Below are 288,358 nucleotides of genomic sequence, written 5' to 3'. Positions count from 1 at the left end.
TAACGAACAAACAGATTTGGAACATGAAAATTATGTAAAAAAACTAAATTGAAATTTAGAAAAAGAAGAAGATTAAAAATCAAGGTGCACAGAAACAAAACTTCCAACTGCAGTTAACAACGAAGTTCTAATATCTTTGATATACAACCACCATCTCTGACCATCAGAGATAAGATTACTCTGTAAACATAAAGCATTGTTGGAGCAAGAACTGTCATTTTATCTGTCAGAAATAGTATTCTGTAGAGATGAAATTACATGATTCATACAACTTCTCATCAGACAAATATCTGCACAAAGATGCATTGTGAATGTCATTCCATCTAGACGTAAGGAAAATTGTAAAACAAATTTATATGAAATGTACATAGGTGGAGTAAGTGATGTTAATTGTAACATCAACAAGAGCACTAACTTGATAATGGTGTATTAAACAAAACAAGATAGTAGTGAAGCAATACAATCAGCACAAGCTAAATAAATTATTTTGCAGATAATTAGGACTCAGTTCATATAAAAATAGCATATTTTGACTCTCATGGTGTTTACCAGTGATGGTACAGGTAATAAGGACCCGCAAGACCCAGCTCTGCGAGAAGGAGGGGTAAATGTCGTCATCAACTGTACCACTCGGTTACCTTTGCAGAATGAAGCGGAACCAGTTGTGCTATCTGTTCTGTTCTGTGTTCTGCAATTCTCTTTATTGATATGTCCTTGGAAATGTCCACTTCCACGCAAGCAAGAAGTACTAGAACAGTCTCTTTCTTTGCCAGGTCAGCATGAAGCAAATCCTGAACATGAGTGATTTTGTATGGATATGCTGGATGTTGTGTAGAATTTTACACACCATGCTTACAGTATAGTGGTACATGTTGCCATAAAGCGTAGCAATAGTCTCACTTTCCTCGTAGTAGACTGATGAGAGTTGTGTCTGAAAATCATCACTTCAGTTAGTAGTAGCATAAAGTGTGTCTACTGTGCCCAGGTTTGTAGGAATTTATGTGCAGATATGAGGAGGAAAAATATGGGCACAGTCAGAAAGTGATGATAGATGTTTAATTTGGACTGGCTAGTAAGGGACACTTGGATTTTGCAGCCGTGCTTTGGAGGTACTGTGGACTCTGAGAAGAGTGTTAAAGCACTAAGGAAAAATGTGTTGTTATATAGACTCTATGCTATGCTATGCTATCTAGAGTTAAATATGAACTTATGGTTTTGGTCAAGCACTGAAGCAGCATGTATGAAAATGCGTAAAAAGCTTTAGTAATTATCATTTGTGGTGAGTTGAGAACTTGTTTGAGTGTAGAAGAATTATGGAAACTGTGTATTGTGATTTTGTTGTGAGTTGCTTAAATGTAGAAGCTCCCTTACAGCCCTCGCCCCTCTGCAATTGGAAAGGAAGTTAGCAGTTCGATATGTGGCACTGCATAGCAGGACCACAACATCAAGAGAAAACAAGATGGCTACCGGGAAATTCAGAAAAGCAGGTGACTGTTATTACAGTGAACAAGTAAAGACTTGGCACCTCGCAATGTATCAATTGTTTAAAATCAACCCACAGCAAGTAAAACACCTCAGCAGGCATGTCCAAAGTTCAGGCAGTTACTCATGCACTACATGTTTGCAAACCACCACTTGATCATTCCTGCTACAAACGTCAGATCAATTCTTTTCCTCCCTTTGCCACATTGCACTTAAAAGGAACCTCTCTTTTTGAATTTTGTAGTAATTTTCTCCATAACCTTGAAAGCCTCAGACCAACACTTTTTTTTTCTTCTCTCTCCATACCCTTGAGTGTACAGAACTTTTGGAGAACTACTGGCACACAGTAACCATTATTGTGAAAGAGCTTTACCATAAGCATGCAATCCTGTGTTGAGACAGCCATGCTGAGTGTCTCAGATGCATACTGAGGAACATATTGTTCTTATGGAAGTTTTGTCAGGACTGATGGAAATATTTGTGAAAACCAGAATTTCCTTAAAAGCAAGTGCATTGGAAATTTTGTGAAAACCAGGATTTCCTTAAAAGCAAGTGCATTACTTTGGGTCTTTACTGTATATCGTATTTCATTAGTCATTTCTTCCTGCAGGTGTTGTAATCATTTTTATTGGTGGGCAGGTAGTTAGTTAGATGGCAGCTGTACACAGTACTTGCTGTATATCAGGATGAGAACAATAAAGTGCTTGACAGCTAGTTATTTACATAAGAGCTATTATAGCAATGATCAGCCAGAGAACGCTCTTGGTCATGCATTCCATTTTGTACGCTGTCGTCGTATCATTCTGCACATGACAATTACAGCTGTTAACATAACTCTTCATATGTTTTGCTTCTTTCTGCTGACTGTTTTATAATATGCTAAAGAATGTCTGGAGCTATTGGCAGATTTGAGCAGCAAAGTGGTAAGACTACTGTATTATGACCCTGCATGGTGAACACAGTATTGCAGATTAATGGAAGATAAAGGAACAAATTTAGTACTGAATAGCACAGCTGTTGCTGTGCACACATTGGTGTGCAAACTGGCAGCATCATCACTTTCCATGTGTAGATGTCAAGTGCTTTGTTGTTTGGATCCATTTGTAGACTGTTGTATTGCATATAGCAGATTAATTCCAGCAATACTCCAGAAATACAAAAAGCATAAAAGTTCACTCTCAAATTTCTGGAAAATTTTAACTTGTCATTTTTTGCAGCTCCATCTGGACACAAGGACAACTAAATTTGGATTTGAGTCATAGTTTAGAATATGAGTGACCTGTGTTTTATGTACAGGCTTAAAGTTTCTGCCAAGCAAATGGATATAATTGATTGCATTGTCACGATTAAAGCAGAAACAGAATGAAAAAAGTTTATTTTTGAACTTGGGCAAATTGTACTATAGAATGGTAAAGCCAGCCATAATTACATCTTCACTAGTGACGAGTGTTGACTTAGTTTATTATGACATAAAGCAAAAGTGTAAAGATTTGAATTGCATTTGATTCTTCAGCATCTAAGGTGGCTAATGTATTGTGGTCGGCTGGGGGAGGTAATTTGATTTTCTTCACGGACATGGAATGGATAATTGTCCTGTGCCCCTCACACCAAATACACATTTACTGCATATGTAGTGTTGATAGCGCTGCTTGTTCTGTGGTAAAAGATCAGCACAGATATAAGATATTTAGCATGTGGTTACTCTTATTAGTATACAGCTCATAAAGATTGTCTTTCTAAAACCAAAATTTAATCAACCTACAAACATTTTGTAAATGTGATATTGTTATGGTTCTCATGTGTTTAGACCATTGAATTTGCCGAAATAGTGCGATATTTAGATATGTGACTTTGCCAGAAGGCAATGAAAGTGACAATGAAAAGTTGTGCCATTTCAAAAAAGTTACCAGGCTGGAAACCCAAGACCTTGCATATTATTTCCTTTATTGATTATGCTAGTAATATGTATTAATCGTTAAACTTGTCAGTGATTGAGGGTGGTGTCGTCCCCCTCCCCCCCCCCCCCCCCCCCCCCTCAATGATCTGATCAGCACCAACTTAAATCTGTGATCATTTATTGTGCTTTGCTATGAATAAAGTGCGCTTTCAGTGATGCCTAGATCACTGTTGTCAGCCACAGATGTCGCATTTCACAATGTGAACTTTTTCTTGTCTGATTATTTATCTGAGAAAAAACACTATTTCTATTTATGGACTCTCTCTCTCTCTCTCTCTCTCTCTCTCTCTCTCTCTCTCTCTCTCTCTCTCTCTCTCTCTCATTCAAGCATGTGTGAAATACACACACATAAGGAATTTTGTTGTTAGAATGTGCCTAACGAGCTCAATTGCCCTGAAGATAGCATGTACGTCACAGACTGTGAACTCGTATCAGATCAAAATTAGAGGATTATTCAGACCACAGAGTAACCAGGTTGTCCTTTCTGTTGAAGCTGCTGTAATATAATAATGATGTTGCTGTTATAAAATTATAATCTAAAATTAAAGTAATTAGAAAAAAATGAGACCTTGCACATAGCTATTTTGAGGGATGAGATTCGTGTTGTGGAGAAACCAAAAGCCATCTGCATATCAGCTCGGCCCAACCTGTCTGATTTGTTACTTACGTAGTGCCAAAATTTCTGTCCCACAAACTATAGCGTATTATTGATGTCGAGATGTAGGGCTTTATGGGAATTGTTTACTGTCATATAAATTTTGTGGATTTGTACACCACATCCTGGCATTTGTAAGCTTGTTAATCTAAATACGAGATAAGCCTTCAGACTCACAATGTGGGGGCAAAGATGTAGATGTCTCACAATAAATAAGAGTTTTGCCTGACTTGCAAACTGCTGTAATAAGTGGTTTCCATGAAGGAGTTCCTCTGGAGAACACAATGCTCTAATCCAGGCATAAAATATTTCATTTTGGGTGACAGATGGCATAACTAGAAGTGAAATACCTTTACTGTGCTTTGTTGAAGAGCAAACATCAGCATGTCTTGACCTTTATACATTCTAAAGTAGACCAGAGATATTCTTAGTTCATTAGGTTATTATCAAGCAAGTCTGGAAATTCATTTCTATTTTTCACCATTTATGCATTTTAATTTTTAATGTACAAATAATACATACAAGTCTGTGCATGACAAGGCAGCGAAACTATAGATGTAATGTTGATGAAGTGTGCGTAAGAATAAAACCTGCTCTACAAGTGAATTGTTCTGCATGGCATCCTGAGATGTGAAGTATGTGAAATACATGTTTTTGAAATGCAAATACAAAATGCAAAATACCTATTTCTATTTTACATTAGAAATAGTTTTTTTTTCAATAAGTATTTTCAATTTTATTTGAAAGAATGATATAAATTTTGTATATTTTATAAATACAAAATGCCTCTCATGAACTTTTTTTTATTTCATATGTCAAGAGTTTTCATTTATTTAATGAGAATGAGCCGTCTGATGGAAGAAAAGTAGCTCTACAAAGAATACAAATAGCGCAGTAAGTGCCAGAGGTGTACCTTTCAGGTGAATATAATGTAGTGGCAGCTTCTGCCACCAAATGTAACAGCAACACCAAACGTAGCAGGAAAAGGTAGAAGGCACCATATTGAGACTCGTCAGAGCTTTCCAAGTGATTTATTGTTTCCAACTACAATGCCCCCGTTCCTCTCAATCTGCGTCACTGGGTCTCGCAATGCCGAGGACACCACTTTGCTGTTTGCGAACCGGCTTGGCGAAATGGCTGCCTCGGCGACCGGTGCACGCACTGCTGTGTGTCGGCCGTGTACGCCAGTGGAGTTGTCATCATCAGAATGTCGGCAGTTGACTGAGTAGTCTGCGTCCCCATCGACTTAGCGCTGCTCGGTGTGAGCCGCAGGCAGCCAGGTGCGTGTTTCTTGCCAGTGTGGCTAAGGTCGCGGCGACAACAAGCGCTCGCGATCCAGAGTCCGAATATTCACTTTGGGTGCCTCAGGCGTGTGTTGGGAGCCACGAGGGCTGCCTGCGGTAGCGAGCTGTGGAGTGGCCCGCTGCTGGCTGGCTACGGACCACGCATCGTTCCCAGAGGGTTGAACCAGCGACTGCCATTGACTGGAATGCTGGCGCCCCAAACATCTGCTGCTGCACGTAGCTGGTGGTGTGATGCGCCCCACCGTCCAGGAGAGCTGCCACACTTGAATGAATCTCGTTAAAAACGCGCACCTATTTATAAGCGGCTGTGCGCCTCTGTTTTGCCATATGCGCCGCTCCGCATCACTTACCTCATAACATGCTAGGCTGGCCAGTGGGCCCCTTCTGCCTGTGATTTGTGACATGCAAATCTGCTATGTATACTCTTTCAGCTATTTGACGGCCCTGTGGCCTCTATTCTACTTTGGAACTGTTGGTATGCGTAACTCACTGCAGTCTGACCTGCACCTGGCTGTAACTTGTGCTCAAAATATTGCAAAAAAATTAACTTCCCCTATCCTAAACGGTGGTGCCACTACATTATTCCCCTATTCAGAAAAATCCGGTACCCGGATCGACCATCGACTAGCTCTTAACTTGTGTGGGTCGGCACCTATGGCATATTTCCTTACTATTAGAAAACTTAAATGTGGTCTAGTGCCCCGTAAAACCATGACATGAAACACAACGTAAAAATCCCTTACTGGATGACCACTGCTCGATCAACCCCTTACCTATTCATTTCATGCCCTCGGTATCCAATCCACTGGGACTTAGACTACCTTTGGTTCCCTCTTGGAATTAGCTCTCCGCCTGATCAGAAAGAAAAGAACACACAAAAGTTAAGGCTGCGATGACACTTGGCACTGACGTGCTCAAAACGATGGTTACTTGCCGTTACCTTTCCCTATACTGAGCGACATGTTGCAAAGGCTGTTTGGCTGATATGCACCCCTCCTGCTCTAAAATGAACTGGTTTACGGATCTCAACAGACCTGGCTCCAGAGTTTCATTTAACAAGGTCTAAAGTGGCTTCTGGCCAGTACAGCTGTGGCTGCGTAACATTTAATTGCGTGACTTCTGAAATTGACACTGGCAGGTGGAAGGTTGGTCCTATTATGTTACACTTAGTTCCATTGATTAAAATTCTGCTCCCCTCGAACTCTTGTAAGTTTCGCTTCTGCAAATACTCCCTGCACAAAACAACTTGCTACTACTACCAAATTCTCGTAGGTGGAGAAGATCCAATGCATCCCAACCTGTTACAAGCTCAATTTTGGCTCCACGATGTCCTTTGGACAGTCTATTCCTTTCCTCCGGGCTAAAAATTACTGCACCGTGCATGTGTCTGGATTGGTACTTAACACTCTGACTGGACATAATGTTACCTTCCCTCTATTGCAGATTTATTCCTCCCTTGCCATCTCAATGTAGCGGTTTCTAGTTGCCGAGATCAGCAATACCTCTTTAGTTTTTACTTCCACTAACTTGCTCAACGCTCCCCACTTCACTGGATATGGGTGGACCGCGTAACACTGAAACCTCACATTCTTCTGGGAATTGGACCAAATTATACACTCGTGCGCAGTTGGTTGTTACCCTTACTGTTGCAACGTGGTAGAAAAATGGCAAATTTTGCTCGCTGGGCGCCATTATTAAACATAACCCTGATGGTAGTTCCTTCTGCGCCTTGCACAACCCGCGTAAATATTGGTCCAGTGGTAACAAATCGGTACTTATCTGGCCTTGCAATGCATGATGCAGTGCTTCTTGCAGATTCATTATTACTCCATGTACATCCTACACTCTGTCAGCTACTCCTTGCAAAAGTCTGGTTAACAGCACCCTGCTATCTAGTACTTCTAGATGCCCCTGTAGGGTTCCCAGTTTACGATTTATTACGTCTTCCAACGCCTTAGCACATTCCACTTCCTGCCCTGCTAATGCGCGGAGCAACTGTATGTTATTCAGGACTTCCCCTTCCAGTGTCCCTATCTGAGTTGCATACCAAGCTTCTGTTGCCAAACTCTCCTCTGCGAGTTGCCTCATCGCTTCCACCCTTTTGTTCAGTTCTTTTATATCGCTTTCGTCTGCAGTTCCAAAAACTGTCTTTAAAATTGTTGCCCGTCTTCAGCCATCCTCACTTCCGTCTTACCCGTGACACCGCTTCGCTTCCTCCATCCGTCCTGCCTGCTTTCGTAGCATCTTATAAGCCTCATGCAATTTCTTATACTCCCCTGCAACTTCCGTAAGCATTCCCTTGCCCTCTGCACATTGCCTAAGCTCTTTGAACACTTCCTCAAGCCTCCTTACTTCTTTCCACATTTTCCATACCAACCTTAATGCTCACTGGTGACTCGAAATCACATCTTCCTGCCTTGAGTACAGCATACCCCCATCCAGGTGTTGCACCCGTAAGGCGTCCACCCCAATGATGAAGAGATGGATCACCACCAATGCTCCCCCTTTCAGTGACCTGAGGACAAGGATCACCATCACTCTTTCTCCCTCTTCAAAATGACTGCTGTCTGCAGCAGGCTATACTCGAAAATACATACAACATGTGAAAATACAATGCCTAATTACTCTACGCAAACCCAGTGATACATGACACGAAAACAAAAAAACTACAAATACTCTAGGACTTCCTGGATCACAAAGCATACAGTACTTCATGCTGCACTCCATCTTCCTGGTTTCCTCTTTTCTTAGCACCTCTCTTCACTCTCTTTTTCTTCCTCTTTCCTTCCTGTGACACGTCTGGAATCACATCTGGGCAACTCTTAAATGGCCGTAACCGCCCAATGTGTGTGATTGTTGTTCTAGTTGGCAGCTAAAGCTTAACATTAACGGGGGATGTGGTTTCAACAACTTGGTATGGCCCTTGATACCTCGTGAGGAACTTCTTCATTTTTCCCTTATCGCGTATAGGGGCTGGAGGCATTACCCATTGCCCCACTCTATACTGTGGTAAACTTCCTTTCCGCTTTACTGTGTCTTCCTGCCTTTTCAAAGCTTTTGTATTCGCCTTTTCTACCCTTTCCAAGCATCCCAACTTGTCCTTGCGAATTTACGTACAGATTCACTGATCCTTCCGTTTTGTAGCCTCACCAAATCAAACGGTGACAGCATTTTTTGCCCGTACACTACCTCATATGGAGATAAACTGGTATTTGTAAAGACTTTTGCATTGTATGCGCATACAATATGCTTCAAATACTCATCCCACTGATGGTGATGGGAATCCACATAAAAACTGCGCATCTTCCCGATTGTTTTGTGTACCCATTCTCTCCTCCTGTTGGCCTGTGGATGCAACGCGCTCTTCGTCAACTTCTTTACGTTCAACAATTTACACAGTTCCTTCATTAAATCCGACATGAAGTTGGTCCCTTGGTCAGTAATTATTGTCTCCGGTACACCAAACTTAAAAATCCAGTTGTTTACTAAAACTTGCGCGACCATTGCTGCCTGTTGATTTGGCACAGCCACCATCTCCACATACCTCGAAAAATGGTCTATTATTGTCAGAACAAATCTGTTCCCCGATGGTGTTCACCTGAAAGGTCCTAAGACATCGACCCCCAGCATAGAGAATGGACATGCCGCTTCCGGCAATCATGTCAGCTGTATCTGTTTCCGGCCCAAACCTGCTCGCTGCGCATATGGTATACAATTCTTGACATACTGATCAACATCTACTTTCCTACCTCTCCACCAATACCTCTCAGCCACTCTCCTATTTGTCACTCTACACCCTCCATGACCAGATAACATGTGATCATGTACTTCCTTTAAGACTGTTCTATGTATTAAATTGTGACTGTGTCCGATACAATTTAGTCATTGTCAGCGTCCTGTAATTCTTGCCATACTGCTAGGTCATAACCTATGACTTCTACTTTTGCCACCTTCCTACTTAGTGCATCCACATTACTGTGCTTCTTCTCAGGCTTGTGCGCCACCTCTTAGTTGAATTCACTTAGCCTCACAGCCCGTCTAGTGGACGGATCCTTCAACCCCAGCAACCACTTCAATACAACATGATCTGTCACTACTCGAAATCTTCTCCCATATAAATAACATTTAAAATATGTGATTCCGTAGATTACACGAAATAGCTCCCTCTCAGTTACTGAGTAATTCCTCTCTGATGCATTCAACTGCCTAGACACATAGGCTACAGGATGTTCTTTCCTATCAAATTCCTAACTAAGAACACACCATAATGCTTGATTCGATGTGTCGCATGCTAGTATAAACTCCTTTCCAAAATCTGGAGACACAAGAACCAGACTTGATGTTAAGACTTCTTTCAGTTTGTCAAACACTTTCTGACACTTCTGTCCACTCAAATTTCATACCCTTCCGTAACAGTTGCTTCAATGACTGTGCCAAATCTGCAAAACCCTTCACAAACTTTTGATAGAAATTGCAAATTCTGATGAATGACTGCACTTCCTTAACTGTTTTCGGTTCCCGAAAATCCCTTACAGCCTATACCAACCTCGGATCTGTTTGCACTCTGTCCTTATTGATAATATGACCCAAATATTTTACTTCTTCTGATGTAAAGTGACACTTCTCCAGGCTGCTCTTAACCTCATAAAGACTTCCCTTAAACACTGTTGGTATGCGTAACTTACTTCAATTTGGGCGGCACCTGGCTGTAACTTGTGCTCAGAATATTGCACAAAACTAGCTTTCCCTATCCTAAACGGTGGTGCCGCTACAATAATGATGACCCTAACTATTGGAAAAGGCAGTAAAATTTGAGTACAGGTTACATGTTTGCTATTGTTGCTTGTGTAATGTAGAATGTATCAAAATCGTCTCATAATGCTAAAGGAATTGAATGAAGGAGGAAGTATGGTAATATAAGATACACTTAATAGCTTCAAGAGATATTTACAAGGCCAGATCTTAGTGTAAATCATGCAAAAGTGTTACTTTAAATGAAACTTTAAGGAAACTCACATTAGCAGCTTTTAAAGAAATTGAAATGCAATGTCTTAATGAATACATAAGCTGTTCAAAACCTACTGCCGATGGCATCAAACGTTTGGATGGGGGATGAAAATACCTTCTATGGATTTCTTCTACCAGAACTAATGAGACTGCACCTGCGTACTGGGGTGTGTTGACTGAGTCTTACCGAGCGAGGTGGCGCAGTGGTTAGCACACTGGACTCGCATTCGGGAGGACGACGGTTCAATCCCGGGTCCGGCCATCCTGATTTAGGTTTTCCGTGATTTCCCTAAATCGCTTCAGGCAAATGCCGGGATGGTTCCTTAGAAAGGGCACGGCCGATTTCCTTCCCCATCCTTCCCTAATCCGAGCTTGTGCTCCGTCTCTAATGACCTCGTTGTCGACGGGACGTTAAACACTAATCTCCTCCTCCTGACTGAGTCTTAATAAGTGTTTTGAGAGATTCCATAAATTAGAGGGAGAACTGTTCATTTTCGAAGTGCAAAAGATGAAAAACAAGATGCAACATTCTGGAAAAAAAGGTTGAATTATATTATAGTTTTTTGAAGACTGATTCTTCTGTTGCCAGTGATAATGGCAACACTAAAATAGATCTGGACTCAATACAATATTTAAAAGATGATGACAATAGTTAAGATTCCTTGAACAGGTATCCAATTGTAAGAAAAATTCCCTTAAATATGATACTGATTTACCAATTTCTACTGCTGTTGAATGACTATTTTTCATTTGGTGCGATAATAATGAGGCTGCATAAGTGGAACATAAAAGGTGAAATACCTGAACAATCAATGATGTTAAAATCAGTTAAATAAATGGCATGTAAAATGTTCACTAACTAGAGGTATTTTGAAAATATATTTTTTGAGTTTTGTATTTAAATACTTTTATTTAAAACCATTTTGTATTTACATTTGAAATAGAAAAATTAACCAAGTATTTGTATTTTGTATTTAAATACTTACACTGTATTTGCACATTTCTGATGGCACCTGCACATTTCTGATGGCACCAAAGATAATAATATGAGTGATGGATGTATCGACCACACACTCTCTCTTATTTCCCAGGTCACATCCTTAGCAAGTATTTGCAAATAATCAAATCCCAGCCAGTCAGCAGTGCAAGATTTACTGAATGACTATAGTGGATAACCAATTGGTCACTTGTAATTACAAACCAGATTTCAATCTGTATCCAGAATTCTATGGATAAAGTACTAGATTATTTGCAGAATGCTTTTTAACTATGGTAGTGAGCAGAAGAGTGTGGTAATTCCACTAGTTGACAGGTTCCACCATGAATCACAACACATGAACACAATTTATGTAAAGAATTTGCATAATGAAATGAAAAATATGTGGGTTTAATTAACTCAGTGTACATCAGTTGTCAGCTAATTTAGTTTCCAAGCAGACTAAGAAGTTTTGAGGACCTTATTTCAAGCAGCATCATTTCCAAGATCTTTGTCAGTAGCTACTGCCATTAGCATGTAAAATGTCATTGTTCAGAAGCAGCAGTTGTAGAAAGTAGCCACTCGGAGAATCACAAGTACAGTTACCTACTACTGCATTTGTGAGACATTACTTTCAACACAGCAGGGGCAGAGCTGTATCACAGAACCAGCAAGTAACCATTATTTCATCACCAAAATTCGACTATTTGCACCAGTCTGTGATCAACCGAAAATAATCTCCTCTGCAATGCTGGAAAGACAACAAAGCAGTGTACCTGTCCTGCACAGAGGGGCTCAAATACCTGGGAATAGTGGCTGCTTCTGAAAGACTGTTTTCGAAGACGGGTGACTGTAACAACTTGATATCTTGGACTCGGTGGGGGAAAAAAGATGATGTAAATAAGTGTTCCTGAGTACACATCCTAAAAAAATTTTGGTGCCCATAAGCATATTCACTACAGTCTGTGTGAAAAAGATATTAATTATCTTTTAGTAAAACATGTATATACTTCCTTTGTCAGAAAAGTTCCCGGGCAGGCATTTTATTTCTGAGTTTGCAGTACTAAAAGGGAACAAATGTCTTATGTTACCTGTGCGTCCTTGAAATGAACTTGGCCATGTTGCCATGCAAACTCTTTAGGTGGCAGGGCTGTGCTTAGCAAAACACTGTTTTGTTTCTATCAGTTACGGTGACAATGGATACTGATGTGGGCAAAAAATGAATATTAAGTTCTTCAAAAGCTCGGGAAAACCCGTAGTGAAGCGTGGGCAATGATTATGCAAACATATGCGGGCGAGGCACTTTCAAGAAGTCGTGCTTTTCGAGTGACACAAAAGGTTTTGTGAAGGCAAAGATTCAGTGCAAGACGATCCTAGAGCTGGTTGCCTATCCACAACTCACACCAATGCAAACGTGAAGTGTGTAAGGCAGTTATTGCAAGAAGACCATCCTGTAAATGTGCATGCGATATCGGAAGAACTTAATGTGTGTCATAAGATTTTATGCGATTTAGGAAAATGGAAACTTAATGCAAAACTCGTCCCACACACACTAACAGATCAACAGAAAGAGGAAAGACGAAAAATTTCTGCTGACCTGCTGGGTAGAGCCAGACATAGTCCCACATTTCTCTCAAATATTATTGCTGAGAATGTAAGTTGGTGCTACCAGTATGACGCTCACACAAAACGTCAAAGTGCATAATGGCGAAGTCCTGGATCACAAGTCTGGAGGGGGAAAAAAATGACAGCCTTTGAGAACAAAGACAGTGTTGATTGCATTTTTTGATAATCAAGGATTAGTTCACAAAGTGTACGTTCCTTCAGGTCAAACAGTGAACCAGACTCTTAACATTGAAGTCTTGAAACATCTGCAACAAGCAAATTGATGTCGCTGCCTTGATTTGTGGCATTCTCGGGACTGGCTCATACTGCTTGACAGTGCAAAACCCCATAGTGCTTCATCCTGAGTCGGGTACGAAAAACCACACGAAAAATACATGCACGACGATGGCAGTAGAATATGCACATTTGATACACAGCTCTAGTCAAACAATGGAAGTCAGCTGAGCATTTGTCGTAGCAGTTTGGCAATAATGAACAGTTTGGTGCAATGTTAAGCACTCCCATTAGAGGAAACCAGCTCCAGCCTATGAAGTGTCAACTATCAAGTAATTTAAAATGGACTACAGGTAGCGATACCTCAGAGAACATATGTATACCACAGCTCAGAATAGACTAGCTTAAAGATTATGCTGTGGTGGAGCTGTAGTGCTGACCAAAGAGTTTCATCATGCTGCATCACACGATCATTGCTAAGTAGGTCCCCACAGAGCAATCCCACTCCCCCCCCCCCCCCTCCCCCCACTGGGAGTGGTGCTGCTGCAGACCTCATTTTCATGGAGGTTGTTTGTACATGTTATAAGCCATGCCTTGACTGGCTGCTTACAGAGGGGCATGGCTGGACATTTTTCACTGTGTTGAGTAGATGGAGGGAGTGTGGTCGGGTAGCAGTAGAAAAAGTTGGTATTGTGTGATGTGGGGTAGTATTCAGTGAGATCGTCCAAAATGAGAGTTGAGAAGGGGGTTGTTGTATGTATGTAAGGGAGCCAACAGTGCTGTAGCAATACTGTGTCTTAGTCTGCTAGCGAGTGCTGGAACTGAACATGATTTTTAGCAGCTATGATCGTAAGAACTGCACCTGCTGAAAAATATAGAAGTGGTAGAATGTTCCTGTAAGCGTGCTACAGGCAAGTTGAAAAAGAGAGGGGATATGTATGTGCATGTGATAAACCCCTTTCCTCGAAGATTTCTCTCCTTCATACCGCCATTTTGTTATCACAGATTACATGTCACTGATCTCATTTGTACTAAGATTGCAGTACATACAAGGTGCGTATTGGCTTCCATCACCCTGAATGGAATGCATAAGTTCTAAAAATGTTCACCAACCTGCAGTCATCTAAGTTGTATTCCCCTCCACAGGAAACAGCATGTTGGTCGTGAATCCATTATCCTGAGGCTGTAAGAAACTCTTTGCAAGGAAGTGATATTTTAGAAATAATTAAATTTCCAATTAGTTTGTTTATAAGGGATGCTGCTGGGCACCTGTGGTCTAGGGATAGCGTCTCTGGTTGCTAGTCACAACGTCCCCGGTCCCACAGTCGAAATTTGGCACTGCTTAAATTTTGACTAATAATCAGCATTGGCGGCCGAAGACTTCCAGTATAAGAAGTGACCCTTGTTCTGTCAACAGCCTTGTCAAAGAGGGCAGAGGAGCGGACAGAATTTCAGGGCACTCTCTTGTCCTTGGCGTGGGAAACTGCCCCTAAAGGCAGAAGAATCAGAAATGATCAGCGGCATGGGTATGCAAAAGGCAATGGAAACCACTACATTAAAGACACATTATGTGTATCCAAGGTATATGTGCCCTGTTCCTGAAAAAGTGCCGTGACTGCCAAGGAGGAGGTGACTATGAGAGAAAGACTTACAAACCAATGAAAGGATAACGTTCTATGAGTGGGGGTGTGGATCATGGTAGGGAAGTTAGAAAATCCGAAAAGGAAAATGCAAAGGCTGAATCTAGATATAGTAGGGATCAGTGCAGTGAAATGGAAAGAAGACAAAGGTCAGATGGGTGTAGGGTAAGATCAACAGTAGTGGAAAATGGTATAATGGGAGTAGGATTCATTATGAATAGGAAGGTAGGGCAGAGAGTGTGTTACTGTGAACAGTTCAGTGATAGGGTTGTTCTTATCAGAATTTACAGAAAACCAATACCAACAATGATAGTTCAGGTATATATGCCGACATGGCAAGCTGAAGATAGAGAGATAGAGAAAGTATATGAGTATATTGAAAGAGTAAAAGTAGATGAAAATCTAATAGTCATGGGGCACTGGAATTCAGTTGTAGGGGAAGGAGTAGAACTAAAGGTTACAGGAGAATATAGGCTTGAGACAAGGGATGAGAGAGGAGAAAGACTAATTGAGTTCTGTAGTAAATTTGTGCTAGTAATAGCAAATGTTCTGATCAAGAATTATAAGAGGAGGAGGTGTACTTGGAATATGCTGGGTTATACGGGAATATTTCAGTTAGATTACATTATACATTGAAGGATTACTTAGATAAAACAGAGTAGGGGTCTGTTGAAAAAAATCTTATACAAATAAATGTTTTCTCCTTCTTCTTTCCTTTTCTAGAAAAGCTTACCCCCAAGCTATGCATAGCACAATACTAACACTTCTTCCTCTTTCTGAGCCCACTCATTATAGAGGGATGCTGTCCCAATTTTTTAGGATAGCAAATGGAAAGTTGCGGTACAGAAAACGGCCCAGAGATTGCCAGTGTGTGTGTGTGTGTGTGTGTGTGTGTGTGTGTGTGTGTGAGTGAGTGATGTGTTATGAAGCAATGTGTGTATAGTGTGTGGCGTGACTAATAGTGAGATACGAGTGAACAGTGTGGCATTACATTATTTAATAAGTTATTTGTAAAAGAAGTATTGTATATCAGGAGTAAATCTAATGATTGCCTCCAGCTAGAAGTCTGTAAATGCATGTGTATACGAATTAACTTATATTAAATTAGTCTAAACTTGCAAAAACTTTGACATGTCCTATATCCATGTAAAAAGAGATACACAGATGAATAAAGATATTAATGCTGCTGCTGCTGCTGCTGCTGCTGCTACTACTACTACTACTACTACTACTACTACTACTACTACTACTTGGTTGGGCAGAGATTCCGAAATCAGATACTGGATTGTAAGGCTTATCCAGGTGCAGATATAGACTCAGATCACAATTTAGTAGTAATTAAGAGTAGGCTGAAGTTTAAGAGACCAATCAGGAAGAATCAATACACAGGGAAGTGGAACACGTAAGTACTAAGGAATGATGATCTATGGCTATAGATGTAGCAATAAGGAATAGCTCAGTAGGCAGTACATTTGAAGAGGAATGGACATCTCTAAAAAGGACAATCACAGAAGTTGGAAAGAAAAACATTGGCACAAAGAAGTTAACTGTGAAGAAACTATGGGTAACAGAAAAAATAAAAATTGGAAATTTGTGGTAAGGACTATGGGACCAAACTGTTGAGGTCATCGGTCCCTAGGCTTACGCACTACTTAATTAAACTTAAACTAATGGATGCTACGGACAACACACACTCACGCCTGAGGGAGGACTCGCAACTCCAATGGGGGGCACCATGTGAACCATGACAAGACGCCTGAGACCGTGTGGATACCCCGTGCGGCCAGTAGAAATACTTCAACTGATTGATGAATGAAGGAAGTACAAAAATGTTCAGAGAAATTCAGGAATACAGAAATATAAGTTATTGAGGAATGAAATAAGTAGGAAGCTAAGACAAACTGGAAATGAAATGATTGTCAGAAGGATTTACTCAGCATAAAGGAAAGTCAAAACAGCATTTGGTGAAATTAAAAACAAGGGTGGTAACATTAAGGTGCAATGGGAATTGTACTGTTAAATGCAGAGTAGAGAGCAGATACGTGGAAAGAGCACATTGAAGGCCACTGTGAGGGGGAAGATTAGTCTGAGTTGATAGAAGAAGAAACAGGAGTCGATAGTGCAAGGATAGGGATCCAGTATTAGAATCAGAATTTAAGAGTTTAGGAAGACCTGATATCAAATGAGGCAGAATGGATGAATAACATTCCTTCGGGAATTCTGAAATTATTGTGGGAGTGGCAACAAAACGACTATTCACGTTGGTGTGTAGAATGTATGAGTATGGCGACATACCATCCGACTTTCAGAAAAGCATCATCCACACAATTCCAAAGACAACAAGAGCTGACAAATGCGAGAATTATCGCACAATCATCTTAACAGCTCACGCATCCAAGTTGTTTACAACAATAATATACAGAAGAATGGAAAAGAAGATTGTGGGTGTATTAGATGATGATCAGGGAAGGTAAAGGTACCAGAGAGGCAATCCTGACACTCCAGTTGACAATGGAAGCAAGACTAAAGAAAAATGAAAACACTTTTGTATGATTTGTCAGCCTGGAAAAAGCGTTCGACAATGTGAAATATTGCAAGATAGTCGAAATTCTGAGAAAAATAGGGGTAAGCTATAGGAAGAGGTGGGTAATATACAATATGTACAAGAGCCAAGAGGGAATAACACAGTCTAACATAACAGTCGCGACACTTCGCCTCTATTTTGTTGCCTACAGCGCCCCAAGCAGCCGGTAGGTTGAACTGTGAGTTCGGCGCGATCGTGAAAGCGAATAGTGATTGTTTATTTTGATTTATACTATGGTTTTTACCATCGGAAGCGTTTGTAGCGCAATAAATTGCAGCAACAACAGGAAGACGACACCACAGCTGTCTTTTTTTTAGTTTTCCTAAGGATCCTGGGAGATAAATACTAACATGTTACTAAACTGTATCGTCAGGATTCACTTGCAAACTATATGTGTATAAATGATGAATGTTTCGTTTTAGGAGCAGAAAATGGCTAGTCAGTAGCAGACTAGAAGACCTTATGAAGAAAGACCCAGTTTACCTGTATAATAATATAAGGTTTTGTTCGCTACATTTCGAACAAAACCAGTTCATGAACGCAGACAATAAGAAACTCGTTTGGAATGCAGTACCCACAGTGTTTGACATTCCAAATAAGCCCCCTCAACTGACGATGAAGAAGAAACTGCCACAAAGATTCGACAGTCAATCTAAAGCTGTAAAACAGTCCTATGACACAGAAGCAGCCAGTTCGACTCTCCATGTATCAGTGCCAGATTCGTGTGTATCATCAACACAGACCTGCTTTGACGATGAAGTGGTTAAATTAAGTGCAGCTGTTCGTGTCTTACAAAAGCATGTGAAGTGTCAGAATGTGCAGAAGCCAAACTATTACGGGACAAGGAAAGTGCCTACAGACAGATTGTTTGAACATTATTCAAATATTTGGTTTTTCGTGAAATGTAATCAGCTCATTATAATGTTTTCAGCATATGTCTCCCACTATTTGGCAGTTGCTTGTCCCACTTACAATAATATAAAGATGAAGGTCGCACTTGTGGCAACAGGCGACAATGACAAACACAGTAGGCCTACAGAACGATAAACGAGCTGTCGATCGCTTTTGCATGTAGAGGTACATGTCTGTGCTTCTTACATGTGAATATGTGTGTTTATATTCTTTTGATGTCAACGTGGTAAGCTGCAATTCTGTCCCATTTCACGTGTTTCTTCACGAATGTGTTGTGTAGCTTGCCACTCTATTCATGGTTTTTGTCCATACTTGCGCATATTTTAGAATCATTTTTTAGAAACGTAGATGCCTTCTGATACTACACAAACTCTTGGAGGCAAGAACATAACTCGAATAATTCGGAAATTACGTAGGAAATGAATGCAAACAAACATTATGCTTACGACGCGTCTGACGTGGACCTTACCTGCCGCTTGGAGCGCTAGCGTCGCTCCATCTGTCAAACGGTAACACCTTTTACAGCAGTGAGTGTCGCGACTGTTATGTTAGACTGTGGGAATAATAAGAGTGGACTACCGAGAACAAAGTGCTCGGATTAGTGTTACGTAAACATCGAAAAGCTGTCGATTAATCGATAGCATCTGCACTATCGGTAGTCTGTTTTAACTATCCATAGTCCTGTCGTTTATGATCTACTTCTTTTTGAAATGGCGCCTGACAAGATTGTCGTTTCCTATTACCTCCATGGCGTTTGGAGTATAGAGGGGAAGTGGATTGTATGGAGATATTTAATCAACAACAAATATGATGGCGCCTTAGCCAGTCGAAGCTATTTATAAACTATGTTGCTAATACATTGGTCGCTGTGTAGGAGAGGTCGTGGAAGAGGTCATTTTGTTGTTTGTGTTCCAGTGACGACAGCTCACGGTCGTGGGTATCTCGTACTTGTCTGATGCGTACGCTGAAAACTACATGGATTCATGAACGTGCATTATAGTGATTTTCATCTTCAAATGTGTGAGCTTGCTTACTCGTACCAAGGAATACATATGTAAATAAGGGTTTTGTAATACAATGCAGTTAGTAGAGGAAAAAATGACATTTTAAAGATTTGTTAAGTGTTTCTGATTGTACTTTATAATGCATTTTTAAATAACTATAAGTATTGCCATTATTAATTAAACGCATCTGCTACTGTTATCTTTTGAGTTCTCACTGTACTTACAGGTGTTTTCAGTTGTACATGTTAATGTGTAAAGTGATTAGAGAACGCAATCCTAATGTCCCCGCGTCACTTTAGCTTTTGCAGAAGCACAAATATCTTTCATATGTTGGTTGCTCAGGTTGTGGTCATTTAACGGAGCTTGTTCCTTCAAGGGCGCGCCACCTTCCGCAAAACTGAATATAGTAAAAGCACAACTTGTCGAGTGTCAAGTTTTTTATTTGTATGTTGGCTGGACATAATCATTAAAATATACAGTTGTATTTACATGCTATCTGCTTTCACAGCATTGCAGTGCAAATTCATAAGCAGTTCGGGCGAAATGTGAATGTTTCAGTGGCTGTGAGACAAAACTAATCTCTTCCTGCCAAGAGTTGACTGTGAATGTCCAGGAATGTTTTTGCAAAATTGCAAAGCCTGTTGATATTTCTTAACCTCTTGCCCATTAATGCTGAAAGCTCTTGTTTGAAACTTGTGCAGCAGGTGAATGAGCTCACCATTGTTTTTATTTTATTTTTTCATTTTTTGAATTTACATCATTCTGCAATCTGATTAATAATTTTGCGAGCGTCGTGAGGAAGAATTCTGCCTCTAAAACTTCTAGCTCTGTAGGGTAAGAGGTGACCTCAATGTTCCAAAAATGGCTTCTTTGTCACCCATTTCGTTATTTAAACCCCACGCAACAACAGGATTATTCTTCATCACGCAACTATATTGCCACAACTTTTGAATCGCAGTCTTTGGCAGCAGTGAGACAAAGAACACAGTAGTGAAGAAATGTTCCGAATGGTGCCGACACTTCGACCATAGATATTGGTAGACTGGTCATGACGTATATTTCGTGGCACAAACATCTCTACTGCTATACCACGTGACTATTGGCAAAACAATGGTGGTATCCTGTTGTGCTTATGGTTGTACCGAGCGTTTTGTGAATGGAAGTAACATTAAATTTCACGTGTAAGTATTATTAGTATAATTTAGCGGCATTTCCTGAATACTGATAAACTATTGTGTGTATCATATCCTTACCCAGAACGCGACAGTTACGTAAATTGGCGGTTTGAAGTGGTGTGTGTGTTTCCAGGCGCACATTGCAATCGTATACATTTCTTGAAATGGTAAGCTACAAAGCTGCTTTTTCTCTTTCGTATAGGTTTCCAAAGGATGAAGGGCGCAGGCAGATGTGGATACAGGCAGTGAAACGAAAAGATTTCAAGCCTACTGCGCACACACGCATCTGTTCAAAGCACTTAGAAGAATATATATAAAAAGATGATGTGACTTACCAAACGAAAGCGCTGGCATGTCGATAGACACACAAACATACACACAAAATTCAAGCTTTCGCAACCAACGGTTGTTTCGTCGCGAAAGAGGGAAAAAGAGGAAAAGACGAAAGGATGTGGGTTTTAAGGAAGAAGGTAAGGAGTCATTCCAATCCCGGGAGCGGAAAGACTTACCTTAGGAGGAAAAAAGGACAGGTATACACACACACACACACACACACACACACACACACACACATATATCCAGCCGCACATACACACCTATATATATATATATATATATATATATATATATATATATATATATACGAAACAACCGTTGGTTGCGAAAGCTTGAATTTTGTGTGTATGTTTGTGTGTCTATCGACATGCCAGCACTTTCGTTTGGTAAGTCACATCATCTTTATATATATATATATATATATATATATATATATATATATATATATATATATATATATATATATAGTGTGTGTGTGTGTGTGTGTGTGTGTGATATATATATATATATATATATATATTTATTACCAATAACCCTTCCCACTCCAAAAGCAATGGCAATGTGCATTGCTACTACATAAGAAGAAAGGATGATTTTTACTATCCTGGATTAAATCTGACTTTGGTACAAAAAGGGGTGAATTATGCTGGTATTATTTTAAAGAATAATTTGCAAAAACAAGTTAGTGGTTTGATTTCTCATCAGGGTTTAGTTTTATTTTGTACTTCCTAGTTACAAAACATACGAATATCAGAAACAAATACTGAATACCATTTTGCAAAAAGGTAGTTGTATGGCCTATGTTAGTTTCCAGATAATAAGCTGTAATGTATGGGATAAATAATTTGCTGCTACAAAAATCTTTGGTCATTTACCAAAAAGCATTAAAAGCCTGACAGATAGCCAACCAGCATTTAAAATCAAACTGAAAGAATCTATGAATGACAGCTCCTACTCAGTAGACGATTTTTTAGGTATAAATAAGTGATTGGAAGAATTGTCATGTTATGATAGGTCTACCTTTCATTAAACTGACACATCATTGTGAAATATCGTATTCATGATCTGTGGAACAAGTATTCATGTAAGTAGGTACTGATTTTGTAGATATCTTATTTGATACATCTACGAAACAAACTGTTTAAACCAAAAAAGAGCTTTCAAATGAAACTGCTTTACGTTTTGTGGGTGAACGACACAATTGAGTTCGTTACATTCGATTTGAACACGTGTGTTTACGTTACAGGTTTCGTTGTTTATGCCTATTTATGAAGTCTATAACACTTTCTACAACCAAGGCACTAAAACACACACAATATTTACATTTTATGCAGTGCATAACGCGTATTATTAGTAGATAACGCATCTCATAATTGGTAACACTGAAATATTCGCGGCGAATATATTGCCGAACATTGAAAGTGTTTCAGCAGTTTACAAAGTTCATTGGGAAGTAATGGCTGTAAAACTAAATTTGTACAGTGGTTACGCAATAATTTATCACTTCTAGCTGTGTTTACATAAGCTACATTTAATGTGGTGAAGTTAGCAGGAAATCCACTGAGAAATACTGGAAGTGAAATCAGGAATCAGAATGCTGCCTTGAACTCCCGCCGACGTTCTGCCAACAGTCACGTGATTCTATGTTGCAGCCACGCCAGATGTATAGCCGCTGCACTGCTTGCCCAGTCTATTAGTATCTATGGTCGAAGTGCCGACATGAAACGGACAGTAGCTTTCGCACGCCACCGGTAGTCTCTGTTGGCTGAAGAGATTCCGCGTTCCAAGAATATTTTGTTTATGTAAGAGGTGCGTAAATAGAGCTTCTTGTTATTGTTTTGAAAATGAACCGTAAAAATCAAACATTGTGTGGAATTTTTTTAAGAAAGTAGTGGACAATAGTCAGTTTGTAAAAAATGATCAGGGTATAGGAATAATTTAAGAGACCACTAAAAAGAAAGCATGGTAAAAACCACAAACCACGAATTAGTAATAGAATTGAAAGGTGAGGGATCAACTTGTGAGCTATATCAAGCGCAAGTGATGCAACCAAAAGAATCGAGAGGCTCTACAAAAAATTATTTTAACAGAAGTCAGTTGTACGATGCCAGTTCAAAAGTAAAAAAAGAACTTCATTTCCTTTATGCACAAATGATTGCTATCGATATGCTGCCGTACGGAACTTATGATCAGCAAGGAAGGTTTGAAAAAATTTGTTTATGCTTTAGACAGCAGATATGAGCTGCCAGATAAAACCACACTTAAATATTTACTGATCTCAGAACTACAGGAAGAAATAAAAAATAAATTAGAGTAAACCCTTAAAACATGTAATTCTTTTAGTGTTACAACGGACATGTGGAAAAGCAACGCATATGAAGGCGTACTGCAATTGGCTTTCCACATTATTATGGACGAAAAATTAGCTTCACCCATATTAAAAGTTTCAAAAACTGCAGGTCATCGCAATGCAGAATCTTTGCACATGTACCAAACATTTCTTTAAAATGTTTCTTTCTTTAACCAGTAAGTGCCATGCTGAGTTTCGTCTCATCCTTGTGATCGCTGTATGTTGGTGTTAGTCAAGTCTGCGTAACTTATAAGGTATATCTTGGCAGTTTCACCCCTTCCCTCGCCGCCCCCACTCCCTCTTATCCCTAGAAACCTAAAGCCGTCGTGTCATTTGTGTTCTGTTTACGAACCCTACCAGATGTAACAAATCATTGAATAATTGCGTTACAACAGACTTAATATAACCCCAACACCATCTGAACCAAAATTAATACAGCATAGCAAAATCAACTGGAGGTGGCGTTACAATTACTGTGTTGCTGTCTTCCGAGTATGTAAACAACTTGCTTTTGTGGCGATTTATGCGAAGTACTTCCATTGTGTCAGCGAATCGGAACAGAATTAAAACTTTCGGTGCTTATAAAAAAAGCATCAATATTAATCCAGATATTTGCCAAAAAGACTAACCATAGCAAGTTGTAAATATAGGCCTTATTAACCGAATCGGAATTTGCAGTGGTAATGGAAAACTGTCAGCTATTGTGTTATGGAAGCTGTTGTGTCGCCAAAACAGTGATGCCAACGAAACGCTATCTATCAGGTTCTGTAGACAGCAAACTTTGAGCGGCGCAGGTATATTAATAGCAATACATCGGTATGATGGGCAAAGGTGTCAGCACTGCTGTCTCTCACCGCGCCTTTCCTTATACTTCATTTTCATACCGCTCCGTGCGCTTTCCCTGACGAAACACCCAACAAAATTTCTACATGGTACACACTTTATGTCGATTGCACTAAGATCTAAGAAGATTTGTGGTACCGATCTCAACGATGTAGCGGGAGAGTGATGGCCCTTTTGTTTTGTACTGAGTGTCAACTCAACTGAGAAACAACATAATGAATGATCTCTTCAATGCGGTTTCAATCTTGTTATTCCCATTTGCAGTTTATACCATATTTGCTGCAGTTCATCAGCAAGCATGCACATCTAAGGTAGTAGTATTGCGTGGCAGACCAGTAAACACTTCCCCTCTTGCAACACTTCCCCTCTCGCATCCCTGTTCCTGTTCCTTATGGTGACCTTCTTCTGCTGCTTCTTCTTCTTCTTCTTCTTCTTCTTCTTCCTCTTCCTCTTACTGCTTTCCCCGTGCTTCTAAGACTCTGAAGCTCAATGTTACATTGACAAATAATATATTGGCCCAATTTTTATGAGAATTATTTTTTTATGTATTGAAGTAATTTTTCGGATAACAAGACATTGAGAAAATGAAATTTTGTGACAATATTAAATACTAAATTTCGGACATACTGGCAGGTTATTTAACATTACATTTTTTTCAGGTCATAAATCAAATCTCACTAGAATACAATATCCAGGAGAAGACAGTAGTAGTGCTTACAGTCAACGCTGTAGTTACGAAAAAGATGCTTAAATCTTAAGGATTTGACATTCACCCTGTTCTGCCTGCTGTATCAACTTAACAATACTAGCTTGTTTCAAAGCAGAAATATTTTCCAAAATTTTATTTAAAACAAAGACTATTGTGACTTCCTTTCATGAGTCTACACCGGCCTGTGACAACCTGCTCAATGATAAAAAAAAGCAAACAAAAAAGATCTGAGATTGATACAAGAGGTGCCGACTCGATGGAACAGCTCATACCACAAAAATAATTTTGGAGGTGCGAAGTGAGCTTGAGATTGCGACCAATAAAAGTTCAAAAGCACTGCCTACACTTACAGTAGGAAACTATTCAGCTATATAAGAGATAATAAATCTTCCCGAACCTTTTGAAGTAGCAACAGCAGCAATCTCAGGGGAATCATACATCACTGCTTCCTTAATTTTACCTCTTATATGAGGTATTGCTGCAAAGTTTTCAGGTTTGTAAAGCACCTTAACAACTAACGAAGAAAGAAGTGTTCAGGATTCCTTGATTAAATCAGTCAGTGAAAGAGTGAAACCATTTAACACATTCACTGTTAATGTGCTTGTGACATTATTAGGTTTAAAAAACTTGTTTCAGGACAATGCAAGAGGTAGAGAACGCTGTACAAGTAGTTCTGAAAGAGTATGCTGCTATCATCACATCAACTACAAGAATAATACCTGAAACAGAAGCTTCCATGAACAGTGCTAATACGTCTACTGATACTTCTAACAGTTTGAAATCGGATGATCTACTTTTTTTCCCGATTAGCAACAGCGTAACGTCTATTTCGTTACAGCAGTCAGTGATTCTACAACTGACGTACATCAGTATTTTGAAAAACCTGTACTAGGCAAGCATGCTTGTGTATTAGAATATTGTGCAAAATCTAGTAGTACATTGCGTGTAATGGCAATTAAATTTTTTGTAGTGTCCAGCGACTTCAGCTACTGCCTAGAAGGTTTTCTCCAAGGCAGAATAAATAATTACTAAGAAACGCAACAGACTAAAGGAGAAGAATTTAAACACCTTGCCTGTATCTTTTAACATTATATTTTAAATAAAAGACTAAAGAACAAGAATTTAAATACCTTACTTTTTATAAAACAGAATTTGGATGCATTGTACTGTTGTATTTTAGCCCATAAAAATTCTTAGAAAGCTATTTTTCTTTTGAAATACCAAACCAAAACAATCGATTGTTAATCGAATCATCGATAGTTTTTAAAAGTACAAATGATAATATCGTATGATGTAAAATTTGAAATTTTCCTGGCGAATCAGCTGCTCAAAAAGATTTCGGGCTTGCAGCCCGTCGTTGTGAACTTCATTGCACGATATTTCGGCTGGACATCTGGCAGCCATCTTCAGGTGAGCCGAATGAGGACTAACGAAGACCTTCTCCGCTCCATCTTATACAGTGCATTGCAGTCGTGGAGACAGAAGGACCACACTGCCCAGCGTCAGCGCCCTCGCTGGTGGAACTGCAAGGCTTAGCTGCCATTGGTATTGTCGCTGGCCGCAGCTATCGAAGTCTTCTGGCGTATTCATCTCGAGCAAATTTCGGAGATGACGGGATTCCAAGCGTTATTCAATTGGTAACCACTGTCACAGTTCATCGCTATGAAAGTATCATCGATGTATCTCCAAAATACTTCCATAGTGTGGCCCCACAGAGAAGAAAAGTTAATGGAGTTTTTTCAACATCTTAACTCCATCCATAAGAATATTCGATTTACTATGGAACTAGAGAAAGGTGGTTGCCTTCCATTCCTGGATGTTTTGGTTAAACGGAAGACAGACCGCTCGGTGGGACATTCTGCTTATCATAAGCCCACTCACACTGATTTGTACTTGCATTCTTCAAGTTTCCATCACCCATCTCAAACCGTGAGTGTACTTAAAACCATTGTGCACAGGCCACATACGGTGTTGGATGCAGAGAATTTGCCTCAGGAACTTGCACATTTAAGGACGTTGTTCAGAGACAATGGATACTCGACCTGGCAAATTAACAGGGCCTTCTCAACTAGAGCCAGGAACCGGGAAATGGATAAAGAGGAGAAAGCTCCAGCCAAGTCCCTAGCTATCCTTTACTTCGATGGAAATATCTCCTTCAAAATAGCGAGGATTCTTAATAATTTTCATGTGAAAGTGGTTTTCGTCCACTTTCTAAGATTTCGGATTTGCTGGGATCGGTGAAGAATGATTTGGTACTGCGGAAGGCGGGAATGTACAAAATACCATGTCAATGTGGTATGGCCTGTATAGGACAGAAAACGTGTACAGTGGAAGAGCGTTGTACGAAACATCAATGTTGCACTCATCGACAGCAAGCCATTAAGTCTGCAGTTGCGGAACATTGTATTTCCAATGGGCATTCAATGGAGTACCAACAAAACTTCGATTTTGGCCACAGCAACAACTTTTTTGGATTCCATTATCAAAGAATCCGTTGAAATACGCATCGCGCCAAATCTGATGAACCGTGACAGTGGTTATCAATTGAATAAAGCGTGGAATCCTGTCATCTCTGAAATTTGCTCGAGACGAAGACGCCAGAAGACTTCGATAGCTGCAGTCAGCGACAATACCGACGGCAGGTGAGTCTTGCAGTTCCACCAGCGAGGGCGCTGTCGCTGGGCAGTGTGGTCCTTCTGTCTCTTTGACTGCAACACATGCGCGGCAGTACCATGATGGAGCGGAGAACGTCTTCGTGAGTCCACGTTCGAATCACCTGAAGATGGCTGGCAGTTGTCCAGCCGAAATATCGAGCAATGAAGTTTATGACTACCGGCTGCAACCCGAAATCTTTTTGAACAATATCGTATGAGTCAACTATCGATGTTTAAGAAACACTAGCTCTGATTAAAAAAGGTGTGAGGCAAGGATGTAGCCTTTCGCCCCTACTGTTCAATCTGTTCATCGAAGAAGCAATTATGGAAATAAAAGAAAGGTTCAGGAGTGGAATTAAAATTGAAAGTGAAAGGATGTCAGAAGTTGAATCTACTTTATGTGTTTTAATTCTCAGATTATTAATTTACTTATACAATCATAGACTTAAATTATTTTATGATTTGAAAAAAACTGATTGTTATCTTCAGCCAGTTCGTATATAACCTTATATCCCAAAATCATTAATCTTTAATAACACTTTTTGTACTAATTACATTTTTCTTGTAATAGGAAAGATTTTCAATTTAGTTTTATTCAGCACCTTTATGTTGTTGGTAGTCTTTCGTTAATTTACAGTCTGCAATTTCTGGGAGAATACGCTAGAGAAGTCTGCTATCTCCTAACCAATTTCAATCATAAAGTTTTATTCTGCTGTTAAACTACTATCGGCACATTGCCGTCCATTAAAATCAACAAAATATTTCTCATAAAGAATTTAGACTGCTGTACCACTATTATCGGCGCATTGCCATCCTTTCAGTTCGATGAAACCTTCTTTACACTTTTCCTCACTATTATGTCGGCACCATGCTGTTGTGCACTTACTTATATTTGAATGCGTCATAAAGACATGCGCTTCACATGGTCGCAAATAAAACAGACACAACACCTATACATTTCACAAATACATGGAGACAGAAGAACTTTACAAGCAACAGCCCATAACAGCAATTCATATCGATGATGCTGTAGTTCACTACGTGGTATTGCATTATGAAACTCCAAACTTTCCCAACTGGTTTTGAGTTCAACAACTGTCAGTCCATTCTCCCATCTCCAACCTCACCATGTAGCTCCACTACAATTCTATGAAACAATACGAAATGCCTTACATTAGTTTTCCAATAATTTTAAACATACGAGGGTTGACTGAAAAGTAATGCCTCCACCTCTGTAACTCTTCAACAGTTGGCACCATTGGTATGTGGCAGGTACTGGCTTGTTCCGTAGCCTCGTCTCTACAGCACCAGTTGACGGGAAGCCTTAGCATTGATCGGTTGTGTTGTAACAGTGTAACATATGGAACCTTGCGCAGACGGTCGGTCAATGCGATTTAAGCAACGTGCTGTTACTGAATTCTTCACAGCAGAAGGTGTCAATCCAAAGGCGATTCATCAGAGAACGAAAGCAGTTTATGGTGATTGTGTTGATGTAAGTACTGTGCGTCGTTGGGCGAGTAAGTTTAAAGCTGTTGAGGCGGGAACATCTGACCTGCGTGAAAAACAAAGAATTGGACGTCCTGTGACAGCAACCACCGAGTTTCACAAGCAAAATGTTGACAGATTGATTCAGGACGATCGTCGTATCACTCAGAAAGAAATTGCAAGCACAATCGGCATTTCACAAGAACGTGTGGGTCACATTATTGCTTTGCTTGGCTACGGGAAGTTATGTGTACGATGGATAACCCGGAAGACTCCTGAAATGAAAGCGCACAGACTTGAAATTTGCCAGGAACTACTCTCGAGTTACGAGAATGAATGTGACGCCTCTCTACATTCAATTGTGACTGGAGACGAAACGTGGGCACATCATTACGACCCGGTGACGAAACGTCAGTCTATGGAATATCGACACAAAGACTCGCCCTAGAAAAAGAAAATCAAGACGCAGCCTTTAGCTGGAAAAATCATGGCCACAGTTGGGAAGCAGATGGTGTTATGCATGTTGATTTCCTTGGTTGCGGAACAACAATAAATTCAGAGCGTTACATCACAACGCTGCGAACTCTGAAACGATGGCTAACAAGGGTCAGAAAGGAAAAGGGAAATGTTTTCCTGCAGCATGACAATGCCAAACCACACACATCACGTGCCACCACAGCAGAACTTCAGAGACTGAATCTCACCACCGTACCGCATCCTCCACACAGTCCAGATTTAGCACTGTCTGACTTCCATCTGCTCCCAATAATGAAAGATGATCTGCGGGGACATCATTATGCTTCTGATGAAGACTTTGAGAGAGCTGTGAGACTGTGGTTGCGGAAACAGAGTGTCGACTTCAGAAAACTTGTTCATCGTTGGCAGAAATGTATCCAATTGGCTGGTGATTATGTGGAAAAGTGAATATTGGTAATTAAAGATCACAGTCTAAGGATTATTTCTGCGTTTGAGTTATTAAAATATTCCCATCCAAACCCAGTTAACGAAGGTGGAGACATTACTTTTCATTAAACCCTCGTATTTTAAATAAACATGTTTTCGTACACTATTACAGCGTAAATACTTGGTACCTAATGTTTTGTTTTGATTTTGGTTGTTTACAAACAATGCCACTGTTTACATCGTACTACGGCAGTGGTTCATTAACGTTTTTGTTTTGGTCACTGCTGTAGCTGCACATAGCTGGGGCATTGCCTTTCACACTCTAAGAGCAGGATACCATCTGTCACTATTGAACAGCTTCGGTAGTGACTCACACCGCAAGCCGACGTCACCTCCTATGTATGCTCTTTAACTCTTGCCTGCGGAAGCTTACAATTGCGATTCACAGATACATCGAGAGTATCTTTTAGAATCTTGCTTCGAACATAATGCAGAAACACACATTTATCAAATCGTTTCATCATTCCACAGAATGATGTAGCATTCCTTCTACATTTGAGTGTCATTGTTTTCTACAGATTTTCATATACGAGCATTCTTCGACGTTTTACTGCGTAGGGGCTAATTGTATTTCTGAACTAAACCTTTACTCCACATTCCGTTCATTGCTAAAACCAATGTGTTTCATTACCCTTTATACTTCATATCACGTGAGCTTCTATTTTAACCTTATTTATTACATTTATGTCTTTTATGAGATTCCCCGTCAGTGTTATGTCTTACGTCGACAATGTGTCTCTTCCCTTGTGCTTCATAAAGTAGTTGGCGGAAACAACTTCGCCCAAAAACACTACTTAACAGCCGACTTACACGTCCCTCACTTTTCATTCACGACTGGCAACTTTTCTGTCACTTGATTTATAACTTTCCATTCACCTCTTTTCTCTCTTCGTAAATAATTGGCAGACTTCCTGTCACCCAATAACCATTAATCCCCATTTATGTCTACTCTGACACAGTCTATACATCATCTCAAGACAACATTAGTTATTTCCATTACTTGTTGCGACCAGAACTTTTGCTATTGTACATTGTCATATTCACTTACCTGGTTTAACGCCGTCGTCTTCCTCTGTGGCCTTCAGCTTTTTTTCTTTATTTTATCCTTGTCTGCTTTCCTATTCTTAAAATATTTTCAGACATAAATGTTTATGTGTCATTGTTGTAAATATTTAAAACTTCTTCCACTATGTAGGCTACTTCGTAATATATTTTTATGTGCACTAATATCCTATTGGTGTCTCGTTGTAACTATGTATTTTGCTCTCTTGCTGGTGCATCTGTAATCCTATTCTTTGTATACTCTGGCCTGTCCCTATACATTCCTTTAAAAGTCTGTTTTTTCACCCGTGCTATGCAGATGTTTGTTCTGCTGGGTTACTTTGTTTGTGTCACAGTTTGTTTCTTTGTAGTCACATTCAGTGTTAGAAAATTTATTCGTCTTAACCTTGATGGTGGAGAATGTTAGAGAAGACAGATATAGTTCTAAGTGATAGAAGGGGAAGAACTAACAGCAGGAAAAAAATTAAGTATGCTCTCAGTTAACTCGGGCACTTGAAAATCGTCAATTACCTAGCAATACAAAGAACGCTATTGCCCGCTGAGCTTAGTATTCATAATATTTTTTCGTGACACTGATTGACATTTCGTCTAATAATTGTAGTGGCGGTATTTCCTGTGGTAGAATGAGGCACTTCATTCACAACTTTCTCAAATTCAGCCATATAATCTACCCACATATGATCCTTCCTAGAACTTAACTGATAGTTTTGTCTCCCACAGAAGAATGCAGTGCACATTTGACCATTTTTTTGCTCTGGCAGAAGCTGGCTGTCAAGTCTATGTTTGTAGAGATCTTGACGCCTTCTAGTACCTTGCACCTATCCATTTGTGGTATAATGACGTTTTCACCATCAAGCCTTCTGTCGACAAATACTTCACCTCTCCCTAAATTTTGTGTCGATTCAATAATGCTTGATTTTAATACTTTACATGTTTTACATGTGTTACTGACACTTGTTCTCCATGATTTTCTTCCCCTTCTAACCTACTGGCCACGAATTCGATTTTTTGTTGTTCAGTCATGTTTTCAGGAATGATTCCCTCAAACTGTCTAATAAAGGCTACTGGGTGTATAACGCTTACTGTAGCGGGAAAAACCAAATACAACAGTATACTGCGCCGTTTGTTATGGTGGCACAACGTGTATTACCAAATATGGTATTATGTAGCAGTAAATGTTACCCTCTGGGTGGAGTTAAGTAAATTGACCGCGAGTTACCTAATGGATTTGGATTATCGAACCTGAATTTAATATAACAGAATCTACATCTACATCTACATGGATACTCTGCAAATCATATTTAAGTGCCTGGCAGAGGGTTCATCGAACCACCTTCACAATTCTCTATTATTCCAATCTCGTATAGCGTGCGGAAAGAATGGACACCTATATCTTTCCGTACGAGCTCTGATTTCCCTTATTTTATCTTAGTGATCGTTCCTCCCTATATAAGTCGGTGTCAACAAAATATTTTTGCATTCAGAGGAGAAACCAGAAAGCTGAAGATTGAAATTTGGAAAGTTGTTTAAGTAACTAAGTTTACTTAAATGAAATAAAACACGATCGCCAGCCTAATTAGGCATAGTAATGTGAAACATTACTTTAAAGAGTCTGTATTGAATTTTGGTGAAGGAAAGCTACCATTACTTTTTTCCCAGAGAAGTGCAATGAATTCTACCATAACCAGACAAGTGGTACAGTGATGCTAGCAGCTATAAATAGTATATGCAAGTTTTCACAGAAACCGTTAACGGCTTATTTCTTCTCAATAGTAATTACTTTGTTATATATGAATTATGTGATCACCAAATGTTATTAAAGTCAGTACTAAACCAGAAATTGGACATGAACTTAGTCCTATTTAAACAGTTACTTTCCAAATAGTACGAATATAATTAAAAGTCACTCGCAATAGGATTTTTACATTCATTAAGAAGTAATATTGTTACTATTTTTATGGATAAGGGCAAAATTACGGTAACTTTATCTTTCATAGGCAAAGACTATGGGCCCTCAAATACGTCTTTCCAAATTTTACTACACAATGCACACAAAACTCTAGAATTTTTAAAACTGCAATTAGTAAACTCATTGTTCAAGAATGTTGTCTCATATTAAGCAACACAAAAGTGACGACCCTTAAACTGTGCATTACCATAAAGCAAGCTAAACACACTTTTCTGAGACAAATTGTAAGATGCAAATTTTGGTATTATTCTTTCACTTATTTTACTCATCTTGCACGACCTTTAAAACAGTTAATGTCAGTGATCTTTTATGCTGGTCATTAAGTATGACTTTAAATGCAGTTTACTCTAACTAACCTCAAAATAACGTGCTTCCTTTTGTCATTAGCACAATCAGTAATTTTCACTGACAGAATTAAATGTAAATAATTTTTGAAGCACAAATACTTTGAATTAAAACAAATCAAACATTATGGAGGTTTTCATAAATGCAATACTAGCTACCTCCCTTGATTTCAATGAAATCCATAGTATTTCTATATATCTTGTTGCATCCAGAATTAAGCAACACCAACAATCACTTATTTTCAATCATTTTTCACATACAGAATACTCGGATGTTAGTAATTATATGGAATGGATCCTAAGAGGTATGATGAGAGGAACCAATTCAAGGGTCAGACACACAGTTTAACATAATTTGCCTTATTATTGCAAATTAAACAACACTTCAATGTAGTGGTCCATACTTTGACATAAATCTGACCCTTTAGATTTGCTGAAGTGATGGCGCAATATTGGTGGCGAGTACATAATGGCTACCCAGTCTTTCCTCTGCATGTGAATTGCTCTATTATTTTCTTCTCATCGACGAAATTACCAACTTTAGAGCCTTTTCCAATAACAGAGTACCATTTTAGAGCCGTACACATATCCGAGGCCTTTCTATATTAATCCAGGTTCTGGATGCTACCCTCGGCACTTGCGCTGTTTACTCACTTGCTGCTCAGAGCAACCTTATCCAGTAGCTAGCTGCCGACTGACTGTGCTCTCTCACTTGGCGCCGAGACTGAGGGCCACATCCACCTTTTAGCTCGCGCCAACCACTTTTTGGCGCGTGCCAACTCACTTCCGTTACAAATGGGAAGTATTGTTGCTTTTCATTTTATACAGTGCAAGTCCCTAGGTATGAACCAGCTTGTACATAGTTGTAAACAAACATCTTTTAAAATTCTTAATATCCATATACATTAACATGTCAACACAAAAGCCATATAATTATATAACATTTCCCTTCACTTAATACAAAGAATTTAAATGGTAAAGGGGAAACACTTTACACAACTTTTCACTTAATTACAATAGGTCAAAGACATTACATAGTAAAAAAATACGTACTTGACATTAAACAGAATGAATGAGTACAAAATATTTACAGAATTAATTACGGTGTTACAGGTGTATGGTTCTCTTACTAGAGACATGATGAAAGTTATCAGCATTAGCGTAATTTGCTGCGTCATTTCATTGAACAAAAATTTTCTTTCTTGTTCACACCAAATTTCTATTTCTTATTTAACTTCATTTTCTAATTTGTCTTTTGTCTCAGGAAGTACTTTTTGCTCTATTTCTCTCAATTTTCCCTGCTGAATCGCACTTGTGTTACCTTTACAAGAGGATTCTACATTTCAAGTATTTCATGGTCGTTTTTGATACTTTGTATATTATTCGTGATAACTTTGCTTTGCTCTTGCCTTAGGTTACTAATGTCAATAATTGTTGTTAGTATTACCTCATTTTGATCCTGCAAATTCCTGCCTAACTTTTTGGTTTCATGGTCAATCTTTTGATTCATTTTTGCCTTAACATACTTCTAATTTTTTTTTACCCCATTCTTTTGTTTCGTAATCTATTTCCTTGCAACATCCCTCGGTTTCAGCTTCAAGATTTGCAACATTTTGTTCCAAAGCATCGAGGTTAGCGATAATTTGAGCTATTCCTATCTTAACTTCTATAAACTCCTCCTTATATTCTTTTAATCCTTTATCTGTTTTATTACTTAATTCCTCCTTATTTTCTTTTAGTGCTTTACTTACTACTTTTTGTTCTTGCGAAATTAATTTTAGCATAGACCTCAGTTCCTGATCATCATCCTGAGTTGGTAAAGTGTCAGCTGATTCTGTACCATGACCTGATTCCTTTTCCCAGCCATTTTAGAAATACTAATTTCCAATTATAATTAATAGACTGCTATATATGTGTAAGTGCAACACTTCCACTGCTTTTCTTCCTATACAGGCTGCCGCTGATTACAGTAGCTGAGGAGGACTGCACCACTGGCTGCAATTCCGCTGTCGTGGTGTGCTGAAGCTCACGTTCCAAATCGCGCCGGCCGCTGCTTGCCTCCGCCGCACCTGTTATTCTGTGACTTTCTCACGCTGCTCCGCACGCAGCTATGTCTCTCAGGATGAACAATCTTGAAGTGACGATTTATAACGTAATCCCATGGATCGCGCATACAACGTTAATTTCTATTCTCATATCATTTTAGCACTTCCTATTCCTCAATTACCGAAACTAATTTCATTGTCATGGAAAATTTAGTTTTGCGGCATCAGTATAACAGTTCAGCTTACGTTCAGAAACAGTTCAAACACAGTTGAAAGCCTACTTATCACAGTTCTCGTGCAGTTCTCTTGTCATTTACAGTTCACGCGAACCACAGTCCTTACATAGTTCACTGGTCGGTTACAGTTCACAGCTCTCGTTAATAAAATCTAGCCTCATAATTCCAAAGCACTTCGACTTCAATGATTATTCCCCATCAGGGATGCAGAGACACGCGCACCTCCCTCCAATATTTCAACAAAGGCTTAATCAGTCTTATATCAAGCGATTAAATACCGGGTGATCAAAAAGTCAGTATAAATTTGAAAACTGAATAAATCTCGGAATAATGTAGACAGAGAGGTACAAACTGATACATATGCTTGGAATGACATGGGGTTTTATTAGAACCAAAAAAATACAAACGTTCAAAAATGTCCGACAGATGGCGCTTCATCTGATCAGAATAGCAATAATTAGCATAACAAAGTAAGACAAAGCAAAGATGTAGTTCTTTACAGGAAATGCTCAATATGTCCACCATCATTCGTCAACAATAGCTGTAGTCGAGGAATAATGTTGTGAACAGCACTGTAAAGCATGTCCGGAGTTATGGTGAGGCATTGGCGTCGGATGTTGTCTTTCAGCATCCCTGGAGATGTCGGTCGATCACGATACACTTGCGACTTCAGGTAACCCCAAAGCCAATGTCTGGGGACCTAGGAGGTCAAGCATGACGAAAGTGGCGGCTGAGCATACGATCATCACCAAACGACGCGCTCAAGAGATCTTTCACGCGTCTAGCAATATGGGGTAGAGCGCCACCCTGCATAAACGTCATACGTTCCAGCAGGTGTTTATCAGCCGGGCTGGGGATGATGCCATTCTGTAACATAGCGGCGTACCTCTCACCCGTCACGGTAGCAGTTTCTCTGTCCAGCGCCATCTGTCGGACATTTTGTGAACTTTTTTTTTTTTTTTTTTTTTTGTTCTAATAAAACCCCATGTCATTCCAAGCATGTGTGTCAATTTTTACCTCTCTGTCTACATTATTCTGTGGTTTATTAAGTTTACAAATTTATAATGACTTTTTGATTACCCTGTATTATATTCCGAGATAGGAAATCCTGGGAACAACTGAAACAGCGCATCACTTCACTGCAATTTGCATTTATTGTAACACTTAATAACAGACCAAGAAAATGTCGCGTGTTACACTTGACAGATAATAACACTAGAACAATAATAAACACCTGATTCGGTTTTCTGCACTTTAGTTAAAGTTCAACAGGCGAACACACTTTAAGTTTTCCCATAAATGTAAATATTACTCGAAGGCGCGTTAAAGAACTGGTTATGAGACAGTCACTTATAACATCAAGGCAGGCACACTCCATTTAAAGCGAAAATAATTAGCAACTTTACACATTGACTAGAACATTAAGGTGAATAACAGGAAAATGCACCGTCCACAACACCTTACGGCGACAGTTAACCTCCAGTAAGGTCCTTTCTTTACAATGTGACATTAAGTACAGCTCAATAGTAATAAAAAAATTAGATTCCACGTATACAGAGTGACAGGGATGTGGGTGAGTTGACTGTTGTTCATGTCGGGCTGGATATTCGCACCGTCAGAATTTTCGAGTTTCCGTTCGAAATAACTGCGGAAGAAATCACTGTCTCTATTAAGCGCTACGATAAAATGATCAGCAGCATTGCCGAAAAGTGGGCATCGTTCCTCAAGTACTCTGTCTTGAATGGTGTGCGGCAAATTAAAATTGAATTGCAAAGGCATATTCCCCCATACGCTGCTATCTGTAGATACAGTGTGATAGTCATGTGAGAGGGGCAGCCTCGAACATGCTCTGGTTGCAATTCCACAGGAAACGCCCCTGTCCAGTGCGTCCAAATACGAGTAAGGCAGCTGCCTGCGGGTGAACTAGACACTTCCCAGAAAATGACAATTTACGTACAACCTATGTAGCGGCAGTCCGCGCCATTACCCACGATTCAGCGGAAGTACAATTTTATGTAGACGGTATTACGAATGATGACGATGTGCCCATTAAGACTCATACAACTGAGGCAGCTACACCGGACAAAGGCAAGGTAATTGGTGTAGAAATGGTTAGCAGCGAAACTGACAGGCGGCACGAGGCAGGGAATCATATTCTTCCATCAGAGAACTAGGAAGCCTCCGTCGGTGAATCCTTCCCGAAAAAGCAGAAGAAACGTCGGACCACTCGACCTGATGCCGCTCAGTGAGCCTCCCCCTCTTGCGCGAGAAGGCCAAACAGGCCGCATGATCAGTGACGCAACATCGGTGAACGACAGTTGCTTTGAATCGTGCACATTGACGACAATGCTTCCAACTTGGACACGGAAGGGCCGCGGACTTGCGAAACACCGCAGACGGCCGAAGTGCCCGTTGCCGGTAGTAACGGCAAGCGGCGTGGATCTGGCGACGCCACAGAAAGCAATTCAACAGCTGTGTCAGTAGTTCAGTGGGCGGATGATACTGAATATATCTCTGGCGATCACGAGATGAATGAGGAAACGAGGGTAACGGGAGGTACGCCACTGGCGTCTCGGCAAAATACAGCGTCCAAGGATGGCAAAGTATAGACATATCAAACGTCTGAAGCGGAAGACTATCGATGGTATACGAACTGCAAATGTCTCAATCTGCAGATGACCGGTCGAGTCACTTCTTTTCGTTCGAGGCAACCCTATAAGATTTCCAGTCTGACATTAATCGACTCGTCTCCCAAGTTAAGATCCACAGCCTTAGACAGTATTTACGGGCAGCTGACGTCGGCATTATATTCTTACAGGAAGCGATGTCACCACTCATAGCAAACATACCCAGTTATGACGCCATTGTCAATGTAGGAACGAAGGCCAGTACACTGATTCTGTATAAAGAAGGTATTGAATGTTCTTGTCTGACATTTTATCAACAGGACGAGGCATTGCTGCCATATTCAATGATGTTCTCCTCCTTAACGTATATACCCCCTCCGGGTCCATCACGAGTGCAGCGAGGAGGGAGTTTTACACCGGAGAGATCGCGAGTTTATTCACCGACTTGCGCCTGCGCATTGTTGTGGGAGGTGACTTCAGCTGCGTTTTGCGCCGCACCGACCAAACGCCGAATTTTAACGTCAGTCAGGAACTGCAAACATCAGCTACAGGATTACAGTTAGTCGACACTTGGGCCCACTCACACCTCGATGACGTCGCTTATACTCATTTTACTCCGACGTCATCAAGTAGAATACATCGACATATGTACAACGCGATCTTTCAGCCAACGGGGGGAGCTGCGAATATTGGCCTGTTAATTTTACCGACCATATCGCTCACCATACGGTTCTCAATAACTCACCGCGGAAAGTTTACAGAGGCTCCGGACGATGGCAACTCAGTTGTAGCTTCTTAAAGGACGAAAGTTTCGAGCGTGTGATTCTGTCAGTTTGGCAAATCACTGTTCAGCAAAGGCCCAAGTACCCCACGGGGATCGAATGATGGATACTTGATGCAAATGGGAAACTCAATAACTACGTCAAACAACACGCAAGAATTTGTGCGCGCGGCGAGAAGAAAATCAAGGAATTCTATTTCCGCGCTCTGCGAGAACTGCACAAGGATTATAATCAGGCGCCTAATAAACTACCGCAGATACGGCGCATACGAGCAAAAATAACAACCCAGATGGGACGATCCGCCATCGGCCACCAGATTCGTGCACGGGACCTCACCAACTTGCCACAACAGAAGATGTCTGTATACCATATTGTGCAAGAGGTAAATATGGCACGCAGGAAACTTATAGACAAGTTACAGGACGCCGACGGCACCTGTTTTATTCAACAACGAGAAATCAAAAACCATGTTGCCAACCACTTTGCTGCACTTTACAATAGTGCAGGTGCACGTCAGAGAAGCTGGAGGAATGGTATCGCACTGGACCACCGCAGTACGAAATCACGGCAGAACAAAATCGGGACTTGTTCGCTCCTTTCACAAGTGACGAACTTAAGGATGCACTCAATGCCACGCCGTGGAATAAATCTCTGAGCACGGACGGGCTACCTGTCGAATTATACGTCCAACGGTTGTTGACGTTCAACGAAATACTTCGTGGGATTGCACTACCCTCTTATTTTACGGAGTGGTAACTGTTTTGGTACCTAAGACACCGAAACCGAAAACCATAAATTATTTACGCACCGTAACGTTGCTCAAAATAGACTTTAAATTTCTGGCACGCGCCCTCAGTGCTCGATTAAGGCCGTTCTTACCCGATATTCTAGGACCATACCAAATGATTGCTATCTGTGGCCGGTCAAAGTCAAATATTTTGGCATTGTACAGGATCTTGTCTCCCTCACTTGTACTACACACACTCCCATGGCCTTAGCCTTTCTTAACTTTGATATGGCTTATGACAGATTTGTTTACAACTATCTCAAAGGCTACCGCCACAAGTTCTTGATAAACTACACAGTGACGGGGTACGTCCTGCTTTCAAGAAGCATAAAGCAAGGTTGCCCTCTCTGACTACGGTCGCAGGTTCGAATCCTGCCTCGGGCATGGAGGTGTGTGATGTCCTTAAGTTAGTTAGGTTTAATTAGTTCTAAGTTCTAGGCGACTGATGACCTCAGAAGTTAAGTCGCGTAGTGCTCAGAGCCATCTGAACCATTTTTGAACCCTCTCTCAACAACGCTCTACGCGACACACCCTTGTTGCGCAAACTGCATCACAGCCTGCCTGGATTCCAGTTTTATAGTATAAAATCTGTGACCCCAGCATACGGCGACGACGCCAACGTGCTCCTAACAATATTCGCGATGTCGCCGAGGAGTCGCATGTTCTCGAGGAATTTCAGAGAGATAGCGTTGCACTTTTAAACATCAATAAATCTGCCATCTTAACACGTGGTCAAGCTCACAGGAGACGTCTGGCAGTCCTGTGTACAGACAAGAAAACAATTTTGTACGTCACTGCACGACCTCCGGACATGTATAATAAAAGTTGGCTACCTAAAATTCAGGCGATAAAAGCAATATTGCGCGAACAGAACATCAGACACCTCGATCGTTTGCAGAGAGCTTGTAAGGGGTTCACCACCCTGATGGAGCAAATGTAATTTCGATGTGTTGTTCACGCGCTGCCTGCAACAGAAAATATCTTTGCTGCAATAGAGTCGCAGGTCAGAGCAGTCTCGGCAGTGGTTGCAGTCGCTCGCTGCTACAGGGCAGTTGTAGTCTGTCGCTGGTACAGTGCAGTTGATAGCCATGTGGTGTAAGGTAAATGTTATTTTTTTTATTGGCGTGCGCGTAGTTAAGTCACTTGTCTGAGATGTTAATATGAATTTGTTTCAATCATTTTGTGATTTGTCAGCACCAGTTGACCCAGATTTGTAATGTTCAATTTTTCATATAATGGATTGCACATCTTTATTAATAATGTGGAAGATTTTCAGAATACAATTTTTACCAGTCTACAAATAATGAAGGAATAATTTTGCCTTAAGTCATTACCAGTCCCGATCCAGTCATTTTTTTAAATTTAAATATTTCAGAAATTTTCGCAGATCATAGTTATGTGTTCTTCAGTAATCAGACGACCAGCTGTGTCAATAAATGAAGTCAGTTTTTCTAATAATTCAGATCTCAGACAAATGTTGTCCAGTATTAGTAGATAGGCCAGCATTGCACTAAGTTGTGCCATTTACGAGCAGATATATAGACAGCGTTATCCGGCGACACCATCATGACGTAAGAATTTTTGCGTTTATTCAGGCTGATTTCACAGGGCCATGGCGTAGCGCTGCTTACGTCAAAATTTATCAGTTTTAATGAGTTAAGATATTAACAAAAGAATTAACATTTTTATTATTTTATACGGGAAGGTTACAAGCTTTTATCGTTAATTATTACGCCCTTTCCAAATTACAATATATTGCCGCCGTCCTACCCATGCCAAACACAGTGGCAAGATCTCTTCCAGCGGCGGCTGCCTGGTACGGGTGGAGACTCAAGATGCTTAAGGTTCCCTTCAAAATGACTGGATTGCCATGCGACATGGGAGGCCTCAGCTTGGACAACTCAGGAATCCACGCCTTGGCTATATATGTGAAGCAATCATGGTAACTGCTCACGGCAAGCAGGGACACCGTCACGAGATGGCTCTGTGACTGGTTGGGGCTAATATCCACAACAACACGCTCCCGATAAACGTGTGGTCCGGATGGTATGATGTGGTGACTGAAACTGTTCCTTCACAAGAAAAGCGCCACAGAATCAATCTTGCACTGAGTCCCTACTCCAATTCTGCCACGTGCTGCCAACAGTTGCGCATCTATCTGTATGCAAGTATCAAGTGCACTTTTGGAATTGGACGCTCAAAAAACTGGCTATGCACAACAGGACTGCGCCTCGTGCCATTCAGTTCAAATGCATTCTGCGACCAGACTTTTGACTCTACCTGCAAGCCAAGTACAACAGTTACCTATGGCTGGTGGGTCACTTTATCAACTAGACGCTGCCACCAGTACCCCTAATGTCTGAAATCTCCACGGATATCTATTAAATCAGTACTGCGGACTAAAAACCGATTTGGACACCGGTATGAGACATATTATCGAAAATTTTCTTCTAGTGATTCTTTTGATGGCGTGGGAGAGACCTTACACATTCAACCGTAAGAAGATTTTAGTTTTCATTGTATTGAAGAAGACGTTTATAACCTCTTCGAAGAATTTATTTTGTATCCTGAAACTTACGAACGCAGGCGGTTTTGTGGTTCGGGATGATTTCCTTTACTAGAAGACTTTCTTTCAGAAGGAATATTTAGTTTGGTGTTTTATGTTTTCTACCAGCAGAGGCGCACCAGCTTCTTCCGGAGTCTGAAACCACAGCAAAAAAAAAAAAAAAAAAAAAAAAAAAAAAAAAAAAAAAAAAAAAAAAAAAAAAAACTACAAGCAACACGAGAAAAAAATCATTTCTTATAGGCTTCAGGCACAACCTCCTTTTTTAACAGTTAAATTGCATTTACCATTTTTAGTTCCATTTTGCTGTAATACATACTGTTGACGAAGAACCATGTGCTTGCAATGCCCCTTATTTCATTGTGTTAAAAACAAAAGGATACTAGCCGCTGAAGAAGGCGAGGAAACGGACAGAGCATGAAGAAATTTCGTATCTCAATTATTCAAAAAACGTGCTCGGTACAAACACCGGCTGCATGTGGAGCTCCGACCAGTGGCGGCGTCGAAGTTAAGAGAAGTGAAATTCACAGAACTAACCACAGAAAACGAAGGCAAAGCACAACAGAGTATACGGCGACAGCAAAGGCAAAACTCGAGAAGCTGAATCCTGAAACCGCCACTGCGTTGGGACTGTTTGCCGCAGGTGGCCGGAAACTTTTTTCTTTTTAAAGAAAAAGAGGGTGGGGGAGGTCGTTAAGACGTCTGACTATACATATAAAAATGGCTGGGATACCTGGCTCTCAAAATAAATAAATAAATTCGTTATCGTCGCTGCCTGCAGTGCGGAAGGAGCCGGGTTCGATTTCCTGTACTTCCATTTATTTTTTCTGAGGCAATGAAGTCTGGGACGGGGTCCACTCTGTCCTTGTGAAGCCAAATGAGGAGCTGCTTCAATAAAAAAAGCAGAGGCATAATCGAGATTCAACTATCGGCAATAACGGTTGGAGGGACTGGCGACTACTCATCACGTATCCCGCGATCACAGATCGCTCCTCGTGCTGCCTTGTAGTCGGAACAAGCCTAAGGCCTAATCCACGAGTAGTGTTTACGATGGCTGTACATTGTGGAAGGCCATTGTTTTGGCTTTTCCGTGAATGTATTCTGTGGCAACTTGGTTTAATCTGTACAATGGCTTTTACATTTAACCTTTTGAACTACCTACGATTAGCTGATTATGTGAAAATAGTATTTTCCAAAAAAAAAAAAAAAAAAAAAAAAAAAAAAATTCTTGGAATCCTTCTGTCATCTTACGGTGACTTCTTCTTTCCATATGTTAAATAGTGTCACTGACAGACGGCATCCTTGTCCGAATTCTTGATTTATCCTTTGAATAAGTCTGGTAGTTTCATTTGTTCATATTCTTACAGAGATAGGCCATCAGTCTCAGCACATCATACACAGCTAAGTACAGTTGTTGACTTAACATTACACTGTATATACAGGTTTTATTTTGTTGTGGTGATTGCTTTGCCCGAAACGTATCGTAGAAAATAAAAGGCACATTGTGATGTAGACAAATACTGTGTGTGAACTGTTAAAATATCCCACAGTAAGACGAGTGTTTTCATATTGAATAAATTCATAGTATATTAGCAGGTGTAAGTTGTAAGGGTTACTGTTTTTCTGTAAGCGTCAACGCCAGTTCTCAGGATGGCGCAGTTTGCCTGTAAGAAAGTTATAGCTTAAACAGTCACTCGCATCTTACCAAATCGGTACCGATGGATAGATACAAATCACACTGCCAGCGGCTGTGAAAGTCGCTCCCGTGCCGAACGGGCAGATTATCATAAAAAATCCGAAGGCGAAGCTCTGGATTTCTCTCGCTTGAGCATCACAGCCGAGCGAATATGCCGAAAGGAGCACAGTTCATCGTCCTCAAAGAGCCGGCGAACTCGGCAAGCAGATTGCGAGGAGAGGGAGCTCTGCCCTCAGAGACGATGTGCGGGGGCGCTTGCTGTTTCTTGTGACTGCCAGCCTCTTTCTCTGCAGGGAGGTGGGGCGCTGCGGAATATGAAGGCGACTCGGATGAAACTGGGGCAAGAGGACGATCTTTGCCTCGGGGCGCGGAGGACCCACGAAGCACGGCCACGTGCCGTCGCCAAAATATAGTGGCTCCGGCTGCGTACTACTCAGGGCAAGGACGCTAGCTGACACAGAGCTTGTGCAAAATGGATACATATTATCGAAAAATAGCTTTACAAGCATGATATAATAACAAATTGATACAAACAGAAGGAAGTCGCGTTCGCTTTTTCATTGTTATTACAGAGGGTCTGGACACTATTGTTGCGCCCCAGAATAATAATCCGGGAGCATATAAAAAACGTTAAAAGTTCTTCCCTGGCTGAGCAGAATGAGCCAATGGCCAGGTAAAATGCGAGCGAGGGAGGGACGCAGATCGAGTAGCAGCAGCCACAGAAACTATTGCAACGCCCTGGGTGGGCTGTGCGCTTAAAAAGGCAACATAACAAAATGACACCAAGGTGATAGAGGGATAACGTCAGAATGTTGACTGCGCGACGTGCCACAAGAAGCTTGCATCCAATGCAAGAATAAGTAGTCAGTCACTGACACAGCAGGAAAGAGTGTCTGTAAGGCGAAATTGTGATGTCATGAAGCGACCAAGAGTGCTGACGAGCTTCGAAAACTAGGACACATTCGGTTAACCTCACTAAAGGAAAACGTCGTTGGCGTAGCCTAACAAGTACACATACCATGGCTTCCACAAATTAGCTCTCAGTTGTAGTTAGTGTTGTAGCTTACTAGTACTGAGGCAGAACTTGTGATACTCCATCCACAGTCTACTGACTCGACTTCAATGTATGGTGCCACTGCCATCTAGATCTGACGAGCACTGCTGCTGAGAGAGCTTCTGCTACCTCATACTCATTGCTGCTGATGGGAAGACTTCCAACACCAGTCATCTGCAGGCCTCAAGGCCCCGCCGAAGGTCCTTGGCGAGCTGATCTGCACTGGCTATTTTTATGGCGCTACCGAGTCGACTACTGTCCATGACGTAGCAAAAAAAATGGTTCAAATGGCTCTGAGCACTATGGGACTCAACTGCTGTGGTCGTAAGTCCCCTAGAACTTAGAACTACTTAAACCTAACTAACCTAAGGACATCACATACATCCATGCCCGAGGCAGGATTCGAACCTGCGACCGTAGCGGCCGTGCGGTTCCAGACTGTAGCGCCTTTAACCGCTCGGCCACTCCGGCCGGCCATGACGTAGCAACTGCTACGTGAGCTGCCACTGCCGTGTCAACATTGAGGGGGTGCCCACATCAGCTCTCTCTGCTGCTGGCGGTCTGGGAAAGACGACGCTGAGTTGTTTTAATAAATGCGTAAACAGATAGTAATGTTTCTTTAATGCTTTCAAGCACTTGACAGATCCTCGTCACTGCATTCCGCATGATGCTATTCTGACAACTGTCCTGGTCCTGTAATATCACGTTCAGGATCTATTGGCACATAGAACTTAACACAGTGTTCTTAACAATACGTTATCTACAGGTCTACAGGTATTCCGTGCAGGCTCCAAGTTAATTTTATGGGGCTGTTAATATCTACTATCTGCAAAGTCCCCATATCTTTTCATCAAAACAACGTATTCTGTATTGATTACAACATACATTGTATCCAAGACGTCCCTCTGTTCTTTGGTCAAAACAGTATATTCTGTACTGGAGTAATTACACATAAAACTATTTATTCAGAGGATCTTTGTTGGTTGGTTGGTTGTTTGGGCAAGAGACCAGACTGCGTGGTCATCGGTCTCATCGGTTTAGGGAAGGATGTGGAAGGGAGTCGGCCGTGCCCTTTCAGAGGAACCGTCCCGGCATTTGCCTGGAGTGATTTAGGGAAATCACGGAAAACCTAAATCAGGATGGCCGGACGCGGGATTGAACCGTCGTCCTCCCGAATACGAGTCCAGTGTCTAACCACTGCGCCACCTCGCTCGGTCAGAGGATCTGTTTGTGCACTCGTCAGTAGGTGTGGAGATCGTCATCGTGACCAGCCATCAGGCTCCGTAATATTTTCTCTTGCTAACTGCTGACATCATGCTGGACTTGTACTTTGGCCACATTGTGTGAAAATTGACTGTCGCACATCCCATCGGGTCCTTAACCGAGTGTACGTCTTTTACAAAATGGTTCAAATGGCTCTGAGCACTATGGGACTTCACTGCTGTGGTCATCAAGCCCCTAGAACTTAGAGATACTTACACCTAACTAACCTAAGGACATCACACACATCAATGCCCGAGGCAGGATTCGAACCTGCGACCGTAGCGGTCGCGCGGTTCCAGACTGTAGCGCCTAGAACCGTTAGCCACCCTGGCCGGCACATCTTTTACAAACTGTGTTATGATATTCTTACTTGAAATCCTTGCATGCAAAGTTCACAATGAAAAATTTTCTAAGTCGCTGTGACAGTGTTACCGCCATAACCATATTTGCTCTCTTTAATTATAGAAGAAGTCTTTTTAGTTTCAGAGCCCCCCCATGAACCATGGACCTTGCCGTTGGTGGGGAGGCTTGTGTGCCTCAGCGATACAGATGGCCGTACCGTAGGTGCAACCACAACGGAGGGGTATCTGTTGAGAGGCCAGACAAACGTGTGCTTCCTGAAGAGGGGCAGCAGCCTTTTCAGTAGTTGCAGGTGCAACAGTCTCGATGATTGACTGATCTGGCCTTGTAACAATAACCAAAACGGCCTTGCTGTTCTGGTACTGCGAACGGCTGAAAGCAAGGGGAAACTACAGTCGTAGTTTTTCCCGAGGGCATGCAGCTTTACTGTATGGTTAAATGATGATGGCGTCCTCTTGGGTAAAATATTCCGGAGGTAAAATAGTCCCCCATTCGGATCTCCGGGCGGGGACTACTCAAGAGGACGTTGTTATCAGGAGAAAGAAAACTGGCGTTCTACGGATCGGAGCGTGGAATGTCAGATCCCTTAATCGAGCAGGTAGGTTAGAAAATTTAAAAAGGGAAATGGATAGGTTAAAGTTAGATATAGTGGGAATTAGTGAAGTTCGGTGGCAGGAGGAACAATACTTTTGGTCAGGTGAATACGGGGTTATAAATACAAAATCAAATAGAGGTAATGCAGGAGTAGGTTTAATAATGAATAAAAAAAATAGGCGTGCGGGTAAGCTACTACAAACAGCATAGTGAACGCATTATTGTGGCCAAGATAGACACGAAGCCCACGCCTACTACAGTAGTACAAGTTTATATGCCAACTGGCTCTGCAGATGACGAAGAAATTGAAGAAATGTATGATGAGATAAAAGAAATTATTCAGATAGTGAAGGCAGACGAAAATTTAATAGTCATGGGTGACTGGAATTCGATTGTAGGAAAAGGGAGAGAAGGAAACATAGTAGGTGAATATGGATTGGGGCTAAGAAATGAAAGAGGAAGCCGTCTGGTAGAATTTTGCACAGAGCATAACTTAATCATAGCTAACACTTAGTTCAAGAGTCATAAAAGAAGGTTGTATACATGGAGGAATCCCGGAGATACTAAAAGGTATCAGATAGATTATATAATGGTAAGACAGAGATTTAGGAACCAGGTTTTAAATTGTAAGACATTTCCAGGGGCAGATGTGGACTCTGACCACAATCTATTGGTTATGAACTGTAGATTAAAACTGAAGAAACAGCCAAAAGATGTGAATTTAAGGAGATGGGACCTGGATAAACTGAAAGAATCAGAGGTTGTAGAGAGTTTCAGGGAGAGCATAAGGGAACAATTGACAGGAATGGGGGAAAGAAATACAGTAGAAGGAGAATGGGTAGCTCTGAGGGATGAAATAGTGAAGGCAGCAGAGGATCAAGTAGGTAAAAAGACGAGGGCTAGTAGAAATCCTTGGGTAACAGAAGAAATATTGAATTTAATTGATGAAAGGAGAAAATATAAAAACGCAGTAAATGAAGCAGGCAAAAAGGAATACAAACGTCTCAAAAATGAGATCGACAGGAAGTGCAAAATGGCTAAGCAGCAATGGCTAGAGGACAAATGTAAGGATGTAGAGGCTTCTCGCACTAGGGATAAGATAGATACTGCCTACAGGAAAATTAAAGAGACCTTTGGAGAAAGGAGAACCACTTGTATGAATATCAAGAGGTCAGATGGAAACCCAGTTCTAAGCAAAGAAGGGAAAGCAGAAAGATGGAAGGAGTATATAGAGGGTCTATACAAGGGCGATGTACTTGAGGACAATATTATAGAAATGGAAGAGAATGTAGATGAAGATGAAATGGGAGATACGATACTGCTTGAAGATTTTTACAGAGCACTGAAAGACCTGAGCCGAAACAAGGCCCCGGGAGTAGACAGAACTACTGACGGCCTTGGGAGAGCCAGTCCTGACAAAACTCTACCATCTGGTGAGCAAGATGTATGAGACAGGCGAAGTACCCTCAGACTTCAAGAAGAATATAATAATTCCAATCCCAAAGAAAGCAGATGTTGACAGATGTGAAAATTACCGAACTATGAGTTTAATAAGTCACAGCTGCAAAATACTAACACGAATTCTTTACAGACGAATGGAAAAACTGGTAGAAGCCGACCTCGGGGAAGATCACTTCGGATTCCATAGAAATATTGGAACACGTGAGGCAATACTGACCTTACGACTTATCTTAGAAGAAAGATTAAGGAAAGGTAAACCCACGTTTCTAGCATTTGTAGACTTAGAGAAAGATTTTGACAATGTTGACTGGAATACTCTCTCCGAAATTCTAAAGGTGGCAGGGGTAAAATACAGGGAGCGAAAGGCTATTTACAATTTGTACAGAAACCAGATGGCAGTTACAAGAGTCGAGGGACATGAAAGGGAAGCACTGGTTGGGAAGGGAGTGAGACAGGGTTGTAACCTCTCCCCAATGTTTTTCAATCTGTATATTGAGCAAGCAGTAAAGGAAACAAAAGAAAAATTCGAAGTAGGTATTAAAATCCATGGAGAAGAAATAAAAACTTTGAGGTTCGCCGATGACATTGTAATTCTGTCAGAGACAGCAAAGGACTTGGAAGAGCAGTTGAACGGAATGGACATTGTCTTGAAAGGAGGATATAAGATGAAAATCAACAAAAGCAAAACGAGGATAATGGAATGTAGTCGAATTAAGTCGGGTGATGCTGAGGGAATTAGATTAGGAAGTGAGACACTTAAAGTAGTAAAGGAGTTTTGCTATTTGGGGAGCAAAATAACTGATGATGGTCGAAGTAGAGAAGTTATAAAATGTAGACTGGCAATGGCAAGGAAAGCGTTTCTGAAGAAGAGAAATTTGTTAACATCGAGTATAGATTTAAGTGTCAGGAAGTCGTTTCTGAAAGTATTTGTATGGAGTGTAGCCATGTATGGAAGTGAAACATGGACGATAAATAGTTTGGACAGGAAGAGAATAGAAGCTTTCGAAATGTGGTGCTACAGAAGAATGCTGAAGTTTAGATGGATAGATCACATAACTAATGAGGAGGTATTGAATAGAATTGGGGAGAAGAGGAATTTGTGGCACAACTTGACGAGAAGAAGGGACCGGTTAGCAGGAGATGTTCTGAGGCATCAAGGGATCACAAATTTAGCATTGGAGGGCAGCGTGGAGGGTAAAAATCGTAGATGGAGACCAAGAGATGAATACACTAAGCAGATTCAGAAGGATGTATGTTGCAGTAGTTACTGGGAGACGAAGAAACTTGCGCAGGATAGGGTAGCATGGAGAGCTGCATGAAACCAGTCTCAGGACTGAAGACCACAACAACAACAACAACAACAAGTGTTTCACAACAAACTTATGTGAAGACAGTTACTGGCCTTCAGCCTTATGTCAAGATAACACAATTAACTTACTGAAGTCAGTTTTGTTCATTAAATATTCAAGTCTTGAATCAGTCAAATCAGAGTGTTTTTGTTTGATAAATATTCAAGACTAACCTTATTAAAAGCTGTGTGTTTAACACTTCATCCTATCAGGGTGATTGAGTTTAATAATCATTTTAAGTATATTGCACCTTTGTGTGTTTCCCTTGTGCTGCCTCCAGCAGATACATTAATTGGTGATGAGGTGTTTCTTTTTCAAGTTCGCTTTCACACATGCGCTACAATCCAAATACACTCCTGGAAATTGAAATAAGAACACCGTGAATTCATTGTCCCAGGAAGGGGAAACTTTATTGACACATTCCTGGGGTCAGATACATCACATGATCACACTGACAGAACCACAGGCACATAGACACAGGCAACAGAGCATGCACAATGTCGGCACTAGTACAGTGTATATCCACCTTTCGCAGCAATGCAGGCTGCTATTCTCCCATGGAGACGATCGTAGAGATGCTGGATGTAGTCCTGTGGAACGGCTTGCCATGCCATTTCCACCTGGCGCCTCAGTTGGACCAGCGTTCGTGCTGGACGTGCAGACCGCGTGAGACGACGCTTCATCCAGTCCCAAACATGCTCAATGGGGGACAGATCCGGAGATCTTGCTGGCCAGGGTAGTTGACTTACACCTTCTAGAGCACGTTGGGTGGCGCGGGATACATGCGGACGTGCATTGTCCTGTTGGAACAGCAAGTTCCCTTGCCGGTCTAGGAATGGTAGAACGATGGGTTCGATGACGGTTTGGATGTACCGTGCACTATTCAGTGTCCCCTCGACGATCACCAGTGGTGTACGGCCAGTGTAGGAGATCGCTCCCCACACCATGATGCCGGGTGTTGGCCCTGTGTGCCTCGGTCGTATGCAGTCCTGATTGTGGCGCTCACCTGCACGGCGCCAAACACGCATACGACCATCATTGGCACCAAGGCAGAAGCGACTCTCATCGCTGAAGACGACACGTCTCCATTCGTCCCTCCATTCACGCCTGTCGCGACACCACTGGAGGCGGGCTGCACGATGTTGGGGCGTGAGCGGAAGACGGCCTAACGGTGTGCGGGACCGTAGCCCAGCTTCATGGAGACGGTTGCGAATGGTCCTCGCCGATACCCCAGGAGCAACAGTGTCCCTAATTTGCTGGGAAGTGGCGGTGCGGTCCCCTACGGCACTGCGTAGGATCCTACGGTCTTGGCGTGCATCCGTGCGTCGCTGCTGTCCGGTCCCAGGTCGACGGGCACGTGCACCTTCCGCCGACCACTGGCGACAACATCGATGTACTGTGGAGACCTCATGCCCCACGTGTTGAGCAATTCGGCGGTACGTCCACCCGGCCTCCCGCATGCCCACTATACGCCCTCGCTCAAAGTCCGTCAACTGCACATACGGTTCACGTCCACGCTGTCGCGGCATGCTACCAGTGTTAAAGACTGCGATGGAGCTCCGTATGCCACGGCAAACTGGCTGACACTGACGGCGGCGGTGCACAAATGCTGCGCAGCTAGCGCCATTCGACGGCCAACACCGCGGTTCCTGGTGCGTCGGCTGTGCCGTGCGTGTGATCATTGCTTGTACAGCCCTCTCGCAGTGTCCGGAGCAAGTATGGTGGGTCTGACACACCGGTGTCAATGTGTTCTTTTTTCCATTTCCAGGAGTGTAGTTTTACCCTCTGTGTTTCACATGACTCTGGTTAACAGTTCCACTACAATTAGTGCATATTCAGACTTCGTGGAATTGGGTGCAATGTTGCCACACAAGCTAAGCTGACCTTCTCTTTCCAGCATGGCATCACCGAAACAGGACGAGTTGCAGCAGCTCGTTATTGATCTATGGTAACTGTTTCACAGCTCCTATGCAACGTTGAAAACATAGCCTGTCTTTGTCTCAAGATTGGAGTAACACTCCGTGGTCTCCATGGTTACCAGTGATGTGCGCTGTCGGGCTCTTCTGTTAGCCTATGCTGGTGCTCATGGCTATCAGAATCTTCGACGTCTCAACCCCAGTGTGGATGCTTGTACCTTACTTCATGTCGAGCTCAAAGAGCAGCTTACAGTACATTTTTCCCCATTCTACTCCAGCTTCGATTTGTCCTCCCATGTTGTCTTCTGCGACTCCTCTTTGTGCTTCAGAGTGCTGCCCGACTCTGAGACATGTTCCCGCCACCACATTGTCTCCTGTGACGCTCTTCTGTGCATTAGCACACTCATATCTTCTTTCATTGTCTTTCGTGGGGCAACAGGTTACTATTCCAATCCTTCTGTCATCCCAACTGCTTTTTGGGTGATTGGCAGTTTTGATCCTCCTCGCATGTGGCTGCACAGAACTTCTGGGAGTTTCTGCTAATCCAGGGATGCCACACATCTCACTGGGTTCCATGTTCACCACTTTTACGTTCATGCTGTTTTTATCCCTATCAACGCCCGTTGTGTGTGTCTACAATTCCTCGTTACCAGATATGACTACTTTTTTACCCCTCATGTACCTCCCTGGTGACACCAGTGCCAGCGTCTATTCTGCAAGGATTCTTTCCATGATCAGTGTCTTCCATTGTTGCCTTGCTTTTGGTCCCAGAATCACATGTATACATTCTGTTGGTCCCTACTTCAGTCAGGGGCGATGTGTCTCGCTTGTCATTGGCCCCCACTTGGCGGCTTGCCCATTTTTGTGTTCAGTATTGTCACTACTTCCTGGTGAAGCTCCAGCTGTTGTTCCTACTCCCACCAGTCTAACATTGTGAGGTGAGGTGCTCATCCCCCCCCCCCCCCCCCCCCACTGGCTGCATTATAAGACCATGGACCTCCTCTTGCTCTGGCACCTATGGTCCACCTGGGACGCTACAGACGACAGCTTGCTGACTTTTCATCGTGTGTGGCTCATTGGTCTGTGAGTTTTTTTTTGGTGTGCACGGGAAGTAGTTCCAGCCAACGACATCTTCAGTCCATCATGCAGAATGTGTGGGTCAGGTGCAGTATGGGGCTCCACTGTCAGACATTCATGGTGCCACTGTCTGGATCTTCTATGCCATGGGGCACCTTTTGACCACTACTGTGGGGAGTGGCCAATGCAGACTGCAGTCTTCCCAGCGACTAGACGTCAGCCCTGAGGGCTAGTGTGGAAATTAGGGCTGGTTACCATCTTGCTCCTTGTCCTTAGCCTTTCCTTCCTTCATCACTGGCTCCTCGAGCCCTCATCCCCTCTTGGGGATGGTCACCCCATTTCTTGACTTTTCCACATCTGTTGCAATTCCACGTCTCTCTGATGGATGGCTCCATCCGACTCAGTCTGTCAGCCTGTGGTTCTCATCAATCTGGCTACTACATTGGACAATTGATAGACCATCTGGCTTTACTTGTATTGGGCACAGCTGCTGCTGGCGACAACTTCTGAGGGCCACCACTTGCATCTCCTTGGCTTCATGGGTGTTACCTCGTGAGAGTACAAGTCTTCATGACACTGGACGACTCCCACTGCAGTACATGTCGCTCAGTCTGGGACGACCACCGCTACCATGGCCTTCACTTTTTGCCTTCGCGCCAGACCCAGTAACCTCCTACCTTTTTTCTGACTAGACCTCCAGTGCCTCCTACAAGTAGACTCCTGTAATTCTATCCTTCCTCATCTGCCTGGCCCAGCCCATGCTACATAATGCATGCAGTCTCAGATTCCTTCCACTGTGATTCATTCATGATTCGTGCAGTCCCTCAATCTGACAAGTTTTTTGTGCCTAATGATGTCGCAGCTATCCATGCCATCTGGGTATATTCCTTTCTTCTCACACGAGCTCCCATACTCCCCTCTGCCCTCTCGGCATACAGATTGCATATCCTTAACACAGTTGCACCTGTGGTCTAAGGGTAGCGTCTTTGATTCATAATCAAAACGTCTCCAGTCGCAGGTTCGAATCCCCCAGCTGCTTAAATTCTCATTAATAATCAGCATTAGCGACCGAAGATTTCTGGCATAAGAAGTCACCCTTGTTCTGTCAACGGCCTTGTCAAAGAGTGCGGAAGAGCGGACAGAGATTCAGGGCACTCTCTTTTCCTAGGGGTGGGAAACTGCCCCTAAAGGCGGAAGAATCAGCAATTATCAACGGCATGAGAATGCAGAAGGCAATGGAAACCACTGAACTAAAGTCACGTAACGTGTATCCACAGGATATGTGGCCTGTAATTGAACAAATGTCATGATGATCTCTCCATTGGCAAAAGGTTCTGGAATAGTCCCCCATTCAGATCTCCGGGAGGGGACTGCCAAGGAGGAGGTTACCATGAGAAAAAAGGTTGAATAATCAACGAAAGGATAAAGTTCTACGAGTCTGGGCCGTGGAATGTCAGAAGCTTGAAAGTGGTAGGGAAACTAGAAAATCTGAAAATGGAAATGCAAAAGCTCAATCTAGATATAGTAGGGGCCAGTGAAGTGAAGTGGAAAGAAAACAAGGATTCCTGGTCACATGAGTATAGGATAATATCAACAGCAGCAGAAAACGGTATAACGGGAGTAGGATTCGTTATGAATAGGAAGGTAGGACATAGAGTGTGTTACTGTGAACAATTCAGCGACAGGGTTGTTCTTATCAGAATCGACATAAACCAACGCCGACAACGATAGTTTAGGTATACATGCCGACGTCGCAAGCTGAAGATGAAGAGATAAAGTGTATGAGGATATTGAAAGGTTACTACAATATATAAAGGGGAATGAAAATCTAATAGTAATGAGGAACTGGAATGCAGTTGTAGGGGAAGGAGTAGGAAAAGGTTACAGGGGAATATGGGCATGGGACAAAGAATGAGAGAGGAGAAAGACTAATTGAGTTCTGTAATAAGTTTCAGCTAGTAATAGCGAAACTCTGCTCAAAAATCACAAGAGGAGGAGATATACTTGGAAAAGGCCGGGTGGTATGGGAAGATTTCAGTTAGATTACATCATGGTCAGACACAGATTCCGAAATGAGATACTGGATTGTAAGGGAAACCCAGGAGCAGATATAGACTTAGATCACAATATAGTAGTGATGAAGAATAGGCTGAAGTTTAAGACATTAGTCAGGAAGAATCAATACGCAAAGAAGTACTAAGGAATGACGAGATACGCTAGAAGTTCTCTAAGGGTATAGATACAGCAATAAGGAATAGCTCAGTAGGTAGTACAGTTGAAGGGGAATGGACATCTCTAAAAATGATCATAACAGAAATTGGGAAGGAAAACATAGGTACAAAGAAGGTAACTGCGAAGAAACCATGGGGAACAGAAGAAAGACTTCAGCTGATCGATGAAAGATGGAAACACAAAAATGTTCCGGGAGACTTAGGAATACAGAAATACAAGCCTCTGAGGAATGAAATAAACAGGAAGTGCAGAGAAGCTAAGACGAAATGGCTGCAGGAAAAATGCGAAGACATCGAAAAAGAAATAATTGTCGGATGGACAGACTCAGCATACAGGAAAGTCTGAGGGGGAAAAAAAAAAATCCGCAACACAGGTACACCGTTCTCTCTACTGTGTATTTTCCCATCTCTTCCATGCTCACTTCTGCCCTTCGGGCCTGATGGGTCTAATGTTCCCGTGCTCCCACTCACCATCCTGCTCTCAGGGCACTGTATTCTGTCTTTTCAATTGCTTTCAGTCGACGATACTGATATGACCTTTTCTCAATGCCTTCATACCATGTCAAGCGAGCTTTGTCCTTTCAGGTTATTACTATATCCTTGGCTGCTGACCATATTGCTGGGCACACTGGATTCACCCATATCTATCTTGCAGTGGATCCAGGGGATATAGGCATGGAATGCTAATGCTATTGGACACAGCCTTCTCAGGACACACCTCCAGCCAGTGACCAGTTCCATGGAGGCAACCTCGGCAGCTCTGTCAGCCCATCCAGTACTGATGCTGATGTGGTGTACCCCATCCTCCCTGCTTCTACAGCTCCTGGCAGGCATCATACACCACCCAGGAACATTGAGTGGAACCATGCTCTCTCCTACCTTTCCAAAGGGGAGGAGGGAAGTGTGCTGTAGTTTTTCGCCTACTAGGCTATTAACACACATTACAGACAAGTTATTCGGACAGCTGGCTTCCTAGCAGATGACACACGAGGGCTGCCACGCTACACACCCCATGGACCTCTTTTTTCGCTGGCCACATGACAGGAAGCATGACTGTATCCTGGCGTTGGGAGCTGTAGTTAGGCTGGTGCATGGACTCTGGGAGGCCAGTTCACTTCGAATGAGCTTCCTGGGACTGCCACCCAATGTCATATTGTCTGAACATCAACTATGGCTTGTCCTCTCGGGTTCTTAGAGACTGTGCTAGCGTAATGTTATTAGTTATTTCCTTGCGCCCAAAATTCAAAATGAGAATTTTCCCAAGATACTGTGACAGTCTCAGCTGCAATAACCTTATTTCTGTTTTTTAATTATACAAGAAGTCTTTTTGGTTTCGTAAGTGTTTCACCACAATCTTACATGAAAGTTACTGGTATTCAGCCTTATGTCAAGATAACACAATTCACTCGCCGAACACAGTTTTGTTCGTTACATATTCAAGTGTTAAGACAAAGCCAGAGGGTTTTTGTTTGATAAATATTCAAGACTTAACCTTATTGATATCTGTGTGTTTAACGCTTCCTCGTGTTGCAGCTGATAGTTTGAGTTTAGTAAACGTTTCAGTTCTTTCGTGGTTCATGGGCCACACGTGTCCTACTAAAGTAATACAGATATCTCATATCTGTCTATTGTTGCGATGTAGTGAGATGCTTTCAGAACTTGGAGAAAAATGTTGCGGACCATAGGATGGATATATAGAAAGCTGCGAGTGATCAAATGGGCGGCGAGTACGTATAGGTGGCACTGTGCATCTGTTTGACGAAAACCAGAGCAAATCACTTTCTTCTCCATTCCAAGAATGTCGGAAGCAACTAACTGTGTTTTCTTATACGTCATAGACATTGTTTTGGAACATTATTACGCACATTAGTCTTTGGCTGGTTTGAGCATAATGTGCCCCAGAAAACTTCATAGAATGTAGAAAACATTGGTGTGTGGTATACCAAAGCCATCTTCAAATGTCATGTTGTACACTTGTGTGCTATATTTCATGTTTTCCGTTGTCGGGACAATAAATGTGCTTTGGAACTGATTTGTTATATTCTTTCCATAATTGCCCTCCTGATAAAACCATTTTAAAATTAAAAGTTTCACTCTGAAAATCCTAGGTTCACATGAAACGAAAATGTTCTAGTTAGATTCTCAGGACACATCTGTCCCATTTCAACGATTTTCAAAATCAGTCACCTTAAAAATTTCTTCATAGTGAAAGCGTATTATTTATCATAAAGGAAGACAGTTTTTTTATCTTTTATTTTTCAAATATATGGAAAATAAATTTTGACCATGAAAGAACTAAAGAGTATTCTACCTTGGTGCGTTTTCCTTGTGCTGCCTTCGATGGATACATTAACTTACACTGCATATAAACCGAAATAATACTCAGTGTGTTTATTTACTAATATTATTCATAAAAGGCATGAGAAGGAGAGGCAAAGAAAAATTTTGGACCAAAGATTCAAAGAAAGATGGATGAGTACACGCAAAATATAGTAATGTCGTCATTACTTCATCAAAATCTGGGAACCTTACAAAAGCTTCCTACAAAAATATTTTGACTGAGATGATGATGTTCTATATGCAGGAGAACAAATTTATTCAGTTAATTGGCCCGTGCTGAGGACAAACAAATCCATAATGGTACAATGAGATTTTTGAAGGTGAAGGATTGCGATTATGCAGTATTAAAGCTATTTCGCCCATCTCCCCGCGCCCCAGATGCATTCCGCTAGTGCAACACTGTGATGTATAATTTTATTGTCAGTTAAAGAATTTGATAAAAAATCTTCAGAACTGCTCTTATAGAGAAAAAGAAATCACATCCTGAGAGGACTGCTTCAAAATACATTCCATTTTACAACATAAGCTATCCGTACTAATATTTGGCGAAATAAATGGCTCCAAACGTGCGATGAGAGAGAACCTTTTATGAGTATAAATCAAGTGTACTTCTCTATAGAAACAGCTATGTAGTTTCAAAAATGTAGTGTTTACAATATGTTTACGATCCAAAGAAAATTACTGCTTCCCCTTTTTTTACGAAGAATGTCACCCCAACAGGTGTAAACCATGAAGTATAAATAACAAAAGTATCTAATTTTATCTACGAAGTTCTTGTGTATGCCTCGCTATCCCTTCCTGAAAATTTATTTGCAATCCCAAATTTTGCTTTGCCTTTCCTTTTCTAGTTTTTATGAAAATATTAATAAATACAATATACTAAGCATTATTTCAGTTTATTTGCAGCGTAAAATAAAAACTGAAAATTAAAAAAAAAATGTTTCCGCTTAGGGACTCTGCTCAGCGATCCCAAAAACTACCGTTCTTCAGTCTTTTCGCTACGCCAACTGCTGCCTGGCAACTACGATAGTACAAATGCCTCATGCCTTGTCTGATCCTCGCCAGAAATGCTATTTTTTTTCTAAAAGGTTGGCCATTTGGAGCTCTCACTTCTGTCATTTTTATTTCTAGCCGAGCCGTGCATATATCATGAATTTTTGGACGCAATCGGTGATGACGAGGAGATGCAGTCCTCTTGTAAGCGAGAGGGATACGCGGACTGCCCGTACACCCTGTGTAAAAACGATCTGTGTGCGGTGTATTGGCTCGTATCGATACATTTCTTCCCTCTATCATATCTCTGATGTTGTTACTTAAGAGGATGCGCCGTACGCCGCCTGGCCGAATTAGGAGAGCTGCGTGGCAGTCTTGCTCTCAACATGTTCCTGCTCGAGTATCTGAGTGTCTCTGCACTGCCGTGACCAGTGAATACGCACACATGCCTATTTCCAGCGGTACGACCGCGCGGTTCACACTAGTCCACTGGAGGAGGCGTATCAGCTGTACTGCATTTGAGAAGACTTGCCATGGTTTGAAGCGTTGGGCTGCGTACGGGGTGACACAGAAAAACGTGAACGTTTCCATAATCCAACAAACCTAGAAGTGATGAAGGAATGAAATTGCATTGATAGTAATTGAAACCTTACAACATTGCCATTACTTTTATTCCATAAAGTTTGTTTTGTCGCTGCAGTTCGTCCTTGGTTGCTGTGCTACTGAAGTAACAGAATTCAACGAAATTTCTCGGCTAAATCGTGACGTTTCGTTGTCTTAATGAATTTGCATAGTAGAGAAGTTCCTCTATGTGACTAGAACGCTGTTTCTTTTGCTTATTTACCAGCAGACTGTAAGGTTAATCTGGGAGGTAGAAAATATCGTGGGACGAACCTTCATGAACAAACCACGAAACAGACCAGGATTAATTTAAAAAATTCTGCGGTTTCTTCTCCAACGGCCTGGGCACGAAGGCACGTATGGCACGAAATTATGGCCAAGAACGGGAAAAACTCATTCATAACGTTTTTTAAACAATGAAATCGACTTTATTTCAACCCCGCATCGCAAAATCGTTTTCAGCTTTTGACAATCGCAGGGAGATCTACTACAGTGCAATACTGATATTAATAACTTTCACTTTGCGTGCCGCATTGTGCTTCTGGAGACACTTTTCATTGTCTGTTATTGTTGACCTTATCGCTCGCCAGCGCGGCACTGCAGCACACGATAACAGTTATCCCATTCCGTATTTATGGGCGGGCGAACTGGATCACGCCGGCACAATTGGCGAGCGAGCACTGGTATTTTGAATTTGATACATTTATTCTGCCGGTTGCGCAATATATCTACATCCTGTATGCATGCACGTGCGTCGCTATGTATTTTGATATTTATGTTTCAAACTACTATTCCACGTTATCGTACATTCGCTGCTTGTAGCAAATAACGGTGAAATTAAAGGCCTGTTTTGTCGCTGTTTGGGGACGCGCGATAAGACCAACAATAACGGACAAATAGGCTACTCGTGTGTTCCGTGTTCTGGTCTTCAACGCTGACTGTTTACTGCGGGTCGTCGAGGCTTGATTTGTATAGAGCGCTTGCACGATGAACGCATGCGAATCAGAAATGACATAATTGATCGTGATATTCGTTTATTATGCAGTAATGAAATCTGCATAGCCATGTAATTCGTTTGTGGCAGATGTATATTTAGTACAACTGCAAACGAAGAGAACTGCAGTGTAATCTGCTGCTGAGTTTGCTGTGCCTGCAGTTGATTTATGACGTGTGTACAATCTGGTAACAATTTCTGTGATTAAATGATGAGAAAACGGGGAAAACCGTCAAATACCGTCTTATTTGACATACTTATTTCATAAATTTCAAGTTTATCCCCGTGTTAAAAGAGTGAATTTTTCTCCAGATTACATTACGCTCACGCACTCTTCACAGACCTCGCTGTGTGGAGGAAGTACCTTTCTCCAATATTTATTAAGGCCTGTGATATGGCTCAAAAAAGCTGATAAATTTCGAGGGTGTAGTTTTAGATGTATTTCAGCAGCTTTCCTCTCACAATCAAACATATTCAAGACGCGAACCAGGAAATAAGCTAAATTCCTCATTAGTATACTGTATTAAGATTTTAATTCCAGAACTTCATGTTCAAATTTCACACGAAGGTAAATAAGATAAATTATTTTCCAACAGCTTACGTTCGTCTAGTTCCCTCTTTTTTGCTGCTTTCTATTACGCTCTTCATTCGTATAACTTTTTTATGTTTTCGTCTTTTGGGTACACAAGTTTTTGATTGTGGTGTAGATATGGCAGAACGTACCTTTCACGTCCAGAATGGGTCCTCGACTTTTAAAATTAAAAAGGGAAACTTAAGTCCTAAAGTTTCAGATGGAAGACATTTTGGGTGTTCCAGAGAGCTGACAGGCAGATAATTTGTTACTTAAGAAGTGTGCTGCCTAAAGCCATAGGGCCATAGGCACCTATCGTTCGAGTGCTGAAAATGTGCGGAGAACTGTATGGACTATTAGCTTCCACAAACCATAATTATATGGACAAACTTGTACATCATCTCTGTCACGTCTTATGATATAAATTAAAGATGCTATTTGCTCACACGAACACGGCGTATTTGAAACTGTAGTGAACATAGTTAAGTCTACATTTAGGTCTTTAGTACATCCGTAGTTCGGAAAAAAAAGCTTGTTTGGTTGTTGCAGAACTGGGACTCTACAAAGGTTGAAATACCAGATGCAGACTCCCACGCTGTCGGTATTGAAGGACAGATGAGAAGAGTATCTTCAAAGAGGCGTTCACCATAAAGTAAAAAATCGGGAATGACTGCTTAAGATGATGTCAGGACAGGGGTTTAACTCAGGTTGGTAAGGGTTTTTTGGGATTGTACTTATCGCTTCCTTCACCTATGGCATTAATTTGTTACCATTGTGCCGCTTTTGCTCGGGGCAGTGGCGCCACCAATAAACAGTTGCCGGGAAGCGTGCCCAACAGAGATCAGAAATGAGCTTCATATATTCGCATTTAAGTCGCAAGCGAGTCCTGTGACGTCATCTCCGAACTCGCCGTCACTGTTCGCTCGGAGACTCGGCTCGCCAGTCTCAGTTGAGACTATTGTCAGATGCAAGTCGTCTCGCCTCGCGTAGAAATGAGAACGAGCACACGAGGTCGCGAGATAGCGGCATTGCCGCTACATATACAGCCATGCCGGTTATTACATACCCACTCAATGACTGGTCGGGTAACAGTGCATACGTGCTTGTGTAAGCGCCTGCTCTCGTTTGTGCGAAATGTGTAAATGTATACAGGTTGAATCACCTAAAACTTGCACCGAAAACACTGCGGAAATGGAAAGTGCTGTTGATGTGCGGTTTTCAAAGGATAGATTGTTAGTCTGGGGCTCTTATTGATAACCAATAAACACATTGCAATAATACTGAGAAAGTGTATTTTTTGTGCAAACAAACACTTTTTTAAACAGAACGATACCTATTGACATTAACAAACTAAAAGTAGGGTAAATTAGAATGTCACTGGCGTCCGTTGCAGGATTCTAGTGCGAGACGTTTACGAGGTATCATATTTTGAATATTTCTCACACCACCACTTGAACAGAGTCTGCAGTAGCACGTACTAAAGAACAACACAAGTGCATACCCTAGTTATGGGAATTCTGACCAGTAACGAGACAATTAACCATCACAAGTTGTTGAATCCTGCCTAGTCGTCAAAATATGGGGTGTTTAGGAAACCTGTTTTCTCGGATTGCTATACATTCAAACAAATCGTATTAATGAATTTTATTACAAAAGGAAACGTTTACCATTCTTAACTTTGTGTTTACACAGATGTGTCGCAAGCAAAGGGCGACGGACAAAATAAGCAAGTTTCTTCAGTGTAGACAATGCTACACAGTAGAAGCGAAATGACTAGTCTTGATGGTATTCTTGAACTGGGCCGCGGCAAATCGGGCGCGGCGCTTATGTCCTCTTCGCATAGAGGCTGCTGCTGTCGCGTTGTCGTCCTGGAGAGGGGTCGGTCAGCGTGCAGTTGGTTGACGTCTTCTTCACAGCGCTCTCTGCTCCCTCGTTCCCGACTAGCGTGCCTGCGATTGGCTTTACGCCGTAACATTTCTTACCCCCCCTCCCCCCCCCCCCCCCCCCGCCCTCACCCTCCCAAAACGACGGACCGTCATCGCATAGGGAGCAGGACAACAGCTGGGGATCGTGGATACTGCGATGGACGCCAGACCCCCACTCGTACCCTGCCATCTGGCCTGCGCTCTAGTGGAAACCTTTCCCAAAAAACGCCCAGAAGGGTACGCGTTCTCCACCTGAGGCCCATAACAAGATGTAGAAGGCGTCGGCTGCTGCGACTGGGCGGTCCAGCTCCATCGGTAGGACGAGAGGAGGCGGAGGAGGCGAAGGCCCGTCTCCATAAAGTCGTCCCGCGGTGTCTTGATGACACCCTCTGGCGGCTGCTGTGGCGGCACTGTCCTCGGGATCCGTGAATCTTTGGAAAGGGATACAGAAGGGTCACCGAGCACATGACAGTGGCGAATGTGATTTTGATATCGGCGCTGCAAGCCGTCTTGGCCTGAAATGAGATGCATGCATGCGCCAAGCTGACAAAGGATCCCGCCTCGCGCCGTGGAAGTTTAGTAGTGTCCTATGGCTGCGGCCTTGAAGCAATTCCGCCGGTGATGGTCCTTCCCGTGGATGCGAACGATAGGAGGCGAGAAACAGTTGCAATGCTTCTTGGTTCCTGGTGTGTGCAGTGCGAAGTTTGACCATCCGCTGTTTGAATGTTCTGACAAAACGTTCCGCTTCATCATTTGACTGTGGATGGATCGGTGCAGTAGTTAGATGCTGTACGGCATTGCGTTCACAGAATTATTCAGATTCATTCGACGTGAACTGGGGTCCGTTGTCTGACACTATGACTTCAGGCAAACCATCGAGGCAAAAAATAGAGGACAAGGCCTGAACTATACTACGTGACGTTGTCGAGTTCATTGGCACGGTAAAAGGAAACTTGCTGTAGGAGTCTACCAAAATCAACGAATGTTCCAAAAAGGCCCCGCAAAGACTATGTGCACACGTTGCTATGGTGAGTAAGACTTAGGCCAGAAAGAGAAGTTTTGTAGCGGAGCTGACTGATATTTCGCACATGCGTGACACTGTGACGTCATCTGCTCTATTTGGGTATCCATACCCTGCCAAGTACAGCGTCGACGCGCTAACTGTTTCGTACGAACACTCCCCCAGTGTCCTCGGTGAAGAAACTGCAACACTCCTTTTAGTAAAGCGAGGCTATGCCGACGTGCGAAGTATCGGCACACTACAGAATTCTCCACGTTATGCAATGAGCGAAGCCAAGATGCGCGAATGTATTTTATCAAAATGTTCAAATATGGATCTGCTTCCGTGGCCTGTGCATTTTTCCTATAGTTCAGTGGAAAGGATTGAAGCAATTCAGAATACTGAACATTGATGTGGCAACAAGATGCTGCAGAGGCGTCAAAGTCTGTATCAGAGCCAATCGGAAAACGAGAAAATACTTCCCAAATACCATGTTTAGCTGTCGGACAATACACAATCTCGTACTGGTATTGAGACAACAACAAAGCCCATCTTTGCAATTTTTGGGCAGTTTGTACATGAAACGGCTACGTCAGATGAAACAAGGACTCCAATGGATGGTGATCCGTTATTCAGTAGAATTTTCTGCCATACAAATAGTGGTGTAATTTGGTGACACCACACACGATAGTCAATGGCTATTTCTCTGTTTGTGAATAGTTACACTGAGCTTTGGACAACACTTTTGATGCGAAAGCAATAGGCCTGTCTTTATCACCAAATCTGTGCGAAAGCACTGCGCCGATTCCGTAAAAAGCCAAGCACCGATCACTGAGCAAAGCACCTGTAAGTTTTTGAAAAGCTTCTTGGCGCTGGAATAATGGATCGCACTGTTTCAAAATCTGTTCTCTAAGTCTGTCATCAGCTGGATTGTACGCGATCACATCACGCAACATAACATCAGAATATAAATCACCACAAGTACATTTGAATTTATATTTCCTCATCATATCCAGTAAATCTATTACCCACTCGCGATAAGTTTATTCCGACCGTTTGTTGCATCGAAAGAATTGGTACCTAGCTGCGACCACATTCACTTGTTGGTCTTGATAGTTAGCGAATCTACAAGCCGATCATAGGATAGTTAGAATGGCGTTAGTGAATAATTTCTGAATGAGGCGAAACACTACACTTCCTACTGCTGACAAAAAGCTATGTAGTTTCACAGTACCTGATACATTGCGAGCAGTTAAGTGGGCTTCAAACTGTTGCAACCACTCAACCCACGCCTCGTCTTTTTCGTTTAAATGGCGAAATGGCGGTATAGCACTCGGAACTACGGGTGTTGCCTGCTGCACTGTACTGGTGGCTTGATGTATCAATAGCTGCTGTAGTGTGTTGACCAATGTGGCCATTTGCTGGATCTGAAACTGAAACACCTGTGTTAGCTGCGTTGCATCTAATGCTTGCAGCTGAGGCGCCTGAGCAGGGGCTGGGAGAGGTAAGTTGGTCATTTTGGGCTGTGCAAATGCAATAAACAGACAATGCAAGCAATAGAAAGAAGCACGCAAGCAAAGAAAATGTCTGCAACACCCACCTGAAACACTGAGTAGCAAAAATACTTTAAGAAACACCATTAAAGCAAGAAAACACCTCCTGCAAGGAAAAAGACGGAGTAGGATTAAGGCGCCAGCAAAACACAAAAGAAAATCCGTGGCAGCCAGACATGGGGTTCTTCTGAATACTCATCGCCAAATGTTGAATCCTGCCTAGTCGTCAAAATATGGGGTGTCTGCTTTCTCGGATCGCTGGACAACTTTCAAACAAATCATATTAATGGAATTTATTACGAAGGGAATAGATTACAATACTTAACTTTGTATTTACACAGATGTGTCGCAAGCAAAGGGCGACAGACAAAATAAGCAAGTTTCTTCAGTGTAGAGAATACAAGAAGCGAAATGACTAGTCTTCATGTTATGCTTGAACTGGTCCGCTGCAAGTAGGGCGCGGCGCTTATGTCCTCTTCGCATAGAGGCTGCTGCTGTCGCGTTGTCGTCCTGGAGAGGGGTCGGTCAGCGTGCAGTTGTCTGACGTCTTCTTCACAGCGCTCTCTGCTCCCTCGTTCCACTTTGTAACAAAAATGACCACCCGCAGTGGCAATACACGCCTCCCGTATGACGTGGAATGACTGCTGCACACATCCTAGCATTTCTGTAGAGATGTCCGAGCAGGCTTATCATCGGGTGTAGTTGGTATGTCCTTACAGACGGGGTCTTTCACCTTTCCCCACAGAAAAAAGTGTTCAGGCGTCCGATCTGGGGAATGGGCTGGCCGAAGTACAGGTCCTCTGCTTCCAATCAATCGCTTGGGAAAAATTTGTGAAGTCACTGCTGTAGTCGTTCGTGCGTTATGGGCTCGACAGCCATCATCTTGGAATCACGGAGTCCTCCTAGTCTGTCATCTGTGGAATATGGTCTGTTAGGACACTGCGGTACTTGTGCATGTTCAGTGTTCCATGTTTGAAGCACGGGCTTATGAGCTGATGGGTCACTATGCCACACCACACGTTTACGCTTCTTGGACGGAGATGTTCCCCCTGACGAAGCTAATGAGGAATGTCGACAGGCAAATATTGCATCTTTTGGTGGTTTACCTGGCCATGATTGGTAAAAGTGGTTTCATCACTAAAAAAGGAACTTGATACATGTGGAATATCCTGTGTTAATGCCCATATACAGAAGCTAACACGATCCTCATAATCGTTTCCACGCTGCTCTTGATGGAGAGAGATGTGGTAGGGATGGAACCTATGTCGATGAAGAATGCGTAAGACACTTGCCTGTTCGTGCCATTCCTCATGCGATTACTCATGAGCACACGTGCGGATCAAATGCAACAGTTGGAAGAACATTAATTTCTCCCCCTTCTGTCTTCACTTGTTTTCTTCTATTTACTTTGTCTAGGTGTTTCACTACAACCTTCACGTAAGTGGTTGAAGAGGTTGATGAATAATTGCCAAGATGGTTGGCATCTATTGGAATATTTTGTCGCATACACTGTATAAGGACGAACTGTCTTCTTCCTACACTTTCCATACGCCATGGGCATATCGGTTTGTTTTGCATTGGTAAATTCCATTGTCCGTTAACGACCTACTGGTTCGACTGTCACACACTAATTGACTAGCAATTCGCAATGCACTCAAAGAACACACCAGCATACTATTAGCAAACATAACAACATTGTACCCAGAAACTACACATGTTTAATGCCACAAACAATAGTTGGTGTGGAATCTTTTCATAATACGATACCTCGCTAACGACTCGCCTTAGAATTCTGCAACAAACACCACTGACATTCTAATTTACTCTGCTTTTAGTTTGTTAATGTCAATCGGAATAGTCCCATTTAAAAAGTGTATGTTTGTACAAACAATACCCTTTCTAAGTATTATTACAAGTGTGTATTGGCACCGGATTAGCAATTCATTCTGTGAAAACCTCAGATCAATCAGATCAATAGCAGTTTCTTCTTCCGCAATATTTTCGGTTATATATATGGGACTGCTGTAAATTTAATTTAATATGTAATAGTTATTGAGAGACTGTTTAACAATTACGTTGCCGAGTCTGTGTCGAGAGTACAGTAAAGTTGGCGAGGGTGGAGTGTATTCTCTAACTAGTGATTAATTATTAAAATAAATTTGCAATAGCCTTAAAAAAAGTTACACATCTCGCTGGAAACCCACAAACGCAAGTTGCCATGACCAAAAGAATACAGAAATAGTGTACTTTTTGGTCGCTGGGACATAACAGTGGCGCTGTTCTGTGTCCTGTTTTCGTTTGACTTAGCTTTTATGTTTTCTTATGGTGGAGATAGTTTAAAGAAGAATATAAGCGCTTTGTTTGCACTGAAAGAAATTTCTATGTTTTTCGTCTGTAGTGTGGAATAAAGCATGGAACTTATTCAAGACAGCGTTCCTCCTCATTTTGAATTGTATACCCAGCATCAATTTTCGTCTTACAGCCTCCACATTCTTACAAAATACATCTTCATTAGAGGTCATTTGATTCTGTCAGTCCGTCATTTCACCTTATCAGTGTTACTTGACAACAGCAAGATGGTCTCCTCAATTTCCATAGTAAGTCGGGACTAGCCTCGCCTGTATTCTTCTGTAAGAGAGAACGAGTCGACGAGTACGAAGCGACCGTATTGCCACAGTTCTCAGACTGGTCGTATTCGCGAAACTAAGGCGGTAAGGAAGGAAGTTGGTTAATACTAATGTAACAGCGGCACGTTGATTCGTAAAATATATGACTCCCAATATAAGACTCGCACTCGCTACATTTATGATGTATTGCACCTGGAGCGGCCGGAGTGAGCAGTCTATTGTAAGCCTACCACCTGTAAGATACCGACAGTACTTGTAAACTGCGGGCTGTAGTTACCTGGCGGAGCTACCGGGAAGTGTGGCGTGGTAGACATCTAACCCTTGGACATGTTTCCCACAACACGTTGCTAGATTCCATTTGTACTAGAATCCGGATTAGCGCCCAGCACTGTATGAACTTTAATATCTGCGATATCTCGGAGTGTTACACAAGTACAGCTGAACTCCTGGGATGGGAAAACCTGTTGTGGATGGATACACCATATGCCAAGGAATATCAAATGAAAGTAGAACGCTTCCACTGTTACATAAAGTGGCTTATTTAAACTGATAATGCTCTTGACAAACCGAAATTTTCTACGCTTTATTTAACACTGGTAAGAATGTCACAGCCAGCCGGAGTGGCCCAGCGTTTCTAGGCGCTACAGTCTGGAACCGCGCGACCGCTACGGTCGCAGGTTCGAATCCTGCCTCTGACATGGATGTGTGTGATGTCCTTAGGTTATTTAGGTTTAAGTAGTTCTAAGTTCTAGGGGACTGATGATCTCAGAAGTTAAGTTCCATAGTGCTGAAGGCCATTTAAACCAAGAATGTCACAAGCAGCTAAAGTGCCTGTGATATCTAAAAATTGGAAATAAATTTGCACGAAGATTTTGCAGGGTGTTCCCGAGGGTGTCTGACATAATCAATGTGGGACACAAAACTGTCATGTTTTATAATGGCACCACGTGTAACTTCCACTTGTAGTGGACATAAATGTTTAGTTGTAACTATGAAGAATTCTTTAAAAATCACCATCTGTGAAGCGGCGCACAGACTTTACTAAAATATTGCAATTTTATAGCTCATTCAAACGGCAGACTCTCTTGATTTTTTCTGTCTATTCTTCCTCCACTTCAGAGGTTTTCCTTTTAAGTTTTGTATCCATGTGTGAAACAATGAGATTCCTTGCAATGCAGGTTGAAATGCAAAACCATTGTCGGTTTTACACAGTGCTGACTCGCTAGTGTTGCAGTAAGAAGGAGCCACTGACAAAAGTTATCCTGTCCAACTCCCCATTGGGAACTTTTCATGTGTTGCGGCGACCATGTGAGGCACGCACATTTCCTTCACTCGTCACCACGCCGCAACTGCTCTGTTCGTGAGGAAGGGCCTGAACAAATACGAGAGTCACGCTCCACATCAGCGAGTTATTAAGCCCTGATATAGACTGTGTCGAGTTTTCTCCCTCTCTGTGGTTGTGGATTTCATACTGAATATTTTGAAGTTCCGTTCCGAACTCTTGTGGATCGGCTTAAATAAGGAAAATTTTTCAAAGTGTGTAGGCGGCGCTTCCGGTTTGGCCTTGGCTGTTACTGACATTGTTAGTTGTCGATGGGGCTTGTGCTACGAAGCTGCACCACTGTGGGGGTCGGGCGTAAATGTTGTACGGTCCAATTGTGAGAAGTAGCATCTTGACGTAAGTTATCCTGGTGCTAGCTGTGTTAAACTGATTCAACACTCTGGACCAAAAAGAGACATAGAGAAGAAAGGATGGAGTAGTTGGAAAAATGGAATGAAGTGAAACGAGTGGTGAAGGAGGCTAAAAGGAAATCTTGAGTTGGATTTGGAAACACTGTTGAGGACGGGGCGAGAGAAAGGAACACAAGGAGCTCCTGGAAACTATAAAAGCACTAACAGGGTAATGTGGGAAGCAGACAAGGACAATTAAAGATGAGAGTAAGCTAGTAACAAAGAAAGCACCAGTGCTTGAAGTGTGGAGAAGAATAGATAAAAAAAAAACTAACGGATTACAAGAAGAAGAACTATCGTTGGACAGTATGAAATCGAAGAAGAGACAAAAGAATCCGATGTAGAAATGGCGGTTGGTCAATTTAGAACAGGGATGGCTGTGGGTACTGATGTGGTATTTCTGGAACTAAGTAAATATGGCGGAAAAGTGGTGGTAAAGGAACTTACTAACATATTCTAGAAAGTGTGAGAAGAGAATAATATCCCAGAGGAACGGAGGAAATACTTAATCGTAACACTGCATAAGAAGGGGGGCAGTTAATCCTGTATAACTACAGGGCCATTTGTCTATCATCGACAGTCTATAAAGTCCACACTCCAGTATAGGAGAGGCGACTGAGAAGGGCGATGGACGAGGATATAGAGGAGGATCAAGCTGCTTTTAGGCCAAGGTGGATGTCACAGGACCACATTTACACTATAAGAACTACAAGAACCCTGGACAGCCAAAGACCACAACATAAATGCACTCAAAATGTTCGCAGATTTGGGAGTCTGCACTATTAATTGGGGCTCGAATTAATGTCGTTTAAAATAAACTATGTGTAGATAGGGAAGAATGCCCATCTGGAGTAAAACTGGGTAATTACACAATAAATAGGCTTGCGTATGCGGACAGTGTTGATCTAATAACTGCTAGCAAGGAGGAGCTGCAGCTAATAACAAGTTCTTACAGAAATATCTCAAGGACAAGAGAGTTACAAATTAACGACGACAAAAAAGAGTACATGCTCGAGAGCAAGCCTTCCAATCATAGTACTCCACTGACAGTTGATGAATTCACGTTTAAAAGAGTAGACATCTTTAAACGTCTGGAAGGTATTTTCAGCGAACAGAATAGGATGGAAATGGAATAAGGCTAGAATCGCAGTCTCAAATAGAGCATGCGCAGTAGAGTCGTTTCGGATGGTTTCAAAATCAGACTATATCAGAGTGTAATTCTCCATGTAAGGCTCTGAAGCATTCACATTAGGGAAAGCAGCTGAACAAAAACTACAAGTCGTCGAGGGAAATATGTTAAAGAAAAGATCCGGCCCCAGGAAGGACCTCCCGTCACGGGATATGAAAGGATACTGTAAAAACAGGAACTGGTAGGGCTATACAAGCAAGCTTATATTGGCCGGACGAAGAAAAAAAGATCGGTGAGGGCAGGACGCCTAAGTAGAATGGAAGGGGAGAGACTACCGCGAGTGGCATTCTCAGGATCTGTGAAGGGCAGGAGACGACGGAGAAGATAGTAGCGTGGTGTAAGCAACGATAAAGAGGCTGTTGTTGTTGTGGTCTTCAGTCCAAAGACTGGTCTGATGCAACTCTCCATGCTACTCTATCCTGTGCAAGCCACTTCGTCTCCGAGTAACTACTGCAACCTACGTCCTTCTGAATCTGCTTAGTGAATTCATCTCTTGGTCTCCCTGTACGATTTTTACTCTCCACGCTTACCTCCAATACTAAATTGGTGATCCCTTGATACCTCAGAACGTGTCCTGCCAATCGATAACTTCTTCTGGTCAAGTTGTGCCACAATATCCTCTGTCTGGAACTGAGTGACCGCTACGGTCGCCGGTTCGAATCCTGCCTCGGGCATGGATGTGTGTGATGTCCTTAGGTTAGTTAGGTTTAATTAGTTCTAAGTTTTAGGCGACTGATGGCCTCAGCAGTTAAGTCGCATAGTGCTCAGAGCCATATGAACCAACCACAATATCCTCTTCTCCCCAATTCTGTTCAGTACCTCCTCATTAGTTTCTTGATCTACCCACCTAATCTTCAGCATTATTCTTCTGTAGCACCACATTTGAAAAGCTTCAATCCTCATCTCGTCTAAACTGTTTATCGTCCATGTTTCACTCCCATACATGGCTACACTACATACAAATACTTTCAGGAAAGACTTCCTGACACTTAACTCTATATTCGACGTTAACATATTTCTATTTTTCAGGAACGCTTTCCTTGTCATCGCCAGTCTACATTTTATATCCTCTCTACTTCGACCATCATGTTATTGTGCTGCCCAAATTGAAAAACTCAGCTACTACTTCAAGTGTCTCATTTCCTAATTAACTCATCTGATTTAATTCCACTACATTCCATTATTGTCATCTAACTTTTGTTGATGTTTATCTTATATCCTCCTTTCAAGACACTGTCCATTCCTTTCAACTGCTCTCCCAAGTCCTTTGCCAGCCAGAGTGGCCGTGCGGTTCTAGGCGCTACAGTCTGGAACTGCGTGACCGCTACTGTCGCAGGTTCGAATCCTGCCTCGGGCATGGATGTGAGTGATGTCCTTAGGTTAGTTAGGTTTAAGTAGTTCTAAGTTCTAGGGGACTGATGACCACAGCAGTTGAGTCCCATAGTGCTCAGAGCCAAGTCGTTTGGTGTCTCTGACAGAATTACAGTGTCATCGACAAACCTCGAGGTTTTTATTTCTTCTTCCTGGATTTCAATTGCTACTCAAAATCTTTCTTTTATTCCCTTTATTGCTTGCCCACTCTGCAAATTGAATGACACCGAGGACCGGCTACAGCCCTGTCTCACTCCCCTCTCAACCACTGCTTTCCTTTCGTGCTCCTCGACTGTTATAAGTGTCATGTGTTTTTTTGCAGAAATTGTAAATAGGCTTTTGCTCCCTGTATTTTATCTCTGCCACCTTCAGAATTTGAAAGGGAGTTGAATATTCTAGTCAACATTGTCAACAGCTTTCTCTAAGTCTACAAATGCAATAAATGTAGGTTTGTCTTTCCTTAATCTCTCTTCTAAGACAAGTCGTAGGGTCATTATGGCCTCGCTTGTTGCTACTTTTCTACGGAATCCAAACTAATCTTCCCCGAGGTCGGCTTCTACCAAGTTTTCCATTTGTCTGTATAGAGTTCGTGTTAGTATTTTGCAGCTGTGACTTATTAAACTGATAGTTCGGTAATTCTCACACCTGTCAGTGCCTGATTTCTTTGGAATTGGAGTTATTATATTTTTCTTGATGTCCGAGGGTATTTCGCGAGTCTCATACGTCTTGCTCACCAGATGGAAGAGGTTTGTCATGCCTCGCTCTCCCAAGGCTATCAGTAGTTATAACGAAATGTTGTCCATTCCCGAGGCCTTATTTCGACTTAGGTCTTTCAGTGCTCTGTCAAAGTCTTCACGCAGTACCATTTCATCTTCATCTACGTCCTCTTCCATTTTCATAATATTGCCCTCAAGTACATCGCCCTTGTATAGACCCTCTATACACTCCTACCACCTTTCTGCTTTCCCTTCTTTACTTAGGACTGGTTTTCAATCTGAGCTCTTGATATCCATACAGGTGGTTCTCTTTTCTCGAAGGTCTCTTCAGTTTTCCTATAGGCAGTATTTATCTAACACCTTATGATATATGCTGCTACATTCTTACATTTGTCCTCTAGCCATTCCTGTTGAGCCATTTTGCACTTCCTGTCGATCTCGTATTTGAGACGTTTGTATGCATTTTCGCCTGCTTCATTTTCTGCATTTTTATATTTCCTCCTTTCATCAATTAAATTCAATAACTCTTGTGTTACCTATTTGATCCTCTGGAGCCTTCACTATCTCATCTCTCAAAGCTACCCATTCTTCTTCTACTATATTCCTTTTGCCTGTTCTTGTCAATCGTTCCCTAATGCTCCCTCGGAAACTCTCTACAGCAGTGGTCGTCAAAGCTTTTGCTCAAGGGCCAAAACTAACAATATGATGTGGCACCTCGGGCTGCAGATTTCCAGGTCTTTTTATTTACTGGCAAACCACGTAAATGGTGTGTTATGAACCACCAATAGACTAGCTATAGTAAAGAAGCGAGAGGTTTACCACTGACTTTCTAGCACTTATCGTTAAAGTCGATACCACTCGGACCCATACGTGTAGAACGTTCTCTGTTTCAGATTGTTGCCACCCTCAATGACCCGTAAATTGTAACGCTGTAATTGCCCGACGAAATGTTGCTGCGTTGTCTTTGCGAACAGTTGGTTGATAACAGCAAATGGACTTATACTTAAATGTATTATATAACTTGAGACACGATCACAACTGTATTCTACATGTTTTGAAAGTCATTTTTCTTCAACTCACTTGACTGAACTATAACAGCCTTAATTTTATTCCATACTAGATGAGGTACCTGGTATTGGCTAGATATGTGTTTATTCCAATCTTACGTTTTTCTGTCTCTTCCTTCCCTCACTCTCTGTCGTCAATCTCGACTTTCCCCTCACTCACCATCTCTTTACCCCTGTATGTATCCATGTCCCCCTCCCCCTTCTCCCCCCACATTACCATCCTCCGCCCCAATAAGACGTTGCCTTTGCTTACCCCACAATATTTATTTACAGATTGAAAATAATATGTGTATCGGTGTGGTTGAAATCGATCCAAGGGTTTAGGAGGAGAAGTAGAGGATGAACACACACACACACACACACACACACACACACACACACACACACACACATTTTTAAGAGCTAATGACTAATTATTTCTTTTAACAGATATGTATCGCATATGGCCATCTCTATAATGCGTATTCATGAATCCAACGCACTTTCACTTAAGATTGATGCAATAGCAGGTACTTGGTACGAGGCACACGCACCCATTTGTTGTCAGCACTGAGAAATAAATAAGAAAACATTACCATTATTAGGTCCCCTCCCACCGCAACGACAAATCTATCACCTCTATAGGTGATAGAACAACTTTACGCGCTCCTACTTACAATTCTTCCAGTATATTTTTCATTTGACGAAGGAGACAGGTACAGCCGACAGCTGCAAACCATATATTCTTTACCGGATTTGGATATATATCATTTATCGTTCTTCAGAAACTATAAACATTAGCACCTGTTAAAATGAAATAGTGCTTTCGGAAGCAAACCACTCGCAACTGTTGGATGTATGTGACTCCTTCGCCAAATAACATTGCTGTGCAGTTTCTGAGAACAATAAGCCATGTTTAAGACACTGAAATTCTTCATTACAGGGAAAAAGATTTTTAAATACCCGTTCGCCGGTTTGACAACTATTAGATTATGAGGGATATATTCGTAGGAGACATACGAGTAGTTGTGTCACGTTGTCAACAATTACATTTTTAGTCAGTCTTCACAGGAGCCGTGTGTTGAGACCGATTGGAATAATAGTTGTAGTAGCATGAGTCAATGATGACATGTGCCATTCACAGACTTTCACAGAATGACTGTCACCATGTTAACGAGAGTTTAAAACTGCATAAAATGCTGGTGATCAAATTTCAATAAACTGGAAAAAAGCATACAGTGCATCTGACTAATTCATTCCAGTTTAATTATCTCTGTGAAAATAAAATTCACATGACTTGCATAATCTTACATATTTATGTAGCTAGGCAGGAGCATATGAAGGGTGAAGGGAAGGAAGGGAATCGTTAGTAATTCTGAGCCACTACCAAAAACAAATCTGGGATCATTATATCTTGTTCCTGAAATTTATTTTAAAGTACTTTCATGCAAGATGAGATAGATGTATTATTAAAATGTTATATTACATTATTCAAAACTTTATTATAATTGCATTAATCTCACTTTTAAAAATGTAGAAATAAATAAGAAATTTAAAAAATAAGAAAAGATGCACTGCACATGCAACAGGCTATATAAGAAATCTACAGGTATCTTATTGAATCTGGTTTCTATTCGTTATAATTGCAAACCAAACGTAAATACAAATATATAATTTTTCATTAATGTAACTTTTGATGGAACTTTTTTGGCTATGTCGTCTATATCTGCGTCGTTTGTGCTGCTTGCAATTCTCATTGCGTCTTCTAAATGACTGGACATTGCGATATTTATTTTTCAGGTAATTCATTTTTGAAAATGATGCTTCACAAAAGTAAGTTGAAGGAAATAGTGATAAAATGAACTGCGCACAGCCTCATAAATTTTTATAATTGTTAGGTACACATTTGCAAACTTTAGTGTAATGTTGTGTTTCACGATGTTCTATAAACAGAGCTTTAAGCTGTGTGTCATGCAGAAGTTCGATTATTTCATGTAGCAAATTAGTTTTAGGAAATCAAAACTCCTATGAAGATCAAATCTGTTTTTTATTTCTTCCAAATAGGCTTCCAAATATTCTTTCATGTTTTGCTAAATAGTTTCGGCGATAGTTAAGCATGATTGGAGCATAGCAACAGTTGGAAAATTAGACAGATCTTTTACTTCGAGTTCATTTATATATAAATGCAAATATTTTGTTAGTCATCTGCGCAATTATCTTGTTTAGTCCTTGTAATCTAAGTTAAGTGTGTTGAATTTTTGTGTAATATCGGTCAAAAAAGCTGTAATATCCACCACTCATCATCATCAAGTTCAAGATAATTTTTGCCACCTTGTTGTAAGAATAAAATAATTTCCGATTTAAAATTGGCAAACCGTTCCAGCATTTTTCCTTCGCTTAGCCATCTGACAGCAGTATGTAGGAGAACATCACTGTAGCAAGCTTGCAACTTCTGCAGAAGTTCTTTAAATTTTCGATGATTAATTTCTCGAGCACGAATGAAATTTATAACGCTTATAACCGTTTGCATAACATTCTTCAATTTGGTATCTGAAATTTGACATACCAAACTTTCTTGGTGCAGTAAGCAGTGAATGGAGAGTAAATTTGGCAAATTCAATTCCTTCTTAATCAGTGCTATCAAACCATTGTTGACGCCCGTCATTGACGGACAACCATCTGTATATAATGATATTGATTTGCTCACAGATAAGTCGTTTTTTTACAAATTATTTAGTTGCATCCACAAAAGCACATCGTTTTGTGTGACCTTTCATGGTTATAATTGCTAAAAAAATCTTCCTCTATTACCCCCATCATTTGTGCAATAACGCACAAATAATGAAAACTGAGCCATCGAAGCTATAAATCTGTACTGGAATCACATACAAGACTGAAGTATTTGCGTAGTTAGACTTTATTAATTACTGCTTCAAACGTATATTTTGAAATATCTTCTATACGACGTCTGAAAGTGTGAGCTTATTTATTTCAGCTGATATTTGTTTAAACAATCATCATACATTGATTCACTAATTCAGCATCAGTGAAGAAGAAGAATAAAAAGAAGAAGAATTGGTAGATCGCACAGAGAACAGATAAAAGTGTAAGAAACAGGCTAACGTTGTGACATTTAACCTTAATCTTCCTTCCTGCCGTTTCCAGACCGAAGTGAACGTTAAGTGCCATTCGGGTAGCGTATATAAAGCTATTGTAACGTCGTTCGACTTTGCCGGACGTGAATTTCTCTGTTCAATTTTTTTCTGTGAAAATCCTCTGCAGCACTGCGATATTTGACCATGCCATAACGAAACACATCGATGAAATTGCACTCACCACCCAGCCTTCGAATCGCACTGAATAGTGGCTGTACACTTAACAAACGCTATATTGTACGGAGTATACATCAATATTCCTGAAATTTCATCGAATACTCGACACGCCGGAAAATTGCGGGGTTAATCGGGAACTCGTGTTTGCACGGTTGTTTCAGCTGAGCGCCTTCGATGTACAGACAAGCAAAACAAACAAGCAGCGAGTGTTTGGTGAACTTGGCGTCAGGAACTGAGTTGCTCTGCGCAAGCCCTTGTTACCTTGACAATACTTCACAGCGAGGGTGAAGGCGAAGCAAATGGAAACATTGGGCGGATGAAGAGAGGTAATTTGCTAGGATGAAGAATTCTTCTCAGCATCTAAATGGGTTTTGCAGGGTTCTCCAGATTTACAGCACAGGCTTTTATTCTTGCAAATGGTGAGTACGAAATTTTTCGCGTGATACGTGTTTAGAGCAATCGTTCTGGGTGCATAAAATAGTGAACCTTACCTTACAACTACAGACAGAAAGCTCCAAGGTGATAACACTATCAGTGACTTAGGCAGTTCAGCATTATATAAGGAAAACAGTTTCACCAGTAGATGGCGTTAGTGACAATAATGTCAATGACTCATACATACTCCCTATACGAAAAATTCTTATTTCAAAACAACATACATTGTTCATAATCTACATCTGAGGAAAACTGCTGCTAAAGTGGCCATTTTTATACTAACATGACCTTATGTATAACACTTCAAAGCTGCTGGAATTTTAATATAGCAAATTAGCACCCCAAAACGGCTGATATTTGAGCTGGTGATTTCCTGCGTTCAAATTCCAGCAACATTGCAGTGCTGCTTAGTACAGACTTGACCCATTTTTTCCCTCTCGTTTTGGGCTGTCACAGACCACGTCAAGTAACTATAAGTCGCTTATGGTAGCCTGTTTACCAGTCTAAAACCGTTTCAGTCTTTCCCTGCCCGTCTGGCTTCTCTGTCCTATCCAGCCACTGTTCTGCATTTGCTCATCGTGAAAGCTGTGAAAGTTGTTGATCGGTGATCTGTACTTTGATCGGTTAGAGATGTTCTCCTTATTCACTTGAATGCTCTTGAAAGTAGAGGATCAGTGTACATTCTGGGCATAATCGCTGACATTAGCACTTTTTACGTTTCTGGAATTTTGACATCATCTCTTCCCGGCATGTGCATCAAGGCCATGATATTGCACTTCTCAGAATTATGACATCATTGCGTCTGTCTATGTGCACCAAGGTCCTGATGTTATTGCTTCAGGGATTCTGGCATCAACGCATCATTGACCTGTGAAGATCAACCCCCTCCCTCCCTCCCCCCGCCTCCCCCAGCGTCCATGCAGCCCATGCTCATTGCAGTGCAGTTTTACCGCCTCTGAATTACAGAGAAGCTATGAGTTGATGAAGCCTGCGCTGCAATTGTAGAGTCATGCACATTTTATGCTATTACGTGTGGTACTTTTAAAAACGCATAACGCTATCATTTTCTGCACTGTTTGTATATATACCTGGGTTGCAAGTGTTTAGTTGATGAGGCACTTTCATTGATCAAAAAAGACATTAACAACTCTATTTTTTTGTAAACATCTCTCAGAGAAATGCATCTAGAGCTTTCTGCGTTAAGAAAGGGAAAGATAGAATAATGGAGGGACGTATGACTCTAGCCAGGATGACTAGTTTTTAACAGCTTATGACAGTGCAACAGAATGGCAAGAAGATGCATTATCTGACTGGATACACCAACACAATGTTCTGCATATGCTCGAATTGGATACCCCTTTATAACATTTCTAAGACGTCTATGCACCCTTCCACCACGCAAGAAGCAGTAGTGACAAAATAATAGCTGGGTGGAACCTCACTGCAATTCCAGTAAGTATTAATCCTTCTATAATAATAATAATAATAATGATAACATTATTTTTATTATTTTTGTATGATGTAATACTTAGAGTTTTGTTATTATTGCAGTGCTAGTAGTAAAATTGTTGCTCTAAATATATCCTACAATATTTTTTAAATTTTCAACCCAATCAATCAATAATGGCGCACACACTTGCAGTTTATAAATATAAACTATAAATATAAACTATTTGGAGAGACTTGCTGATGTACACAGGCACCGAGCAGGTGGCGTGCACTGCAGAAGAGCTTCTGCTAAGTTTGGAAAGTAGGAGACGAGGTACGGGCAGAATTGAAGCTGTGAGTACAGGTCGTGAGTCGTGTATGGGTAGCTCCGTTGGTAGAGCACTTGCCCGCAAAAGGCAAAGGTCCCGAGTTCGAGTCTCGGTCCCGCACACAGTTTTAATCTGTCAGGAAGTTTCAACTATTTTCTGGTTCATGGTCTTGGATGAGACAAATTTATGAATCGTTTTAAATGTTTTCATGAGATTATATTTTTTATTTAAATAATTATACTAGCTTTTTACCCAGAGCTTCACTCACGCATGCATATGCCACATTTATTGCACCCATCTCCTCCTTCCTTACTCTCTTTCCATCTCGTCTTTCCCTTCTATTTGCTCAGCCATGCCTGTCCACTTGCATTCTGATGGTACAGACATAGCATGGCAGTCCTGCAGGGGAGCCGAGATGTCAGGTGATACCAATCTTTCTTACTCTCACCTCCACCCCCACCAAGCAGATAGACAAGGAAGTGAGTTAATAATATTTGTCATCCAGTTACGAGCTCTGTTTAAAATTTTGGATATCTAACTCATCGGAAATTAATTTAAAACCAGCTGCAAAATTTGTATCAAACAGACAGACAGATAAGCAAGTGACCTAAGAAAAAGTGTTGAAAAGATCGGATCTACTGTTTTCGAGATAATATGTCTGTACTGTAGCTCTGAAATACCATATCTATGGGAAATATCGGGAAGAAACTTAACGATGCTGAACTGTGGAAACCGATCTGTAAAAGTATGGCTGCTATATCTTTGAATTCTAAAGATCATGGAATTACAAATGACCGAACAATTCCTGAAAATTCCATTAAAATCCTCCATCGTATTTAAATTGATTCAAGTTTCCATGCAAAACTATATGCAGATAAGGTACGTCCAGTCTGCAGATACTGTGTCAAGTCAGCACATTAATTTACAGCTTGGTGGTGAGAGAACTGACATCGGACATATGCACCGCCCCTGGCTACTGCAAATAAGTAATCTTGTTTTTGGCCAGTCTCCTCACGGATCCTCATCATTAATTCATTCAGCACCTGCCTATTAACCGCCAAAATAAATGTAATTAATTTCTATGATATGCTGCTGTTGTTTGAGTTTATGGCGTTCAACGGCGTGGTTATTAGCGTCCGTATAAAACAGTAATGTATCAGTGAGCTATAAAACTGACAAAACTTGTCATTTGAATGCGCTGTGCTAAAATCCAATAATAAGATTATAATATTAAAATGTGCGACTGACTGATCGTTATAAATAATGGAGAAGTCCAAGCCACTCTGATGTAAAAAACTTTAAATATTTGTTTACACTGTGAAAAACGCAAACACACACACACACACACACACACACACACACACACACACACACACACACACACCTCCCTCCTCTTGCTACCCAGCCGCCCCTCCATCCTGTCAAACAAAGGGCCAAAGAGTCTATAGGTCACATACTAGAAGTGTAACAGTAAAACTATTTAATTAAAACTCTTACAGTGGCGCTTGGGACTGGCTGACAAAAGTCTCAGGGTGCAAAATGCACAGCCATCCTACAAATACATTTGTGAGAGTTTCTCCAGAGGAGCGACTGAGCCACAAATTTGCAACATACATGCTTCAAATGAGGATGGAAGATCAGTTAAGTAAGGTGGCTAGATGGAAGTATTTGCCTGGTGATGTTTAATTAAAATGCCTGATAGAGCCTTTGCAAATAAAAGTAACTGATTTTCCTTATTATGCCACCCCACCAAATTTTATGATAACATAAGGTAAGAGTGCATCGCTGCAGGCACCTCCTCAGTCAGAAAAGCTGAGACAGATTTTGTATGTTACAGACATTCCTGTTAAATATAGGGTGTATCAAAAAGGACTTTACAACTTTGAAAATTGGTACAAACTGATCCATACGACTTACAGATTTGGTTTAAGTGTCACCTTGAAGGGCGATAGATCAAGTGTTGACTGTTTGGTAAGACGTCCGCGATTTTCTAAATTTCCACATTACACGTAAGTGAATGTGCCGAGGTGCTCCAATTGCATGGCCCCCACGTTCAGTGGACCTGACACCTCTTGCGTTTTCTTTTGGGCTGTCGTCAAGGAGACCTTGTTTGTTCCACTTTTACCAGCTTCTCTATCAGACCTCAGAGCTAGAATCTACTTCGTAACTGAACAAGGGCGGAGGAGCGGATAGAGGTTCAGGGCACTCTCTTGTCCTAGGGGTGGGAAATTGCCCCTAAAGGCGGAAGAATCAGCAATGATCAACGAGATGAGGATGCAGAAGGCAATGGAAACCACTGAATTAAAGACACGTAACGTGTATCCACAGGACATGTGGCCTGTAATTGAAGAAGTGTCGTGATGATCTCTCCATTGGCAAAAGATTCCGGAATAGTCCCCCATTCGGATCCCCGGGAGGGGACTGCCAAGGGGGAGGTTACCATGAGAAAAGGATTGAATAATCAACGGAAGGATAACGTTCTACTAGTCGGGGTGTGGAATTTCAGAAGCTTGAACGTGGTAGGGAAACTAGAAAATCTGAAAAGGGAAATGCAAAGGCTCAATCTAGATATAGTAGGGGTCAGTGAAGTGAAGTGGAAGGAAGACAAGGATTTCTGGTCAGATGAGTATCGGGTAATATCAACAGCAGCAGAAAATGGTATAACAGGTGTAGGATTCGTTATGAATAGGAAGGTAGGGCAGAGGGTGTGTTACTGTGAACAGTTCAATGACCGGGTTGTTCTAATCAGAATCGACAGCAGACCAACACCAACAACGATAGTTCAGGTATACATGCCGACGTCGCAAGCTGAAGATGAACAGATAGAGAAAGTATATGAGGATATTGAAAGGGTAATGCAGTATGTAAAGGGGGACGAAAATCTAATAGTCATGGGCGACTGGAATGCAGTTGTAGGGGAAGGAGTAGAAGAAAAGGTTACAGGAGAATATGGGCTTGGGACAAGGAATGAAAGAGGAGAAAGACTAATTGAGTTCTGTAACAAGTTTCAGCTAGTAATAGCGAATACCCTGTTCAAGAATCACAAGAGGAGGAGGTATACTTGGAAAAGGCCGGGAGATACGGGAAGATTTCAATTAGATTACATCATGGTCAGACAGAGATTCCGAAATCAGATACTGGATTGTAAGGCGTACCCAGGAGCAGATATAGACTCAGATCACAATATAGTAGTGATGAAGAGCAGGCTGAAGTTCAAGACATTAGTCAGGAAGAATCAATACGCAAAGAAGTGGGATACGGAAGTACTAAGGAATGACGAGATACGTTTGAAGTTCTCTAACGCTATAGATACAGCAATAAGGAATACCGCAGTAGGCAGTACAGTTGAAGAGGAATGGACATCTCTAAAAAGGGCCATCACAGAAGTTGGGAAGGAAAACATAGGTACAAAGAAGGTAACTGCGAAGAAACCATGGGTAACAGAAGAAATACTTCAGTTGATTGATGAAAGGAGGAAGTACAAACATGTTCCGGGAAAATCAGGAATACAGAAATACAAGTCACTGAGGAATGAAATAAATAGGAAGTGCAGGGAAGCTAAGACGAAATGGCTGCAGGAAAAATGTGAAGACATCGAAAAAGATATGATTATCGGAAGGACAGACTCAGCATACAGGAAAGTCAAAACGACCTTTGGTGACATTAAAAGCAACGGTGGTAACATTAAGAGTGCAACGGGAATTCCACTGTTAAATGCGGAGGAGAGAGCAGATAGGTGGAAAGAATACATGGAAAGTCTCTATGAGGGTGAAGATTTGTCTGATGTGATAGAAGAAGAAACAGGAGTCGATTTAGAAGAGATAGGGGATCCAGTATTAGAGTCGGGATTTAAAAGAGCTTTGGAGGACTTACGGTCAAATAAGGCAGAAGGGATACATAACACTCCATCAGAATTTCTAAAATCATTGGGGGAAGTGGCAACAAAACGACTATTCACGTTGGTGTGTAGAATTTATGAGTCTGGCGATATACCATCTGACTTTCGGAAAAGCATCATCCACACAATTCCGAAGACGGCAAGAGCTGACAAGTGCGAGAATTATCGCACAATCAGCTTAACAGCTCATGCATCGAAGCTGCTTACAAGAATAATATACAGAAGAATGGAAAAGAAAATTGAGAATGCGCTAGGTGACGATAAGTTTGGCTTTAGGAAAAGTAAAGGGACGAGAGAGGCAATTCTGACGTTACGGCTAATAATGGAAGCAAGGCTAAAGAAAAATCAAGACACTTTCATAGGATTTGTCGACCTGGAAAAAGCGTTCGACAATATAAAATGGTGCAAGCTGTTCGAGATTCTGAAAAACGTAGTTGTAAGCTATAGGGAGTGACGGGTCATATACAATATGTACAACAACCAAGAGGGAATAATAAGGGTGGACGATCAAGAACGAAGTACTTGTATTAAGAAGGGTGTAAGACAAGGCTGTAGCCTTTCGCCCCTACTCTTCAATCTGTACATCGAGGAAGCAATGATGGAAATAAAAGAAAGGTTCAGGAGTGGAATTAAAATACAAGGTGAAAGAATATCAATGATACGATTCGCTGATGACATTGCTATCCTGAGTGAAAGTGAAGAAGAATTAAATGATCTGCTGAACGGAATGAACAGTCTAATGAGTACACAGTATGGTTTGAGAGTAAATCGGAGAAAGACGAAGGTAATGAGAAGTAGTAGAAATGAGAACAGCGAGAAACTTAACATCAGGATTGATGGTCACGAAGTCAATGAAGTTAAGGAATTCTGCTACCTTGGCAGTAAAATAACCAATGACGGACGGAGCAAGGAGGACATCAAAAGCAGACTCGCTATGGCAAAAAAGGCATTTATGGCCAAGAGAAGTCTACTAATATCAAATACCGGCCTTAATTTGAGGAAGAAATTTCTGAGGATGTACGTCTGGAGTACAGAATTGTATGGTAGTGAAACATGGACTGTGGGAAAACCGGAACAGAAGAGAATCGAAGCCTTTGAGATGTGGTGCTATAGACGAATGTTGAAAATTAGGTAGACTGATAAGGTAAGGAATGAGGAGATTCTACGCAGAATCGGAGAGGAAAGGAATAAGGTTAAGGGACAGGATGATAGGACATCTGCTAAGACATGAGGGAATGACTTCCATGGTACTAGAGGGAGCTGTAGAGGGCAAAAACTGTAGAGGAAGACAGAGATTGGAATACGTCAAGCAAATAATTGAGGACATAGGTTGCAAGTGCTACTCTGAGATGAAGAGGTTAGCACAGGAAAGGAATTCGTGGCGGGCCGCATCAAACCAGTCAGTAGACTGATGAAAAAAAAAAAAAAAAAAAAAAAAAAACTGAACAAGTCACGCCTAACATGCTGCAGCGAATATGGCTAGAAACCGACTTCAGATGGAATTCTTCGGCCAGTGTCCAATCGCAATACGACTATCGACAGAATGTATGATTCAAATGATCAGTTCACGACTGTCCATACTTGCATAGGAAATCACTAGCCGTTGTTAAAGTTCTACATAAACACCATTTATCAATTTTCATGAATCGTATAAGGTATCTCGTCGCAGTCATGATTTAATTATTACTTACTTCATCGCATCTCTTTGTCGAGCTCGTTTCCTATACTGCAAGTGCGTTTATTCATTAGGATTATTGTGCTGTTGTTTGTTATACTGTATGAGTGTAGTGTGTTAGTGTACTGGTAGAAATTCGTGTCTGAATGATTATTTTATTTCATTATTATACTCTGTCACTAAGTTGCATTGATTCCATTTGTATTACTGAATACTGAGTAGCTTTTTCCTGTGAAGGTGTTATTCGTGCATATTGTAGTAACGAATATATCAGTTACTTCATTAGAAAATACATTGTTGTGCCATTAGACCTCCAATAAGTTTGACCCGGCTACCACAACCTACCTTACCCTGCAAAAACCTGCGTCTTAGAGAAGCACCTACACCCATTGTCCTCAATTGATTGTTCATGTGCTGTCTTCCAAACAAAATTTACCCTCTACACATTGTTTTACTACCAGTGAAGTTATTTCTTGACGTCTTAACACATATTGGTGTTCCATATGTATATTTCCTCTCTGGTTCTAGAAGAGCCTCCTGATTTCTTATCGGCCCACTTAATTGTCATAATCCTTTTGCAACACCACATTTCAAACACCTCCACTCTCCTGTTTTCCAGTTTTCTCACATTCCGTGATTCACTTCCATACTACACTCCTGGAAATTGAAATAAGAACACCGTGAATTCATTGTCCCAGGAAGGGGAAACTTTATTGACACATTCCTGGGGTCAGATACATCACATGATCACACTGACAGAACCACAGGCACATAGACACAGGCAACAGAGCATGCACAATGTCGGCACTAGTACAGTGTATATCCACCTTTCGCAGCAATGCAGACTGCTATTCTCCCATGGAGACGATCGTAGAGATGCTGGATGTAGTCCTGTGGAACGGCTTGCCATGCAATTTCCACCTGGCGCCTCAGTTGGACCAGCGTTCGTGCTGGACGTGCAGACCGCGTGAGACGACGCTTCATCCAGTCCCAAACATGCTCAATGGGGGACAGATCCGGAGATCTTGCTGGCCAGGGTAGTTGACTTGCACCTTCTAGAGCACGTTGGGTGGCACGGGATACATGCGGACGTGCATTGTCCTGTTGGAACAGCAAGTTCCCTTGCCGGTCTAGGAATGGTAGAACGATGGGTTCGATGACGGTTTGGATGTAACGTGCACTATTCAGTGTCCCCTCGACGATCACCAGTGGTGTACAGCCAGTGTAGGAGATCGCTCCCCACACCATGATGCCGGGTGTTGGCCCTGTGTGCCTCGGTCGTATGCAGTCCTGATTGTGGCGCTCACCTGCACGGCGCCAAACACGCATACGACCATCATTGGCACCAAGGCAGAAGCGACTCTCATCGCTGAAGACGACACGTCTCCATTCGTCCCTCCATTCACGCCTGTCGCGACACCACTGGAGGCGGGTTGCACGATGTTGGGGCGTGAGCGGAAGACGGCCTAACGGTGTGCGGGGCCGTAGCCCAGCTTCATGGAGACGGTTGCGAATGGTCCTCGCCGATACCCCAGGAGCAACAGTGTCCCTAATTTGCTGGGAAGTGGCGGTGCGGTCCCCTACGGCACTGCGTAGGATCCTACGGTCTTGGCGTGCATCCGTGGTTCGCTGCGGTCCGGTCCCAGGTCGACGGGCACGTGCACCTTCCGCCGACCACTGGCGACAACATCGATGTACTGTGGAGACCTCACGCCCCACGTGTTGAGCAATTCGGCGGTACGTCCACCCGGCCTCCCGCATGCCCACTATACGCCCTCGCTCAAAGTCCGTCAACTGCACATACGGTTCACGTCCACGCTGTCGCGGCATGCTACCAGTGTTAAAGACTGCGATGGAGCTCCGTATGCCACGGCAAACTGGCTGACACTGACGGCGGCGGTGCACAAATGCTGCGCAGCTAGCGCCATTCGACGGCCAACACCGCGGTTCCTGGTGTGTCCGCTGTGCCGTGCGTGTGATCATTGCTTGTACAGCCCTCTCGCAGTGTCCGGAGCAAGTATGGTGGGTCTGACACACCGGTGTCAATGTGTTCTTTTTTCCATTTCCAGGAGTGTATGATCACTAGAGACGTATACTCTAAAAAAATTCTTTTCCAAATTAAGACCCATGTTTGATGTTAGCACTTACTTTGACGAGCGATGCTCTCTTAACCTATGCTCCTTATATCCTCCTTGCTTCGTCAGTCATGCGTCATTTTGCTTCCACGATGTCAGAATTCTTTCGCTTCGTCTGCTGCATAGTCTCCAATAATTGTAATGTTAAGTTAGCCGTTATTAACACTTTTATCTTGTTTGTATCGTGATCAAGTGTAATGGCTGATTGAGGAGACCTATTTTTCTGAGGCCTTCAACCATTTTTCACAATTTTAGGTTGGTTTTTATTAGGTTGAAAAGAAAACTGAAGATCTGTTCGATTATTAGCTTGGTTTTCGGAAAGGTAAAGGTACGAAAGAAGCAATTCTGACGTTTCAGTTGATAATGGAAGTAAGACTTAAGCAAAATCAAGACACGTTCATAGGATTTGTCGACCTGGAAAAACTCCTGACAGTGTAACTTGATGCAAGATGTTCGAAACGCAGAGAAAAATAGGAATAAGGTATAGGGAATGACGGGTAATATACAGTACGCATACGAATTAAAAAGGAGTAATAAGAATAGAAGGCCAAGGAGGAAGTGCTCCGGTTAAGAAGTGTGCAAGGGACATAGTATTTCACCTCTACTGTTGGATCTCTGCATCGAAGACGCGATGACGTAAGGAAAATAAAATTTGAAGAGTGGAATTAAAATTCGGGCTGACAGGATATCAGTAATAAGAGTAGCTCATGACACTACTGTTCTCAGTGAAAGCGAAAAAGCATTATAGCCCATACTGAGTGGAATGAACAGTCTGCTAAATGCGGAATATGGGTTGAGAATAAACCCGCAGAAAGTCGAAATTAGTGAGAAGTGGCAGAATTGAGTTAGAGACAAAATTAAAATCAAAACTGGATACCACGAAGTAAAATAACTCATGACGGGCGGAGGTAGGACGACGTTGCACAGGCAATGAAGACAGATGGTTCAAATGGCTCTGAGCACCATGGGACTTAACTGCTGAGGTCATCAGTCCCCTAGAACTTAGAACTACTTAAACCTAACTAACCTAAGGACATCACACACATCCATGCCCGAGGCAGGATGCGAGCCTGCGACCGTAGCGGTCGCACGGTTCCAGACTGTAACGCCTAGAACCGCTCGGCCACATTGAAGACATTCCTAGCCAAAAGAAGTTACTAGTGTCAAAGATATACCTAAATTTGAGGAAGAAATTTCTGAGAATGTGCGTCTGGAGCACAACAATGTGGACCAGTGAATCATGGATGAGGAAAAACTGGAAAAGAAGGGGAATCGAAACGGAAGAATATTGATAATTAGATGGGCTAATGAGATAAGGAATGAGCAGATTCTCAACAGAATCAGCGAAAAACACACTAGGATATATTAAGGAAGGTAGGATATGTTAAGACAACAGGGAATAACTTCCATTGTATTAGAGGGAGTTGTTGAGGGTAAAAAGTGTAGGGGAAGGCACAAATTGGAACACATCCAAGAAGCCATTAAATACATACTGTGCAAGTGTGCTTCTCTGAGACATATAAGTTGGCATAAGGGAGGAATTCGTGGTGGGCAGCATCAGACCAGTCTGGTGTGTAGCGTCTGTACAGTGCAAGTTGATTCAAAATTTATGCCCACACGATAAACAGGGTGAACCAGAGGTCGACCGACAAACTATCAGACGTGATAGTATGTACCATAACAAGAAAAATATGTAGTAAACATTTTCTCTAAAAACATTAGCTCTTTAAGAGCTATGAAAACTTCTTCGTCATCGATACTGCGATAAAAATCTCTTCTATTGTAGGCTCTTTGATTTCCATATTTTGAGAGGTGGCAGTATGGACCAAACAAGAAAAAAAGTCCAGTTAACACGGGCTCTTAAATTCGTACCTGACGAACTATGAGCACTTGTTCATCTTCGCTACTGCGAAACATACCGGGTGATCAAAAAGTCAGTATAAATTTGAAAACTTCATAAGTCACGGAATAATGTAGATAGAGAGGTAAAAATTGACACACATGCTTGGAATGACATGGGATTTTATTAGAACAAAAAAAAAAAACAAAGTTCACAAAATGTTCGACAGATGGCGCTGGACAGCAAAACTGCTACCGTGACGGGTGAGAGGTACGCCGATATGTTACAGAAGCGCATCATCCCCAGCCTGGCTGATAAACACCTGCTGGAACGTACTATGTTTATGCAGGATGGCGCTCCATTCCATATTGCTAGACGCGTGAAAGATCTCTTGCGCACGTCCCCAGACCTCAGTCCGTGCGATTATTGGCTTTGAGATTACGTGAAGTCGCAAGTGTATCGTGATCGACCGACATCTCTAGGGATGCTGAAAGACAACATCCGACGCCAATGCCTCACCATAACTCCGGACATGCTTTACAGTGCTGTTCACAACATTATTCCTCGACTACAGCTATTGTTGAGGAATGATGGTGGACATATCGAGCATTTCCTGTAAAGAACATCATCTTTGCTTTGTCTTACTTTGTTATTCTAATTATTGCTATTCTGATCAGATGAAGCGCCATCTCTCGGGCATTTTTTGAGCTTTTATATTTTTTTGGTTATAATAAAAACCCACGTCATTCCAAGCATGCATGTCAATTTGTACCTCTCTATCTACGTTATTCCGTGATTTATTCAGTTTTCAAATTTATACTGACTTTTTGATCACCCGGTATATCATCTACTGAACAAATGCTCATAGCTCTTCAGGTATGCACCTGTTTACTACACATTTTTTTCTTATTTTGGTCCATACTGTCACCTCTGAAAGTTTATTGCTGGGGTCCTGGTTCTTCCTGTTTGTTCTACGGGGCATGGCTTTTGAATCACGCTGTGTACACTCATAACCCCTAAAGGCGGTAAAAACAGACCAGCTTAACGCTATGAGATGTGCCAGCGTATTGCACGTGCCTAGAAAAGAGGTGGAAGAGGTGGTGTTAGATATATTGTATCTCCATGAAGCATATACACTGCGCAAAAGAATTAGAAGGTCACTTTTTTTTTCCTCGTTATAACGCTCCATTGCGTCGTAGAATCGTGAAAGTTGGCTAAGAGACATCTATATCCTTCCTCTGTAATTGTGAAAAAGCTTAGCGTCCTGCGACTACACCCTCTGGTTCCCCATGAACTTCTGAGCTCTGGCCTTTTTTTTCGCGTGTGTCGACATCTTGCTGTTTGAAGCATCGCCGGGACCGAAGGTGACGTCGCAGAACGGCAAGCTTTTGCACATTTGTAGTGAAAGGTCCTAGTCACCTTTGAGCCAAATTTTACGCTTTTGCATCTCAGTGGTGCAAAATTATGGGTTTTCAAAAAAGTGACCCTCCAATTCTTTTGCGTAGTTTACTAAGGCATGAGAGGTTCCCATTCGACCAATAATTGCCCAGATAGTCACTCAAGGACAACGTCGTGTGGCATCATCAACAGTGTTTAAGATCACCATTAGAATGAGAAAAATATCACTATATTACCTTTTGCAGCTGCTTTTATATATTAATTGTTACTGTTTTTCACGATCTTAAGCTTACTGCAGTTTAAGAGTGTTTTCACCATATACATTTCGCATTTATTTAAAAACCATCTTCAGTGATCGTCGGTGTTTTTTCCACCCATGACCAATGAAGATACTTTGTAAAAAAAAAGAAGTTTCCGGTGAGGTGCACTCTTAAATTTCAATAAGGAAAAAGGACCATAATAGTGGATACATCACAGAATTGTACAGAACATGTAATCTTAGTGGAAATATTAACTGTAAAGGAGAACGTAATCCTGGTTTCCATATTTTTTGAATTTATTGATGAGACCGTCAATATCTTCTAAGGCTAAACGGTCGGCTAGGACAAACAGTCATCTTATGTATGTCATCGATGCAAATATGAAATCGGTTTTGTAGTATAGCCGTCCGATTGATAATGGTGGTAGACAACTAGAAGAAAAGTCATGGAACTCAAACTTGAGGTACTGAATAACAGTGTAGTAGTGCGGGTTCTGGACCAATAGGTCCATTGTTCTCTTTATGTAAACGAACTGGTCACTTGGCCTGGCGTCGTTACGACACTGATGTAAACAGACCGGGTATACGTGGTCTTAGTTATTTTTACATAAATCTAATTTATGAGCAAATGCTTTTAGCGTAATCTTAATGGTCATAATTTATGACCCAAAATAGCTACCTTCCACCACCCCACTCTTAATAGCCTACTTGCCCTCTTATTTTTTATGCAATTCTAGTCTTAATTGTCATAATTTATGAACCAAAAAATGGCTGCCTCTATTCATATAGACTGGGGACGTTATTCTGTTAGTGGGATTTCCCGCCAATCAAGCTTAGTGGTATGGTAGCCACCATCATCAGAGGGGCTTGTCCTTCATGTGGTTGTCGAGCATTATAAACTGTCAGCAGCAGTAGCAGCAGCAGCAGAGATCAGTCACAGTCCACAGGCAGAATAAAAAGAAGAAGAGGACTTCACATTTGATTGTAAGCGTTATTAATCCTTCCAGCTCTCTCACTGCTCATTATTATGTGCGTCATCATTTATTATTATTTATCTCAGAGTACAACTGACGCCTGATGGTGCAGTGGAGCAATGGCATCCCACAGTCAGCCTACCTGATACGTGGGATCAGGAGAAAAACCCATCTGAGTTCCACTGTCTGCACCGCAGCAGCAGCGTCGCACTGGCGATATATCTCAGCAGTAGGACATAAGATTACTTCTTCAAGAACTCTGAGTTCCTGCTGTCACCACAGTCAGTCAGTTACGATGACATAGCTCACCTATTAAGGTGATGTTACCATCTCTAACGTACAATCTATATGTGAGGGGGAGTGGATTGTGATAGAGGAAACGTCCTCTTTATGATGAGTTCAACATATTGCTAACGCTTCAAAATCTCCAATTTAGTGGCATGGAAATGGGCTTTCATAGTATGAGTTCTAACGATTATGTTAGAATTTTGCAAAGATAACTGCACTGTTCAACTTTGAAACAAATCTGGTGTTACTGGGCTATCGTACAATATGTGTTAGAGACAGTACAAGAACAATTAAAATGTACAACGAGATTCCACACAGGGCACTCACTTTCAGGAATCAACATCATAACCTTGATGTGTGTGGACTCTACCATAGAGTGAGTTGTAAATGACCATCTCGAATGGTGGCAGTATGTTTAGGGATCTTTTGGAAATGTATGGCACATGGTTACAAAGCTGATCCATTAGGACACTTCAGAGGACTTTTTCGATACTAATTTGGATGCACATTGTGCTTCTGTATGCAGTATGTACAATGCATTACTACCATCTGACATTGTTACGGAAATAGTGCATATATCCTACAATGCGAGATGATATTAAACAAAAGGAAAATTGGTGAATGCTTATCTCTCTAGAAGTTTCAACTATGAGGGGCGTTCAATATGTAATGCAACGCATTTTGTTTCTGAAAAAAGATTCACTTTATTCAGTATTCTATCCCACCATATTGTTGTCCACTCTTTTGACTACAAAATACTGTTTTTCAACATAATCTCCATACAATTCGACAGCCTTACCCCACCTTGCCAGGGAGAAACGTATGTCGGCATGTTTCCACTCTACTGGCCGACGTTGGAGCCAACTTCTTGCTGCATCAGCGCTCTCTCTTCATCATCCACGTACTATGCGTACTTAGCTCAAACAGATGCAAGTCGGAAGGTACGAGATTTGGGCTGTAGGTTGGAGCAGGAAGAACAACACAATAAAGTTTTGTGAGCTCATCTCGGGTGCGTAGACTTGTGTGAAGTCTAGCGCTGTTGTGGAGAAGGAGAAATTAGTTTGTATTTTTGTGGTGAAGAAAACATTGCAGGAGTCGCAGCTGTGAGGAGCCGGCCAGCACGCTGAAGATTGGACTGATCTGCACGACCTTCTTGTGATGATGCCAGACGCATTGCCCAATGACTTAGAGTGCTTTTTTGACTGCTAGGTCTCCGTAGACATTCAGCAGGCGCCTTGAATATCTGCGATGCTCTAGTTTTTCTCCAAGATGACAGCTCTCTACTTGGAACGCATCTCCGTTAAACACGCCAATTTGAAGGCTACGCATAGCGCCACCACCTATCGAAACTTCATGGAACTATAGAGGTTGAAGCGAAAATATTCCACGATGCCCCACACTAAATTTCGCATTTTTTCTGTAGAAACTGAGCGAGAGAAAAAGTGTTGCATTACATAGTGAACGCCGCTTGTAGACTGATATACAGGGTGTAACGATAAGGAGGGAGAAGGGCAAAGAGAGGTGGGAAGTGGCAACAGGTAGCAGAAGGAACAGGCCTAGAACTAAGTCTGACAGTTTTGTGGTGAATGTCAAAATTAAGTTTGACCTGTTGCTTCAGTTAGAAACTGATGAGCCTCAAGCAGAGGTAGGTGTAGACAGGACACAACAAACTTTCAATAGGAAATTGAAAAAGAATGTAGGAAAGTCATCGAAAAGGAAGAAAGTTTTATTGTTAGGCAGTTCTCATGCCAGAGGTGTAGGCCAACTTCTACAGGAGGAATTAGGACCAGAATACCAGGTCACAAATTTTTTCAAACCAAGTGCTAGTCTGAATCAGGTGACAGAGGATTTAGGTTCACTCTGTAAAGGATTTACCAGGGAAGACACCGTGGTTATTGTGGGAGGGCCAGGGAACAGCATCGACAGAGATCCTGGGTACAGTATAGAGTGTGACCTGGTAAAGATTGCGTCGGCATCGAGACACACCAATGTTGAGTTTGTATCTGTCCTGAGACGCCATGACCGGCTTCATTTGAACTCTTCTGTTGGGAGAGTTAATTTGGAGTTGGAACGGCTGCTTGGGTCGGGTGCGGGGGCTCATATTGGTGTGGTTCCTGTTGATTATCTCAGTAGGTGGGACTATACCAGGCACGGCCTACATCTCAACAGGAAAGGGAAGGGGAAACTGACTGGGGTAATAGCAGGAAATTTAAGGGGGGGAGGCACTGCCATGAATGGTAAAATACCAGTGGTTACAGGTGTTGGAACAGCACCTTTTTTAGGATAGGTAAGACAGAAAGATGTCAAGTTCTACGAGAGGTCAGGATTGAAACAAATCTTCAGTTTAGGAAAGAAATTAAACAGCACAATTCTAGCACATTGGATCACCAATCACAGCTATCAATTATAAATTTTCACCAATCACCAGAAATTTTATCTCCACCAAGTTGTATTTCAGTCCTAGGTAATTCCATTGATGAATTAAAGTCACCCAACCCAGTTGACATAATCTGCCTCTCTGAACACCATGTGACCACTGGTATAGGAACTAGGCCTAAGCACAATGAGAAACTCAGACAGGAGAGTACTGCAAATGTTAGAATAAGGAAAGGTTCTCATAAAAGTATAATTAAAAATAATGTAAGTATATTTCATCAAAATATTGGGAGTTTAAAGAATAAAGTAGATGAGCTTCTGGTTTGTTTAGAAGATTTAGAAGCTGAGAATGAAATAGATATACTATGCCTGTCTGAGCATCACATTGTTACTGATATGGATAAGGTAAATATAAGTGGTTATAAGCTCTCTGCACATGTAATGAGAGAAAATATGGAGAAAGGAGGAGTTGCCATATATGTCAAAAGTTATCATTGTGCAAAAAGTATAGAAACAAAAAAGTTTTGTGTAGAGAAACATATAGAAGCATGTGCCTGTGAGCTTAAATTAAATAAAGGCACATTTATAATTGTAACTGTATATAGGTCCCCATCAGGAAATTTTCATCTATTTCTGAAAAATTTGGACTCCTTGTTGTGCTATCTGTCAGACAGGGGGAAGCAAATTATTATTTGTGGGGACTTCAATGTAGATTCTCTGAAAGAGGGTAATAGGAAAAATGACCTTGAAGTATTACTCGGTTCTTTCAATTTGACACCCGTGATTGATTTTCCTACTCGGGTGGTAAAGGATAGCAGCTCACTGATAGATAACTCTTTATAGACCAAGATAAGTTTAACCAGATAAATGCTCAGCCGGTTGAGAATGGTCTTTCTGATCATGGTGCACAGCTAGTTACAATATATGACATAGCTCCATTCAACAATACTAAACAGTCCTCCAAAGTAGTACGTTCAGTCAACGATTTAACAATTGCAAATTTCAGGGAAAGCCTACAGCAGTTAGACTGGGATGAGGTGTACCGTGAACCTGATGCCAATTTAAAATATAATTTATTTCATGACATTTTTGTAAATGGATTTGAAAACTGCTTCCCCAAGAAAATAGTTAAATATACTCGTAAGAAACCTTGTAACAAACCATGGCTTACTAAGGGTATAAAAGTATCTTGTAACCGGAAAAGGGAAATGTATCTGACAGCAAGAAAGAGTAGTGACCCAGAAACTATCAAAAATTATAAAAACTACTGTGTTATATTAAGAAAAGTTATTAAAAAATCCAGGAGTATGTGTATCATGTCTGAAATCAGCAACTCTGATAATAAAATTAAAACAATTTGAAATATTATTAAAAGAGAAACAGGTCAACCAAGAGCAGAGGAAGACAGTATTACCATCAAATTGAATGAAAACTTAACGAACAGAAAGTCAGAAGTTGAAAATATTTTTAATAATCATTTTCTAAATGTTGTGGATATAGTAGGATCCAGGTGTTCATTAGAAGATGCTAGGCTGTTAATGGAAGAGGCCATACCTATGCAATTTGATACAATTGAAATCTCACCCACTTCTCCCTCTGAAATTAGGAAAATAATAAACTTGCTTAAAAGCAAAAACTCACATGGAATTGATGGCATTTCCAGCAAAATACTAAAAGCTTGTTCTCAACAGATAAGTAAGATTCTCAGCCACCCGTGTAATAGCTCTCTGCAACAGGGCATTTTCCCTGATAGACTGAAATATGCTATTGTTATACCTTTGCATAAAAAGGGGGATCGATCTGATGTCAACAATTACCGTCCAATCTCCCTTCTAACAGCTTTATCCAAAATTTTTGAGAAAGTAATGTATTCAAGAGTAGCTTCACATATCTGTAAAAATGAAGTACTAACAAAATGTCAGTTTGGTTTCCAGAAAGGTTTTTCAACAGAAAATGCCATATATGCTTTCACCAGTCAAATTTTGAATGATCTGAATAACCGAACACCACCCATTGGGATTTTTTGTGATCTCTCAAAGGCTTTTGATTGCGTAAATCATGAAATTCTGCTAGACAAGCTCAAGTATTGTGGCATGAGTGGGACAGTGCACAAATGGTTTGATTCGTACCTAACTGGAAGAGTGCAGAAAGTTGAAATAAGTAGTTCTCGTAACATGCAAAGATCAGCACATTCCTCAGACTGGGGAACTATCAAGAATGGGATTCCACAAGGGTCAGTCTTGAGTCCTTTGTTGTTATTATATATTAATGATTTGCCATTCTATATTCATGAAGAGGCAAAGTTAGTTCTCTTCGCTGATGATACAAGTATAGTAATCACACCTGAGAAACAAGAATTAACTGATGAATTTGTCAATACTGTCTTTCAGAAAATTACTAAGTGGTTCCTTGTAAACGGACTCTCACTGAATTTTAATAAGACACAGTACATACAGTTCCGTACAGTGAATGGTATGACGCCATTAATAAATATAGACCTTAATCAGAAGCGTATAGCTAAGGTAGAATATTCCAAATTTTTAGGTATGTCCATTGATGAGAGATTAAATTGGAAGAAACACATTGATGATCTGCTGAAACGTTTGAGTTCAGCTACTTATGCAATAAGGGTCATTGCAAATTTTGGTGATAAACATCTTAGTAAATTTGCTTACTACGCCTATTTTCACTCATTGCTTTCATATGGCATCATATTTTGGGGTAATTCATCACTGAGGAATAAAGTATTTATTGCACAAAGGCGTGTAATCAGAATAATAGCTGGAGTCCACCCAAGATCGTCCTGCAGACATTTATTTAAGGATCTAGGGATATTCACAGTAGCTTCTCAGTATATATACTCTCTTATGAAATTTGTTATTAACAACCAAACCCAATTCAAAAGTAATAGCAGTGTGCATAACTACAATACTAGGAGAAAGGACGATCTTCACTATTCAAGATTAAATCTAACTTTGGCACAGAAAGGGGTGAATTATACTGGCACTAAAGTCTTTGGTCACTTACCAAATAGTATCAAAAGTCTGACAGATAATCAAGAAGTATTTAAGAAGAAATTAAAAGAATTTCTGAATAACAACTCCTTCTACTCCATAGAGGAATTTTTAGATATAAATTAAGAAAAAAAGAAAAAAAAATATTAAAAAAAAATAAAAATTAAAAAAAAAATAAAGAAAAAAAAACACAAAAAAATAAAGTTGTTATATTAACTTTAATATGTTGTTAAATTAACCTAATTATGTCATGTATTGGAAAATTCGACTCGTTCCACATCATTACGAAATATCGTATTCATGATCCATGGAACTAGTATTAATCTAATCTAATCTAACGGTAGATATTTTTATTGGTGACTGATGACACCATATTGAACAACATCTAACCAGTATTTACTTCATTTACAGACTAATAATTATAGCAGTTAGGAGTAATATGGTTTTAGGTTGGTTAGTAGCTCAAGTACAGGTGATATGAGCAAGCTGTTAATGCTCATTTTTCCCTGGGCAGCACATCAGATGTCGAAGTATGGACATGTGGATGCAAAATGGTTAGTGTGTATTGGCAGTCGTAGTCCACTTAGTAACGCAGTTACAGTCGTGCAGCAAACATCAGGTACTAAGTTATGTGGTGTGTTTGTGGGAAGTGTGTTCAATGCAGAGGAAGAGCACCAACACACTGATTGTGTACTTATTAAGGTACCATATATAAAAATATTTGCACTAATACCTGTTATACTCTGTATAAATATTTATATGCTGTGGAACTGCAAATGTGGTTGGGTTGTGCGATATCAAGATATGGGATTTTTGCAAATACGAATAATAGTAAAGAGGATAGATAGTATATTTGCGTGCTGGCTTGTGGAGTTCTCGGACAATTGCCTCCGTAATTATTATAGTTCAATAATGTGCCTGTTTCAAAGTTATGAAATAATTGATACTGTTTCAGTTGTGCGAGTTGTCTTCTCTGCAGCAGATAATCCTGTGAACAGTCACAATCATTCTGTTATTTCATTTGGGTCATAGTATATGTTCTCCAGAAATAGATTGTTCAATCTTTTCTGCTGAATGTCAATGCATTCGTCTGCATTATATACGACACCTAATACAAGTCTAATAACATCAATGTTTGGCTCCTTATTAGCCCATTGGACAATGTTTCATCTACACTAAGTACTTAAGTCAAACGTAATATTTCAACATACATTTTTATCTTTTTTGATAAATACGGGTTCGAAGTTTTTAGAAGTATTACTTCCACTAAACCGAGTTGTATCCAAACGCTTTTCTCAAATCTGTATAGTGTGCTTGGGCAGGCATATAGGGTGCTTTCACAGTATATATGCCTGATTTCCACTGACCCTGTATGACACATCTGTTTCCCTAACACGATGTTTAACGAAGTCGATAATAGCGTATTCTTCTTCTTCTTATTCTTCTTCTTCCCCTCTTCCTCTTCTGTCTACATCCGCCACGTGTGAGAGTTGTTTAATACTTTCTGTTAATAGTGGCGTACGTTTCAGAGAGAGACTGTTCTTGCCCAAACCGTCGTAATTGTAACAGTAATAATTTTCGATGAATAGCCTTCTGTGCCTTGATGACTTTGCATGTTGTCGACATGCTGCCATGTTTAAGCTGAGGTCGTCCACATTTTATATAACCTTGTTCAGCGTTTTCTACTCGATACTTAAAACTTTTTCAGTTTCGTGAAGATTTGCATTTACTACATTGATTAACCTCAGAATGGTTTCATTGCATTATACCAAGATTTCATTTTCAACTTATTTACAGGCGGCGCTCTTCTAACTTCAGATGTTTTCACAGTTTGACGAATCTTTACAGTTACTGTTTTCATAGCACCTCCCAATGTCTGCGCTTCCGAAATTTAAGAGTTTTATTGATATTTTAAATTTATGTGATACGTCTTTTAAGACTTACATTTATTGCCTCCATTTTTACATCAATGTATAAATTTATTTTTGGGCAATGCTTCATCCGCTGGGAATGAGCGCATTGCATTCAGGCGAATTTGTCCACAGTCTACAATATAGTGACACAGTTACGTATTGGTACACTGCCTTTTAAGCAGGAGCTCCAGGAAGTTTTGTCTATATCGACCGTCAGTAAATTTCTTTATTTTATCAATAAACAGGAAACTATACTATTTGTGATTCCAGGAATCCCCGCATTGGTAATAAATTCATTGAACTTCACGTTGATTTTTACATGTACTTGGTAAATATGTTTTAAATTCATGTTGTCCTGTTTGAAAACAATAATAATGTTTCCATTATTCCTTCCCAACTGCTTCATGCAAGAAAAACATTTCCGTATTTGATCCTGGTTTTCCACTGCAACATTATCAAAGGCTTCACTAAAATGTGAACACGCTGCTACACTTCACTTTTTCAAATGGCGCGATATCACTGTTTCTGCTGAGTGTCTGGTAGGTTCTTCCATCGACGCCATGCAATATCTCCAGTAATAGATGGTATCTGGGCTTGAACAATGTTTCTTAAAATATATACACATGCTCAAAATGGACCGCCTGAGGCTATGTTAACATTCACAGAACGACATTAGGCTTCCAGCAGTCAGATGGTCCAACAATTAAAGTAAGTATATGTTAGGAATTAGTGATCCACTCTTCTCCTTCTGGTTTCCTTAGTCATTGCAGGACCAGTACGTTACTATGAGGTCCTTGCAATGTGGATGTTGCGTCCACTCGTCATGGTGATTACTGTGCATTAACGTTAGCATAAAAGGGATTTTATAGAGAAATGAAAAACACACACGTTTAATCCTCACACTTTTTGTTCGTTGTGTTTATAAACTCTTACATATAGCAAGGTGTGCAGACATAAATAAGAGCATAGTTCTTTGCCTATGGTTGAGTGGCTGAAATCTGAAAATGTGTATAAACTGCTTTTGGACGTTTATAGGAAACCTAGAGAAAGATGCGTATTTTAAATGTTATTGCTCATTATTTGTTTCCTAACCAACTTATACCATAGTTACGTGATATTTCATACAGGTTTAATAGGTTATTTGAAGTGTTTAAGAGTGATGCGATTATTTCAAGTACGACTCTGCTGTAAGCATTATGATGTGATTGCACAATGTCACTCCTCCTATGAAACTGCGCTGTGTTGGTTGTCAAAAGGAACAAATTGAAAAATTATTTCTCAACGTATTATTTTTCTTTCTTTTTTTCTTAAAAAATAATAATATGTGTCTTTACTGCAGCTTAGCAAGGAGATTGTGCTGAGGGGAAACAATTTCTCTCTAGCAATCTAACAACACACCTGTCTGGGCGCTGATGACCACGCTGTTTAGCGCCCGTAAACCTCAAACACACACACACACACACACACACACACCACACCTGTTATGCCAAGCTGACTACGAATATTGACCAACCCTTAATTCACGTTTAAATCCTGACTGTTGTTGGAGAAGGAAGTGAGTGGTGCTACTGTGTGTGTGTGTGTGTGTGTGTGTGTGTGTGTGTGTGTGCGTGTGCGCGCGCATGTGTTTCTCTGTGATGGCTCTACTATTAGCCAAGGTGTTATTCTCTTTCTCTTTCTCTTTCTCTGTCTCTCTCTCTCTCTCTCTCCCTCTGTTTACAGCCAAACATTAGGGAGACATGGACGATGGCTACACAAGTGTCCGTGAGTCGGCATTGGCAGCGTCAGCATCAGCTGCGATTGCGTCAGCTGTGATGGCTGGAGACTTTGTGATAACTGACACTTGGTAATTAGCAATAGTTTATATACATATTTATTCTTTGGTAAAAATCGGTAACATTGCTCTACAGCAGGGAGTGGTTATAAACCATTTGAATTACAGAACAGGGACGGCATGGAAAATATGCACAAATTTTTAGGAAATATTTTTCATTAGTATGTACATATATACATTCTCACAAATTTTTAGTCATTCTGTTCGTCAATATTTCACAAATAATTGTTTTCTATACACCTCAATTTCAGCCTGTGTACTATTCAAACCTTTAGAAGCAATTACATGCATAAGTATTCCACCTGTAAAACCAGCTTTTACAGGCTTTACATTTATGGATTTATACAGACATTTATATACTGTTGTAACTGTCTCTTATTTATACTATGCTCATGCACATAGTTCACAAAGTCATAGTATACTGCTCTAACAAATGATGCCATTGTCTCAGTGACTGTAGTGATCATTAACAACATTATATAGCCTGTAAATTAACAAAAGTAGAGTGCTTTATGTAAATGTGTTCCCTGAAGTTAATTCCAATGTTGCTTCTTTATACATACTGACAATTGACACCTTCTTTCCAAACAGTGAACGTTGATAGCTGTATGTGTTTGGGCGATACTCATCATCTTCCTCTCTGTGTAATCCATTAAACTGCATAGATAGTTCTGTTCGTAATAATATATATTTCATTCTAGCAGCAACATTTTATACGTTATTAATTTCAATTACTACATCAATGTCACTGTCAGCTGCAAGACCTACGCTCACATTTTAGATCTTCTAGCAGTGAAATTGTATGTAATGTTACTTATAATCCGTCTTGATTGCAAAAATGTTTATTCACATGACCAGTTTCGGTTCCTCTAGAACCATCTTCAGTTCTGAAACGATAATGGTACTAATTTACTACTTCACAAATGCAAACCTTTTTCATCCTATCCTATCAACATCGAATGTACCAGAACGTACCTGCAATTTCGGTTACAGGAGTAACCCGTCCACATGCAGCAACCTTCACATGCTGCGTCACATAAAATTTGGTTGGCAGAATGCATGTCATTTATATTAATTTTAAAACTATTACCGACAGGTGGCGTCTGGTGCATTTGTTACATTACATATGCACATACTGCATTAAGTAGATTTCTAATTTACTTTTACATCTAAAAATACTTAATTAAAATCTGTAGACGTCAAGATTGAAATCTGTACTTGTCAAAATTAAAATACACCATAGAATTATCATTTTTTTACGATCTAAAACAAAGGGCGATTTCTATATTCATGGCGCTGGTGTAGACTTAATATAAATGACATGCATTCTGCCAACCAATTTTATGTGACGCAGCATGTGACGGTTGCTGTGTGTGGTCGGGTTACCCTGTAACCGAAATTGTAGGTACGTTCTGGCACATTTATTGTTGATCGGATAGGATGAAAAAGGTTTGCATTTGTGCAATAGTAAATTAGTATCATTATCGTTTCAGATCTGAAGATGGTTCTGCAGGAACCGAAACCGGTCATGTGAATAAACATTTTTACGATCAAGACGTATTATAAGTAACATAGTGTAACCAGTGATTGCGGTATCCCATCAGACATTATGTCTGTTTTTGCAAATTGTATATGTTGGTGAAAGCGTCCTCGTGGCAGTTAACTGAGACTTGGTGAATTGTGGCTGCACAAAATAGTCCAATAAATCAGGAAGACTACATGCGGGTTGCTGTGATGGTGCTGACAATAACATGTTGAACACCCATGTGTCCTGGTATGGTGCTGACAATAACATGTTGAACACCCATGTGCCCTGGTATTGCATCAGGGGTGTGTTGCTCTGCTGGAAAAAGTAATAACAAAATACAAGCATAAACGAATATATTAATGGAAATAATATATGTTTTAGTCTGTAATCACAATTTTTTGTATTTAGTTTATTTTGTGTACTGTCCTGTCTATGGCGTGAGGACGGTACTGGCTCTGGTATACAGTACTATCCTCAGGCCATACCCTGCCATCCAGTTGTCACACCTGCTTCGCAAGTAGGTGTTGCATATTTGACACACGTACTTGGGAGGGGATCATGACAGCTGCATGCACAGGGATGGCCTGAGGGTCCTACTGTGTACCAAAACCAGTAACTGCTGGACAAAATAAAGAAGATAAAAAATTTAGGACTGTAAACTAAAACATACAATGGCTCTGAGCACTATGGGACTCAACATCTTAGGTCATAAGTCCCCTAGAACGTAGAACTACTTAAACCTAACTAACCTAAGGACATCACACACACCCATGCCCGAGGCAGGAAAACATACAATATTTTAAAAGTGTATTGGTCGCTGGCCTAAGTGACAGAATGTTGATCATATAGAATATATTAATAAACGAATAGTAACAACAATTATAACATTAATATATTGGATTGAAAAATAATTATTTTCGAATGTGACAGTCTTATTCTTATTCTGACTGAAGGCTATGGCTGATCTCTGATGCTGGTGCTGCTGGCAGATCATTGGGATCCTTTCACTATGGTGTACAGACCTCAAATGATAGGACTCATGTAGTAATAAAAACTTGGAGGGGAAGAAAAATTGAACTCTGCACGGTAAATATTAATAAAACTGATAAACTGCAAAGATGAATTCCTGACTGGAAATGGAGGGAAAAAAGGTCCTATGAACCTGTGTCTGGAAATGCCTCGTTGCCACAGCAGATGGCGCTGACGAATGAAAGTTCCTCTGACCTCATATCATGTGTTCCTTCTGTGTTGCACGCTGTGTAATTGACGCAGCGTACTGTAAGCAGCAGAATGGTTCAGTATTCATATAAGGAACAAGCCGAGTTGGTGTTTGTGTACAGTTAAGCAGTTGTAAACAGTCGAGAGGCAACACGGCTATACGAAAACAAGTACCCACACAGTCGCCAACCACATCACACAACATTTCAAGCCCTTTTTGGGTGTTTGTGTAATCATGGAGCCTTTCAGACAGAAGAATGTGCAAGGAGGCGACGGATTGTGCGTATACCAGACTTGCAGGACTAGGTTCTCCAGGATACTGAGACGGACAACCCTAGTAAAAGCTCGAGGCAAGAGGTCTGAAAACATGGTGTATGCGAAAGTACGATTATGTGTATCCTGCATGACGTGATGCGACTGTCAGCTGCAAGACCTACGCTCACATTTTAGATCTGCTAGCACTGAAATTGTATGTAATGTTACTTATAATCCGAGCATAACATCCAATGGAGGCCACTTTGAACATCTGTCGATACATGGATGGTACGTAGCTCTGTACTGTGTTCTGGGACAATCTGTTGTTATTGCACGCACGCTGTCCATTTCCAGACACATGTTCAGATGACCTTTTTTCCTCCATTTCTGGTCAGGTATCCGCCCCTGTAGTTTCTTGGTTTTATTAATGTTCACTCTGTATTGGTACAGAAGTTTTCCATCTTTTTCAAGCCTTTCTATGAGCTCGGGGAGAGGGTTAGAGGGTTAGAGGGTGAGAGGGTGAGAGGGGAGAGGGGGAGAGTGGGAGAAGGGGGGAGGGGGAGAGGGGGAGGGGGGAGAGGGGGAAGGCGAGGGAACGGAAGGGGTTGATCTTAAATGTAGCGTATACAATTGCCTCAGATGCATGGGCACAGGCTCGGATCTTGGGGGGAGGCAAACTGGGGTATCGCCATGGAAATCCCATCGCAGCTAGAAATAAAAAACTTTCCCACAGACAAAAGGGAACGGGGCTATAAACCCGAACGTGTGAATGCCAATCGCTGTTAGTTTATGTGTGCAAATGATCTGCATTGTTATAATTATTAGCGAAATCCATAGATACAGACTACCGGGGTGGAAATAAATGACTAACAGGAATAACAGGTAAGAAAAGATTGCATATTATCTTCACCGTGTTTCCAAGAAGACGGAATTGAAAGAAAATTTTTGCCAGATCGATACACTACCAGTTGTAAACGCCCCAGTTAGCAGCCGCTTTTAGTTATATTCTCCGAATAACGCGGGAAACGCATTGTACGAACACACAATAACAACTTGCCGGAGAATAAACGATGGATAACTGAACGTGTGAGTCTGGTAGGGCTAGTGAAGTTAACCAGAGAATAACTTTTGAGAATGGTAGGAATATTTACAGAATCAGTAATGAAAAGATTGCTTGTTAGAACGGGGAAGGGAAGAAACAGGGACATTACACGAATTCTATGGAAGAATATGACGATTCCAAATTTGTATAAAAATTTCGTACTACCACTTTTCTATCTCAAGCTTGAGAAACTGGAGCGTATGAATAAAATGTGGAACTATTTCCTAACATAAAACTTTCTGCTTGTAGTGGGACTAATAGGCATTTGATATTAGTACTTCGTTAATTATGTTCTGTCGTTTTATTTATGTAAATTAAGTACATAAAAATGACCATTTGTGCCAAAACCCGTCTCGCTTATTTGGCGTGTGCTACAATCGCTGCAGTATTAGAAAGGCCTATTTCCTTCTACCTAGCAGACCGTAACAAAACACGTAATCAGATCGAGAAACCACGCCAGTCTTGCATACAATTCGTATTTACAGTACTTGTAGTATTGCATAACGACGTTTTGATTTTTCATGTAGCAAAACGTTTGACGAACTTTGATGCTTATCTCTTGTCTTTATTGGTTTTATGTTTCCTGTATTTAATTTTATGTCACACAAAAGAGAATATTATTAGCTACTAGGCAATCAAGAATGCAATTTTTCTGAAGAGTTCTTATTGTTCCGGTCACAAATAATACCACCCAGTATTAATTATGAGTGTTTATAAGGGGGGTAGGATGTCACACCGGCCAACTGGGAGCAGGAGAGGCACCACAGGACATTTTAATTTCCACTGCCCTGAATATAGGTATGATGGCTTCCATTACAAAATATACACGTTTGAATTCCACAGAGCGAAATGTAGTGACGTGCGATAGAAGAATGCTGTGTGAAGAGGCTTGGCACTGCACTTTGGCACACTTAAGACTGAATAACATGTCGTCCATGTTCTCGAACAGATAGTTTTTTTATATTAGACTCTTGCTGAAAGATGCGTGCTACAAAATGAAGTATTTTTGAGAAATCGATTCTTAAAATTTTTTTTAGTCCTATCTCAAACTATAGATTACGAGGGGGGGGGGGGGGGGGAAGGGGGCTTTTGGCCGGTTCGGAAATGTACTAGATCTGGGGCTGCATGGACAAGTGTGGGTTCCCCAGATGACCCTGAAGATAACTCGTGTAGGTGCAACGTGACAAAGAAAACTGTGCACCTTTATCCTTTCGTTATGTTGTCCTTTCTTCTAACCATGAGATCAAGGCATGGTAAGCCGCCATATTTTTGCACTTCCAGTGGGAACTAAAGATTCAGATGAGGTGAGTTCAAATGTTGGAGGAGCATAAGTAGTGTGTCTATTCTTTGGGGCCACGCCACACATTGTTCATCAACATACCCCCAGAAGGAGTAGTGTTGGAGAATATCTGATGGTAGTAATTTTTGCTTAAAATATTTGTTAAAATATTTGGCCACCGTGGCAGATAGGGGACTTCCCATGGCGACAACGTGCAATTGTTCAAAATACTGGTTACAAGAGTCTAAATAAGAAATAGGTTGAGGTAAGCATATGTATAAATAACCCCAGATTGTGCTTCTCAAATTTGGTGCTAGTAAGCTCTGATAAGTCCTGTAGAGGCACTTTAATAAATAACAATGCAATGTCAAAGCTGACCAAGAGATCCGAAAATTGTAATTGGGGCATGTTTAGGTGTCCTATCAAATACTCCGTATATGATGGCCACAGTTACCCACAAGAGGTCTTAACAGCAAGATATTTAGGCAAGAAACAGGTAAGCGCTCCAATATTTCTCATTACTGGGCGAAGAGGGGGCATGCCCTTATGAATCTTAGGTAGGACATACAATGTTGCGGAACTACAGTCTACTGGCGCAGGCTGAGGCCTACGAGAAAGACAGGCCGCGGCGCGTACGTCGCGAAGGTAGTCCTGCGCTCGCTCGCTCGCTCAAATCAGCAGACAAACTACGTTTCTACACCTGCTAACTCGTAACTAGGCGTGTCCGTGCAAACGAAAACTGAATCTTCTACAGGAATCCGCTATTATGGAATCTTACTTTTATTAGTCCCATAATGATGGGAAGTCCATGGGCTACTTATAATTTGTTACGGCTGTACTGGCGTACAATAAAATCGTACTAAAATGATTATCGGTTGCATAAGGCAACACTTCCAGCATATAATGAGTACTGTTAAGCAGAAGAGACTAAATGCTATAAACAAGCCGTTGTACCATTTATATCGAGTATTGACCTTAAATTAAATTTTGCTGCAGTACTCTTAATCAGTAAGACTTGATAATAGTAGATTCCAGTGGAAGATGCAATTCTCGTAAGTACTTATACGCCAAGCTGTGAGTTAACAGGTTTAGAAACGCATTTTGTCTGCTGGGCTGAGCGAGCGAGCGAGTTCAGTACTACCTTCGTGATGTACGCGCCGCGGCCTGTCTTTTTTCTCGTGGGCCTCGGGCGCAGACCCATTGACGTCACGTGGTACAGAACACTTCTTGAGGAGGCCTGGAGTTTATCCTGGACCTTGACAGTCGGATCCCGTCTGTCCTTGCAATAGGCAGGATCGTCGAAAAGTGAATGAATTTTGTTGTTACAGTCAGGTCCTGAGAGATAGATGGTGGCATTCCCTTGTCGACACGTTTGAAGACGGGGCCTTTGTCTACCCTGAAGTATCGCAGAGCCTTCCTTTCTGCTGAACTAATATTAAACTTGCTAGATGGGACTCAGCATAGCACTTCCTCGAATCCAACATTGCCTGCGGTTAAATTAAAGCAAGGTAGACAAGATCCTCTGATGTATGACCGGATACACCGCATTGCAGAGACTTAATGCAACCGTTAACCATAGGAGCGTCCGTCGGCACAGACACTGCCCACTGTGCATGTACGAACGGCGTCTCTTCGGTTCCTGTAAGGGACTTCGTGAGCGGCGCTTTCATCCAGCTGCGATGGGCCCCCCTCCCCCCGAGGATGTGTAATTTCTGCTCCTCGTCTGATAAATTTCATGCCGACACGCGATTATCACCAGTCACATCTTTCAGCAGCCACGACAGCACTGCCTGGACGTCGCTCAGTTGTTTCGATGAAATGTTGTGGGACTTGGGCAATGTTATCCGGTGGCAAAGCCGGGAAGCTACTTGCAGCAGATCTGTCAGGAATATCTTCAGAAGTGTAACAGCATATACAAAAGAAAAACTACAATTAGAGACTGCATTACAACGAACATAAGAAGCCACAATTCACATATGTATATGCTCAACATCTATAGTTAAACAGGTACAATGGGTATGTACCAATTTTATCCCACTGCGCAATACAAAAAGTATCCTGCAGTTAGATTTTTGTACCACATGTAAACGTCACAATTTAAAAGTGCTGCAGGTGGCTGGTATTGATATCTGATACACTGCCGGAAAAAAATCAGTACGGTACTCGTGGAAAGGCGACGTCGATTTTGATCCGATGACGGCTTATACCACCTGAGGGACAGTAGACGTACCGATAATGGTTTCAACCTAGTGCGCCAACATATAGCGTAGTGGCATAGCTACCAAAGCGCTAATGTACTTTCCTTTTAATAGGGATTGCTCACAGCCAGAGGGCTCAGTGTGGTGCAGACGTGACGTGGCAACCATGCCTCAGAGACGCACTCGTGTTTCCTAAAGCCGGCTGAACGAGTTTGGAAGGGCTCAAATGGCGGGATGGTCCCTTCGGAGAATTGCCACGCGAGTTGAGCTTGAGGCATCAGTTGCACAACGACGCTGGTATCAGTGGGCATGTGAACTTTCTGACACCATAGAGATGGTTCTGGATGTACACGCAGCCAGCCTCCCACCAGGATTGTCGAATTGTGAGGGCAGCAGTGGTAGATCGTTCAGCTACCACAGCACAGATAAGAGGGCTTATGAGCCCAGGCAACACGAACTGTTGCGAACTGGTTATTAGCGGTGGGACTATGGGCACATGCACTTCTAGCCCGTCTTCCACCCACACCAAGGCTTCGACATGCACAGCTCGAGCGGTGCCTCCAGAGGATCACTTGGAAAATGGAATGGAGCGCAGTGGTCTTCAGCAATGAAAGCAGATTCTGCCTACATGCAACTGATGGTCGTTTGCTGAAATGTCTGGGCAACAGGACAGAGCGGGTTAAGTTGTGGAAAGGGGCTAAAATAGGTTGCTGTCAGTTGCACTCAACATAAAACTTTATTTGTCCACACACCATATTACACAAGAATGCAAAACACTCAAAACCTTAATCGATCTTCTTTAACTAACTTTAGATCGGCTGAAGGCCACATTCAAAATGCAAGACGCAAGGCCTAAGCAAAAATTTAAAATACACGGTTCTTCTGGTGGTGTGCCCGAAAATATTTTTTAAATCTTTACTCTAACTTTAATTTAAACGGAACTCGGCTGGAGGCCGCATGTTAAGCAATAAGAAGTGTTTCAATCAAACGGCAGAAAGCCTTATCTTAAAACATTTCAAGGAAATTCGGCTGAAGGCCCCATAGCGAAGCATCACAATCTTAGGAACATCAGTTTAAGAGACATTAAACTCGACTGAAGGCCACACATTAACCAAAATACTAAAACTCAAACAGGGAAATTACTATGTAGCAGACACGGAACGGCGCTCAGAACTTTCCAAGGGTCGGCCTGAAATAGTAACACTAACGCCCGTTGAGGCGAGACAGGCAGCCTGACCAACAGTTTCTTAATCGGAAGGCAACCGCACCGTCAGACAGCCGACGAAACAACTAACTACCTGATTTCGGTCACCAGACCAAAAACACTACAACCAAAATGCCTGCGAGGCGAAGAGACCAATAACAATCGTCTTCAAATATTGGTGTGTTAATAAGCCAAGGCACAATAACCACTGACATACATAAATATCGCAACGGCTGTGGAACTACACGCCGTGGCGGACAGCAGCAACACGGTAAGAAAACACTCACTCGCTCCTCTGTTGCAGACGACCAACTGGCTACTGCAGTACGCAGACAGCATTACAGCATTTAAAGCATTTCTCAGTCGAACTGCCACAGGTTACACTGTGTTCCACGAAACAATGCCACAGGAAACTCGAACACTCGTATAACGAATCGCTGATGAGCAACTCGAACAATTCACAGGGGGACACACACACACACCAAAACGAAAGACAGTCGACCGACGACCGACCAACAACCAACCAAGGTCGTTGCCACGCAAACCATGTGTGTCAGCAACGGTCGGGCGAACTGGGAGACACAGCGATCCGGGCACACTGGCTCGGGCCCAATCATGCAGAGGTAACTCTCACCCATTGGCCACGACGTCTCCACACAAGAAGGAACCAAGCCACGTCCAGCAAGATGACCCAGTGACGAGGCCCATAAACGGTGAAAGACTAAACACACGTCGCCCAAAGAGGCGACAAACTAAACGACCGACCAACGGTCGATGCTGCTGCCATCTCCGTCCGTCGGGCAGTTCATCCTGTGTCGCGAGCGGTCGGCGAGTACTGGCTGTCCGGGCCTCCCTAGCGCTCCGTCCCCGACTGCTGCTACGTCCCCACTGCACTTCTGCCGCGTTCGAACTCAACGACTGCCAGGTCCGAAATCCAATTGACTGCCAGATACACAAAACGATTATTCACGTTGGTGTGTAGAATGTATGAGTCTGGGGATATGCTATCCGACTTTCGGAAATCATCATCCAAGTCCGAAGACTACAAGAGCCGACAAGTGCGAGAATTATCGCACAATCAGCATAACAGTTCATGCATCCAAGTTGCTAGCAAGAATAATATACAGAAGAGTGAAAAATAAGATTGAAGATGTTTAGATGACGATCAGTTTGGCTTTAGGAAAGTTAAAGGCACCAGAGAGGTAATTCTGACGTTGCCGCTAATAATGGAAAGAAGAATCAGGACAGGTTCATAGGATTTGTCGACCTGGAAAAAGCGTTAGACAGCGTTAAATGGCACAAGATGTTCGAAATTCTGAGAAAAATAGGGGTAGGCTGTAGAGATAATATGCAATATTTACAAGAGCCAAGAGGGAACAATAAGAGTGGAAGACTAAGAATGATGTGTTCGGATTAAAATGGTAGTAAGATAGGGATGTAGTCTTTCGCCCTTATTGTTCAGTCTATACATCGAACTAGCAGTGATGGAAATAAGAGAAAGGTTTAGGAGTGGGGATAAAATTCAAGGTGAAAGGATGTCGGTGATAAGATTCGCTGATGACTTTGTTATCCTTAGCGAAAATGAAGAGTTACAGGATATGGAGAAAATGGAATGGGTACAGCATATCGATTGAGAGTAAATCGAAGTAAGGCGAAAGCAATAAAAAGTGCAAGAATGAGAACAGCGAGAAACTCAACAGGATTGGTGATCACGAAGTGGATGAAATTAATTAATTCTGCTACTTAGGCAGCAAAATAATGCAAGACGGACGGAGCATGGAGGACATAACAAGAAGACTAGCACAGGCAGAAAGGGCATTCCTGATCAAGAGACGTCTGCTACTATCAAACATAGGTCTTAATTTGACGATGAAATTTCTGAGAACGTGAGTGTATGGTAGTGAGACTTGGATTGTGGGAAAACCAGAGCAGAAGAGAAATGAAGCGTTTGAGATGTAGTGCTACAGAAGAATGTTGAGAAGTAGGTGGACTGATAAGGTAAGGAAGGAGGAGGTTCTCTGCGGATTTGGTGGTGGAAGGATTATATGGAAACACTGACAAAAAGAAGGGACCGACATCAGGGAATAACTTCTGTGGTGCTAGAAGAAATTGTAGCGGGTAAAAACTGTGGAGGAAGGCAGAGATTGAAATACATACAGCAAATAATTGAAGACGTAGGTTTCAAATGCTACTCTGAGATGAAAAGTTTGGCACAAGAGAGGAATTCGTCGCGGGCCGCATCAAACCAGTCAGAACACAGATGACTCAAAATAAAATGTTTATTAAACTGTAAGACATACAAACTTGGGACACATTTTACACATCTCTCAAGTTTAAATTACACCTGTTCAATATGTCCTCCACCAGCTGCACAAACAATATCACTTCGATACTCGAATTCCTCCCATACTCAGCTAAGTATGTCCATCGTCACTGATATTATGGCAGTACGGATCCGGTTCTACAACTCTTTTAGGCTATGTGTTAGCATTGGTGCAGAAACGTTGTCCTTAATGAGACCCCAGAGGAAGAAGTCACAGGGCTGCAATTTGCATGAAAATGCTGCGAGACTATGCGGCCGTGCACTTTTAATAACATTACTTACGTCTTGACCACACTTATTTTTAATCAACCTTGCACGTGTGAAAATGACGGAAAGCTAAAATGCGTAAGGTTGATGAAAAATAAAAGTGTGGTCAAGACATAAGTAAAGTTATTAAAAGTCACAGGGCTTTAAATCGGATGACTGTGGAGGCCAATTGAGAAGTGCTAAGTCGCCAAGCGTTTGATTACCAATCCAACGGATTGGTAGAGTTTTATTCAGATATCCACGCACTTAGCGACTCCAGTGAGCAGGTGGCCGGTCTTGTTAAAAAATGAAGTTGTTCTCGTTCAGCCTCAGAAACAACCAGTTTCGTAGGATAGTAAGATACTGCAGACCGTTAAGTGTGTTTCCATTGGAGAAGAATGGGCCTTAGACAGTTGAGTCGGATATCGCACAAATCTGATTGACTTTGGGTGACTCTCGTACATGTTCACTACGTGCATATGGGTTCTGAAGGCCCCAAATACGAACGTAGCGTTTGTTTACTTTCCCACGTAAATGGAACGTCGCTTCATCACTGAACAGGATCTGTTGTGCGGAAGTGTTATCATTGTCAACGGCATTATGCGCTGGTCGTGGTCACGTGGAGCCTGTAACACCTGTGACTTATACGGCTTCATAGCGAACCGGTGTCTCAAAACACACCAAACTGATGTTACAGACAGTTGTAACTCCCGAGTGCCATGACGAGTTCATTTTGTAGGACTGTATTGGAAAGCGGTTTGGATTCGTGCGACATTTTCGTCGGAAATACGAGGGCGGCCAGGACTCTTTCCTTTACACACACATCCTATGTCTATAAACTGTCGATATCATCTGCGAATGTTCCATCCATTCGGAAGATCACTTTTGTAGCTCAACCTGGAACGTCTTTGCATTATAATCACGGAATTACACTTCGAGAATTCGAGAACACAAATTGATTTCTGCTGCAGAGTACCCATTCTGTAACACTTGGCGTTAACCAAGCAGACAGAAGACAACAGAGATCTAGCGGCAAAGAATATAATGTAGATAATGTGTGTGAGAAATCTTACGGGACTTAACTGCTAAGGTCATCAGTCCCTAAGCTTACACACTACTTAACCTAAATTATCCTAAGGTCAAACACTCACACCCATGCCCCAAGGAGGACTCGAACCTCTGCCGGGACCAGCCGCACAGTCCATGACTGCAGCACCTGAGACCGCTCGGCTAATCCCGCACGGCTATGTAGGTAATGTATTCGTTCCTCCAATAACCGAGCCGTGGCGCAGCGATCGATAGTTTTGTAATTGGTTGATATACTCCAGAACCGAGTAATTTTCTTGTAATATTATCATTTTTGTCGTCGTTTAAATTCGATTATGTTTTCCGTCTGAAAACGATTCCTGACGTTAGGATCTCTGAAACTCCTTGCAAGTTTGTCAAAAAGATTTCCACTTTAGGTCATCGTTGCGTATGTTTTTTGTTTATTTTCGCTGGCTGCTTTATTTATGTCTCCTCGTTTTCTTTGAACGTTCAGTCTTATCTTTTCGAGCTTACGTTGTGTTGTCCTTATTGCGACTGGGGACGGCTATTGTGGGGCCCATGTGGCAGCTGACGGCCTTTGAAGTGTAGGGTCCTTCTGCGGCCGACAGAGCCCCATGGCTGGGGTTTGGCTGCAGTCACTGGAGCGACAGAGGCGGACAGCGGCTCTCGGGCCGATTCGCGCTCTGCTGCTCGTTTTCACAGACCCAAACCCGTCTGCAGCGGTGCCCAGTTATGGCTTGCAGACATTGTGCCGGACGTTGTATAATATGAAGGTAAGATTGTACGTTTGATAACCGAAACGCTAGTTTCCAAACAATAGACGAAATAGATTGTTACCGATAGATTCGAACAACACGCAGGTGTTACGGAGATGCTTCGGAAACTCAGACAGGGATCAATGGAAAGAAGGTGACGTTCTTTTCGAGGAGCACTACTGAGAAAATTTAGGGAACTGGCATTTGAGGCTGATTGCAGAACGATTATAGTGCCGCGAACGTACATTTCGCGTAAGGACAATGAAGATAAGATTACAGAGATTAGGGCTCGTACAGAGACATATAGACAGCCGTTTTCCCTTGCTCTATTTGCGAGTGGAACAGAAAAGGAAATGACTAGTAATGTTATAGGATTCCCGCCATCGCGCGCCCTACGGCGTCTTGCAGATTATGTATGTAGATGTAGATGTAAAGAATTAAAACTTACCACCCTACACTGTGTCCTAACGGTTGCAGAAAGAAGAGCATTAACCAATAGGTACTTGACATACAGTAGTTTTTTTTCATCATTGTTATTTATTATCTATTGTCAGCGGTAAATTCACCTTGCTCTTCAGCCGACGGGTGAATAAAACTAAGACGAAAAAGTTGGGCAGGTGTGACTAGAACTCGAACGCTGAGGGTTCCGTACAATCCATTGAGGGAATCGACGATCTCTACGATTTTTGCGTTATTGAGATTAATACTGGCAATAAATCGGTACCAGAGATTCCAGTGTTTTCGAGAATATTTAAATTTCAAGTTTGAAGTCTGATTACAAATGACAAAAGAAATTTTTTTTCGTGCTGTCTAAGAACAAACTGAGAATTTTCTGATTTTTTTTTACCTTTAGTTGTAGTTTCAGAGTTTTCCTTTTGCCAAATTTTATGATTCTACGGCAAGGGGAAATACCCTATATGTGTTAATGAATCAGTTTGCAAGTATCAAAACATGTGACATAATTGGCCGTATCGTTTGATTGCACTGACTTTGGAGCTTGATATTTTTACACAAACAAAAGCCTATAGGTCTCAATATGCGGCATAAATTTCAATTTGATAAGTCTACCGGTCCTGAGAAAAAGGGTTTTGAGCAGTCGCACATACAGGCAGACAGACACACAACGAAGTGAACCTATAAATGTTACATTTCTACCGATTGAGGTATGAAGCTCTAAAAACACTAAGATAAAGGTGAGATATTTACAAGTGAATTAAAATTTTTTAAAGGTCAAATTAATGGAAGATATAAAAAAGTAGCACTTCACTGTCACAAACACAAATGACCTGCTTTGGGAAAGGTCGTCTGTTGTTGAAGAGGTGAAAGGTTGGGTGTACCAGGATAGAGACTGTTGCATAGTATTATATGACTACGAGAGGATGGTGGCAGACAACGGCGTAGTAGTTGGGGGTGTCGGTAAGGCCATAATTTGGTGGGGAAAGAGGGGAGTAGGGAAAGAAGGAGGAAAGGGGAAAGGGATACGGGAATGTGGGAAGGGGGGTGGACGTATAAGTTTTTCTTGCAAGTACTACCACTGTGTCTTAGAAAGAGAGGCCTAATCATATTACAAACTTCCAGATGTTAAAAAACCTGATCGCATCAACTATTGTATGTTACTGTCTTGGTTCTACAGATGCACACAAGTATCCATGTTAAAAGCTATACTGGCATTTTAAATCGAGGTATGGCACTACCTCCAAATAACGTGTTTTTTTTATCAGTCAAATACTGCGACACTGAATATAGATGGTGATTGTAGGAGTGTGTATTATCAGCCCAGCAGTGCTGTTACATGTCGCCGACGGTGCGTGCTTGTAATAAAATTACCGACTTTTTAAAGTGATTCGACTAAGGAGCTTGGTTGAAACCAGTATTTGCAACTCACTCATGTCGCCGCTAGATATTTCTCCAGTATTTGCCTAGTGCATTCTGTCTCGATGCCATGTCAGAGGTTCTGCGATATATCGACTGAGTTATAGGCGATGGTTGATTGAGAAGGATCACAAACAGTAGTAGATGGTGTGCTGATTGAGGTCGTAAGAAATGTACACTAGCTTTTCAGATCTCTAGTGCTACACTTTTGGTAGAAATGATGTCTATCGTTTGGAATCAAGTTTTTCCATTCAACTACATACATGCATTGTATCCGATGGAGATGTCCTTTAACGATTACAGCCAAAAGAAGTGAATCATGTTTCTAGTCTCTCATATCTCGAAACGAGTCACCTTTCTCGAACCTATCTGGTACAGTAAAATTCCAACGTGGTTTTAAGTAGTGCCTATGCATCTTGGAACTGCCCCTCAGACTCTGTGCTACCATCCCTGCAGCTTTACGCATGTGATTATTCCAATGTATGTATGAACTGAGTAGAAGTCGGAGAAAGCTATATCTACCCCTTCTGCAACCTGTGTAGGAACAGGCTAATATAAGTTACTGCGACAGGACTCTGTCTGCCGACCGTGCATGATGTGTAAGGTCAGCGCCAAATGCAGCCTTCTCCTGCAACACGAGGTAGTATAAAAGTTGATATGGGAACTGGGGAAAGGAAGCGGATTTTGCTACTGGATTGTGATGCTTCTCCGAACAATAAACATGTACTACAGATCAGCGTCCCCCCAGGGCCCACTCATGTCTATCACCCCAACATTCTATCATCGTTATTCTGTGCCATCCAACATAGAAAAATTACGAACTATAAAAGCTCCACTAACTTCATCTGATAGAGAACTCAGTAAGGTTTTTGCAGCATCTCTCTCTCCCATATATCGAAAACAAGTACTGCAAGTGTGCCGGCACTGAGCACATGTGACGATCCTATTAAATATACATGTATTGATCCACTGCACAGACCAGTTTAAAGTTTCATCACCTGTACTGTAGGAGGATGACCGTATCACCCAAGAGACCATCCCTGTGACCCTGTGTTGTTGTTTGAAACATTGTTTTTTTTCTGCTGTAACACGCTTTGTACACTGCCATACATTTTGTTTCTTCCTCCACGACTTCGGAGTCTGTGTCAGGTTCTAAACTCACATTAACACGTTCTGATCCATTGCCTCTCGCAGAAAACTAGATGTCGCACAGTATGTCATGTTGTTACTGCTGCTACCATATCACATCACACACACTGAATGATTTCAGATAAAAGACAGCTACAACATAAGGAAACTGGAAGAGTTTGGCTGCATTGTGGAGAGTTTCCAAACTGCTGTCCAAAGGTGATTGACGACCTCTACATTTAAACTCATCTGCCACAATGACAGAATAGTTGATGGCTCTGCGTTCCATTTCGACTGATTCCTCATATTGCAGTCATGTATGTGATCACTGTTTCAGTGCTCGCCATCCCCAGAAGGTATAGCCCCACCACCAAAACTCTTTCTCTAACTTAAACAAGCGATGTCAGTCAATCATTATGTGGTAGCAAACAGTGACTCAGTGGATGGATGGGATGGAAAAGACACCCTTGATGTATTGTAATAATAAGCATTGCAGTTAATAGTATGAACAATTTTAGCAATTTTACAGTAATTTCAACATCGACCAATGATGCGACAGCATGTTTCCCAATTTCAGTATCATAGCTAAACCGCCCCTCTCTACTTTGCGAGTATCACGGCGAATGTAGGTAGATGACTGCACTGTACGTCCATTCATTGTTAATTCTTGAATACACTCATCATCAAAGTATACCAGCCAGCGCTCTACATATTTCTAGCACCTCGAGCATAGTGCATAATTTACGATCTATCTCTATGAGGATGGGTGTCACACGGAATTCTCGCAGTCTTAGGATAAAATTAGAGGCTGAAAGACTCCCTCGCACTGTCTTTGACCAGCCCGCCCTGCAGCACCCTTACCGATTTAATCTGCAGCTAACCAGAAGTAGGCCGGCCGCGGTGGCCGTGCGGTTCTAGGCGCTCCAGTCCGGAGCCGCGCTGCTGCTACGGTCGCAGGTTCGAATCCTGCCTCGGGCATGGGTGTGTGTGATGTCCTTAGGTTAGTTAGGTTTAAGTAGTTCTAAGTTCTAGGGGAATTATGACCACAGCAGTTGAGTCCCATAGTGCTCATAGCCATTTGAACCATTTAACCAGAAGTAGATCACTATATTCCATGTCTCATAACTGAATGGACCTTGCAGGGTCCATACAAGTGTATAAGATTTCTCTAGATGCGTCCTTATCGATTTGTAGCAACAGATTTGAGAGTGTTGTGATGTAATAGCAGACGGTTAAGAGGAGCAAGAAACGGGTGATTTTTATGCATGATGGAGCTCCAGACGGATGGAGTTCGAAGCATTTTACGTAAATCAACTACGCTATCAATTTTAAAGTATTGTTCTAGTGTCTGGGATCGGTACCAGGAGGGTACTGGTAATAGAGGACGTAAACACACGCATTCCTAAGGCTACACGGATCAGTCATGTTGAATGCAGTGCTGTTAATATTCCAGTGTAAGAAATATATTTCCAGTGCGTGACATACATCCTTCTTGCAGGTTTCTCTACGATAAACTATGGTAACAAACTGTAAAACAGATAAACTACTTCCTTAAAACAGTGGCCCCATGTGATACATGCACAATATAGCTCGCCAGAGATGTATAGCGTCCACTTTTCACATCGGATCACGGTTCATAAATTACACTATGCCCACATCAGTCCTATATAAAATGAGTGTTAGTAACAGAGATTACCTCTTACAAGGAAACAGATAAATGCATAGCAGCGGCGTCCGACATGTGAAATTACAATTCATGCCGCCATTGACTCTGTAAACAGCACATCTGTCAAGCAGATGTATACACAGGGATTGCTGTGTCTCACAAACACCTATTGCTAACTTAGAATCATCTTAGTTATGAAACTAAAGTATCGATTTTACACCCACAATGCGACAGGGGAATGGAATACATCACATAAATCTTTGTTCGTTTAGAGGAATGTTTCACGTTTGATCACACATGAGGTGTGACCGAGAGGTTTACTGTTAACGATCACAAGTAGACATTGCTCTAAGACCCACACAGAACATGCGGTTGTATATGAGCCTAACGCAGGTTATGTCACACAACTGATGCATCCTGACAGAACATCAGGAAAAAATGGTCAAATGACCTGCAGCAACTTCCCCCCCTATCTCTAGAATTCATCATCAGTCTACCATTAAATTGTACCTCGTGACAACTCCATCTCAAGCGACTACTCTGTAATCCTTTAACGCAGATGCAAGTAAGTTTAGACGCAGATCGTTCTGTCTTCCTGAAAAGCGTCAAATACAGTAGTAAAATTGCGTGTATCACTGTTACCTTAATAGACATACAGTAGAATGCTGCCTCAATGGAAAAAAGTGACTGTCTCCCTGGCTCTCTTCGCTTGCATGTCGACGTTTTCTTGGATTCTTCTTGCTGTCGCATACTTGTTCCCATGTACAAGAATCGTTCTGCGCCATCCAGAAGACACACAACTAATTCCTCAATTTCCGCGCATTTCGGTGTATATTCCCTTAATTTATAAGTATTTTCCACAGTTCTATCGATTTTTTTATGTCAGTTCTACCCACGCAGTCGTGACACAACCTCTCGTTCAATGTTCTAAAAATGCTTGTAAATGTAGTACAGCTGCCAACACCTAGCGCAAATGCACAGATCAGGAGGTGTAGCATAGCACTGTACTCGATTGTATTCAGTCGCCTCCACCCCACATATTCCACAATTGCAGAGCATCTGCTCTGCTTTCTGTTCAAAAAATGGTTCAAATGGCTCTGAGCACTATGCGACTCAACTTCTGAGGTCATCAGTCGCCTAGAACTTAGAACTAATTAAACCTAACTAACCTAAGGAAATCACACACATCCATGCCTGAGGCAGGATTCGAACCTGCGACCGTAGCGGTCACGCGGTTCCGGACTGAAGCGCCTTTAACCGCACGGTGACACCGGCCGGCCTGCTTTCTGTATGTCTGTGTATGTGGATGTGTCGTGGATGGCTCCCAGAAACTGCAGTAGGCCCGAGTTAGCGTTCGAGTATGGATCTACCACCCGTTACATCCGGAGCGATGTTGGGATGCTGATCCACAATGTGCCACATCCGAGTTACTGTTCCAGTGTGGGTCTGCCGCACACTATATATCCAGACCTATACTAGGAGGCGGATTCACCACACGTCACATCTGGGATAGGGCTCGCAGGTGGACCAACTACACATTACGTCCGAAAATGTGATCTATGTTCGAAGTTGGGTCCACCAGCAGGAGGACCTGGGCCTAGCACTCGCGAGGAAGACTTATGAGACATGTCCAACCATCGCTGATTTTCTCTCACTATTATTTCGTATCATGAGCAATCATTTATTGGCGAACTATTATACTTGGTAGTAAGGGATGCGTGATAGGTTCACCTTGAGCATCAGGCTTATAACGTATGTGTTTGTGTTCTGACATGTGCAAAGGAAATGACTTTGTCCAGTTGTAAGGAAGGTATAGATTTGACGTGGAATACTGTGATTGCAAAGGGAAGAGTATGTCAGGTCATAAGAATGGGTCAGATATTTCTATTTCCAGAGCCACAGTCGTCAGAAGGGTGTATTTCCGATACTTTGCTCACTGTTGACTGTAGTTCAATCGAGACTACGATCATAACATTCAATTGTAAGTATGGTGATCATATATGTTTATAACAGATTCTCCACGGTAATTCTGCCTAGGGGTGCATGGTGTGCTGGCGGTGACCTGTAGTGAGAATGATTCACGTTTCCCATTAACGGCAAGGGCTGTCCGAATGGAGAGTCCTGTTGGGGTGTAGGAAAGTGGCTGACTTAACATTGTCGTCCTCTAGACGGCCGAATAGCGAACTAAAACTTAGTATGCGTTGGACAGCTTTCGTGATGGGGGGAAAATTTGAGAAGATTAAATATGGATGCGTGGTTACATATTTCTCGCCTTTATTTAGTTTAGAGAAAATCGACTGTGGTTTGCGCATCTATGAGGTGAAAGACGGGTGGAAGACACATTTGCTGGCTCTCTAGACATGAGGAACACCTTAGTTGACTTTGTAAATTATAGGGATGATTTGAAATCTGTTACATCACCGACATCGGTATTCGCAAGTGGAAATATCAGTTTCCTCTATTTTTTCGAGTTTTCACATAAAGGTCTTTGCAGATGGGATATGTTTCTAGCAACTCAATGGTTTACAGCACGCTCCACTGCGCTAAAGTTTCGGGTTTCTAGAGAAATAATTTCCAGTCTATTTCTTTGGAATTGTGTTGCGAGAGCAATACTGCTATGCAAATGATATTGCCATGTGATTGATATCGAGAAATATCGCGTAAATGGTATAATATTCTGGCAAACCATGTGAAAATATATGTGTTGCAATCCCAGTCTGGAGATTGGTGTTGAAACGAGCCCATCTTTGTACAACAGTTCATAGAGTGACTTCGGTCAGCTGAAGGCACTGGTCACACATAAGTGGGTGACTTGTGGCTGTCGGCTGCGGGAAGATATCTAGTGCTGTGAGGAGTATATATGGTGCTGTCTGTCTTTACGGTATATGTATGAGTGTCTGGCAGCAGAAAGCTGTATGATTGATGCAAAAGGGGCGATTTTGTATGGCGCAGGATACGAGTAGTATGTTTACTACATCGACACGGTACACAGTGATATATTGCTGGTTTGGAGATTGGTTTCACGTTGTAATATTCAAGCTTCCTTTCTCGGTGGGAGAACAGTGTAATTGAGTAAGAGTCTTTCTGTATTTGACTATCTGTATGCCACTTTAGTAGGGTTTAAATATCAGTGCAATATGGCGTTCTGTAAAAAGTAGTTTTGCCACTGAACGTCTCATCTTCAGGGAACAATGGTGGACGGTGCACCCACAACAACAGCAGCAGCAGCAGTTTGACGGGTAAATTCAGTGATGAATGGGTTGTCCCGTTAGGATTGCTAGGGAGAAAGCAGTCGATGTTATTTTGGAACAGATTTCTATAGCCCATCCAGAGGGGGGACTTGGCCGTTATTTACGTAGACATGTGACATCAGTATAATTTCTTAGCTGCTATTCAAACATCTCTCCTGGCGTTGGACCCGCACCGCAGGTATGCGACATCATGCCAGCAACGGTGCCTAGGTGAACATGTATTACGACTGGAATTTCTCAGGTGTCAAGTACGAAAGGGATGCCGCCACCTCAGGCTTGTGTGTGGCTTAGCAGCTGACGGCTGTGTCGTCATTTCGTGGGGCTGCCAGTGCATTGCGAATCCTGGGAGCGTGTGTGGTTGCATCCTATTCGGTCCAGTGGACCGGGTGTGGTGGGCAGTGTGACAGATGGTGGGATGTGTTTTTTACTAGTGATCTTTTGTTTAAACTATATTCCATCGATTTCACCAAACAATAGGATACTGCAAATTGAAAAAAAAACTACCAGATACATGTGAAGAATATCGATTTAATAAATTTGCATAAATTTTTTATATCAACTTGGTGTTAGTGGTACAATAGTTAAGGGGAGGGTGCGCGTGAGCGGGTGACATGGAGCAGAACAGCAGGTTAAGTACAGAACAGTAGGTTAGTTTGCATAATTGTTGTGTAAAACACAGTACAGTAGTTTAAGGGTGTGGGTGACAAAGAAGAATGTGCCACAAATGGCGTTCAAAAGCACGTGAAATTCGAAAAGTGTACCAGAAAATGGTGGGAGGACATAACTAAATACGTCGGTGACGTAGATAGACTGATGTAGTTGCTTCCGCATTCACAAGGAATCTTACAAATTTCAGGGATCCGAGTCTAACTGTCTGCAGATCTCCTTTATCTTCTCGGACGGTCAGAAAATAGGTCTTAAGCCTTTTATTTCTAGGAACCTATCTACCTTGCTACATGTAGCACTGCTGAAAGAAAGAAGCGTGTAGATCGACATTTGACTCTTCAACATTTTCGCCTTTTGGTTTGTGAAGATCTACGAAGTTAGCATTCTCCAGGAAACCAAAACGCGAAAATGTTGAATATATTGGGATCCAATTATCAAAGAAGCAGCTGAAATTAAAATGTGCGACAACTTCAACCAGAATAACTGCTCTTATCAGCGCGAATAAGTGGACTCTCGACGCTGATTACACACAGGGAAACGCGTTGAACTGTTTACGTTTGTTGGCACGAACAGCGCAGACATGGAAACTCCCTCTGGAGCGTGACACAGTGACTACAAACGCCGTCTAGTGGTTAGTTAGTTAGGTTTTACATCTACATCAATAATGCGCAAGCCACCTGACGGTGTATGGCGAAGAGTACTTCTGGTACTACTAACTGATGCATACCTTCCCTGTTCCACTCACGAATGGTGCGTGGGAAGAATGATTGTCGGAAAGCCTCTGTAATGGGTCTAATTTCACGAATTTTCTCGTCGTGGCCGTTTTAAGAGATGTATATGGCAGGATACAATATGTTTCCGACTCTTCCCGGGAAGCACTCTCCAGAAATTTCAGCAGCAACTATCTCTGTGATTCGCAACACCTCTCTTGTGGCGTCTGCCATCGGTGTTTGTTGAGCATCTCTGCAACACTCTCTCGCCGATTAAACGATAACGTTGGATCTTATGTACGTCTACTATCATTCCTATCTGGTAAGGCTCCAGGACTGATGAAAAATGCTCAAGAAACAGCCTGACAAGCGCCTTGTAAGCCATTTCTTTCGGGGTGAGTTACGTTCCCTTAAGATTCTTCCTATGAATCTCAGTCCGGCATCTTCTTTTCCTACTATTTGCTTTATGTGATCATTCCACTAAATGTCACTCTGGATAGTCACTCCTGGATATTTCACGGATGATACTGTTTCCAGCAACTTGTCATCAATAGTGGTTGGTTGGTTTGGGGAGTAAAGGTACCAAACTACAGGGTCATCAATCCCCAGTAGTGTAGATGTACGTCCCCAATAGTGTAGTTGTACTGAGCATCTCTGCAACGCTCTCTCGCCGATTAAACGATAACGTTGGATCTTATGTATGTCTACTATCATTCCTATCTGGTAAGGCTCCAGGACTGATGAAAAATGCTCAAGAAACAGTCGGACAAGCGCCTTGTAAGCCATTTCTTTCGGGGTGAGTTACGTTTCCTTAAGATTCTTCCTATGAATCTTAGTCCGGCATCTTCTTTTCGTACTGTTTCCTTTATGTGCTCATTCCACTTAAGGCCACTCTGGATAGCTACTCCTAAATATTTCACGGGTGATACTGTTTCCAGTAACTTGTCATCAATAGATGTTGATTGGTTTGGGGAGTAAAGGTACCACATTACAGGGTCACCAATACCCAATAGCGTAGTTGTACAGTAATGGCTTTATTTTCCTATGTATACCATGTATTTTACATTTTTTTACGTTTCAAGTCAACTGCCGGAGCTTACACCATTTATCAGTTCTCTCTAGGTCATTCTGCAAATCGATACCGTCTTGTAACGTTGCTACTATTTTATAGACAACTGTATCACCTGCGAACCGTCTTAACGAATTTTCGACGGTTTCTATCATGTCATTTTTATACATTGTAAACAGTAACTATCACTCATCCATGCGTACTCAGGAAATTACATCTGTCGATTTTGTTCCGTTACGAGCGACGTGTTAAATCCTGTCTGCAAGAAAGTCTTGTAAGTCTGGTCTGATGCTTGGTAAGCTAGTAGTTTTTCGATAAACGGCTGTGCTGGACAGTCATAAATGCCTTACTGAAGTCAAGGAACACGATATCAATCTGAGCCTCGATCTCTACAGGACTATGGATCCCATGGAGGAACAGAGCGAGCTGAGCTTCGCAAAATCTCTGTTTGGGGAATCCATGATGATTTTTTATAGAGCCGATTTTCGTTCTTCAAAACCATCATAATTCTTGAGCTAAAATATGTTCCATAATCCTACAACAGATTTACATAATCGATATAGGCCTATAATTATGTGTTTCTGTTCTACGGCGCTTCTTGGAAACGGGAATGACCTGCACCTTTTTCCAGTACCCTTCGTTGCTCAAGCGAGGTACGATAAATTACTGTTAGAAGGGGAGTCACTTCTTTCGTACAATCTTTGTAGAATCTTATAGGTATCTCACCTGCTCCTCATGCCCTTTCACTCTTTAGCGATTCTAGTTGCTTTTCTATTCCGCCATCGGTTATCTCAATATCTACCATTTCGACGTTAGTACGATGACTGAAACGACGGACCGTACTAAGATCTTCCGCGGTGAAACAATTTTGGAAGACAGAATTCAATATTTCGGCCATCCCTCTGTTATCTTCCACTTCGGTGCCAGTATGGTCAGTGAGTGAGTGACTAGAGGATTTCGAACCGCATACAGGTTTTACGCAGGGTTTTTAGTCAGGTCGGTTGAACAAATTTTACTTTCAAAGTCGTTGAAGGCGTCTCTCATTTCTCTCCTTACGCTCATTTTCGCCTCGTCCAGCTTTTGTTTGTCAGCTAGGTTTTCCTTCTCCTGAATTTGTGATGAAGCTCTCTTTGTTTATGTAGCAGTTTTCTAACACGACTATAAAACCACGGTGGGTCTTCCCATCCCTTAAGATCTTGCTCAGAACTCAGATCTAAGGAATACTGAAAGATACTTTCGAATTTTTTTTTCGATTTGTGCTCCGTATCACCTTCCACAGCACTGAACATTTTATGTTAATTACGCAGATACCCTAAAATTTGTATCCTGTCAAATGTTCAAATTTGTGTGAAATCTTATGGGACTTAACTACTAAGGTCATCAGTCCCTAAGCTTACACACTACTTAATCTAAATTATCCTAAGGACAAACACACACATCCATGCCCGAGGGAGGACTCGAACCCCCGCCGGGACCAGCCGCACAATCCATGACTGCAGCGCCCGAGACCGCTCGGCTAATCCCGCGCGGCTGTATCCTGTCATTCTTGCAAAGCAAAAATATTTTCCTGCATTTCTTAAAATTCCTTGTAGTAACTGTAGTCATAGCTGCTATCACAGCCTTATGATCCCCTCCTCTTCCTCTGCGTTAACTATTTCGAGAAGTTCAGGTCTGTTTGTTGCTAGGAACTGTAAGACGTTATCCCCACGAATTGGTTTTCTATCTGCTCAAAGTAATTTGCAGACCAGACATTCAGAATAACTCTGGCACCAGCTTTTATCGCACAAATCTTCCAATCTTTACTTGGTAAGTTGAAGTCACCTCCCATTACAAGGCTTGATCAGGATAGTTATTAACGGTGTTCTGCAAGTTGTCTGTGAAGGGCTCTACTGTTACAGCTCCTGACCCAGGAGATCTATTAAGGCACCCGATTACTCTGATGTGTAACTATATCAGATTACATCCGGATTCCGTGATAACCTCCCTAGGTATTATCGAATTCTTTACTGCGATATGTACGGCGCCATCATCGACGTCTAACCTATCCTTATGATAAATATTCCAATCTGAACTTACGATTTCTTTGCTATTCACTACCGTCTTCAGCCTATTTTCTCTTCCTTATCCTCTCCGGGCATTTAATCTTCAATATGCAATACTGATTCTGCGACCTTTCCTTGGCTCCTCCTGCAGTTTACCAAAATCATATTACCATTACATATCCAATCTGCGAGGACAAGGATAATGTGAGAAAATGTGACTGATGTATCTTCGATTTCTCTGATCCATGTGCACGCCAAACATACTCCACTACCCCAGCAGCCGCGTCCTGTGTGTAGTGCGCATCTGAAATGTTAAGGGGAACCTTACAGTTCACCAGCCGCGTAGCCGTGTGGTTTGAGGAGGCATGTCACGGATTGCGCGGCCCCTCCCACCGGAGGTTCGAATCCTCCCTCGGGCGTGGGTGTCTGTGTGTTGTTCTTAGCATAAGTTAGTTTAAATAGTGTGTAAGTCTAGGGACGAACGACCTCAGCAGTTTGGTCGCTTAGGAATTTACACACACTTGAACATTTGAACAGTTCACGACCCGATAGCGAAGGCTGAGAAACTCGCATCCGATACCGTCGCAGGTTCGCTTCTGAGCCTTTGGCTTAGACCTTCCCCTCTGCTTCAGACCAGAAGACCGCGGGGATCAACATTGTGTACGATGCTCAAAATAGTGAGCTTAGTCTACACCCTTCCGCCGAAAGGAATCTAGGTTGACCTCGGAATCCAAGCGACAACGTTTATTCGTGGGGACTTTTGCCTCTTTTTGCAGCCGGGTGCACCCAGTGCAGTCGAAAGCCGCCGGCGGAGCCTCTTCCACGTCACGGACGATACCCCATCAAACACACCGTGTGGACATTGGCATTCTTTCCCTGAGGGGCTCCGCCTAACATTGGAGCGCCAATAAATAACACACCCGCCGCGACTCTGCGCTTTTCCCAAGTGGGCAGGGAAGTCGGTCGCTGGTCCAAGAAGAGAGGCGTCCCATACTGCCTCAGAAGTATTACCAACAATGGGTAGCATTTAGTACTTGTCGCTAAGGCGTAAGGAGCCAGCCAAGCATCCCGTTCCCTCTTTCACCTTCCCAGTGACACACGAACCCACCACTGCTCGCCACTCACTCTCGACTGAAGACAGAATGGTCAGATGTTGTATATCAGCAGACACAGCGACAACCAGGCCACCAAGTGATTCCAAAGGCAACAATGGTGTCGCGTGTCTCGTTTCTGACATCTCAACGTCGATGCAGCTTTGAACAATTACCTATCGACTGTGACCAATGCAGCTTGCAGCTGTTCATGGACAGCAAACTATTCTGCTTGCGCCCGCTCACAATAGCACAGTCCCTAGTCGCGTCGTACTGTATAAAAAACTGAAAAAAGTCTCAAAAAATATAAGTAAAGCAGACGAGTAATTTAGGAAGTACAAACAAACCCCCGCAAAAAGGGAAAAATACCCTACTGTGGAGCTACTGAGGTTGCAGTGTACGCAAAACATAAACGAGGAGAATTAACAGTCACGAATATTTACGTCGCAGAGTTCTGACTACAGCCCAAGATCGCAGGATCCGCAAGGTCTTAAAACATTACTACATTTCTATACTGAAAATTGATGTATCAGCTGTCAAGCTGTACTAGAAACTCTGCTTATACAAAAACTACTGTAGTAAATAAATAAGGAAATTTTACTGCACTGATCTAACCTATATACTGTGTACTAATATGAAATTTAAACTGAGTCACGTGACGTGGCGCCCCTGGCGGCCGGTACCTACCTGAGAAAGTTGCCTCACACAAGGATATGCACTAAAATTGACGCAAAATCTTTAGAGTTTAAAAATACACAGGTACAATTCTCATACTCGCAGATGTACATGGGAAACAGAAACTAAGCTAAATTAAATTACTGTGTATCAAACAAACTGGTACAGCTACATAAATGTCCTCTCTGTTGCGGGTACACTGAAGCTTGGACAATAATTCTTAAATGAATCCTGTTGTAGCCTGTGGTGATGCTGGAACAAGACCTGCCGGCTTACTGTGCGCTTTGACTGTTTTAACCAAAACAAACAAACGCCTGTGGCGGTACAGTTGGCGCAACTACTGTATGCGCTCACAGTTATTAAAACGCTACATGTTCCAAAGGTCATTTGTACGATTCCTTTATGAAAATGATGTGGAATGCATCATTTTACAGGCTAAATATACATGGAAAGTGTTAAAAATAATGAACACATTAATTTTTAGTCCTACTCAAGCAGCTACACATAAAACACAAGGCTTTTTACCGGGCTGTCAGTTTTTGAATGGGAATTCATCCATGGAATGTAAGCAACTGTCCATGAGAAATGATTTTATGTTGGATCTAAAACTTGCTTTCCTACGTATCAGACATATGTTATTGAACAAATGATCACCAATTCTTGTTGCTCATATCAAACTCATTTTTGAGCTTCTGAGAGCTTTAATAACAGATATTATGATGGAGTAATTATGACAAATTTCACTAGCAAATATATGTATTGTGACAATGAGCTAAGACTCCTATCCCCTTGGAGGGGGACATATATGAGGGCTATGGTAAACACCACACATTTTTCTTGCTGCTCACAATTTGTGAAATGAATACTTTCTTTCTAAGCAAGGAATTGCCCCAGAAAATTATTCCATAAGATATTATGCAAAATATGTTAGTAGGTTCATTCGTTTGTTCCCCTCTGGATATTTAATGATATTCCTTAAAGTATTGCAGTATTTAATGTCGAATCTTGATTTATCCTGGTATCTATATAAATTTCTCTCTTCCTCTTATAAGAGATTTTAATTCCATTATTATCCACTGCTTACTTGAATTTTTAATAGATTTTCTGGATAACTGGAAGAAAAGACATTTGACATTAGCATCTCTTCCTACACCTCATCCCATACCACCTCTGTAAACTGACTCTTAAAACATTGTATCCTGGTACCATTAGTAAGCCTCGCTGCTCTGTATGGACCTGCCTCAGGGCTGTAAGGTGCTATATTATTCTATGAGGTTTTGGGATTGCAGCTGGATCATGTGGACTCCTTGGCACAATATTTCGACGAGCAACTGCTCAGCCATCTTCAGAGGTCCGCCACTGGAGACTACTAGTTTTTTTTTTCTTTATTGTGATTTCATTCCCCTGCCCCATATGAGCCGAGTGACATTACAGTTAAAAAAATAAGGCAACCATACATATAAAAGGCGATAAAAATGGAGACATAAAAACATAATAGGTGGATAAAATGGCGGTTAAAATATACACTGACACGGAGACATTTATTGTGGGACAGTTAAAAAAAAGTCGACATAAAGGTAAAAAACACAGTTGCTGATTCGTGGGGCACATAAACTACACAGAAGTCTCTCACACACAGTATGAAAACACATCAGAACGAAGATGTTGTGGGTTGGCAGGAGAGCCAACACCGGTTACAACAGGAAGCCGAAAGGCACGCGTTTTAGCTCACGCAGGCTGGCGTGAGGTCTGGAACAGGACAAGGAAATTAGAATTTAGAAAAAAACGGACGTAGCTGGTGGAATACTTAACTTTAATCCATAAATGGTGAACGTCGCTCTGGACTTTACATTATTCACAATATCAATAGTAACCGGTAATGGCGCCTTGCTAGGTCGTAGCAAATGACGTAGCTGAAGGCTATGCTAACTATCGTCTCGGCAAATGAGAGCGTATTTTGTCAGTGAACCATCGCTAGCAAAGTGGGTTGTACAACTGGGGCGAGTGCTAAGAAGTCTCTCTAGACCTGCCGTGTGGCGGCGCTCGGTCTGCGATCACTGATAGTGGCGACACGCGGGTCCGACGTCTACTAACGGATCGCGGCCGATTTAAAGGCTACCACCTAGCAAATGTGGTGTCTGGCGGTGACACCACATTCCTCCCCCACAAATCGGCGTACGGTTGTGTTATAAGGCTTCCGCCCGCCGTGGGGAGGACCCCATGTTGACGTATGCGACGAGGTTGAGAGCCTAACAACAGGCGAGGCTGTGCCACCCGCACCCTGCTATTCGGACCATGGGGAGCTAGGAAACGCCTGAAAACCTTGATTCGAATTCGGCGCGAAGCAAAGGGCCTGGAATGGTTGTGAGTGTCCAATCTGAGATTTTTCTGGCAAACACTCTGAACATGTCCTTTTTTATTACAGAAAAAGCAAATAGCCTGGTGTGACGGGCAATTCTCACGCGAATGTCTAGTAGCACACCGCGGGCATGATTTTAGCACTGCATTTGCTTGCCTGCGCGGCACACGTGGCTGAGAGCCTGGCGGCCGCTGCATGGCTGGGCGCGAGGACTGTTTACCGTTCCGTGCAGCGCGCCCGGCGGGCCGGTTCACCTGACACACGGGTGGCGAAGTTTCAAATGATTCCTGAGTAAAGTCAAGTGTGTCCTGCCGATCCAATATGTCTATCATTTGTTGAATGGAGGGATTGACTAGTTTCAAAATCTGTTCCCTTATACGAACATCAGAAAAGTTCTGTGCAATTGCATCACGTATCATAGTATCTGAATAAGGGAGTCCACATTGACACTCAAAAGCACTGTCCCTAGTAAGGCCTTGCAAGGTTGCAACCCACTCCCGATTAGTCTGACCTGCCGTACGTTTTGTACGAAAGAAGGTATACCGTTTTGCAACTACATTGACTGATTCTTTGAAATATGCATCTAATGCAGACAAAATTTCGTCGTAGGACAGAGTTGCTATGTCGCGTCGGGGAAATAATTTGACTATCACATGGTACGTTTGTTCCCCGACAGAGGAAAGGAGAAAAGGCTGCCGCTCAGTACCTTGAACTCTGTAGGCGGCGACATGGAATCCAAATTGGCGTGACCACTCCGTCCAGCTTTCCAGTGCAGCATCAAAAGGTGAAAAAGTTGGTGCAACAGCGTGTTGTGGCTGCGTTAGCGGTGGAGCGGCGGCTGCCGCATCGTTTTGCATTGCACATTGACCCTGGACGAGCTGTCCAAGGGCATCCAGTAAGGCCTGCGTCTGCTGATTCTGTAAGCGATAAAATTCGGACAGTACATCTGTAGATTGTGGCGAAGCCATTACACAAGTAAATCAGGGCAATATCGATAAGAACGCGGTTTTGCCTCGTCGCCAAATGTTGTGGGTTGGCAGGAGAGCCAACACCGGGTTACAACAGGAAGCCAAAAGGCACGCGTTTTAGCTCAGGCAGGCTGGCGTGAGGTCTGGAACAGAACAAGGAAATTAGAATTTAGAAAAAACGGACGTAGCTGGTGGAATACTTAACTTTAATCCATAAATGGTGAACGTCGCTCTGGACTTTACGTTATTCACAATATCAATAGTAACCAGTGATGGCGCCTTGCTAGGTCGTAGCAAATGTCGTAGCTGAAGGCTATGCTAACTATCGTCTCGGTAAATGAGAGCGTATTTTGTCAGTGAACCATCGCTAGCAAAGTCGGTTGTACAACTGGGGCGAATGCTAGGAAGTCTCTCTAGACCTGCCGTGTGGCGGCGCTCGGTCTGCAATCACTGATAGTGGCGGCACGGACCGCGGCCGATTTAAAGGCTACCACCTAGCAAATGTGGTGTCTGGCGGTGACACCACAGAAGACACTTTACAACCAATATAAAAGACAAAGCACACACGGAAGAATAAAAGCTGCTGGAAGGGACCTACCGAGGGGGAGGAGGACTGAGAGGAGGGGAAAAGAGGGGAGAAGTAGGTGCAGTGGGGGGGGGGGGGCTGGAGGGGGTGGGATGAAAAGAAAAGGGGGTCAGGGGCATACCAAAGTGCAGGAGATGGGCAGGGTGGAAGATGGAGAGGGAAGGCAAATCAGAAGGGAGTGCAGAGACACACAAGGGGTGCCTGGAAGTGGGGGGAGGGGGGAAGAGGATTGAAGAAAACTGTTCAGGAGAAGGGAAGAGGAGAGGAGAGGGAGTCTTGAGGAGTAGGAGGGGGGAAGGTAGGGTTAGAGTTGGCAGGAGGGGTAGATATCAGGGCAAAGTTCATCATTTGGGATGGGTAGATGCTGTAAGCTGCGTTAGGAAAGGAGGTGTAGGGTTTGGAGATGGAGAGAGGGCAGGATACCACAGTAAAGGCACGGCAACAGGCTGGGGGTAGAGAGGATAGAAGACACCAGGGGGTGGGGGCATCGAGTCTGAGGACAATGTACAATGTGCAGATGTGTTTGAGGAAAAGGAGCAGATGTGGGAAGGGAATGAGGTCGTAGAGGATCCTTGTGGCGGATGGGAGGCAGGTACGGAAGGGGAGGCGGATTGCATGATGTTTAAGGATTTGGAGGGCTTTATAGAATCTGGGAGGGGTAGAATTCCAGGTGACACTGGCGTAACAAAGGATGGGGTGGATCAAGGATTTGTAGGTGTGAAGGATGGTGGAAGGATGCAGTCCCCATGTCCAGCCAGATAGGAGTTTCAGGAGGCAGAATCTATCGAGGGCATTGTGTTGGATCGGAGAGTACTAGTTCACGGTGTCGGCTTTGTAAAAAAAAATTGGCGTGGAGACGCATGCGCGTTGGTGGCCATCACAGGAGCATCCTCTATCGAAGTGCTCGCCCTCTGCAAATACTGTCCCATTTGCAGCGCACAGCCACATGTCCGCCCTCTGTCGGAACACACGCTCGTGGTACTAAAAACAAACGTTAGATATCGCCAGACGTGTCATTCTGAAAAATGTTTTCTTTCAGCAGAAATTAAAGAGAGCAATGGGTCCCAAGCCTTGTCCAATTGAAAGCCACTGTCACTATTTATAATACCTCTTGCCAGACGTATTTCCATAGATTTTTAATCCCAAAAGGATCACTCCGAGGCCAAGATTTTTGTGGCAGAATAATCCATAGAATATCTTGAGGAAGTAGAAAGCTCAGCAACGACCGACTTACTGGGCTGCGAAGTCGAGTGTAGCGCTCTCGTTTAACGCACCTTCCATGGACTGTGCGTGTCGCCTGACCTGTGTAAGACTTGCCACACTGACAAGGAATTTTGTAAATTCCGGCCTTCCACAGTCGCAGAGCGTCCTTTACCGAATCGAGAAGAGGACTAATCTTCATCAGTGACCGGAAGATTACTTGATGTTCTCTTAGGATCCTGCCTACTTTAGAGGAAAGGTTGCCATTGTCTGGAAGGAATGCCCTACACTTGAACAGCTCTTTATCTTCTTGATGTTGTGGGTGGTCACGTTTCTTCCTCCTTAGCTCTGTACTAATCTGATGTGGAGAGTTACCATTATCTTTGAACACCGACTCCTTTATAAGTCTGTCTCCATCAGAAACAATATGTGCCCTGTGCACCAATGTTCTAAGGACGCCGGTAGTCTAAAGGGTGATGGCAACTCAACGCTTGCAGATAGAAGTCTGTATGTGTTGGCTTACGATAGGCGAAATGTCTTAATGACCCATCCACTTTCCTACTAACCAAGACATCCAAAAAACCGGAAGCAACCATCCTTTTCTATTTCCATCGTAAATTTGAATGTTCTTGTGGACTGAATTCAGATGTTGTAAGAAACGTGCCAGTACTTCTTCACCATGGGGCCACACTACTGAAGTGTCATCTGCATATCGCCAGAAGTGACAAATAAAGTTCCCTTTCCTGAAAGTCTTCTATACAAAAATTTGCTACCAGAGGGGAGAGAGGACTGCCCCTGGCAACACCGTCCCTTTGTTCAGAAAATTCATTGTTAAATACGTTTGTGTTACGTACGTTGAGAAAAGGACATAATGCAAAAGTGCTGCCACACCGAGCTTGAACGTACTGCTGATGAGTGATAAAGAGTCCATAAGAGGAGCCTCAGTTAAAAGTTGAGATGTCATCGAAGATCACTAATAAGTCAGTTTCATAGAGTTGAGGTGACTTCAGTCTATTCATAAAGTCAGCAGCGTTGCGAACAATTCGAGCGTGCTTCCCCACAAAATGTCTCAATAGAGAGGCAAGATGTATAGCCAAATCACACATGGGAGCGTCGATATTACTGACGATCGGCCGTAACGGAATCACTTTTTTTTATGAATCCTCGGAAGACCATATTACCCGGGTGGGACAGAACTATGAGGTCTTAATCTTTTGGCCACTTCTTGCGGGTGGAAGAAGAATTAAGCAGCGCTGACGTTTTCCTTCCCACTTTTCCTGTGTGAATTTCACGTCTTATTTCTTCTGCAGCATCACTAGGAAGAGGTCTAACAGCTTCCTCAATAGCACTAATAAAATCAGTTAGAGGTTTTAACTGAAACATCTTATGGGGTGCTTCATCAGAACGTTACATTTTAATTGAAATTGTATCAGGTAAGTGAGCACCATTGTTCGAAAGCGATAACAGGTCACACACACACGCAGTTCTCACAGTAAAATGTCACGCTCAGCAAGAGAAATCATCGAATAAAGTATCTTAACGGTTCTGACTTTTTACTATAATGCAGTTAACGAAAGAAAACCGATAGTGTTCGGTCGTCCCATTCCGAACAATCTGCCACTAGCCTCTCGTACCGTCTTTTCTGAAACACATTTAAGAATACAATATAAATTAGGTAAATTATACGGAGGCAAGATGGATGTCCTTCTGAAACAGTTATAAAGAAGTACACTCAAATTATCTTACATCTGTTCTGCACAATCTACCATCAGGTAAAGAAAAAAAAAATGAAAGTGCGATGCTACGGTCGCAGATCAGAATCCTGCCTCGGGCATGGATGTGTGAGTAGTTCTAAGTCTAGGGGACTGATGACCTCAGATGTTAAGTCCCATAGTGCTTAGAGCCATTTGAACCATTTGAAAGTGCGGAAACAAGTGATAAGAACAAAAGGAAATGTTTCAACCTGTGGAAATCGGTTTTAACAGTTGCGACCCAATACACTACTGTCCATTAAAATTGCTACACCAAGACTAGAGGGATAAGAGTATCTTGTAGAACAAAGTGGCAATTATATCAAAACGTTAGAAACAGGCAAAATCTAAATGCAGCAGCCCATTACAAACAGTATTGTAAGGTGCTTAAAAATGTTATTAGGAAGGCAAAAAGTATGTGGTATGCAGATAGAATAGCTAAGTCTCAGGATAAAATTAAAACCATATGGTCAGTCGTAAAGGAAGTGGCTGGTCTGCAGAGACAGGTCGAGGATATAGAATCAGTGCGAAGTGGGAATGTCCGTGTTACTGATAAGTCACATATATGTACAGTATTGAATAATCACTTTCTGAATATAGCAGGTGAACTAAATAGAAACCCAGTCCCAACAGGGAATCATATAGCGCTCGTAGAAAAAAGTCTTCCGATACTATTACCTGAAATGCTCCTCCATGATACTGACAAGAGGGAGATTGAGTTAATAATTAAATCACTAAAGACTCTCATGGATATGACGGGGTATCTAGCAGAATACTGAAGTATTGTTCTATGTATGTTAGCCCAGTACATAGCCATATCTGTAACTTTTCCTTCAGGAGTGGTCGGTTTCCTGACCCATTAAAGTACTCGGTAGTGAAGCCACTTTATAAAAAGGGAGACAGAGATAATGTTGACAATTTTAGACCTATTTCTATGCCATCTGTGTTTGCTAAAGTTATCGAGAAGGTTGTATATACAAGGTTACTGGAGCATTTAAATTCACGTAATTTGCTGTGAAATGTACAGTTTGGTTTTAGAAATGCTTTAACAACTGAAAATGCTATATTCTCTTTTCTCTGTGAGGTTTTGGACGGATTAAATAAAAGGTTGCGAACGCCAGGTGTTTTCTTTGATTTAACGAAGGCTTTTGACTCTGTTGACCAAAAAATATTACTGCAGAAGTTGGACCATTATGGAGTAAGGGGAGTAGCTTACAATTGGTTCGCCTCTTACTTTAAGAACAGAAAGCAGAAGATAATTCTCCGCAATATTGAGAGTGGTAGTGATGTTCAGTCCCAATGGGGCACTGTAAAGTGGGACATTCCCCAAGGGTCAGTGCTGGGGCCACTGCTGTTTCTTATTTATATAAATGATATGCCTTCTAGTATTAAAGGTGAATCAAAAATATTTCTGTTTACTGATGACACCAGCTTGGTAGTGAAGGATCTTGTGTGTAATATTGAAACAGTATCAAATAATGTAGTTCATGAAATAAGTTCGTGGCTTGTGGAAAATAATTTGATGCTAAATCACAGTAAGACTCAGTTTTTACAGTTTCTAACTCACAATTCAACAAGAACCGATATTTTGATAAGACAGAATGGGCATATTATAAGCGAGACGGAACAGTTCAACTTCCTAGGCGTTCGGATAAATAGTAAGCTGTTATGGAAAGCCCACATCTAGGATCTTGTTCAGAAAATAAATGCTGCTTTATTTACCATTAGAACAGTATCTGAAATAAGTGACACTTCAACACGAAAAGTAGTCTACTTCGCATATTTTCATACACTTATGTCGTATGGTATTATTTTTTGGGGTAATTCTTCTGATTCAAAAAGGGTATTTTTGGCTCAAAAACGGGATGTTCGAGCTATATGTGGTGTAAGTTTGAGAACCTCTTGTCGACCCCTATTCAATAGTCTGGGAATTCTGACATTGCCCTCACAGTATATATTTTCTTTAATGTCGTTTGTTGTTAGCAATATTAGCCTATTCCCAAGAGTTAGCAGCTTTCACTCAGTTAATACTAGGCAGAAATCAAATCTGCATGTGGAATGCACTTCCTTGACTCTTGTGCATCTAGGAGTGCAGTATTCTGCTGCATCCATTTTCAATAAGCTACCACAAGAACTCAAAAAAGCAGTAGCCCAAACTCTTTTAAGTCTAAACTGAAGAGTTTCCTCATGGCTCACTCCTTCTATTCTGTACAGGAGCTCCTGGAAGAGCTAAAAAATTAAGCAAATTCCAGTGGTACATTGTTGACTTTCTTTACTTAAACTTAAGACTTATCGCCTGAATGTTTTTTATATTTCATTTTATCTGTTTCTACTATCGTCTTATAATTCCATGTATTGACTCGTTCCATGACCATGGAGACTTCTCCTTAATTTTGTCCCACGGAACAATAAATAAATAAAGAAAATAAAATAAGAAGAAATGCAGATGATAAACGGGTATTCATTGGACAAATATATAATACAAGAACGGACATGTGATGACATTTTCACGCAATTTGGGTGTATAGATCCTGAGAAATCAGCACCCAGAACAACCACATCTGGCCATAATAACGGCCTTGATACGCCTGGGCATTGAGTCGAACAGAGCTTGGATGGTGTGTACAGGTACGGCTGCCCATGCAGCTTCAACACGATACCACAGTTCATCAAGAGTAGTGACTGGCATATTGTGACGAGCCAGTTACTCGGCCACCATTGACCAGACGTTTTCAATTGGTGAGGTATCTGGTGAATGTGATGGCCAGGGCAGCAGTCGAGCATTTTTTGTATCCAGAAAGGCCCGTACAGGACTTGCTACATGCGGTCGTGCAATATCTTGCTGAAATGTAGGGTTTCGCAGGGATCGAATGAAGGGTGAAGCCACAGGTCGTGACACATCTGAAATGTAACCTTCGCTGTTCAAAGTGCCGTCAATGCGAACAAGAGGTGACCGAGGCGTGTAACCAATGGCACCCCATACCATCATGCCGGGTGATACGTCACTATGGCGCTGACGAATACACGCTTCCAATGTGCGTTCACCGCGATGTCGCCAAAGAAGGATGCGACCATCATGATGCTGTAAACAGAACCTGGATTCTTCCGAAAATATAACGCTTTGCCATTCGTGCACCCACGTTCGTCGTTGAGTACACCATCGCAGGCGCTCCTGTCTATGATGCAGCGTTAAGGGTACCCGCAGCCATGGTCTCCGAGCTGATAGTCCATGCTGCTGCAGACGTCGTCGAACTATTCGTGCAGGTGGTTGTTGTCTTGCAAACGTCCCCATCTGTTGACTCAGGTTTCGAGACGTGGCTGCACGATCCGTTACAGCCATGCGGATAAGGTGTCTGTCATCTCGACTGCTAGTGATACGAGGCCGTTGGGATCCAGCACGGCGTTCCGTATTACCCTCCTGAAACCACCGATTCTATATTCTGCTAACAGTCATTCGATCTCGAGTAACGCGAGCAGCAATGTCGCTATACGATAAACCGCAATCGCGATAGGCTACAATCCGACCTTTATCAAAGTCGGTAACGTGATGGTACGCATTTCTCCTCCTTACACGAGGCATCACAACAACGTTTCACCAGGCAACGCCGGTCAACTGCTGTCTGTGTATGAGAAATCGCTTGGAAACTTTCCTCATGTCAGCACGTTGTAAGTGTCGCCACCGGCGCCAACCTTGTGTGAATGGTCTGAAAAGCTAATAATTTGCATATCACAGCATCTTCTTCCTGTCGGATAAATTTCGCGTCTGTAGCACGTCATCTTAGTGGTGTAGCAATTTTAATGGCCAGTAGTGTATATTCCGAGTATCGCCTGATCAGATACTAAGATGGCTGCCGTGCTTACGTATGAATGCAGGTTGGAACAGAGGTAAGGATATACAATACGAATAAACGTGATCATTCCTGTAATGATATGCCAGGACTCGCTATTTCGGAGACCCAAACTGCGTGGGCGAGCAGAACGGAAGAAAATTAGACTGCACCGACCTTCACGGCATGACATTTTCGTCATCGGAAATGTCATCACGAGGTCTGAGTGACATTATGAGGCGCAGGACAACTGCGCAGTGACAGGACGCTGCTGCTGCTGCCCTGAAGCGCCGCGTTGCGCTGCGGACTCTGCCCACAAGGTGTCCCGCGCTTTCAGTGCTGCCGCTGCCCTTATCAGCTTCCCAGCCCTGGCTGTCGCTGAATACAGTGTTCAGCCTCCGGCAGATGACTTCCGGCACTGAGCAATGCGTCACCACCGTCCTCTGTCGCAATGACAGCGATATGGTAACGCGTGTGCTACAAACAGGGGTAGCATTAGCGCTCCGATAACAGCCACAGTTCCGCCTCTAAATATCCTATTTGATCAAAGTATCAGAATACCGCCGCTTAGTGCGGAATTGACTACTAGATGTCAATAGAGGCAGACCCGCCCATAAAAAAGGAGGCGAACAGTATTTTGTTGTCAATTGAGAATAGGTCGGAGAGCTCAGTGACTTCGACTGTGGACTAACCATTAAATGTAAACTGAGTAACAAATACGTCAAGAACATTTCAACACTTCAAAAGCTGCCCTAGTTCACTCTCGGTGATGTGATTGTGAAGTGGAAAAGTGAATGAATCACCACTGATAAACCAAGAGCAGACAGACTTTATGTACAAACATCGAAAAAGGTTTTGCATCACCCCGGTTCCCAGAACTCCTGAAGATAGACCTTGACTGTCGATAATGTATCACAGACACGGTCCCTTTGACTGTTCAGAGAGGTCACTAAATCCATCCAAAGATGTAAACAACCATGCATGACCAGCGCATATTACACGGAGGGGTTCAGGCAGCCGATCAGTTCCAGTCATTCCACCAGGAAGTACACGGCTGGTGTTGTCTGTAGTTCGACCAAGCCTAGACGGTCAATACCGTGGTTCGATCGCGCCCGCATTGTTACTTTGTGCCAGGAGGGGTTTTCAACAAGGGAAGTGTCCAGGTGTCTCGGAGTACACCAAAACGATGTTGTTCGGACATGGACGGGATACAGAGAGACAGGAACTATCGATGACATGCCTCGCTCAGGCAGCCCAAGGGCTACTACTGCAGTGGATGACCGCTACCTGCGGAATATGGCTCAGAGGAACCCTGAAGGCAACGCCACCATGTTGAATAATGCTTTTCGTGCAGCCACAGGACGTCGTGTTACGACTCAAACTGTGCGCAATAGGCTGCATGATGCGCAACTTCACTCCCGACGTACATGGAGAGGTCCATCTTTGCAACCACGACACCATGAAGCGAGGTACAGACGGGGCCAACAACACGCCGAATGGACCGAACGGATCGCTCAGGATTGGTATCACGTTCCCTTCACCGATGAGTGTCGCATATGCCTTCAACCAGACACTCGTCGGGGACGTGTTTGGAGGCAACCGCGTCAGGCTGAACGGCTGAGACCTACTGTCCAGCGAGTGCAGCAAGGTGGAGGTTCCCTGCTGTTGTGGGGTGGCATTATGTGGGGCCGACGCACGCCGCTGGTGGTCATGGAAGGCGCCGTAATGGTTGTACGATACGTGAATAACATCCTCCGACCGATAGTGCAACCATATCGGCAGTATATTGGCAGGGCATTCGTCTTCATGGACGACAATTCGCTCTCCCAACGTGCACATCTTGTGAATGACTTCTTTCAGGATAACGACATCGCTCGACTAGAGTGGCCAGCATGTTCTCCAGACATGAACCCTATAGAACATACCTGGGATAGAATGAAAAGGGCTGTTTATGGACGATGTTACCCACCAACCACTCTGAGGGATCTACGCCGAATCGCCGTTGAGGAGTAGTCAATCTGGACCAACAGTGCCTTGATGGACTTGTGGATAGTATGCCACTACGAATAGAGGCATGCATCAATGAAAGAGGACGTCCTACTGGGTATTAGAGGTACCAATTTGTACAGCAATCTGGACCACCACCTCTGAAGGTCTCGCTGTTTGGTGGTACAACATGAAAAGTGTGGTTATCATGAGCGATAAAAAGGGAGGAATTGATGTTTATGTTGATCTCTGTTCCAATTTTGTGTACAGGTTCCGGAACTCTGGGAACCGAGGTGATACAAAACTTTTTTTGATGTCTATATTAATGGACAGGTCCTGTCGAGTAGTACAGATGTTGCTTGGAAAAAAATCGGATGAAATGAACTGAAGGAATCACTCGTGAGTTACCATGTTATAAGGAGCTATAGAGAACAGGATAGAATAGTTGAGCAGCTCTTCATAAGGCATATATTTCTGTAGTCAGTGCTAAGCCACACTTGAGATAATGTAAAGAGCGACTCGCCTGGATTGTTGGTAATTGGAAACGAGTGATTTGGAGTGATGGATCACGTTATACCTTGTGACAATCCCATGGGAGGGTTTGGGTTTGGTGAATATTTGCAGCTGAAATCATTAGTGCCAACAGTGAAGTACGGAGAAGGTGATGCTGCAGTATGGGGGTGTGCCTCTTGGCGTTTAAGAAAACGCTAAGTGCTGAACGATAGGAATACGTTTTACAGCATTATGTACTGGTACAGTGGAAGAATATTTCGGAACGAGAATTGTATGTATAAGTATGACACTGCACCCTGTCATAAAGAAACGTATGTGAGGCAATGGTTTGTCCTCAGTAACACCCCTGAAATCGACTAGCGTAACGCTAAGTTCCAAGATGTACCCAATGGATTACTCTTGGGATGAATTAGAGCGTTGACTTCGCTTCTGACCTCAGTTTCCGATATAACTGCCTTCTCTGGCTTCGGCTCTTGAAGAACAACAGCTGCCCATCATCCGCAGTAGGGTTGGCATAATGGAGAGTGATATATCGAAATGCCGATATATCGCAGTCAGTTATGCGATATTTTTAATCGGTACGTGTCCAAACAATACATCAGTAACACCGATATCTTGGGCGATATAATTCCTTGATTTTATTATTATAACTATCAGCTAACTCATAATAGAGAAAACTCAGCACTAGTTTCTTTTTAACGTTGTACCATTACCAACATAAGAACTGAATCCACGGTTTTTTAGTTTGAAATTCTTAGATAAATTTTGAATATTTCTAAAGAAAATTTAGTAGAAACTTTTGATATGGAAGTTAATACAAAGAGAATAACTTTAGACTAGGGAGATACTTCTCCAGGATTGTCAGTATATTTAGAATGCCACTCCACGGCCCGTCAGGAGATAACCCATTCACAGTCAGGAGGTAAATATCTCAACCTAAACTATGTTATCAAAAGTATCCGGACATCCCCGAAAACATACGTTTTTCATATTAGGTGCTGTCAGGTACTCCATATCAGCGACCTCAGTAGTCATTAGACATCGTGAGAGAGCAGAATGTGGCGCTCCGCAGAACTCAAAGACTTCGAACGTGATCAGATGATTGGGTGTTACTTGTGTCATACGTATGTATGCGAGATTTTACACGCCTAAATATCCCTAGGTTAACTGTTTCCGATGTGATAGTGAAGTGGAAACGTGAAGGGACGCGTACAGCACAAAAGCGTACTTCGACTGTTCACTGACGGAGAACGCCAACAGTTGAAGACGGTCGTAATGTGTAATAGGCAGACATGTATCCAGACCATCACACAGGAATTCCAAACTGCATCAGGATCCACTATAAGTACTATCACAGTTAGGCGGGAGGTGAGAAATCTTGGATTTCATGGTCGGAGGCGGTGGTGTTAATTGCGTGGTCGTGTTTTTCATGGAGGGGGCTTGCACCCCCTGTTGTTTTGGCTTACATTCATGTTTTAAGCACCTTCTTGCTTCCCACTAATGAAGTAGGATGGTGTTTGCGTCTTTCAGCACGATCGAGCACCTGTTCATAATGCACGACCTGTGGCGGAGTGGTTACACGACAATAACATCCCTGTAATTGACTGGCCTGTTCAGAGTCCTGACCTGAATCCAATAGAACACCTTTGGGATGTTTTGGAACGCCGACTTCTAGCCTGGTCATACCAACCGACATCGAAACCTCTTCTCAGTGCAGCACTCCGTGAAGAATGGGGTGCTATTCCCCAAGAAACCTTCCAGTACCTGACTGAATGTATGCCTACGAGAGTGGAAGCTGTCATCAAGCCTAAGGGTGGGTCAACACCATACTGAATTCCAGCATTGCCGATGGAGGGACGTCACGAACTTGTAGGTCATTTTCAGTCCGGTGTCCGGATACTTTTGAACTCATAGTGCAGCTCCAGTCTGCATCAGATAACTAGAAAATGTTTATCTGTTGTAGGGACTTCAGTTCCGGCAGGAAGACTAATTTCAAAAGCTGGTGAAGCGATTTCTGCACAGAGAAATAGATCAAAATCAGAACCTGCGAACAGAATAATTTCTTTAAGTTCTTCAGAAAATAATTTTGGGTATCGGTAATTTTTCCATTTATTTGTATATTTTGAGTAATTTTTTCTGTCTCTCATTCATCCCAAAAGTGGTCAATTGTGTCCAGAAGCTGTACTATAATTTTTTTCGAAGATTTAGCTTTTTATGTGTAAAGTAGTATGTAACTGAATTCGGCTTTTCTAAATTTTTTATAATTTATAAAATCCATTCATTACAGTTTTGGATAGCTTGTGGAATCACAACGTTGTTATGTGAATTTTAAAACTAGATTTTTCGGCCCAATACCGTTAGTTATCATTCGAGTGACCATCGATATGGATATACAGTGAGGCATAATTCGATATATCGTACATGTCTTTAGTTGTACCATTCCTAATCCACTAATCCACATATATCCGGACATCTCATTGATTATGACCTCAGTCGAGTTCGAGCTGCCATTATAGCGAATGGTTGACATACGCTATTTTGATGGCCGGATACATTTCTTGTGGTAGCGTATACTAACCTTATACTTTGTTCTTTACGAAAACTTTTATATGGTAGGCTACGATGGATAAATTGCGAGAATAATCCCAACAGTCTGCACTCCGTGCTTCTTTGAGTATTGGAAAAGAGTTTTGCTTACATCAGATCTAGTCCCGTTGTGCACTGGATTTCGCTGAGATATATAATCTGAACATTGACAGTAAGGGTGCCGAATGGGATTACTACTACTGTTACCAAATAAATTCTCAAATGGCAATTAATTTAATAACGGATGCCACCTCATTTTTCCTTTGTGCTTCAGGGTTAAATCAGGAAATTGCATGTATAGCTGAAGTTGTTAATAAAACTGATGCCGCATGAGAGCCAGCAAGATTGATAACTGAACATCTATTCCAACTCCGCGATGTTTAACTACAGTTCCGAGTTCCTCCGTTACCGTAACTAATATCAGCGCATTTCAGTGGTGGTAATCTATTTGTTTTTTAAGGTTGAATAAAAAGTACACTGTTTTTGTTCTATTGACTTCTGTTTATTTGTGTCTAGTTTTCGACTTACTGGGCCTTTTTGGGGAAACAACTGACTAGCGTCTGAAGAGGCACTAGTTCTTAGGTAATCGAACATTATAAGCAAAGCTGCAATCCACTTGCATAGGGTGTTGTGGATAAAACTTGTTTCTTAACGCTGAAATTACACTTTACACAATGGCCAATATTAGGCACAATTGATAATTAAACGTCACATTCTACAGGTTAAATGGTTGTAATATTATGTTTTGTGAGGTCTTGATAGTGGCAGAGAAACTGAGAACTCTTCATTTATGTTGTCTAAAAAACATGTTTTTTAACATTATAAATTAAGCTTTAGGCAATGGACACTATTATACACAATAACTAAAAGACACAATCTTGCGGTATTACAAATTACATGGCTATGATGCCTTAGTTTTCGAGGTCGTGACACCTGGGTGAGAGTTATCTGAGTACTAGTAACTTACGTTGCGCAACAAACAAGTTTTTGCATTGTAAATTACTTTTTTATGCAATGGGTAATGTTAAACACAATACAAGGTTAAAATACACAGTACTAAAGTATTACAAGTTATATTGTTGAAGTTTATGGGGTAAGTATCTTTGGATAACATCAAGAGTTACTCGAGGCTCTTCACAGATCCTGTATTTTCATGAATTTAAAGTTCTGACGTATTCACACTACGATGGTTTACATGTTTTCTTCCTAGAACACCGAGCAGGACTTACGAATTTTCCTGTAAGTTCCACACAATGTTCCAGTTACTCAGTTGTTTAGATTGCCAATGACTGTTTTAAAATGAAATGGTATTGAAAATACGAAAATCAGCTGGAATAAAGTTTCGAGTACAGTCGGTGTAGCTTTCTATTAAATTGTTTTATTAATAATTAATATTTAAAGTTATCAATATTACTGACTATTTGCAGAAGAGGCTTCGATGTCTACCCTAGCCCATGGACATATTGTCCTAGCAACACGAGACTTTCCACGCTCAGTGAAACGATTCAAAGGATGCAAATATAGTTAACATATTATTAAATTTCTGGCTTTCCTATTGGCTTCAAACATAACATACGGAAAAAAATCCAGAAACTGTAACATTACATTATAATTATAGCATATTTGTGGTACACATTTAATAAATTTTATCAAAATATATTCAATTAATATTTGTTATGTAAGAACTCAAGTATTTTACAAATTATTATATCATGAGTACTTTAGTAGTTAGACCTGTCATTTAAGTCTCTTTTTCAAACATTTTCAGTTCAGTTGATGTCAGTGTTTTTCCCATTGTCTTTTCTCATTACTCCCAGAATATTTATAGATACATCCACTAAGATATACATCGCTGACGTGCTGGGAGTGGAATGTCTGTAACATTATCAGAGACTTCATTCGCTCCTCGCGTCCATAGTGAACAGTGGTGTCTTTTACCTGTGCATATATTCGTCCAATAAAATTTAAGTCTAGAAACTGTGTCGTACCTCATTTATATCGTACCCGCATCGTACTCGATTTCCACTTATTAAATAGGGTAGAGGATAAATTGCATTCTTCGAGAAGATGTTTTAGGATGTCGTAAAAGTAAAAGAGTGATATGTATAATCAAATGCAGAGGGCATCCTCCGTATTTGTTTTTTTTTTAAGTTAAATAAATCTACGAAAATGCAGAAGCTCTGATGTATAAAAACCAGTACCAAAAAACAACTACGATACTAAGAAGAAAAATTATTTTTCCATAAAATTACATTTTCTAGGTGAAAATTTAACACACTAGGGGTAACATAATAGCAATGTGCGGGAATTGTCTCTGCCAGTAGCGTTTTCTGTGTATAATAAACGTGTGCTATCTGAATGTTTGTTTGACTGGCCAAGTGCGTGTAATGTCGAGCCCGGGGTGAAATTGCGGTTGTCGCTAGCTGTCGAGTTTGCACCGCTCGCTCTTCATTCGCGAGTTATCACAAGCACTGTGCTATTGATTTTCAATCCTAATAAAGGTCAGCGGTACAGGAGTTGCCGCAAGTGACTACCTAAGTTTTACGCCGATGTCGCTGGACTCGGTGGTTTCGCTGCCCTCGCCGTAGCCACACGAAATTCAGGGGTCAGCAGAAAGGTCACCGGCCACCCGCGGCTATTTTGAGAAGTGGAGTGCATTGCACGCCGGTGTTATTGCCCGCCTCCGTTCTCATGCCCGTTTGTGGCTGCTGGTACAAACCGTGACGCAGCTTCCATCAGTTTTCTATCTGTTTGTATGTCATCCTTTATTACTTCAGACCCTGAACTAACACTTTCATCCCTACTTCCCATACGTAATACTCTGTTTTGCACTCGTAAATCTTGGTCTACTACAGTTTTCTCCCTCTACTGTTCCCTCAACGATGTGTCGCAACTTCGGAGTTTTCCATGATCTCCTCCGTTACTATACAAAGAGTATTTTACTGGCACATCCGTAGCTGAAAGTACTTTCTTTGAAACAGACGCTTCAGATTTAGACTTTTTTTTATCTGATTTATTTATCTTTCACTCTTGCTACTAATTTCGTGGTCGTAGCCCCATTTTCAAGCAACCGTATACAAAAATAGTAAATATATCATAAAGATACAATTTCGGTAAACAGCATTGTACTGTTATTAAATCATGTAACAGATAATCGAAGATTAATCTCAATGATGAACAAATGTACTTCAACAGTGCAATAAAATATGACGCACCTGAAGATTCTGAAATTACAAAGAAGTACAAAAACATAAACCACACAATCTGGGAAAATATATGACCAACATTTGTTATCCAGAGCAGAATTTATCTCATGAACATCACTTTGATACAACTGTATAAAACACTGAGATACATGCAAAAATCATCAAAACGAAGACAGTAATAAGGTCGAACAGAAAGAACGAAAATAATACTTTTTTTGTTTTTGTTGTTTCATTCCCCTCGCACAACACGACCGCGGGTGGGCCGCCAGTGATTACATTTCGCCGCTCTTCAAACAAACGATTTTAAAAATGTTGATTATTTTAAAATAGAGTTAAAAATCTAACGTTTTTACAAAAATAAAACATAACTGGTGAGTTTCGTTGGTTAAAAGATTAAAGGCTGATTTGTTGATTGTAATATTTATACAGCGAAGAACGAAGTGATGTGATTGTGCAGACTCTGGAGGTGTTATGGGAGTTTTAAGATTATGAGTGGTGTGCAGTATGAGTTTTTGTGGGTGGATGTTTAGCTGAGAAATATGAGAAGGGTATGACAGAGAGGTTCCGAACCAAGCCTTAGAATGTGAGTGGAGGGGAGGGAGGATAGGAGAGCTGGCAACATGATGAGAGACGGATTCTGCTAGATCTGGTAAAGCTCGTATACAGGGTGTTCGGAAATTCCCGTTACAAATTTATAAGGTTTGTATATGGGAGCGAGTACATCATATTCTGAATAGGACGCTACAGAGCATGGAAGCTATAGGCACCGGTGCCTGTATATATATTCTGTGATGATGAAAGTGTCTCAAAGGTAAAATTATCAATGTGAGGTAAGAGTCCCTTCACCAGAAGCGAACGAGTCGAAAGTCGTTTTGATACCTCTTACAGTGGAATACATGTACCGCTATTGCCTTAGCTAAGATTTTGGGGTAGGCAACTTGCAGAGATGGTAGTATGGAATAAACAAGGAAAAAAGTCCAGTAAACATGGGCTCTAAAATGCACACATTAAGAGCTAAAAGCTCTTGTTCAGTAGACGAGACATGTCACACTAGCGAAGATGAACAAGTGGTCACAACTCCTCAGGTATGCAGTTTAGAGCCCGTGTTTATTAGACCTTTCATTCATTTTCTAGGTCCTTACTATCACCTCTGAAAGTTGCATACCCTACATTCTTAACGACAACGGTACCGGTAAATGTATCCCTCGGTATAAAGATGGCCGCCCCACTTGCGACTTGCACCAGGGAAGAGCAGCGTGTTCTGTTATTCGGTTTTTGCGTAGTCAAGGTGTGAAACCTATTGAAATTCATCGACGAATGAAGGTTCAGTACGGTGATGCATGTTTGCCACAGCAGCAAGTCTACGAATGAAGTAGGAAGTTCGCAAATGGTGTGACTTCAGTGGAACATGCTCCTCGTCCAGGTCAGGCACAACGAGTTGTGACTCCACAGAACATTGCAGCAGTTGAAGCCATAGTGAAGGAAAACCGCCGAGTGACACTGAATGACGTTGCAGCATGTTTACAGATTAGTGCTGGGTCAGCAAACCACATTGTGCATGAAGTGCTCCAGTTTCACGAAGTGTCTGCAAGATGGGTGTCACGGCAGCTGACTCCTGAAATGAGAGAACGACGTGTTGATGCTTATGAAGAACTTCTTCGGCGCTTTGAACGAGGAAGTGATGGCTTCCTTGCAAGAATCGTTACTGGGAACGAAACCTGGGTTCACTTCCACCAACCGGAAATGAAGAAAGCGAGCAAGGAATGGTGCCATTCATCATCACCAAAACCAAAGAAGTTTCGAACAGAACCATCAGCAGGGAAGGTTATGCTGACTCTTTTGGGACGAAAAAGGCGTCATTTTGGAGCACTACATGCCTAGAGGGACCACTGTCACCAGTGCATCATACGCAGATCTCCTAAAAAATCATCTGCGGCCTGCAATCAAATCAAAGCGACATGGTTTGCTGTCAGCAGGTGTCCTTTTGCAACATGACAATGGAAGGCCCCGCACTGCCCGTACAACAGTTGAAACAATCACAGACCTGCATTTTGTGTGTCTTCCTCATCCATCATACTCACCAGACCTTGCCCCAAGCGATTTCCATATGTCTGGACCACTCAAAGACACAATGGTAGGAAAGAAGTTCCGTTCTGATGAAGAGGTACGCCGCGCGGTGCATGAGTGGTTGCAAGGACTACCAAAAGAATTTTTTTCTAAAGGAATTTATGCGCTTTGTAAGCGCTGGAGGACTTGCATTGAGCGTGGGGGAGATAATGTAGAACAGTGATACAGCTTTGTATCACTTCTGCACAACAAATAATATTTAAAAAAATATTTAACGTTTTCATTTGACTCAAAATGGCTCTGAGCACTATGCGGCTTAACTTCTAAGGTCATCAGTCGCCTAGAACTTAGAACTAATTAAACCTGACTAACCTAAGGACATCACAAACATCCATGCGCGAGGCAGGATTCGAACCTGCGACCGTAGCGGTCGCTCGGCTCCAGACTGTAGCGCCTAGAATCGCACGGCCACTCCGGCCGGCGCATTTGACTCACCCACGTATTTCAGAAAACAACCGTTGGGCTGGCCTCTAGTTTGAGAGGAGAAAGGAACTATGCAACGCGCGGAACAGGGGGGACTCTAACTGTACTATATCAGGAAAATAATGTAGCTACAATGCAACCGAAAAAGTGATTAAAAAGATTCGGAAGAATGGAGTAAATGGCAATGAAACTTGTCAGTGAAACTAGTGGGAAAGATCGCGTGGAACAGAAAGCCTATGACTTACATATATGTTAAGCCTCTCAGAGCGCCAATGTGCTACTTGTAATCATTACCGGCTGCCGTTTAGACGATTGTCACAGTATAAATATGACAGTCTAAACCGCTCACTCACAGCATCGGACGATCATTGTCGCCACTACATTAACACCAGTTGTCCCCGCCACACCGACACTATGATGTCTCCTGCCGCGAGCGAGTGCTACCACCATAGCCGGACCGTTGCCACAACATCAACAGCGGCAATCTATGCGGCACCGCCTGTTTCTTTTGCAACAACATGGTTAACGGCTACCTGTTGGACCTTTCCATAGCGGTCCTTGCCGCCAACTGCGTCACCGTCCGCCCAGGCGACAGCACCATCACCACTAGAAATCCCTGCATCCTTGTCAGCAGCGTCAACAGCTGCAGCAGCCCCACTGTCATCGTCAGTAGCCACGACGTCACCAGCAACAACTCAAGCAGCAAGGCGTGCGACGATAATCTTTTCTTATTTTTGGGCAACAGTCATGTAATATCGTTTAAATGAGATTTCCCCCATTTGACTGTAAAACTTCTTTATTTAATATTACTGTATTCATTTCGGTCTTAAGCCATTATCAAGTACGCAATGACGGTATAATTAGACTTTCTAAAGACAAGTCATCGTCAAGATCTGTTGAACTGGGAGTCCCAGCGGGTAGATAAGTGCAAAATCACCGAAACGTATGGCAGACAGCTAGCAAACATATTTTCGAGCCATAAAACAACGGAGCCATAGAATGAACATCAGTACAGTAGTTCATTTTCACTGCATATGTATCCGAAGATAGCAAGATAAGTGCGAGAATTATCGCACTACCAGCTTGACACCTCATGCGTCACGTTGCTAACAAGAATAATTCACAGAAGAATGGAAAACTGAGGATCTTTTGTATGATGATCAGATGGGCTTTAGAAAAGGTAATTACATCAGAGAGGCAGTCGTGACGTTGTACTCGATAATGGACGCAAGAGTGAAGAAAAATCAAAACACTTTCATAGGATTTGTCGACATCTAAAAAGCGTTGGACTATGTGAAATGATGCAAGAAGTTCGAAATTCTGAGAAAAATGAGAGTAAGCTGTAGGGGACGACGGGTAATATACAATAAGTACAAGAACTAAGAGGGAGAAGAAGGTTGGAAGACCAAGGACGAAGTGCTCGGATTAAAAAAAAAAAGTGTAAGAGAGGAATGCTGTCTTTCGCTGCTACTGTTCGATCTATACTTAGAAGAAACAGGACGGAAATAAAAGTTCAAGAGTGGGATTAAAATTCAGAGTGAAGGGATATGAATGACAAGATTCGCTGATGAAATTCCTATCCTCAGTGAAGTTGCAGAAGAATTACGGAATTTATTGAATGGAGTGAGCAGTGTAATGAGTACAGAGAACGGATTGAGAGTAAACCGAAGAATGATGAAAGTAATGAGAAGTAGCATAAATGAGAATAACATTAAGCTTAACATCAAAACTAATCATCACGAAGCAGACGAAGTTAACTAATTCTGCTACTTTGGAAGCAAGAAAACCATGACAGATGGAGCGAGGAGGACATAAAAGGAGACAAGCGCAGATAAAGAGGCACTCCTGGCCGAGAAAAGTCTATTAATTTAAAAAAATAGGCCTTATTTTGAGGAAGAAATTTCTGAGGATGTACGTTTGAAGCACAGCACAGTGAATCATTGACTGTGGAAGAACCGAAACAAAAGAGAAGCGAAGCGTTTTAGATGTGGTGCTACAAAAGAACTTTGAAAATTAGGTGGACTCTTAAGATAAGAAACGAAGAGATTTTCCACACAATTGGCAAGGAAAATAACATATGGAAAACACTGACAAGAAGAAGGTACAGGATGATAGGACATGTGTTAGGACATCAGGTAATAACATCCATGGTATTAGAGGGAGCTGTAGAGGAAGACAGTGGTTAGAATATATCCAACAAATAATTGAGGACATTAGGTTGAAGAGCTGTTCTGACGTGTCACAGAAAAGGAATCCTTGGCGGGCTGCATCAGACCAGTGTGAAGAATGATGACAAAAAAAGACCATACATTCCGATAACACAAAAACCATGCCATCCCAAACTCATCATTTCCATATGCATATCTCCTTGGATCATGCCCTACTCTGATAATGCCAGTCTTATTGCCTGTGGCGGAATGGCCATCACCCATTTCCAAAATAACCCTTCTACCCCCCCCCCCCCCCCCCAACCTCTCCTAAATGATCTGACTGAATACCTAATCCTCACCATCTTTCTCCCAAAGTCACATTAACTCTTACCATTATCTACATCCGCCCTACTGTACATCCCTTATGTCTTCCTAATTCACGTACACTGAACCTTTTCCACCTACATAATACGAGGGCTATCCACAAAGTACATTACGTTTTGGAGGCGGCCTAATTTTACGACGAAGGAAATTCCAAGCTCGTCCATCGCTACGATAAGTGCCTTAATTTAAATTTCAACTATGTAGAAAAGTAGTATTTAAGAGTGGCTTTCATCTGTATATAATAAAAAAAATTTCCAATACTTTATTTATTTTTAATTCCAAAACGTAATGTACTTTGTGGATAGCCCTCGTAGCAGCCAACCTTACCCTGTACTCCTAAACACCTGCTGATATACAGCAATGGCTTGAATTTATCAACAACCTCAATGACACATCGTTGCCCATACCAGACCTGACACAGACACTACCCCTGACACCATTATCGCCTTCCCTGAACTTTTTAAGGGCTCTATGGTAGAGGCCCTTGTTCCAGGTGGGAGCGATCATTTACCGGTTCTTCTCCATCTCATGCAATCTGCCAAGCCCAACCTGCCCCACTCTAAATCATCCTCCCCGAAAAATCCAGATTATTCCTGTGCAAACGGCGCATACCGTTGAATTGCCCTCTCTGTTTATTGATTGGATAGCCACTGAGTTGCTATTTATTTATTTAATGGAATAATAATAATTATTAAAATGTGGCAATTTTATTTAAGCACTGTTTTTACTCTTTCGATTGTTGCGAGTCAGCAATAGTGCAGTGCTGCTCGCTTTGGAGAATACACATGTTATAGGAATTATTTGGTCCAGGAAACACTTTTGCGACCACGGTTGCGATTTAGACGGTATTCGCGTAATTGTACTGATTAAAAGTTATCGTTTCCGAAAGACGCAGGTTCGATTAAAGCTGTGTGCACTTTTGCGCGTATAATGATAATATTCACAACACTTCGCGTAACAGAAAGAAACATGCGAATCACAACCGTGATCAAACGAAGAAAATATATGATAACATAAATGTTCTTCGCTGTTATTCAGGACAGGCTCAGATTAGACCTTGCAATTTTTAGTTATAGGAAATCACAAGACGTTACACTTTAGAGATATTTGTTTTAAATAACTTGTATTTACCTTCTCTCTCTCTCCTTTTTACAGCCTTTATACCTTCACATCGATTAACGAACTTTTCCTTCTCTACCGACCAGTACGAGAACAAAATTCAGACTCAACAAAATGTCTTACATCGAATTATTACATGCTTAACCCTTAACAATCATATATAGTTTCGTAGTACAAACAATGCTAATTTATTCCGTGCACTAGAAAGTCTTTGATACACTGAGCACAAAAATGAAAATAATAAAATTATAATTACATTTTTATTATCATGAATACTTCTTTAAATCATGAAAATAAGGTTTGACATCGTCGTAACATTAATTTTCATCGTTGTAGCACTACATTGCCCCCTTTGGATGTACAGTCACACTTGTTTGACTGGACATCCAAGCAGGCTTATTTTCCTTGTCTGTTCTGTTTAAAGTTCACTGCGTTCTTTCACTTGGAGGCATGTGCTTTCTTTACTTTTAAGTCCCAGGGATTTTGAGTTACGCACCCCCATTCGGGCAAAGGCCAATGGGAAAAACCCCGGAAAAAAACCACGGCGGAGCGAGCACATCTTCCATACCCTCTTTTTTAATTTTCAACATTTGAATATTCACTTCGTATGACATTTAATAATGGTACAATTTCGTGATAGTGCTGCTGGTGACGACGGCTGGCGACTTGGTGTACTGCAACACCGATGTCTCGCCCCGTCAGGTAAGTCTGCGATGGACTGCGATGACGTGGCAGGGTGCGGCAAGGGATGACGGATGATGTCGCTGCAGTATGCTGCCCTCACCGACACCTGGGCTCAGCATCCCAGCATACAGTCACATGAAATTCAAACAGCAGTATCAGTTCCTTAAATTAACATCTAAATTACATCATATTTCACGCACTCTTTCACTCAACAAGAAGAATGTGGTTTTGTTTTTTTTGTGAGGTGTTCGACTGTTTGTGAATTTCTTTATCATGATGCAAGTCCATTCGTCCTTCCGACGTAACTATCTGCAATTAAAGGTTCATGTAATTACGTTCCAACATTGATACAGTTCTGCAACGGGTTTAATGATATAGTCAGTAGCAGTTCCCAACACTTTTACGACTCACCACTGTTGCTGACTGATCGATAAAAACACTTGCTCTTGAGTTTTAGTTTGCCTGGAATGTTACGTCCACACATGTGGTCCCAATAACACTCTGAATACTTGGCATTACTAAACACTCGTAGCACAAAATTTGAAAACGAAATCATGGTAACACAACCCACTCATTGAGCGTCCACTTTTGTGTTAAATTCCACTCTTTCGCCAGTGAAATAAAGTTCGTACGTGCAGAGGATAATGTTCACAGGAAGTCTTTGTTCATAGGTCATCTGTGACATGTTCACTCCACCACGTAGTCACTTGATCACAGTTATCAAGTCTGACAAGGTAAAGTCCTTGTGCTACCCATAAGAATTTCTTTACACAGTCTAGTTACATAATGATAAATAACTGAATGATTGTACATATCAAATGAAGTACATAATTGAAGTCATTTACAATATAAAAGCAAATCCTAAGTCATATATTATCTCGAAAAGGTGCTCCTGGACTTACAAAGAATTGTGCAGTGATTAACAGAAGTCTGTATATGTTTGTCTGTGTAATGATCTGTTCAGTCATGGACAACATCTTGTTCGACCTGGTTTATAGCTCATGCAAGTCCGAGGACTAACTTACGGTGGAAAATTTGTTAAACCTAAACGTAACTCTCGTAAACTTTACATGTTGTAAATGTATCCTGTACACAGTCTGAAAGAAAAAAAAAGAACATAACGTGCTTACCCTAGTGAGTTCAAAATACAGTAGTTAACAATCAACAAAATGAAACGTTTATTTTCTAAAGTCACTATATCCTACTGTTGTGTGAAATATGCAGTTCTGTTCACTGTTCGTAGTTTCACACGCATAAGTTCCTGAAAGTTTTCTAAATCTCAACAAGTTTGTATTGTGTTTGATTAAGTGTCTTAGGGTGGAATCATCTTGAAGCAATTCTTCTTCTCCCTGCTGCAGCTCGGCGTCCTCTTCTCCGTCGAACTGGAGCTGAAATTTTCTTACAACTAATTGGTATTCTGAGAGTCTCTTCCTCCAAGCAGTACTGATGCTTCCAATGTTGTATGTTCCTATTCTCCCACACGCCACATCGCAGTGTGTCCATGAAATACTTATACACTAGTAAATTAATTAATAATTGTCACTTAGCCTACTCACATAGTACTTGAGTCTTTGATGTTTGACTTCACCTCATTACGACACACGTAAAAGGTCATCTACTGTACTTAAGATACGTATCTTCTCAAGTCTTTGTGATTGTATAGTCCTTTCTGTCTATTTGAGTTGGGATAGACCAAGAAATAACTATTTTATGTGGTGTACGTAAGATCACAAATGGTCCTGAATATAACGGAAACCACTTCTCGGCCGGCCGAAGTGGCTGTACGGTTCTAGGCGCTGCAGTCTGGAACCGCAAGACCGCTACGGTCGCAGGTTCGAATCCTGTCTGGGGCATGGATGTGTGTGATGTCCTTAGGTTAGTTAGGTTTAACTAGTTCTAAGTTCTAGGGGACTAATGACCTCAGAAGTTGAGTCCCATAGTGCTCAGAGCCATTTGAACCAAACCACATCTCTATTTTTTTTGTTACTGCTTCCCTTTTCGCGCTGGGTATTGAGTACGTTTGATGACAGTAAATTTTATGGGGAAACACTTGCATGTCGTACACGTAACCTTTAATTAGTCCAAGTTTTTTCAAAAATACTTTACGATAATTAGTAAGTGTGTCTAATAATTGCTTTTGTTGCAGACTGTCAAGACCAGAGGATTGTTGTACTTTTTCTACTATTTCAGAGAGGTGGATATTCTCCTCGTCCTTCACATCTTCCATGACCAGGAATGTACTGCAATTGAAACTATCTTGAAGCCGCCATAAATGTGCGCGAATCGGTTCTATCTTTAAAATTTGACAATATTTGCCATGCAAATCTTTAGTCTTTAACAAGTCACCGAAACACATGCTGCATTTACCCTTTGTGAGATCGATTATAGTTTCCGTCTCTCGCAAAATGTCTAATCCGAGGAGACAGTTCACGGCTAAATTCTTTACAATAAGGAAGGTGCACTCTTTGGCTCCCATTCCAAAATTGATACAAATCCGTGTCTGTCCCCGAACTAGTTGGGCTTTCTGACTAATGGCTTCTGTAACTCGACAATTAGTGACTGGAAAAACCGGCATCTTTCTGATCCTCTTTAAGTGAAGAAAGAACGATTCATTCAGCACAGAAACAGATGCTGCAGTATCTAAAATCACCGTAGTTTGAATACCATAAATATCACAAACTATAGCTGCTTGTACAACTTCCCGTTCAAACAAATTACACTTCTTCCGAAAATCTTGACATAATTTCTCTCGTATATCGACTCCGTCATTATATCTTAACTTCTGCATCGTTGAACTACGTTGCTGAGCAACATCAACAGAATTATTCCTACACACCGCATTTTTTGCGTCGTTCGACCCGATCGCTGCTGATTCTATGCGACACACATTCTCATTGTTACTACAGCTGGTTGTCTGCACGCTTGGTTGCTCGTTATTACTAACATCATTCATGCAAGTGCCGCCTAGACACCCTGCGACTGACACACGGGAGCAGAATGTCGTCGCATCTAGTTTGACTGACTGGTACTGGTTGATGGTTGCGGTTCACTTACCTCAATGATCTTGATATTTTGATTCGGTGGTTGCCACGGCTGCGCATTCAGATGCTGCTGAATGTTATTTGACATATTTGTATTGTACGGGGGTTGTACATGATTGTTGTGATATTGCGGTGGCCTAGGCTGCTGCCATTGCTGTTGTGCATAATTCTGTGTTGACCAGTTATGTGGTGGTTGCATGTTTTGCTGATTATTTGAAAAATTACCGTTATTGTAATTGGCGTTAGCTCTAAAATCTCGTTTCCGTTTCTTTGAAAAATTTCCTTTATTGTTTTGTCCACTATTGTTCTGTGGATGATAATTGTGATTCGGTGCATTACCGTACTGTCCATTTGTGTTCATATTGTGGTTCTGCCACCCTGAATAATTCGGACTATTCCAATGATTTTGATTCCCATAGTGGGTATTTCTATTACTATTGTTCTTGTGGTTTCGCCCGTTGCCATTACCATTACCATTATTCGACGAATTATTCCCATAATGGTGTCTGTCCTCTTCGATAACCAAATCTAAAGAGTCTAGTACAGATAGAAAATGTTCCACGTTGTCTTCAGGAATGTGAAACAATTTCTCCTTTAGATCACGCGGTAACTTCTCCTTTAACATCTTTAAAACATCACACTCAGGAATTGGTGTGGATAAATATTTCACTTTGTCCAGATACTTTTCTAAATATTTCCGCAAAGTACCGCCTTTTCTATTAAATGGCTCAGGACTTTAAACTTCTTTTCTTAATCGTTCTTGTACCCCACGCGACCAATACTTGTTTAGAAAAGCTTGTTCAAATTCATCGAAGGAGCTGCATTGTTCAGGTTTCTGTGTCGCGAACAACGCTGGCTCACCTTGAATATGGGTAATGGTAAAGTCAGTTTTCTCCCTTTCGTTCCAACTTTTTGGCATTATTCCGCGGATCCCTTTGATAAACACAATTGGATGGGGTCCGTTCTTATCATTGGTAAACTTCTGAAACTGTGAATTCTTCACTAAAGCATCCTGAGTCACCAATGATTGCGTATGGTCTTGACAAACGGATTTTACTCCACGTGTTGGTTTGAAATTATTGCCCGTCTGCCCCCTACTTTCAGTTAAAGGCGTTTCATAATGATCGGGGTGTGTTTCTGTGATACTAACACACTCCGGTGAACTGTTATGAGATGTTTGCATACGTGTTTCATTAAGCACTTTCTGCACGTTTTGTAATTCAGTCTAGAGTTCATGAATCTTTGTGTTGTTTTCATGTATCAGTTGTGTTCCTGCTCGTTGTAACATCACAGGTAGTTCCTTCTGTATAACAGTACTAATTTGTTTGTCTTTGTCATTTAGCCATGTGTTGAATGTGGTCACAACGCGTTCTTCTTGTTCTTTGCATTTTTGTTCTATTACGTTGTGATTATCAACCGCAAAGTTTTCGATACGTGTACTTATATTGCGTATTTCTGCTTCCAAAGAAGTGTGTGTTTGTTAGAATTTGTCCACATCGTGGGTTACTTGCTTTACGTTCTGTGGTAAGTCATGGTATGTTTGTTGCATACTTGAAATGTTGTTCTGTATAGCAGACAACTGGGCATCTATTTGCTGTCGCAGCTGGCGATCGTGTTCTTTTAACCGGTTTTCAAGCTTTTGATCTATCTCTTTTGAGAACTGTGAAAAGCTTAACTGCGTACGCTCGTCTAATTGACTGATGCGTTCATCCAAGGTCCTAATCCGTTCATCTACTCTGCTAATACGTTTATCTAAATTATTATTAATCTCAGTTGCAAGCTGTTTAGCAGTTTCTTGTTCACGCTGTATCTGTGATTGTTCCTGTATTTTAAGCATTTGTTCCATTTTCATCATTAAGAGAGAAAATGGATCCATTACTGTTTGTGTTGGCTCTACCGGTGGTAAATCGACTGTAACTGGTGTTTCTTGTGGTTCTGCTTCGGGGGTGGGGGGGTTGATTTCCGCTCATTATAGCATGAATCAAATAGAAAAACCACACATCAGCACACACATATCAGCTAGTCCTGTCAATAGGTTGACACTGAATTGCCCTCTCTGTTTATTGATTGGATAGCCACTGAATTGCTATTTATTTATTTAATGGGATAATAATAATTATCAAAAGGTGACAATTTTATTTAAGCACTGTTTTTACTCTTTCGATTGTTGCGAGTCAGCGATAGTGCAGTGCTCCTCGCTTTGGAGAATACACATGTTATAAGAATTATTTGGTCCAGGAAACACTTTTCCGATCACGGTTGCGATTTAGACGGTATTCGCGTAATTGTACTGATTAAAAGTTATCGTTTCCGAAAGACGCAGGTTCGATTAAAGCTGTGTGCACTTTTGCGCGTATAATGAAAATATTCATAACACGTCGCGTAACAAAAAGAAACATGCGAATCACATCCGTGATCAAACGAAGAAAATACATGATACCGTAAATGTTCTTCGCTGTTATTCAGGACAGGCTCAGATTAGACCTTGCAATTTTTAGTTATAGGAAATCACAAGACGTTACACCTTCGAGATATTTGTTTTAAATAACTTGTATTTACCTTCTCTCTCTCTCCTTTTTACAGCCTTTATACCTTCACATCGATTAACGAACTTTTCCTTCTCTACCGACCAGTACGAGAACAAAATTCAGACTCAACAAAATGTCTTACATCGAATTATTACATGCTTAACCCTTAACAATCATATATAGTTTCGTAGTACAAACAATGCTAATTTATTCCGTGCACTAGAAAGTCTTTGATACACTGAGCACAAAAATGAAAATAATAAAATTATAATTACATTTTTACTATCATGAATACTTCTTTAAATCATGAAAATAAGGTTTGACATCGTCGTAATATTAATTTTCATCGTTGTAGCAGTACACCGTGCCAAACCTCATACCCTAGACGAAAGCCATGATTCCTGCCTTCACAGTCCTGACGCCATCACAAACACGTGAGACTGACTTCTTAGAACACCAATCTAGTTGCAGTTCCCAACCACAGCCCACCCCAAACTATTTACTATAACTGTCCCACTCACCTTACACGAGGTCTTGCCCTGCTCCAATAATCCCATCGTGTCTATAGGAATTTCTTAGTACTTGTGATGGGACATGCTCACATGCCACCAAAATCTCCAGCGACGCGACGTATTTGCATTTACTTACAAGCTAAACAACGTCAGCACTGCCATATGACATGCACTAAACTAAACGAAACACCTACAGCCTCTACAAGGTATTGGAAAGCATTCCACAGGTTTTCCAAAAACAGTTCTACTCCCACATGTCCCATCCTAAAGAACAGCAGACCCTATCCTATCGATGTATCAGACTCAATTCAGTTGTCAGCAGAATCCCGCAAACCACCTTTATCCAACAAATGCTTGAGCTCATTGCACCACACCTACCCATACTGAACACTCAATGTGGCTTTCGTTCCAACTATTCCATTGCTGACCAACTTCTTCGTTTACAAGCTCAAGCTCCCATCAACTAAATAAAAGAAAATTCACCATATTTATCTTCCTTGATATCGAAAAAGCTATCGAGCGGTTATGACATTCTTGTCCACTCTTCAGTTTACAAACCTTTGCACTCCCACGTAACTATGCACATATGACAGCATCCATCCTCCACTGTTATACTGTGTATGACACAATCAACCTCACCTGTTCCCACCATTTTCATTGTACTGTAGGTATGCCACGAAATCCTTTCATTTCTCCTTTATCTGTACACTGTCGACATTCTCAACCCTCCTCTCCCCCCTCCCTCCCCCGCCACACCTATCTCCTGGAATATGTTGACAACACCACCTATCTAGCCACTCACTACACCCTTCAGCTCTCCGGAGGTCTCTTCCAACGCCACTTGAATCTTCTGATCGGACGATGTAATGTGTGGAATGCTCAGCCTCACGCCATGCTTCCACTTTTCTCACTCCCCATTCCTCTTCCTTACTGCCTTTCTACAGACTCTGTAGTCATACTCATCATTCCACCTCCATAACTGTTTTCATCATCATCACTATTACCATTACATGATAGCAACATTCACATTATTGTCAGCGGATATACTTTAATTGTAGCCGGCCGCGGTGGTCGTGCGGTTCTAGGCGCTGCAGTCCGGAACCGCGTGACCGCTACGGTCGCAGGTTCGAATCCTGCCTCGGGCATGGATGTGTGTGATGTCCTTAGGTTAGTTAGGTTTATGTAGTTCTAAGTTCTAGGGGACTGAAGACCTCAGAAGTTAAGTCCCATAGTGCTCAGATCCATTTGAACCATATACTTTAATTGTATTGTAAAATTACCTGTAAAGTTTAAAAAAAATCATAGAATTGTACACCACTATTGTGAGGTAATGGGCGAGTTGTGGCGCCCTGGAAATATTCCAAGTTCGGAGTTTACGTGGCTGTGCTGGGGCCTTTTGGCGGGCCACAGCTTGTCAGTGGCCACGTGATGCCAAACGTTACCCGGGGTCCAGTGGTTGCGTGGTTGGGAATTCCATGGTGACGCTGTATCGATGAAGAGACATGCAGTGAGTGCCAAAGATGGCGGACTTTGTGAAACCTTAATGGCAGACACTTCACAGTTCATATAGATATTAATAGTAGCCAGATGAATCATGATACTTCAAAAAGAAACATGTACATTACCATTATCTGCACGACGATTCTGGTGGTGTAATCAGATTTTCAATATCTTCATTAGTTTAAAGTTTAGTATCTGATGATAAATTATACAAGTAACACCCAGCAACGAATTTGCACAATATAAACGGTTCATCATATTTTGTCGATCGACATGTCTTTGTAAAGCTATTAGTGTAAATCTAAATTGGTATAAATTACAGGTATGTTACTTTAATAGAAAAATGAGTTATTGGAGATCAAAGTGGCCAATTACTATTGATCGTGTCAGGCCATAAGTACTCCACAGTTACACGAAAAAACGGTAGCAGCTTGTTTATAAATATATTTACTCATCTATCTTGTTTATATCTGATATATACTATTCATGAAGAAATTTGTTAAATATTTACTGTGTTTAAGAAAGCACAGAAACATTAGGCTACTTGCCTGCCTTCTGTTCTCTCGCTTTGATATATGTTTATTTAATTTGTTTATGTATTTGATAATGTGCGCTAGAGTGTGTTTATGGTCCAGCCGAAGGAATATTTATTTAATTTCAAGTTATTTACATGTAAATCCAGTATTTAGAATGTGTTTCAAAATGCTTGTGAGTGTATGTTGGCTTGGAGACTTGATGGAAGTGCTATCGCCAATCACAGCGCTCGTTGCTAAGGGAGGCGACTACCGAAGTAAGTGGAGGGGGAGTTCAGAAGAGTTCGGTGCGAGGGACAGTACGGTTGAGGACACGGGAGGTGCTGGACGCGATGGCGCGAGGGACGCACGGTCGCAAGAGAGACTTGGAGTGTGGAGCGGTTTGCGCGTGGTCACGAGAGATAAAAAAACTTCGGAGTGCGGACTTGTGAACTTGGGAGATTTCCGAAGGTTCAACTGTGAAGACATAGTAGGCGTTTAGAAGTGAATATCTCGCGAGCTATGTTGTCATTCATATCTAATTATGTGCAGTAGGAATCTATTGTGTTCCTGTTATTCAGCTTATATTTTATTTAATTGCTGGACCAGCGACACCAATAAGTGTTTTGCAGAAATATACCACATTCTCAAAAGTACTTCTACTATTGTACTCATCATTTAAAGTCGTTAAGATAGTACCTGCAGATTTTATTTAATCGCAATTTTTCATTTATAAATTTCTATGTTACATTCGCAATTGCCGAGTGATAGGAACCTTTGACCATTGGATTTATGTGTATATATATATATATATATATCGTGTACTGTAGACTCAGCAGTATTTGGCTTGTAGTGCGGCAACTACATATCCCAGTCCCTAGACAACGAAACCAGCCAAAACTTTCAATATTTCAACTCTGAGTCGGAGGTACGTAGTTGAAGGCCACACCACCTCATTTAATTTAATTTAAAAGCCCGCATGTAGGTATGCCACAATCATACTCATAATTCTATGTCCATAACCCTGATAATTTCCATCATCATTATTACCATTACACGATAGCAGTATTCACATTATCGTCAGCGAATATACTTTAATTGTACTGTAAAATTATCTGTAAAGTTTAAAAAACGTCATAGAAACGTCCACCACTATGTTTTTTCTTTTTTAAAATCTTCATCTATCGTCACCCGTTTCCATTTAAAAATCGTAAATATTATCCACCAACGTTTTCCTCTAAAAATCATCATATATTGTCACCTGTTTTTATGTATTTTACACCATCTTCCCTGTTTGTGTAACCTTCGGCTGAAGCGCAATTTTATCAGCCGCCACTCCGCCCCTTCGTGAAGTACTGAAATAACAATGAAGAAGTAGCAGAAGAAGAAGAGAAAAAAAATGATAGATTGCATGATCGTGCTATATGGAGACCGAAGCTCAAGGAAGTGTCCCGTATTATCACTGATTGTTGCGAATTATACCAACTGTGATATCCCGCACGCCCAGACTCTCAAACTAATAATGACAAGCGGCAGAAAGTACACAGTGCTAAACATGAGCTCAGTCAGGATACAATAGATGCTAGGTAAAATGAAACACAGACTCAGCCACAATCAGCGACAAGAGAGGAACAACACGACACACGAATGTGCACGAAAATTGTCAAAGAAATAATATCATACGGCAAAATAAATGTGTAAGCACTAATAAAGCAGCTAAACTGTTATGCCTATTTATAAAAGATGACCTAACCTGTGTTAACAGGTAGGTATAATCGACGAAACAAGCCTTAGCATATCACGTTACTGAGAGGGAACAAACAACAATATCATTCTTAAAGTTTAAGAGCACAAACATAAAATACCAGAATCAGTAAAGCAACTTTGGTAGGAGGGGGATACTGTACAGTGTAGGTATCACAAAAGATCGCGTGAAAGCAGAAAACCAAGTACTACATTCCTGTCATCAGCCAAGTCCTCAGGTGCATCACCAATGGTCATAGGCAAACTAAAATTGCATTAGAATATGATACATATCGACCAGAGGGCAAATACATAGAGCAAATACAATAAAGCGCCAGAGAAACTAATATAGGCACACGTATTCAAATAGAAATATGTTAACAGGCAGAATAAGGCGCCTAGGCCGGCAACGCCTATATAAGACAAGTGTCTGGCGTAATTGTTAGATCAGTTACTACTGCTACAATGGCAGATTGCCAAGATTAAAGTGAGTGTTATAGTTGGCGCACAAGCGATGGGACACAGCATCTCCGAGGTAGCGATGAAGTGGAGATTTTCCCGTACGACCATTTCACGAGTGCACCGTGAATATAAGGAATCCGGTAAAACATCAAATCTTCGACATCGCTGCGTCCGGAAAAATATCCTGCAAGAACGGGACCGACGACGACTGAAGAGAATCTTTCAACGCGACAGAAGTGCAACCCTTCCGCATATTTCTGCATATTTCACTACTGGGCCATCAACAAGTGTTAGGTACGAACCATTCAACGAAACATCGTCGATATGGCTTCTGGAACCGAAGGCCCATTCGTGTACGCATGATAACTGCACGACACAAAGCTTTACGCCTCGCCCAGGCCCGTCAACACCAAACTTGGACTGTTGATGACTGGAAACATGTTGTCGTTTCAAGTTGTATCGAACGGATGGCCATGTACGGGTATGGAGACAACCTCATGAATCCATGGACATGGATGTCAGCAGGGGACTTCTCAAGCTGGTAGAGGCTATTTAATGGTGTGGAGCGTGTGCAGTTGGAGTGATATTGGACCCCTGATACGTCTGACTCTGAAAGGTAACACGTACCTAAGCATCTTGTCTGATCTCCTGCATCAATTCATGTTCATTGTGCATTTCGACGGACTTCGACAATTCCAGCAGGACTATGCGACACTCCACATGTCAAGAATTGCTACAGAATGGTTCCAGGAACACTCTTCTGAGTTTACACTCTTCCTCTGGCCACCAGACTCCCCAGATATGAACATTATTGAGCATATCTGGGTTACCTTGCAACGTGCTGTTCAGAAGAGATTTCCACCCCTTCGAATTTATGGACTGCAGGATTTATGGTTTCAATTCCCTCCAGCACGACTTCAGACATTAGTCCATGCCACGTAGTGATGAGTCACTTCTACGTGCTCGCGGGGGATCTACACGATATTAGGCAGACGTACCAGTTTCTTTGGCTCTTCAGTGTATATTATCACTGACTTCCACAGAGGTAGTTAATTAAGCAGGAATTATGGGCAGACCTTAAACGGATTGTAGATCGTGCTCTGGAGGAGTATGTGCCGCATAAGTGGATTAAGGACGGAAAAGACACGCCTTCGTTTAACAACAACGTTCGGAAAATTCTGAAGAAGCAAAAATTGTTGCACTCTCGGTTCAAAAGAGAGTGTGCAATGATGATAGAAAATTTTATTAGAGATTCGTGCGTCTGTAGAAAGAGCGAAGCACGAAGCATACAACAACTACCATCGTCATACAGGGTGACAATTATTGAACTATATGAGAAAAAACGTGAATTAGCTGCAAGCTAAGGCGTGCAAACATTTCATTCAACAAGTAAACACCACTAAAGGTATTCAGATTTAGGTTATGACATGTTCGATATGCCTGCTATCGTTGGCGATGATGTGGCGCAGAAGAATAGCGAAATTCTGAATGACCCGCTGAAGTGTTGGAACATCGATGCTGTCAATGACCTCCTGAATGGTTTCTGTACACCTTGTCTTAAATATAGCCCCCCAAAAAGGAGTCGCATGTGTCCAGATCCGGAGAATATGGCGGCCAATCGAGGTGCATGCCAGTGGCCTCTGAGTGCCCCAGAACCAGAATGCGGTCTCCAGAGTGCTCCTCCAGGGCAATATAGACACTCTCCTGCTTCGACGGGATCGTTCTCCGTCTTGCATGAACCACATCTTGTCGAAATCAGTGTTACTTTGGATAATGGGGATGAAATGATCTTCCAAAACCTTCACGTGCCTTTCGGTAGTCGCCGTGCCGTCAAGGAATATCGCACCGATTATTCTGTGACTGGATGTTGCACACCACACAGTCACCCGTTGAGGGCGGATTCTCAGTCCCCCAAATGCGCCTTGCCGGCCGGAGTGGCCGTGCGGTTCTAGGCGCTACAGTCTGGAACAGAGCGACCGCTACGGTCGCAGGTTCGAATGCTGCATGGATGTGTGTGATGTCCTCAGGTTAGTTAGGTTTAAGTAGTTCTAAGTTCTAGGGGACTGATGACCTCAGAAGTTAAGTCCCATAGTGCTCACTTTTGTTTACTGACGAACTCATCCAAATGAAAGTGGGCTTCGTCGCTAAACCAAACGATAGAGCGCATCATACCACGCTGTCAACCATGCAGTTTGACCGTCCTAGCGCAAACCATTTAGAAGTTATGACGATTTTATTTCATATAGTTCAATAATTGTCTCCCTGTACCTTAGAAAAATATCTTGCCGAGAAAATTCTGGTCGTATGTAAAATCGCTGGGCGGCTCGAAGGCTTCAATCCAGTCACTTGTTGACCAATCTTGATTGACAGTAGAAGACACCAAAAGGAGAGCCGAATTTTAAATTTCGCCTTTAAGAAATACTTCACGCAGGAGAATCGTACAACCATACTGCCGTTTGACTATCGTACAGAGCTCCGCATGGAGAACATACTAGTAGGCATTCCTAGCCAAGAGAAACAACTGAAAGAATTGAAAACAAATAAGTCGCCAGGTCCGGATGGAATCCCAGTTCAATTTTACAAAGAGTACTCTACGGCATTGGCCCATTACATTCCTTGCATTTATCGCGTATCTCTCATCCAGCACAAAGTCCCAAACGGCTGAAAAAAAAGCGCAGGTGACTACAGTATAAAAGAAGGGTAAATAAGGCATCCGCAAAATTAATAACCAACAGGTTTGCTGCAGAATTCTTGAACGTATTCACTGTTCCAACATAACAAATGTCCTTGAGGCGGAAAAGCTTCTGTCCACTAAGAAAGTATTGACCTTTCTACACATGATACTCTGCGAATCATGGATGGCAAGCAACAGGCATATTCCACATTCCTGGATTTCCAAAAAGCATATGACACGGTGCCCTACTGTGTTCATCAGAGACGAGTGTATCGTTAGGAATGCCCCAATGATGTCTGATAACATCTGACGAATAGGATGAGCAGCAGTCTGCGGATCTTTGCTGATGATGCTGTGATATATGGGAAGGTGTCATCGTTGAATGGCTGTAGGAGGATTCATCATAAAACAAAATTTCTAATTGATGAGAATAATGGCGACTAGCTGTAAACGTAGAAAAATGTAAGTTAATTCAGACGAGTAGCAAAAACAATCCCATAATATTCGAATACAGCATTAGTAGCGCGCTACTTGGCACAGTCAGTTCGATTAAATATCGAGGCGTATCGTTGGAAAGCGATATGAAATGGAACGAGCATGTAAGTATTGTAGTGGGGAGAGTGGATGACCGACTTCTGTTTATTGAGAGAGTTTCACAAAGGTGTGGTTCAACTGTCAAGGAGACCGCATATAGAACATTAGTGCGACCCATTCTTGAGTACTGCTTGAGTGTTTGGGATTCCCATCAGGCCGGACTGAAGGAAGGCAGCGAAGGTATCCAGAGGCGGGCTGCCAGATTTTTTATCGACAGGTTCGAACAACACGCAAGTATTATAGTGATGCCTTGGGAGCTCTAATCGAAATACCTTGAGAGAAGGTGACGTTCCTTTCCAGAAACACTAATGAGAAAACTTAGACAGCCATCATTTGCAGCTGACTGCATAACGATTGTACTGCCACCAACGTACATTTCGCGTAAGGACCACGAAGATAAATCAGGGTTCGTACGAAGGCGTATAGAAAGTCGGTTTTTCCTCGATATATTTGCGAATAGAAGAATACATTAAATGACTAGTAGTGGCTCAAGGAACGCTCCGCTACTCACCAGACGGTGGCTTGCGTATTATATATGTAGATGTAGAGCAGCATCAGCCAGCCTACTCATAGAGCCTCATCAAAAAGATAGATTGCCTTACAGAGGCAACATCACCATTATTTGTACTGACAAAACGTATGGGTGTGATATAGGATAGCCGGCTGGTGTGGCCGTGCGGGGAACCGCGTGACCGCTACGGTCGCAGGTTCGAATCCTGCTTCGGGCATGGATGTGTGTGATGTCCTTAGGTTGGTTAGGTTTAAGTAGTTCTAAGTTCTAGGGGACTGGTGACCACAGAAGTTAAGTCCCATAGTGCTCAGAGCCATTTGAGCCATTTTGATATAGGATAGAGGCAGATTATGTGGCAAGTACCACGAAATAATATCTAACTGTTAATGTTTAGCAGTTACAGGTAGAAGCGAAATTACCTCTGATTACAAGGGACGATCACTTGGTATACATCGTCTTTCAGCAGAGACTATAACACTCACATACAAACACCCCAGTCCCAGACCATCTATTATGTGACATTGAGAATAGCAAGACACAGTCTGGAAAATTCATTTTACAATCGGTCTTAGTGTAGTTTAATACACTCATCAAAAAAAGTTTTGCATCGACCCCGGTTCCCAGAACTCCTGGAGATAGACGTTGACTGTGGATATTGTATCACAGACACAGTCCCTTTGACTGTTCAGAGATGTCACTAAATCCGCCCAAAGATGTAAACAACCATGCATGAGCAGCGCCTATTAGACGGAGCGGATCCGACAGCCCATCAGTTCCAGTCATTTCACCAAGAAGGAGGTACACGGCTCGTGTTGTGTGTAGTTCAACCAAGCCTAGACGGGTAATACCGCGGTTCGATCGCGTCCGCATTGTTACTTTGTACCAGGAAGGGTTCTCAACAAGGGAAATGTTCAGGCGTCTCGGAGTGAACCAAAGCGATGTTGTTCGGACATGGAGGAGATACAGAGAGACAGGAACTGTCGATGACATGCCTCGCTCAGGCCGCCCAAGGGCTACTACTGCAGTGGATGTCCGCTACCTACGGATTATGGCTCGGAGGAACCCTGACAGCAAGGCCACCATGTTGAATAATGTTTCTTCTGAAGCCACAGGACGTCGTGTCACGACTCAAACTCTGCGCAATAGGCCGCATGACGCGCAACTTCACTCCCAACGTCCATGGCGAGGTCCATGTTTGCAAACACGACACCATGCAGCGCGGTACAGATGGGCCCAACAACATGTCGAATGGACTGCCCAGGATTGGCATCACGTTCTCTTCACCGACGAGTGTCGCTAATGCGTTCAACTACACAATCGTCGGAGACTTGTTTGGAGCAACCCGGTCAGGCTAAACGCCGCAGACACACTGTCCAGGTTCCCTGCTGTTGTGGGGTGGCATTATGTGGGCCTGACACACGCCGCTGGTGGTCATGGAAGGCGCCGTAATGGCTGTGCGATACGTGAATCCCATCCTCCCACCTATAGTGCAACCATATCGGCAGCATATTGACGAGGCATTCGTCTTCATGGACGACAATTCGCTCCCCCATCGTGCACATCTTACGAATGACTTCTTTAAGCATATCGACATCGCTCGACTAGAGTGGTCAGCATGATCTCCAGACATGAACCCTATCGAACAGACCTGGAATAGATTGAAAAGAGCTGTTTATGGACGACGTGACCCACCAACTACTCTGAGGGATCTACGCCGAATCGCCGTTGAGGAATGGGACAATCTGGACCAACAGTGCCTTGATGAACTTGTGGATAATATGCCACGACGAATGTAGGCGTGCATCAAGGCAAGAGGACGTGCTACTGGGTATTAGAGGTACCGGCGTGTACAGCAATTTGGACTACCACCTATGACTGTCTCGCTGTACGGTGGTCCAATATGCAATGTATGGTTTTCGTAAGCAATGAAAATGGCGGAAATGATGTTTATGTTAATATCTATTCTAATTTTCTGTACAGATTCCGGAACTCTCGGAACTGAGGTGATGCAACACTTTTTTTGATGTGTGTACACCCTTCACTATAAACAAGATACGTTCTATACTGAGAAATTGCAGGTATGCATAACTCTCAAGTTGCGAAGAACTGACATTGTATTGGCTTGAGGGCGATCTGCAATATGGTGGACTCTGAATATTTCCAAACGCCGAGATCGCTAGTAAAGCGTTTATAAGATTTAGAAAACCGATTTCGTGAAGACTATGTTGCCATGTGAGGAAAACAATGATATATGGTTATAAAGCACATAATCGGAAGATGGCAAGATAGTCATGCTGAAACAGGTTTCCAAATACAATAAATGTTTTACTAGCTGTCTTGGCATTTGAAACGTTCTTCAGAGTCCACAGAATTGAGAGAAAAATTTTCTAGAAAAAGTTTACTCCTATACAAATTGTATGTAGCATATGGTTAAATTTATATTCGAATTTGAAGTAAGTGAAATAAACTGCGTGTTACGTGAATAAAATGCAACTCTGACACTCAAACCGGGCTTATTACGATGAAATCTACCCACCCATCTGAATGGACAACGAAGTTGTTGGATAATCTTAACATTATGAAAATAATACATGCGATACTGCCTGGCTTAACGAGCTTTCTCCTAAATTAGTTTATCATACACTGGCTATAAAGTGAGAATGTGATGATGTTAAAAACATTCAAGGATGAAGGAGAATGGTAATTGTATCAATTTAGGGTAAGGGGAAATGACCGAGTCGAAAGGTACAAGCGAAAATGTGCTCAAGTTCCGCCTTATCCCCACGCGGTGCTCCAACTTAGGGCTCCAGCTTCCGAACCCTGGTCGTCAAGTCGAGTATTCCCGCGGAACAATCTTCAGTACCCTCAGATAATTTCCCCTGTTGACTGACTAGCAACGGCGCACATGACTGGACGTCGGGGAATCCTAAGTGTATGGTACAGTAATAGTGAATTCCAGTTAATTGTACGAGTTTCACAAGCTACTACGTTTACAACAGTTGTTTAAAATGCCGTCGCCCAGCGTCAGACTTGGCATCGTCTCACGATGTTCTATTTACCAGCTGTAATATTCCCAGTTTCATATGAACAGTGTCGTAGGGAGTGAGAATTCTTGACAGGAGATCCCTTTAAGTCATGACAGCCATCTTATGCACAAAAGGATATCGGATGGGTGAGATGAGATGAATGCGCTGGCCACGAAACATGACCTCCTCTCTTTCCAGGGAACGTCTCATCCCAGTGTCCACGAACCATTAAGATGAGGTGGGGCTCAACCATGTTGAAACAAAATCTATTGACGAATAACAACTAGGATATGAGCCTACCCTACAATCTTCGCAACAACATTACTCCTACATGTGTTTCAGTGTCACATGTATCAGAATGACTGTCGCTTTCTTGACCAGGATCCCTCCCCTCAGATTAATACATTTATCCTTTTCCATGACCCATACGGTTTGTAACATCATCACGGAATCACCTTATATAGATCCAAACTTCGCAAAATGAATACTGTATTACAGGGTTATGTGGAGCGAAATCTGAGTTAATAATGTGCAAAATGACAATTTCAAACATTTACTTATTAAAAAATGCAATAGGTAAGTGAAAATCTTCTGAAATGAGGTTCATATGACCAACAATCCACCAAAATTTTACAATTAAAAACATACACTTAGTCAATAAAATGATTTTAAGAAGTCACACTCAACGATCCAAGGAAAGCGGTTATAGTCTTTACAAATATCAGACTAGAAGAAATTGCGTTGGAAGCTACTTAGAAGCTACAGGATACGAGGTTCAATGCTTAAATTTTGTACAGCCATTATAACATATAACATCAGGCAATAGCTAGGGTCATCTGAAAAATAACAAATAAGCATGCATCAAACAATGATTACAATTCTTATTATACCAACAAGGATCTGTGTCTATTATATTCCGTCCAACCACAGAGAACTAAATAATTCAGGTTTATATTCATGAAGTCACAAACTAAAGGACGTCCACCAATCTTCTAAAATATCTCGGAAACCCAATAAATATAAAACAACTCACAATTGCAAAATGTTTCTTAAAGTACAGTACAAAGTTAAACTTGATGCCTCGGGTATTAATGCCAACTACTCATGATGACAAGATGTTCATAAATACAAGCGCCATTGTCTAACCAATTACATAAATTATATGAATGCAGTGGTATTAAGTTGAAATTTATGTGAGGTACTAAGATCTAGTAGACCTTGGCTGCGTAGAAAATTTCAGCTTATAAGCGAATGCAATAAAAAGGCCTAGGAGTACCTGGCGGTGTAGAGAATTTAAGCTTCTAAACGAACGCAATCAAAAGGTTTAGGAGCACTTGGCGGCGTAGAAAATTTAAACTTCTTAGCGAATGCAGTCAAAAGTTGCGGCCACTTAGGTCATATATGTAGATACTCGCAAAGTCACTCATTAAAAAAAAACTATGTATATACGCAAAACCTTCAGAGCGCGATTCCTAATTGTACTTGGCCGATTTTTAATTACTGTGTTCGGTAATAGAGCTCTCAATGAATGACATTCGTGAATTAGAATTACGACTTCACAAAGCCCAGCGACTTTCATTTCATAACCTATGTTGCTACTTAAATTTCGTCTTTGCCAACATCAATGCTAATTATTTGACATATGAGAACAGAATATATAAGTATTTGCGTAAAGTTAAATGTGTCCACCTATTTTTTGGGCCCCGTAAACCAAATAACATGGAGCCAGTGATATCAAGTACCAGTTCAGAAGAAAGGGCAGAGTTAGAAGATTAAAAAAGAGTATTGCAGCGCCTTACTCCCTCCCTCCCTCCATAAAGCAGAACATAGCGACCTCGCAACCATAAAGTACCTAGAAAGTTACTGTACGACCAATACTTTGCATGTTTTCGCTGAAATAAGACAGATTTATAAGCTCTCAAATCAAGTAAATCTCCACAGCTTCTCGCCCCAGTTCTCCTTACTTGTACGTGGGCAGTCTGGAAGAAAAGTGTTGGTTCCCGCAGCGTTACTTGGCGTGTACAGACAACGGCAAAAAATATTCAGACAATGTAATCCTTGTTTCAGAGGAGCGATGTAAGTACGTTAGTACGCGACGGAGCGAACAGCTCTCGTCATAACGATGTGTTGATGTAAAGAGAAAGCCCTATCATATGTAGCGGAACATGGGATTTAGAGTAATTTATATGCAAATCTAATTTCTTGTCATAACGTAGCGAGCGTGGAGCTGTGAAATATCTCCTGTACGCTTCTTGTCATCTCTCAGAATTACATTTCATCTCGCGCACACGACATCTATTCAGCTGTCATTTTTTAAACAGTCTTTCTTAACCGACTTTTTTTAGCACATAGTCACACAATTTCGTATACCGTTTGCTTTGCTGCTATCGATCTGTCGATGTTTCTCTAGAAAAAACTGGTTTTACTTGCGAGAAAGCTGAATGCTCGTGCCTCTCATTGAAGAGATTTTTCTACACGTTTTTTCCTTTCTCTAGTGCACGTAAATATGTAATGTCAGCACTTTTCAACACGCTTCGTTGAATCACTACTACACGATCTGCAAAACCCCGAATAATTCGATCCCTTAATGTTTATTATTTGACCGTCTTTGTCGTCAATAGTTATTATGCAGTGGTGATTGCTGGGTTTCCTTTTGTCTTGTTTCATATCACGGTGTTCAAACTGCTTGTAGATTTACATCTACATTTGTACCTCGCGAATGTCTATAAGACTATGGCAGAGAGTATTTTAGGTATAAAATGCGAGTACCTTAAGATTTCTTCCCATGTAGTTCACAGACAAATTGTTAGGCGATTGTTAATCTGATCTTACGGAAGGTGTTAGTCTAAGTTAATCTTCTCCCATTCAGTGAGAGTGATATGTAGGGGCTGAAGAATATTATTATATTCAGTTGTCGGTCGTCTGGAACTTTTCAGTACTTCTGTTACTTGTACTGCCAGTCAAAAACGCCATTAATCCTTTACTTTTCATACACTCAATGTTAGTCGTACCTGATATTAATTTCATGCACTTGAAGAGTATATAGGCTCATGATGTAGTTTTACAATCGAACCTCTCTCGCAAGTAAACTGCAATGTCCTGCCATTAGTCGGCGCCTAACCTCACTTTAGCCACAATGCAGCCCATGCGATTGCTTCACTTCATAATCCTACTTATTGTTTTTTCCAGTTATTTTTATGACATGAGTGATTCCAGCTGGTTCTCTAATGCAACTACATTGTAATTGTAATGAAGCGTGCAACTTTACACTTAGGAGCTCTGTGCCTGTTTTTTCGCATCAGCCTGATGTTTTGTCGAAATCTCCCTGGACGATACGGTGTTGGAATGACTATCTAAGCAGTTCCCTGCCGCCACGGGCACTACATGCGATTCATCTTCGGGAAACCAAGCTTACCGCCCACAGACACGTACATCACGTTCCCGTAGTTGTGTAAACTAAATGAGACATTCGTGCTTACTTCCTCTGAGGGAGGTACCAACTTTTAGGACATTTTATATGCGGGGATGGAGTTTCGATCATCCGTCCTCGTTTTTGCGGTGTGGAGCTGGAGTTAGCTCAAATATTGCTCATCATATCTTTCACACAACTCCCGATGTCGACGGCAACCATCGGTATGTGTCCCTTTACAAACAAAATGATTTTTGAAAGAAGAACTTTACGTGACCGTCCGATAAACCAATCAAAAATTAATCTAGTGTGATATTCGTTTAATCGATGTACAGTAAAACACGAAGAATAACCAGTGCTGCAGCAACGACTGAGCAGCTCTCTTACGGGGTGGTAGCGGTCACTGTGGGCTAGGGGGAGTTTTCTAAAAATCTGGTTTGAATTCACACTGATTAATACTAACCTGAGGGACGTAACAAGTTATATGTAAGACTTCATGGTGAAAACACAAGAAGTTGTCCTTATCTGGGCAGCTTACCAGTTCAGTGTTAATGAGACAAAATCACAAATTGTAATCGAAAGGACAATTCAAATTGCGTGTAGCAACAAGTAAGTAGTGAGCTGCTCAGAGTGCGCCTCATGCTACCACAGATTACGAAACCAGAATCAGCAAAGCTCGTGTCCATAAAACCAGACAGTGACCGGGAGACCAATCGCATTGCAGTCAGAACACTAATGCCCACAAAATTTACTTCTCCCTCCTCAAGCAACTACTTTCAGAAAATCTGTACATGGAAGCGACGATTCCATACTCATAACAATGTGACAGATGAGAATATCACTTATTTAGTGAAAAAAACAGAGGAACATAGCAGAAACTTCCTAATCGTGGTGTAAAAAGTGCACATTAACAAACACAAAGTTGGTATTGGCCTAAAACAGTTTCTCCTCGATTCTGCATCTACAATGCCTGGCGGATGTTACCCGTACCACCATTAGTTATTTCCTTTCCTGTTTCACTCGCAAACATAACGAGTGGAAGACGACTGTCTATATGCCTCTCTATGAACCCTAATTTGTTCCTTACGCGCGATATATCTTGGACGCAGTACAGTCGTAATACAGCCAGCTTCAAATGCCGGTTCTCTAAAATTTCTCAATAGTGTTCCTCGTAAAGAATGTCACCTTCCCTCCAGCGATTTCCATTTGAGTACCCGAGGCATGTCCGTAACATCTGAGTGCTGTTCGAACCTACCGGTAACAAATCTAACAGTCTGACTCTCAATTGATTCGATGTGTTCCTTCAATCCGACCTGGTATGGATCCAAAACACTCTAGCAGTACTCAAGAATAGCTCGCACTAGTTTCCTATATGCAGTCTCCTTTACAGATGAACCACACTTTCCTAAAATTCTCCCAATAAACCGAAGTCGACCAGTCAGCTTCCCTATCACAATCCTTGCATGTTCGTTCCATTTCAAGTCGCTTTGCAACGTTACGCCCAGATATTGTAACGACGTGACTGTGTAAACAGGACACTACAAATGCTGCTGGTATGAGGCGCCATGTCACGAATTGTGCGGCCCCTTCCGCCGGATGTTCGAGTCCTCTCTCGGGCATAAGTGTGTATTGTTCTTAGCGTAAGTTAGTTTAAGTAGTGTGTAAGCCTAGGGACCGATGACCTCAGCAGTCTGGTTCCTTAGGAATTCATACACATTTGAACATTTTGAACTAATGCTGTTTCTGAACATTAACTTACATTTTTTGTATTCTCCTATAGTCAGTCAACATCGACACTTTATCGTACACCACAGCGTCATCAGCAAACAACCGCAGATTGCTGTCCACCGTGTCTGCCACATCATTTATGTATATAGAAAATAATAGTGGTCTATCACACTTCCATAGGGCACTCTTGACATTACTATTGTTTCTGATGAACACTCGCCGTCGAGAACAACGTACTGGGTTCTATAATTTAAAAAGTCTTCGAGCCTCACACATATCTGTGAATCTATTCCATATTATCGTACCTTTTTTAACAGCCTGAAGTAGGGCACTGTGCCAAAAGCAGTCCGGAAACTACAAGTATGAAATCCGGTGTTGCCCTTCATCTATAGTTCGCAGTATATCATGTGAGAAAAGGGCAAACTGAGTTTCGAAAGAGCGATGCTTTCTAAAACCATGCTGATTCGTGGACATAAGATTCTCGGATTCAAGAAAATTTATTATATTCGAACTGAGAATGTGTTCAGCGATTCTGCAGAAAACCGATATTAGGGGGATTGGTCTGTAATTTTGGCGGTCTGTTCTTTTGTCCTTTTTATACACAGGAGTCACTTTCGCTTTTTTCCAGTCGCTTGGGACTTTGCACTGGTAGAGAGATTCGTTACAAATGCAAGCTAGGTAAGGGGCCAGTGCGGTAGAGTATTCTATGAAAAACCGAGTTGAAGTTTCATCCTGACATGGTGACTTATTTATTTTCAACTCTTTCAGTTGTATCTCTACGCCAGGGATGCTTATTATTCCATACGGAAGTCTGTTCGACGAGAAGACTAGGGTATATTTGTACAATACTCCTGAGTGAACGATTTCTTGAATATAAAACTTCGTCTGCTACACCAGACTGGTCAACAAATGACTGGAGTGAAGCCTCGGACCCAATTAGCGATTTTACGTACGAGCAGAATTTTCTCTGCCAGATCCTTTGCTATGGTATGACGGTGGTAGTTGTATGCTTCGCGCATAGATGTTTCCACAGACGCACGAATCTTTACTAACCTTTTCTTGTCGTCATTTTCACGTTCTCTTTTGTACCGAGAGTGCAACAGCCTCTGCTTCCTCAACATTTTCCGAATCTCTTTATTAAACCATGGTGGACCTTTCTCGTCATTAAACCACCTACTACGTGCATAGCTCTCCAGACCAAGATTTATAATTTGCTTAAACTTTGCCCATAGTTTCTCTACATCCATACTACTGGAACTAAGTGATGATCTGCTCTTTCTAGCAGAAACACTCTCCTAGCCTTCTTAACTGGTTGGTAGGCTTATTTGCGCTAAGCATCGAGGTGGGGCACCTCAGTTCAATTGGTTAACCAAAACTTTGAAGCGAAAACAACTATCTTTCTCACGCTGGCTGGGCGGCACCGCAGCGTCTCCACCATTTATGTTGAGGCAGAAAGGACAAAAATGTCATACTCAATTATTCTCTGGGGACGGCAATGGCGACATGGCTTCCCCTTCCCACGAAACCACGAATCGGACTGCAGCCTCACATCTGTCAAATCTAGCCATCTCCGAGGGGAAGCTCACCTCTCTTAATGAGATTCACTGTCTTCTGCCGACAACAAGATGCTGAGACCACACGGGGGGTACTTCTTTCCAGCACACGAAATGCAAAGGCTTCCTTGCAAGCTCAAATGTCTAATAGTCTCAATAAAATAATCACGAAATAGGGCAAAAAATGGAACAATGTCACTTGGCGATAGGTGACAATGTTACAATGTATATATGTATCCGGAGTTAAAGAAAAAGATGTTCCATACTTTGAGATGTGCCAGTATAGAGAAAACAACAAAAGAAATATCCAGTAAACATGGGCTGTGAAATGCGTACTTTAAGAGCTATGAATACTCTTCCAACTTTGCTAGTGTGAAACATATCTCTTTTAGTGCAAGCTCTTTGGTATTACGAACGCCCTACATAATGCAGTAAACAAATGTGGGCACCCTTCTCTGGTGTTGTACATGGATACAGCGTAAAAAAATACCTGCTAGTGTTGTTACTATAAACTGTGGTCATAGTTATGGGTAAGCGCAGAGAATACATTGCACCTCCATCTATGTCTACATAGTTACCTGAGCCGTGGCTGCCTCGTGTTATGCTTTACATTAAACCTTGGTTGCTATTATGTGATTAGTCTTCCGCGGTTATCGCGATTATGCTGTTATCCTCTCTCTTCGTGAGTCGCAGCAGCAGCGTGTATCGATATTCGCACCCTTGTACTATTTTTGGCCTCGCGCTTATAGTTTTCGGGCGTGCCGTGTGCGGACAGTTGGTCGGTTGGCGTGGAGCAGCGAGGAACTCTCCGTGGGCGCGTCTGGGTGGGGCCACTCGCGGCGTCCACGCACTGTCGGAGTGTGAGGGGGCTGTTCCCATTGCTACGAGGTCTGTGGCGCACCGATCTCAGACTTAATCTACCAGCCAGCCCCAACTGTTCACATTGTGTCGTTTGATTTCGTCGTGGGCTGTCGGGACATTCTCGCCAGCAACAACGTGTGTTTTCAAGTTGGCGAAATTCTAGCCGCCCTCCTGTGGAGCTTAACTTAACTTGATTATTTTTGAATTGCAGTGAACCAGCGGGATCTTCTGCCTTGTGGCAGTTAACGTTCCGGTTACCTGCCCTGGCCATTGACGTAAATTCTGGCAGTGTATTCTCTTCGTCGTGTTGTGGCTGTCCAGCACAGCGTGTAGTTTGACAGCTGAATGTGTAGTTCGTTGTGGGCGCCGATACCTTCTGCGTTGTTCTATTGAACTGCCTGTTCTGTGATGGTCGGGTGGAGCGGAAGTTATCCTGTCGCATGGTCCGTTACCTGTCCGTCGATTGGGTTGCCGTCGGATTGAGAGTTGCTGGGCCGACTGCCTATCTCACCTAAGCGAGCATTAGTGTTTGAATTCCTGGCCGACCCTTGGAAACTTCTGAGCGCCGTTTGATATGATGCCTTTTCTTATTTGTCCTTGTTGTTTGTTTATGTATGGCTTCTAGCCGATTTTAAATTAAAGTTGTTTTGCCCTTAAGGCGTGAGATTGTTTGGTCCTTCAGCCTAATTTAGAGAAATGTTTTAAGATGAGACCTTCTGCCTTTTAAAATTCAAATTCTTGTTTTTGAGTCTTAAATGGTTGACCTTCAGCCGGTTTTAAATTAAAGTTGTTTTGCTCTTGAGGCATGAGATTGAATGGCGCATTTAGCCGGGAGTTAAGTTCTGAGATTAATGTTTGGGTTGCTCTGTTTTTAATGTTTGTCAAATGAATAAAGTAGTATGTTCGAGTGCAACTGACAGCCACTCATTTTGGCCCCTTTCCACAAATTAAACTATCTGTCCTGTCCAGCACGTATAGCAGGGGATCTCAATAACCTGCAAGGTACGTGGCGGAGGGTACATGGTACCATGACTAGTCATTTCCCTTCCTGTTCCACTTGCAAATAGAGCAAGGGAAAAACGGATATCTGTATGCTTATGTAGAAGCTCTAATTTCTCTCATCTTATGTTAGTGGTCCTTATCCGGAACTTTATGTTGACAGCAGTAAGAGCATTCTGCAGCCAGCTTCAAATGTTCTCAGTTGCAGTCCTCGAAAAGAGCGTCCCCTTCTCTCCAGGGATTCCCACTTGAGCTCCAGAAATATCTTCGTAATACTTGCATTTTGATCGAACGTACCGGTAATAAATCTGGGAGCCCGCCGCTGAATAGCTTTGATGTCTTTCTTTAATGCGACCTGGTGGGGATCCCAAACATTCGAGCAGTACTCAAGGATGGGTCGCGCTAGTGTCCTATATGCCGTCTCCTTTAAAGATGAAGCACACTTTCCCGAAATTCTCCCAATAAACCGAAGTCGACCATGCGCCTTGAACACCAAAATCCTCTTATGCTCGTTCCATTTCATATCACTTTGCAACATTACGCCCAGATATTTGAGCGATATGAATGTGTCAAGCAGGACACTGCTAATACTATATTCGAACATTTCGCATTTGTTTTTCCTACTCATCAGCATTAACTCCTATTATGGCCGAAAGCTATGATTGTGTGAATCTTTTTGTTGTGCCTGTCGCGACTCAGCATCTCCGCATTATGGTAGTAACTTTCCTTCTCTCGTATTGTTACATTTCATCCCGGATTTTCCATTGTTTGATTAACTCATATTTTTTTACATTTAGAGCTAGCTGTCATTCGTCACACCGATTATAAGTTTTGTCTAAGTCACCTTGTATTCTTCTACAGTCACTCAATGACGACACCTTCCCGTATATCACAGTATGATAAGCAGACAGCTGCAGATTGCTGCTCGCCGTGTCCGTCATAACATTTATGTATATGTAGAATATCAGCGGTCCTCCTGTCTGCGATGAACACTCGCCATCAACGACAATGTACTGGGTCCTATTACTTAAGAAGTCTTCAAGCTACTCACGTATCTGGGTTGCCCTTCATCCATAGTTTGCAGGATATCGTGTGAGAAAATATCAAGCTGACTCTCGCATGAGCGATGTGTTCTAAAACCATGTTGATTTATGGACAGAAGCTTATCTGTCTCAAGAAAATTTGTTGTATTCGAATTGAGAATATGTTTAACAATTCTGAAGTAAGCCAATGTTAAAGATGTTGGTATGTAATTCTGCAGATCGGTTCTTGTGGCCTTCTTATATACAGGAGCGGCCTGCGTTTCTTTCGTCACCTGGCACTTTTTACTGGATGAGAGATTCGAGATAAATGAAAACTAAGTAAGGGGCCAGAGCAACAGAGCACTCTCTGAAAACCTGATTTGGGATTCCATCCGGACCTGGAGACTTATCGGTTTTCAGCTGTGTCAGTTGCTTATCTACGCCACGAACGCCTGTAACTGTTGCCTCCATAAGGGGGTCTGTGCGATGCTCAAAGACAGCATATTTGTATGATTCTTCTGCGTGAACCATTTTTTATGTGCGAAATTTAAATCTTCATATTTCCTTTAGCTGTTTTCTATTGTCACACGAGATTGGTCGACGAGTGACTGGATAGAAGTCTTAGACCCATTTCGCGATTTTATCTAGAACCAGAATTTTCTCAGGCTCACGGCTAATTATCTGGTAAGATGCGATGGTGGTAGCTACATGCTTCGCGCATCGATTTTCTTGCAGATGTACGAATATCTACTAAGTTTTGCCTGCCGTTATTTGCGCGTTCTAGTTTCGAGAGTGCAACAGTCTTTGCTTCCTCAGGATTTTTCGAATTTTGCTATTGTTTTCGGTCATTAATCCACTTACCGGGCACATACTCCTCCAGAGCGCGATTTGGGTACAAATGTCGAGCTTTTTTCGTTGCCAAGTGGGAGGTACAGGGAAATGGGTGGGATGAGTACTGATTGGTTGTTTTCAATAGATGATAAAATACTGGACTGAAATTCGCGGAGAATGAAGAGGTGGGAGGTGTTTGTTAACATCATGTGTACAAGGTCATTAATGATGTTTCTGTTTCAAAAGAAAGCCAGAGTACGCTTAGAATGACAGCCCGCGTTATGACTGCTGTCAATAGAGGATTCTAGAATAAAGAGAAGAAAACATTAATTTGAGAAAATAACGAAATACCGGAAGAAATATAACTACGAACAATACACGTCAACATAGAAAGTTTTATGGTACAAGTAATTTAAAAGTTTGCAAAGCATTGATAAAAGGGTCATGTCTGGCAGCCAACATGGACTGCAACAAAGTCGGTCAAGTGGAACCCAATTAGGATTTTTTTCACATGGTACCCCTATAACTATGGAACAGGTAAATCAGTCGTCTGTAATGAAGTATTATCTGAAAAAAGCTGCACTGATATTCAGGCAAATCTTGATAGAACTTCAGGTCGTGCAAAGTTCGGTAACTTACCTAAATGTTCATAAGTGTGAAATTTTACCCCTCACAAAATGTAGAAACGTAATATACTATGACTGCAACATTAATGAGCCCCAAATGGAATCAGTAAACCCATACAAATATCGAGGTGTGCCAAATTTAAGAAAGGTGAAATCAAACGATCACGTGGCTCAATCGAATGTAAAGCAGATGGCTCACTTCGATTCAGTGGCACGATATTAGGAAAAGAGAGTCAGACTACAAAGGAGATTGCTTATAAAACTAGCCACATTCATCCTAGAATATCACTTAAAAACGTGGGAGACACTTCAGATTTGGAGCAGCAGGGGATATTTAACTTATGCAGAGGACTACTCGAATGGTCACAGGTTTGTCTGACTCACGTTAACTCACGGGTGAGAGTTATACAAATACTAAAGGGCATGCACCATCAGACTCTGGAAGACAGACGCAAACTATCCTTAGAGCGTCCACTTACAAGAATTTCAAGAACATGTTCTAAGCCAGAAATTTACAAGGGAATATTCTACAAACTCCTGACGACATCTCCTGTAAAGCTCGCCATGTCAAGATTCACATAGATATTTAAACAGTCGTTCTTCCATCATCTTTATGCCTTTGGGAGAGGAGGAACTCCTAATACGTGGTACAATGGAAAGTATCCTCTGCCATGCACTTCACACTGATTTGCAGACCATCGATTTATGAAAATACCATCGGAGTTTCGGAGGGATGTCATTCACACATGATCAAAGGCAGCAATGGAAGAAATATTCTAGAACTGTCACAAACTTAACAGCTCATTTGTCCAAGTTGCTTACCGAAATAATACATAAAACTATAAAAACATAACTGACGTGACGAAGCTTGGATTTAGGAAAAGTATACTCATTACAGAACAGTTTATGTTAAGCATGATAACGGAAGCACAACTTCAGACTCGTCGGGACGCTTATGATTCGTTAATCAAGAAAAGATATCCGACAATGTGAAATTATCAGGAAAACAGGTATATCCTGTAGAGAAAGATGGGTAATGTCCGATGTGCACTATAACCAAGAGGGAACTGTTTTGACTCCGGGTCGCAATCTTGTGAAGTAGACTACCCGTCAACTAGGGGAGGTGACCGGGACTGCATATATGCCAGGTGAAGCTGGTAGGCTACTATTCCAGCGGCCCTCGGCAGAGGCCAGGGACTACGTGGCATGTTACTCATCACGTGCAACCGTTTGTATGGAGGTATCGTGTCGCTCCACTCTAGCAGTTGCTGAGTTGCTAGCAGTGTGGACTTGTAGATTCATTCCGTACCAATGGGACAATGCCGTACTATTGTTTGCGTTCCGTGGCTAACCAGCAGGGATAGTGTGTATTATCCAGCGGAGAGCTATACAGCCGTGAGAGTCCTTCAGTGTACAAGCAGCAATAGGTGCTATAATTCCAGCCACACTGTGCACTGGGACCGAAGAGGAATAAGCATTTCTCGAGAGTGTGTACAAAAGCATAGAGATTTCATTGTGTAATTGAACATACAGGATGACAATTATTGAACTATATGAAAAAAACGTAAATTAGTTACAAAATACGGCGTGCACACACTTCATTCAACATGTACAAGACACTGCAGATATTCGGATTCAGATTATGACATGTTCGATATGCCTGCCATCATTGGCGATGATGTGGCGCAGACGAGTAGCGAAATTCTGCATGACCCGCTAAAGTGTCGGAACATCAATGCTGTCGATGACCTTCTGAATGGCTGGTTTCAGTTCAGCAATGGTTTTGGGGTTATTGCTGTACTCCTTGCCATTAATATAGCCCCACAAAAAGGAGTCACATGTGTTCAGATCCGGAGAATATGGCGGCCAAGTTGAGCCCTTTGCCAGTGACCTCTAGGTACCCCAGAGCTAGAATGCGGAGCGTAGAGTGCTCCTACAGGACAACACTCTCCTGCTTCGATGGGGTCGAGCTCCGTCTTGCATGGACCACATCTTGTCGAAATCAGGTCACTTTGGATAATGGGGGTGAAATCATCTTCCAAAACTTTCACGTACCGTTTGGTAGTCACCGTGCCACCAAGGAATATCGCACCCATTATTCCGCGAATGGACATTGCACACAACACAGTCACCCGTTGAGGGTGAAGTGACTTCTCGATCGCGAAATGCGGATTTTCAGTCTCCCAAAAGCACCAATTTTACTGATTGACGAACCCATCCAAATCTGAGCTTCGTTGCTAAACCAAACCGTACAGAGCATACTAATTCCTATCATGCCACGCGGCCAGCCGTGCAGTTTGAACGTCCTAACACAAACCGTACAGAAGTTATGACGATTATATTTCATATAGTTCAATAATTGTAACCCTATAGCTGCAGACAGGACTCTTACGAACTTGCTTTGTACACTGATCTGTAAGTTGAGTATTTTTGTTCTTTAATAACAATGTGGTTTTGGAACTTTGTACTGTGACCATTTACCTAGTATATTTTAGAACACGTGCGTGATGTGAAGTTGGTAGTAGAGCCCCAGCAGCAATGACATAGGTGGCACTTCTCCTACTTCTGGAAATGAAGAGTAGACACAACAGGAACAACAAGAATGAGACTCGAAGAGAAAAGCGCTCGGATTGGACACAGTCTTTCTTCTCTACTGTTTAAATCGTATACCGAAACAGTATTGTACGGAATGTAAGGTTCAGAAATGGGATTAAAATTTTGTGTGAAAGGGTATCAATAAGCTTCAATGACGACATTGTTATTCTCTGGTGAGAAAGAATTACGGAACGTGTTGAATGAAGCTAATAGGCTGAGACTGCGGAACAAACTATATGGATGCAAGAAAACCAGAATCAGACGAAAGCTTTCAAGAGACACAGAGATTACTGGTCTAGTTAACGTCGCAACTGGAGGCAACGAAATAGGCAAAATGAAGGTGTTCCACAACCTTGCAAGCAAAATAACACATGACGGACGAAGCAAACAGAACTTGAAAAGCACATTCAAGGAAATCTACTAGTATCAAACATAGATAATCACTTTAGAAAGAAGTTTCTGAGAATACGCATGTATGTCTGAAGGACAGTACGGTATGGAGTGAACCATGGCCTATGAAAAAACTGCAAAAGGAGAGAGCCGAAGCGTTTGAGATGTGGTGCTAATGAAGGACGTTTAAAATTAAGCGGATTAGTAAGATAAGAAATTAGGAGGTTTGTAGAACCATCGAGGATATGAATATACGGAAAACGCAGACTAGAAATAGGGACAGTATGGTAGAAAAAGTGTTGTCAGGAAATATTTTCGTTGCTTCTAGAGGGAGCAATAGAGTGGGAAACTTGTTGGGGACGATAAAGAGATATTGTGGGCGTTGGATTTCAAACCCTTAGATGAAGAAGTGAGGAAATCGTGGCAGGCTGAATCACAGGAGAAGGGAGAGTAATGGTAAAAAAAGAAAACAACACGAGTAATGGTAAAAAAAGAAAACAACCAAGACACTAATTATCGCATTAATGTATGTGCAGTATTGATTAGAGGCGTACAGACGGCATAGTCAGTGAAACGGCAGAAGGTTTTGGGAGTGATGGGTCGCGGTACATAATCTGGCACTCAGATGATTGTCTGTGGACATGCCGGGTGCCTCTTGAACCGTAATCATCTGGCTGTTTTGTGGCTGCAGGCCTTCCATCGGATTTTCTGATCATACGGTGGCCAAATCGGCATCAGACTACTTGATTAGGACACATCGGATAGATTATCGAATGACCTCACAGCCCTGCATCGAGCTATGCCTAGTATTGATAACAATTCGTATTGCTACTTAACAAACGATAGGTTTCTTCTGAAATAAAGTGAATGTGTGTGTACGAATATTGCATTTATTTAATTAACGGATCGTTTCAGTTCTAACTGTTGACACGAACTCGCATCGTTTAATAGCTTATTATGGGAGAAGGCATGTCACTAGTTTGCAATTTACGACATAATTCATGACCTAGACCCACACTCAAGACATGAAAAATGTGTAACATTTTACTGTGTCTATGTTTATCCCATAACGATACTCACTAGTTCCGGTCACTCAAATGTCTTCTTTTCTTACATGAACCACAGTCACTATCACTTAACAATATATCATCGCTGGCCCCTCATTTTAAAACATCACTTATTTCAGGACTTACAAACTGGCGACCTACAGTATGTATTCTCAGGTGAAAAAGGTCATCGTACTGGACTATTCACGGCACTTGACCACATTCGGAACTGTGCTCCACGGGGCACGAATGCATCCTTCTATTCGTAGTGTCATGCAAGCAAACAGTCTTCAAAAGACTTCTTGTGGAATTCCTTGGCAAGCCTCAAACGGCTATTTTGTCAGCTCATGAAGTTTGCTGTCTGGGCGACAGAATGTAAGTAGATGTCTTCCCTTCGCATTCTAGAGATGCTCTGTGGGTGCTAAATCAGAGGAGGGGGCAAACCAATCAAGGCTCCATTCATTCCTCAATTTGCTTGCAGTGTTATTTCATGGATTCGCCATTTCTGTCATGAAAGGTACGACAAAATGCGTTGCTATTCCTGCCACTCATGGGAGAGCATTCAGCCTTCCTTCAGTAATTACCAAATGAGACATGTTGCCATTTCTCCTGGCTCCCCACACAGTGAATCCAGGCTTTGAAGACGTATAGTTCTCGAGACTCGTTGGCCTTTGTTCTTTCACCAGTTCGTCTAACGAGACGTTGGTATCAATCCTAAGACCAAAGAAGAAGTTCGCAGCTCGTGGTCTAGCGGCTAGCGTTGCTTCCTCTGGATCACGGGGTCCCGGGTTCGATTCCCGGCCGGGTTGGGGATTTTCTTTGCCTGGGGCTGGATGTTTGCGTTGCCCTCAACATTCCATCATCATTCATGAGAGTGGCTAGATTGGACTGTGTATACATGACCGCGCAGTTGAGTGCCCCACAAACCAAACATCATCAACACCAAAAACGAAAGCGAGACTCATCGTCGAACACCACAGAAAGAGCTCGAAGTCGCAGTTGACTCTGGCTGTACACTATGCAAGTCTTGGTTGTGAGTGATATGCTCAGTGGCAAACGATACATCGCAACTGGGGATCCCAAACCACCTTCCAGTAATCTATTCCCGATGGTTCGTGGTGACACAACTTCTGTAATGTATGCCTGGACTTCAAGGTTTGTGATTCGTCTATTTCCTACAACCAGTCGGATAATCCTACTTATTAAAAACATTTACACACTTCAATAAAAAGTTACAAAGCTCTTGTCGTTGCATATCATTTAGTACCTGTGATTCACTTAGTTTCTGCTTTACCATTTCGTAACCAACCTCAGTGTTTTCTTCGTGTTCAGTATCAGATCTGTCTGTGAAATATACAGCTGGAAAGGAATATTCTACTATTGCTTTTGACTCTGGTTTGTTTTTATTACTTTCATCAGGTGTTTTGACTAAATCGATAGAAAAAATCTGATCCTTTACATAAATGTGGCATTTACCATTACCTATGTCAACCTATGTTTTGTTTGTTCTGAACGTGTCCATGACAATAAGACAATTAACTATAAGTTTGTCAGTTATAAGGAAGTTGGACTTCACTGTAAAATGTTCAGTTTGTAATGGAATAAATACCTGATGCTTAACCAATTTAGTCTTACTCCCTGTAGCAGTTTGCACCTTGTAATTTTGTACAGGAAATGTTGAGAATTTGCCTCTCTTCTTCAATTCCCAAAAAAAAAAGAAAAAAAAGAAGAATTTGACATTAGGTTGGTGGTTGAACCTGTATCTAAAATTATCTGTGTGTCAATATTGAACATTTTCACTTTTAATGATTGTTTGCGTTTCTTCTTCCTGGACTTTATCTACTATATCTATCTCTTGCCGATACTAATAATCCTTGATGTCACCTTGTTTGACAAATCTTATGAAACATGTTTGTAGTTTTGCATTGCCCCCACTCCCTGAGAGGTCAACAGCCTGGTGCTTAACTACGACCGCTTGGTGTTTTCCGACGGCGTAGTGTGACTTAATTCATTATTTGGAGTAATTTCAGTTGGTTGCACTGTGTGTGCACTTCGCCAATTTGCGTCGTTAGGTGCTGTGCAGTTATTTTGCTGCCCAAAGGCCGACTTCGGTACAGCGTAAGGCTTGGCATTGTTGCCACGCGTCGGTCACTGTTGCGGCTGACTGTTTCTATTCATGTTCGGCATAAGGCCTTGTGATGGTGAACTGTAATACTCTCGTGCGTTTAAATTAACCCTGTTGTTTTGAAAATTTCTTTTAAATCGTTTGTTTTTTCCGTTCCCGTTACCGTACTCGTTACCTCTGGGTATGTAACTTCGCTGTTGTGTGTACCAGCCTTGCTGTGTGTTTAGGTCACGTTTTACTGACTGGTTTACATAACTATGTTGTTATTGTGCCTGATTTTCTGTTGCTATATTGGGTGCAGGTCTTTCCTCATAGATTAAGTTGATAGAATCGAGCACTGACAGAAAATATTCAGTGTCGTGCCTCGGTCGTTGTGACTATTTTTTCTCCGATGTGCGGTGGTAAACGACTTTTCAAAATTTTTAGCACGTCTACCTGTGATATTGGGTTCGTCCAGGAGCGTGTCTTGTTCAGGTATTTTTCAAAGAATCTACGTAGGCTACCGTATTTGCCATTTAATGGTGCGGGGTTGAAAACTTGGCGTCTGCGTCTTTCTTCCACCGCCTCAGACTAGCATTTGTCGAGGAAAACTCGTTAAAATTGGATGTAAGTGCTGCAAAGTTCGGCCACTTCAGTTGCCCATAAAAGAACGTCACCTTGGGTATACCCCACGACAAATCTGATTTTCTGTGCTTCCGTCCAGTTGCGTCGAAATACACGACGAATAGTACTGTTAAATACTACGGGATTCATTCTTTTACCTTCGGCGGAGAATGTAGGAAACTGTCGATGTCTCAGCAAACCTTCGTCTGCAAAAATAGTTAATAGACACATGGCATTTTCGGTCGTATTTATGTGGTTATTGTAGTTACCTGTAATTGCAGTTCGTAAATGCTTAGGTATTGGAGTGTGGATATGTTTACATTTTGCTCTCTACAACTGTCGCTGGTACCTACTGTGGGACTCGTGACAATTTGTGGATAAATACCAACAGGTTGTGGTTTGTTCACTGTAGGCTGTACGTTATTTACATGCATATTTCGAGATCCCGTAACATTTTCGTCTAAAAGATTGCGGATTCTATTTTCCGCGGCTCGTAGATTTTTTCTGACTAGCCTTTTCTTGCAATCGGTGTATAACTTGCAATCGGTTACTAACCGCCGGCCGGAGTGGCCGAGCGGTTAAAGGCGCTACAGTCTGGAACCGCAGGACCGCTACGGTCGCAGGTTCGAATCCTGCCTCGGGCATGGATGTGAGTGATGTCCTTAGGTTAGTTAGGTTTAAGTAGTTCTAAGTTCTAGGGGACTTATGACCACAGCAGTTGAGTCCCATAGTGCTCAGAGCCATTTGAACCATTTTTGGTTACTAACCTCTATGCAATGGTAGTAATGGTAGTACCTGCCTCAGCTTGACTAATAACATCACTCAGATTTTCATTGATATTCTCTCTCTCCTTCTTAGCACATGCTAAGTCAACTTCTAATGTTGCTACCCTTAAAGTAAGCTCTTCTGCGGTTAGAGGTACACCGTCATAGTCTCTGTTTAGTTTGTTAACGACAGTGATTGCCTTTTTTACTGTCAAAACCAACTAGTTTTGTGTGGCTTGTTTTTGTTCTTGCTTCACTGTATTTAGATCTTGTGTAACAATGTTTTGTTGCTGCTTTGCCGTGTACATATCTTGTATAACGGTGTTCAGATTCTGTGTCAAATTATCAACTTTGGTATTCGTATCTTTTTCATATCACTGAATTTGGTGTTCATATTGTTTTATATCATCAAATTTCTCGTTTAAGTTAGACAATAACTGCCATAGTTGTGCTTCAGTTACTACTATGATTTCTGTCAGCTGCACTTTCTAAGCTAATATTTGTGTTGTGAACAAGTGGGTTTGTAACGTGTTGCCAAAATTAATATTGGAATCGCTCTCCAATATTTCACTCATGAGTGGTATGCCGCTCTGGGAGAAACGTGACATTGTCTCGTCAGTTGTAAACATTGTCTCGTCGAAGCTATTCTGCTGTGGAGCGTCACTATCATTTGTCACATCTGCGACACTCATCTCTGATCTACTTAAACTTTCTGCAGTAGGCATGCATGGCGGCTGAACTTCAGTTGTTCGATCATGCAATTCTACGCTATCTTGGCTGATTGCGTTTTCGCTATCAACAATGGGCATATATTTTTCGGCCTTATTATATGAATATGCAAAAAATGAAATTTTCACAAAAATGTTAAATTTTTCATACGCTAATTATTACACTTGATAAATGTAATTTCCGTAATGTCAAAGCCTGTTTTACGTCTATTATGAAGTGCATACTATTGTACAGCGATTCTTTATGTTTTTCTGCCAGTATGTATCACACTAAAAATTCCTGTAAATTTCTCGCAAATAAAATTCAAACAAGGGAATAATGAGTAAAAGGTTCCTATCTACATCAAAAGAGGCGCTACCAAGCCTAACCATGCGAGAAAGTTGCGTAGGCGTGCTACATCCAATTCTTATTCCTTTCAAAAATTTTCTCTTCAATTTTGCCTTTTTGCATTACTTGCTCCCCGTCGTGATTCATGCAAACAGAAAATACAGACAAGTAGTTTTATGACCAATAACAATGTCATAGAAATTTCTTACTATAACAATAATTAACAAACCCTACTCACAACCGGTGCCCTGAAGTCCTGGCACACAGGTCGACAGTTGTGTTGTAATAATAAAAAATATAAATAAATATTATTAAATATTCACATGAAAACACTTTTTAAACTGATATAACACGATTGCGTTATCAGAAAATTCTGTAGGCTATCGGACTTCGTGTCTCACTTCTTCAATTGCAGCTACAGGTAGCGGACTCAAAGTACACCGGCGATTTAGTTAAGAAAATCCTCCTTACTTGGTTTAACTTCACTTAAAATAAGAAATACTTAATACTGGTAGCAAATTTCTTTCTTATTATAAATTTGTGTGACACAAAATACTCATAGTCCGTCATCCTCCGCGCGGCACTACTTAATAGGACTTCTACATACAAGAGAGTGTTAAAAAAAAAAAAAAAAAACTCATGTACAAAAAATGGAATGAATGTTTTTTCATTTGTCTGTTCATTACCGCGCATTCATAATTAACGTTTTTGCCAATGCTTACGATCGACTGGAGTTTCAATTTTTTGTTTTTTAATAACTTTTAATTTTACGATATTCTGGGGATCTTTCACCAAGTACTTATACATCTTTCTGCAAATCGAAACAGTTACATCATTGTTTTTTCCTCACGCACTTCCTGTTACCATATCTGAGAGCCTGCACCACTGGCAGCGTTTCTTTTGGGCACAGCAAAGCAAGTGTAGTAGACAGCAGTGCATTATCCGCTTTAATACAGCGACCTCGGTTTTACGGTGTTTCCACGAATCCTCTTCTTCGCTGTGGGGACCTAGGGGCAGCACCCTCCGAGTCCTTTCACGAGGGGCTCTCCCTGCAGCCAGTGGGTCGCAGAGCCCCGTCTGGGGCCCCCTAACGACAGCCTCTTTGTGTCGAGATGGGTCACTGCTGTGTTCCTTCCCGCGCTCTGTCTCTTGCTTCACAGGCCAGCGCTGTCTTCTGACAAAGCGACATAAAGGACTGCTTTCCACTCTTCGATTTTTCCATACTCAATGACTTGAAAATCACTGCTCGCACATAACAAGAGTTAAAACATTTCCAACACAATTATTTAGTCGCTGGCAGCTAACAGTCTGAAAACTAATTTGTAAATAATGGTTGTAATTTAAAGTTACTCGATCGAATCTAGCAGCAAACTTTTTTTAACTTTCATTTAAACTATGTATTTATTAACTGAAGTAAATGTTAATATTAGGTCTACTTCTTTCCTTCCGCCGTTTTGCAATAGATGGCAGTATCGGCAAGTGGTGGCACACGTGGAAGGTCTAAGTGTCATACAATAAGCATATGCATTTGCATACGTAACGCCATAAAAATGTTAGCCGATTTTTGATTGCATCATCAAGCTGTTCTCGACTACATACAACTGAGCAGCTCAATATTCGTCATTTGCGGTAAGTTTCAATTTTCTGCTTTATCGTGGAGAAATGTACGACTGAGGCTCGTGAAATGCTGCGTACGACCTATGGTGCGGCACCTATTGGTGAAACAACGTACAGACGATGCTTTCAACGTTTCAAGATCGATTATTGTGTCGTCAAGGTCCGGCAAGGCCGCGGAAGACACCAAGAATGGTGGTTCTGACGTCGAAGACCGGCAAGGCAATGGAAGAGACAAGGTTATTGAAGCTACTGAAACCTACAGAAACAATCACAGGAGACTGTTATTGAAAGAAATTGATGCGTTTGAGACAAACACTGAAAAACAAAGGCCACAATACGGCGATAGATATGAAAAGGTGATTTTGTGGCGCGACAATACTCGATTCCATGTTGCAAAACGCGTTGAAATGTAGTTGGAGACGTTGAAACGGGAAGTTCTGCCCCACCCGCCGTATTGTCCAGCTATTTCTCACTCTGGTAACCATCTTTATCGATCAAGGGCATTCAGACTGATTGACCAGCTCTTCCGGTGATGCAACAAGTGGAAAATTGGATCGAGTCATGGATCTCCTCAAAATACCGCCGCGGATTTCGTATGCTGGTGGAAAGATGCGACAAAGTAGTGACCCGTGAAGCCAGCGCTTTGAATAGTAATTTTTTTTCTAAGTTTTTCACAGTAAAGTCTCTACCTTCGAGAAAAACTATGGAAACAAAGCCGAAGAGATACAATAAATGAAAAATACTGGATCATGTCTTTTAATAAAAACAGATACTTTTTTTATTGCTATTCTCATGGAAATTTGCGCATTCACTATACATTAACATTTGATACAAAAATACGAAACACGAAATAGAAAAAAAATTCTTTTTTTAATTCTAGAAGTTCAGCAGTATTGTTGATGCAAATAGTTTTCAGTTAACAATAAGGCGTTTGCATTTATCAAATTTTAGTTTACTTTATAACACCATTGATTAAATATAAAAATTTCTTCTTTAGTAAAACATTATCATGCAATAACTGTTAGTTAAAATTTACATTTGATAATAAACATAAATTTTATACACAAGTAAGAAATGTCGTTTGTAACATTAATCGAACCAGAGACATTTCAATCACTAGACTTGTCTGCTAGGCACTCACCGAATAGTGACTACTTTAATAAGCTGAAAATGTTTTGCAACTGGCACTCGGAAAGCTCAAAACCTTCAATGGTGATTATTACCAGTTTTTTCCGAGGGGGGGGGGGGGGAGGGAGAGGGGAGGGAAGTTGTATTACACTACATTAGGAAATTCATTTTTTCCGATCTCATCTCAGAGTAGCTCTTACACGCTACGTCCTTAACTACTTGTTGGATATTTTCCAGTCTCTGCCTTGTTCTACAATTTTTACCTTCTACAACTCCCTCTAACACAATGGAGGTTATTCACTGACGCCTTAACAAATGTCTAGCATCCTTTTCCTTCTACTTGTGTTTTCTGTATGTTCGTTTCCTCCTCGATTCTCCAGAGCACTATCTAATTCCCTACTTTATAACACCACCAGATTTTCAACGTTTTTCTGTAGCACCACATCTCAAACCCTTCGATTCTCTTCTGTTCCGGTTTACCTACAGACTGCGATTCACTACCAGACAATACTGTGATTCAAACACACATTTTTAGAAAATTCTTTCTTAAATTAAGGCCGATGTTATATATAGGAGACTTCTCTTGGCCAGGAATGTACTCTTTCCTTGTACTAAACTTCTTTTTATGCCCTCCTTGCTTCGCTCCTCATGGACAGCCTTGCTTCGAAAGTAGCAGAATTTCTTAAGTTGTTCTACTTCGTGGTCCCCAATTACTATGTTAAGTTTATCGCTAACCTCATTACTGCAATTCTCGATTACTTTCCACTTTCTTCCATTTGATCTAGGTGTAAATTGAAAAGTTGTTTGGTTGTCACTTCCTCCAATGACTTTAGAAATTCTGATGAAATGTTATCTAGCCTTCCGCCTTACTTGATGTCAAGTCTTTCCAACATATGTGATTGCTGTTTTTAGAGATGTGCACACCTCTGCAACTTGACTGCCTAATGCGGTACTGTTTGTCACAGTAGCAACATCTTTAGCAAAATCCAAGTCCGTATCATTATTTTTCCCTGTTTTAGTATCCCACTTTCCTCCACACTGATTTTTCCGTACGATTCTCTTAAATTCTAACTTACTCTTCGTTATTATTAAATTGTGATCTGACTCAATATCTGCACCTGGGTACGCGTTGCAATCCCATGTCTGATTTCGGAATCTCTGTCTGTCCACGATGTAATCCTGCTGGAATCTTCCGGTGTCTCTGGGTCTTTTTCAAAATGACAATTCGTGTCCAACAACGAAAGCGAGGACATATAGTGTGGTATAATGTGGCGTTAACTATGAAGATGACTATTACTCCACGCAGGAAGCTTTCTGGTTTTAATTCTGACGCTTGCACATTATATGCTCGCTTTTTGGCGACTATGCCCCCATTTAACAGCAGAATAATTGTACAATACATCAACACTACTGCGCTTAAAAACCGTCAGTCGTGCAAAATATAAAAAAAAAATTGAATACTTGTCAAAAGGACTGTAGTACTCACAAGAAGAAAATTTTCCAACTAAATTGTCTTCTCTTGTGATTTATTAATAGTTTATTAGCCACTACCAGCTGAAATTTTTTGCAGAACTTTCTCTTTCTCCTCTCTCATTCTCGCTACCAAGCTCCTATCTTCCCGTAATAATTTCTTCTACGCCTTCCCTTACAAACGTGTTCCAAGCCCTCATGGCTAATAGATTTTCATCTCCCTTTACATACTGAATTACTCGTTCAATATCCTCACATACTTTTTGTATCTCTTCATATTTTACTAGCAACGTCATCATTTATATCGGAACTATTGTTGTCAGTGTTGGTTTGTTGTCGAATCTGATAATAAAACTCTATCACTAAACTGTTCACTGTAACTCACTCTCTGCGCTAACCAATCCTACTCCTGTTATACCATTTTCTGCTGCTGTTGACATTTAATTTCACTGATCCCCATTAGATCGAGATTGAGCGTTTGCATTTCCCTTTTCAGATGTTTTAGCTTCCGCACCACGCCCAAACGTCCGACATTCCACGCTCCGACTCGCTGAACGTTATCATTTCGTTGGTTATTCCATCTTTTTTCCATGGCCACCTCCCCTTTGGCTGAGAATCCGAGACCAACCAGCAATCTTTTGCCAGTGGGGAGAGATCATCAAGGCGATTACAGGAAACATGCCCAGTGGATGCACGTAGTGTATCTTTAACACAGTGGATTCCACTGACGTCTACATGCCCATGCCGTTTATGATCGCTGATTCTTCTGCCTTTTAGGTGCAGTTTCCACCCTAATGGGAAGAGGCTGTCGTGAATCTCTGTTCGCTCATCTGCCTTCTTTGATAATTCCATTGGCGGGACGTGTGTGACTTCTTGTCTCAGAAATTGTTGGCGGGAGGGGGGAACCATCGAAGAAATCAGAGCTAACAACGCGCTCGCACCCCCAAGTTTCCTTCCAAACGGCACCCGCTAATAATGGGGAGGTGTAGCCGTGTTGTTAGCTATGATTTCTTCGGTGGCCTCTCCGGCCATCGGTATTAGTTCCGGTAGCGACCACTCCCTGACGTACAGTGTTTGTGTACACAGGAATCTTACTGCGGTTCGAGCGGCAGTCTGTTGACCAGACCGGTCAACAGACCTCCACAATACGCAGTAGGCTGGACGCACATATGAAAAGCTACGTTAGAGGCCCTTAATTTAGCTTTCTGCAGCTTTTATGCATTCATTTTGATTTATTAAGCCCATGGCACATTCCTAGCCGTTCGCAGATGGTTTATAGGTTACATTAGGCTGGCAGTGTGTGTTTATTTTCCGTTACATTCATGTTTTTTCGGTTAGGTCCTGTTTACCCTGTGTGATGCTGGTTGATTCAGAGAACCTTCCCACACCTTACCCGCATGGGATCTCGCATTCTACTTGATAAATTTACCGGATATTTTACATGACTGGTACGGCTTTCTCGTACGCAATCAATGAGTATTTAACATCTGAGGTCATCAGTCCCCTAGAACTTAGAATTACTTAAACCTAACTAACCTAAGGACATCACACACATACATGCCCGAGGCAGGATTCGAACCTACGACCGTAGCAGTCGCGCAGTTCCAGACTGAAGCACCTAGAACCGCTCGGCCACACCGTCCAGCGTTTCCATTGTCTTTTTGCAGCGCCTGAAGATGAGATTTATTTACATCCTGAAACCTGGGTCGTGTGTATAATTTTATCCAAGTAACGGATTTGTCAAGAACAACTGGAGCGGATCTGTTCATTGTGAAAAATTTTAGTAACAGTTGTGATTGTCACACAAAGAGTGTACAATGTAAGTAAGCTATTGTAAGTGCAGTAAGTTCAGCTGTTCTCACATGTCTGCCTGTTAGGGTAAGCGTATCACGGTGGACAGGCGCCCCCCCCCCCTCCCTCCAGCTCTCTCCAACTACCCCAAAGTACGACGACGCGGCGCGCATACAGCGTTGCTGCCCCAAGCGGTGCATGCGGACTGCTGTGGGTAGGTGTGCGTATCAGTGAATCGTGCTATTGAAGTAGCCATATACTATGCAACAAATTTAATAATTTTCTGACATGGTGTTTATCTTCACTTCTATAAAAAATGTGTTCCATTACGTATTTCACACTTTTACGTGACCACTTTTGATTTTTTACTTTCTAAAGTAGTCTATGATCTTCCTCAGGATTCAAGTTACTTCCAACACCAAGTTTCAGCGAAACATCTCAGTGGTTTAGTCGTGAAAACGTGACAATGTCACTTTCCTACGTATTATATTCTGAAGCGCCAAAGAAACTGGTATAGGCGTGCGTATTCAAATACAGTGATATGTAAATAGACAGAATATGGCGCTGCGGTCGGCAACATCTATATCAGGCAAGTGCCTGGCGCAGATGCTAGATCTGTTACTGCCTCTACAATGGCAGGTTATCAAGATTTAAGAGAGTTTGAACGAGGTGTTATAGGCGGCGCACGAGCGATAGGACACAGCATCCCCGAGGTAGCGATGAAGTGGAGACTTTCCCGCACAACCATTTCACAAGTATACCGTGAACATCAGGAATCCGGCAGAACATCAGATCTCCGACATCACTGCGGCCGGAAAATGATCCTACTAGAACGAGACTAAAGACGACTGAAAAGAATCGTTCAACGTGACAGAAGTGCAACCATTCCGCAAATTGCTGCAGATTTTAATGCTGGTTCATCGCCAAGTGTCAACGTGCAACCCATTCAACGAAACATCATTGATATGGGTTTTCGCAGTCATAAGCCCACTCGTATACCCTTGATGACTGCACGACACAAAGCTTTACGCCTCGCCTGGGCCCGGCAACACTGACATCGGACTGTTGATGACTGGAAATATGTTGCCTGGTCGGACGAGTCTCGTTTCAAATTGTATCGAGCGGATGGACGTGCACGGGTATGGAGACAACCTCATGAATTCATGGACCCTGCATGTCAGCAGGAGACTGTTCAAGATGGTGGAGGCTCTGTAATGCTGTGGGGAGTGTGCAGTTGGATTGATATGGGACCTCTGATCCGTCTAAATACGACTCTGACAGGTGACACGTAAATAAGCATTCTTTCTGATCACCTACATCCGTTCATGTACATTGTGCATTCCGACGGACTGTGGCAATTCCAGGAGGACAATGCCGGCCGCTGTGGCCGAACGGTTCTAGGCGCTTCAGTCTGGAACTGCGCGACCACTACGGTCGCAGGTTCGAATCCTGCCTCGGGCATGGTTGTGTGTGATGTCCTTAGTTAGGTTAAAGTAGTTCTAAGTTCAAGGGGACTGATGACCTCAGATGTTAAGTCCCATAGTGCTCAGAGCACTTCAGACATAAGTCGAGTCCATACCACGTTGTGTTGCGGCACTTCTGCGTACTCGTGTGGACCCTACACGATATTAGGCAGGTGTACCAGTTTCTCTGGCTTTTCAGTGTATTTCCATTGCTATCACGCAGAGAAGGCATTGACTGTGTTTTGCCGCTAGTATACTTTACATACGACCAGAATCTTTTTGCATTTTCTGCAAGACTTCGAGGCAAAGTTTCGTGGTAGAAACTATTCAAGCATACCGCATTGATTTCCGCGCTAAATTTCGAGCTTCAGTAAAAGATAGCCAGTTTGGAGATTCTGCGTTCGTTTAGATTTGGCATGCTTTTTTCGTTGTTTCTATAATAGTGTTTTTACCCGTTTTGTGTACCAAGGGGGATCAGCTCCGTCGTTTGTTAATTTATTGGGTATGAATCTCTCAGTTGCTGTAGCTACTATTTTTTTAAATTCAGGTCACATTTGGTCTATACTTACATTGTTAATTTGCAAGGAGATGTGATTGTCTGTCAGGAAGGCGTCAAGTGAATTTTTATCTCCTTCTTTGGATAGGTATACTTTTCGTTTATTTTTGGATGACTTGAAGGTTACAATATTCAATATCGCTACGACAACCGTGTGTTCACTAATCCCTCTATCCGTTTTGATGCTCGTTATTAGCGCAGGATTATTTGTTGATAAGAGGTTAAATGTGTTTTCACAACCATTTACTATTCGCGTGGGCTCATGAACTAACTGCTCGAAATAATTTTCAGAGAATGTGTTTAGCACAATTTCGGATTCTGTTTTACTCGTCACCACCAACTATTATTGTATGAGTCTGGTACATGTTTGAAACAAAACTTTTCTTTGAACCTGTCAGCAATTGTTCAAAATGGCTCTGAGCACTATGGGACTTAACATCTATGTTAGAACTACTAACATCTATGTTAGAACTACTTAAACCTAACTAACCTAAGGACAGCACACAACACCCAGTCATCACGAGGCAGAGAAAATCCCTGACCCCGCCGGGAATCGAACCCGGGAACCCGGGCGCGGGAAGCGAGAACGCTACCGCACGACCATGAGCTGCGGACGTCAGCAATTGTATCAGCTGAGTTGGGAGGTCGGTAAAAGGATCTGATTATTATTTTACTCCGGTTGCCAAGAATGACCTCTGCCCATACTCTTTCACAGGAGCTATCTGCTTCTGTTTCGCTACAAGATAAACTACTTCTAAAGGCAACAAACACGCCACCGCCAACTGTGTTTAGCCTATCCTTTCGGAACACCGTTAGGTACTTTGCAATACGTTCGGCTGAAATTATCCCCGGCTTTAGCCAGCTTTCAGTGCTTGTAAATATTTGACCATTAGTTCTTTCTATTAGCGCTTGGAGCACTGGTACGTTCCCAACGCAGCTGCGAAAATTTATAGCTGTTATGCCGATGGTTCCTGTATCTATGTTCTTCCTATATTCGAGCTGCACCCTCTGAGACTGAACCCCTTTTTGTATTTTACCGAGACCCTCTAACGTAAAAAACTGCCACGTAGCCCCTGATGCCCGCTTAGCCACCTTCCGCGCGTAGTGGACTCCTGACTTATTCAGCGGAACCCGAAACCTGACCACCCTATCGCGCAAATCGAGGATTGTGCAACCTATACGGTCGCAGAACTGTCTGAGCCTCTGATTCAAATCCTCCATTTTGTATGAAGAGTCGTGGACGTACAACCATTTAGCGTCTAGTGGTAGTTTCACTGTCCTACGTCTTTCCGTAGATGATGACGACATTAGCACTTGAACATTCGACCAGCTTCACCGTAATTGTATTCTTCCCTTTGTCAAAGTCTCTTATCTCAACAGATTTCCCCATTGGCAGCCCATATTTTCGCTATGGTGGTCCCCTGTCGGTGTCTGCTTCGCTTACAAACTTTTGTTACACGTCACGTGCCCGCAACGCCACCAACGCCATGGTGGGCAGTGGTCGTAATGTTTTGGCTTATCAATGTATTTGCGCCAGAGCTACTGCACTTATCTACTATTACTTTTTAAAAACTTTTATGAAGTTATTATTAAGAAGAGCAGTTCCAGAATCATTATTTGCGCAATACATTGAGATTGTAGTTCAGTAATCAATCGTCCCCAGGGCAGCGAAATAGGTCCGCTGCTGTTTACGATTTACATGAACGATCTGGTTGATGGTACTGACAGCGGCATTAACCTGTTTTCCGATGATGCTGTAGTCTACAGGAAAGTAGTATCACACGAAAGTTATGAACAAATCAACGAGGATTTGGAGAAAATAAATGCGTGGTGTAATGACTGACAGTTATCTCTCAATATTAGTAAATGTAACCTACTGCGTATAACAAGGCGAAAATCCCCATTAATGTACGAGTACAAAATAAATGCCCAGTATTTGGAAACGGTAACATCCGTCAAGTGTCTGTGTGTGACTATTCGCAATGATCTCAAATGAAATGATCAGATTACATAAATAACGGGTATGGCAAACTATAGATAGCGGTTTATTGGTAGAATCCTGAAGCGATGCAGTCCTTCAACAAAGGAAATAGCTTACAATACGTTAGTTCGTCCAGTCTTATTGTTTGTCTGTATGGGACTCTAACCAGTTGGGTCTGATTCAAGAGATTGAGAAGGGCCAAAGAAGAGCGGCGAGATTCGTGATTGGTACATTTGGCCATCGCGAGAGCGTTACAAATCTAACAGAAAGTTTGAAGTGGGACACACTTGCAGACAGACGACGCGCTAAACGGAAGGGGCTGCTCACTAAATTCCGAAATCCGATCTTCACCGAGGATGTAGAGCATGTATTATTACTTCCAACTTTCAGATCGCAGCAATGATCACCATTCAAAGATAAGGGAAATTAGAGCTCGTACTGAGGCGTACAGACAATCGTTTTTCCCTCGCGCGATCCGCGGGTGGAACAGAGGGGGGAGGGGGGATATGACTTTGGCGTGAATTGTGTCCTCCACCACACACCGCTTTGTGGCTAGCGGAGTATACATGTAGATGTAGAAGTCTATTTTACGGAGTGAGTATTATGGCAATGTCGTTACTTATTTTCAAACAGCTGCTTGAATCTGGAACCATTATTTTCTGTCAGAACTCTTTGATGGTTGTCGGCACCGAGAAGGGCGGAGTTCTGTTGATGCTAATCAGATGCGAATTACAGCGCCCCAGTTAAGATTTTTAGACTGGTGGATTAAGTTTTCCGTGGAGTTTTTTTATTTTAGCCCCCTTACAGCGGCAGTTCACCAGAGAGAGGCTGTAAAAACAATAAATATTTGAGCTTTAGCGCTTGGGATTCAGTCCTTTAACTTTTTAGTAAAAGAGCCGCGATTACACCAGATGAACGAATCAGAAAAATAGAAAAAAAAACGCGCATGGATTAACTATGAACGTCTCCAATAAGATACGCGTCTTTATGAACATTGAACTATGTCACAGTAATACAACTGTAAAACAGAATAATGCAGATATGGATGCTTAAGAATGAATTACAAGCTACAGAGGTAGGGCAAAAACAAAGACTACAGTAGAAACGAAGCTAGCTGAAGAGAAGACTGACACAAGGATAGTTGATCTTCTTTGATCGCAGCTACAGAATTAGAGCGCAACATCTCTTGTGTTTTCCGTCTTCCAATGCTCGGCTTTCGTCTTCCGCTTCTCATAGTTTTCTATCTTTCCAACCTTCTTCCCTAGGCCCCTGGAATTCATTTACATCTTTGCATTCCTCTTATGGGTGATCTTCCACTTTTTCTTCGCTCAGTTGGTGTCCATTCATAGATTCTTTTGGCCATCATTTATCAGTTTTTCGTTGGAGGTAGTATAACATCCACGAGATAAATTTTAGCTGCAGTGCGACGAGAGGAAATTATGCCTCTAACACTTACAAACGTTATCTATCCGACGTATGAAAAAACGGTAAAAACGATGATAAATATTAATTATTTATATAATATTTTATGATGTAATTGGACATATCGATATGTATCATACAAAGACAATGATAGTTGAAAAATCCTCTTATGATCTGCGTTTGTCTTCTTTTGTTTTTACCTTTCGTTGGTTGGCTTTTGTAGGTTGCGGACACATATCAAACTGAGGTCTGTTAAGAAATTGTAATTATTTGTTAATTATTACTTGAGAATAGAGTTCATTATTATTATAAATATGAATGAATAATTATTTGTAACTTTAATTCCTCACTCAATAAGCATTATCTGTGTTAATTATTTCTTTCCGCTGCAAGGAGCGCAGCCATTGATGATAGCGATTTGCATCGCGGTTTTTTGTCTGTGTTTTCCTTAGAAAAAATCAAATGTTTGCTTGATGAAGTCTAAATAGTGCACAATACGAAAGTAAAGTTTAATAAGCATTTCAAATACTTATCCTATTTGCTCTAACAATAGAAAGTCTCTGTCAATTGTCTGCCGCCATCTTAACAATTATCTCAGCGGCAAATTATAATTACGCAACTCTGCAGACATAAATGCCGAACGTAATACAAGTGTGTAAAAATAAACGTGCACCGTTGGTCCCGAACTCATTTTAATGAAAATAATTCAAATCAGATTGGTTGTTTAAAAACAGTGTTGTGCGCGGCTGATATTCGGTGGTTTTAATGATCATTTTGCTGAAGATAACTGCTTCCATCATAATCAATAGTTGTATAGAATCTGTTGTATGAACTGTGATTTAGTGACACTTACACAACTTACAGACAACACTTTAACACGACGTTAACTTGGAGTTCTTTAGCAACTTGACCAAATCTTTAGCCGGGAGAAAAATTATTTAGTAATTACTCAATGTAATAAAATAAGATTATCATTTTCATTTACAAATTAGTTATATACCAAACCACTGAACAAAACAGCGAACGCCACACTGGCGCCCAACGTGGGGCCACCAATTCACATTTATTCATTTTAATAATTGAAATTGCGATCTATTACTTATTTCATGAGCATTGACATCTTCCCACCAAACTGCTGTACGAATCTGTATCTGCGCTGGTGCGAGACACAGGAGTAACTTCATATAGTGCAGTCCACCACCCTCACACAGGTAGGAACAGATGTACATGTTCAGTAATTAAACAGCAGCACACGATCAACAATCGCTGTTTGTGCAATATTAAATTAAAGTCAGTACCTCCAGCCATAAGTAGTAATAATTGAATATTCAGTCGAGGGGCATGAAAGGGAAGCAGCGGTTGGGAAGGGAGTGAGACAGGGTTGTAGCCTCTCCCCGATGTTATTCAATCTGTATATTTAGCAAGCAGTAAAGGAAACAAAAGAAAACTTCGGAGTAGGTATTAAAATCCATGGAGAAGAAATAAAAACGTTGAGGTTCGCCGATGACATTGTAATTCTGTCAGAGACCGCAAAGGACTTGGAAGAGCAGTTGAACGGAATGGACAGTGTCTTGAAAGGAGGATATAAGATGAATATCAACAAAAACAAAACGGGGATAATGGATTGTAGTCGAATTAAGTCGGGTGCTGCTGAGGGTATTAGATTAGGAAATGAGACACTTAAAGTACTAAAGGACGTTTGCTATTTGGGGAGCAAAATAACTGATGATGGTCGAAGTAGAGAGGATATAAAATCTAGACTGGCAATGGCAAGGAAAGCGTTTCTGAAGAAGAGAAATTGGTTAACATCGAGTATTGATTTAAGTGTCAGGAAGTCGTTTCTGAAAGTATTTGTATGGAGTGTAGCCATGTATGGAAGTGAAACATGGACGATAAATAGTTTGGACAAGAAGAGAATAGAAGCTTTCGAAATGTGGTGCTACAGAAGAATGCTGAAGATTAGATTGGTAGATCACATAACTAATGAGGAGGTATTGAATAGAACTGGGGAGAAGAGGAGTTTGTGGCACAACTTGACAAGAAGAAGGGACCGGTTGGTAGGACATGTTCTGAGGCATCAAGGGATCACAAATTTAGCATTGGAGGGCAGCGTGGAGGGTAAAAATCGTAGAGGGAGACCAAGAGATGAATACACTAAGCAGATTCAGAAGGATGTAGGTTGCAGTAAGTACTGGGAGATGAAGAAGCTTGCACAGGATAGAGTATCATGGAGAGCTGCATCAAACCAGTCTCAGGACTGAAGACAACAACAACAACAACAACAAGTGTTATTTGTGTATGTGTTAGTTATAAGTTCATTTTGTGTCAATTGGTGCTTGTCAGTGATTTATATATTTGTTGTGCTATATTGGTGATAGAATGGTTAAACAAAAGAAACAAAATAAACCGAATGAGCACATTGATGCAGAAATGACATCAGAGCCGCAGGTCGAACAATCTACCCATATTTCTGTCGAATTATTAGAAAAATTAATTATGAATGATAATTTAGTAACTGATGTCCCGAGTGATAGTAAAACTGAGGAGTTGCCAAAACAAACTGACTCTCCTGCATTCAACCAGTTAGGAATTATTGACAATATTTCTCTCTGGGCAAGGGGCAGAATGCTCAAGCTATGTCGATACAGGATATGTTAACAGCATTTTTTGAAAAGTTTACTATTAAAGAACAGGAGCGTGAAAGACAACGTCAGCAGGAAAAGGAACAATGTAGACAGGAGAAGTTTATAGAAAAACAGCAACAGGAGCTCAGGGACCAAGAAAAGGAAAATAAATTTATGGAAAACTTAAAGAATATTTTTCTAGAAAGAGATAAAGAAATTGTCCGTAGGATAAATCAAGTGTTGGTCGATCGTGATAATGCCATTACTACCCATTTTAAGCAGGAGATCGATGCAGTAAAAACCACTATTGAGCCGTTAACAAATATTCCAGTTCAGGTCAATAGTCTTCAAACTGAAGTACATAGACTAGATAACCAATTCAAAGCCTTGGCTACCGCTGTGGAAACAATGCAGGAGGATATTCCCTCGGAAATCCGAAAGAAAGTCCGAACAGAAGTAGCCAAGGTGCTGAGCTCTAAAACTTTGAAAATCTGAAAGTATGCGGTAATGACAACACTGGTACTGACAGGCAAAAGATCGCAGATAATCTAACGGCGAATTTTAATGCACCCCAAGGAAGACCAAATTTTAGTAATCAACCGATATTACCAGAGCAATATGTGACACCAAGGAACAATAATAGTGGAATAGAATGTACTTGTAATAAAGTAACCACACCACCTGCGAATGATAGCAATTCCATGCACTTAACTACTTTGATGCATGAAGAAAGCCCGATTAAGCATAGACAGTTTCAAATATTTAACTAAGAAAGCAAGAAAAACATACATCCAGTAGTTTTCATTCGAAACCTCAAAAGTGTTCTTCCAAAATCATGGTCGGAACAACAGAAAATACAATTTGTGGTTTCACATATTTCTGGTGATGCGTCGCTCTGGGCATTAAATGCAGCAGAAACTTGCAAGACTTTCCACGACTTTGAGAAGGCATTCCTAGATCAATTCTGGTCAGCGTCTACTCAAGAGCGACTCCGTAAAGTTGTTTACAATGCAGAAATGTACAATCCGAAGTCAGGTTCCTTAAGAAAGTACTTTGAAAAATATATTAACATGACCCGGTACTGGATGAGCCAGTAACCACCAGAGACTTATAGCAAGTGTTAAAAGCTAGATTACCCATACATATCAGAGAAAAATTATTTAACGTTACAGACACCGATCTGAAAGAATTTCTGTCTGTAATTGATTCTCTGGATCGAGTACAAGACGACGCCAGAAAAAATTCTGACGTGATCAGCAATACCAATAGTCCTAATAGAAAAAATTCATGGAATGGAAATAATGGAAATAGGCGCGAAGATAGTCCAAAGAAAAATAAAAATAAAGCTTGTAGTGACGGAAAATACAATAATAATAATAGTAGTAGGAATCCATACAACCAAAATTTTGGTTATCCTAATAATAATAACAGTAATTATCAAAAGGCCGAAGAATATCAACAACCGAATGGTAATCAGAGGCAGTACCACAATGAAAACTCAAACAATAGCGATAGCAACCGAAAGAGACGAAATGACAACAGGTCAGACAGTCCATATAAAGACAAGCCTAAAAATATGCGGGATGACAGTGAATATTGGCGACAGCCAGGGCCAAGTCATTGGCAGCCGCAGCAAAATTCTATCAATTCAGGTCAGCCAATAAATTATGTACAGGCTATACCTATACCAAGCAATCAATATCCACCGTGGTGGGATCCAAGCAGGCCTCCTCCGACTGAAAACTCACAAAATGTTAGAATAGTGGAGGTACCTTCGGAAGCAAAAGAAAACACTCAGAAGCCAACAAACTAATTTCGGTCCCTGTAGGCCTTCGCCAGGTGACCGAGGCCAACAATGAAGGCAATAGGTCGACGGAACAAAAAATAAACATGATACGGTATCAGGATGGCAACAGGATCGAAGATGAGCTATATCAGGAACCTGCTGTCTCTGATAAGCCACAAAGGGAAAATATCCAAGCAAGTGTCACCGGAGCTGTAAATGTTGTAACAACTACTATTCTGCTTGACACAGTTGCGAATGTCTCAGTTATGAACACGCAGTTTTTCAAGAAGGTATCGGAGATAAGAAGATTGCCGATTTTGCCGGTTGCAAATTGTAAGGTTATAGGGGCATTGGGAAAAAAAGGCACAGAGTAAAAAGTACCAGACACGGTTGGAAGTTTCCTTGGGAAATGATCGCTTATTACGCACGTTCCTACTAATGGATAACTTGTCAGTACCGGTGCTTCTGGGTCTTGAGTTCCTTCGGGAAAGGGAAGCTGTAATTGATCTCGCCCGTGGGACATGTGCCCTTATGTACCAACAGCGACCCATAACATTAATGCTGAATCGGGAGTTCGGTGCGAACCTTCCGCTGATGAGAAAAATGAATCTTTCTATCAGCAAACAGAAGTTGTTAGTGTTAGATCATAAGCACCCACAGATGTGTCACAAAAATCGAAATAACGATGCACCCAGCAACGTGAGTGACATCGTCACAACAATAGAAGAGAAAGTACAGGAGGCAACTTGCATTAATGCTTCAGAGGCTAGACTATTGACAGAATTATTATGCGGATACCTCGAAGTATGCGCTGTACGCCCTGGAATCATAAAAGATTACCAGTATAATATGAAAGTATATCCGCACAAGACCTATTGCAGAGCATCTTACTCGGTCCCCTGGACTAAGAAAAACGAAGTGATGAAAGAAATCCGAGAAATGGTGGATTGGGGCATTATTGAAACACCTAATTCGCCATATAGCAGTCCCCTATTAGCAATAACCAAAGCAGATAAAAGTATACGCTTAGTTCTCGACGCACGAGACATTAATAAGATTATAGTGCCAGTGCGAACGAGACCTGAAAATTTAGACGAACAAATCCAGAAGTTTTTTGGCAAGAAATATCTAACCTCACTCGATTTGCGTTCTTCATTTTGGCAAATCCTCTTATCAGAAGAATCCAGGCAATGTACCGCCTTTGTGTTTGGAGGCCGAAGCTATCAATTTCGTGTTCTTTCCTTTGGATTAAAAATTAGTGCCGGCGTCTTCATAGCACCGTTGGATCACGTACTAGGGCCCCAGTTATTAGATCGAGTCACAGCATGTGTTGATGACCTAATGCTAGCAACAGATACCTGGGAAGAACACCTTGATTTAATACAAAATGTGCTAGACAAGTTTCTGGCAAGAGGAATAACAGTAAATTTGAAAAAAATCCAAGTTTGCTAGGGAGGAAATAAAATTCCTTGGTCATGTAATATCGCCACAAGGTATAAAACCAGACCCTAGCAAAATAGAGGCAATTGCAAATTTTCCGTACCCACGCACGAAGAAACAACTTAAATGTTTCATTGGCTTAGCATCTTTCTTCAGAAGATTTTTAACAGCTCAACAGCTTAACAGTGAAGCGTTATTGAGTTTGCTAAAGAAAAACGCACAATAGTGCTGGACATTGAAATGCAAAAAAGACTTTGACAGTATCAAAGAGGCACTTATCAGTGCACCAATTTTACATCAGCTGGATATGTCAAAGGATTTCCTTACTGCAACAGATGCATCAAATTATGGGATCGGAGCACGCCTGTTTCAAATAGAAAACATCAACAACAAGCTAGAAGTCAAGATGATTGGATTTGCAAGTAGGATCCTAACCAAATGTGAACGATCATACACCGTGACCGAACTTGAGGCACTTGCCATAGTATTTGCCTTTAAAAAATTTAGATACTATGCTTACGGGAAACATGTCAATGTTTTACGTGACCACCAAGCTCTGAGTTTCATGTTAACATGCAAATTACTGCACGGGCACTTAGCTCGATGGACTCTCGCCTTGCAAGGGTATGACTTCGAAATTAGACATGTTCATGGACCAGATAATGTAATTGCCGACGCATTATCTAGGCTACCACGAGGATTACCAGCGTTTGGAGCTCTAGTAGACAGTTCTACAGATTATTATAAAGGACAAAGCTAATAGACAAAAATATTTAGCGTTGTGGAAAAGGGTGATACAACGTCAAGAAAAGGATCCGATGTGGAAGAACATCAGGGACGCATTGTGTCAGCAAGATGATAGTGCTTTCCACCAATATTACCAGTTGAACAATGACATTTTATTTTAAAAATCTGACAATCCTAATAGTAGATAGCGAGTGTGCATCCATCAGACCTGCTTGATGATTTAATTTGGTTAACGCATCGGGCATGGGGGCACTTAGGCATTATTAAATGAACTATGGAGATCAGTCAGTATTGTTATTACACAAATTTAAAAAGAAGAGTTCAAGAACTTATCAGAACCTGTAAAATATGCCAAAAGGTCAAACCGAGCAATATTTGCAGAGATGTTGAACTACACCCTATTATTGCAAAATGTCCGCTGCAGATTGCAGCCATCGACATTGCAGGACCCCTATCAACTGCCAGAGGAGGAGTGAAATACGTGCTTGCAGAGTATGATTTATTTTCAAAATACGTGAAAATGTACCCACTTAGGGCATTGACTGACAGTAGTATTGCAAAAAGATTGATGAACGATTACCTCAAGTCTGTCGGGTGCCCATCGATTGTCATAACAGATAATGCCACGTATTTTACTGGAGAGAGGTGGAGGAACCTTATGGATAAATATAACATCAAACATGTTCTAATTTCAAGGTTTTCACCGAGCAGTAGCCCGGTTGAAAGGACTTTCAGAGAACTCAACCGGTTCATCCTGTAAGTAGGCTGTTTAGGTTTTTATATTGGTAACGCCACATAGCGCTCTGTATAAAAATCACTGGCTGTGCTGTGTGCAGTCTGTGGCTGGTTGGCATTGTTGTAATACTCGCCATTGTAGCGTTGGGCAGCTGGATGTTAACAGCGCGTAGCGTTGCGCAGTTGGAGGTGAGCCTCCAGCAGTGGTGGATGTGGGGAGAGAGATGGCGGAGTTTTGAGAGCGGATGATCTGGACGTGTGTCCATCAGAGACAGTAAATTTGTAAGACTGGATGTCATGAACTGCTATATATTATGACCTTCGAACACTATTAAGGTAAATACACTCCTGGAAATTGAAATAAGAACACCGTGAATTCATTGTCACAGGAAGGGGAAACTTTATTGACACATTCCTGGGGTCAGATACATCACATGATCACTCTGACAGAGCCACAGGCACATAGACACAGGCAACAGAGCATGCACAATGTCGGCACTAGTACAGTGTATATCCACCTTTCGCAGCAATGCAGGCTGCTATTCTCCCATGGAGACGATCGTAGAGATGCTGGATGTAGTCCTGTGGAACGGCTTGCCATGCCATTTCCACCTGGCGCCTCAGTTGGACCAGCGTTCGTGCTGGACGTGCAGACCGCGTGAGACGACGCTTCATCCAGTCCCAAACATGATCAATGGGGGACAGATCCGGAGATCTTGCTGGCCAGGGTAGTTGACTTACACCTTCTAGAGCACGTTGGGTGGCACGGGATACATGCGGATGTGCATTGTCCTGTTGGAACAGCAAGTTCCCTTGCCGGTCTAGGAATGGTAGAACGATGGGTTCGATGACGGTTTGGATGTACCGTGCACTATTCAGTGTCCCCTCGACGATCACCAGTGGTGTACGGCCAGTGTAGGAGATCGCTCCCCACACCATGATGCCGGGTGTTGGCCGTGTGTGCCTCGGTCGTATGCAGTCCTGATTGTGGCGCTCACCCGCACGGCGCCAAACACGCATACGACCATCATTGGCACCAAGGCAGAAGCGACTCTCATCGCTGAAGACGACACGTCTCCATTCGTCCCTCCATTCACGCCTGTCGCGACACCACTGGAGGCGGGCTGCACGATGTTGGGGCGTGAGCGGAAGACGGCCTAACGGTGTGCGGGACCGTAGCCCAGCTTCATGGAGACGGTTGCGAATGGTCCTCGCCGATACCCCAGGAGCAACAGTGTCCCTAATTTGCTGGGAAGTGGCGGTGCGGTCCCCTACGGCACTGCGTAGGATCCTACGGCCTTGGCGTGCATCCGTGCGTCGCTGCGGTCCGGTCCCAGATCGACGGGCACGTGCACTTTCCGCCGACCACTGGCGACAACATCGATCTACTGTGGAGACCTCACGCCCCACGTGTTGAGCAATTCGGCGGTACGTCCACCCGGCCTCCCGCATGCCCACTATATGCCCTCGCTCAAAGTCCGTCAACTGCACATACGGTTCACGCCCACGCTGTCGCGGCATGCTACCAGTGTTAAAGACTGCGATGGAGCTCCGTATGCCACGGCAAACTGGCTGACACTGACGGCGGCGGTGTACAAATGCTGCGCAGCTATCGCCATTCGACGGCCAACACCGCGGTTCCTGGTGTGTCCGCTGTGCCGTGCGTGTGATCATTGCTTGTACAGCCCTCTCGCAGTGTCCGGAGCAAGTATGGTGGGTCTGACACACCGGTGTCAATGTGTTCTTTTTTCCATTTCCAGGAGTGTACATTGTTTGTTCTCTATCAAAGTCTTTCATTTGCTAACTATGCCTATCAGTAGTTAGTGCCTTCAGTAGTTTGAATCTTTTATTTAGCTAGCAGTAGTGGCGCTCGCTGTATTGCAGTAGTTCGAGTAACGAAGATTTTTGTGAGTTAAGTGATTTGTGAAAGGTATAGTTTAATGTTAGTCAGGGCCATTCTTTTGTAGGGATTATTGAGTCAGATTGCGTTGCGCTAAAAATATTGTGTGTCAGTTTAGTGATGATCAGAATAAGTAAAGAGCGAAATGTCTGAGTACGTTCAAATAACGTAAGGGGTTAACCAGCACAGTAATTCATAAATTTTTCTAAGAAGACGTTTCAGTCCGAACGTACGCCCGCAACAGGCACACTAAGTGGGTGGAATACCTAAATAGTTTCATGGAAACGTATAATAATTTACCACATATGACAACTGGTTTCACGCCCAGTGAAGTAATGAATGAACAGAAGAATGAAGTGGACGAATGGGTTAATCCAACACCGAAGATCGAAGAGGAACAATTAACTTATCAGAAGAAACTAGATACAGCTCTACAGGATATAAATCGCCAAGCAGAGCTCCGCAAGGCGAAGTTTGACAAAAAACTTACTAAGACACAACAGTATTGTATCGATGAGTTAGTATTGTTGAGGACGCATCCCAAGGCATCGATAATCAAGAAAAAAAATAAAAAATGGCAATTACTGTATGAAGGACCATATAAAATAGCTAATATCCCACATGAGGGGTGCTATATACTAGAGGATGTCAATACAGGAAAGAGGAAAGGACTGTATTGTCATAAAGACATAAAAAATATTTGCAATAGGAAAACCAATTTAATGTTGGAATATACAAAGTATCAATCAGAAGTGCAAGTGTACGATGCAGCCGACGGCAGCCGACGCCCCACCGACTCGGCTGGGGCGGTCCAGCATCAGCAACTAACTGTCTGCGTTCCAACGGCTCGACATGGGGGCGGTGTTACGTCAGCGGCAACTTGTTATGACGTTCGATAAATGAGTGACTGGAAATTGTTATGATATACTACCATGAAAAAAACATTCATACTCTCAGATGCTTACAACAGAGTCATAAATTTGCATTTTCCAGCATATTTTATTACATTCATGTCAAGCCTGACTGTTAAAAGTAGGTGTCTGTATTTTCTTGAAGCCCCTTGGACGGTTTTATTCCCGGTTTTCCAAGTCCAGTGAACCCAAATGGGGGGGATAAGCTAATCCGGGAAGTATCCGCAGATTTAAAGTACTCGATTCGACTATAATTTTATCATGTCTAAAACAACATTGAAACTAAACATTTGCATCTTGAGAGTAGCAAATCTACGTGGAATACGTGAACTGATAAAAAAAAAAAACAATAGATAAACTAATTTTTTTTCTCAGCCCAAGTGGCAATGTAACATCCACGAGATAAATATTAGCTACAGTGCGACGAGAGGAAATTATGCCTCTAACACTTAAAAACGTTATCTATCCGACATATGAAAAAACAGTGAAAACGATGATAAATATTGATTATTTATATAATATTTTATGATGTAATTGGACATATCGATATGTATCATACAAAGACAATGATAATTGTAAATTCCTCTTATGATCTGCGTTTGTCTTCTTTTGGTTTTACCTTTTGTTGGTTGGCTTTTGTAGGTTGCGGTCGCGTATCAAACTGAGGTCTGTTAAGAAATTGTAATTATTTGTTAATTATTACTTGAGAATAGAGTTCATTATTATTATAAATATGAATGAATAATTATTTGTAACTTTAATTCCTCACTCAATAAGCATTATCTGTGTTAATTATTTCTTTCCGCTGCAAGGAGCGCAGCCATTGATGATAGCGATTTGTATCGCGTTTTTGTCTGTGTTTTCCTTAGAAAAAAATCAAATGTTTGCTTGACGAAGTCTAAATAGTACACAATACGAAAGTAAAGTTTAATAAGCATTTCAAATACTTATCCTATTTGCTCTAACAACAGAAAGTCTCTGTCAATTGTCTGCCGCCATCTTAAGAATTATCTCAGCAGCAAATTATAATTACGCAACTCTGCAGACATAAATGCTGAACGTAATACAAATGTGTAAAAATAAACGTGCACCGTTGGTCCCGAACTCATTTTAATGAAAATAATTCGAATCAGATTGGTTGTTTAAAAACAGTGCTCATAGCACGATCCTTATAACAAACTTTTCTAGCTGATGTATGGAACAGAAATTAATTAAGCACGAGTTGCGAAGAATATTGTTTCAGGTAACATACGTCAATGTTGTGCGCGGCTGATATTCGGTGGTTTTAATGATCATTTTGCTGAAGATAACTGCTTCCATCATAATCAATAGTTGTATAGAATCTGTTGTATGAGCTGTGATTTAGTGACACTTACACAACTTACAGACAACACTTTAACACGACGTTAACTTGGAGTTCTTTAGCAACTTGACCAAATCTTTAGCCGGGAGAAAAATTATTTAGTAATTACTCAATGTAATAAAATAAGATTATCATTTTCATTTACAAATTAGTTAAATACCAAACCACTAAATAAAACAGCGAACGCCACAGTAGCTACACCAAGTTAATCTTCTGCTATTATGGAATCGAGAATAGTGTCTTTTTCTCCTTTAATTTCAAGTACTTATTTCATTTCTGACTTGTTTCAGTCTGGAGGTGCAACAACTACTTCGCCAAAAATCTCTCTCAAGGGATATAAATTTTTTTGCCGCGCAGGGTAGCCGCGCGGTCTCGGGCGCTTTGTCACGGTCCGTGCGGCTATCCCCGTCGGATGTTCGAGTTCTCCCTCGGGCATGGGTGTGAGTGTTGTCCATAGCGTAAGTTAGTTTAAGACAGATTAAGTAGTGTGTGGGCTTAGGGACCGATGACCTGAGCAGTTTGGTCCCATAAGACCTTACCACAAATTTCCAATTTTTCTTTCATAGATTTATTTCTGTCCTTTTTGGTTAGCCCCTCATACTTCAGCGCCATATGTTGTAATCCTGTCTACGATTGACTTGTACTACAAGACCTTCACCGTCTTTGTACTTTTGCCACTCCATAGCATGAATTAAGTTGGCCAGATACTCTTTTTCCTTTCCCAATTCTTTGTGATGTCTTGTGTGCTTCTTCCAGTTATTGTGAAAGTGACCCCAAGGTATTGAAATGCACAGACATTATTAATTCTGCAGAATCCTACCTCCAAGTCTTGTCGTTCATCTTCATCCACAACCATGTATCCCGTCTTTTGTGTTTATTTTCAGGCACCATTTTGAGTATTCCTCGTGCTGTTGCCTGACTGTAGCTGGAGTCGCTTTTGTCTCGCACTATCAGGACCTGGTTATCCGCTGTTATTTCCTGGACATACGTATTATAGATACCCGAGTTTTAATAGCAAAGTATTAAGTAGTAATTGAGTGAGTCAGTTAGATCTGAGATTATGTTAAAGCGAGACGTAAGAATGAAATGCACATCTCGCTTATCTTATTATTTTGTCCTTCCGTAGATGAAGACATTCTATGGCAATTTTTTTTCAAATGGAGGTCGATTCTACCATTAGAAAGAAGAGCTCTAAGATGGCCTATAGTCGCCACTGTACCGAACTACGTAATTAAACTGTTCTAACTGAAATTAATTGAAACTGATTAAAGAAAATATGAGACGTTCTGGAGTTATGAAAGATTACACATCGCATATTCAAATGTTGCTGTTTGAGTCTTGGAGAACAAGAAACAAAAAATGATGTGTAAACCGTTGCTATTGTTATATATATGATACTAATACGTTTAAAGTAGTGTTCACCGATCCTGCCTCAGCCCTGTGGTCGAAAGTATTTCTATACGATCTCGCCCATATTTAATAGGCTTTTTCAGGGGCGAACAGATCGTAAGTACGAGGGATGTTCAATAAAGAATGATCATAATTTTTTTACAACATACCATTACTCATTACTGGTCCTTCTCAAAGTAGTCCCCATGAATGCAATGCACTTGCCCAGCGTTTCTTCAAATACATTCTGGAAACCATTTTTTGAGAGGTCCTTAAAAATCGTCTCCGCAGCCTTCACCATTGCTTCTGATGATTGATAAAGCCTCCAACGAAGGCGTTTCTTCATCTTAAGGAATAGAAAAAAGTCACATGGGGCTAAATCCGAACTATAGGGAGGGTGAGGGATGCACTCCACGTTGATTTTTGCAAGATATTCAGCAAAAACATTGGCAATATGGGGCCGCGCATTATCGTGGTGCAGCATCCAGCCTACTTCATGAAAATGTGGTCTTTTGCGCCTGATATGGACTTGCAATGTTTTCAGGACATCCCTGTAGTATTGTCCAGTGCAACATGCTGATGAACCATTCCATGAATATCAAAGAATGAGATGACCGTACCTTTACCAGCAGAAGCAACCACTTTTCCTTTTTTGGGGGTTGGTGATGAAGGAGATTTCCACACTGAGCTTTGCTACTTGCTCCCAGGATCAAAATCGTGTAGCCAAGTTTCACCAGCAGTGATTACATTTGAAAGTAATTCCGGACCTTCCTCTAACATCAGCTTTAACCGCATGCAGACGTGCACGTAAATGTCCTTTTGTTGGGGAATAAACAGTCTTGGAATACATCGCGCACAGGCACGTGTCATGTGCAATTTTTCTGTCACAAACGTGTGGGTGGCACCCAACAAAATATTCAGTGTTTCAGAAAGTGATCTTAAGGTAATTTGTCGATCCTCTCTCACACTGACAGCAGCACTGTTGATGTTTTCTTCCGTAGGAGCAGTAACTGGAGAACCGGGTCCACCTTCCTTTGAAATTGATTGTCTTCCCTCTTTAAACATTTTAAACCACCTTCGAGCTGTGCTGTAGGGACGAAGACTCTCCACAGGCCTCCTGTAACATTGTATAGGCCTCAGCTGAAGGTTTTTTGAGACGAAAGCAGAATTTTAAAGCCGGATATTGTGCCTCTCGTGTTACCTCCATTGCAGCGGTAGGCGATACTGAACATGTCTGATCTTGCCTGCCTCTCACAGGCGGAAAGCAGTCCCAACAGTGTACTACGGCGTGTTTGTTGCACATTAAGCTAACAGAATATCATAAGACTAAATTTTTGCTCGAGAAATTATGACCATAAAAAATTATGATCATTCTTTATTAAACCGCCCTCGTAATTACCAAGATACAGAGGAATTAATGACACTAGCTGCCTGTGGGCACTGATTTAAATAAACGGGGAGAGTTGAAAGTTTTTGACGAACGAGGATTTGAACACGGATCTTCTGCTTAATACGAAGATGCGCTGACCACTGCGCCAATTGCACACAGCGATCATTTCAACTGCACAGACCATGGTAGCACACCATCCGTCAGACCCAAATTCTCAACTTATCCTCACTCTACTAATGTAATACCCTTTGCCCATTAACATCATTACTCGCGTCATTTTGCCGATTCCCGTAATGGTTCGAGCATGGTGTGCATTCGCACTGAAGTGATCATTGGCCGTCCTCGCGTTAACTATGTATGAAAATAATAATATTTTACGCTAGCAGGGGCGGATTTTATGAGAAGGAGGGGAAGGGGGGATGGGGCAGATTATCCAAACAAATATTCAAATGCATCTGAAAAAAACAACAACAAATGCTTCTTTAAGAGATATCTATAGAGAAGAAGGACTCAGGAATAAAATGGAATACTGAAATATTTTCGTTAGAGAAAAAGACAGAACTATTAGAAGATTGGTAAATCCAGAAAACAGTATGTACTTTTGAAAGAAAACGACAATATGCAGCGAAAGCGTGAGAATATTGGAAGACCAAAAATAACAAAGAAAGAACGAAATGAAATTGGAAAACGGTTCCGGTGAAGAACAGGAAATGGAAAAACATTGATCTCACAGTCAGGTGAAAAGAGAACTGACTGAGGGAGTTACACGACGCATTCAGAAGAACCTGATAATCAACCAGAATGACAATAACAAGGTCAAAGCCATTAAGATGATTGCTGAGAAAACTTTTTGCACTACCGTCATTTTTTTGCATGGTATACGCTTTTTAACTATCGAAAACCTATTTATCCAGTGTCTTTCGACAACAGGGAATCGTTCCATTCCGATGCAATGGAGATAGACGGTGAATCTGTGGTGTCACCGCCAGACACCACACTTGCTAGGTGGTAGCTTTAAATCGGCCGCGGTCCATTAGTACATGTCGGACCCGCGTGTCGCCACTGTGTGATTGCAGACCGAGCGCCACCACAAGGCAGGTCTCGAGATACGGAATAGCACTCGCTCCAGTTGTACGGACGACGTAGCTAGCGATGCAAACTGACGAAGCCTCGCTCATTTGCAGAGCAGATAGTTAGAATAGCCTTCAGCTAAGTCAATGGCTACGACCTAGCAAGGCGCCATTAGTAACATTGAATGTATCTAAAGAGTCTCACTTGTATCGCCACAATCTCCAGATGTACCAAAAGGATGGATTAAAGTTAAGTATTCCAGAAGCTACGTACTTTTCTTTATAGCATTCATTACGTATCCTGTTTCAGACCTCACGCCATCCTGCTTTAGCTTAGCGCGTGCCTTTCGGCTTCCTCTCATTGTGTCTAGGCTGTCTTGTCTAGACACAACAGAACCCGAATTCTCAGTCCAGTTCGGAAGAGCACCTTTTGTTTCCATAGGGACAACGCGGCTTATGTCAAGTGTTCAGTCTGCCAACATGCCTCGAAGGCTCGTCTGAAGCTCAGATTGCGCACACTGTCACTTTGCGGCAGAAGGTGTTGTCATCTCGTGAAGTTTCCCGACGGATCGGTCTGCGACAGAGCGGCGATATCGGAACGTTCAGCCACCGTAGTGAAAAACGAAACATTGAGCAGCTGTCTCGCAGTAGCAGTCTGCAGTCATGATCACTTGTTGACGACCGCTACCCAAAAATTGTGGCTTGTACGTAGAGCAGGGAGAGAACAATAGACTTGCTCCCTTATTCTGTCGGAAAGGCTGTGGTAGAGCCAGGCAGTATGTAACGTGATTAATCTGGTACCTGCACCTCCACCGTGACAACACTGCAAATCTTCCAGGATCGTAGCCTGTCACAGACAATGCTAGTTTCACAGTGAAACCAAGCGCAGCTAAATACTGTGTGTGTGTGTGTGTGTGTGTGTGTGTGTGTGTGTGTGTGTGTGTGCTGTACGTTATCTGAATTAATTAATCATGAATACCACGATGTAGGGCGATCATCGCGACCACAACGTCTGTAACATCTGCTGATGAGTCTGCATTGGCTCGAAAAAGATTGAAGGACAGTTTGGAGCGATACAAACTACTGCTATGCTAGCTGATCTGGATAGAGAAGGATGTATTTCATAGTGAAGTATAAATTCTGACTTGGTCAATTTCAGCTGATAAAGATGGTGCTCTTGTACATTTGATCTGTGATTTCATTGAAGTACTTACCTTATATATGGATACTCTGAACAATTAAGACGATGTAAGATAACGATCACTCGGTCCTTCAATAAAAAGTTCTTCTCCACTGTGGCGACTTCTTTCATTGAGGCTCATTATAAACATGGTTATTTAGTGAGCATGGAGATGATAAATGTATTTTATCTTCAGACGATGTTCTTATTGTACAAATTTCCGGATGGCAACCATGAAAAGTACCAAAAATTAATATTTCGACTATACCAGCACATTAACATCCCATAGCCGAGTGCCTTAAAGCACATTAAACAAAACAAATGCAAACACTGAGAAAAAGCGATTAACATGTAGCGAACCCAGGCCTGATCTACCGTAAACACAGCGACCATTGAGAATAATATTGAGATAAATGAGCTACAAGTCGCTCGCAGTTTAACTTTATACCCAGTTCTGCCCGGCATTGCACTCCCGTCATCAAATAATCGTTGCCGTGCTGGCGACACATTATGGTATTAAAAGTACCTTTCGGTACCACACTGAAACACAAATGTAGATAAGTTACAGTAGACACAATTGTTACAAGACGACATAGTTACCATTAAAAATTATTTCTTACGAAATTTGTGAGAATAGTAACTGCACAGAATAGAGACACGACTAATTTTCACGACATAAAAATATACAGAATAATGGAAGGAGAAATGCAAAGACAAACACAAAAACTTGATACTTAACGAAGACTTTGCAATTGACAGTGATACCGAACGGTAGATTCAATCCCGTAACGTGTCGCCACCGCGGCAGCTACTCTGACAGCACACAAGTCGCAACACAAAACAAGGAGTTAGCAACATAAACGAAAGCTGGTAGGCGTGTTTCTACATCTGGAAGATGATGTCTATTAAAATTTCGCAGCAGCCCATAGGGAGGAGGATGCAAATCAGATGTACTTTAAATTCACGTCTTAACTGTCGTCAGCGTTTGTTACCTTTGAGATTGGACGTGATGAGTTGATGTTAACCAGGAATGCCTTTATCGTGGCAAAGACGCCATTATAAGCACCTTGTTGTTGTTGTTGTTGTGGTCTTCAGTCCTGAGACTGGTTTGATGCAGCTCTCCATGCTACTCTATCCTGTGCAAGCTTCTTCATCTCCCAGTACCTACTGCAGCCTACATTCTTCTGAATCTGCTTAGTGTATTCATCTCTTGGTCTCCCTCTACGATTTTTACCCTCCACGCTGCCCTCCAGTACTAAATTGGTGATCCCTTGATGACTCAGAACATGTCCTACCAACCGATCCCTTCTTCTAGTCAAGTTGTGCCACAACTTCCTCCCCAATTCTATTCAATACCTCCTCATTAGTTATGTGATCTACCCATCTAATCTTCAGCATTCTCCTGTAGCACCACATTTCGAATGCTTCTATTCTCTTCTTGTCTAAACTATTTATCGTCCATGTTTCACTTCCATACATGGCTACACTCCATACAAATACTTTCAGAAACGACTTCCTGACACTTAAATCAATACTCGATATTAACAAATTTTTCTTCTTCAGGAACGCTTTCCTTGCCATTGCCAGTCTACATTTTATATACTGTCTCCTTCGACCATCATCAGTTATTTTGCTCCCCAAATAGCAAACGTCCTTTACTACTTTAAGTGTCTCATTTCCTAATCTTATTCCCTCAGCATCACCCGATTTAATTCGACTACATTCCATTATCCTCGTTTTGCTTTTTTTGATGTTCATCTTATACCCTCCTTTCAAGACACTGTCCATTCCGTTCAACTGCTCTTCCAAGTCCTTTGCTGTCTCTGACAGAATTAAGATGTCACCGGCGAACCTCAAAGTTTTTATTTCTTCTTCATGGATTTTAATGCCTACTCCAAACTTTTCTTTTGTTTCCTTTACTGCTTGCTCAATATACAGATTGAATAACGTCGGGGAGAGGCTACAACCCTGTCTCACTCCATTCCCAACCACTGCTTCCCTTTCATGTCCCTCGACTCTTATAATTGCCATCTGCTTTCTATACAAATTGTAAATAGACTTTTGCTCCCTGTATTTTACCCCGGCCACCTTCAGAATTTGAAAGAGAGTATTCCAGTCAACATTGTCAAAAGCTTTCTCTAAGTCTACAAATGCTAGGAACGTAGGTTTGCCTTTCCTTAGTATATTTTCTAAGATAAGTCGTAGGGTCAGTATTGCCTCAATTGTTCCAACATTTCTACGGAATCCAAACTGTTCTTCCCCGAGGTCGGCTTCTACCAGTTTTTCCATTCGTCTGTAAAGAATAAAAAATAACAGCACCTTACTGAGTTTGAATGGGCTAGCGTAATAGGATGATTCAGTAGAAATACTTGACAGGAATGATTCCTGATAGCGGTGGCCACGGGAATCTACGGTCGCAAGAAGAATGAGCTCTTGACATCCACTTGGCACTTCCGAGAGGGAAGACGATCAAGTTCGGCGAATGGCTCTGGAGCATTTTGCTGCAACTACAACAACAAGTGGAGCAGTATTTGACACCAAAACCCTGTAGCATGCATTCTACTGACCCCAAACCACCGCCATGTGCGACTTCAGTGGTATCAAGCGAGAGCTGTTTGAATGGCAAGACGGAGGTCTTCTGTGTTTGCTGATGAAGGTTGGTTCTGTCTCGGCACCAGTGATTTCCATGTGTTGGTTAGGAGGAGACCAGTTGAAGGCCTGTAACTAACCTGTTTGCATGCTAGAGACTCTGGATCTACGCCTGGAGCTATGCTCTGGGGTGTGATTTCATATGACAGCTCCCTGACTGAAAATTTGTACGTCAGTCTGATGCTTCAACCTGTTGTGCTGCTGCCCATGAACAGTATCCAACAGTAATCCAACATGCTCTATTGAGTTGTCGACATGTTTGATCACCAGATCTGTCTTCAATCGAGCACACATGGGACATTTTTAGATAGCAACTTCAGCGTCATCCACGAGCAACACTAAGCGTCTCTGTATTGACGAGGCGAGTGCAATAGGCATATCTATATAACACTATACATACGCGTTTTCATTGAACGTTCTACCGCTTACACCGGTTTTTAACGTACCAGTATTTCACGTTTATAATGGCTTATCTCACGCTTATATTAACTTCTGATCTTGCAATGTTAATCACTTAAATATGTTACCTAGACAAATGTATTCCCGAATTTCAGTACTCTACATTAATTATTTTTTGGTGTTGTGATTTTTTTTCCTGTATTATGTGATGATACCCATGTGCAAAAGGCAAAACCGGTTGTAAAATGAAATTGTATCGGACTTGTGGCTGTTTTATCTGTATACGAGTACAGGAATTCCGAATGTTGGATACAACATTCGTGACTGAAAGCGAGGTTTTTCATTTCGTAACTAATACCGTTACTAATATGGCCACCACGGTAGAGGCAATCGAGTTCCAGTCTTTAGAAACAAGTCCTTATGACAATAGGTCACGTGACTAAGCACGTATAAGCGGACGACACGAACTGAAGCTCGTGTAAGCGGGTAGTGGCAGACCGCTCCTCTGTCTCTCTACCGAATAAGCCAACGGGTTGAAGTTCCTCGTAACAAGCACCCCTACAAAAGGGCGGGAGGCAAGCCCGCCGCTCAGTGGGGTCCGTTGGGTTGCCCGACTGCCAGGGGCGGTTTGGCAGCGAGCGTTGCTTATTGAAAACCGCGCGGTTGGGCGGCCCGCCCTCATCCATACGCATGCGGCGACAGCGGCGGTGGCGGTGGCGGCATGCATATTCATGGTCAGCTCCGGCCTAAAAGCAGGTTAGCGCCGTTTGGCGAGGCGCACAGGCAGGCCGGCCCGAGAGGCGCGGAGCGGATGCCTTTGCATCTCGCTAATCACTCTGTTATCGGCCATTTAGAGGCCGTACTCAGCCTGGCTGGCAAGTAGTTTTCCGCTGCACTTGTAACGTTCTTAAAATAAGGGGAGAAAACAGACAAATAGGTTATTAAAAAACTCGACGATTGCTCCATTAAATTTGCAGATTTGGAGAAAGTTTTTACATTACTGACTGGGATACACAATTTCCAATTCCGTAGGCAATAGAGATGGACTACAGACTGCTAAACGTTATCTACAATTTATGCAGAAATCAGACTGCAGTCGAGGAAAGTACTACTTCAGGTGGGCTTGTAGTCTATCTCTGATGTTATGTAGTCCTTTTACATTGAGTAAGGAGTAACAGAAAGAAGGCAGGTATATGGAAATGAAATTAAGATTCAGGGAGAAGAATCGGAACCTGAAGTTTGCCAATGACATTGTTTTCTCAGAGGGGGCAAAGGACTTGGAGGAACAGTTGAACAGAATGGATAGTGCGTTGAAGGAATGAAGATGAACATTAACAAACATTAAACAAGCATAATGGAATGTATTCGAATTAAATCAGGCGATACCAAGGAAATCAGGAATTGATACACTAAAATTGGTAGATGAATTTTACAACTGGGTAGCAAAATAAGTGACGATGGCCAAAGTAAGGAGGATATTTATGTTCATGCGCATTTTATGCCAATGGCCTTGTCACAGTGATAACATCAGTTCCAGTCAGATGACCGAAGTTAAGCGCTGTCGGGCTTGGCTAACATCTGTATGGGTCACCGTCGGGCTCTACCGAGCGCTAATGGCGAGCAGGATGCACTCAGCCTATGTGAGGCCTATTTCGGAGAAACTTGACTGAGATGTAGCGGCTCCAGTCACGAAAACTGACAACGGCCGTGAGAGCGTTGTGGTGACCACATGTCCTTAAGTCCTGCATCCAGTGAAGCCTATCGACTGAGGATGACACGGCGGTCTGTCGGTACCGTTGGGGCATTCGATGCCTGCTCAGATGAAGAGTATGTACGTTTGATGTGTCAGTGTAATGTAGAGGTAGTGTCGGAGTTGAAGATCTAAGTAGTGAAGAGTAGGTGGGGGAAAGCGGGGGAATAGAGAGCTGAATGAAGGTAGTGAACACTTACATATTAAATGAATACACAAGAATGTTATCAAAGCTGTTTCACTGTCATGGACTGATAAGCACTTCCAGTGGCTAGTTACACGTCTGTGAGACTTAAAATCGAGATCACCCCCCCACTCGCCTCCCCTGGGTAACAACTGGAAATTACTCGAGGCCATCCGTGGTACCGCAATCTCCTCCACTTCTTTCCCTCGCCCCATCCCGTCCTCTCCCCGCTAGTCTAATGAGACTGAAGCATCGTCTCCCCATCGTCGTCTTTTATACCCGGGTCCTTGAGTGTGTGGTCCGCCTCGGTAACTGAGTGGTCCGCGTGGCAAAATGCCATGTCAAGGGGCCCGAGTTCGATTCCGGGCTGGGTGGGAGATTTTTTCCTCTCAGGGACTGGGTGTTTGTGTCGTCTTCATTATCTCATCCCCGTCGACACTCAAGACGCCGAAGCGACGTCAACTAAAAAGACTTGCACCAGGCGACCGGTCTACCCGACGGGAGGCCCTAGCCACACGACGACTTGAGTGTATAGGATTCGCTCTGGGGCTGGGCAGCATACTGAGAGGATCAGCCCGTTTGTTAACAACTTACGTTAAGCCATGTCAATAGATTTCTATTTGTTACTGGAAGTTTACTATTACGTCATTCGAGGTAGTGGCAGAGACCACACGCAGGAAGATATGTAAGTAATCTCATTCTTCCACAGTTTTACGTATTTTATAAAAAATTATCGTATTTTTCCGCATGTACCCCAATTTCAGATATTTCTCGATATTTTCCATAATTTACTCATGTTTTCGGCAATTTTGAGTATTTTCCAAAAGTTTATCCAATTACGCGATTTGTGGATTGTAAGTCCGTTTCAATTGCTAGTAATTTTCTTGATTTATTCCACCACGGGTTTCGTAGCTTAAAGCCTCAACTTCAGGTGCCACCAAATAGTCACGGGAACATAAATGTGCGACGGTCGGGTCAGTTCGTCATGGGGGACCACACTCACGTGAAACAAATGCGTGGGAGATTAAGACCAGAAACCACATCGCTCGTCTGCACGGCACAACACGGAAGTGACTAGTCAAACGTACCTCTACGACGCCTACACATTCACCTGCGGAAATCTGTGGTGATTTGGCAGATAAATGTTGATAACAGTTCACACATCAAACACTCCTTCCCTCCCACTTTTGTCTCTGACAACTATAATCCTTCTTTCAAAACTAGCGCTTATACAGGGGGAGTCACTAACTATTGCCACCAAGAATAACTCCGAAAGTATGATAGGAGCTGAAAAGTTTGTAGGACAAAAGTTGCATGGGACAACGAAAGATGATGTCTATTCAAATTTCTTGCCAGTCGAGTAAAAGTGGCGCTAGTAGCACCACTATGAGGACGCAAATCAGCTGAAACGATCGTGAGCATTAGTTACCTTTAAGACTGGCCATGGTGAGTTGATGTTGGTCAAGAATGCCATTAGACGAAAAGGACGCCGTTAACACAGCCTCACTGAGATTGGATGAGGTGCTGTAATAGGGCTATGAGAAGTTGGCTGTTCCTTCTGCGATAATGCAGAAAAACTTGGCAGGAATGTAGCCACTGACATGATTGCTGGCAGCGGTGATCAAGAGAATGCACGGTTGCAAGAAGATGAGGCACCGGACAGTCACGTGGCACTACCAAAAAAGGAATACCATCGTGTTCATTGTATGGCTCGCGCGCATCGTAACGCATCTGCAGCAGCCATCTGAGCAGCAGCTGACAACACTGTGACACAACGAACTGTTACAAATCACTTACTTCAAGAGCAGCTCCGAGCCAGACACCTTATAGCGTCCACTGACCCAAAACCACCGCCATTTGTGACTTCAGTGGTGTTAAGGGAGATCTCATTGGAGGACAAGGTGGAGGTCTGTTGTGTTTTCTGATAAAAGCTGGTTCTGCCTCGGTGCCAGTGATGGCTGCGTGTTGGTTACAAGGAGGCCAGTTAAGGGACTGCAACTAAACAGTTGAATTCTATACACACTGTACCTGCACCTGGAGTTATGGTCTGGGGTGCGATTTCGTATGACAGCGCTAGCAACTTTGCAAATTTATGCGTCAGTCTGGTGATTCGACCGGTTGTGCTGCTGTTCATAATTTCCAGAGCGTGTTTTTCACTAGGATAACGATCGCCGACGTACCGCTGTTGTAATCCAACATGCTCTAAAGAGTGTCGACATTGTGCCTTGGCTTGCTCGATCAGCAGATCTGACTCCATTCGAACACATATGGAACATTATCGCACAACAACGCCATTGTCATCCACAGACCGTCCCTGTATTGACCGACCAAGTGCATCGGGTACGGAACTCCATTTCACAAACTGACATGCGGCACAGAGCACGCACGTTTTCATTCAACATTCTGGCGGTTACGCCGGTTATTAACGTACCTGCATTTCACATTTGCAGTGGCTGATCTCGCGTTTACATTAACCTGTGATCTTGTAATATCAGTCACTTAAGTATATTACCTTGACAAACTTATTCCCGAAATTTCATTACTCTACCTTTTTCGGTGTTGCGGTTTTTTTAGCGTCATTATAAGTGAAATCGTAAAAATATTTGGATGAAATGTAAAGTGACACGATTCTATAACCGTAAAGTGATATAGATGAATCGGATATTGGCACTATTACAGTTGAAATCACGAGAAGTTTGCTGATAGAGAATAAAAGGTATTCTGTGCACAACATCTGAGCATCCATTTTTATACACTTTACTGAAATTAGCTCTTAAGACAGTTGCTCGCCGTTTGTCTAATTTTTATTCATTTTTCTTTCTGACAATTTCAGTCGTGGGAAATTTACTGCTTTCGACACATACGCAGATGAGTGATAAGGGAGTAGGGTGAACACATGTTGCATAGAGCGATGTCTATAGTTATAACTCATTTACATGGAAGTCGATTGCATGAGCTACCAAACAGCAATGCTGACAGTTCTACTGGGGCTGTTTCTTGGTGAATGACTGCCTATTCTTCGTAAGTAAATCAGTGTGGGATACAGTACCTTCCCAGAATTGTTTTTCGCTAGTGTTAGGAATGTGGAAAATCCTAGTTGCAGTAAATCTGAGAATGCAACGAACATCTGGGTCTGGTTGTTTCTCAGGAAGCAATATTGAACAGACCTACCTTCTTGACACGTTAAGAAGGCAATCTGTGTCAAGCAGACTCGGACCATTACCTTTAAAAGTATTTGTTTATGTGATCCTAAGATAGTTCGGCAGTTTTGTCTGCTGGGGTGTAAAAGTAGCGTATATGTTGTTAGCCTCGTGGGCGTCTTTTCTGGTTATGACTCCTAAAATTAGAACACGTAAGTGTTATATGATGTGCTGGTGTTTACATGCTGTGGAAGTCTGTAGATACATTGGACTGTTCGGTATTGACATGATGCACTGCCATGTCTCGACACTCTACTTAAACGTTACAGTTAGGACCTATAATGAGTTATAAGACTATTATTATTTAACGCTGAAATTGACTACACTAATGGTGATACTGACAGTTGTTGTACACGATCTAATGCTGGAACTCAATGTTACTTTGCTGTATGACAGAACGCCATTGATAAGCCACGTTACTTTCTATAGGTCCAAGATTGGGAAACAAGTTTTATTATGCACTCACATCTATGGCTCGCAGAAACATACCTTTTCAGGATGTTTTACGGTTCCACCATGCAGCGCTAATCTCAGTATGATGTTGCAAATAAGTACCTGCGATTACCCATCGAATCTATAATTATTGATTACACGCACAACATGTTTAAGCCTTTCGTGGTGTGTTGCGAAAAAATATGGGATTTTCTCGTCAGTTTGAGACCCATACCAGGTTGGATTAATATATGTGTGATATAATTACTGCGCACGCTATCTTAAATGTATGTACCCTAACCAAATTACCCTGCCGAGTGTTGTAAGAGGAAATCATCACAATTCATGCAAGGATTACAGCAATTTTAGAAACGAGTTCTCGCATTTACCACCTTGTAAGAGAACGAAAGAAAGATGTAATACACTCTATCTACAGCCTTCTTCTATCGGGAGCATGACGCTCTGAACTTGGCTCCGATATTAGCTGATTTCCGATTCGTCACCAATGGCAATGTGCTACACGTGGCGTTGTCGGAGCTCTAATGGAAAATGGAAATGAGCGTATGGCATCGTTGGCCGGGAGGCCCCATCCGGGTAATTTCGGCCGCCAAGTGCAAGTCTTATTACAGTCGACGACACATTGGGCGACTTGCGCGCCGGTGATGAGGATGAAATGATGATGAGGACAACACAACACCCAGTCCCCGAGCGGAGAAAATCTTCAACCCGGCCGGGAATCGAACCCGGGCCCGCTTGCATGGGAGGCGAGCAGGAGCTCTAATGATATAATGAAACAAGGAGAGAGGTGGATTCGTGGTAACATATTAACGTCCAGCTCTTACACATCTTGATTTTATTGTACGGAGTGCATCTAGAGGTGTCTTGCTACTAAATAATGCATGTTTGTTAATAAGAGTGTATGGGTGAATCCAGCAATTCACAGATGTGTTCAGCGAAGTAGGGCGTGGTTGTATTTAAACTTTCGCTACTTTAGACAGTGTTGACGGAGAGCTATTTACTGTATGGTATCTATTTTTGTATTAAACCTAGACACGACGGAGAGTCTTCGTACCGCTGTAGCCATCAGTAGTTCACAGCTCCACAACAGGCCACAGCAGTTCACCCAACCCACCGCCGCCCCACACTGAACCCAGGCTTACTGTGCGGTTCGGCCTCCAATGGACCCCACGGGAACGTGTCATGCCAGACGAGTATAACTCCAAATGTTTGCATGGTAGAATAATTATGGTGTAAGTTAGCGTGGAAACGGTGTTTGCGCAGCAATCGCCGACACAATGTAACTGAGGCGGGATAAGGGGAACCAGTCGGCATACGCCGAGGTAGATGGAAAACCGCCTTAAAAACCATCCACAGGCTGGCCGGCACACCGAACCTCGACACTAATCCACCGGGCGGATTCGTGCCGGGAATCGGCACGCCTTCCCGCTTGGGAAGCAGCGCCTTAGACAGCGCGGTTAGCTGGGCGGGCTTTACTGTATGGTACTCAACTTTATAGGATTGATATACAGCCTGTGTACGATAGTCAGTAGTGCTAGTGTCGTGATTTGCCGTTGGGTAGCTGTACTGGTACGGCCACGTGGGGCTGAAACACAAGCATCAGTGTACATTATAGATGCAGACAGTTAAAATAGTTCAGGACGATGTGAGCCCGTAAAGCTGTTTTATCAAAACAGTAGCAATAGTGCTGCTCTCTTTGCAAAAAACGAAGCATTAAATGAATAGGGAGAGGTCCTGTTTCCGTGTTGGGGTTGAAGAACATGATTCAGAAGTTCGAATTAACTGGAGATTTGGGAATTTCTACTTGGAGAGTCCGAAGGCCAATTGCACCACGAATTGTTGAAATAGTTAATGTTGCCGTGGCTGAGAAACTGGGTGCAATGGGCAGTCTTCGAGCAGTGCAAGAGCTGTGTCACGACAGCTGGACATTTCATGGTCTGCCGTTGTTTTGGGCAGATGTAGACCAATCTCTAGTGCGGTTCCAGGCTGTAGTGGATGCAGATGGTCGTCACATTGAGCAATTTTGTAACCTGGAACGTAAACACGATACATCATTAACGAATGTAACTCTCGTAAGTGGCACTTAAAATGTGTTTCTTTCGGTGGTTTGAACCTTATTTCACTTCCGCATTTCCTTACAAATATTTACACAAAGTTTCATTGAAACTTCCTGGCAGATTAAACCTGTGTGCCCGACCGAGACTCGAACTCGGGACCTTTGCCTTTCGCGGGCAAGTGCTCTACCATCTGAGCTACCGAAGCACGACTCACGCCCGGTACTCACAGCCTTACTTCTGCCAGTATCTCGTCTCCTACCTTCCAAACTTTACAGAAGCTCTCCTGCGAACCTTGCAGAACTAGGTTCGCAGGAGAGCTTCTGTAAAGTTTGGAAGGTAGGAGACGAGATACTGGCAGAAGTAAGGCTGTGAGTACCGAGCGTGAGTCGTGCTTCGGTAGCTCAGATGGTAGAGCACTTGCCCGCGAAAGGCAAAGGTCCCGAGTTCGAGTCTCGGTCGGGCACACAGTTTTAATCTGCCAGGAAGTTTCATATCAGCGCACACTCCGCTGCAGAGTGAAAATCTCATTCTGCAAAGTTTCATTGTCCTACGGCCACTCGTTTTTTCATGGGGGCCCTCTAAAGTAACAAATGTTAAATTATAGCCACTCTGCACATGAGCCATGTGGTAAAAGACGTCTCTAAGTGTGAGGACACTTCTGTTTGGCGGCCGTTCTTAATATACAAACTGGCGAGAATGGGGATGCCTTGTCCAATGATTTCTTAGTTCTTCTTTAAGTCTGGCGATAATACGATGATGCGAACGACTCGGCACAGGTATCCATTAATATGATGTTTTCTCATACCCTTTGTAAAATATCTGGAATGTTGTAGAACGACTGATGGCTCAGTGCAATCTGTCAGAGCTGTAGCTGTGTTCACGAACTAGTGGAGCACGGAGAGGATACTGATGTGACCGATGTTTGCGACCTTACAGAAGCAAAGCTTTGGAGGATGTATGGTAACATGGATAAGCGGAGCAGGGAATCTGATGCTGCTGTTTTTAAATTAAGACGAGCACCCCATGTCCGAATAATTGTTTTGTTTTTGTATTTTGACTTCGAGTGCTTTTGAAGCGCATTTTATGTAGTATCAACTTAGACAGCCAGATGGAGGAGCTGGACTCCGGAAACACGTTGCTGTGCATTACGACCTTGATGTTAGTGGCCGAATGCTAAAATATTAATAACGATTTCGTGGTTGTCAAATATGAGGCTATAACCCTACCAGGTAGAATTATTAAAGTTTGTAAAACTGGGACAGAAGTGAGTTGGATGGCAACAAGTGGGAAAATATAGATTTTGCCTAAGGAAAGCAATCTTATTATGTGCAACGTATCTGACGTAATTTGTAAAATTCAACCCCCTGTTAATGTGTCCAACAAAAGATTCCACGATACTAGTCTTACCGTTCCTATTAGTGTTGTATTGCGAAACCGTCGAATGGTGTTTACATGTCAATGGCACATTAGATGGATACTCCGTATTCGGCGAAAATTTAGTTTGCACGATATACGAGAGAGAATTGTCAGAGCATGTGCTTCGATAAGCACCGAAGTGATAAGGAATATATCACTCAATCGATGATAAGAAGGTTGCAGCACTGCATTGATACCAATGGTCATCCTTTCGGTAAATGGACGTTCATGCCACCTTTGTGACCTTCGTAGACCTTCAAAGACCTTACTGTTACACATAATTGGATTCGTCTCGATAGCCGCTATCAGAAAATAAGTACCAGACTGTAGCATCCCATTTAAAAAAAAAAACAAAGTTGACCTTCATATCTCTGAAGCGACCACATCTAGCAACAAAAAGCAACGTCATATTATGGTCCCCGTTGTCCCATGCAACATTTGTCCCACAAACTTTTCAGCACCTATCGTACTTTCGGAGTTATTCTTGATGACAATAGTTAGTGACTCACCCTGTATTGGCTTCCTGATAACCCGAAAAACAGTTTTTGCTTCATCCAGTTGATCCAGCCTCGATGATGGAATGTCGGTAGTCCGCTCATGTTGCCGGCCAGGGTGGCCGAGCGGTTCTAGGGGCAACAGTCTGGAACCACGCGACCGCTACGGTCGCAGGTTCGAATCCTGCCTCGGGCATGGATGTGTGTGATGTCCTTAGGTTAGTTAGGTTTAAGTAGTTCTAAGTTCTAGGGGACTGATGACTTCAGAAGTTAAGTCCCATAGTGCTCAGAGCCACTTTTTGAACCGCGTATGTTGAGCGGCATTGCACGTGGTATACAGAGCCAGGAACGGGGCAGTGCGGGTATAATCAAAAACAAGCAACCAACCACCTACATTTGTGTTGCCGTAGCCTTCCACAGGCATCTGGATAGAATCGCCCAATGGTGCACTGTGTAGAAGGTGAAAATCAATCCTAACAACTGTGATCACCACGAAGCTCACGCTCCCCGACGACCACCTTACAACTGGTGGCTCGGATTTACTTGGTGTCGGTCAAATATTTTAGTCTTACCACGGACAAGAGACTGACTTTCTAGGTCGCACGTAACCGACATGATCAATAAGGTTCCGGCTAATTTTTTCAACTGTACCCGCTCTGCAAGAGGACCCACTACCAGACATTTCGAAACAATTTTGTGTGTCTTGATGTTATCGACCGTCTTGTATGGCCGGGAAGAGTGTCGAATGGCCGCCGACAAACACTTGAAAAGACTAGAGACTCTCTATGTCTTATGAGTCATAATGGAGACGTCCCGCTTTATTCTCAACAGACACATTCAGCAACAGGCCAACCATCTATCTGCAAAATCGTCCAGACAAAATCCATCAGAATCTATATGAAATCAACTTCTCCACCCGGCAGTCTCATCAGTTCACTAGTATATAAACCCCAAACTCGCTTCGTGAACGACCAAAGTTGACCTTCTCCGCCCGGCACTCTCATCAGTTCACTAGGCTACAAACCCAAAACCCGCTTTGTGAACGACCAAAGATGACCTTCTCCGCCCTGCAGTCTCATCAGTTCACTGGGCTACAAACCCCAAATCCGCTTCGTGAATGACAAAAGATGACCCACATACGACTTGTAACCTCCCCCTCACTTATCGACCTTAATGACAGTGAAAAATTAAACCGCGTGTACCTAATGGAAATTTGGGAAAAGCAATCGTCACCGAAGTTAATCTGTCGGTAAAGAGGGAGGAAAGGGTTACATCTAAATGAAAGGAAAAATGCAAATGAAACTGGTGGAAATTAATTTTGAAAAGGGGTAAAGATAATAAAGAAAGTAAATGTGCGGCCGTTACGTTAACAATTAACTAGCGGTAATTAGATATTTGAGATTTGGGGGAAATCACGGTCGCCAGTCCTAAGGACAATTACTATAGTAACTGAAAAAGAAAGGTTATTACACATATAATTAACACTAGAAGCGTGGCAACTGAAGGTTGACACGTGTAGTGTGAAAACTGAAAGTTTGTCAGAAGTAATAAATTTCGCTACACTCTGACTTAATTTAGCAAAAGAATTAATAAAACCGGAAAATCGAAAGTTAATTTAGTGACTGAAGTTAATAGTGAGCTTTCTTTCTGAAGCACATCGAAATCCAGTAAAATACGGTTAGTCTTGGACTACCTCAACAATCATTTCAAAAGCAACTTGACTCTACGCAATTTAGAAACAAGAGATTTAACTTTGAACTTGAATTAAATGATTCTGAACTATTAACAATAGTAAAATTTAGTACGTACCAAGCTGAGCTGCAGTCACAGGTAAGCAAAAATACGATAACAAAACTCGCACTCTTAATTTGTGCTTGTGTAATCTGAATATTGAAGCCAGCTATGAATACCTTTGAGATTAAAGCAGTGAAATGATGTTACTTTAATGCTGGCGTCTGAATTTCAACGATACTCGGGTTCATTCCGGAAAAGGAAGGGACCTTGCTTGGTAATGCAATTGGGACAATGAGCAACAAAGGTTCATGCTAAGTTGCTGTAATTTTGCGAGGCAAATGGAACAAGATTAAAAGCTGAGGTCTGCCATACAGTTCTAAAACTTTACGTGCTTCCAGTCTTCCTTGTTGGTTGATTGAAGGTTCGAAGCCGTCGATCGAGGAGGTGGCGACAGTCACTCATTGTCGGCCGTCGCTGTTGCAGAAGCTGGATGTTGGCGCGCCTTCTTCTCGACACGGTCACCAGGCGAAACGGGCTCTTGATGTGCGCCAGCTAATGCTTCCCGTCCGCGACACCATGTCAGAAACTATCATCGCGAGTCGAGCGCAATTACATGCTGCCAAACCCCGAAAGCGCGGCAACTCGCGGGAGCGTCACACAACACACCTGCTCCACTCGCTACTCCCGCCAGACTCCCTCTGTTCTGCCCGCGCTTCACGCGGCAGAGTTAACACTACCAAAGATCCTACACACTTTGAGTCTTCACACGACCTATCGATGTAATCGTTCGATAGCAGTTTTCCCTAGGCAAGACCCAGCGTAAAAATACAAATAATATTTACGAAACAAACCAATTATACATCGACATGAGTGCATAAATATATATATATACAAACAGTAAAACAATTACAATATATAAAGAGACAGAAATGTCATATCTTGAGGTAACAAAACAAGGAAAAAAAATAATAGTACAATAGATGGAAATAGGAGGATATGCATTTCCGGCGTTACACGTGCCCCACATTGTCTGAGGATGTTCGTGTAACGTAAACAGACTCAGAAAATGTTCCAAAAAAGAAACAGCGGAAATGCATATGCTCAAAACATCAACAAAATTTAGCATTCGTCTAATTAAGCATAAATCAATTTTTAGACCATAATAATTGAGTGGAGAAACTCCTAATCTTATTCCACTCTGTCATCTTGCACAAAATAAAACAGGTTGACAACATATCAAAATTCATAGAAAACATAGAAAACGGTTTAGCTATTCCAAAATCATTAAAATTCGTAACACTATAAGAAATGGAATACTATTTGCAAAATTGATCAGAGTACATGGTCATAAAAAACAGGTATATCAAAATACGCAAACTAATAATTAATTACATAGAATACACATATTTATGTAACCTTTTCATAATTAATATTCTCGTCATGTCCAATTAACGCTAAACAAGAAAATAATATACAGCAGATAAAATAAAACATAAATATTGACAGCAGAATTCTTTCACATCAGCTGTCCGGGAAGAAAAGCAACTCCACATTCCGTACTCGCGAGTACAAAGGATGCCGACAGCGGCACAAGAGCCAACAGCGGCACAAGAGCCGACAGCGGCTCGCCTCGACAGTATTGTTGCGCCCGCGTGTGCGGCACGCTTGATCTCACTCGCCCTTATGACGGCGTTTCCAGAACGTCCGTTTCACTGAATTCTTTAGGAAAAACTCACTCCCGAGTAATCTCAAGGAGTCCATAAACACTATCACAGCGGATAACTCAACACTGTCCATCATCACACGCATGTACTAGCCTGAAACTTAAAACAGCGTCTAAGTACATCGGCAATGACTAGTAAATCACATATTTATGGAATCTTACAGCTAGTTACAAAATCATATTTACATTGCTTAATCTACTGTGACTCAGCTGAAAACTTAAACTAGCAGCTTGGATTTTTAAATTGATTAATATTCAGTAACTCTTAAATCTTTTAATCAACATAAATTACTTATTAATTACAACTTCTTTAATGACCTCTAGGTCAGGCAAAAGCATCGCCACGTGGCACATCCTTAAATCTTACACTCTATATCTACATACTGTGCAAATTACCCTATCTGTGGTACTAATCAATCCTAGGTTGGTACAATTTCAAATCTACTATATTTCGTATACCTAATAGCTTTCCAGAGCTTGGATACTCTAAGCAATAAGCATTTGTGTGAGGTATACCAATGACTTTATATGATCCATTATAAACAAACTTAAATTTAGAGATTTCATTGTCTATCTCGCTCGATTTCTCATGAGCTTTTACAAGTACTAAGTCTCCGATCGCAAACTTAGCAAAACGTGCTTTAGCGTCATGACGACGTATGCGAGCATCGGCTTTAAGCTTCATTACTTCTCGCAAACGATCTTTTTTCACACCAATACTAATGTCAATCCGTGGAGGGAATTTGATTATCTCTTCCACTAAACTTTTACTTCTGTCATCCAACAGGATTTCCTCTGGAGAAAATCCCGTCGATTCATGTCTCAAGGTGTTCATAATTCTCTCAAATACTGCTACATATTTGCCCCATGCCCTATGGTTGTGATGGCAATAGGTACGGGAAAGTCGGCCTCGTCTTTGTTGGTGTGTTACGTTTGCCACACCGTCTACAATACTTTCCAATTCACTTTCTATACTATTGTCAGTGCCGAGATTCCTCACATTACAGTAGTTCAAATTCATACCAACGTCAATGTCATCCGGCCAGTTAACAATGTGTATAGGCTGGTATTGCCTATGCACACCGTCTCCTGCCTCGTCAAAACTAACTACTATTGTTTTATCTTGGGACGTACATGTCAAAGTTTTGCTTTCGCAATTAATCACTGCACGGTACTTTAATAGCCAATCTAACCCGACAATTACTTCCGTAGTTAAGTCTGGCACGACGACAAACTCTTGTTCAAATCGTGCCCCATATATCTCGAAGTTGACAAAAATCTGTTTTGTGACCGGTTTACTGGCCTTCCCAGTAGCACCGATAATTTTCACTCCTGTTACTGGCATAACTACGATGCCAGGTCTGTCTTTCAGTAACTCAAATATTTTCCCAGATGCAGTACTCAATTCTGCACCGGTGTCAATCAATACGTTTAGTTGTAGGTCGTGCATATTAACAGACACTACTATCTGTCTACACTTGTCCTCGACTGTTTCTTTATTTTCCCACAGTAAATCCTCGTCTATATCCAGGTCATTCCAGAAAAAACCATCCGGCTTTGATCCTAAATCCGGTTTATCTGGCGGCTTTTTCAGCCTCTGTTCACATACAGTTTTAATTTCAACACGTCTGTCCTGAGGCTTAGTCTGTAGCTTCGCCTCCAATACCGAAACCTTTTCCTGTAACTCGTCAACTAATGAGTGTTGCTTTGCTATCGATTCACTAATTGTCACCTTCGTTGATTCCTCTTTAATCAGATTGATCTCATCTGCCAATCTACCTGGAGACATGTGCCCAGTAGTATCTGCAATTACTTCCTCTAGATCTGCGCAACCCACACTGTTATCTTCTGACCGTATAATGTCAGCTCTAACCTCATACACGCTGCAATCTACGTGCTTTTCTACCAATCGTGTCCGGCTATCACTAAAATTTTCGTAATCTTTCTCCTTAATACTCTCGCAATGTTTAAACTGGATGTTCGCGTCGGATGGGTCGGCTACTTCTACCACTACAACTTTCGGTAAAGTCTGCCGGTTAGGGCCAGAACTTTCCGTTACTACTTCAACATTCAACTCCTGCGGGACGAAACACGACGCATCTTGCTCGTGCTCCCCCTTAACATCAATTATTTCTGGTAAAGTCTGCCGGTTAGGGCCAGAACTTTCCATCACTTCACAATCACTATCTTCCTGCGGGACGAGACGCGGCAAATCCTGCCCGCGCTCCCCATAAACACTTCTCCCGTACAGGCCCCTATAATCTCTTAGTTCGTCGTATAAGCGACCGAACTGCCTTAACCAGACCTCATCCCTCTCTGCATCCCCTCGCTCGATGACGGACGTTTTATCCGACATCTGATCTTCTTTCAACACTTGCGAATCATTCTTAAACTCAATCTCCAGTGCCGCTGTGGGTATTACAGCTGCCACTTTATAGTCGATTTCCGGAACACTACTTAAATTGTTCTCACTGACAGTGAATGTATTTTCTACTGCCGTGTCTACAGCTGATCTACTACTTGTGGGCGCACTCCTTTCTCCTAATACTGGCACACTCTCCCGCCGTTGATTATTCCATACGGAATTTTCATAACGACGACACCTGGGTTTTCTCCTGTTATTGGGCCGCCAAAATTTCTCCACGCCTGGTCGGCCCCTCACCGGCGCGGCTAATGGTTTCCCTGTCTCGTCCCAGCAGATACGCTCCCCGGATGCTGCTGAGGCGGCTGATCACACCCTCTGGCGTTATTACTATTCTGTGAAGCCCGTATCACGTTAATATGATACTGGTTTCCGTCATTCCTGTTATTATTTGCATTGTACCGATTGTTATTACGGTCCGAACCATTGTTGTTGTTGCTGCGGTATGCATTATTCCCATGGTTATCGTTGTTATGGTTGGGGTGGTACCCGTTGTTGTTACCACGGCCTCTACCACTGTCGCGATTATTGCGCCAATTGTCCTCGTCCTCAACTCTTTCCAGGAAATCATTGATTGTCCTGTAATTGCTTCCTACGTAGCGTTTTGTATCATCTGGAAGCTTCTTGTAGAGTTCCCAGACTATTTCGGATTCCGTGCGGCGATCACGCAAATATTCCAACTTGCGGATCCAGCCCTCACAAAACTCCCTCATCGAACCGCGCGAATTCGCATCGAAAGGCCTCGATACGACAAATTCGCGCCAGACACTTTGCTGTTTTTGCTCTGACCAGTATTCCGCCAGAAAGAAATTTTTAAACTCGTCAAAAGTCAGGTTCGTAATGTCGAGGTTTAAGCCCCAACGCTTGGCATCACCAGCCAGCACATCAATAACCGCATTAATTTTTCTCTCATTAGTCCATGATCTGGGTAAAACTCTTTCACAATTTTTAATGAAATCCGTCGCGTGTATACCGCCTTTTTTCAAGGGGTCGAACCGCTCCTCCTTCGTCAACAATTCCGAACTATGTGCACAGATTGGCACATAGCTCTGTTTTTCGTCAAGTTTCCTTTCTAATTCCGACACCCTCGTAATCACTTGGCAAGTGGTTGTCGCAAGCGTTTCCACTTCCCTCTTTTTCTCTTCGCAGGTATTAGCCTGCTTCGTCACTTTGGTATCTACTTTGGATACTAAAGCCTTTAAAGTTTCCACCTTCTGATGATCCTCTTTTCTCACTAATTGAATTTGTTCCGTCACCTTATTCTCGATGATCGGAGCAACTGCGTCTCCTACACTTTTCTCGATTCTGCTAATTTCGGAATCAAAACGAGTATTTATGCTCGCAATTTCCGCCTGAACGCCTATCATTTCCTGTTTAAGATTACCGATTTCGGTATTAATCACAACAATATCTTCTTTGATTTTATCAACTTTTGTGTTAACAACTCCAACATTGTTGTTAACAACATTAATAGCTTTGTTCTGATTGTCTAGCATCCGTTCAAATTTTTCAGACTGAGCTTCTTGCTTGGCCGATTGACTCTTGATTTCGTTAATCAAAACATTCAATAAATCAGTTACATTCCCGGAAACTACCGGTTTTACTTCCGTAGCGGCTTCCTCTTTAATCACTTCCGGTTCCGAAACATTTTCTAAAGTCTGGAATTCCATTTCTGCTCTTTGTTGCGTTTCGGCGGTCGCATCTTTCATGCTAGCCGCCTGCCCCTGAACAATGGGTACCGCGGTACGCGTTTCCCACTGTTCGACCGATTGTTCCGTATCCAAGTCTACCAAATTTTGGCAATTGTTGCCTTCACTCATTTTAATAATTTTCAATATAAATGCCAAATCTCAAATATAATTAGGATTACTCCCACTACTTATTCTCGCTGACGTATCGACCATTTCGTAACCAGTACTTTGTTACGGGATTTGCACAATGCAAAATTCGTGTCCAGAACAACCTCAAATTTGAAGATTGTCCTGTCACCAGGTCGCCACGTGTAACCTCCCCCTCACTTATCGACCTTAATGACAGTGAAAAATTAAACCGCGTGTACCTAATGGAAATTTGGGAAAAGCAATCGTCACCGAAGTTAATCTGTCGGTAAAGAGGGAGGAAAGGGTTACATCTAAATGAAAGGAAAAATGCAAATGAAACTGGTGGAAATTAATTTTGAAAAGGGGTAAAGATAATAAAGAAAGTAAATGTGCGGCCGTTACGTTAACAATTAACTAGCGGTAGCTGCATCAAACCAGTCTCAGGACTGAAGACCACAACAACAACAACAACAATTAGATATTTGAGATTTGGGGGAAATCACGGTCGCCAGTCCTAAGGACAATTACTATAGTAACTGAAAAAGAAAGGTTATTACACATATAATTAACACTAGAAGCGTGGCAACTGAAGGTTGACACGTGTAGTGTGAAAACTGAAAGTTTGTCAGAAGTAATAAATTTCGCTACACTCTGACTTAATTTAGCAAAAGAATTAATAAAACCGGAAAATCGAAAGTTAATTTAGTGACTGAAGTTAATAGTGAGCTTTCTTTCTGAAGCACATCGAAATCCAGTAAAATACGGTTAGTCTTGGACTACCTCAACAATCATTTCAAAAGCAACTTGACTCTACGCAATTTAGAAACAAGAGATTTAACTTTGAACTTGAATTAAATGATTCTGAACTATTAACAATAGTAAAATTTAGTACGTACCAAGCTGAGCTGCAGTCACAGGTAAGCAAAAATACGATAACAAAACTCGCACTCTTAATTTGTGCTTGTGTAATCTGAATATTGAAGCCAGCTATGAATACCTTTGAGATTAAAGCAGTGAAATGATGTTACTTTAATGCTGGCGTCTGAATTTCAACGATACTCGGGTTCATTCCGGAAAAGGAAGGGACCTTGCTTGGTAATGCAATTGGGACAATGAGCAACAAAGGTTCATGCTAAGTTGCTGTAATTTTGCGAGGCAAATGGAACAAGATTAAAAGCTGAGGTCTGCCATACAGTTCTAAAACTTTACGTGCTTCCAGTCTTCCTTGTTGGTTGATTGAAGGTTCGAAGCCGTCGATCGAGGAGGTGGCGACAGTCACTCATTGTCGGCCGTCGCTGTTGCAGAAGCTGGATGTTGGTGCGCCTTCTTCTCGACACGGTCACCAGGCGAAACGGGCTCTTGATGTGCGCCAGCTAATGCTTCCCGTCCGCGACACCATGTCAGAAACTATCATCGCGAGTCGAGCGCAATTACATGCTGCCAAACCCCGAAAGCGCGGCAACTCGCGGGAGCGTCACACAACACACCTGCTCCACTCGCTACTCCCGCCAGACTCCCTCTGTTCTGCCCGCGCTTCACGCGGCAGAGTTAACACTACCAAAGATCCTACACACTTTGAGTCTTCACACGACCTATCGATGTAATCGTTCGATAGCAGTTTTCCCTAGGCAAGACCCAGCGTAAAAATACAAATAATATTTACGAAACAAACCAATTATACATCGACATGAGTGCATAAATATATATATATACAAACAGTAAAACAATTACAATATATAAAGAGACAGAAATGTCATATCTTGAGGTAACAAAACAAGGAAAAAAAATAATAGTACAATAGATGGAAATAGGAGGATATGCATTTCCGGCGTTACAGACTCTCTAGGGACTGAGACACATTTACAAAGCATACAAACAGTCACGCATCACCGACACATTTTGTAATCACGTATAGTGCAGTAAGAAGTCAAACGAGCGTAACGCCCTCTAGAGTTTCTGCTTGGTTATACGACCATACGCTCATCCACAACCAGTTCCAGTTGCGCCTGTGTGCCCTCAGTCTCACCTGCCTTCAGCTATCGGTCTTTGAAGATGCTCTGTGACTGCGATTCGGACTTGTCTTGCCTGCCGTTGTCTTCCTTGCCTGTTATTGCGTATTCTCGACGCAACTGTTTAGTTTAGTTCACTGCCCCAGCGGGACTAATTAAGCGCCTTACTTTTGTGAATCTGTCGAATTCAGTAAACAGTACTGCCAGTTTTACAACTCTTAAGCCTAAAGTTTCTGAGTCGCTGATGACACAGGCCAGAGCGTGAATGACAGCGTTTTGCGTAGAGTGATCGGCTGACGGGAACAGGCAGGGATCGGCTTGGTTCGGGGTAGAGGGGTTATCCGTTCGCTGCCGCAGGAAAGCAATAATCGCCCCCTTGACCCAGATCCCTCGACCGCAGCTCAATAACGCATTTCATTAATTCCTCCTGCGTCCCGCGTCGCTTTCCTCCCTTGTTATTGCTATCACTGGGGCACTCAGAGAGCTATGAAGCGCGCCTCTCAAACGCACAGATATTGCCATCATTCGCTACCTCCGTGACTTTTTGTATTTTGCTCTGACGTCTGTCTGTGCCACGGTCACCAGATCCACGTGTGACTCGTTAGACAAGTCCTAATGGTGTATTTTCCATAAGTTGAAATATTAGATAGTGCTAAGGTAGCCTTCTGTAATAAACCTAAAAAATACTGGTTTTTTGGCGACCAACTGATGACAAGAAATTAAGACTAAAAAAACTTAGAAGTTTGTAGAATGAAAGTAGGTAGAAATAAGTCCGGAGAGATTCTAGTGACCAAAGGCTTACGACAAGGATGTGCGATATCACCTATATCACTTCAAATATACTTAAATTCTGACTGAAGTTTATGGAAACGTTCGTGTTGTGGTGTGTGTGTGTATGTGTGTGTGTGTGTGTGTGTGTGTGTGTGTACGTGTGTAAACGGTGAGAAACTCTTCGCTTTCAATTTTGCTTATGGTTAAATTATTTTTGCAGTGGATGAGAATTACATGAACTACATGGGTATGAAGTTAGACAAAGAATAACAGAAATGGGGTTTAACCATTAGAGAAAATTAAGTATTTGATTATTGCAGGACTGGGTCAAGACTTGACGTTGGATTTTGGAGTAGTAAGGTCTGTGTTCTCTTGTAAATATGTGGGAGCCATTGCTAAAGAAGACGCAGTAAAAGCGAAATTGGAAACCGGATTCGCCAAGGAAAACAAGCAGCCAATCAACTAAATTGAGTTTTACTCTTTCCCTACCGTTCCATTATCTAACAGATTAGATTAGATTAGATTAGATTAGTACTTGTTCCATAGATCACGAATACGACACTTCGTAATGATGTGGAACGTGTCAGGCTAATAAAAGATGTCTATACAAGATATTACATTACACAAAATATTACATGACAATTTTTGTGTGTGTGTGTGGGGGGGGGGGGAGGGGGGGGGGAGGAATTACCCACTTACTATATCCAAAAATTCATCTAATAGTAGAGTAGAAGGAGCTGACATTCAGAAATTCTTTTGATTTCCTTTTGATTGCTATATGGCTATCTGTCAGACTTTTGATGCTGTTAGGTAAGTGACCAAAAGCTTTTGTACTGATGTACAGAATGTGGGACAGACGAACACTTCAATCTTTCTTTCATTTTCTTACAACGCTAATTTCTCTTATGTAGGTGGGTGTCAACAAAAGGTTTTCGCAGTCACAGGAGAAAGTTGGAGATAGACGTTTCGTCAAAAGATGTCACCCTATCGAAAAACGTCTTTGTTTTAGTGACTGCCACCCCAATTCCCCTATCACATCCGTGACACTCTGTCATCCACCACCACCCTGTAATACAAAACGAGTCGCCCTTCTTAGGAATATTTAATGCACTCCGTCAATCCTATCTGATAAGGAACCCTTACCACACAGCCGTACTCTAGCAGAGGACGGACTAGCGTATCGCAGGCACTCTATTTAGTAGACCTATGGATTTTATTAGTGCTCTACCAACACAACGCACTCTTTGGTTCACTTTCTCCCCCACATTATCTATGTGAACTTTTCGGTTTAACTTGTTCATAGTTGTTAGTCCTAGATATGTTGTTGAACTGACCGCCTTTAGATTTGTGTGATTTGTCGCGTAATAGAAATTTAACAGGTTGCTTTTCGTTATTTAGGGTCAACTGCCACTATTCGCACCATAGATTTATCTTGTGTAAAACATTTAGCTGTTGGTTTTGATCTTCTGATGACTTTACTAAATGGTAAATGTCAGTATCGAATGCAAAATATGTAAGATGGCTGCTTAGATTGTTTCCCAAATCACTTATGCAGCTTGAGTCTGGAGGTAAGGTACATGATTTGAGGAGTCATGGTGATTCTTAACAAAAAAGTGATATGAACATATGCCCTGTTCCGAATGGTATCCGACACGGATCGCGGCCGGCCGCGGTGGTCTCGCGGTTCTAGGCGCGCAGTCCGGAACCGTGCGTCTGCTACGGTCGCAGGTTCGAATCCTGCCTCGGGCATGGTTGTGTGTGATGTCCTTAGGTTAGTTAGGTTTAAGTAGTTCTAAGTTCTAGGGGACTACTGACCACAGCAGTTGAGTCCCATAGTGCTCAGAGCCACGGATCGCGTGTAATGTATATTGTTATTTACTTTCTGTATTACTGAGCACATTGTCATTGGTTACAATGTACCACTAGAGTGTAGAGGAAATCGAGATGAACAATTTGAAACAGAGTACTTGCCATCTGCCAAGTAGGGAAATTACCTCAAATTGGCCTACAAAAAATACTTCCGCTACGGCGTATATTCTCTCGCTCTCTTCAAGACGAACAATTTAATACGGGACAGTTGTGGTCTATCAAGTCAGGAAACTACCTCAAATTGGCTTACAAAAACTATCTAAGCTGCAGCTCATGCTCGTTGAAGGAGATTTTCAATACTTTCTCAGCCTCCTCGGGCAAACTATTAGCCCTAGGCAAAAAGTGAACAGGGCATTCTTTTGTAGGAAATTTAATGTAGTTTAATTTTGTACTGCAACACGCTTTCACTAGAGGCCGCTGTTTTCGAGTTATTCAAGAAAAACTTACAAAACTGACATTAAGGGTGTTCTGTCTCAGAAACCATTCGGAACAGGGCATATGTCCATGTGAAGTTTTATGTTCGTGATCACCAATACTATCATGCACTCCAAGCATGCACCTTTCTTCCTGACTCTTCCTGAATAAATTAGAAACAGCAAAGCGCCTACAACACTTCCTTGGAGAACGCCAGATATCACTTCTGTTTAGCTCGATGACTTTACTTCTGTTACTGCGAACTGTGATCTTTCTAACAGGAAATCATTTCTACAGTCGGACGATGCTCCGTAGGCACGCAATTTGATAAGACGCCGAACATTACCAAATGAATCTTGGAAATCTAGAAATATGGAATCGATCTGAGACCCCCTGCCGACAGCATTCATTATTTCGTGAGAATAAAGAGCTAGTCTTGTTCCACAAGGACAATATTTTCTGAATCCATGATGACTGTATATCAACAGATCGTTTTCTTTGAAGAAATTTATAATGTTCGAACACAACATATGTTGCATAATCCTACTACAAATCGACGTCACTGATGTGGGTTTGTAATTCATTGGATTAGTCCTATGTCTGTTTTTGAGTATTGGTGTCACCTGCGCAGCTTGGCAGTCTTTAAGAGCGGATCTTTCGTCGGTCAGTCGTTGTAAGTGATTATTAAGTATGGTTGTATTTTATCAGCATACTCTGAAAGGAACCTAATTGGTCTAAAATTTGTACTTTAGGACTTGCCGTTGTTGAGTGACTTACGCGCTTTGCTACACTGAAGATATCTACTTAAAAGTTGCTTATGTTGTCAGCAGGTCTTGATTCGAATTTTGGAATATTTACATCGTCTTTTTTTGGTGAAAGAATGTCGGGAAAACCGTATTCAGTAACTCCACTTTAGTGGCGCCAACATCTGTAACATAACCATCGTCATCACACAGCGAAAGTAATGATTGAGTCTTACCGCTGGTGTACTTCACATACTACCAGAATCTCGTTGGATTTTCTGAGACATTTCGAAATAGAGTATCGTTATGGAAATTATTAAAAGCTTCTCGCATTGATGTTTGAGCTTCTGTTAAACTTCGCCGATCTTGGGGATTTTGCGCTATTTTAATTTACGCATGTTCCTTCGTTGATTATTCAATAATGTTCTGAACTGTTTCTTGTACCAAGGGTGGGTCAGTTCCATCTGTTATTATTTGCTATAAATTTCTACGTGATGTCGACACTATTTCTTTAAATTTATGTGACATCTGGTCTCTAATTACGTATCTAGTTCGGAAGGAACAGAGGCTGTCTCTTAGGAAGGTGTCAAGCTCGCTACAACGAGGTCCCTATTTTCTCCTCAGGGTTATTGGTCGCTAAGATGTCGAGTATGTTTTCCCAACTATTTACGCTTGGAGTGGACTCCCGAACTAATTTTTCAAAATAATTTTCGGAGGAAGAATTTAGCACTATTTCGGACGATGTTTTATGCCTACCACCGACTTAAACGTGTATTTTCGCCAACATATCGAGAGTAGATTGAAGTGAACACGGTGTATAATTGTACGAGTGGGGCACCTATTTGAAATGAGACTTTGAGTTGTTCAGCAACTGTATCATCTGAGTCGGGAGGTCGGTAAACGGAACCAGTTATTAATTTATCCCGGATGGTGAATGTAAGTTCTACTAATACTAGCACAAAGGAACTATTTAGTTCAATTCTGCTACAATGCAGATTAGTCATTTATATAGATAGCTCCAGTTGTTCGCGTAATATTTCAGTTTTCCCTTCAAATCACTTGTTTTGTCTTCGTTAACCTGATTACCTTCAAGCATTTAAATCTTTTTCTCGGCGGAACTACACATCACGCTGGTTAGTCTGCTGTCCCATTTGCCCATTTCCCACTCTTTGTTAGGCAGTGAAAATTCGGACAAAATCCACTCCGTAATTGTCCCTCAAATCACCGATTAAGTTTTCCTTTGTTATATTTATTACTTTCAAGCAATTAAATGTTTTTTTAAAAACTATACCTTCCATAGGTCACATATCCCATAGGTCAGTTTGAAATCCTATTTGTGTATTTCCCACTCTTCTTCGGGTTATGAAAATTATAAAAATAATTTACTCAACTCACTAATTACAATTATACTCATTACTTTCAAGTGATTAAACTATTTTTGCAAAAGTGCACTTTCACGCTGGTCAGTTTGATACCCTATTTCTCCATTTACCACCATTTGGCTGTTCGTCACTCTGGAAATGACTATAATGCAATGATTTCCTCATCCGAGGTAAGATGCCATGTTATTACTTTCAAGCATATAAGTCTTTCTTTGCTAAGCCTGTCCTCGGTCAAGTATCCATTATGTAATTTTCCCTCAAACCACAAATTAACTTTTTCGTTAATTATCCTATTAAATATTTCTTAGCAAAGCTTTGTAAAGCCAAAAGAAGTTTGTTCCGACGCGTGGAGGCAGAAAATATCAATGGCCGTTGTAAAAATGTTCAAATGTGTGTGAGTTACTAAGGGACCAAACTGCAGAGGTCATCGGTCCCTAGACTTACACACTACTTAAACTAACTTATGCTATGAATAACACACACATCCTTGCCCGAGGGAGGACTCGAACCTCCGTCCTGAGGGGCCGCGCAATCCGTGACGTGGCGCCTCAAACCGCGGGGCCACTCCACGCGGCGACCGTTGTAGAAATGTGTCAAAGAGGAGACAATGGCCCGATTGCCAAACAGACTGTTCTTAGAGAAGGACAAACTGATGGAGATGATTAGACATAATGTTTTCTTTATCACCTGGAAAAAACTCAAGCTACGACCATGAAAGTTGGTGACGGTGTTTGTCCTTTACCACATATTCGCCCTAAACTGCGGAAAGTTCTTGCCAACTGTAGATGACATGGCGGAGACTGCATTTTGGCTGTTCGTCACTCTGGAAATGACTATAATGCTATGGTTTCCTCATCCGAGGTAAGATGCCATGTTATTACTTTCAAGTATCTAAGTCGTTCTTTGCTAAGCCTGTCCTCACGCTGGTTAATTTGATATCCAGTTTTTCCATTTTCTACATTTCACTCGGGTATCAAAGTTCGAAAAGAAACCGTTGTGTAGTTCTTAGGACGTTCTGTTTTCGCTCCTCTCAAATTTTTGACCAGAAAGGAAAATGAGAGACACAACCTCATATATAAGCAGACTATCCACCAAAAGAAGTTTGTTTCGACATGTGGAGACTATTTAGCTTGCACCTGACGATTTAGCGTAGGTTGACAAGATGCTGACCAGTTAGGACGAAACTTAATAAGTATCTTATCGTATAGCTGCTAATGAATTTCCCATGAGGGTCGGTCGTGAGTCGTGGACAAATACGTAAGACGGTAAGAGTACTGTCCGCGAAAGGAGGGGTTCCATCTACAGAGTGAAAGATTCATTTTTAGAGATTAAATCAGTTACAGCGCACACAGAACCATCTAAGGAGCTATTCTCCCTAAACTGCATATGTGAACTGAACAGGAAGAAACCTCAATACGTCGTACAATAGAAAATACCCTCTGGTATGAACTAAAAAGTGGTTCGAGGGTATAAGTGTATATAGGGTGTTCCAGAAAGGCATTTTTCTCTGCAGTGCCCGAAATAATAAGTGAAATGAATATTTAATGATCTAGATAAACTTACTCCTTCTGCATTTTCCAGAGACTTACAGCAACGAGCTGTAATTTTTCTCTATTATGTAGCTGATGTATCAAAACCCTGTGCAGATCAGTTTGGAAAATGGAAATTTGTGGTAAGGTCTTATGGGACCAAACTGTTGAGGTTATCGGTCCCTTAGCTTACACACTACTTAATTTAAACTAAATTACGCTAAGGACAACACACACCCACACCCATGCCCGAGGGAGGACTCGAACCTCTGACGGTGTGAGCCGCGCTGACCGTGACAAGACGCCCCTGACCACGCGGCTACCCCGCGCGCCTACAGATCAGTTTGTATCAAGTTTATTCCAATTTTAGTTAGGGTGTGAGAAACGTTCAACTTTTTAAGGGTGGATGCAACATGTTGTATATAATTAACTGTGTTGAAACGCAAGTTCTGGTTGCAGAATGTTCATTTAAGTGGTGAGTGCCTGTTTTAAATTGTGCACAACTCACTACGCCTTATAAATGAACTATGAGCGAGATGTAAGGGTGTTGGCGTCATGGAGCGACAAGTTTGAAATAACTGGGTATGTGGCTTCGGTAAAATATGTTTATTTACACATTCCCACAAAAAGAAGTCTGCTGGTGTTAACCGCGCTACCATGTGAGCTACGGTGTCCTAGCCATCCTCTATAACATGAATTTTTGAGCTCTTGCTCAATATTGCGCGGAATGGTCTGAATGACCGTCATGCTGCACCCACATAAAGCCTTTAATCTCTAGAGTGACATTTTCACGGAGAACACTTAAACTGTCGACGATGAAAGCTCGATAAATTTCAACTTTCAGAGCACCGGTGAAGCAATGTGGACCGATGATTTCATAGACAAGGATTCCTCACCATACATTAGTGGACCACCTCCTTTGGCGTCTGACATGACGTATCCACCTAAGCTTTTCTGTGGCCCAGTGATATGCTTCCGATCGTTCACTGAACCATAATTTGTGAGCGTGGATTGCTCAGAGGACATAACACTTAGTAAGCCAGCCAGAGTGAAATTATTGACGGCCCATTCGCAGAAAATAACCGTCTAATTGAAGTCATTCGCATGCAGTTCCATTGTTGGCAACATGTGGTACGAGTGAATTTGTGACTGCATTTATTTATCGCGATATGACATGAGGATGTTTAGTATTGCAGCTAAAACAAAAACTTATATTCTCACTTCTTGCTGATCTTCGTCTGTTACAGCCGTATCGTCTCAAACAACTTGCTTCTAGAAGTCGTTGCTGAGCATGAACATTTACAGAAATTTGCATTAAATTAACTTGTACATGGTTTAAATACATTAGCTACGTGATATCAAAAATAATGTCCTATTTAAAAAACATAATACATGTCTGTAACTCTTCGAAATAAACTACAGCGTCTGCAAAAAAAGCGGACCGCACTAGAGGTTGGGGATGGAAGGAAGAAACGAAGTGAACCTTCAAGGATTGAGAGGGTATGTGATATTATTTCAGTGATTACCAAATCACATAAAATTTACAAAAATCTTTGCAGTATGAGCCGACTTATCAGTATAACGTTGACCCCGCTCTGACCTATATGCATGCAAGACTCGGTTGAGAAGAGTACGATAAAGCCGTTGTATCCTATGCTAAGGCAAGATGGTTTAGAACTGCTGTAACCAGTCATTGATATCCTGGATGCTGGCACTGGAACAGAGGTGACGTCCGAGCTGGTGCCATACGTATCAGATTGGCGACAGATCTGGAGATCTTGCTGGCCAGGGGAGTACCGGAACATCATGCAGTGCATTCATAGAGCTGCATTACATTTGTGGACGAGCACTGTCATGTTGAAAAATGGCGCTATGACACTGGCTGCACGAGTCGTAACACATGAGGACGCACGATGTCCGTGACATATTGTGCCATCACATTTCCCGCAGTAACCATCAGCCATTAACTGAAGTCATACCCAGTGACTCTCCACACCACGACACCAGGAAAAACACAGCTGACCTCTCCAAAACATTTGAAGTACGGAACGAATATGGGAGTTCCCCAAGATTGCCGCCATACTCGCCGTCGAAGATCATCTGGAAGAGTTTAGAAACGCCATCCGTCACGGAAAACCCTGCAACTCTGCAACACCACCCATCCGCAGTTCATGCTTCCTGTCACGGCGCCACTGCAAACGCAGCCGTTTGTTTTTGGTGGATGGGACGGTAATTATCTAGTCCGACTGTGGTCCAAAGGTACATTCTCAGAAATTACTTCCTCAAATTAAGGCCTATGTTTGATACTACTAGACTCCTCTTGGCCAGAAACGCCATTTTTGTCACTGCTAGTCTGCTTTTGATGTCCTCCTTGCTCCGTCCGTCATTGGTTATTTTGCTGCCTAGGTAGCAAAATTCCTTAACTTCGTCTACTTCGTGACCATCAGTGCTTATGTGAAGTTTCTCGATGTTCTAATTTTTGTTACTTCCCATTACTTTCGTCTTTTTTCGATTTATTCTCAGTCCATATTCTGTACTCATTAGACTGTTCATTCCATTCAGCAAATCCTGTAATATGTGAACTAATGATAGCATTGTCATCAGCGAATCTGAACATTGATATCCTTTCACCTCGAATTTAAATTCCATTCATGGATCTTTCTTTTAGTTCAATTATTGCTTCTTCGATTTATAGATTGAACAATAGAGGTGAAACACTAAAGCCCCGTCTTACACCCTTTTTAATCTGAGCACTTCGTTCTTGGTATTCCTTTCTTATTATTCCCCATTGGTTCTTGTACATGTTGTGTGTTACCCGTCTCTCCCTACAGTTTGCGCCTGGTTTCCTCAGAATTTCGAACATTTAGCACCACTTGACATTGTCGAACGCATTTTTTACGTCGACAGATCCTATGAAAGCGTCTTCAATTTTCTTTAGTCATACTCCCATTATCAACTGCAGCTACATAATTGCCTGTTTTGTGCCTTTACCCTTTTTAAAGTCAAACTAATCGTTATCTAACACAAACTCAATTTTCTTTTACATTCTCCTGTCTATTATTCTTGCCAGCAACTTGGATACCTAAGCTGTTATCTAACTGTGCGATAATTCTCACATTTGCCAGCTCTTGGAGTCTTCGGAATTGTGTGGATGATAATTTTCCGACAGTAAGATGGTATATCGCCAAACTCATACATTCTATACACCAACGTGAATAGTCGTTTCGTTGCCACTTCCCCCAGTCATTTAGAAACTCTGCCGGAATGCTATCTTATTTGATCTTAAGTCTTCCAAAGCTTTTTTAAATTCTAATTCTAATCTCTTCTCTGTCGATTCCTGTTTCCCCTTCTATAACATTAGATAAATCTTCCCCCCACCCAGGGGCCTTCAATGTATTCTTTCCATCCATCCGCTCTTTCCTCTGCATTTAGCAGTAGAATTCCTCTTGCACTCTTAATGTTACCACCCTTGCTTTTCATTTCATCGAAGCTTCTTTTGACATTTCTGTGTGCTGACTCAGTCCTTCCAACAATCATATTTTTTTCGATTTCTTCACACTTTTCATGCATCTATTTCGCCCTAGCCTCCCTGCACTTTGTGTTTATTTCATTCCTAAATGATTTGTATTTCTGCATTCCTGAATTTCCTTGAATATGTTAGTACTTCCTGCTTTCAACGATCAGCTGAAGTATTTCTTCCGTTACTTATGGTTTCTTCATATTTGCCTTCTTTGTACCTATGTTTTCTTTCCAACTTCTGTGACTCCCTACTGAACTATCACAGATATCATAGTATCTGTAACCTCAGAGAACTTCAAGCGTATCTCTTCATTTCTCAGTACTTTCGTGTCCCATTTCTTTGCATATTGTTTCTTCCTGACTAATCTCTTAAACTTCATCTTCTCTTCATCACTACCAAATTTTGATCTGTATCTATAACTATTTCCGGGTACGTCTTACAACCCAGTATCTGATTTCTGAATCTCTGCTTGGCCATGATGTAATGTAGCTGGTAATTTCCTGTATATCCCGGCCTTTTCCAAGTATACCTCCTCCTCTTGCGATTCTCGAACAGCGTATTCGCTCTTACTAGCTGAAGTTTATTGCAGAGCTCGATTCTGAAATTTGTTGCAGGGCTGATTTATTCGTTCCTTCTTATTCCTAGTAGCAAGACCTTATTCTACTCCTTCCCCTACTATAGACTTCCAGTCCCCCACGACTATTAAATCTTCATCTCCCTTTATGTACTGAATTACACGTTCAGAATTCTCAAGTACTTTCTCTATCTCTTCGTCATCAGATTGAGAAGTCGGTACGTATAACTGAAATATTGTTTCGGTGTTGGTTTGCTGTCGACTCTGATGAGAACAACCCAATCACTAAACTGTTCACAGTAACACACTCTCTGCCCTACCTTCCTATTCATAACGTATCCCATTCCTGTTACGCAATTTTCTGCTGTTGTTCGTATTACCCAATACTTATGTGACCAGAAATCTTTCCTTCTTTCCATTTCACTTCACTGACTATCACTATATCTAGATTGAGCCTTTGTGTTTCCCTTTTCAGTTTTTCTAGCTTCCCTACCACTTTCAAACTACTGACATTCCAAGTCCCATCTCGTAGATCGTATCCGTTCGTTGGTTATTCACTCTCTTTCTCACGGTCACCTACCAATAGGAAGCCCCTTCCCTGAGGTACGAATGGGGAACTATTCCCGAATCTTTTGCCAGTAGAGAGGTCATAATGATATTTTTCATTTGCAGGCTATGTGACCTGTGGATAGACATTACGTGTCTTTAATGCGGTTGTTTTCATTGCCTTCTGCATCCTCATGCCATTGATCATTGCCGATTCTTCCGCCTTTAGGGGCAGCTTCCAACCGTCTCTTGGTTCCCTGAACCTCTGTCCACTTCTCCGGCCGTTGGCAGAATGAGGATGACATCTTATGCCGGAAGTCTGCGGCCGTCAGTATTGATGATTTTTATCCAAAATGTAAGCTGTGTTGGGGTTAGAAACCGGAAAGGTTTGGTTATTAATCAGAGATACTACCGCTCCCCACTTCTTTTGTTTCTTCTTTGATCTCATTTTGTTAGCTATGTTCGTGCCGGACGTCCCATGACGCTCATTCATGTTCATTGTTGATCCATTCACTCAGTTGTTTATTACAAAGGGCAGCTGAACGTCTGACCGAACACGCTGAGCTACCGTCCCGGCATCCCTGGACTAAGGGTGCAAGTCCTATGTAGTCTGAAATCGTGCCCCTGCCACATCTGAGCAACAGAAAGCCCTGGATATTGCACGGTTTGTCCAGCAGGCCTGCTGGAGACCTGCAGTGTGGCTCCTTTCCAACTCTGTCAGGTTCTGATAACCCTGTCTCATACGAATATGCGGCTTCGTCACATCCGTCACAGTGTTCACTTAATATCTGACACTGTTCACGCCCCTTACATACATTACGAAGCCCGAGTACAACACTTAACACGAACTACAGTAATACACTCTGGTGACTGATCTTCTTGTCACAAGGAATTCCAGCTACAATTATTCACATACCCGTAGATAACCCTGTCTCATATTGAGTACGTGGCTTCGCCATGTCCACCACAGTGATCAGTCAACATCGGACACTGTTCACGCCCCTTACCAAGTCTGATTATAACACTTAACACGAACAACACTAATCCACACTGGTAACTGTTCTCCCTCTCACATAGAATTCCAGCTACAACTATTTACGTATCCGCTGATGGTGCGTACGTGTACGAGGTTACATTGAAATCCGAACGTGTCTTACAGGTGCTTCACTTTTTTTTTTGTCAGTGAAACCTTCCCGTCTCCTCTATACCTCTTCTGTTAATGGTAACCTTCCCTTTTACAATAAACTATGAAACCTTTCCTTAGGATTTCTATCTCTTGCTTAATAATAACAAATGAAATCTTCCCTTTGAAATTTATTCTCTTTCTCAATCTTCGCATACAAATTTATTTGCTGCTTATTAAAAGTGATTTTCTGATTATTTCGACGAAACATAGAATGTGTCGTCGACGTTGCCCTCAGTCGTTATCTGCAATAACCCAAAACTGTTCCTTACCTTTTTTACTGTTACTGGATCGCCATCTGACTGCTACATCGAACTGCGACATGAATATACTTACTCTGTTTTACTATACTCTACTAGCTGCTGGTGGACTTTCATAATAAGTGGCTGTATTTATTACCAAAGCTGACGTTATTCTTTAATAGCAAAGCTGACGTTATTCTTTAATTAATTTGACTGAAGTTACGTAGTTCATAGTTAAACTTTTTCTTGACAACAATAAAATTTTTGCAAAGTTTTATGTTGATAGTTTTTGGGATGGATTATAATCAGTAATGCAACATTGCTGGCAAAAATTAATTATATTCTGAAAACGCTTGAAATATTTACTGTTGGTAATGAAATGATTTTACAAACGTTCAAATGGGACTTACTTTTTTACAATAATCTTACAACTAGCATTGCGCAAACATACCTTCAGTAGTCTTGAGTTTCTCAAAAATATAATTCTGTAATATTAGTTCCTCTTAAGATAATAGTTAGCTGATGTCTCTGTACATCCGTTTATAATCTCTTACAAATCATAGCTGGTGGCTGGCAGGCTCACCGCTCCTCTCAACCTCTCGCTTCAGACCTGCTACCGACTCGCTTCACTTCTCGCTTACTACTGACTTCCTACGAACGCTGAAGTGCGGTCTCTCCTGCCAACAATGCTTTCTGGTGCAGACAATCCCTGCTACCATTACAAAATGTATCAATGCGCGGTCTTTTCCGCTCTTTTCTTAAAATGTATCCATAAGCGGTTTCTCCCGCCCTTTTTAGAATTATATCAATAATACTTTGGTGCAGATTTATATCATGACAAATATTAATTATTCCTACATAATCCTGTTAATAAAATATAAACATCTTTCATAAATTGTGATTTGACAATAGACAATAGAAATATACACGTCTTACATCAGGTAGTGTATGTTCGTAGCTCCGAGGAAAGATAAACGTTTCTTACGGTGACCTTTATAAATAAAAATGCGTTTCAGTCATTCTTTTGTTACAGAGAAAAATACCTTGTTTTAAGGGCCCTGTCTGTAAATGATTTGATTCTACACATTAGGCGGTGTTGAACTCCTAAAACTGAGCACACCTTACTTCCTGACAGTGTAGTTGTCTGAGAAATGGCTTGAAGCCTGTGGTTCACCAGCTGCCTCCTGGGAAGAGATTGGCGCAGGCCTGCAGCCTGCGACCTCTAGGTGCGAGGGAGTTGGCGGAGGGGGGTGGGGGCCTGGATGGCCAGTGGCGGCCACGGCGTTCCTTGCTGCGTGCCCAGCAGATTGCCAAAGTTTTCGTGTCGCCTCTCCTCGGCGGCCGCCCATTTATAACCATTACGGCCAGGTTTTGCCCGCCACAGTTGCGATGACGCGCCTGCTGAGAAGCTCGCCGTGTGCGGTTTTGCTATCGTACTTATTGTTTTCTACGGCAGCGCATTTTGCGGGCAGTAGGACCGTAAATTAATTCCACCAGACAGCGACACAAGAAGTCTGAGCAGGGCCTGATCAGAGGCGACCAGGTGAGCTGTCTGAGCCGAATCTGCCCGAGAGGCCCACAGCAGGGACTGAAGCTTCTCCAGCACTTCCATCTCTCTTCTGCGATTGCCCCATCTCTGGCTGGGTGACAGATTATTACAAGTTCTCATTTAAAACAATGACATTATTTTATTTCAACTTATCCTCTGGATGTTGTTGCAGCGCTAGAATCGTCAGTCCCTCTAACGCTTGGAATCGCTTACGACAGTGGAATAGCGTCAATTTTTGTTGTCCTCCACTTGTTAAGTTGGTTTGTCGTGTTTCTGAGGCACGGGACGGAATTTGACTGAAGTGTGACAACCTGCCCAAAATGCAGACATGGCATGCCAGCAGTCCAATTGTCGATAACTAGCCTGCGGAATCGGTTCTCACCAGGATTTATTTGCTGTGTCGGTACCCAAAGAGCAGCACCTTAAGCAGCCCCAGCGGTTTCCGCATTCCACACACACCAGAAAATTTGCGATGAGATACTTGATTCTGAGCTTTAATTTGTCGTTTTTCTTTGGTCGGATACCTGGTTTTCCCAGAAGTGGAATTTAATTTTCAAAGTTCCCTAAAACGTATGTGACTATTTGTTGCTGCAGTACCGACTGACAGTATCTGATTTAAAAGAAAAGTTATTAAACTGTTACTTACGTTCTCGCTACTGGGGACTGGCTAAAGTGCTACTTATCAACCATTGTATTACATCATTTATTATACAAACACAAAATAAAATAAAATAAAATGGTGCTATTTACGACATAATTATAAAGATGCGAAATGCTCTTCATTATGAACTTGATGTAGGCGCCTGGAAACTATGAGTGGGGATTGTGTTGCCGGATGTATTGAGGAGAACATTAAATGGTACTTGATGTGGGATATCTATGTGCAAAGGAACTGGTAAGTGGGATATGAGTATCAAGAGATGAACGGAATTTCGACCTGGGCACGGAAAAGGTGTACCAGAGCCTTCCTCGTGAGGGTAAGTTAATTATAGACAAATTTCATGAAAGTGTTTGTGGTCTGGGAGCGAAGGCGATAGAAAGTGGGTTGAAAAGCGAGAGCTTAGAGTTTAAGACAGCGTGGGATGTGTTGACAGAGACGCAGTAGTAGACCAGGCTGCTAAAGGAGGGAAAGGGGGAGGGGACGGCACTACAAGGTGTTCGGTAACAAGTTCATGAGAGATGGAGAAGGGATGTGAGCTTTCTGAGCTGGTAGAGGCTACTAATGAGAGAAGGTAGTCGGATACTCAAACGTTCAAATGTGTGTGAATTCCTAAGGGACCAAACTGCTGAGGTCATCGATCCCTAGACTTACACACTACTTAAGCTAACTTAAACTGACTTATGCTAAGAACGACAAATACACCCATGCCCGAGGGAGGACTCGAACCTCCGGCGCGAGGGGCGACGCAGTCCGCGACACGGTGCTTCTAACTGCACGGTCACTGAAAGTGAGGCTGAGCACATGTCCCACCATGATTTGTAGGGAACGATAACACTTGGCAAGATCTGAATGCATGCATTACGAAATCCACATGTGTTAATTTGAAATAGCACTAAAATAAGACCACACTAATAGTGTAATTTCTTAACTTCACAACTCCTATCGACTTACACTATGTGATAAAAGTGTCTGGACGCCCCTAAAGACATACTTTTTTAATATTAGGTGCTTTGTGCTGTCACCTACTGGCAGGTACTCCATATCAGCAACCTCAGTAGTCATTAGACACCGTCAGATAACAGAGTGGGGCGCCCCGTGGAGCCCACGGACCTCGAACGTGGCCAGGTGATTGGGTGTAACTTACGTCGTTTGTCTGTACGCGAGATTTCCACACTCGTAAACATCCCTAGGTCCACTGTTTCTGATGTGATAGCGAAGTGGAAACGTGAATGGACACGTACGCCGATAGTTGAAGAGGGTCGTAACGTCTAACAGGCAGACATCTATCCAGACCATCAGACAGGAATTCCAAACGGCATCAGGATCCACTGCAAGTACTATGACAGTCAGGCGGGAGGTGAGAAAACTTGGATTGCATAGTCGAGCTGCTGGCCATAAGCCACACATCACGCAGTAAATACCAAACGACGCCTCGCTTGGTGTAGGGAGCGTAAACATTGGAAGACTGAACAGTGGAAAAACATTGTGTGGAGTGACTAATCACGGTACGTAATGTGGCGATCCGATGTCAGGATGTGGGTGGGGCGAATGCCCTGTGAACGTAATCTGCGAGCGTGTGTAGTGCCAACAGTAAAATTCGGAGTGTTATGGTGTGGTCGTGTTTTTCATGGAGGGGGATAGCACCCCTTGTTGTTTTGCGTGGCACTATCACAGCACAGGCCTTCATTGATGTTTTAAGCACCTTTTTGCTTCCTACTGTTGAAGAGCAATTCGGGGATGGCGATTGCATCTTTCAACACGATCGAGCACTTGTTCACAATGCACGCCCTGTCGCGGAATGGTTACACAACAATAACATCCCTTTAATGGGCTGGCCTGCGCAGAGTCCTGACCTGAATCCTATAGAACACCTTTGGGATGTTTCGGAACGTCGGCTTCGTGCGAGGCCTCACCGACCGATATCGATACCTCTTTTCAGTGCAGCACTCCGCGAAGAATGGTCTGCCATTCCCCAAGAAACCTGATTGAACGTATACCTGCGAGAGTGGAAGCTGTCATCAAGGCTAAGGGTGGGCCAACACCATACTGAATTCCAGCATTACCGATGAAGGGCGCCACGAACTTGTAAGTCATTTTCAGCCAGGTGTCCGGATACTTTTGATCACATAATGTATTTATTTTGTGATAGATGATTGTTAAGTTTTTCAGCCAAACAGATCCAGTCTTTTTGTTTCACGTGGTTTTATTTTATCAGTAACCAACAAAACTGTGAGAAGTATTTGATTTTAATTTTTCAATACAAAAACAATAAGAGACTCACTGAAATATCTTGCTGCATCACTGTTATAACGTTCATGATAGGAAAAAAACATGCAGCGCCATTTGGATAAATCTGCACATCTATAGCTGTCAAGGTCTATGCTTGCACCTGGGGCCAAGACTCCATGAAACTACCCAGCTTCATCTGGGACTGCTGCTTTTATTCCAGTGGTATGCGACTTCACATCGTGCGTCATACGAATCAAATACAGTGTCATATAATTTAAAGGTAAGCTGATAGCCTGTTATGCAGGAAAACCGTTGTATCCAAATGAACTGCGGAGTTCCTCACTAATTGAGGTTTCTGTAAGTACGCATACCGTTTTTATAATGTAGGGGTGAGTACTGTACCTTGAAAAAGTTTTCAGACTTTCACGTCTAGTCAGCCCTATAATAGAAGTTTAATATATTTTCTTTCTTCATTTCGAAATGACAGCATTCACTTTATGTGTGCCGCAGTCTTTTTGCCGACGCTGCAAAAATTACTCGGCGAAAGTAAGGTTTTTCCAAAAGTGAAAAACAGATCCGAGATACAACATGGTTATTTACCTAGGAACAAATATTTCATGCAAATTTGAATGTTGTAATGGGGAGATTTTGTCAGTAATGCATTTAATGGTCTATCTGTTACATTATTACACTATTACACACCAATAAACAGTAAGTGAAATCAGTTTAAGAAGAAGTATTATAAGAAATCAGTTACAAGTTATAAACATTTTGAAAAAAATCTGTTGGCAAGTAACACACAGTTAAGTTGTTAAGACATTACGGAAAGTCAGTTCATTTGTATACGTCGCGTGTTCCGTGGTAAAAGACATTTTTCCGTTTCATGCTAAAAGATGGCGCACAACTGCCGAAGTATGTCTAATCATTCTTACTTGATGTAAATATTTTAAAAATAGAATTTTACTCACCAAAAACCACTGTAACTGAAGAATAAACGATGTCATCCAAATAGCTTTACATGCAAATAGGTGACAGGTTATGGGACAGCTCCTAATATCATGTCGGACCTCCTTTTGTCTTGAGTAGTGTAGCAACTCGACGTAACGTAGACTCAACAAGTCGCTGGACGTCTTATGCAGAAATATTGAGCCATTCGGTCTCTGAAACCGTCGATAATTGCGAAAGTGTTGCCGGTGTACACGAACTGACCTCTCGATTATGTCCCGTTAATGTTCGATGGGATTCATTTCGGGCGATCTGGATGGCCAAATCGTTCACTCGATTTATCCAGCATGTTCTTCAAACCAGTCACGAACAATTGTGGCCCAGTGACATGACATCGTTGTTTGGAAACATGAAATCATGAATGGCTGCAGCCGGCCGCTGTGGTCGAGTGATTCTAGGCGCTTCATTCTGGAACCGCCTTGCTGATACGGTCGCAGGTTCAAATCCTGCGTCGGGCATGGATCTGTGTCTAGGGGACAGATGACCTCAGATGTTAAGCCTCATAGTGCTTAGAGCCATTTGAACCATTTGAATGGTTTCCAAATAGCCGAACATAACAGTTTTCAGGGAATGATCGGTTCTGTTGGACCAGAGGACCCACTCCATTCCATGAAAACACAACCCGCACCTTTATGAAGCTACAACCAGCTTGCACAGTGCCTTGTTGACAACTTAGGCACTTTACTTCGTGGGGCCCGTGCCACATTCGATCCCTACCATCAGCTCTTACCAACTGAAATCTGGACTCATCGGACGAGGCCACGATTTTCAAGTCGTCTAGGGTCCAACCGATATGGTCACGACCCCAGGAGAGGCGCTTCGGGCGATGTCGAGCTGTGAGCAAAGGTACTCTGATCGATCATTAGCTGTGATAGCCATTTATGCCAAATTTTGTCTAACAGACACGTTCAGTCGTAAATGTAAGCGTAGGCTTCCGCGGCCGTTGTCTTCTTCAATAAGGAGAGGACGGGTACAAGCTTCCGAGGTCTTGGCTGCCTGCAATAGCAGGGCTACGGAGCGGCGGCAGAGCCGTGGCGGCCCGTGCAGACGCGCGGAGAGCCGCAGTGGTGGTCGCGGGCACACGGGGCAATGGCGCGCCGCAGCCGGCTTCTGGACAGCATGGAAACAGTGTGACGTCACAGCCATCACCTGTTCGCTATTCGTCCGTCTCCTCCAGTGGGGTGGATTAATATAAAGACCAATAGAAAACAGCTATTTCAGCCAATGACAGATAATAAAGGAAACACCAATAAAGCATACCTTTCACCCCTCCTCCTCCTCCTTTTACAGCCAATCAAGTAACGACACGGTTTCCTCGTGCAGCTATTTAAGGAACCAAGTGTGTTCATTTAGCAGTTAACGTAAGGCCCTGATGAAGACTAGCTGCAACGCTGGCCGAAACGTTGGCGCATTTTAAAATTATGACGATGCGGTCTGATACCCTGAAGAATTTTATTGAAGACGTTCAGTCGTACTTTCCACGATGATTTCTGTGCCGCTTGTCTGTTAGGACTGACACTTCTACGTAAACGGCGCTGCTCTCTGTCGTTAAGTATAGGCCGTCAGCCACTGTGTTGTCCTTGGTGAGAGGTTATGCCTGAAATCTGATATTCTCCGTACACTCTTGCCAATGTGGACCTCGAAGTACCGGATTCCGTAACGATTTCCGAAATGAAATGTACCGTGCGTCTAGCTGCAACTACCAATCCGTCCGTCGTGCGGCCATAATGACGTCGTAAACCTCATCACATGAATCACAGTGCGCTGTTCTTTTATACCTCGTGTACGCGATACTACCGCAGATCTGTTTACGTCCCTATCGCTATTCCACGATTTCTGTCACCTCAGGTTTTTTTTCCTTTATTGAATTTCGATTTCTCCCTTCCCCAGAGGGCGGGGGCGGGCTGACAGCAGCTTAATACGCCACTCTACAGCCGATAGAAGAGTTAAAAAACATAATGGGAAGATGACAAGCAATATGTAAAGGCGATAAAGCGGTGAATTTGTTGAAACAGTAAAATGGTGGAAAGTTGTGGAAATTAAAATAGAAAAAGTACGGAGTTGACTACGCTTATGAAGGCACAAGTAAGTACACAGGCAGAATTATAAAACACGGTGGAAGTATGATTTTTGTTCACAACACTTTAAAAATGGGGCACACAATACTGAACACTCAAACAGTGCACCAGAGATTAGAGACGAAGATAACACACCACAGGCGAAAGCAGATGGGGGGCGGGGTAAAACCTGGATGGATGAGGGGAAAAAGGGTAGGGAAGCAAAAAAGGGGGGGAGCCAATGGATGGAGAGGATACAGAAAAAGGGGGGGGAGCAGGGCAGACACGAGAAAAGGAGTGGGGAAGACAGTGGAGGGGAAAGAAAAAGGATTCGGGGGGAGAGAATGGGATTCAAGGATTGGGTAGGTGAAGAAAAAACGGGATGGAAGGGGGAGGGAGAGGGGGCCTGGGAAAAGGACAGAGGGAATGAGGGGAAGGTAAGGATCGAAGTTGATGGAGAGAGGGCATCGTCCGTGAGGGGGAGTTGATGGAAGCCACCTCGGGAAAGGAGATGAAGGGTGTGAAGGTGGAGGGTAGAGGGGACACAACGGTGAAGGTGCAGCAGTGGGTGGGTTGGAGAGGAGAGGAGCAACCAGGGGATGAGGGGGGTCAAGTTGGTGGGAGGTGTAGAGGATGTGGATATGTTCTAGGAAAAGGAGCAGATGCAGGAAAGGAATCAGGTCATATAGGATCTGCATGGGGGACAGGAGGCATATACAGAAAGAGAGGCAGAAAAACGAGGATCTGGAGGGACTTATAGAATGGGGGGGCGGATATCTAGACAGGGTTAGCATAACAGAGGATGGGATGGATTAAGGATTTGTAGGTGTGGAGGATGGTAGAGGGTTCAACGCCCATGTCCAGCCAGAGAGGAGTTTAAGGAGATGGAAGCTGTTGTGGGCTTTCAATTGTATAGAGCGGAGATGAGGGATCCAGGTGAGGTGATGGTCAATGGTGAGTCCAAGGTAGGTGAGAGTGGGGGAGAGGCAGACAGGCGTAGATGATAAGGGAAAAATCAAGGATCCAGAAGGAGCGCGTGGTATGACCTACGATGATTGCCTGTGTCTTGGAAGGATTGAATTTGAGGAGCCACTGGTCACACCAGACGGCAAAAAGTTCAACGTGATCCTGGAGAAGGCGTTGGGACCGTCGAAGGGTAGGAGTGAGGGCAAGGAATGCGGTGTCATCAGCAAACTGTAGGAGGTGGACTGGAGGGGGGGGGGGGAGGGGGTTGGGGCATATTTGCTGTGTGCAGGAGGTAGAGGAGAGGGGAGAGGACAGAGCCCTGGGGCACACCTGTGGGGGGATAGAAGGTGCGGGAATCGGCGTTATGGATGGTAATCCTCGAGGACCGGCGGGAGAGGAAGGAGGCAATCAGACGGACATAATCGATAGGAAGGGCGTAGGTCTGGAGTTTAAACAGGAGACTGGGATGCCATACACGGTCGTAAGCCTTTTCGATGTGTAGTGAGACAATGGCAGAGCGACGGGAGTTAAGCTGGAGAGAGAGGAGATGAGTGTCACTCCAGTATATATGTAAAATTTGTAATATTTACGAAAGCTGCACGAAACAAAACCTCTTGTCTCACAATAGCAGAAACAGTAGAAAATGACAGAAACTGCATATGGCGGTTTCTAGTGTGCAGTCCTTCGTGTGATTCTATAATTAGTCACTAGATTAAAAGAAAAGCCGGAAAATGTCGTGTGTTCCCGGGTACACGATCTTCTAGATTTAACCCTCTCCTCTACTGGTTTAACCGGGTTGTAATGCGGAATTGACCACTAGATGACAAGAGAGGCGTGGAAGATGATATTGTGAGCGGAAAAGCGGTAACAGCAGAATTTGTCGCTCAGGAGAGCTCTGTGACTTACAGTAGGAACGTGCAGTAGTCATTCGATGTTACCTGAGCAACCAAGACATCAGGGGCATTTCAACACTTCTAAAGCTCAACAAGTTAATTGTTGGTGACGCGATTGTGAAGTGGAAACGCGAAGGAACAACGACAACGAAACCAACACCAGGCAGACTTCGTGTACTGACGGCCAGGGAACGTCTACCGTTGAGGACGGTGCTTGTAAAAATCTCATGAAATCGATGGAAGGAATCACTCATTGGTGCCAAAGTGCTATCGGCAGTCCAGCTAGTACAGTGAATGTGCGTAGGGAGCTGCAAATTATGGGTAAAAATGGTCGTGCAGCTCTTCAAAACCCATACATTTCTGTAGTCAGTGTTAAGCGATGTTTGAGGTGTTGCAAAGATCGACCCCACTGGACGGGACATTACTGTAAACGGGTGATTTCGAGCGATGAAAAACGCTTTATTTTGTGCCGTGTGATGGAAGTGTTTGAGTTTGGCGAGTGTCTGGAGAACGCTACCACCGTGTGTAGTGCCAACAGTGAGATACGGAGTAGGTGATGTTATGGTATGGCGAAATTTTTCGTGGATGCGATGTAATCGGCTTATTGTGTTTAAGAAAACGCTAAATGCGGATGGACCCGTATTCATCGCTGCACACGATGCAAGCGAAAGATTAGTCGCGTCAGTACAAAACAGCTTATCGGCGGTAGTGGCTGAATGTTTACGCAGTGCGGAACTGCGAGTGTGTGAGCGCAGCAGGCGGCGCGGCCGGGGCGCCACGCAGCGGCTGCTGGCGGAACTAATGTGTGCACTTCCGGGCCGCCGCAACCGCTGCCAGTGCTACGCCTGCTGCCGCGTTATTAATGGGCATGCGTCTCGCCTCTCCCCTGGCAGCGCGGCTAGCGGCTACCCGCGCCACACGTGTCACGCGGGCTGAGGTTGCCGGCAGCACAGGCGCCGAGTGGCGGGGCAGCTAGGCGTCAGTGCGCAGTTTACTGTAAGCGGCAGGTAATGGCACTAACATTGTGACTATCATTGGCTTTACTCTTTAGGAACAATGAAAATCTTGTACGGAAGAGGGGACTCAGAAAGCCAGGCGTGTCCAAGTTCGTGTTCCTGTGGCGAAGCTTACGCAGAGCAGACAGGTCGTACATCCAGGATCGGCGTGTGAAGCATCGTCCCTACAGAAGAGTTTAACAATCAGAGAAATCCATTTCGGCTGAATACTGCTTAACCAAGGGATACTGGATGAAATATGAAGACACACAAAAAGTTATTGGCGAGTCACGCTATTTGGAAAATGTTATTAAGGAGGTTATAGAGAGTAGGTTAGCAGATAACTCATTAACACTGACAACTGATTTCCCTTAAATAAGATAGACATACATAAACATTCATTTACAGAATTTGTAAGGGACTGATGTGGCTAATATTTTGGTGTGAATAAATGAGTAAATAAAAATAAATATGAAAAAAAATGGCTCTAAGCACTTTGGGACTTAACGTTTGAGGTCATGAGTCCACTAGACTTAGAACTACTTAAACCTAACTGAGCTAAGGACATCACACGAATCCTTGCCCCATGAAGGATTCGAACCTGCGACCATAGCAGCAGCGCGGGTCTGGACTGAAGCGCCTAGAATCGCTCGGCCACAGCGGCCAGCCAATAAATATTGAATGTGCGTGAATCAAGCAGTGCATTGGTCCATGTTCACTGGTACATTCACAAAATCGAACAGTCACTCACGAATAGAGACTGCGCTTGTGTATACGTAACATCGAATGTTAAAGAATGCTTCTCTTCCATGTGACTGATGAAGTCATCTATTTTTAAGGTATGGGACCATTCAGACTTGGCATGTAGTAACCCCTTGGGATCTTCTTGATCTCAAGTAGTTTATTTACGACGCGCTTCGAGTAATCATCATCAGATATCTGTGGCAAAATTAACTCAAAGACAAAAATCAGGAACGAAGGTACACATTGAGTGTAAGAACACTTTCATGTGCAACTGCTGTTAACCGTTTTCTCAGAAGATGGTACTCTGAGATGTCGCATGCCAGACTGGAGGGAACAGACTCAAGAACTGTATTACATCACTGAGAAACATTTTATCTACAAAAAAAAAAAAATATTAACACAGTAGTAACAATTAACAAAGGAGTCTATGGCAGGACTCTGGTGTAATTGGATGGATGGGCACCACTGCGAAGTTAATTAGTGAAAAAATTAATTATTCTGGTGGAAGGCAGAACCGTTTCAATAGTTTCAGAAAGTAGAGAAGTTTGGAAGATCACAGACACAGTGTATCGAGACTGAGGAAGCAGTAATTTGTGGGAAGAAACTAGAAGACCTCAGAACCCTATGGAAAACGATTCTCCGCCATTATTATCCTTGGTAGGAACCAAGAATTAGAAGAGAGAAACTGTATTCGAGGATAATTACACAAAACGTTGAGAAGGAAAAGCGGACAATATCTAGAAAAATCTAGTACCTGAAGCAATATCATCAAGAGAATGCAAATGCACCAATATTTCTTTGAGCAGCCTGCAAAGTTATTTTCTGTGTTAATTTAGATAGGAAGGAGATTGTGAAGTTTGCCAGTTCTGTGGACTGTGATAAAAGTGGAAACCCACTGTTATCGTCTCATGTGATGAACTGAAATTGTTTCAGGAGTGAGATTTAACCATGTAAGGGCCACAGCCACAATTATTTTTAATTAGAATTGATAAAACAGATGATATTCCATATAACCAATTAGTTAGGCAGATGTCATTGTTGAGATTGCAAGGCCATGTTCGAAATATTTACCTACCAACATAATCCAGTTGTAGCCAGAAACAATTTTAAAGTTTTCAGTGCGTTTTACAGCAGTGTATCATGCTGGAGCAGCCACGGAGATTTTATTTTAATTTTGGTAGTTAACTTTCAAAGTGGCAAGATAACACCCGTCATTATGTCGTGGTCCAACAATCTTCATTGAATAGGAGCCTCCTCCAACTACACTTCGGTAGTTTTGGTACATAACATAAATGATGTAGTAAATGGTAGGACTACCAGTAGTATTGGTAGAATTGGTGGGGAAAGATACATAAATGAATGTGTAAGAGAGAAAACAGGAGCTGACAACTTCCTTTTCTTTTGTTCCTTAAATTACAACTGCACATCATTTAGTATTAGTCCATCATATTTTATATCCTTACAAAATATAAACTGCATTTTTATAAGTAACCAAAAGTAGCTGATCGAGTAACTTCTGCGCTTTCATGGAACCAAACTAATTATTTTGTAATCAATAGAACGTTCTTCACCATGGTCAAAGGCAAACTCTTCCTGTTATTATTGGTAAATATGAAAGTTGTTTTGAATAAAAGAAACATGTTTTATATAACTTTGACGAAGTACTGAAGTTTGACATATTTTTGTTTTGCGTTTTTTATTTTATCTTTCATGTTACAAATCAACTATTTTCGTATAAAACCTGAATTAAACATCGTCAGTTTCAGTTTTATAATAAATTCTGTTTATTTTTAAGCAACACACAAGATAACTATACAGAACAAAAATGTTCTAAAGTTACCTGCCCCTTTGTTTGTCCTAACTCAGTTTGTCGATGGCTCATCGCTTTCAGTTTTTAAGGGAATCTGATAGACACTGGTCGCTTACCTAAACTAAGCGATCTTTATGAGGTAACGCCTGGTGGGTATGCAACACCTCCAATGTACAGGTAATGTGGATACAATCTTAACTGACCAAAGCTACTACCGCAGTCGACACTTATTTATGGTAGTCTACAGTAGCTTACAGTAGTCTTACTATTCAAGGTACGACACACGATGAGTCGTACCTGTGATTTAATGTTTATCAGGCAACCTCCATCTTTATTTTAAATTGTGTGAAAACAGAATCTTGTATCGAACAATAAGTGAGCCTGGACTAAACCAGAAGAACAACTTTGGAATTCCTTAGGAGAAATAGTTAACCATGTTTCATAGACTATCTATTGTATTAGCAGCATGTAACTCTCTCTGTCTAGTTAGAATCTTGAAATTGTACAATGTAACGGGACGAGAGTAAACATAGAAGCTTGTGTATGAATTTTCATGTTTTACCACGGCAGCCGACCATCTAATGGCCTGGTCATTTCTGAAAGAGTTTTGCTCAGTTGAGAGAGCTGTAAAAGTAGAAGCTCCCAGCCTACTATCTAATAGACTAGTCATTACTGAAATAGTTTAGCTGATTATTATTTGAGAGGTGTAAAAGTAAAACCCTGACAGTAATTTTTGCTAAACATATGAGTTTAAAGACGGGATTTAACATGACATATGTAACCAAATATAACATTGAATTGAGAGAAATCCTGATATTAGATCCTGTTCAGAAGCGCTTGTCATTAGTGTAATAAGTGTCACTCTATACCAATATAGCCCAACTCTAGTTAAGCTTCTCACTTAACCGACACTTACAATAGTCTGCATTTTGTTATTTCATTCTAACTGAATATCTTATGCGGCACTGAACAGCTAATAAACATCGGTAGAGTACATCTGCTCACTACTTCAGACATAACTGATATATTTAACCAGGTAGCCGTTTCAATAACAAACAGTTAACTTCTTAGTAAGTATCTTTACAATAGACCTTCTGATGGATGTATGTTTATATCTATGTACATCTATAGGCCTGTTAACATTAAATATTAGTAAGAGTGTGTGTGAACGTGTTGCCTTGCTCGTCCCAGTCTGTCGTGAGAGGATAGCTAGCCTCAAGACCACTCCATACACATATTAATTAGCGTTTGAGGTATTCTGTGTTAAACTGAATCGGTGAAACCTGGATGTGGTACTTCAGGGTAGCTTTAATTAGAAAGGTTTCGATGTGGATACGTTGTGCATTAAATTGGTAGCTGCTGGTGATGGTGTAGCTATCTAAATGGTTCAAATGGCTCTGTGTACTAAGGGACTTAACTTCTAAGGTCATCAGTCCCCTAGAACTTAGAACTACTTAAACCTAACTAACCTAAGGACATCACACACATCCATGCCCGAGGCAGGATTCGAACCTGCGACTGCCGCGCGGGATTAGCCGAGCGGTTTAAGGCGCTGCAGTCCTGGACTGTGCGGCTGGTCCCGATGGAGGTTCGAGTCCTCCCTCGGGCATGGGTGTGTGTGTGTTTGTCCTTAGGATAATTTAGGTTAAGTAGTGTGTAAGCTTAGGGACTGATGACCTTAGCAGTTAAGTCCCATAAGATTTCACACACATTTGAACATTTTTTGAACCTGCGACTGTAGCGGTCTCGCGGTTCCAGACCGCAGCGCCAGAACCGCGCGGCCACACCGGCCGGCCTGTAGCTATCTCTTACTATCTGTGTAGACAGACTACTGCATTTGGCTGCCCTATTTAGTTACACCAGAACGTTTACTGGCTTACGTCAGCAATATTCGAACTTAATTATTTTTTTGTGGAACGGTCTTAACTGACCCAGTAACTTGTGTGCTAGTACATTAGATGAAGATAGCAGTTAGGACCGTTAGAGAAGGAGCGATACATCGCAATCCAGACATTTGCCACTCTGATACGTTACCAACCGTGTCTCAAATATTGTGAGGCGATACGTCTTAAACGTGATTCCACGTCTTGTTTAATGGAAATCGAATGTCTCTATTAAAGAGTTTATCTACTAATCTAGTGACTATTGTCTTCTTAATAACACTGTCCAAACGTCGAGACATGCTAGTAACTTTCTGTATGTCCTCATACTTTATACACTACTGGCCATTAAAATTGCTACACCAGGAATAAATGCAGATGATAAACGGGTATTCATTGGACAAATATATTATACTAGAACTGACATATGATTACATTTTCACGGAATTTGCGTGCATAGATCCTGAGAAATCAGTACCCAGAGCAACCATCTCTGGCCGTAATAACGGCCTTGATACACCTGGGCATTGAGTCAAACAGATCTTGGATGGAGTGTGCAGGTACAGCTGCCCATGCAGCTTCAACACGACACCATGGTTTATCAAGAGTAGTGACTAGCGTATTGCGACGAGCCAGTTGCTCGGCTATCCTAGATCAGACGTTTTCAATTGGTAAGAGATCTGGAGAATGTGCTGGCCAAGGCAGCAGACGAACATATCCAGAAAGGCCCGTACAGGACCTGCAACATTCGGTCGTGCATTATTCTGCTGAAATGTACGGTTTCGCAGGGATCGAATGAAGGGTAGAGCCACGAGTCGTAACACATCTGAAATGTAACGTCCATTGTTCAAAGTGCTGTCAATACGAACAAGAGGTGACCGAGACGTGTAACCAGTGGCACCCCATACTATCATGCCGGGTGATACACCATATGGCGATGACGAATACACGGTTCCAATGTGCGTTCACTGCGATGTCGCCAAACACGGATGCGACCATCATGATGCTGTAAACAGAACCTGTATTCATCCAAAAAAATGACGTTTTGCCATTCGTGCACCCAGGTTCATCGTTGAGTACACCATCGCAGGCGTTCCTGTCTGTGATGCAGCGTCAAGGGTAACCGCAGCCATGGTCTCCGAGCTGACAGCCCATGCTGCTGCAAACATTGGCGAACTGTTCGTGCAGATGGTTGTTGTCTTGCAAAACGTCCCCATCTGTTGACTCAGGGATCGAGACGTGGGTGCACGATGCGGATAAGATGCCTGTCATCTCGACTGCTAGTGATACGTGGCCGTTGGGATCCAGCACGGCGTTCCGTATTACCCTCCTGAACCCACAGATTCCATATTCTGCTACCAGCCATTGGATCTCGATCAACGCTAGCAGCAATGTCGCGATACGATAAACCGCAATCGCGATAGGCTACAATATCACCTTTATCAAAGCCGGAAACGTGATGGTACGCATTTCTCCTCCTTACACGAGGCATCACAACAATGTTTCACCAGGCAACGCCGGTCAACTGTTGTTTGTGTATGAGAAATTGGTTAGAAACTTTCCTCATGTCAGCACGTTGTAGGTGTCGCCACCGGTGCCAACCTTGTGTGAATGCTCTGAAAAGCTAATCATTTGCTTATCATAGCATCTTCTTCCTGTCTGCTAAATTTCGCGTCTGTAGCACGTCATCTTCGTGGTGTAGCAATTTTAATGACCAGTAGTGTACAATGCCTCTCAGTTAGGCAGTGCTTAATCCGCGCGCATTACTCCAGTTTCTGAACGCTTGTGTGGCGTCGATATTCTACATACGTGTCCTGTATGGTGCGTGTTTTCTGCTCTATGCACGCTTGGGCACAGGAACATGGTATACGGACATGCTTGAGTTCCCTTTTACATCTTAAATTATTCACAAACGGTAAACGCCATGAGTAGGTGCAATGTTATTGCCGCCTCGGGCATGGATGTTTGTGATGTCCTTAGGTTAGTTAGGTTTAACTAGTTCTAAGTTCTAGGGGACTGATGACCTCAGCAGTTGAGTCCCATAGTGCTCAGAGCCATTTGAACCATTTGAACCAATGTTATTGCCCCACCTCACTCATACACACACACACACACACACACACACACACACACACACACACACACACACACACGCACGCAGTTTCTCTTATAAGAATTACAGAACAATTAACAGTAATTTTGCAGCAAAAGAAATCATTTTTTGTTTTATCTACAACAAAGCTAGCATAGCTACTGCAGGACTTGCAGTAGGAGAAGCAGTGATCTAATACGAACGGTCTTAGGGCTTTAGTAAAAAGTAGGAATGATCAAATTTTTTATCCTACATGAGGGGCATTGCACTATACGGAAGTTTTAATAGCGGATATCCTTACTGGGTGGACACTGAACTTTTTGCCTTCCCTTGCCTTGCCTTGTAGATATTGAAGTTTTTATTTACGTATAGAACAGAGAGTGCATCATGGCTATCATACGCCGTATTTCCCCTTGGATATTTTAAATTTATGATTATTGTTGTCTTTGATTATTCTTTCATTTCTTATACTGTTTGATCAGGCTGTAGAGTAGGTACTAGTTCATTTGAGAAAATGATGTTGAGTTATTCCACAGCAATTTAATTACTTTTGATATTCATTTCATTCACCAGTCCTCGTAAATATCTTAGATTCTCGCTCTGGAGCATGAAAGGTCCGTTTCATTAAGAACTCAGACAACACGATACATATAGTGTCCTTTACATTTGATTGATTTAGTTCTTCTTGCAACACAATACTGAGTATGAACGTTATTATTTACTAATACTTGATCATAATAGCCGCCCGAAAGGGCGACAACTGCCATGACACCTCTTCTATGTAATGCTGGAACAAATTGCTATTATCTCTTGGTTATTTCAAAGACGAAACAAAATTTATCTCCTGGCGTCGTCTTCGTGTGCGTAAAGAGGAGGACAGAGAGGAGAGAGAAATATATATCTTTGTAGCCGTATCGAGTCCGACTTTTCCTATGCCGGAGGCGGCAAAATAATGAGGTATTACGCGTCCCCCAACGTACGCAGAAATTACTCTTACAGAATCGTCTTTTTCTTTCTTTCATGAATTTTAATAGATTAAAACCGTAATAACTGAAGCTAAAACTCTCTAAGTTAATACATTTCAAAACTCTTAAAATTGCCGCACTAAAGTGACGTAAACATTTACTTAGACTTGCAGAGTCTCTAAAATAGAGATACTACGTTTATAAGGAACAAAGAAGTCATAGGGTTAAAGTGTTGACACTGCAGAAACATAGTTGATAATACCCTACATCAAACTGTATTCTTTTGAGAATGCTACACGGCATTTCAATGACAAACAGACAGCGTTTCATTATTTGATTCATTCAATAATCACATAAAGTATTTCACTCACTCTGTACTTGTTTACAAGTTTCGGATAGGAGACAGTGCATAAGACAATGAGCATAAGATACGCAGAAACTGAAATTAGAAAGAATAGGTCATAGTGAATGGTTTCCATTGCTATGCCTTGTCAAGTACTTTGACGGCATGATTTTACATCGGTACTGATATGTGTAGTAAACTGTTACTGACAGGGTATTTTAAACATCACAACCCTAGACACTGGTTTCTTATTAGAAACGTTTAGTCTACAGCGAAAAGCGTATTAAATTATACACTATGTGATCAAAAGTATCCGGACATCCCCAAAAACATAGGTTTTCCGTATTACGTGCATTTTGCTGCCACCTACTGGCAGGTACTCCATATCAGCGACCTCAGTAGTCATTAGACATCGTAAAAGAGCGGAATGGGGCTTGGGTATCACTTATGACATACGCGAGATTTCCACACTCCTAAACATCCCTAGCTCCGCTGTTTCTGATGTGATAGTGCAGTGGAAACGGGGACACGTACAGCACAAAAGCATACAGGCAGACCTCGTCTGTTGACTGACAGACTGTTGACAGTTGAAGAGCGTCGTAACGTGTAGTAGGCAGATATCTATGCAGACCACCATACAGGAATTCCAAACTGCATCAGGATCCACTGCAAGTATTATGACAGTTAGGCGGGAGATGAGAAGACTTGGATTTGATGGTCTGCGGCTGCTCATAAGCCACACATCACGCCGGTAAATGCCAAACGACGCATAAAAATTGGACGATTGAACAGTGGAAAAACGTTGTGCGGAGCGACGAATCAAGGTACACAATGTGGCGATCCGATGGCAGGGTGTGGGTATGGTGAATGTTCGGTGAACGTCATCTGCCAACGTGTGTAGTCCCAACAGTAAAATTCGAAAGTGGTGGTGTTATGGTGTGGTCGTGTTTTTCATGTGGGGGAGGAGGGATGGAGGGTGCGGGGCTTACACCCCTTGTTTTTTTACGTGGCACTATCACAGCACAGGCCTACATTGATGTTTTAAGCACCTTCTTGCAATTCGGGGACGAAGGTTGCACCTTTCAACACGATCGAGCACCTGTTCATAACGTACGGCCAGTGGCGGAGTGGTTCCACGACAATAACACCCGGTAATGGACTCGCCTGCATAGAGTCCTGACCTGAATCCCTTAGAACACCTTTGGGATGTTTTGGAACGCCGACTTCGTGCCAGGCCTCACCGACCGACATCGATACTTTTGATCACATAGTGTACGTTCACCTGGCTAAAGTGTAACATAACATAACATAATAAAGTGAACTAATAAGAATTAGGTACATGAAGTTAACTCAGACTAACTCTCAATCGGTAATCTCGGTGATCGCAGGTCACACGATGTTTATTTTCATTAGGAAGAACGTCATTAATTATCTTGTTACATTCTGGGAAGTTTGAACCGGACAATCATGGCTCATTGTTCTTGTGTAGCTGTCAATCTGTCACAGACAAACTTTGCACAGAGTTTTTTCCTTAAAAAACATAAAAAGACAGGGCATAATCACGTCCGATCCAGACGGGGCAGTAAACCGTTGTGAAACAGTCCATAACAGTAACTGACCAACATTTCACATATATAACAACAAAAGAATATGACTATGAAGCCACCGAAAACTTCGTCCTGTAGCACAGAACACTCATGAATTGTCCAAGTCAGCAACAGTTGTGGATTCCCATAATCATTACAAAAAACACTTATAGTAGCATGTATAAAATGCAAATCAAAACTCAGGTCCCCACTTATAAAGTAGTTTTATATCTTGGTAGGGCGAAGTCCTTCTGTTCTTCCTGAATGAAAAAAGCCTAGCAGCTACAATCCGGGGTTCTGGATTTGGAAAATTTCGGAGAGACCATTCCATAACTTCTCCCATCTTTATATTTTCTTTGCAGTCAGAAAATTCTGCAGGATTGCTAATTAAAACCAAAGCACTCACTTCACTACGCTTACTTCCCCCCCCCCCCCCCCTCCTTCATATATATATATTGCTATATATAAACTAATATACCCGCAGAAAAGTGTATTATAGTGTCTGTTTCTACAAGGAATTAGACGCCTAGTATGTAACTGGCAACCAGGTTGTGGACTATTTGGAAGGTGTAATACACAACCTGTTCCTGAAGTTTTACCTCCAGGCAGGCTTGTAACTTTGCTATACGTGTCTACTGCACCTAGATTTCTGCGTATATGGAAGGTAAAATCGTTACCTTCTTAGACTCAATAATTTTTCTGATCAGAAAGGAAGAGAAATTGTTCAAATGGCTCTGAGCACTATGGGACTTAACTTCTGAGGTCATCAGTCCCCTAGAACTAAGAACTACTCAAACCTAACTAACCTAAGGACATCACACACATCCATGCCCGAGGCGGGATTCAAACCTGCGACCGCAGCGGTCCCATTTTCGCCTCAGGATCAACAACTGCCATTGTGTCGATTCTTTCAATTTGAATAGCTATTTCCGATCGCTTATCGTTTTGTTCTAACTGCAGACAACTGTCAGGAAACGCTTGAAAATCAATATCGTCAGTATATCGTAATAAGTGGACGTCAGTATCTGCGCACCTCACATTGCTCTCGATCATTACGTTGGGGTTACTCTTTAGGTCAAAATTAGTTTTCAAAATGCACGATAAGTGTGTTCGTTCAAAGTGCAATCCTGGTCACTGTTTGTATTTTTATAGGCAGGTTCACACAGTTTTTCGGCCGCCATTGTTTTGTTTCCTAGAGCTCTATTCGTTTTCATTATTATTATTATTCACCCACCACGTTATTTTGTCACGCCGGCGAAGGCTGCGGATCTCGTGAAATATCACGGGAACGTTGACCGATTTGTTTATATTTGCGTCAACGATTGTTATCATATAATGTGTGGATGTTGCCTTCGGCACTTCGTCTATCATTTTTAAGGAGATATACCGTGTCAACAGTGGATAAAAATCCATCCACATCGTGCTTTCCAGTTAGATACATCCACTAGCATCTTAACCAAAACCATCTCCTTCCTACTAACCACTGTGGCTTCCGTCCTAGCTTCTCCTCTGATGAGCAACTCCTTCTCCTCACTCATCTCGTATGTCACAAACTCGTTGTCCTCATCATCATTTCATACTCCTCACCGGCACACAAGTCGCCCAATGTGGCGTCGACTGAAATAAGACTTGCACTCGGCGGCCGAACTTCTCCATATGGGGCCTCCCGGCCAACAATGACGCACAGTCATTTCATTTTTAACTCCCGCAAATCGTCTATTTTTGTCTCCGTCGACCTGTGGAAAGCATATGTCCATGTAGAGCATTCTAGCCTCCTTTTCAAACTCCAGACTTTTGCTCTTACAGTTAACTATGTCCGCCCTATTGAATATATAATATCTAAACGCCCATTCTTTGTCACCATTAACAATAGCAATTCACATACTACCCTACCGCAGTCTCGTCCTAGGGTCCCGTAATCTCTCCTCTACCCTGTCTCCGCTTCAATGCCGATATGACGTAACAAATTCCGCCACTTCATTTCCTTTAGTATGCTGATGGTGTCGCTTTCCTCGTCCCCAACGATCCCTCTGAATCCACCCAAATTAGTTTAATTCCTGGAGTAATCTGTGGATCCTCAAGATCGATCACTCGAAAACAACGTAGTAGTTACAGGTGAGTAACCAACAACTTCAACCTCCATGACTTCTACCTCACCTTTTACAACTGTCATATCCAGTTAACTAATACACTAATATACCTGACACTACCATTGATCGCCAGCTAACACGTTACCCACTCTACTAATCATTCAACAGGAAGACCTTAGTAGACTAAAACTACGTACTAGAACTACTAATTGACAAAACTTGGGGTTTGCACCCTTCCACTATTTTCCACATCTACAAAACCTTGATCCTATCCATCCAACCCTGTCGAGCTTTCCTCATCCGTTTACCTTTCACCACGTCGATCTTCTATCGCCTCATCAAATTTCCATCCTTCCTCACTCTCATCGAACACCTCCGCATGTCCTAGACTGCCTGCAAACTAGATTCCAATAATCCAGTTTTTCCTCTCAGGTCACGAACCTGGTACGCTACTGCATCTTTATATAAACATCCCACCGTCCCTTCATTTACACACACTCCATTTCCTATTTGACTCGCTCTCGAAGAACGATGTCAGCCGTGATGCTTATCCACACACTGTACATCAGGGTCCCCTTTCCTCTCCCCTCTCCATCTCTGTCCATTCCGTCCCCTCTCGATACCACAGTCTTGTCCCACCATCTTCCGACTAACACCCCTGACACATAGCAACTAGCAGGGTACATTTTTACATCCACATCCTTTCTCCCCATAGAACAACTATTTTCATCCTCCTTCAACCATTTTCCCTGTTGCAGGTGATTCAGCTTTTCTATGAATATGCAGTGCTCCTGTTTCTACATCTACATGGATACTCTGCGAATCACAAGTGCATGGAAGAGGGTTCATCGAACCACTTTCTCAATAATTCTCTAATATTCCATTTTCGAACAGCGCGCGGAAAGAACGAACGCCTAGATCTTTTAGTGGGAGCTCTGATTTCCCTTATTTTATTATGATGATCGATCTCCCTATGTAGGTCGGTTTCAATAAAATATTTTTGCATGCGGAGGAGAAAATTGGTGGCTGAAATTTCACGAGAAGATTCCGCCGCAACGAAAAACGCCTTTTTTTAATGGTGTCCATCAAAAATTCTGTATTATGTCCGAGACACTCCCTCCCCTATTTCGCGATAGTACAAAACGTGCAGCTCTTCGTAGAACTTTCTCGATATACTCCGTTAACTACATCTGGTGAGGATCCCACGCCATACAGCAGTACTCCAAAACGGGACGGAAAAGCGTAGTGTGGGCAGTCTCTCTAGTAGATCTGTTACAAATTCTGTCTTATGCCAATAAAACGCAGTCTCTGGTTTGTCTTCCCCACAACATTTTGTACCTGTTCTTTTCATTGTAAAATGTTCGTAACTGTAATTCCTAGGTATTAAGTCGAATTTAAGGCCTTTAGATTAGACTGGTTTATCGTGCAAGTGAAGTTTAATGGATTCCTTTTAGCACTCATGTGGACGACCTCACACTTTTCATTGCTTAGTGTCAACTGCCAACTTTTGCACCATTCAGACGTCTTTTTTAAATCGTTTTACAATTTGTCTGATCTTCTGATGCCTTTACTTGACGATAAACGACAACATCATCTGCAAACAACCTAAGACCGAAGCTTGGATTGTCTTCTAAATCTTTTACATAGATATGAAACAGAGAGGGCCTATACACTACCTTGGAGAAAGCCAGTAATCACTTTGTTGTACTCCTTGACTTTCCATCAGTTACTACTAACTGCGACCACTGTGACAGGAAATCGGGATTCCAGTCACATAACAGAGACGATATTCCATAAGCACCCAATTTCACTACAAACCACTTGTGTGGTACAACGTCAAAAGCTTTTCGAAATCTAAAATACGGAATCAGTTTGAAATCCCTTGTCAATAGCGCTAAACACTTCGTGTGTGTAAAGGGCTAGTTGTGTTTCACAAGAACGATTCTTCTAAATCCGTATTGACTGTGATTTCTCTTCAAAGTAACTGTGTCTTGCCGCTAGTGTACTTTACATACAATCAGAATCTCTTCATATTTTCTGCCAGATTTCGTTGTGGGAACTATTGTAAGCATCTCGCATTGATGTCCAAACTAAATTACGAGCTTCTGTAAAACGTCGGAAATCTTGGATATTTTGCGTTCGTTTAAATTCCCGGCATGTTTTGTTCGTTGTTTCTGAAACAGTGCTCTGACCACTTTTGTGTACCAAGGGGCATCAGCTCCGTCATTTGTTAATTTATTTGGTATCAATCTCTCAGTTGCTGTCGATACTATTTCTTTGAATTTGAACCACATCTGGTGTACACTCACATTGTTAATTTAGAAGGAATGGATATTGTCTCTCAAGAAGGTGCCAAGTGAATTTTTATCTGCATTCTTGAATAGGTACCTTTTTCGTTTATTAATGAAGGACTTGGGGGGTTACAATATTCGCTCTCGCTACGACAATCCTGTGTTCACTAACTACGTATCCGTTTTGATGCTCGTTATTAGCTCAGTATTATTTGTTGCTAAGAGGTCAAGTGTGTTTCCACAGCGTTTACTATTCGTGTTTTCTAATGAACTAATTGCTCGAAATAATTTTCAGAGAATACGTTTAGCACAATTTTGGATGATGTTTTATGCGTAACTTCGGATTTAAACATGTATTTTCGACAACATATCGATGGTAAATTAAAGTCACCACCATCTTTAATTCTATATGTCGGATACGTGTTTGAAATTGAACTCAAGTTTTCTTTGAACCCTTCAGCAATTGTATCTTCTGAAGCGGGAAGTCGTTAAAAGGGGCCAATTATTATTTTATTCCGGTTGCTTACAATTACTTCTGCCCATACTAACTCACAGGAACTATCTTCTTCAGTTTCGCTACAACCACTTCTAACAGCAACAAACAAGTCACCGGCAACTGTTATTTTCTTTATATGTGTTCCTGCCATTTCCAATTGTTCCTGTCCTTTCAAGTGTGTATTAAATATATCTTTATTTTTGTTTTCACCTTTACCTGTTAGTCTTTTATATTTCAGTTTTTAAGAAAGGCAGGAAAACGTTGTGTATTACTTAAGCAGTGTCATTCAGTTCAGTCTTCTTATAAATTTTAGAAAGGTTTTTTAACATTGCATCCTTAAATGTTGTTGCCATATCTTTGTTTATACTGTAATTCTTTTGACTGCAGAGCGGGACATCGTACCATTGGCAGCCCGCCCCTCGTCCATTTACTGTGAAGAGGATGAAATAACAGTAAAGAAAAAATGATTAATGCATCTACGGCATGGAGTCCCACGCTCCTGCGCAACTCTCTAGGGCTAGACTGACAACCACGACCCTGTTGTTCTCCTTCTCCTGCTTTGTTGCTCTTATGTTCTAAACTGGCTAGGGCCACTCTCTAGTAGTAGTGTGACAGCTGCCACCTTGATTGTCGTCGTTTCCTATCTTCATCAAATTGTTTAGCTCACGTTTTTTCGCTGTTGTCACCGCTGCCTCCGCTGCTGTCCCATCGCCCCGAACGTCAGTGCTGTGATCCCCTGCCGTCTTGGAGACACTTGGTCACCGGCCGCTGTCTTATCCCCTTCAAATGCAATACAGCTCGTTGCCCTCGTCCTCGGCGCTGCAATTGGATCAATGATATGAGAGTATATATCAAGGTGGAGTCCACGGCCGAGCGTCTTCCTCTTTCCTGCATATCGGAAAAATGGCCCTGTATGAAGCTCTGGATAAGTGTTCCTTACCACTACGCAGTTTTTGTTATCGACTATCTAGACAGTTGGATATTTTCCGTGATTTTTGTTGGAAGGGTTTCGCAAGCTGCTATTGACTGGATTTAGAGTTTAAATGCAGGATTAAATGATGCAATAACGATACTAGGGCACAATCAGTGGAACTGTTTTATGAATTTTTTGGAATGTAGCTCCTTGTAATTTTGTTTTGTACTTGAGCGGTGGTCAAGCGATCTTTGAACGACAGGGTTAGTGTAGCTTTGCTCGTTCGCTGTGTTAGTTTGAAGGCTGGTATATATGTGTCGTAGATACAACGCTAAATAACGGTCTGACGAGATCCGGTTTTGTTGCCTGTAATACTTTGTTGCACTCGCCAAAGGATTTGGGTGTTGCTTATAGCGTGAAGATTTTGGGATAAGCGCACTGTAAGGTAGCTCAGTGTTAGCTGTTTGTGTAGATTTGTGGATGATAGTGTTACTATAAGGTAGTAACTTGTTGTATACAATGGATTAATATCGAGCGTCCTTCTCGAGTTTTTCTTTATCGTAGGATCAAGTACAGGAACAAACGAATCGAAAGTGAATTGTGATTACCGGAGAATTAACCTCGTGCTCATTGTTGGTGACGCACTTACAGAGATTCCCTTGCCCTTGCTGAGCCATTTGGAGATGATAAATCCAACTGGTACCGTTATTCTAGTAGTATGTAACGAGTGACCAATTAGATTTGTAGTGGGTAAGCGAGGAACCAACATGTGGTTGAGTTTTGAAAATCTGATTTTAAGTTGAGCTTGAAAGTAGTGGTGGCGCGTAGGTTTTATCTACATCTACTACATCTACGTGATTACTCTGCTATTCACAATAAAGTCCCTGGCAGAGGGCTCAATGAACCACGTTCATGCTGTCTCTCTACCGTTCCACTCTCGAACGTCGAACGGCACGCGGGAAAAACGAGCACTTAAATTTTTCTGTGCGAGCCCTGATTTGTCTTATTTTATCGTGATGATGATTTCTCCCTATGTAGGTGGGTGGAAATAGAATGTTTTCGCAATCGGAGAACTGGTGATTGAAATTTCATGAGAAAATCCCGTCGCAACGATAAACGCCTTTGTTTTAATGCTTGCCACTCCAATTCACGTATTATGTCTGTGACACTATCTCCCCTATTTCGCGATAATACAAAACGAGCTGCCCTTCTTTGTATCTTTTAGATGTCACCCGTCAGTCCCACACAGCACAGCAATATTCCAGATTAGGGCGGACAAGCGTGGTGTAAACACTTTAGTTGAGGTACTGGCAGAAGTAAAGCTATGAGTACCGTGCCTGAGTCGTGCTTCGGTAGCTCAGTTGGTAGAGCACTTGCCTGCGAAAGGCGAAGGTCCCGAGTTCGAGTCTCGGTCGGGCACACAGTTTTAATCTGCCAGGAAGTTTCATATCAGCGCACACTCCGCTGCAGAGTGAAAATCTCATTCTGGAAACTTTAGTTGTTGGTTGGTTGTTTTCGGATAAGGAGACCAGACAGCGAGGTCATCGGTCTCATCGGATTAGGGAAGGACGGGGAAGTAAGTCAGCCGTGCCCTTTGAAAGGAACCATCCCGGCATTTGCCTGGAGCGATTTAGGTAAATCACGGAAAACCTAAATCAGGATGGCCGGACGCGGGATTGAACCGTCGTCCTCCCGAGTCTCTTTAGTTGACCTGTTGCACCTTCTAAGTGTTCTACCAATGAATCGCTGTCTTTGGTTTGCTCTACCCACAATATTCTCTATGTGATCGTTCCAATTTAGGTTATTTGTAATTGTAATCCCTAAGTATTTAGCTGAATTTACAGCCTTCAAATTTGTGTAGCTTATCGCGTAATCGAAATTTAGCTTATTTCTTTTAGTACTCATGTCAATAACTTCACACTTTCCTTTATTCAGGGTCAATTGCCACTTTTCGCACCATACAGATATCTTATCTGAATCATTTTGCAAGTCGTTTTGATCATCTGATGGCTTTACAAGACGCCAAATGACAGCGTCATCTGCAAACGATCTAAGACGACTACTCAGATTATATCCTATGTCGTTAATATAGGTCAGGAACAATAGAGGGCCTATAACACTTCCTTGGGGAACGCCGGATATTACTTCTGTTTTACTCCACGACTTTCCGTCTCTTATTACGAACTGTGACCTTTCCTACAGGAAATTGCGAATCCAGTCGCACAACTGAGGCGATACTCCGTAGGCACGCAGTTTGGTTAGAAGACGCTTGTGAGGAACCTTGTCGAAAGCCTTCTGGAAATCTAAAAGTACGGAATCAATTTGACATCCCCTGTCGACAGCACTTATTACTTCATGAGCATAAGGGGCCAGTTGTATTTCACAAGAACGATATTTTCTGAATACTTGCTGACTATATGTCAATAAATCGTTTTCTTCGAGGTACTTCATAATGTTCGAATACAGTATATGTTATAAAACCCTACTGCAAGTCGACGTCAGTGATATAGGACTGTAATTCACCGTATTACTCCTACTTCCCCTTTTTGGGTATTGGTGTGACTTGAGCAATTTTCCAGTCTTTAGGTACGTATCTTTCTGTAAGCTAGTGGTTGTATATAATTGCTAAATATGGAGCTATTTTATCAGCATACTCTAAGAGGAACCTGACTGGTATACAATCTGGATCGGAGGCCTTGCCTTTATTAAGTGATTTAAGCTGCTTTGTTACACCGAGGATATCTTCTTCTATGTTTCTCATCCTGGAAGTTGTTCTTGATTGGAATTCAGGAATATTTACTGCGTTTTCTTTGGTGAAGGAGTTTCGGAAAACCGTGTTTAATAACTCTGCTTTAGTGGCACTGTCATCAGTGACTTCACCGTTGTTATGGAGCAGTGAGGGTATTGATTGCGTCTTGCCACTGGTGTGCTTTATGTATGGCCAGAATCTCTTTGGGTTTTCTGCCAGATTTCGTGACAAAATTTCGTTGTAGAAATTATTAAAAGCATCTCGCATTGAAGTACGCGCTATATTTCGAACTAAGGTAAAACTTTGTCAATCTTGGGGATTTTGCGGTCTTTTAAATTTGGCATGCTCTTTTCGTTGCTTCTGCAACAACGATGTGACCAGTTTGTGTACCATGGTGGATCAGTATCATCACTTATTAATTTATGTGGTATATATCTCTCAATTGCTGTCGATACTATCTCTTTGAAAATATTCTACAACTTTTATACATTTCTATGATCAGATCGGAAGGAGTGAAGACTGTCTCTTTAAAAAGGCGTTAACAGCATTTTTATCAGCTTTTTTTAAATAGACATACTTTGCGTTTCTTTTTGATGGTTGTAGGTGTTACAGTATTCAGCCTAGCAACAACTGCCTTTTGGACGCTAATCCCTGTATTCGTCACAATATTCACTATTTGTTCAGGATTATTTGTTGCTAAAAGGTCAAGTATGCTTTCGCAACCATTTACGCTTCGAGTGGGCTCATGAACAAATTGTTCAAAATAATTTTCTGAGAAAGCATTCAGTACAATTTCGGATGACGTTTTATGCCTGCCGCTGGCTTTAAATGTATAATGTTTCCAGCATATCGATGGTAGATTGAGATCACCACCGACTATAATTGTATGAGCGGCGTACTTATTTGAAATGAGTCTCAAGTTTTCTTTGAACTGTTCAGCAACTACATCTTCTGAGTCGGGGGGTCGGTAAAACGATCCAATTAATACTTTAGTCCGATTGTCAGATATAATCTGTACCCATACTACTTCGTACGAATACCTACTTCAATTTCGCTACAAGGCAAACTACCTCTGACGCAATTAATACTCCACCACCAACTGTATTTAATCTATTCTTTCTGGACACTGTTAGATCGCTTGAAAAAAATTCGGCTGAACTTATTTCTGGCTTTAGCCAGCTCTCTGTACCTACAACTATATGAGCTTCAGTGCTTTCTGTTAGGGCTTGGAGCTCTGGTTCTTTGCGAACACAGCTATGACAATTTACAACTACAATACCAATCGTTTCTACAACTACCTTACTGTGTTTTACCTACTCACTTTTAGACGGACTCCCCTTCTATGGTTCCCTGAGACCCTTTAACCTAAAAAATCGCCCAGTCCCTTCCACACAGCCCCCGCTACCCGTGTAGACGCCTCTTGTGTGTAGTGGACTCCTGACCTATTAAGCGGAACCCGGAAACCCACCACGCGATGGCGCAAGTCAAATATAAATACACATAAAAATATGTAACAAACGATCGGTGTACTCGCCTTATTAGCAGTGGGAAATCGAAGTGATCTCTCACAGATGGTCTAACTGACACTGAGCTGTTCTAACCAAACAAACAGAAGCCATTACGATACGAGGGTCGATACAATGGTCGATAGCAACGGCTGTACAGTACACTACACTGTTATTGAAATAAAAGGTTGTGCCTCGTAAGCACTCGAACACGCAAGAAATTACAAAAGTAAACTAGTAACTACAAAGATAACTGAAAATGTGTCGCTCCTGTTTGAAGCTCGTAAAAATATGTAACAAACAAACGGTGTACTCTCCTTATTAGTAGCAGGAACTAGGGGTGCGCTCTCGCTGACAGTCTAACCGACGATATGTTGTATTTCTTTTATTTTATTTGTATTTCTATTACAAGCAGAGCAAGCTCGCTCAAGTCAAGGATATAATAGAAATAAACGAATGACGAGTCATTAAAAAGGAAGCAGAGAAGTATTTTATCAAAGTCTAACGACGCAACATTGTTGAAAGGTAACACTAGATTTACAGTTAAAATATACTGACAATTATAAACCAATACACAAAAATTTACTTACTAGCAAATACTGATTTAGTACAAAAGACTATATTTAAACTTTATTACAGGTAACAGAGGTACCGCTAATCAGACAATGTAAATAACTGTTGCTTATTTCCGTAGTAACGAATACATCTTTGGCTTGTGACGACACCTGCTATATAAAAATAATTTATTGCCGAACTTTTCGCACATTTAACGAGTTAAGTAGTGTCAATGTTACGTGGTAGAGTACGACTATCCCGCATAATTTTCATTAACAGTAATTTGTACGGTACTCACGTTTGTGCCGTGTTGATCTCTATAGTTATTTATGACCTTAACTTAAAAAGATCCGTGGGAGCAGGTCGCTGTGGCCGAGCGGTTCTGAGCGCTTCAGTCCGGAACCACGCTGCTGCTGCAGTCGCAGGTTCGAATCCTGCCTCGGGCATGGATGTGTGTGATGTCCTTAGGTTAGTTAGGTTTAAGTAGTTCTAAGTCTAGGGGACTGATGACCTCAGATGTTAAGTCCCGTAGTGCTTAGAGCCATTTGAACAATTTGGTTTTTGATCCGTGGGAATGTTATAATATTAAAGTGTTATAAAGCTTACTTACTAAATCGATCAGGTATACGAGTGCTAGTTGTTTTCTAAACTGCTCTTACAGTGTTTTCAAGAACCTGTTATCTCCTGTCATGGACTGTGCGGCTAGTCCCGGTGGAGGTTCAAGTCCTCCCTCGGGCATGGGTGTGTGTGTTTGTCCTTAGGATAATTTAGATTAAGTAGTGTGTAAGCTTAGGGACTGATGACCTTAGCAGTTAAGTCCCATAAGATTCACACACACCCATGTTATCTTCTGAGAGGTTGGACTGAGATCTATTACGCCTCTCCACGAATTATTAGCAATTTATTGGGTGTATATATGATGTTTTTCCCTATTTCCTCTGGTACTGGGTTGGGGCGACGCCTGAACATTTTATCAGGGCTAAGACACGTGGACACTCGTAGGCGGCAATTCTGGCACAGTGCAAGTAAAGTGAAATGGAAAGAAGACAAAGATTTCTGGTCACGTAAGTACGGGTTAATACCAGCAGCAGTAGAAAATGGTGTAACAGAAGTAGCATTCTCCGGCCGCTGTGGCCGAGCGGTTCTGAGCGCTTCAGTCCGGAACCGCGCTGCTGCTGCAGTCGCAGGTTCGAATGCTGCCTCGGGCATGGATGTGTGTGATGTCCTTAGGTTATTTAGGTTTAAGCAGTTCTAAGTCTAGGGGACTGATGACCTCAGATGTTAAGTCCCATAGTGCTTAGAGCCATTTGAACCATTTGAAGTAGCATGAATAGGAAGGTAGGGCAGAGAATAAGTTACTGTAAACAGTTTAATGGCAGGTATGTTCTCATAAGAATCGAGAACAAACCAACACCGACAACGAGAGTTAGGTATAGATTCCGACGTCGCAACTGATGATAAAGAGATAGAGAAAGCATATGAGAACATTGGACGGGTCATTCAGTACGTAAAGGGAGATGAAAAATCAATAATCGAGGGGTATTTCAATGCAGTTATAGGGGAAGGAGTAGAAGAAAGAGTTACGGGAGGATATGGGCTTGATGGGAGGAATCAGAAAGGAAGAAGACCATTTGAGCTCTGCAATAAATTTCAGCTAGTAATAGAGAATACTCTGTTGAAGTATCACAAGAGGAGGAGGTATACTTGGAAAACGCCGGGACATACGGGACGACTCCAGTTAGATTACATCGTGGTCAGACAGAGATTCCGAAATCAGGTACTGGATTGTGATATGTACCTAGTAGCAGATATAGACTCAGATCACAATGTAGTAAGTTTGAAGAATAGGCTGCAGTTAAGAGATTAGTCAGGAAGAATCACTACGAAAAGAGATAGGACATGGAAATACTAATAAATGAAGAGATACACTTGAGGTTCTCTAAGGAGATACATTCTGCGATGAGGTATAACTGAGTAGGCAGTTCGGTTGTAGAGGAATGGAGATCTGTAAAAAGGGCAATCACAGGAGTTGGAAAGAATAACTTAGTTACTAAGGACGTAACTGCCAAGAAACCATGAGTAACAAGAGAAAAGAGAAATACATCAGTTGGTCGATAAAAGAAGGAAGCACTAAAATGTTCAGGGATATTCATGAAGACGAAAACACAACTCATTTAGGAATGAAATAAATGGGGAGTGCAGAGAAGCTAAGGTGAAATGGCTGCATGAAAAACGTGAAGAAATCGAAAAAGGAATGACATTTGGATGGATTGATTCCTCATACAGAAAAGTCAAAACAGCCTTCGGTGAAATGAAAAACAAGGATTGTAACATTAAGAAACCAATGGGAATCCTACTGTTACATACGGAGGGGGAGTGGATAGGTAGAAAGAGTACACTGAAGGCCTCTGTGAAAGGGAACATTTTTCGGAGGTGTCTTTATAGGATCGAGAATTATAATCAGAATTTAAAAAAGCTTTGAAATGCCGAAGATCAAATAAGGCAGAAGCGATAGGTAACATATCATCAGAATTTTTAAAATCATAGGGAAGTGGCAACAAAATGACTAAGTTGGTGTGTGGTGTGTATGAGTCTAGCGATATACCATCTGACAATCAGAATAATTCCGAAGACTGCAAGAGCTGACAACAGTAACGTACAGAAGAACATACAGAAAAGTAACATATAGAAGAATGTAAAAGAAAATTGAGGATGTTTTAGACGACAATCAGTTTGGCTTTAGAAAAGGTAAAGGCACCAGAGAGGCAGTTCTGACATTGCGGTGGAAAATGAAAGGAAGATAAAGAAAAATTAAGACACGTTCATAGGATTTGTCGACCCGGAAAAAGCGTTCGACAATGGTAATTAGTGCGGCAAGTTCGAAATTCTGAGGGAAAAAGGCGTGAGCTATAGGGTGAGACGGGTAATGTACAACATTTAGAAGAGCCAAGAGGGAATAGTAAGAGTGGAAGACCAAGGACGAAGCTCTCGGATTAAAAACGGTGTAAGACGGGAATGTAGTCTTTCACCCTTACTGTTCAATCTGTACATCCAAGAAGCAATGATGGAAATAAAAGAAAGGTTCAAGAGTGGAATTAAAGTTCAAAGTGAAAGATTATCAATGAAAAGTTTCTCTGATGACATTGTTATTCTCAGTAAAAGTGAAGAAGAATCACAGCGTCTGCAGAATGGAATGAAGAGTCAATGAGTGGAAAATATGGATTGAGAGTAAGTCGAAGAAAGACGAAATTAATGAGAAGTAGCAGAAATGAGAACAGCGAGAAACTTCAGGATTGATGGCAATGAAATAGAGGAAGTTAAAGAATTCAGCTACCTAGGCAGCAAAATAAACCATGATGGATGGAGCATGGAGGTCATCAAAAGCAGAGTAGTTCTGGCATAGAGCGTATTCCTGCCCAAGATAAGTCTTCTAATATTAAACATAAGCATTAATGTGAGAAAGAAACCTCTGAGAATGTATGTTTGGAGCACAGCATCGAATGGTAGTGAAACATAGACAGTGGGAAAACCGGAGCAGAAGAGCATCGAACTATTTGAGATGTGATGGTAATGACGAACGTTGTAAATTAGGTGAACTGATAAGGTAGTGAATGTTCTACACAGAATCGGAGAGGAAATATGTCTGGGAAATACTGACAAGAAGAAGGGACAGGATGCTAGGAAATCTGTTAAGATATCAGTGAGTAACTTCCTCGGTACTAGAGGAAGCTGTAAGGGTAAAAACTGTAGAGCAAGACAGAGACTGGAATACGTACAGCAAATAAATGAAGATGCATGTTGCAAGTGCTGCTCTAAGATGAGGTGGTTTGCACACAGAGGAACTCATGGCGGGCCATGTCAAACCAGTCAGGAGATGGATGACAAAATCACGCCATCATTTCCTGAAATTTTAACAATACTTTTCCCTACACCATTAAAA

The sequence above is a fragment of the Schistocerca americana genome, chromosome 5 (genome assembly GCF_021461395.2).
Source record: "Schistocerca americana isolate TAMUIC-IGC-003095 chromosome 5, iqSchAmer2.1, whole genome shotgun sequence".
Classification (NCBI taxonomy): Eukaryota; Metazoa; Arthropoda; class Insecta; order Orthoptera; family Acrididae; genus Schistocerca; species Schistocerca americana.
The sequence above is the reverse complement of the archived record's forward strand: the minus strand, read 5'-3'. Positions refer to the sequence as shown.